The sequence below is a fragment of the Mustela erminea genome, chromosome 2 (assembly GCF_009829155.1).
Source record: "Mustela erminea isolate mMusErm1 chromosome 2, mMusErm1.Pri, whole genome shotgun sequence".
Taxonomy (NCBI): Eukaryota; Metazoa; Chordata; class Mammalia; order Carnivora; family Mustelidae; genus Mustela; species Mustela erminea.
The window spans coordinates 75,031,980-75,272,870 of NC_045615.1; the positions used below are offsets into that span (position 1 = coordinate 75,031,980).

The following is a 240,891-nucleotide window of genomic DNA, read 5'->3' on the forward strand; positions in this document are numbered from 1 at the left end:
AGAGGGGGAAGCAGGCTCCCCGCTGAGCAGAGAGACTGATGTGGGGCTTGATTCCAGGACCCTGAGATCATGACCTGAGCCCAAGGCAGAAGCCTAATCCACTGAGCCACCCAGGCGACCTGAGTTGATTTTCAAATGAAATAATAGATCTTTGGAATATCTTGAAGGGTTGTTTTGTTTTGTTGTTTTTTGTTTGTTTTTGTATTAGGAGAAAATAATTCTTTCTGTTGAAATAGAAAGAAATTTAAAAGAATTTAAATTTGGCAAAACATTCAAAAGAGTAACAGAGAGAGAAAACTTGATGAACTTTGTTTTGGTAAAACATTTATTGAAAAAATATACTCTGCAAGGAGACAAAAGACATTGAGATTGTTTCCAGTAACTGTGCTTAAAATCTTAATAGTTTGTACATTCATTTGGATTTTTTACATACATAATTATGTCACCTGCAAATAATGACTACTTTACTTTTTTTCCCAAAAAAAGTATTTTCACTTTTTCTTCGACCTTTTGTTTCTTTTATTCTTCTTGCCTTATAGCACTGACTGGTACCTCCAGTACAAATGTAGAACAGAAGTGGTGATAGTGATCATTCCTATTTTAATTCCAACTCAAGAAGCAAATATTCAAACTTCACTATTAAGTAAAATGTAGTTGCTGATTTTTTAAAAAAGATCCTCTTGATGAAGTTAAGGTAGTTCTTGAGATGCCTGAATGGCTCAATCAGTTAAGAGTCTGCCTTCAGTTCAGGTCAAGAGCCCAAGGTGCTGGGATTGAGTCCCACTTGGGGCTTCTTGTTCAGCCGGGAGCCCGCCTCTCCTTCTGCCTACTGTTCCCGCTGCTTGTGCTTGCTTTCTCTCCTTTTCTAACTCTGACAAATAAATAAATAAAATCTTAAAAAATAAAAAAAGAAATTAAGGTAGTTCTTGGGGCTTCTGGGTAGTTCAGTCAGTTAAACTTCTGCCTTCAACTTAAGTCATGACCCTGGGGTCCTGGGATTGAGTCCTGAATGGGGCTCCCTGATCAGCAGGGAGTCTGCTTCTCCCTCTGCCTGCCATGTCCCCTGCTTGTGTTCTATTTCTCATAAATAAATAAATAAATAAATAAATAAATGTTTTTTAAAAAAAGGTAGTTCTCTTCCTGCAGTTGATCCTTTAACAACATGGGTTTAACTACATGAATCCATCTATACACAGATTCTTTTATAACTATAGTACAGTATTATAAATATATTTTCTCTTTCTTTTTTTCTTAATCACATTTTCTTTTCTCTAGCTTGCTTTATTGTAAGAATACAAAATATAATATATATAATACACAAAATGGTACTAATAAACTGTACATTTTTGGTAAAGCTCTGGTTAACTGTAGGTTATTAGTAGTTAAGTATATGGTAAGTCAAAGGTTATATGAGGATTTCTGAATACACAGGAGGTTGGGTCCCCTAACCTCTGTACTGTTCAAAGGTCCACTTTAGTTTGTTGAGAGATTTTTTTTTTCTTGATCGTACCCACGTCTTTTGAGATAACTATATGTTCTTTTCTAGTGGACTGCAATAACTGAATTTTAAATGTTAAACAGTCTTACATTTCCGGAATAAACCTCACTTGGTCTTGATATATTATCCTTTTTATGTGTCCTTTATTAAATTTGCTCATATATTATACAGGACCTTTTGCATCTATGCCCATGGAGATAATAATCTATAATTTTTTGGTTATAATTGTGTTTAATAATATTTAAATGTTCAGATATCAATACAAAAATTTTAAAATTTCTTTTAATGTATAGATACATATTGTTTTTTTCTAGGAAAATATTTGAAAATAGTTTTTGAATAAAACACTTTTGGTCGGGGCGCCTGGGTGGCTCAGTGAGTTAAAGCCTCTGCCTTCCGGCTCAGGTCATGATCTCAGGGTCCTGGGATCGAGCCCCACATGGGGCTCTCTGCTCAGCAGGGAGCCTGATTCCTCCTCTCTCTCTGCCTGCCTCTCTGCCTACTTGTGATCTCTGTCTGTCAAATAAATAAATAAATAAATTCTTAAAAAAAAAACCACTTTTGGTCAATACATAAATACGTTAAGTATTAAAAATATATTAAAATAAATATTAATGAATTTGATTTTCATAATTTTTACTGTTCTTTTAGTTCTTAGAGGTGTCACAGATGGGTGATAAATTTTAGCTGTCCTTTTTTTTTAAAAGATTTTTAAAAAGTTTTTTTTTATTATGTTATGTTAGTTGTCATACAGTATATCATTAGTGTTTTTTTTCTTTTTCCTAAGACATTCTTGTCAGATTTTTTTTTTTTAAGATTTTATTTTACAGACAGAGATCACAAGTAGGCAGAGAGGCAGGCAGAGAGAGGAGGAAGCAGGCTACCCACTGAGCAGAAAGCCTGATGCAGGGCTCGATCACAGGACCCTGGGATCATGACCTGAGCTGAAGGCAGAGTCTAACCCACTGAGCCACCCAGGCGCCCCTCATTAGTTTTTTTTTTTTTTTTTTTTTTTTTAAGATTTTATTTATTTATTTGACAGACAGAGATCACAAGTAAGCAGAGAGGCAGGCAGAGAGAGAGGGGGAAGCAGGCTCCCCACTGAGCAGAGATCCCAATGTGGGCCTTGATCTCAGGACCCTGGGACCACAACCAGAGCTGAAGGTAGAGGCTTTAGCCCGCTGAGCCATCCAGGCGTCCCCCTGCCCCATTAGTTTTTGATGGTAGGGTTCCATGATTCACTGTTTGTCCAGAACACCTAGTGCTCCATGCAATACGTCCCTTAAAGATTTCATTTGAGAGAGAGAGAGAGAGTGCATCTGAGTAGGGGTGAGGGGTAGAGAGAGAGGGAGCAGCAGACTCCCTGCTGAGCAGGAAGCCAGTTGTGCAGCTTGGTTCTAGGACCTGGAGATATGACCTGAGCCAAAGGCAGAAACTTAATGAACTGAGCCACCCAGGTGCCCCATTTAGTGGTTCTTTATTAATATGTAGGGAAACTGTTGAGTTAAGGGCAAGGTTGGTTCTTGGTTGCTTTTAGGCCCTCAGATAAAGAAAAATAACTTTTTCTTTCTGTCAAAACATGATCCTCTGAACCTTTTGCTAGAAACTGAACATATATCCTTTCTGAGCCTCTGCTCTTGCTATCCCCTCCACCTGGAGTTCCCTCTGAATTCTTGTAGTCTTTGCCTTTTGGCATTTTTCCTGCACTTTGCATTTCAAATTAAATGCTCTCTTCTTCCTCCATTCCAAAAGTAAGAGATTTATTTCTCCTCTGAACAGATGATATTAATAATCATGAACACATGAACAATCACTACACGCCAGGTACTATTTATTCTAAGTACTTTGAATATGTTAACTCATTTAATGCTCCTAACAACCTTAGGTAGATATTATTTTTATTACCTTCTTACAGATAAAGAAACTGACTTGTAGAGAACTCAAGGAACTAGCAAAAATTTATGCCATCAATAACTGGAAGTCAAGGAATCCAATCTAAGCTGCTTGTCCCAGTGTTTGCCACCACATTACATCACCTCTCGAGGCAATAGCTGACAATTATTTTCCATTTTCTATTGTCACTGATGTAATTTAAATCCTCTCTGGACAGTTACTTTTCAATATCTGACTCATTGCTATTGATAGAAGAGGCGCTATAGAACATACTCTACCTCTCACACTACTCCCAAGGTAACTTCTTAAGACATGCATCTAAACAGCACCATCCCAAACATGACAAAACACAATAGCCATACACACACAAACAAAAACACCCCGTCAATTTCTTACTTATTTGTTTAGAAACATTTGTTAGCTCTTAATGGCTTTAAAATAAAGTTCAAAGTCCCCCATGGCATCAAGGACCATTTAATCTGATCCCAGTCAACTCTTCCAACCTAGGCACTAGCATTGGGGACAGCACTCACTGTTCCAACATTTATTCTCCAGTTGCGTCACTTGGTGAGTCCTTAAACATTCGTACCCACTTGTGTCTCCATCCTTGTTAGGAGTTTGTTCTGCCAGCAGGCTTCCTTGCTCTCTTTTTGTTTTTCAAGCTCTCTGCTTCCTTCCTGGCCCACCTCCTTACATTCTACCTCACTTCTACTTGCTCTTTTTCTCTCCACGTCCCCTCCCTTCCCATCTCTTTGTGTCTACAAAATTCCAGCTCAGTTTTTCTCTTGGCAGTGTCCCATAAGACCCTTTCATCACCAGCAAAATTAGTTTCTTTTCTTCTGAGATGCCATAACATAGTAAACCTCTACGTAGCATGTGTCATATCGTATATTGTGATTTGCATTTCTACCTAGTTCCCCAGCTAACTAGTGAGTTGTTTGTGTGTAGGGGCCATGTTTTACTCATCTTTATCTCCAGCACCTAGCACTTTGTGCAAGATACACAGTAGGCACTCAAAATATGTCCTGTGAAATGATTTCTCTATTTATTGGGCCATCTAATAGGGTCAAACACATTGATGGCTCTCCATAAGTAATTTTTGAAATGAATAATCTGTATTTTCTTATTCTTTGGCATTAGTATAACTCTAATTCTGAGATGCCTATGGATTTATTATGGAGGATTATAAAACCTACCAAAGGATAATCAAGGCCTTCTCTATAGCAAAGCTTCATATTAAGCCACAGTTTATATTGAGATGCAGAGAAATCATTCCAGATCATGCAGTATTTCAAATATATATAGTACATTTATATATTTACATAAAATAGTGTTTTGTTGGCTTCAAAATAATTAATAAATAAATATAATCAAGCTATTTCTATGATTATATTGCATTAAACTGTGGCAATCTTTATAGAACTTGTCTTCATTCTTTTTTAAACATTAATGGAACAAAATATAGATAAGTATTTCTTTGACTTTCTCCATTAAAGGCACTGGGGTAATTTAACAAAGCAGTGCAAAAGAAATACTAAATGTGAGAAAATACTTCCTTTCAAGGAATTACTCATAAGAGGGCATAAGTAAGAGCCAGATAGAGGAGCCCAATTCCCCAGGAAACTCAAATGATAATCATATTCAGCACAGAGCAGGATGAAATATGATAGGTGTGCATGGTGCATAATAAATAAGAAAATGATAACTCCAAAGGCCAGCCAAAACACAATAAATTAATAGCAGATTGGATTGCATTTGTCAGCAGAAAGACTTTGATGGAAAATTTCTGGATTTGCCAATAGAAAACTACACAGAGCATATGGTTCATTGAAACAGGATACTTTTATTTTTTAAAATATTTTATTTATTTATTTGACAGACAGAGATCACAAGTAGGTGGAGAGGCAGGCAGAGAGAGAGAGAGGAGGAAGCAGACTCCCCGCTGAGCAGAGAGCCTGATGTGGGCCTCGATTCCAGGACCCTGGGATCAAAACCTGAGCCGAAGTCAGAGGCTTTAATCCACTGAGCCACCCAGGCGCCCAAAACAGGATACTTTATATTTTTGTGAAAAATCAAATCCTAGGGCACCTGGGTGGCTCAGTCAGTTGGGCGTATGCCTTCAGCTCGGGTTATGGTCCCAGGGTGCTGGGATTGAGCCCTGCATCGGGCTCCCCCGCTCAGCGGGGAATCTGCTTCTCCCTCTGCCTCTCCTATCCCTCCACCCCTCTTCCTTTGCTCTCTCTTTCTCAAATAAATTCTTAAAAAAAAAAAAGAAGGAAAAATCAAATGCCTTAAGTAATCTGTGAAATTACTAAAATTTTGAATTTCTTCAAATTCAGCATGAAAATTACTTTTAAAAAAATCTCTGAAGAGCCAGTATAAAGTTTAAGATTGTATTTAATTTCCAGTTGAGTAGAAAGCTTTTACACTAACAGTCACACAGATTTTTCTAAAACCATTTATTTGTATAATATTGATCTTTATATCATAACTATGATACATTTAGAGTATTTTTATTTATTACAAAGACTTTTTTTGAGGGTCTTGACTTATACCTTGACTGTAATCTTGGGAAAACACAATAATGTAGTACAACTGTAGGAATCAAGTAGTGGCATTTCTCATTTACCTTCATTTCTCTTGCTTTCTTCCAAGTTTATACTTCAGCATAATTGAAAACCACAGGGGTTCCAGACCATTAATTTCTCCAGGTCAGTTCTTGATGCTAGGTTATTTTCCTTGTGCTCATTTCTTTCCTGCTATACAGACCCAAGGGCGTCAGCCTTATCCACCATTCATTAGCATCTTCTCTAGTCTTCGCTAGCTCTGTAATGAGGATATCATCTTTCCACTTCCTACTTCCCTAAAAACAAGCATAGGGGACACTTTTCAGTTAAGAATTTTACTGTTACTTACTGTGGGACAGTGCGTTTTGATAAAAATAATGGGACTAAAAATCACAACATTTAAGAAAACTTAACAATGGCATGACGCCTGGGTGGCTCAGTGGGTTAAAGCCTCTGCCTTTGGCTCAGGTCATGATCCCAGGGTCCTGGGATCTAGCCCCATGTCGGTCTCTCTGCTCGGCGGGGAGCTGCTTCTCTTTCTCTGTCTCTGCCTGCCTCTCTGCCTACTTGTGATCTCTGTTTGTCAAATAAATAAAATTAAAAAAAAAAAAGATTCTCTCTCTCTCCCTCGCCCTCTGCCCGCCCCCTCCTGCTTTCAAGCCCTCTTTCTAAAAAAACAAAGAAAAGAAAACTTAGGACATTTTTTTAAACGACTTTATTGATTTTTAGAGCTGTTTCACACAAGGAAGGCTCAGAGAGTTCCCATATAAGCCGTGCCACCAAACTTATAACATTTTAATGCATACTATCTCCTCACAACTTCCTGATATGGGGAGGCCTAGAAACTCTCGGGACTCCTGTCCTACTCTGTTATTTTTGGTGCAAAGTATTATGTATTTCCTGTTTCCAAGCCCAAAGATTGCTTTCTCTATAAAGGCCTGTATTTCCAGTTACATAAGCTTGCAGGTGCAAACGATAGGTATATATGTCTGAGTTACTTTGGGGTATACATTTCAGGGCCTTTCAGCCTTGACTCGCTTCTCGGTGGCCTCACAAGTCAACCTAAAGCATGCTGTCCTATGATGTTACCACATCGACAACCTTTCTTCGAAGAGTCATGCTTCTTGGGTGTTTTGGGGATGATACAATAAATAATCCTGCATGCCTGGATCTTCAGTCTCATTAGCCTCTATTGCCTGATGCATCATGAGGCCTGTGTTACCCATGTCCTTAGCTTAGCCCAAGGGTTCTCATTTCATCAAGGTTTATGTATGTTGCCAAGAACCCCCACCCCCACCCCTGCCCTTCCTCAGTGTTTCCAATTTCCAGTTTCAGGTCTATCTTTTGCTTACACTATTACCACCCTCATCCCATAACAAGTCATGGAGGCCTGGTCTGAAGGTTCAATGAAAGGGTGACCTTGGCCATGAGTTAAGCCCTAGAGGCCAAACTTTTTCCTGTGATTAATATCAATTTCAATGAACATCAAAATTTTATATCTCCTTCCTCTCAGTTAGGAGAAAAGTAAACTCAAAGTGTTCTAATATAAAAGTGTGTTACATTACCACCCTGATGAATAAACAAGATGATGATGGCTATAATAGCGTCTATTCCATGGGTTACTGGCTCTAGTATTAACTGAAAAGGCAAGTAAGAACACCAGGGCATTATGCCTGTAGCAATGGTAAGAGGCAGTTCTGCCCCGGCCGCGCGGGATAGGTCTAAGGGAATAAAGGGAAGAAACTGGAATTACTAAAACATGAAGTTTGAAGGTAGAACTTCGTGGGGTCGGCCTAGACCTCTGAGGAGGGGTTGCTGCTTGTCTGGTGCTGTTGGAATAGCTACTAACTGGAATCAAGGGCGGCGCGGGAACTGAGGTCGGAGTTGGAAACCGATCAGGTCGGAAGCGGCTTCTGCCTTCTCCGGCGTTGCGCGCTCCCTCCACCGCCCCCTATTGGCAGGCTTAGTAAGGAGCGGCCGGCAAAGCCGAAAGAATTTGAGAGTCCAGCTCAAATTCAAGCGTCAGCCGTAGGAATGTGGAAGGGTGGATTTGAAGCCCAGAGGCACAGTATAATAACTGACATATACTGAGCGCGCGAGCGTGAGGGCGTATATAGTGGATGGGGTGGTGAAAGGAAAAAAAGTTGATAGAAGGAGAATCAGCTTGGTGAATGTCAGAGAAGGAGATAAGGGGCTTTTAGCAGTTTTAAGTATTGTGGCTGAAGGAAGACCATGGTTTCACAACTGTAATTTGGTTAAGAAGCTATGTGTGGAGTCACTGAAACAGGCACTAGATTATAATAAAGTGGACACAATATATGTTGACTCCTTTTTCAATAACTACAAAAGGAAGGAGGTAGAATAGCATAAAAAAATAGAAATAACTTATTAAAGAATGAAGACAATTCAGAACACTTCATGTGTGGCATTTAATAGAGGCAGGAATAGTCCAGATCTGAGACTGTAAGAATCAGGCACAGTGATTTCTAGAAAATCTCTAACCAAATCAGGATTAAGAATTATATACAGTTGGAGTGAGTGTGTGTGTGTAAGTTTCCAAACCCTCCCTTTTGTTTCTGTATCCCAGGGTTCTTCAAATTAGGTGTTATTGACATTTGGAGCCAGAAAATTTTCATTGGGAATGGGGGTTGTCGTGTGCTTTATAAGGTGTTCAGTGGCATCCCTCATTGCTACAAACTGGATGCCCAAAGCAAACCATCCCCTCCCCAACATCATGACAATCAAGAACTGTCTTCAGACACAGTCAGATATCTGCTGGAGGCAAGTTACCCCTGAGAACCACTGCACTGCTCCAAGAGATCAACAAACCCTCTGCTGATTTGTTGGCTTCTGGTTTCAGTGCACGCTTGGCAAAATGTATATTCTCAGCTTCTTGTCCTTCTCTGGAATCTTGATATCTCCTAATTCTGGTTGGTTCAGCACTTCTGATGTCTTTTTTTAAAAAAAATTATTTTATTTATTTATTCATGAGAAACAGAGAGAGAGAGACACACACAGAGGCAGAGGGAAAAGCAGGCTCCCCACAGAGCAGGGAGCTTGATGCGGAACTCGATCCCAGAATCTGAGCTGAAGGCAGATGTTTAACCTACTGATTAACCCCGGCAGCACTGATGTCTTTTTTTTTTTAACTAATTAATTTATTTTGAGAGAGAGAGAGAGAGCAAGCACGTGCGTGCGCACACGTTGGGAGAGAGGCAGAAGGAGAGGGAGAGAATGTCCAGCAAACTCCACCCTGAGGACTGAGCTTGACATGGGGCTCTGTCTCAGGACCCTGAGATCATGACCTGAGTCGAAATCAAGAGTCGAACACTCAACTGACTGAGATGCCCAGGCACTTTTGATGTGTTTAAATAGATGTCTTAAAAAATATGTTTGGCTTTACTAGCAGTCTCTGTGGCCATTTTGTTCTGCTGAAGGATATCACCTAATATTCAGAAACACAGCTCCAAGGAATTATCTTTTAATGTTATGATATTGTTGGTTAATATATTGTTTTTCCTTTATTCTAACCACTGATCAACAAGCTTTGGCTCACAGGCCAGATCTGCTCTGGCCTGTTTTAGAAGTAAAGTTTTATTAGAACATAGTCACACTATCAGTTCCAGATTGTCTGTGGCTCATTTTGCACTAAGACCGAAGACTGAGGGGTGCCTGAGTGGCTCAGTTAGTTAAGCGACTGCCTTTGGCTTGGGTCATGATCCTGGAGTCCTGGAACTGAGTCCCACATTGGGCTCCCTGCTTAGCGGGGAGTCTGCTTCTCTCTCTGACCCTCTCCCCTCTCATGCTCTCTCACTCTCTCTTTCTTTCAAGTAAATAAATAAAATCTTTAAAAAAAAAAGAAAAAAAGAAAAAAAAAGAATGCAGAGTGGTTGTCCCAGAGAGGTAAGACACTCATTTCACAATTTGCCAAGCCCTGCTCTAGATCTTGGATACCATGAAGGTAGGAGCCAAGAGTTTGTATCTCTAGTGTCTAATATATTATTGCTGAATGACTACGTATATTAATTTTCTTAAGTTTATCCAAAAATATACATTGAACTCAATCACTTTCTTTTAAACATCCAAAGGCAACAAAAGATATTAGTGTATTTGCCTACATTATTATGTGTAAATTAGGTTAAATGGCATCATTGGTTAAAGAACAATGACAAAATGTTTATTTGTTTATTTTTGTGGAGAGGGTTAGAGGGAGAGGGAGAGAGAATTTTAAGCATGCTCCATGCCCAGCGCAGGTTCTGAGGTGGGGCTTGATCTTAACACCCTGAGACCATGACCTGAGCTGAAATCAAGAGTCTGCCACTTAACAGACTGAGCCACCCTGACTCCCCACCAAAGGTTTATTTTAAGAGTAGAGAGCAGTAATAAAAGCGCTGACGACAAAAAAAAAAAAAAAAAAAAAAAAAAGAGTAGAGAGCAGATTCCTGATTGTACCTGTTGCTTTTTTTTTTTTTCAGTCATAAATTATCTGTGTTGCAACTGTGTTGCAAAAAAATATATATTATTTGTTATAGGGGAAATAGGCAAAGCAAATGCTTCAGTATAAATCAGTCATTCCTACAGATTTTTTTAAAAAGACTTATTTATTTTTTAGAGAGAGTAAGTGGGGGAGAGGCAGAGGGAGAGAAAGAGAAATTCTCAAGCCAACTCCACGTTGAATGTAGAGCCTGACCTGAGGCTTGATCCCAGGACTCTGAGATCATGACCTGAGCTAAAACCAAGAGTTAGCAGCTTTACCGACTGAGCCATACAGGTGCTGCTACAGATTTTTTTTAAAAAGTACATTTATTAAAGGTGGTCATTTACTTCATCTTTCTATTACTAGAATAGTTCCCCATATGTATTTATATAATTCATTGTACATGTTTTCCTTGAAGTTTATCTGAAAATTATAATTTATATTTGATATATTTGATAATGTATTATTGAATAAGAATGCCCTCCATGTTGTTTCCCTCAAGAGCAGATAGCCTTTGAAACAGTTACATTTTTCAGTTCTTTCACAAACAAATGAAGCAGAGGTAAGTAGCTCACAAATGGACTCATAAACCAAAGAAAGGAAATGATTTACAGGCTCAAAGTTTTTGTTTTGTTTTTTTAAGATTTTATTTATTTATTTGACAGAGAGAAAGAGAGAGAGAGAGAGATCACAAATAGGCAGAGAGGCCGGCAAAGAGAGAGGGGGAAGCAGGCACCCTGCTGAGCAGAGAGCCCAATGTGGGGCTTGATTCCAGGACCCTGAGATCATGCCCTGAGTCGAGGGCAGAGCCTTAACCCTCTGAGCAACCCAGCTTCCCCTAGCTCAAGGATTTTGAGATTAGACCAAAATAATATTTGTGTTGTTGTATGGATAGTTGTGACCTGAATGCTTCTCCTTTAAAATCTTATAATTCTTATTAAATATTTGTTCTACTAATCTTTAATGATGAACATTGTTAGTTGGATGTTATCCTGAATTCATTTTGCATCTTGAATATTAACATCTGTGTGTTTGTCATTCCATTAATTCAGTGACCAAAGCAAGTTTACCATACTATAAATCTTATTAGTCTTTGAACAAAAGTGGCTTAAAACTCTGAGACAGTAATCTTATGACTTTGGGTTGTACCTGGATAGTATTTATGATTTATTTACTCATCTCTTGAAGGCTATTGGTAACCCTTAATGATTTACATCCCAGGGTTTCCTTAGCCAAAACAATTTTGGTAAGAAACTAAAGGGTTTGTTTTTTAAATGAATGGTGATACTAACTGGGAAGCATGCCTCTGTTTCACAGGGCTTAAAACAAAGTATCTTGCATCATTCTGACATCTGGATTTCATTTATTGCTAAAGCAGGATAAGATGGATTTGGAAAGAATGAAGTGAAATCAGTTTTAATGATCATTATCTTAATTTTGGGCTGAAAATTTCCCTGTAAGTCAGGCTCTGTCATGTTTAACTTTGAATGTGCACTTCACAGGAATAAATGTTGCAGTGACCTAATCCACCCCTATTCTCCCTCTGACTTCAAAAAACTACTTAATGAAAATTTTTGGAGTAAAAGACATAATCTTACTTGAAATATCTGTGCAATGGCTCTTTAGAGCTCACATATATATTTTTTTAATTGCCTGCATTTGTTAAAAAACTTAATTCCTCCAAAAGTACAGTATACTTACTCCGGATTTTACAGCTTTTCAAAATGATTATCTAAATTTGGGTGATTCTTGGATTTTCAAAATGCATTAAAAAATGAGATACATAAGAAAAAATGTGTTTGAAGTATCTTATGTGTGCATTAAATTTTCCTATAATGATAACATAACTTTTTAATTGTTAATCTATGCAAATGTTCATGCATATTTATGTGTGCCTTTCAAAAATCTTCTCTTACATTTTCTTGAAATTCTGCATATACTTGGCAGATGATGTTCTCAAATATGACTTTAAAGTTTTGATTTTAAAACTACTTTTAAAAAGTTTTTTATACCTTATATTGAAGATATTAAGCTTAGGTTTTAAGTTCTTCAACACATTTAAAGATTTATTTATTTATTTTAGAGAGAGGGAGAGAGTGTGTGTGTGGGCACATGCAAATTAGGGGAGGAGCAGAGGGAGATAATCTTCAAAAGCAGACTCTCCACTGAGGGTGGAGCCCAACATGGGGTTTGATCTCATGATTCATGAGATCATGACCTGAGCTGAAACTGAGAGTCGGATGCTTAACTGACTGAGCCACACTGGTGCCCCTAAAAACTATTTTTGAATTAAAGATGGAAAGAAAGATTTTCAAAGACGTTTAAAATTCTTGCAGAGAAATAATTTTTCATATATACTGATCTTATTCTCAATAATCCCAATCATCACTAGTATCAGCACTAGAAAGGAAGCAAAAGATAGTAATAGGAAGAATAGAACTAGAAATATGAAAAGAGAGCTGGACGTTATATTTCAAATAACAAATTTCTCCTGGAAATCAGAGCTCTTGGCCGCTGGCATAATTACCAAGTTGAAAAGAAGAAAAATGGAAGGAAGTGCTATTATTAGAGATATTTAAGGCCAGATCTGGCAAAGCGCTAATAAACAAAATTCAGGAAAACCCCCAGAATGTGTTCTCAGGGCAATGGCCTAAGTGACTTCCATGTAACTTTTTTCTGTGTACCACTGATGTGGGAAGAGGGCTCTGGAGCTTGGTTTGCTCTCACTGATTCCAGTGTAATCTAAAGCAATTTACTTGATCTGACTGCCAGGTTTCCCTCTCTCTAAGAAGTTTCCAGAGTGATACTTACTAGATGGGCCCCTTAATGTTTGTATCCACTTCAGGATTTCAAAGAGAATTCTATCATGATGGAAAAAATATAATTGATGAAGGATAGTTAGAAGAAAAGTAGAGTTGAATTCAAGGGGTCCCCACCCTAAGAGGAAACCACCCTTAAAAGGATTTTATACCACCCTGGAGGGAGCCCTTCACCTTATCCCATGTGATTTATAGATGACAAAAACCTGGTTGCATAACAGGCACAGGGAGGGTTAATCAGATTAAAACCCCTAGACTTAGAAGCTCTGGTGGCAACCCTCTTGGGTCCTTTTCCTCTTTGGGAACTTTGTACTATCACTTGGCTATCACTCAATAAAATTTGCTTCATTTCCCACCACTCTTGGTTTGGTCTACCTCTTCATTCTTCCAAGCAGCATGATCAAGAACTGGGGGCACTACAGGAGAAGAAATCCTGTAACAATATTCTTTGTCACTCTACTTGCTAATTCACAAAAGTTGACCTGGAATTGAAGTCCAAACCAAGTTAAATATGTTAGTTTGACTACATTTACAATGTTTCCATTGCATTCAGCGTTGAGTCTATGCAATTTTATTCCGTGTGTATTTGCTGAGAAGCTACTATTGCCTTCAGAAAACTCAAAATCTTGGACCCATAGAACTTGATTCATTGAACATGTTGGAAGGCCAAGGGGTTCTCTTGCTTGCAGATCAGAAAAAGAATCTCCCAAAGCCCTATCTAGTTTAGCAATTTCATTAAATCTGGATGTGATGCACAGTGGAAGAGCGTATAGTCAATCCATCATATATGCTATCAGATATACAACCCATCGAATATACTATTTGAGATGCTAGGGAATTAGGAGAACTGCAGTGGAATCCCAGTCATAGATGAAACCAGTTGCTTTCTCAAGGGCTCAGTTCACAGTTCTGCTGAAGGATCTAGTAATATTTCTAATACTTCTACTACATGGTCTTCTGAGAAACCTGCAAGGTAGTGAATTGGGAAAGTGTCCTGAGTCCAAAATTAATAAATCACTACTAATTACAACAACAACCAAAAAAAACCCCAAGTGCCTCCTACTTTCCAGCACAGTGCTGAGCATCAATTAACCTCATCAATTCCTTACAATAGCTCTTCCTTTTCCACACATGAGGAAACTGAGGCATAGGAGCCCCAGTAACCAGCTAGTGGGGTGGAGGTGGGGGGCAGAGCCAGGACACAAACCCAGGTCTGTCTAATTTCAAAGAGGTGTGAAGAGTAACAAATTCTGGTCCGCTGTTCGTATGCTCCTTGGACACGGTCGAGGGTGGGGATTTTTACTTTCTCTTTGCTCAGTTATTGCTGGCTGCCTTGCAAGGGATTAGCAGTTTTCTAGGAAATTCCTCACTTTTGTGGGAAGCCTGTTGCACCGACCTGCAATGAAAAAGTATTTCCTTCCAAAAACTCTCCATTAATGCCTCTGTGTTCCCATCCAGGAAGATCCATTTTAGATAAGATAGCAAAGGGAGAAGTTAAAGGGAAGATTTATGAAGCAGTTGCTACATGCCAGGCACTTGTTTAAAAAATATTTAAAAATATTTCACTTATTGCTTAGAGCAACTTCGAAAGAGAATATTGAGGTTCTGAGAAGACAATTGATGCACTCAAGGCCGTGCAGAAAATAGCAGCAAAATGGGGGGTGGTTTGAATTCACATCAAACCCCTGACTCTTCCCATTACCTGTGCCGCCTCTGAAAAGGATACACTTACAGTGTCTTGTTTGGCCAAAATATTTTTATGAGTTTATGATTTTTTTTTTAGGATTTTATTAATTTGACACACAGAGAGAGGCATAAGCAGGTGGAACAGCAGGCAGAGGGAGAGGGAGAAGCAGGCTTCCTGCTAAGCAGGGAGCCTGATGTGGGACTTGATCCCAGGACTCTGGGATCATGAGTTGGGCCGAAGGCAGACCTTAAAATGGAGCCACCCAGGTGCCCCTGATTTTATTATTTAAATCAACAGTGGTAACCACCATCATTTCATCACTTCAACAGCATGGACTAGGTTTCTATTCAAACATCACCTCCTCCCTACTAGAAGCTTTGCCACTGTCTGACAACGTACAGAGTTATCTTCATTGCCTTCCCCACCTACAGGAATATGAGACTCCAGGGGAAATAAGCCTTTGTCTGACTTGTTAATTTCCATGTCCCTCATGCCTAAAACAGTGACTGAAATAAATAATAAACACTGGTTACATGAATGAATAAATTAAGGCAGGTTTTTAAAACCCAGGATGGATAGCAAGCATGAGACAGGGTAGTAGAGGATGGTTTAGTCTGGAAAAGATTACTCCGATACAAGAAAATGCAGCAATCTGAATCGTATTTTTGCTTAATAGGTTAAAAGTGATTCCTGACTTAAACAGCTACCCATATCTAGAATTTGACTCCAATATAAACTTTCACTTAGCAACCTCATCAGCATTATTTATTTTATTTGTTAGGTACTTTTAACAGTACTATTGCAACTTTTAGACATTTTGACATTATAAATTTAAATGTATCTATTTTTTTAAAAAAAGATTTCATTTATTTATTTGTCAGAGAGAGAGAGTGAGAGAGCGCACAGAAACAGACAAAGGCAGAGAGAGAAGCAGCTCCCTGCGGAGCAAGGAGCCTGATGCTGGACTCAATCCCAGGACCCTGAGATCATGACCTGAGCCAAAGGCAGAGGCTTTAACCCACTGAGCCACCCAGGCACCCCTACTTTCCTCTTTCTTTCCACAACCAACCAGTGTAACATGGCTATGCGTTTGTGCCTATAAAGTAAGAATGCCAGTACATTTTATTTTTTATAATAGCCATTAAGAATGTATGGTGCATTTGTGAGTATGTGCTACATTTTCTGACATATTCCTGAAGGGAGGCACCTTTGCATTTTTGACTAGGCATCAATAAGAAACAAATTCTTCACAGGTGGTTTTTGTATTTTGCCATTAGAAGAGTAGTCCACAGACTGGTCTGTGGTGCCGCACATTTCAAACTGTGCTGTCCTCTACTACACAAATACGCACAGCGTCCGCACCTCAGAATGGGTTGATGCTATGATAGGACCTCTGGCCCTGCCCTTTAATGTTTTTGCACGAGGCGAATGGACACAACACATGGGAAGCGTCTGCCTGGAAGCTCTTCATTCCTGTGCTGGGCAGCTGGCAGCAACGGTTCATGAATGCGGTTGTGAACCACAGGAGCATATTTCGTGAAACCCAAGCTGAACAAATCCCCACCTCGTCCTCCCCTTGGCTGGATTCCAGAAAGCCTCGTGGGTACTCCACCATCACTTGCAGGGGAAGCTGGATGAAAAAGACAACCATCTTAACCAAATTCGGTTGAAGTATTTTACTTCTGCAGATTTTACAACAGTGGCGTATGCACATGTAAACACACTGTTGGTGTTCCTTCCAGAGCCTTGTAGGGGATCCCAGAAGGAAGGGTCCTGAGCTTTAGCTTCACTAACTTCCTATTAGATTCTCCAGGAAGGGGTACACATCTATTACACTTCAGAGACCCTAACCTTCATATCTTTTCTGTATTGACAAAGCATTTTGCTGTTCTTCCTGCCTTTCAAATCAAATCATTATAATTTGTGTCTCACCTCAGGGAAGTTTTTCTGATCTCCTATGTTTATCAGTCCCATTACTCTCTGCGGGATCACTCTGTTCCTCTCTCTTTTTAGCCCCCATTGTGTGCATACTTATTGTCTTCCTTCTCTGGTAAAATGCAGGCTCCACGAGAGCAGGAATGCTGCCTAGGACACTCACACAATATATTTTTTTTGAAAAAGATTTTATTTGTTTGAGAGAGAGAGAGAACAAGTGCACACAAGTAGGGGGGAGGGGCAGAGGGAGAGAGAGAAGCAGACTCCCTGCTGAGAAGAGAACCCGATGTGAAGTTCAATCCCAGGACCCCGGGATTATGACTTGAGCTGAAGGCAGATGCTTGACTGATTGAGCCACCTAAGCACCCCCCAAAAATCATTTGAATGAGTGAATGAATGACCTATAAGCTTAAATATAAGTATCCTTTTAATTAGCTCAAGAATATTATTTTATAATTTTAATAAGTTTACTCCAACTCAAGTCCCTCATCTCACTGGATCTGGATCGGTGGGACAGCCAGTCTCAGGTATCCTTAGAGCTACTTCCTCTGCAGGACTTGCGAATTTGTTGGGAGTCAGCAGAGCAGCAGGTCCTCACTCACCTGCCTTCACTGGTCGCTGAACCTCCACCATCTTGGCCAGCAGCCAGGTTCCCAACGGCAGCCTCTGTGATATGCATGTGGCTGAAGAGTGTTGGCAAAGGTTGGGAGCCCTGCTTTTGGTGTCTGGCCTCCCTCCAGATACCCGGTAGCTGTTTCCATCTTACCATTATTTCTCTGGCAGCAGCATGGTGGTCGGCACTACTTGGGAGACCCCCAGATGGCCAGACACTCCTAGATAGGGCTAAGTCCCTCTCTTGCTTTTCTCAAGGGCACTTTTCTTGCTTTTCTCTGCACTTGGGACACCTTGCAAAATCATTTCATGGAATTTAGACCTTACAAAACTGGGAATCACTATTACCACCTTTCATTCTTGCTCAGCAGAAGTCCCTGAGTTAAGGAAGTGAGGAGGTCTACTTCCTTGGAAGAGGAAGAAGGCAGAAATCTGAGGAGTGAACAAAATTATCAAAATCTCAAAAATTATCCTGTCACATACCTTTTATATATTTTTGTATATTGAAAAGGAAACCAAATGGTACTTTGGCTGTCTCTATGCTCTGTCTCTCTATTACGGGCTGAAATTTATCCCTCAAATTACATGTTGAAGTCTTACTCTGCAGTATCTCAGAACGTGACTATATTTGGAGATAAGGTCTTTCAAGGGCATTAAGTTAAAATGAGGTCATCGGAGCGGGCCTTAATCCAGTATTACAGGTGTCATTATAAAAAGAGGAGGTTGGAGAGACAGGTGCAGAGAGAAGATGATGTGAAGGCACTTGGAGAAGAAGACAGCCATCTACAGGCCAAGGAAGTAGGCCTCAAGACAACTTGACCTCAGGTTTCCAGCCTTAAGAATTGTGAGACAACAAGTGTCTCTTCTTTAAGCTACCCTGTCTATGGTGTGCTGGGATGCCCAGCAAACTAATATGCTCCCTCATGCTGTGATGCTGGGCAGGACAGCCCCTCTGGGCTTTGGGTAAAAGTAAGAGTCGCTGGCCTGCATCTCCTTTGCTCTGCAAGCCCCAATGATGGGATTTTAAACCACCACCAGCAACCGTGGTAGTTTCTCCCCAAACTACATACAGCCTCAGAGCAAGAGAGAGCACGCGGATGAGCAGGGAAAATGTTAGGGAAACCTAACAGATGGTTGCAAGGTGTCTTCTTTCATGCTGCCCCTTCTCTCTTGCCCTGGAATGCGCCAGAACACATCGCCACCTGCTTGGAGGGCATTTCACGCATGTGCATTCCAGGAAACAGCTCAAATACTCGAGTCACAACAGGCCCTCGTGGGGTCAGCAGATACTAAATGACTGATTCTCCAATAGTCAGAGAGTTGCCTCACTGTTTAACATGAGTTCACAAATGTTTATCCATCGTGTGGATTATCTATGTATTTTTTTAACACTTAGGATGAAGTTCTCTTATCTGTAATTAATTCCAGCCAGATGTTAAGAACAATCATTTAAAAAGATCTTGTCTTTGTCTGAGATATTAATTTCTTTCCATAGGCGCAATTTTATGTCTACTTGTTGTCAGTCCTTTTTTTGCAGAAAGAAAAATTAAAACAAAACAGTAATAAAAAATACATTGTCTTAAAGCTCTAAATTTTGACCCTGATTTGGGAAGGTATAATTTAGTGACAGTTCCAAATAATGATTGTAGCCCATGGAAAAAGTGCTCTTGTGCATTTAAAAATACAGATGCTATCATTTAGATCTTTAATAATTCATTGGTATTACCTTACATTTTTCCTTAAAAATTATTTTTACTCCTTCTGATCTTTCAAGTAATACTATCTGAAATACAAAACATGCAATATTTAATAATAAAAAAGTAGCAAAATGATATTGTCAGGAGACATCATGAATCATGGTTTCAGTTTATTTTTTGACATACAAACAAATGCCTTCCAGCTTTTTGGAGAAAATGCCTAAACCTATTTTTTCTAACAAGTTTACTTAAGTCCATTTTCATTGTCCTAAATGTATACACACACACACACACACCTGTACTTTTATAAAATATGCTTTTTGAAACTGAAACTTTTAATGTGTGTGTATCCTATGGGGACTTTAATCCCTGTGGTTTCATTTGGTGATTCATTCAAATTTAGCTCACATAAATATATTAGCTAATGTTGTAAGATGCCTGCTAGGTTTCTGTTTCTGGGTGTGTGTGTGTGTGTGTGTGTGTGTGTGTATGTGTGTGTGTGTTTAGGGCTTTTCGGTAGAGATGCCTGGGTGGCTCAGTCAGTTAAGTGTCTGCCTTCAGCTCAGGTCAGGATCTCAGGGTCCTGGGATTGAGTTTACATTGGGCTCTTTTCTCAGTGGGGAGCCTGCTTCTCTCTGTCTACTGCTCCCCCAGCTTGTGTTCCCTCTCTCTGTCTCGATGACAGAAAAATAAATAAATAATACATATAAAAATAATTTTTTAAAGGCCTTTTGAGAAGGGGCACATGCACTCCAATCTTCATAACAGCAATGTCCATAATAGCCAAATTGTGGAAGGAATCCAGATGGATAAAGAAGATGTGGTTCATCTACACAACAGAATCTTATTCACCCATCAGAAAGGATGGATACCTACCATTTGCATCGACATGGATGGAACTGGAGGGATTATGCTAAGTGAAATGTCAAGCAAACAAAGAAAATTATCATATAGTTTCATATGTGAACTATAAGAAATAGCACCGAGGATTATAGGGGAAGGAAGGGAAAACTGAATGGGAAGAAATAAGAGAGGGGGACAAACCGTGAGAGACTGCTGACTCTGGAAAACAAACTGAGGGTTACAGAAGGTGAGGGGGTTGCAGGATGGGGTTACTGGGGTATGTATGGGTATTAAGGAAGGCACATGATGTGATGAGTACTTGGTGATATATGCACCTAATGAATCCTTGACCACTAGGTCAGAAACTAATGATGGCTAATTAAATTTAAATTAAATTGAGTGCAAGATGACCACTCTGGACCAGCCCCCCCCAAAAAAAGACATTTGATAAGCATCAAGATTTAGTGGTCCAAAAGGAAGGGTATAGATATTGAAATCATGGTGTATTATTACAATTTTGGTTTTTCTAAATTTCAATAATGTTGTGAGATAGAAGAAAGTGTATATTGGTCTCTGACCCCAGTTCCTGGCACACTAGGAGCCTCTCTTGTTTTAATGTTGGTCTTTGACTTTTGTTCCTGTTACAGAACTCCCGAAATCCTTGTGATTTTCTGGATGGTGGGAGTGTCTTTTTTTTTTTTTCCTTATGAGGTGATTCTGGGTAGGCTTTTGGATGAGGGCTGGCTACTGGAAAGACCAAGCCAAGATCAGAAGCTTGAAATTTTCAGCTTTGCCACACATTTTGTTGAGAAGAGTAATGGAGCCATCATGCTTATATGATGAAGCGTCTATACAATTCCAAAAGTACAGGGTTTGTAGAGTTTCTTTATTGGTGAATGCGTGGTGCTGGGAGAGTGGTGTGTCTGGAGAGGGTATGGAAATTCTTCATCTTTCCCCATATTCCTTGCCCTACCTCCCAGCTGGATGTTCTCTGTATCTTTTACCATGTCTTTTAATAAACAGTTAAACAGTTAACCCACTGAGCGACCAGGTGCCCCAACAGTTAAACTGTTAAATGCAAGTAAGTATTTCCTTGAGTCCTCTAGCAAATTAATCCAATCCAGGGAGGGGATCTTTGGAACCTCTGATCTATAGCCAGTTGGTCAAAAGCCCAGGTGAGAACCTGGACTTGTGACTGAGATCTGAAGTATATGTATGTGTGTTGCGGGGGAGGAGGTACATTTTGTGGGACTAAGCTTTTACTTATGGGATCTGATGCTATCTCCAGGCAGAGAGCGTCAAAATTGAGTTGAATTTTTGGATCTCCTCCTCATGTCCTGAGAATTGCTTGTTGATGGTGTGGGGTACACTCTCCACTCCCACTCTCACTTATTTTTTTAGTAAAAAATTGAATTAGAAAAATAACAAAGAATCATGACCCAGTATAGGTGGCTAATGTGAAATTATTGTAGAATAAGTAATTCCTACAGGAATATTTTTGTTTTATAATGTGGTTTCCCAATTCATGTTAGGCTCAGAAATCTTACTGTGCTGTCAAAATTGGGAAGGATAATATAGGTATTATTTCCAGAATGATCAAGTGAATGAATGGATGGATGGTATTATAAACCAGAACATCTGGTACATTGTTATATCCTTTAAATGACTTAGAAGTAGATATAGTTTAAGAACATCATTTTTTTTAATTGAGGTATAGTTGACATTCTTGCATTATGTCAGGTGTACAATGTTAAGGTTAGTTTCAGGTATACGACACAGTGATTTGACAAGTGTGCATGTTATGCTATGCTCACCACAAGTGTAGCTACCATCAAAGAGGTCATTTTCAAACCCACTCAAATCACTTTTTTTCTTTAAGAAAGTGAATTTTTATTCTTGTCTTAATTCTCAAATTCCAAATAAAGAGCAGGCTGTGTGCTGTTTGCACAGGGCTCTGGTTCCATTTCTCTACTTGTGTCTCAGTTTCATTTTGTTGGGTCTGGTACTTGATTTCACCCTCCTTGCAAGCTATTAAGTTAGCTTGCTCCTGTTTCACGGAAGCTGGGAGAAGACACAAGATTCTTTGGTCAGAGACAAAGAACTTTCTTATACAAGGTACAGCAAGCAGCATGTATATCAGCACATTTACATGTTTATCTAGCCTCAAACTCCATTGGGTTTACAAGATGTTACCCAGATGGATGCTACATACGTAGTGGATGTCCATAACAGCTAAGGGACCCTAAGTCTAGTGAATCCATTGCTTTTAGTTCATTTTTATTTTTTGCTTGCAATCAGCTAGCAAACTTACTCTTTTCCCCACATTGAGATATTACCATATCCATCAAGGTTGCCTGCTATAAACTCAAGCCTGAGAAACAGCTCAGGAAAAAAAGCATTATGACCTTGAATTCTGACACATCCAGAAAGACACCTAGGAGTACCAGAGACCCACAGAGGACTCTCTCCCCCAATATACCTTGTGGTGGTGTCACCTTCACCCTGGCTTCCCCTATTGGCTGTTATCAATATCCATGGGGCAAACAATATTGTCCCTGACAGCTCTCTGGAAGAGTCTCAAGATGTCCTGGTTGGACCATATATGAATTAATCACTGGAGCTGGGGTAATGTCCTTGACTTAGGCCTAGTCATTCCTGAACTAATCTCTGTTAAGGAGGAAATATTACTCTAAGACAGATCAACCAACTTATGCATGCTGTTGGGGTGGGAGGATTAATTTTTACCTAACCCAGTAGTTCCTGCCCAATAGGGAAGGGGCAAAGTGTTAGGGAGACTTTCACTAAATATTCCACATGGTCTTTAAGTGATATAACTGAAGAACTTTGCTTTATTGCAGATTTTCCCAAGTCAAATGAAGTGAGAAAAAAAAAAGAAATCAGAACTCTTTGGCTCTCTTTTCTATACTTTTATTCTGGGAAAGCTTATCTAGTCTTTCATTCTACTCATATTAATTGAGCACCCATTAGTGGTCAAGAATTCTATTAGACCTGGGAATACAAGTTCAAATAAATTGAAAACATCTGCTAATCTCACAGGGCTAATCATCTAGTGTTGGATTCAGACAATTTAAGAGACCATTTGAATGAGAGAGAAATGGCAAGGTGATGGCAGCACATGGAAGGAACACCTGACTTGGACACAGGGGCAGGGCAGGATGGTTAGGAAGGCTTCCTGGAGAATATGACGTGTAATCTGAGACCAGAAGGATGAGTAGGAATTATCAGGTGATCTATGTGTGAGGAGGATGAGATCGCTTGCAAGCATGACCTAGCAGATGGGGCAGCAAAGCAGGTTAAAGAAACTAAAAGCAGCTTTGTGTGATGAATCATAAAATTCAAGGTGGGATGAGGTTGGAGAAAAAATGATAGTGAGAGGCAGAACGTATTCTCTAAGTAAAGGAGTTTTGATAATTCTGAAAGCCCTTAAAGACTTGAAACAGAGGGAAACATTAGTAAGATAATGATTTCATTTTAGAAATTTCACCTCGGCTGTAGAGTCAAAAATGAATTGAGGGTAGAAACAAAGCTGGGAGAGATGAGTTGGGAGATTGTTGAAATCCAGGCCAGAGATAGAATTAATCACACTTGTGGAATAGAGTAAAGGGGCGGATTTGTGATCTATTTAGAAGTTAGATCCATACATCTTTTTCTTTTTTTTTTTTTTAAAGGCTTTATTTATCTATTTGAGAGAGAGAGAGACAATGAGAGCAGGAGCAGGAGGGAGAGGCAGAGAAGGAGAAGCAGGGAACCCAACATGGGCTCAATCCCAAGACCCTGGGATCATGACCTGAGCCGAAGGCATATGCTTAACTAGCTGAGCCGCCCCAGTGCTTCTGGATCTATACCTCTTAATGAGTAACTGGACACAGGAGAACTGCACTAGGGAGTGCATAAGTCCTGGAGACAGGATGGCAATGATATGAACAGATATATTAAATTCAGGCAGGCAAACATTCAAATTTCTACCACTTAGAATCTAAGGCTGAGCTAATTACCAGTAAAAGGCAGACACTAATAACTAAGTACCTAGCATGGTTACTTTGAGGATAAATAAAATACTATAAATCTTCAGTAAATTAAGCAGTATTTGAGTCCCTGGTGCTCTGGAGGAACTGTTTGGGTGGAGTAGCAATTCCTTGAGTATAGCAGATGGGAGTGTGTTGCTGTAAGTAACAATAAACTGGACCGACAGCAGTTTAAGTGAATATGGGATTTAAGTGAATATGGGTTATTTTTCTTGCACAATAAGGAGCCTGGAGGTGGACAGCTATTGGCATTAATTCAATCAGAACAGGAGTCTTTGCTGTGATCTTTGTCTTTATCTCATGGTCACAATTTGACTACCCCAGTTCCAGCCTCCAGCATCATATTTACATTTAAGGCAGGACTGAGGAGAACCAGGCATGAGAAAAAGGCCATAAGTTTGTCAATTATCCTGAGATGGGAAACACAGGAGTAGAAGCAGAAGTTGGAGGAAATATAATGAACTTGATTTTGAATATACTGAGTTTCAAGTTTTATATGTGTTCACGTAGAAACAGGTTTAATGAGCAGTTGAATATATTGGCCTGGAGTTAAGGAATGATATTTGAGATTGAGGAGGAAGGTTAAATTCTGTGGGATGAATGAGAGAACCCATAGAAAGTGTGTAAAGTGAGAAAAGTAAGCAGACCAGGACATAGCCCTGGAGGAGAACACACACATTTAAAGAATGAGTAGAAGCTCAGGACTGCCAAAGGCGAGAGAAGAGTGGCTAGAAAGAAAAGAGGAGAGAGCATGTTTTGTATCCTAGAATAGAAACCTTGGAGAGAAGGCAATCGAAGGAGGACATGGTCAATAATCTTAAGTGCTCACATAAGCAAGGAGGTAATAAATGACCATGTAGAGTGCTTTTCCAACTGTGGGGATGAAAGCTAAACTCCACCGGGTTGAAAAGCACAAAAATAGGCGGGAGTGGAAAGAACAAATGTAAAAAGTTTTTTTTTCTTATTTTATTTTAAGGGTTTCTTTATTTATTTGTCAGAGAGAGCACAAGCAGGGGGAGTGGCAGGCAGAGGAAGAAGCAGACTCCCCACAAAGCAGGGAGCCCGAAGTGAGACTCAATTCCAGGACCCTGGGATCATGACCCGAGCCAAAGTCAGACACTTAACTGATTGAGCCACCCAGGGGTCCCTGAAGTTCTTTTTCTTTTTTTCTGAGTTCATACTTTAAGTTGTTACTTATAAAATTCTTTTTTTTTTTTTTTTTTTTTTTCTCAAAGAAAGATTTGGGAGGTAAATGCAATTCACCTATCAGGAGAGAACCAAACTTGAGATGCATGTTTCATCTTCATGCCCATCAAAGGATCTCTTTGAGTTCTGCTGGTATCTGAGTGACCGTCTCTTACCTCAGTGAGAAGGCACAAACAAAATCACTCGACACCTTTGGCTTCTGGGCAGCGAGGCTGTGTGAAGGTTCACTGCAGAGAGCTTCCTAGTACTAAAACGGGCAGAGTGTCTGGAAGTTTTATCTGGTACCACATGTAACACGAATTAACTTTCCCAAACTTTTCTTTATTTGGTATGTTTTTATATGGATGAATGTCATGGAAAATAAAAATATTATGGGAAAATAAAAATGTTCCATTTGCACAATTTGTGATAGATTGTGTTCAGATTTAAAACATTAAAATATTTTCTACCACATATAAAGTCGACTTTTATTTTGGACCACCCAGACTCAGAACACTGTGATGAGGGACTATAAAAATAAGAAACTTGTAGATGACATTGTATGTAGTTGGCTGACAATTTTGGTTTAAGAAGTTTCTTTCCGGCTAAGGAAGGCAGAAAATGAAACACTTATTTAAATTTAAAATACTCCAAACCATGCAAGAGACATAGTTAAAAGAAAGTAGTTTTCAGGAGGGAAATTCTTTTCTTCTCCTCTTCCTTCTCCCTCTTCTCCCCGTCCTCAACTCTAAAATACATACACCTATTTCATAGTTCAAAAAAAGTATCTTTCAGAGTAGGAGGTTAAAAAAACAACAACAAATGGTTTGCTTTCTTTTATTTCCTCTTATGTAATTAGACAGTAGACTCTTAGAAAAAATTGTAATAATTTCACCCTCTTGATCTCCCTTTGGTCTGTTTCAATCATCACTGTGGTCATTCTCAAAACATTTATTTGAGAGAATCAAATTGTCTAGTGGTTGAGTTCTCGGGGCTCGTATATTAGGATGTCACTCGCGGCCCAAAGATTAAAACCTTTACGTGTTCTCCGCCAGTCACAGAATTATTAAACGGAAGTTTTTCAATCATTCTTTCTTTTAAGTGCTGGCATTTAAATCCGTTAGCGCCAGAGAACTTTCGCTTTCCCGCTCCCATCTGGCCCCAAATGCGGACCTTCTCCCAAAAGGAGTCTCTTTTCTTTGCCTGAAGTGGGCGGAGCAAAGGAGCGTGACGCAAAAGTGGGCGGTGTCTTTGATGCTGGGAGCGCCTCTGCCTCCTAGTGAATGCGGCCAACGGCCGCAGCAGCTGCTGAGGCTCTCCGTTCCCCAGACGTGCCTCCTGGGCAGGCGCCGCGAGTTCAGTACACATCTCAGCCGCACTGAAGCCTCCTCTGCCTTTTCAAGCTCTACATGCTACCCAACTAAAAGAAGAAAATGGGCACGGGGGATTTTATCTGCATTTCTATGACCGGAGGGGCGCCCTGGGGGTTCAGACTGCAAGGTGGCAAGGAGCAGAAGCAGCCCTTACAAGTGGCTAAGGTAGGACCACCGAAGAGGTGCTATCACCGCTCTGTACTGGGAGGGAATGAGAGCAACCTGTTGATGGTTTTTTTCAAGTTGTGTTTCAGGACTTTATGTTATTAGTTTGATTTTGGCGCCGATGTTAAATTTTTCTAGGATGCGGGTTTGTTCGTGTTTCGAAAAGAATAATTACCAATAATTGATAGGGGAAAAAAAAGAGTGCCGTGTTTATCAACTGAAGAAAAGGCTAGTTAATCAGCTTTTCTGACAACCAGCAAACACCTGGGAACTTTCTTGCAGGCAGTATTAGAATACGCAGTTACTGTTGCACGTTATGTTTCTTCACAGAGAAATGCTCAGCCCAGCTTAACCAATTGGCATGGCTTTTGGGGACTTTTGTAAGGCCTTGGTAGTGACATTTACAACGCAGCATTTATGAAAAGTCCAATTTTGGGCAATACTTTTAGATACATGATGAAAATGTCAGAAAATCTATTTGAAAGAATTTCTTTTAAGGATTTGACAAATAAATGCAAAAATCTACTCCATTCCATCATGTGTACTCATCTAGTTAAGTGCTCAAAATAAAATTCGAAGACACTGGAAATACATTGTTAAGTAGCTTATAAGAAACTTTGAAATGCACCTAATAATGACTTTAAATGCTTTCGATGCTTTTGTTTCCATTGTATTGCTTGTTTCTTGCTACCAGTTTGCTGGAGGGGATCTGATATGATCTAAATTGAGATTCAGCTAAAATATATTCTAAAATGCATGAAATTTAAGCAGACTTTTACCTGAATTGGATACTAAATTGTAGTATTGTAGAGAGGAACATGTTTGATTAATTTCCACTTTTATATTAAAAATGGATTTAGATCCTTATGAAGTATGTGGACTTCTGGGCTTTATAGTTATTTTTTTCTCTTGGCTTTGGCTTTAAAAAATTTTTTTTATATTTAATGTTCACTGTGAGGAAGGAGTTTCTTTGAAATTTCCTGCAACTAGGCTTCCATAGGAAAATCCTTTCATAATGCGATGGTGGAATCCTGCCACCTAGTGAAAATTTCAAACATCAAAAACGAAGCATAAAACAGAAGGTTAAAGCAAAATTTTTAGAACTGGAAAGTTTCTGAGACCTCTGGTTCAACCTGTGGATTTTAGATGAGGAAAGAGCCCAGAGAGTTTAAGTAACTTTCCTCTGCTCCAAACTAGCAGTGATCGAAGAATCTGAAAAGGTGGTTTCATTGTGTTGCTTTAGGAATCCGTGGCCGGAAACATCAGACAGAACAGTGATGCCTAATTCGGAGTACACACAATTCATGAGGCTGAACTGGATTTGTTCTGGGTCTAGAATAGCAGTTGGCTGGCTCCAGTTACTGAGATTTGGGTTCTAATTCCAGCTCTGATCTAACTTGTAGCCGGGCATGAGACAAATCTCTCACCCTTTCTGAGTCATCTGTTGTGAGGTGGTGTGTGTGTGTGTGTAGAGAGAGAGAGAGAAAGAGACAAACATTTTGAGTGAGAAAGGAAAGAAGAAAGTAAATTGGAAATTGTATTCTACCATTAGTGAGATTCTATATTGCTAGATTTACTGTCCTATTAGTATACAACTTTAGAATCGTTGCCTACCATTTAGAATGTGGGGACAAAGGTGGCCGAATGGTGTTATTCCCTGTTAGTTCTTTTGTGGCCAGACCTTAAGAATAGAGTGGGTATTGAGTTTCTCCTGAGTCCTCAATGTGCTTACTGCAAAGCAGAACTATTATGTGGTGATTTTTTTTTTTTTTTAAGAATTAAGCTAATAGCTAGTGAAGGGTGCTTTGGGAGCATTTCTCTGCTGATAACATCTTTATCAACAGGATTCAGAGAGGCTATTGTGTATGTGAGTGTCAAAAAATTCAATCCAGCTCTTCCCCCAAAATCGGATTTCTTAAAATACCCTGGAAATATATTTGTGATTTTTAGAAGACATTATTAAAGTATTTGGATGTTTGTTTTAATTTTCTAGTTTATGATAGTATAATTTATTATTAATTCTAAAATATCATTATGAAGGCATCTGGATGTTTGTCTTAATTTGTATGTGTGTTGGGGGGGGTACACTACAGTTTACAGGCTAGTTTCCCCATGTATAAAAAGTAACTAGAGAGCCTTCTAAAGAAGATAAAATTTATAAGTTAGTATGGCAATGGCTACTTTTGTTGGTCTATTTTTTCCCCCTTAATTCAAACTTAAATTTAATTTCTCATACTAGCATTATTTGTTCTAGAAAACCCTTGGAGCAAAGTGCTTGTCACTTTCTATGTGCCATGGCCTCACTGGGATCACTGTTTTTCATTTAAAACATCAAGTCAACTCAATTCTAATAATGGTCCCTCAGCTCAAGGTGAAGTGAACATTGCATAGCCTAGACTTCCTCCTCTTTCAAGGTGATGCTTATGGGGGCCAAGTTGACCCCAAGAAGGAAGATGGAGAGGAACAGGGCAGAGAGCCTGGGTAGGGATGTTGCTAGCAAACACAATGCTCACGGTTTTGAAGAACATGGAGGACGAATTTGGGAATTAAAGAAGGTATATACTAACAAAGAAAAGGAAATTTCAGACAGAGCTTGAATCATGCCCCCTTAAAAGGGAAACACTACAGCAGTTCTGTAGATAACAACAAATTTTTGCCTTGTTATAAAATATCTAGTGTTCAGGTTTTTCATAATTCTGTGTAGAATGAAAATTGAGGGGTCCCTGGGTGGCTCAGTTGGTTAAGTTGCTGCCTTCAGCTAAGGTCATGATCCTGGAGTCTTGGGATGGAGTCCTGTATTGAGCTCCCTGCTCAGCAGGGAGTCTGCTTCTCCCTCTGACTCTCTCCCTTCCCATGCTCTCTCTCTCACCCAAGTAAATAAATAAAATCTTTAAAAAAAAAAAAAAAAGAAAATTGAACAAGCTGAAATAAACAGGGGGACCCCCAGCCTTATGTTATTAACGATGATTGGAAATTGAATAGCTTTATAATTTTAGTAAATATCCTTCTAGTGGCACATTTAGTCACTTTTGAGAGATGTTCAAGCATTTTTAGTATTTAGCTGGCTGATTGAACTGTAGACAAATTCCAGCTTTTAAAGATCACTAACAGAAATATTAATAATCAAATTTTCATTGATATTGAAGCTCAAGGCCATGAAATTCAGTTTTGTTTTCAAGAATAAATTGAATTTTTAAAAGAGTCAAATAATCAGTAACGGTTGTCTGGTTTTTGAATGCTTGTATATCTTTTTTTTTTTAAATTTAATTTAATTTTTTTATTTTTTTAAAAATTTTTTATTTTTTATAAACATATATTTTTATCCCCAGGGGTACAGGTCTGTGAATCGCCAGGTTTACACACTTCACAGCACTCACCAAAGCACATACCCTCCCCAATGCCCATAACCCCCCCCTTCTCCCAACCCCCCTCCCCCCAGCAACCCTCAGTTTGTTTTGTGAGATTAAGAGTCACTTATGGCTTGTCTCCCTCCCAATCTCATCTTATATATCTTTTAATTTATGTTCTAATACATGTGATGGAAGGCAAACGTTTCTAATACAGACTCATAAGTATATTTCCAGGAGACATTCATAGAAACAAATTTATTGAGGCATATTTACAACATAAAATGCCATTGTATGTGTGCAAATATTCTTAGAAAAACTGTGTTAGCACTTTTAATTTACAAAACTCCTTTTTCGAATATGGACTTACATGGCTATGCCTCTGGACAGATAACTCATGGAAAATCTTCATTTAAAAAAGTGGGGAGAAATTTTTGTTTTACAAACAAATCTTATGAACAATTGAGTAATAACTCACATTTTGAAAATAATGAGCAAAGAATGTTCACACTGTATCCTTATATGTTGAATGTTTAGAACTTTAAGCTTTCTTCAAAATACCACCATGGTATTTATTATTCTCTTATTGAATTTCTTTTATTTTTTTTTTAGGGTGATGCTTATGGGGGCCAAATTTTTTTTTAAAGAGGGAGAGAGGAAGAGAGGTTGGGGGAAGGGCAGAGAAAAAGGAGAGAGAATCTTAAGCAGGCTCTATACTCAGTGTGGAGCCTGATGCAGGGCTTGATTTCATGACCCTGAGATCGTGAGCTGAGCCAAAATCAAGAGCTTGTCATTTAATCTGCTGAGCCATCCAGGTGCTCCTGAATTTCAGTTCAAAGTTTCAAGTAACTTTTATTAAAATTGACATAACAAATTACAATCATGTATTTTATGAGGCAGAAGTGGATTTAATGGTTCTGTATGTCCTCTCTTCAAAATTTTAAATAAAGATATGTCAGTCAAGCACAATCAGATAACAGTCTTATCCATTAGTGCCATCAGTGAGGTCTCTAAAATGTTTCAAATAAAGTAATTCCAGAAACATAGCTATTTCTAAATGGAAAAAAAAAAAGAAATACTTTAAATGTGTTTGAATATGTGTATTTGAGGATAAATACTCCTTACTACATATGGAAAGCTACTAACATCTTTATTAGAAAATATGATTGATGACTTCATGTTTTATTGAGTTTTTGAGGGCTTTCCAGAAATTATAAAAACAGATATGCTTATAGAATTCTAAAAACAGGTATGCTTACACACTAGGCAAACCTATTAAGCATGTTATTTAAAATCTTTGTTTTGGAATTGTGTGTTTTAAGACAGATCTCGGTTTGTTGAAAGACAAGCTAAGATAGTGACTTTTTAAAATTTTTTTAATTTTTATTTTTTATAAACATATAATGTATTTTTAGCCCCAGGGGTACAGGTCTGTGAATCGCCAGGTTTACACACTTCACAGCACTCACCATAGCACATACCCTCCCCAATGTCCATAACCTCACCACCCTCTCCCGACCCCTCTCCCCCCAGCAGCCCTCAGTTTGTTTTGTGAGATTAAGAGTCTCTGATGGTTTGTCTCCCTCCCGATCCCATCTTGTTTCATTTATTCTTTTCCTACCCTCCAAGTCCCCTACGTTGCATAAGATAATGACTTTAATCAAGCTCTTTTCAGAAAAATATTCCTTGCAGTATTTTCTTTGAAGGTGTTTTTTCTTTAAATGATCCCCCATAACCTAAGAAGTAGTTTGAAAAATATACTCATTTTAGAGATGAAGAAATTCAGGCACAGAAAGGCTAAGTTACTTTCCAAAGGTTAAGTTGTAAAAAATGGTGGGATTTGTTTGCAAATCTAAATTCTCCTTCTGAACTGGTAGAAACAGGTGACTGATAGAATAAAGGGAGGCTAAGGTGGTCCCCAAAAGGAAGCTTGTAAAAAGTAACGTGCTCTTTATTGAAATGTGATTTAATTGGCCAAGGGATCCCCAAGTTGCGGCCAGATATGTTGCCACGGGGCTTCCTGAAGGGTTGTGTGATATGTTCTGGCACATCCCCTCTGCCCCTTTCCCAGTTGATATAAGAAGAAGAACAGAGAGATGCAAGAATTATGGGGGTCCTTAACATTGGGATGAAGTCATCATTAGTAGGGGGAGAGTTTCCCCTTTCTGAAGCCAAGATCTCTGCATTGCTGGGAGGCAAGGAGGTACTGGGAAGCTTAAAAATGCTCATTGTAAGGATTGGAGGTACCTGCAAGAGGGGCACCTGACAATATATTCCCTAGCAGGATGTCTTCTTTGTCAATAGAATCGCTGGCCTGCCTAGTGCCTAGGTGAATGGGGAGATAAGAGGTCAGAGAGTGATAATTATCATATGATCTTACTGATCTGTGGAAGTTGAGAAACAAGGCAGAGAATCATAGGGGAAGAAAGGAAAAAATGAAACCAGTTGAAACCAGAGAGGAAGAAAAACCAGAAGAGTCTTAATCTTGGGAAACAAACTGAGGGTTGCTGGAGGGGAGAGGGGTGGGGGGTTGGCGGGCTGGGTGATGGACATTGGGGAGGGTATGTGTTGTGGTGAGCTCTGTGTATTGTGTAAGACTGCTGAGTTACACACCTGGACCCCTGAAACAAATAATACATTATATGTTAATTAACTGAATTTAAATTTTTTAAAAAGGGTAGGGAGGGATGGGTGGGGGAATAAAATCAGAGAAAGATGTAAGAGGAGGGAGAGAAAAAGAGATGAGACAGAGAGAAAGAATGAGAGATGAGTAGGAACTTAACTATTTGATAAGGCAAGGAAGGATCCTTGCATTTCCCAGCGGTGAATGACTGGCACAGAAAGTGGAGGGATTTGAACCACCTTGCCGGTACCCTGCCCAGATAGGGTGCTCTTAGCTAGAGACCACCAGGCACAAGCTGGCATCCTGAGGAACTATTGGGGGTTTGGAAGGGAGCTAGGCAGGAGCCCTATTTCCATGCTAAGGAACCGTGCTGTGGTAAAGCTCTCTAGGGCTCCTTGAAGAAACCATACAAGTGCCCTAGCATCTGGACACTGGCTACAGAGAGGACAGAGATGGCCACTCAGCGTTAACCAGAGAAGAGCAGCAACCAGAGAGAAATACCACCTCATTCAGTTATGAGTACATATAACTACCATCCCTGCTCCTTCCCCAGTCTTCCTGCCTTCAACCTGGGAGGAGCTAGAGTGAGGTAGGAAGAGAGCAGACAACATCCACCTAGGGGAGCCAAGACCCAGAGCCACAAGCCCACCACAGTGCTTAGGGAGAGAGCCAAGGGACAGATATTAGATTGAAGCTGTAATATGACTAGACTATTTTAATAACTGAAATCCAACAGAAATGCATGGGATCTGACCAAAGCATTATTAAGGGAGGGATCTGACTTTCCCATACTTGAAAGCAGTTGCTGGAAGAAATGAAAGTTCTATGTTTATAATTGAAGGAGTTGACTCTCCTCAAAAATAGTTCCAACAAGCAGGTTTATACTATTAATCACATGTATCTGATGTATGTTAGCTTGAAAACTTACCACCAACTCATACGACTTCCAGAGATGATCATGTTGAAGCTATTTTATCTAGGTTGAATGAATGAAAATCTGGCTTTGGCCTAAACAAGAAATGTAAGTTACTTCTTTTCTCTTTTCTTTTTTTGAATATGAAACAGCACTTTAATAACCTGGTATGCTTTTTGCTATTAGGTGGGCACATACTTTCAGTTAGTTTAAAAAAGTGTTTCTAGAGCATTACTATCAGGGTCCAGAACTCTTCATTTAGAAATAAGTACTCTGAACTTTTATTGGGCCTTAATCTAAGGTGACTGTTGTTTTTAAAGATTGCAAATTCCAAAAGTTAGTATGTAATATCATTTTGACACACATATTATACTTAACTGAATAATATTTGTGTATTTCTCATGGTAGTGGCTTCCAAAATAATTTAACCTTCCTCTGTCAGTTAATAAGTGTCCAGAAATATAAGGTAATTTATATATTTAGCTAAAATACTTTACATGAGTATATCTTGCAATCGTCCAGGTATGTTAACATATGTTATCTCATTTGATACCAGTTGAGTAGATAGTTTTACTATTCTCAGTTTATAGATGAAAAAACTGATTCTGAAAAAAAAATTATTTGCAAAAAGTTTATATAAAGAAGTCCAAAATCAAATATAATTCTTTCCCCTATGGCAGGGACATCACGCATCTCTCTACATCAGTTTCGATAAAGAGAACAGTCTGTCATTTAGTAATGCTGAAAACTGCCATAACTTTGATTTAGAGTTTGTATGAAATAGTAAATCACCATCTAAGATTTAATAGTTGAAAACATTTATAACAATTTCTTCTTTCAGTGAGATCAAGGAAAAGGATTATGGGAAATGCATCTCCAAGATCATATGCAATGAGAGACAAGACTGGAAAGTGAACCAGTTTACTTATAAATAAACCTAAAAAATACATGGATTTCAAGAATTTTACTGTATCTATGCTAATAAATTCATGATGAATGCCATAAGACTTTTGTAAAAGGAAATGGAAAATTCCTGCCTCAGCTTCATTAAACAGTCCTTAAACTGGATGGGTCAGTTGGTTGGGCGTCTGACTCTTGGTTTCTGCTGGGATCATGATCTTGGGGTGGTGGGATGAAGCCCTGTGCCTGGCTCCCCATTCAGTGGGAATCTGCTTAGAGATTCTTTCCCTCTCCCTCCCCCATTAATGCATGTACACTCAATCTTTTAAGAGCAAACAACTTCATGAAGCAAAAAGCCTTATATGAGAAGCAAAATATTATTTGTGGTTTGGTGGATATTTCATTGTTTGACCACCTCAATGAGAACATATTTATAGTATTGAATTACCTTAGGTATTTTTTAAAGTATTTACCATTTTTAAAAATTATTATCGAGGAGTATAGTTGGCCAGGTTTCAACAAATTGTCTTCCACGTCTTTGTGAATCCATTGGTATGTGGGAAATAATGGAAATAGTAGTTATAGTTTGGTGTTATGATTGTCTGGATTTTGTTTTCCTTACCTGGCCTTTACATCTAGTGTGTTTCAGATAAATATACTAAAAAATACAGTGGATTTGCCATTTGAAACATTGTGTAAAATCTCCTGTCACTTGATTATGAAACAATAGTTTTCCTAACCTTGGTCTTGGATTTTTATAATCCTGCTCATCCATGGCTATCTTTTCCACTTTTATTTGGAAGCAGTGTGGGTACCAGATTGATAAAACAATGGGGTGGATGAATTTTCCTGTAAAGAACTACAGGTTTATGATCTAATTTTGCCTAGGCAGTATGCCTTTCTTACTGCTCTTCCTTCAGTCCCTTTATTAAAATCTACCTGGCTTGAATTTCACCATTTTAAGATAAGATTATTTTTTCCCTAAGGAATTTATAATAACAGCCAATGTCATTTTCCCCAAACATCCTACTGCCTTTAGCAGTATTTTGTGGAGATTGACTTTATTTAAGAAACTCATGTATAATGTTTCCTGAATGCCAGGCACTTCTTTAAACCACTTTTTAAATATTATGAGAAAAGTCTGTGAGGTTATCATTGTTTGAGATCCCTATTACACAAGCACACAGAGGTTAAGTGATGCCCAGGTCATATAGGTAGTTAGGGTTAGACCTGGGGTTCATACCTAGAGAGTTTGGCTCCAGCGTTTGTATTCTACCCACACAACTCTTGTGGGTCTAGTGTGGTTTTCTTCATTCATTTTCACAAAAGCATATAAAGACAATGAATTTAGATGGTAACTGGGTACTGACTTACTACCTCCTCTAGCTCTTAGTCTGTTTCTTGCCCTGGGTGCTTTCGCTTAGGTCTTCAGCCCAGGCCCTTACTCTTTCTCTTTTAGATAACTATAAGCCTTTTAACTGTCTCCCATGTTGAGGTTTCACATTCCTAAGATTTGTGCTACAGAGAGCTGCCAGAGAGATTTTTCTAAATCACCTGTTATGTCATTGCTTAAAATACTTCAAAGTCTCCCCATCGTAGTCATCAAAAGAACCACAACATTAAAAAAATCTTATAACGTACAATCAAGTACTTAATGAATTATATCATACACAACAGCTTTACTTTATCTATCTATCTATCTATCTATCTATCTATTTATTTATTTATTTATTTTATTTGTGGATGAGGAGGCTGAGAGTTAGAGAAGTTAACTAAATAATTTAAGATCACACAGCTGGTAAATGGCAGGTCCAGGACCAAGTCCAGTTTAATGTCAAAGCCCATAGTCTGATCTGCTGCCTGCACCATGCCTTGTTCACTGGCTGTAACTCCATGTTACGGAGGCACCCATAACCCTCCACGATCCCATCTCTGCTATAATTTCCAGCCCCATCACCTGGGACTCCCCTCAAGGTGCACTTAGCTGTTTGAAAATATGGCAGTTCTCTCAAAACACTCTGCCTTTCCTGCCACCAAGATTCATCCCTGCTGTGTGTACCCCTTCCTCTGGCACCTACCCTAATACACTTGGAGAAATTTTACTCACTCTGGGCAACTCAGTTCACAGTCAGTTCTCTTGGAGATCTGACTCAGTTTTCTGGTCAGAGGTAGGTAAACATTTGCTCTGTGGTGGTCCCTTTATCACATAAAGGTTTCACCTCATGCTTTTGTACACTTTGCTGCCTGTAGCAATTTTTGTTCACATGTTTGTTTCTCCTATGAGAGCAGTGGCATTCAAAATGTTTTGATTATATCTCCTTAAGTAAAACAGTTTTGAGGGTAGCCCATTTGTACCTCATATACATATAAATGATGTGTGTGTATATATGGGCTATATAAGCAAGATATATATATATATATATATATATATATATATATATATATACATACACACATACATATGTAATACTATGCCAATATTTTATGTACAGTGTATAATATATCAAAAAAATTTAAAGTGGGTAGGAGAAGAATAAATGAAACAAGATGGGATTGGGAGGGAGACAAACCATAAGTGACTTTTAATCTCACAAAACAAACTGAGGGTTGCTGGGGGGAGGGGGTTTGGGAGAAGGGGGTGGGATTATGGACATTGGGGAGGGTATGTGCTTTGGTGAGTGCTGTGAAGTGTGTAAACCTGGTGATTCACAGACCTGTACCCCTGGGGATAGAGTATTATGCCTCCATCAGAAAGGATGAATACCCAACTTTTGTAGCAACATGGACGGGACTGGAAGAGATTATGCTGAGTGAAATAAGTCAAGCAGAGAGAGTCAATTATCATATGGTTTCACTTATTTGTGGAGCATAACAAATAGCATGGAGGACATGGGGACTTAGAGTGGAGAAGGGAGTTGGGGGAAATTGGAAGGGGAGGTGAACCATGAGAGACTATGGACTCTGAAAAACAATCTGAGGGTTTTGAAGGGACGGGGGGTGGGAGGTTGGGGTACCAGGTGGTGGGTATTATAGAGGGCACGGATTGCATGGAGCACGGGGTGTGGTGCAAAAATAATGAATACTGTTATGCTGGAAATAAAAAAAAAATTTAAAGAATAAAATGAAGATAAAATCAGCAATATTTTTTAAACTAATTTTTATTTTACTGTAATAGCACAATAAGTCTTCTCACTATCACTGACCAGAAGTTATTTTTTTTTTAGTGAGAATGATGTGTTTGATGGACTCTGTGATTTTGAAAACTTATGTGACCCCATGAGGTACAGTTAAGAGATCTAGTGAAATTTTAATTCATTTCAATACTTGGTTCTGAAGACTATCATGGCTGAAAAAGATAACCCCCTTAATATAGGTAGATCCATATTGAAGAAATGAAGCACTAACTGGAAATTATTTTTCATTCTCATCTCATAATGCAAATGTTTTTGTTGTAATTTGATGGGTAGATTTCCATCTTCCTTGATAACCATACTTTGTTCTTACAAACTAATGAGAATAGGCTATATTTTAATATTTTAGTGTTAAAATCTCACTGGCACTTTTTACTTGGAAGATTGAAAACCTGTTAGAAATTATTTTTTTTTTAAGATGTTATTTATTTATTTGTCAGAGAGAGAGCACAAGCAGGGAGAGCAGCAGGCAGAGGGAGAAGCAGGCTCCCCACTGAGCAAGGAGCCTGATGTGATACAGGACTTGATCTATGGACTCTGGGATCATGACCTAAGCTGAAGACAGACACTTAGCCAACTAAGCCACCCAGGCATCCCAGAAATTCTTTTTTTCTAGTTAAGGGTGCAGATAAGACATTTTAAAGAATAACACACTTAAATAATTTTCAACTAGAAAAATTGCATAATCATAGGAACATTTTTAAGTACTCTTCAAAATCTTCTCTGTTTCATCTACTTACATTTTTGAAAAGTTTTTCTCAAAGCAATTGATTGTTAGGGAACATATTGTATTTATTTATCTAAAATATAGGCCAGGTAACCGATAACTAAGAGCCCTTATTCCAGAAAATGTTAACAAAGTTGAAATATTAATTTATCTGTTAAATAAAACTGTGAAACATCCTTAGGTTCTGCAACTCTTAGAAAGATTTGCAAGAGATACCACCGAACCGCAGTGATACAAATTTCTGTGACAGAAAAACTTTTGTGGTCACTCCCTATATCACTGCAACAGATTTTAAAGATTCTGGTATATTTTAAGTGTGAGCTTTTATAAAGTTAGAACTGTTGATGACATCTGTAGCACTTTTGCACTCTGTCTTCAACTTACCCAAACATGAATTTGCCTTCAAATTATGCACTGAATGAATTTTATGGGAGACACCTTCATAACCTTACCATAGAATATTTTCTTTATTAATCCCTGTTCAAGCAGCTACTTTCTCAGTGGTTTTATGTACATTTTTTCCCATTGCCAAGCCAAAACATTGACTTTTTAAAAAAAGATTTTATTTACTTATTTGAGATAAAGCACATGAGAGAGAGAGAGAGAGAGAGAGAGAGTGCTTATGCACAAGCAGAGGGCAGGGCAGCGGGAGAAGGGGAAGCAGGCTCCCCTCTGAACAGGGAGCCTGAGCCTGGCCTGGGGTTCCATCCCAGAACCTTGAGATCATGACCTGAGCCAAAGGCAGAGGCTTAACTGACAGAGCCACCCAAAACATTGACTTTTTAAAAATTAAATTATTAATTTACTTTTGAGAACTTATCTCCATGATCTTCCTTATTGGTTATTCAAAGGAATAGTTCATCTATGAAAATATCAAAATTGAATCTTGAAGGTACCATATGTTGGGACATACCAGAAACATGTTCTTTTATTTAACTTTACAACAGGCCTCCTCCAACACTACTTTGTACTAATATTATTTCTACCAATTTCTTGTGGGAGGAGGTTGCATCTTCAACAATATTTGATAACAAAAAATACATCTTAGTTTGTTGCCAATTATGCTATGTTAGCCATTTTTAATTGCATCCATGAAGAATTTTCTAAACTATCATTTGGTTTAAATTGTGTAGTTTCAAACTGAGTATTGCCTGACTTGAACCATTGTTGGAAAAATAAGCCTAGAATTTTTTTGTGTTCTGGACACTTTGTTATTAAATATCTTCTTAACTGATTACTTCACTCTAACAGTGGCTAATATCACTCAGCATAATAATGTAAAAGTTCCTTTCTAACAACAGTGAATATGAATTCATATTCCAAATAGTCTTTTTGGGAATTTGGGATGTTTTGTCTACCTAATCATATGATTAGGCAGTAATGGTTTTTAATCTCACAATATGGCTGATGAAGACTTCTTTAGGATTATAGAGAAGGGTTAACTGTGCCATATTCTTTTTTTAAAAAGATTTTTTAAAAATTTATTATTTGACACAGAGAGAGAGCACAAGTAGGCAGAGCGGCAGGCAGAGGGAGAGGGAGAAGCAGGCTGTCTGCTGAGCAGGGAGCCTGGTGTGGGGCTTGATCCCAGGACCCTGGGATCATGATCTGAGCCAAAGGCAGACACCAACCGAATGAGCCACCCAAGCATCCCAGCTCTGCCATATTCTTGTTCTTTTGTGCTTAAAATGTATTCCTTATCTTTATTTAATAGCTTCCTTTCAGGAATATTTTAAAACTTGTGTCATTTTGTGGGAGTTAAAACTTGACAATAACATGGAAATTAACTTAATGAAGCACTGTAAAACATGATATATTGCAATATGCTGAGAGAGAATGAACATGTGAAGAAGCGTGTTTCCCTTCTGCTATGTTGGGTTGGCCTCAGTTCAGTAGGATCACCTTATATACTGTATGAAATTCTTAACTGCTTAGGTCAGACTGGCCCAGGGTACCTATGTTAGCCTTTATGTTAATGTAGGTTAAACATTACTTGGTACTTATGTCCTTCTCATTTCTTTTTTCATTTCTTTTTTTAAAGGTTTTATTTAATTATTTGTCAGAGAGAGAGCTCGCACAAGCAGGGGGAGAGGCAGAGGGAGAAGCAGGCTCCCCGCTGAGCAAGGGGCCTGATGTGGGACTTGACCCTACGACCCTGGATCGTGACCTGAGCCAAAGGCAGATGCTTAATGACTATGCCACTTGGGATCTCTTCTTCTCATTTCTTGGATGAAAATAAGTGTCCTTAGGCGTTCCAACTAGCTTGGTCGATTATTGGTGGGTAGGTCTTTCAGGCACAGTACACTACAGTATAAAAGGGCCCTGGGACAGAATCACCCTTGGCAAGTTCAAGGAAACCTAAAGATGCCAGTGTAGCTGGCACGTATTTCCATGAGAAATTGCTGTAGAAGTCCAGTCTTCACAGTGATAAAAATGAAAAACTCTCTCCTGGGAATCCTGACCATGTGGTTATTTTCCCATCACTAAGTGATTAACATACTGACCCTACTAGAACAACTTTGAACTGTCCTCTTCGTATTTCCTCGTCATCCATTTCAGCTTTTCATAATGGAGCGGCTACCGACCAGTGTCTGGAACACTTTATTTAAATGAATAATTGCCACTGCCTCTTATGTTGAAGTTTGGTTAGAAATTATATTAAACTAATCTTTCTCTTCCTCTGAAATCGATTCTCCCAGTGAGAGAAGAAGAATTTAAGGAGTGTCAAGGAGAATTTGATACATAGATCCTGTTTATTTTGACCTCGGTGTCAGACTGAGGGTAAAGAAGAGTTTCATATTTTCTAGTGTGTCTTCATTTTCTTTCTCCTTCAAAAAAGAGATAATCCTATTTAGATATTTCTTGGGAACTGACCCTTGGAAGGACAAAAGCATTTTAAAGCTGGCTACCATTTCTATGTGACTTTAAACACATTTTTTTTTCTGAACTTGTTTACTCATCTGTAAAATGGAGTGCTGTGTAATGAAATTGCTATTTTTGTAGATTAAAAAGTGGAACCAGTTTGACACGTGAATCTGAGCTTACTATACTTTGTAAGTATTGTGTATTCAAATATCACCTTACACATAGTAATCATGTCATCATCATCATTATTCTAATTAGAAGTAACTATCTTCTATACAAGTTTCTTTTTCTTCAGAAATTAAGAAAGCACTAAACCAATTCCTTGTACTCCTGATATACAAATGGAAGTTAAGAGCACGAAAGGAAAATAGAACAACATGTGATATTTCTTTCTCCCAGTGTCAGTTTTCATTTTTTATTAAATGCAACTTTTCACAAAATGTTTGCAGTATTAAGGACTAACCAAGATTTCTTTGTTATGTCATTTAATTAGTTTAAGGCAATGGATTCTAATGCTATGCATTATACAAGGCCAAATAAAGTTAAATGATTTTCTTAAAAATACTACAGATTTTTAAAAAATATTTTATTTATGTATTTTAGATAGATGGAGAGGGAGAGAGAGAGCATGCACGTATAATGTGGGAAGGAGCAGAGGGAGAGAATCTTCAAGCAGACTTCACGCTGAGCGTGGAGCTTGAGGCAGAGTTTGAACCCATGACTCATGAGATCATGACCTGAGCCAAAACCAAGAGTTGGTCCCCCAACTGGCTGAGCCACCTAGGCACCCCCAGATTTTTTTTTTTAAAGGAAAACACTTTAAGCTATAAAGAATTAATTGCAATCATTATGCTGAGCTCTGTTTAGAGTGAGTGGACGCTGACTCTTTCATCATATTAGTCTTTGTGCCTCAGTTTCCTCAATTGTAAAATGAAGATAGTGTTAGAACTTACCTCTAAGGATCATTTTCAGGGTTAAAAATTATAAATATAAGTCACTTAGCACATAGGAAACATTCAATGGTTTAAAAAAATTACGAGTAGCATCTTTCTGGTTACTTTACTTTTATTTAACCAACTTTCATGAAATTGAAGGAATATCTGCTGTCTTCCACACATGCCTTTTGAGATCCAGATCTCAATGTCACTGGAAGGGCCCCTGCAGTCCTTGGGATCCCTCCCTGTGAGATGGCATTTAATGGTTTCAGAATGTGGCCGTACATTCACTGAGTAAGCCATGCCCCTTTCCTTGGAAACAGCATATGGAAATCATCACAAAGAAAAGGAATCATTTCAAGGGCTTTGAAAATATAAAAGAAAATAAATTGTCCCTGGTAAGTAAATATAGGACACTGATCTCTGTAGTTAGGAAAACTCTATGCCAGGGCCTTTGGCGAAGGGCTAATGAGCATTTCATTCCCTCCCCCACCGACACCCCCGCACTCTTGTCTTCTAAATTAGAAGAAGTTATTACTATATAAGGCTGCTTTTTCTAAGTAATGATGATACATTAAGCTCTTAGTGTTTCCAACTTTCCAAACAGTGGTGAGTTATTTTCATCAGTCAAGATTGAGTTAAAATGAGAAACAAAATTTGTGAAAGGCTCAGGCCTTGAGAATTGGATACAGCCATAGAACTCACCTTTATTTTATTTCTTTTGTGGAAAAACAACATTTCCCCTGGATGGTGCTTAGCATGACTGATACTAGATTGAGTTGTGTGAATATTATATTACGTTTATTGGCTGTCCAAATGCAGTGATCCATTTTGGGGTCTCCAGTCTTCTGGCTGCCTGCCTGCCAGATGGGGAAATGTTGATCAGAAGGATTTCATCCTGAGGTGGAGCTGCGAGCAGGAGAGGAAGCTCATGGCTGTATGCTTCCTCTCTGCCCAGATGACCCTGGGGCTTCATGCTGAGTGAGTTACCAGGGTTCCTTCAGGGCTGAGAGGAGACATGAATTCAATTAAAGATACCATTATGATATTTATTCCATTCTGTTCTTTATTACCTTCCCTAGCCTGATCCTTTGCTTCTCTTTCTTATTTGAGAAATTCCTGCTTCTCCATCTTCATCGCCCCCGTGCTCTTCACTCGCGTCCTTTATCTCATTCTTTTTGTCTCTTATTTCCCAGAGAGCTTTCTAAGCAAATTTCTAAGCAAAGTAGTCTGACATTTTATCTGCAGAGGAAAGAGGAGAGGTACTGTGTGTGTGCGTGTGTGTGTATGTGCGTATGTGTGTGTGAGAGAGAGAGAAAGAGAGAGAGAGATTGAGAGAGACAGAGACAGAGAGAGAGACAGACAGAGAGGGAGAGAGAGGGAGAGAGGTAGAATAAACAGGAAGTTCTGCATAAGTCTCTTAACTGATTTTCATGGGAAGGTTACTGGATTTTTTGGATTCAGGCATGAAATGAACAATAATGGAGAGTTATGTTGTCTTTATAAGCATTTTCCAGGCATGTGTTTTCCAAAGTTCAGCATTTCACTCAGAGAGACTCCTTTTTAAGTTTTTTTTAAAGCCCTTCACCTCCTTTCTTGGCTTCTGGTTGAGCCGCCTGCTTCTTCCTGTTCTCATTTTCTCCCAACATGACACCTGTATTCTTCCCAAAGTCCTCTGTAACTGCCCCTGATCTTTTTTGAAATAGAATGTTTTCCTGTTTATTTCTCCCAAGCACCCAGTAGGTATGTAATAAGGACTGTTCCTTTTTAACTGATTGGTTCATCCGGACTCCTGTTTGTAAATTACCAAGTGATAAAAACTGCATCCAGTCAAAAATAAATACTTACTATGTGGGGAAGTTTATAAACTTCATCAGAACCTTTAAGGATGAAAACCTGAGTTGAAGTTCACAGTCTGCCTCAAAGGCAAGTGGGAGCGTGAAGACAGTTATGCTTTGGGACTGAAGAAAAGGACGGAGGGCTGGGACAGACGAAAGGCACAGGGATGGCAGGGACTAAGGTTTGTGATGCAATGTGAAACAAGGAGATCCTTGCTTTCGGTGTTCATAATACGGCTAGACTAGAACCCTTACTCCAAGCCCAGTGTCCTGGAGCCAAGGTGGCCAAGAGTGGTGTCGGTGTATGGTACACCTTCCCGTTTTGCCCTTAAACAAGCAAATATTACTGTTTTGCTGTAGATGTTTCTCATTAGTATTTCTAGTTAAAAGATTTGCATTTTCCTACACTTCTGTTGGCACCTTGGCTCTTTGAAAGCAAGGCCATAGGTATTGGCATCTTCTAAAATAGTGCTCTTCAGGGGCGATGATATACATGTGTGTTACATATATGTGTAACTAACTACATGCTCAAGGCACACTTCTATACTTGTTGAAATAAGTTGAATAAATAAATGAATAACTGGATGGACATCTGCTATTCTTTAGCATGAGAATGGCAACCACTAAAAAACCTGATGTCGCTAAAGCTTTATCTGATGCTTTTTTAAATGAGCAATGTATTTAGAGAAATTAGAATAATACTGTATATGTTCAGACATATTTTTATTTGAGATTTTGTAGTAACAAGACACCAATCCAAAGGGTGCAGTGAAAGTACTGAACTGAACTAGGGATCAGGAAGCCTGAATTTTGGGCATGGTTCTAACTTGACTTTACTCTGTGGCCTTTAACTGAGATGTTACGAAAACTATCTGGCTCCCAATCTCTCTATTTATAAAATGAAAGTTTCAGAATAGATGATTTTAAAGTTCCTTGCAGCTAGAGTCTGTTTTGAATCAATAAGATAATAGGTGAAAGAAAATGTCCATGAATGGTCATATTTTCTCTTGTTAACTTGAAAAATACAGTAGTATTTTTTGGAAAGGACAATTATTATTAATTTTTTAAGATTTATTTATTTATCTGGGGGGGGGGCTGAGGGAGAGGAAGTGCAAGAATCTCCAGCAGGCTCTCCACTGAGCAAGGAGCCCGATGTGGAGCTTGATCCCAGGACCCTGAGATCATGACCTGAGCTGAAGTCAAAAGTCTGTTGCTTAACCGACTAAGCCACCCAGGCTTTCAGAAATGACAATTTTTTATGTAGCATTTTATGGGAATTTGATTTGCCTTTCTCCAAATTATAATTTATAAGACATATTTGTTTAAAAAAACAAAATAATTCTCAAAATGGTATCAATTTAATGTATTCTCTCACAGAATTTTCCTTTTTTATGCTTAAAATTGTATTACAGTGAATTACCACTGCATTTTCTTATGCTTTTTTTGGTAAATACTTGATTCCTTTTCTTTATATTTTTCTAAATAATTAGTTCCCTAACATATGCTAATGTAACCAATGTGTTTTTAAAATACCATTAAGAATTTGTGGATTTAAACATAATTGATGTTTTTAGAAATCTAACTTCTTTACTCAGATTCTGGATCTGACATAATTTATACTTTAAAGTTTTGTTCTCCTTACTTTACTAGAAACCCCAAAGAGACAGTGCGTATGGACCATCTCATCAAGTAAAACCAATCATTCTGACCTAGCTGTTCACTTCTATGAGGTATTCTAATTAGATGGAGCAGAGGGAATATATTTAATATTCATCATCTATTCCTTAAACCTCTCTCATTTGGGAAAAATGTGTCCAAAAAAAGGAGAGAATTTTTAGCATACTTGGACTTGATTAGTTTAGTGCAGGATTTTTTTTTTTTAAGATTTCATTTATTTATTTGTCAGAGAGAGAGAGAGAGCACAGCAGCGGAGCAGAAGGCTCCCTGCTGAACAAGGAGCCCTATGCAGGACTTGATCCCAGGACCCTGGCAATGTGACCTGAGCTGAAGGCAGATGCTTAATGGACTAAGCCACCCAGGCTTACCAAAGTGCAGGATTTTTAATCAAATCATGTCTCTATCCCACAAATGGATTGCTCACAGTTTTTTTTTTTTTTAAAGAAAATAGCTAGAATTGAAAATAGCTTTTATTTTTGGATTATAAAAGATGACACATTGTTCTTACAAAAAAAGATTCAAACATTACAGAAAAGGATAAAAATAAAGTAAAAATCATACAACCCAGAAATGACACATTATTAACATTTCAGTGAACAAGTTGTTAAACCCCTTTCCCGGAAAATGTGCTAACTTACAGTCACACTTGCATTCAGTTTTATGTCAAATGAATGGTACTAAATATACTTCCTTATTAAGTAACACAACGTGAACACCATCCCGTGTCAGTGAATACTGATGTACATTGTAATTTTTAATGGATGCATATTATCGAATTGTGTGGACTCACAATTTATATAACCCATCGCCTCTTGAACATGTAAGTTATTTCTACTGTTTCAACATTAAAAATAGTGCAGAGATGAATACTTTTGTATATAAAATACATTTGTGCACTCGTCTGATCATACCTGTAGAATAAATCTCTAAAACTAGAATTACAAGTTTGAGGTCATGCTACATATACATATATATATGTATATATATATATTTTTTTTTTTGGTGGAAATGAAGACTATCTGAATAAATTCAAGGGCAACTATTATAAAGAGACATTTTCTTATTATGCATGCATTACTCATTATTACACTAGCAAGTATAATTGTTTTTAGCTGATGAAATAAGTAAATAGAAACTCAAGCTATGTAGCATACTTTCATCTCTAAACATTTAAAAATATTGGTACTGATTTGTAACTTAAATAACTTGGAAGAAAAAAGTTTTTGAGAGGGGGAAAAATTCCCACTTGTTTCAGTTCTATTAAATTTTCAGATTGTTCGGGGATAAAAATTTTGCAAGAAGATTAGTGTCTTAAAAGTAATGGACAAAGGTATTAATGCCTATATCAATGATACCTAGATAAGGCTATTTAAAAGACAGAAGAAAAAAAGAAGAAGAAGAAGGAGGAGGAGGAGGAGGAAGGGGGGGAGGTGGGGGGGAAAGAAGGAGGGAGAAGTTCAAACAAGATAATTTAACCCACTGAGCCACCCAGGCGCCCCTCAAACAAGATAATTTATTGGCAGTCTGTATCACTATACCAGTAGCCACCTCTCCCACCGCACCTCCCTGCCTGCTCTTCCCATTGAAGGGCACTCTGTAATACAGTATTTTTCCAGGAAAAGCCTGGATTTTCTCTAAAGACATTGAAAATATGTGTGGGGAACATGAAGGCATTTTGTGTGGAAAATAGTACCCAAGAATGAAACCCTTCTCTTTCTGGCACAGGAGGAAATGGGTTGTCTAAAGCCTGACACTGGACTCTTCCCCACACCACATAGAGAGTTCTTAGTCAAAAACTGTTCAAAAGAATATGAAGAGCGTTAGCGAGATAGAAGGGAAAGAACAAAATATACAGGTAGAAAACATGACCCTAGGGGAAACAGACAATTTAGAGACTAGAAACTTTAAGAAAAGACAAGATGCCTAATATAGCCAACAAGATTCAACAAGACTTATAACCATAAAACAAAAAGAATCATTTAAATTGGTAAATTAAACACAAATAACATGAAGGAATAGAAAATATGGAAAGCAAAATTGAGATAGTCTTCCAGAATACAGATAAAAAGACAAAAACTTATACAGAAACCACCCAGAAGATGCAGTATCTAATAGAAGCCCCAAAAGAAGAGAACAGAGAAAATGGATGGGAGAAAATCAAATAAATACTGGAAGATACTTAGAGCGGATGGGTTTGAGTTTCAAGATTGAAATGCTCTACTTTCAGGCCCACAGAGATCCTGTACCTCGACAGTCTTACGAAAAATAAGCAGAATATCCTAAGTGTCTTCAGAAGTACAAAAATAAATCTGTCCACGAAATATGGGAATGAAAAATAAATACTGTTTCTCATGATTACCTTAAAAACACAAAACAAGGGGCACCTGGGTGGCTCAGTGGGTTAAAGCCTCTGCCTTCGGCTCAGGTCATGATCCCAGGGTCCTGGGATCGAGCCCCGCATCGGGCTCTCTGCTCATCGGGGAGCCTGCTTCCTCCTCTCTCTCTGCCTGCCTCTCTGCCTACTTGTGATCTCTGTCTGCCAAATAAATAAATAAAATCTTTTAAAAAACCCACACAAAACAAAACAAAGCAAATCAGTATATATTTTGAAAGAATGTATAGAAATAAGGTAGTTATATATTTTAAAAAAACAGTATTAATACCCAGGGAATCAGGGTTAGCAGCTTTCCATGGAATTATCAAGAAAGGATAATCAGATAAATCAGATTTTTAAAAAGAACTCTTGTAGGGGTGCCTGGGTGGCTCAGTTGGTTAGGTGTCCAACTCTTGATCTAGGCTCAGGACATGATTTCAGGGTCGTGGGATCGAGCCTCATGTTGGGCTTGGCACTGGATTTGGAGCCTCTTTTAATATTCTGTCCCGCCTTCTGCCTCACCTCTCCCCTCTCTCCCTCTCTAAACAATAACAACAACCCTAAAACAACAAATAACATCTTAACCTGTCCTAAAGAAATAATTAAACTCAGATCTTTCTCTTTCTTTTTTATCCAGAGCAAAATGGTGGTTTTATTAAAGGGTGAGGACAGAACTTGCGGGCAGAAAGAGCTGTCTGTGGTCACTGCTCCTTGCTGCTCTGGGATTATGAGGAGTGCGTGATTATATACCTTGGGGTTGGCAGAAGTAAAGATAAGGGAAGTTCCAGAAAGATGATATTTCTCTTTTGAGAAAGATATGAAAATAAGTTGTATATATGATAAAGTGATAAAGCCATATATAAAAAGTATTGTAATAAATGTCATTGCAGTATTGTTTTCCTAAAGTTATGGAGGCAGTTTCAAGGGAAATATTTCTGTATAAGAAACACCATCATTGAAATTCAGGCCTTGGAATTCATTTTTTGTTTTAATTTATAAAAGTATTGCAAAACCTCTGTTTAGTTTTTCATACAGTTTATATAATTTTGCTTTAATAGGGTTTAAAGATTTCTAATATGTGTGGTTCTTAGAAAAAGAGAATTTATTTTGTAGAAGATTGGGCCTGCATAATGTAAAGCATGGAGGAATGACCATCTCTGGTCCCCTGTTCAATTCCCTGTAACAGCCGAGGGGCCCCTAGACAGACCCAGCAACCTGGCCTGGAGCCCAGGTCCCCAGGAATGACTTCGCGCTGAGAGATGAGAACAAAACTCATGTGTTCTCTCAAACATCCTTCAGACCTTAACAAACAGTACCAGTGATGGTAAATTCACTTTGAGGAAACACAGTATGAAAGATAAATCTCCTTTCTTGGAAACATCGAGAGAATGGGAACTTACATACATGCAGACCATCTATTCTGTTTACATGTTTAGTTTAATTTTTTTTCTCCCTTAGCTTAATGACAGAGTGACGGAGTGGTTCTGAGTCAGCCCAAGCCAAAAATGTGCTGGTGAGGGGCTTGACCTACAGGAGTTGATGTGTTTGGGTGCATGGGAGGGGAGGAGAGCTTGTGGGAAAGGGAAAGGCTTGTTCCCCAGCCTTCCCCAGGGACAACCTCATTCCAGTAGAGAGAGATTAGGTGGAAGCAAAGGAACTATTTTCTGTGAAATTCTGGGTCTTGGCTGTGCCAGCATCCAGATGACAACGTGTGACACAGCACTGTGGAGCGGGGTGTTCTGGCCATTTCTTTCTTCTCATGCGTGGTGAGGTTGGGACAGACGGAGGAGATGGCAAGGGCTGAAGACATTGCAGTTTATCTTCTTGAGGGCTTTGCAGCTTTCTACACAGGAACCACAACTCTTCTAGCAGAAAGGTGCTTTGTCATGGAGGCTTCTAGAAAGAGTGGTTGGTAGAGGTAGCCATGGATGGATGGAGTACCATACCCATCTGTGGGAAGGTGGGAGCAGAAGGATGTGAGTGAACTCTACCTGAGGACAGAGGAGGAGCTAGTAAACTTCCAATTATTAGTGTCCCTGAGGGCATTGTGATTGCACTTAGATCTGTGTGATTCCCATAGTACAGATGGCCTGGGTTCACATCTCTGACTCTTCCCAGAAGTTGGTATCCACATACCAAAAGGTATGTTGGTATCCACATGCCATCTGTAAGCTAAAATAATTAGAAATGAGATGACACAGCAATTGCATAATGCCATGTACAGATCACTCTCAGTATGTTCTTGGTCTCTCCCTGTGTTGAAAACAGACAAACTGAGCATGATACCCCCCCCCCCAGTTTTTTTTTCCATTATCAGAGTGTGTGTTCTGCAGTGACCCCAAAATCATTAATCTAGCTACAGTATTGAAGGCTCAGCAATCCCTTCTGTGTTGCTGCTTTTAATCTTCGATTCTGTCTTTACAGCAAACATGTTGTTACTAAAGGTTGCTCTGCACACAGAGAGAGACCTGGACATGGTATCCTCAAAAGTTTTTCCTTGGAACCCGTCCCTCCTTGGAATAGGAGGGCGCTTTGAAACAGGATGTCAGTAGGAGAATGCAGACAAAAACGCTGACTTCGCCTTTTCTGTGTTGGGACTTTGTTTTGCCGTCTGTCCCTTCATTTGCTTTTGACCTTGCAGAACATGCCTATACTCGTATCTAAAAGAGGAGCACTGCCCCGGGGATTTCCAGTTTCACAGCATCCAGAATCAATCTTCATGAGCACAAATGCTTAGAAATGACTTGTTTAACTTGGTGTTTGCTCATGTGTTTATGGGAAATAAATATGGGTTTTTAAAGAATTGCCCTTTTTAACTCATTGATAAGATAGAGAGGAACACTGGTGCATTGATCTCCAAAAAAAGGGAAGAGTGGCTTTAGGGACTTAAGTGGCTTTAGGGGACTTTGGCCCACTACCTGTAAACATTTCATAAATCAGCTACATTGTTTAAAGCTTGGTGTGTGGGTGGATGCTTGTGGGGGTGGGGAGACTCCAATCTAATAGTTTATTTTAAGATACATTAAAGGAACAGGGCAAGAACAAATCTTTCTTTCTTATTTTATGCAGCCATCCCCGCCCCCCATAATCTTTTAAAGTTTAGTTTCGCCCAGTTGTTTTAGTGAATCCTTCCAAACAAAATAAGAGTACTTTTTTGCTAAAACCATCAATGCTGTATCTTGTCAAAGCCTGTGCATTTGGTGCTTGATCATATACTGTTAATTTATTTGATTTTTCACAAGTGTGTGGTTTCCCATCTCCCTACCCCCAACGCTAAGTCCTTTAAAAGCAGGGAGAATATTTTACATTTCTTTTTTCTCATGGTTTCTTACACATAAGAAACCTCAATAAATATCCAAAAGATGTATTCTGGATTTTTCTATTCATCATCTAATCTTTAGTTATTTTATTGCTGGGTACCATTTTTACTGTCATATGGATAAAGATAAGAAAATATTTTGACTTAAGAAAATGGATATGTGGGTAGAATTTTGAAGCAAATTTATCTTTGAATTATTGAGATTGAAATCATCTTCAGCTATCCTTAGTTCCAATATCATGGATAGATAATTGGGAACTGCATGTGTTATACCTACATGAACTTTCTTGGGTATCCATTAGTATGCATCAGTCACGCAGACTTCTCTGCTTCTCTCTTATAAATTCCAGATGTATGTCTGAGATTAATTCGATCTTTGTTTTCCCCCCATCACCATTTGTTTTTTTATTGAAGATAGTCACCTTTCAAGCAGCTGGAATGGAAATATCAGTATGTTCTCGGATGCCTAATCCTTTGTTCTTTCTTTTATTGTTTTATTTTCTTTGTGCATGCATAAAAGTTTTTTTTGGCATGCTCCACTGATAACATTAAAAACTCTGCACTTTATATAGTTTGCATGACATTTCTGTGTGAAAGCCCAAGGAAAGCTTTTTGCATGAGAGGTCATAATGATGGTCTTGCCATTTCACCATCATGGAAGACTTAAGAAATACTAACATTTAGAAGCTCTTGTGATCATTATTTCTGGGAGTTGAGATGAGGCATGTACTAAAAATCATTTTGTTTACAAGTCTCATTTTTATCCAGAGATCTTTTTTCTCCCTTTATAATAGATTATATACAATGAGAACACAGACTTATTTTACAAAGAGAAATTTTCCTTGAGGCACAGACATGAATTAACAGGTTATACCAATTGACGGGAACAAGTTTACATACAAAAGAAGATCGGTTGCAGAATGGCAACAACTGAAAAATATGGAAAGTATTAATGGGATCATGAAACCTTAGAGTTGAAAGAGACCTCTTATTTGATACAGCTTGCCTCTTGATGGAGGACTTCTTTTTAAACCACCACTGATAAACAACCAGCCTTTAAAAAAATAGTTCTGATGATGGGACCAATGAAATCTAAATTATTGTGGTCACCATTACTCAAAGAAAAATTTTCTTTATTTTATGATGAAATCTTCCTTGTGACTCTTGCTCATTGATTCTAACTCTGCCTTCAGTGCAATATAGACTATGTCCACTCCTTCCTACGACAGCTGTTCAAATAAAGACTTCCAGAAACGTCAATCATTCCTTCCCTGTTATTTATCCTTGTAATGGAACATATCTACCTCACAGCTTTAGCTTACCATGGTTTTTTGTTTTTGTTTTTACTTTTTTTGGTTGGCTAAGCTCACTATTAATTAACACTGAGATTCCACAGTTGTAAAATAGTCTCAGGCATCAATAATGAAGAAAATGTTGAGCTAAACGCATGGTTATTATTTATGTTTATAGCTTCATCTTTGTAGTATTTTTTTCATGTAATGTTCTAAGTTGCATCTATAATCATTAGTAGGGTTGCTATTTCAGGGTAAATCAACCACATTTTCCAGATTTATAGATTCCATCTAATTTTTACCTTCTGCTTTGGCTGTTTGTCTTAATTCAACAAGCATTTTCACCACTTGCTTTATGATAAGTACTGTTCCAATGTGTTTTTCCAATATTAAGAAACATTTCTCCATGTCTCAGCAGACACTGCGTGTCCTACAGATTTGACTCAATTCTGATCCTGTCTACCTGGAGATAGCATCAGATCCCATAGGCTGAGGGCTCAGTCCTACAAGACTGTCATGTCTTCAGGCTCCAGTCACATGCAGATTGTTTTCGGTGCTTCTGACCAACTGGCTGTAAATAGGAGACTCCTCCTTGGGTTGGGTTAATATGTAGGGGGGCCTCAAAGAACTGAGAGAAACATTTACTTACACTTACTAGTTTATCATAAAAGCTATTATAAAAGATAGATATGAGCAGCCAGATGAAAGGTACACAAGGCAAGGTCAAGAAGGGTCCTGCATGCAGCAGCTTCGGTCCCCGTGGAATGGGGACATACAACTCTGTTGGCAAGTGGATGCATTTACCAGCCTGGAAGCTCATCAAATCTTGTTATACATGCATTTTTCTAGAGCTTAATCTGCAGTGCCCCCTTCTACCCAGAGCTTGGTGGATGGGGCTGAAAGCTGCCATCCTCCAATCCTTCAGTCTTTCTGGTGACTGCCCCATCCCAAGCCTATTCAGGGATCCCAGTCTAAGTTGCTTCATTAAATAAACTCAGGTATGTTCACAAAGACTCCTTATGAGTAACTAAAAACATTCCTATCACTCAGGAAATTCCAAGTATTCAGGAGCTTCATGCCAGGTAGCAAGGACAAAAGCTAACTATATTTCTGATTATACCACAACTATGCTCGATTCTTAGGTGAATAAGACATTGTCCTTGCTCTTAAGAAACTTCAACTTCCATGGAAGAGGCAGATTTATAATTACTATACAGGGTGATAAGTCTTTAAAGAGAAATAAATAATATAAAATAAAAACCACGAATAACCTCTTTCTGTATGGTAGCATCAGGGAGCACTGCCGAGGAGTCACCAGTCCAACTGGACTCTGTCTTGGACAATGACATTCCTGGCCTTGGGAGCCATCCAACAAGGACATAAGAGCCGGTAAGAGTAGGGCCTGTTCAGTGAATGACAAGCAGCTGCAGAGACCAGAACTGAGATATTATGCAGTTCTGGGGCTGTGGTGATCTCTTTTATGAGTATTGGATAAATCTTGATGAATTATGTATAATAGAATGCAACCAGATAGGATTCAAAATGTTCCTCTCTGAGGCCTGAGCCTTCTTTCCTTTATTGTTTTATTTCCTTTGTGCATGCATAAAAGCTCACTGGGATGTTCTTATGGTAACGTTCAAAAGTCTATACTCATTTTCCATAGTTTGCCTGAAATCTTTGTGTCACAATCAACAGAGAACTCTTCATGAGGAAAGCCATAATGGAGATCTTGCCAGCTCACCATCATGGAAAGAGTTAAAAGATACTAAATTTAGAACCTCTTATAATTTGTTATCTCAGAAGTTGAGAAGAACCGGGGATTAAAAGTCACTGTCTTCTTCCTTTCTTTCTTCTCTTTTTTTTTTTTTTAAAGATTTTATTTATTTATTTGACAGAGAGAGATCACAAGTAGGCAGAGAGGCAGGCAGAGAGAGAGAGGAGGAAGCAGGCTCCCTGCTGAGCAGAGAGCCCGATGCGGGACTCGATCCCAGGACCCTGAGATCATGACCTGAGCCGAAGGCAGCGGCTTAACCCACTGAGCCACCCAGGCGCCCTCTTTCTTTTCTCTTTTTAAAAAGGTTTTATTTATTTATTTGACAGAGACAGAGATCACAAGTAGGCAGAGAGGCAGGCAGGGGGGTGGGGAAGCAGGCTCCCTGCTGAGCAGAGACCCTGATTTGGGACTCAATCCTGGGACCCCGAGATCATGACCTGAGCGAAAGGCAGTGGCTCAACCCACTGAGCCAGCCAGGCACCCCTGTCTTCTTCCTTTCAACTCATCATCTTATTCACTACAAACTCTCTCAAATTCTCATTAAAGATTTTTAATCAGGGGCATCATAAGATCTGGTGTGTGCTCAGAAAGATGACTTAATGGCGGGGTATTGCTGGATATTGAAGGACAGAGCTTGGAGGATGGAGATCGGTGAGGCAGAGACTATAATACTCCAGTGACAGATAATGAGACTAGATTTGGCTAAAGCACTGGGTTGGAAAAGAAGCAGCAGACCTATCGGAAAGATGCAGAATGTGATTAGCAAGAATAGGGGAAAAGCGGGCAATAAATTGGAGGATGGATGTGGCATTTATTGAAATGTGTAGGAGGGACAGTTATGGGGGAAGAGGAGGAGGAGTTATGGGGAAAAGAAAATCAATTTAATTTTGAATAAATTGAATTTGAGTTCTCTGTGGGACAAACAGAAGGCGTTATAGCATGAAGAGCTAAGAGATTCAGTCTGGGCTCAGGAGAGTGGCCAGTGCTAGAGGAAATCTGGGGTTAACAGTTGAAACAGGAAGTGAGAAGCAGCTAACAGAGGGCAGGGACATGGAAACACTAATATATAAAGTATGAACAGCAAAAGAGGAGACAGTGAGAGAAGTTAAAAGAGGTCTCTGGAGAGGTAGAACAGAAGTATTTCTGGTAAGTTAAGAAAGACTTTCAAGGAATGGGTTATCAGTGACAAGTATTTCAGGGCTCAAGGAAGAGGACTATAGGACCATGCAGACCTTTGATACCTGGGAGGTTTTTGGTGATTGTCTCTCACTAGAATGGTGGGGATGGAAGCCATGCTGAAGTTGGCTGGGGATTGAACAGGAATTCGAGGAGGGCATGTGGAGATAATGAGCATGGACGTTGTATTTAAAGTATTTAAAGCAGTGAAGGAAAGATAGCAAGTAGTGTGTGGAAATAATGAGCATAGACGTTGCAGAGCAAATAGTATGTGGAGATCATGAGCATAGACGTTGTATTTAAAGTATTTAAAGCAGTGAAGGAAAGATAGCAAATAGGATGTGAGCAAGTAGGTGAGAAAACAGGAGTGCAGATGCCATCTATTGAAGGGAAAAGATGGTCCAGGAAAGCGTTTTTCAGAACACTGAAACCAAAAAGAGAGAAAAAGAATATAAGACAAGTAGTTACTCTTATAGCAAGATCAGAGGAGCTGGAAGGTATTAAATCCATTGAACTTAGTGCTAAATATGTTGAAATTTTATTTATTTCATTTTAAAAGTTGGAAGTGTTTTGTATATAATAAGAAATATTAAATGTTAAGAAGTCCTATAAAAGAAAAGAAAAATAAGTAACATCTTTATCTGAAATCTTTCTAGAGTGTCTGAGTCATGGACTCAACTTTTACTTTTTTAACTTATTTGAATTTTATTTATTTATTTGAATTAAACTTTTTTTATACTTTGTACAACATGAGCCCAGAATTAGAATAAGTATACTGTCTGCTTAGTTCATAGCAATTTTCTTGAGTTGTTTCTAATAATATCATAAGCACATGTGACACCCCCCCTCCCCCCTCCCCAGGTTTCTAAACAAAAACTAGAACAATAGGGGCACCTGGGTGGCTCAGTTGGTTAAGCAACTGCTTTTGGTTCAGGTCATGATCTCTGAGTCCTGGGGTCGAGTCCTGCTTTGCACTCCTAGCTCCACGGGACTCTGCTTCTCCCTCTGACCTTCTCCCCTTTCATGCTCTCTCTCACTGTCTCTCTCTCAAATAAATAAGTAAAATCTTAAAAAAAAAAACCCACAAAAAACCAAACTAGAACAATAGCCTGCATCTAATATCATGTGCCCCCCTCCTCCGCAAATCACTCTGCCTCTCCCCACCTGAGGTAACCATCATCCTGAGTTCTGTATTCATCATTACTTGTTTTTCTTTTTATATGGTTTTATTGAATATTTATGCATACTTAAGAAGTCCGTATTTTTACTTGAGCTGTTTAATAAAAGGGTATCATGTTTTATGTAGCCTTGGAGCCTTTTTTTTTCCCACTTAAGACATCATCACTAGGATATATTCATATGGCTGCAATTCTGGTTCATTTGTTTTGTCTGATGTATAACTCCATTGTGTGAATAATCCAGAGTTTCCTCACCACTTTTTGTCCATGGGTATGTGGGTTGCTCCATGTTTTGTTATTGTGAATGATGCTAATGAATATGTCTCCTGTTGCACACAAGCAAATCCATTTTTAGTTATATATCCGGGAGTGGAATTACTGGGCTGTATTTGTGCGTGATCAGGTTTAGAAAATGCCACTCTTTTTCAAATGAGGCATGATTTTATATTTTCATCCATGATGTATAAGGCTTTCTGTGGCTATACATCTTCTCCAATATTTGATATAATCAGAGTTTTTAATTTTGTTGTTCTTCTGGTTGTGAAATGGTATCTTATTGTGGTCCTGATTTGTATTTCTTTTCACCATCAAGCAAATTGACTATCTCTTCATTTGCTTATTGGCTATATCTTTTTTCTTTTCTGTTAATTGCCTTTTCATATCTTTAGAATATTTTTTAACAGGTTATTTGTGCTTTTCATTTGGCTGGTGTAAGTACTTTATACCTTCTTCACATTAAACCTTGTCAGTTTTATGTATGGTGAATAACCTCCAACTTTATAACCTGTCTTTTCATGTTATTTAAGGTTTCTCTTGATGAATAAAAATTTTAATATAATTAAACATAAATGATTTTCTTTTGCAATTAATATTTTTGGGGTCTTGTTAGAAAAATCTTTTACCTCTGCCATGGTCTAGGAAACATACACTTATATTTTCTATAAGATCTTAAGTTTTTAAACTATTATTTTAGAATGTGTTTTTCATGATGTTTTACCAGATATTTTATTTATTTATTTATTTATTTATTTATTTATGAGAGTGTGCACCCAAGGAGGGGCAAGTGGGGAGGGGTAGAGGGAGAGGGATTGAGAGAATCTTGAGCAGGCTTTAAACAGGAGGCTAGATCCCCTGCCCTGAGATCATGACCTGAGCTGAAATCAAGAGTCAGACAATTAACCAACTGAACCACCCAAGCGTCCCTGCCAGATATGTTTTTAAAAATAACTTTTTATTTCTCTTAGATAATGCTGTTCTTTAAATTACAGAGACTTTTGTTGCTTTCAAAAGTTTTAATCATTTTGGAGGTTAAAAGTAATTTGGTTAAAAACAACAACAAAAAAACTTCTTAGATTCAGACAATTCAGCCATTATAAATCCCTGACTGAATAATGATATCAGGATATTGTGACTTAGTAGATGGAAATCAAGTATTTTAATTTTTGAATTCTTTTCAGCTGTGGCTTAGTTGTTCAGCTAACAGTAGAAAGAATTTAGTTTAAAAAAATCCCGGTTTTATATTACATAGCTATGTGTACATACATGTAGATGTATATTCCTTATTATATATGACTTCCAGGTGATGAAACTAATAAAATATTTAAATCTTTAGGAATGATTTTGTGTTACTGGATAAACATTAATTACTCTTATTTTTAATTTTTTTATTTTTTAAAGATTTTATTTCCTTATTTGACAGAGAGACACAGTGAGAGAGGGAAGAGGAACAGGGGGAGTGGGAGAGAGAGAAGCAGACTCCCACTGAGCAGGGAACCCAATGTGGGGCTTGATCCCAGGACCCTGGGATCATGACCTGAGCCAATGACAGACACTTGACAACTGGGCCACTCAGGTGCCCCAACATTAATTACTTTTAAAAGAAGAATTTTATTATGCCAAGAGTCATTTTCTAGTCTATTTTAAGACACTGGCAAAAAAAAAAAAAGATTGGTGTTAGAAATACTTTGGGGGTGCTAGGTGGCTCAGCTTGTTAAGCAACTGCCAGGTCATGATCCTGGAGTCCTGGGATCGAGTCCCGCATCAGGCTCCCTGCTTGGCAGGGAGTCTGCTTCTCCCTCTGGCCCTCTCCCCTCTTATGCTCTCTTTCTCACTTTCTCTCTCTCACATAAATAAACAAAATCTTAAAAAAAAATACTTTGGTATAATGTAAAGAGAATAAAATAATTGCAAAATTTTGGAAAAATATCTAAAGATCTAGCCACCATTTACTTCAATTTTATATTCTCTCAATTCATGTTCAGAGAATGAGAGGAGTTACGGGGAAGTCCAAACTGAACTGACAGTTAATTAGTTAAAGAGGAGGTTAGTTAAATGGTTCCTGCTGCACAAAGCCTTTTTTTTTTTTTAAGACTTTTATAATTTTATTTGAGAGAGAGAGCACAAGCAGGAGGCAGAGGGAGAGGGAGAAGCAGACTCCCCACTGAGCAGGGAGCCTGATGTGGGACTCAGTCCCAGGACCCTGAGATCATGACCTGAGCCAAAGGCAGATGGTTAACCTACTGAGACACCCAGGTGCCCCCATGAAGCATTTTTTTTTTTTTTTTTTTGTCAGAAAGAGTGAGCACAGGCAGACAGAGTGGCAGGCAGAAGCAGAGGGAGAAGCAGGCTCCCTGCTGAGCAAGGAGCCTGATGTGGGACTTGATCCCAAGACGCTGGGATCATGACTTGAGCCAAAGGCAGCCGCTTAACCAACTGAGTCACCCAGGCGTCCCGAAGCCTTCTTTTAACAATATTTCCCATTTAGCTTTCTATGCAAACTCTTCACCATACAAATGCCTTTGTAAATTTCCTAGAAACTGGGAGTTCTCTTTTTTCACTTTGAAAAACAAATTTCTTTAAAAGAGTAGCCAAACTATAATTCCAAACTGCAACCAGGTGTCTTAATATTTAGAGAAACAAAAATGTCCTTTTATTTTACCATCTCATGTATGCCCAGGTGCCTTTCTTCATGTAACGTGTTTATGTAATAGATTATGGAATGGGACGAGCATTAAACAAACCTACAGATGTATTTGGCCAGGCGGCTCCTCCAGTAGTTCATGTATTTTGTAGGATTCTTGTTCTCCGTTGTTGAGACTATGTTCAAATAGAAACAGAAAGAAGTTTATCTCTAGAAACAGGTTTGATTTCCATAAAAGGCAGTTGTTTCTTTTTTCCTTTGCTTCTCTGGAGAATTGGCTACAAACTGGGAATAGTGATCCTCTGACTCATTTGCAGAGCAGTGCTAAGGCATATAGAGTTCAGATGAAACTATAATGAAACAGACCCTAATTAGACTGTACAGAACAAGACAATAATTTTCAAAAAGAAACCTTAGGGATTGCATTTTCTTAAATGTACTTTGTAGGTAGAATAAATTGTTCCTTTTTTTAATGACTTAATCTAAACATTGGAATAAAATTTTCATTTGCCTTTTTAACTCAATAGATCTAGTTTTCGTATTTGACAAAAGTCATGCTGCATAGTTATATTAGGTAGTGATAATTTAATTCCTAAATAATTCAGAGGTAATGCAATGACTATTTTAGATTTATAAATCCATCGAGTTACATAAAAAGATTGTACCAACCAGATTACACAGGCCAAGATTAAGGCTATTATAAAACTAAATATACATTTAAGAGTTCGATAGCAGTATCAAACAGCAGTATCGAATAGCCAGTTTTAGTGGTGTTCCCAGTGTGATACATGCATAGAACATAGAACTGCTTTCCTCACTTGCACAAAGTGAGATCTTTAAAAATGTTTACTGAATACTTATTTAAAAAGACCTGCTTGTTGAACACTTGCATTAAGTGAAAGGGAGCAAATATAAGGCACAAATATGATGGAAAGTGCTAATAGATCATTATACTCATTCCTCAGTGCCTCAGTTGGACCTCTCTGTCCCTCAGACTTGTGCTTTACCAGCCATTTGCAGTTGATTAGAGTTGGACTTTGAGCCAAAACCTCTTCGCAATCATCATACTTAGCCCTCTCCCCCTCATATTTTGGCTATTTTTATGTACCAAAGTAATTCAATTAAAAGAGAAGAATGTAGGGCTTCTGGGTGCTCAGTCAATTAAGCACCTGACTGTGGATCTCACCTCAGGTTGTGATCTCAGGGTCATGAGTTCCAGTCCTCCCCTGGGCTCTACGCTTGAGTGTAAAGCCCACTTAAAAAAGAGAGAGAGAGAGAGAGAGAAGAATGCATTCATGTAAATATCAATTTTTCAACACTGTTTTGATGTATTTATTCATGTCCATAAACATCAACTCCTCACCCTGAGTCAAACTCTTTCCCGGGAACACAAGGATGAATTCTGTAAGGTTCATGTCTTCAGAAAGCTTGCACTATAGTAGTGGGAGTCAAATATGTGATATAATCAGTGTAATAAGATTTTTTAAGTGTTGTAGAAGGTGGAATCGGGAACAGTGGAGGCAGGAAGGGGGATAGAGAGAGATGATCAGAACATTAGAAGATGGAATACACAAGCTTTAGCTTGAAATTCAAGATGTCTATCAGGATGGAGCAGAGGGTGGTCACACAAAGTATTCTAAGAACAGCCATGAGGCATAAACCAGCATGGCCTGGTAAGAGTCTATGAGTGCTGGAGCTGGTGACAGCCGGGGGCTTCTGTGTGTAACTAACTCTGTAGGGTAGGCTGGGGGAGGAGATCAGCCTACAAAAGATTTAGTTGGGGAATTAGGCAAGAGGCATATTATGGAGGGATTCGTGGCCCCAAAAGGCAATGGGAATCCCATTAAAAACGTTTTATGCATTTAAGGAATGATATGGTCGACCCCTGGAGAGAGGATTGGTTGGATCAAAGACTGAAAGCTAGTTGAGCAGTTATAAGATTATTGTCCTACTAATATGGGACAAAAGATGAAGGGTAGAAAAGAGGAGATGGTTATCACTGATCAAAATAATCTGATTCTGTGAGATACGGTGGTTGAAGGGACGTGGAAAACAGTGAAGGAGAAAGGAACCTGGTACGACTTGGGTGACTGAGCAAATGTTAGCATCATTCTTGGAGATAGTAACTATAGGAGAAAGAACAGGTATACAAGAAGATGAGTTTACTTTTATGCATTTGAAATCTGAGGTTCCTGGAAACCATCCACAGTGCCTTGTCAGTAATTATGGATAAGGATCCAGAGCTCAGGAGAAAAGGAAGGATTTGGAATTCATCTGTGTACAGCTGGTGGTTGAAGTCATTGGAGTGGGTGAGATCACCCACGTCATGAAAAACAACTTTTATCTAAGTGCTCCAGCTTCACACATATTAAAGTAGATACAGCAATACTTGGCACCCACAGTGGGCACACCACCAGGTACTTGTTCTGTCTTGGACCCTGGGTTCTAAGAACAAAATATTCCAGCATGGAACAAAGGAAAAGGAATCACTTCCTTAGGCATTCTCTTTCAAAACTGAGAAGAAATTTAAGTATCAAAAAAATTCTTGTAGTATTAATTTGCTATAATAAGAAATATATATTTCATATTCCAACTGTATTCTGACTGCATACTGGAACAATTTTGCTGAGCGTGAAATAAATCTTAAATCAAATGAACATTTTCATAATAAACATATGAAACCATTTCTTTTTTGGACACCAGTCTAATCATGAAATAACCAGGTCAAAGGTGGGCACGCTGGCCTGATCAAAAATAATCTCTTCTGGCCAAGGAAGATTGTTATTAAGATTCCCTTAAGTTCCTTACCTAGCCTTTATTTATTTATTTTTTTTATTATGTTATGTTAGTCACCATACAGTACATCATTAATTTTTGAGGTAGTGTTCCATGATTCATTGTTTGCATATAACACCAGTGCTCCATGCAGTACGTGCCCTTGTTAATACCCATCACTAGCCTAACCCGTCCCATCTCTAAAACCCTCAGTTTGTTTCCTGGAGTCCATAGTCTCTCATGGTTTGTCTCCTACTCCGATTTCCCCTCCTTAATTTCCCCCTTCTTTCTCTTAATGTCCTCCATGCTATTCCCTATGTTCCACAAGTAAGTGAAACCATATGGTAATTGACTTTCTCTGCTTGACTTATTTCACTTAGTATAATATCCTCCAGTCCCATCCATGTGGGTACAAAATTTGGGTATTCATCCTTTCTGAAGGCTGAGTAATATTCCATTATGTATGTGGACCACATCTTCTTTATCCATTCATCAGTTGAAGGGCATCTCTGCTCTTTCCACAATTTGGCTGTTATGGACATTGCTGCTATGAACATTGGGGTGCACATGGCCCTTCTTTTCACTACATCTGTATCTTTGGGGTAAATACCCAGTAGTGCAATTGCAGGGTCATAGGGAAGCTCTATTTTTAATTTTTTGAGGAACTTCCACACTGTTTTCCAAAGTGGCTGCACCAACTTGCGTTCCCACTGACAGTGTAAGAGGGTTCCCCTTTCTCCACAACTTCTCCAATGTTTGTTGTTTCTTGCCCTGTCAATTTTTGCCATTCTAACTGGTGTAAGGTGGTGTCTCACTGTGGTTTTGATTTGAATTTCTCTGATGGCCAATGATGATGAACATTTTTCCATGTGTCTGTTAGCCATTTGTATGTCTTCTTTGGAGATGTCTGTTTATGTCTTCTGCCCATTGTTTGACTTGATTATTTGTTTTTTGGATTTTGAGTTTGAGAAGTTCTTTATAGATCTTGGATATCAGCCCTTCGTCTATAGTGTCATTTACAAATATCTTCTCCTGTTCTGTGGGTTGCCTCTTTGTTTTGGTGACTGTTTCCTTTGCTGTGCAGAAGCTTTTGATCTTGATGAAGTCCCAAACAGAAGAATGGAACTTGACCATTCTCTTAAACCATACACAAAGATAAACTCAAAATGGATGAAAGACCTCAATGTGAGACAGGAATCCATTAAAATTCTAGAGAACATAGGCAGGAACCACTTTGCATCGGCCACAACAGCTTCTTCAAGACATGCCTCCAAAGACAAGGGAAACAAAAATGAAAATGAAATTTTGGGACTTATCTAGCCTTTAAAGGTTGGGTTTTTGTAGGGCTTTGTGGTCAGCCTCCAGCCTTCTCACTGTGTGCACTATGCCTTGCATGTTAATACCATTCTCAGAGGTTCTACTGTCATCATCATGTTTATGGCTACATTGCTATCTCTAGCAGAGATCTTACCTTCCAGTCTGTCATCTACACAACTGCCAGGCTAATGTCTGAAACACATGGCCCATGTCCTTTTCTGATTAAAACTCTTACCAAAAAATGAAACAAGATGGGATCAGGAGGGAGACAAACCATAAGAGACTCTTAATCTCACAAAATAAACTGAGGGTTGCCGGGGAGGGGGTGGGTGGAATTAGGGCTAGGGTGGTTGGGTTATGGACATTGGGGAGAGTATGTGATATGGTGAGTGCTGTGAAGTGTGTAAGCCTGATGATTTACAGACCTGTACCCCTGGGGCAAATAATACATTATATATTAATAAAAATAATGAAGAAAAAAAACCTCTTCCCTTCCAAGCTAAAGCCAAAGCTCTTCAATTTGGGAAGGCAAGATCTTTTGTTAATGATGTTCTAATGCTCCAGCCTTGTATCTTTTCAAACTACTTGAGCTATAAACTCAAGCAATACCAACAGCTTATAGTTATTTTTCATAGGAATTTGTTTATTTATGTATAATATACTTATTTTGCCATCCTGTCTTCATTCTTTTCCTTCAATATGCAGTTCTCTGTCCTCTACCTAACTTCTGTTACTTCCCCACCATAGCCTGGCTTGGCCTTGGACTAATTACCTCCTCTCAGTGTCTTCATAATATTCTGTGCATATTGTTGTCACTTAACACATGTTTCACAATTATCTGTTTCTATGACTTTTTCCCTCACTACTCTGGGAGCACCCCGTGGGTAGATACTATATCTTATTCATCTTGTATGTTTGGTGTCTACTGTGTGCTTGTAGAATGGTCAAATAAATGAGGAAGGAGTGAAGGTCAAAGTCAAACTCACATGGAAGATGGGTCTTTATATTTCAGTATATTGTCTTAGCTACTGACTAATTCCAGTTAACTGTATACAGATTTATTTACTGTCAAATGTTTTTTTGTCACCAGTTCTAATAATTGGGTTCTCATTAGATACTGCCTGATGTACACATACGTCTGTCTCACGGGCAAAGCTGTTTCATTCTCTCAAATCGTTCCATGTTAGAGAAAAAAGATTGGCTCTCTGTTCCAAGACCCATATGTAAACGGTCTCCTCTGGAAGTAAAAACGTGCTATATTTATGGTGCTCCTGATTTTATCCTCTAAAGAATTCCCTGAAGAAACTCCAGTCCTGACTGACAGGATGGTCAGTCAATTTTGCTCTTAACTCTCTTTGACATACAGATGCATGGGACGTACATATTTTCTAACTGTATATTCTACTGGAACCTACATGTTCATACAGAGAGACACATACCATATTTATTTATGAAATCTAACAGCCTTTTCTGTGTATATTAACTCCTGGCATTTTAAAATTTCTGTCAGGTGTGAATATGAGACTATTATAATAGGATAGAAAGACATACTGCTAGCTCACATTTTAAATTCTAAGGAAAAGTGTTCTGCAGGAATCTCAGTATATTTAGGGATCTCAGACAGCTAATAAGCTCAGCCTGTCAAGAAGAAATAAGTGTTTGTTTGTTTGTTTGTTTGTTTTACCAGAAGTATCATCCCCATAGTATAGTTTAGTCATATTTGGATTGGCTGGTCTTTGCTATGCATATATCTTTTTTTTTTTCTTCAAGATTTTATTTATTTGACACAGAGAGAGAGATAGATCACAAGCAGGCATAGAGGCAGGCAGAAGGGGAAGCAGGCTCTCCGCTCAGCAGAGAGCCCGATTCGGGGCTCGATCCCAGGACCCTGAGATCATGACCTGAGCCGAAGGCAGAGGCTTAGCCCACTGAGCCACCCAGGCTCCCCTGCTATGTATATATCTTTAATTATATACCTGTGCTAATAACAGCACCAAGTAAATCTTTTAAATAACATGAGAAATTCCCTGGATATGCATTAAAGAAACTGGGACATCTGGGTTCCTTGTAGATATTTTGGGGAAAAAAGTTTTCTCTGCCGTACATACAGTATGGTGGCCACTTCGGAATATTGGTGTTTTAGCTAAATTTCACACATAATGTGTAGTCTGAGAAAATCCAAATACTGACCTTGGAGGTTGCTTCCTAGCTCTGAGTACAAACATGATGGTTAACTGACCTATGTCATCCCTCGCGGCGCGCAGATGTGGACTGTTGAGTGCAGCCCAGGAAACACCACACACGGCACCCAGTTGTAGAGAATGCTGCCTCTTCACAGCACGGTAAACTTGTGCTCCTCCAAAACACAGTGGCTTCTCCTCAGCATCTTGAACCATTCTTGTTGGAAAAATCCTTGCATGAGGAAGGACAGCGTCCCAACAGGGAGCACTAAAACAATAACAACAACACAACTGAGTTCATGTGGCCACAAGTTTTTCCAGAAAGCCTTGAGGGGATTGTTATACTAAGTTTCAGTTAATGCTGATCTCAGCTGGAATAGTCTGCACTTCTGGGTTGTTTGTGTTTCGGTACACAGGTAGTTGACAGGAGCTGTCTAGATATGTCAGATTCTACACATCTGTCAGTGAATCAAAGCCTTAAATGTGAGAGGTAGTACCCAGGGGCTTTGTGTGGGTGTGCAGCATTCCCCAGGGGATGAAGGACCAACAGATCATGAAGAGTTAGAGACATATCAAAACCATCCCTTCTCGTACAGGTATTCCCATACTCCAGGACCATATAGGTCTGCAGGAAATCTTTGCCGTTGCCTATTCTTCTTCTTTCTCTTTTTAAAGATTTTATTTATTTATTTGAGAGAGAGAGAGAGGGGGAGGGAATGTGTGGGGTATGGGGTGAGGGTCAGAGGGAGAGGGACAGGCTGACTTCCTGCTGAGCAGAAAGCCCACCGTGGGGCTCTATCCCAGGGCCCCAGGATCATGACCTGAGCTGAAGGCAGGTGCTTAACAAATTAGCCACCCAGGCGCTGCTCCTTCTGCTCCTCTCCCTTCTTTTTCTTCCCCTTCCTCCTTCTTTTCCTTTTCTTCTTGATTGGAAATTGGCAGGAAAGGATCTTGTGGCATGACTAATGAGAAATAGAACATCTTTGAATTTGGCATTGCTTTTTGGTGCTATCATTTGGAATGGAACAAAGCCACGAACATTCTGAGTTAACTGTTCATAATAACATGGCCCTTAAGAGAGTAGAAATAGGGGTGGGATGTGTAATTATACTTCTCTGCCCAAGTAGGCTGATCGGGAATTGGTGCTCCGAAAGCTCATGTGCCAATTTCCAAGATATTTTAAAAAGGTCTAAGAAGTGCCAAGCTTTTTGCTAGGTACTGAGAAAAACAAAGATAAATTAGGCACAGATCCTGCCTCCAGAATGCACACAGTCCAGTCGGGGAGAAGCTAGCAGATTTTTACCAGGCAGATGAGGGAAAATACAACTGGAGCAGACGGGACAATATTTTCAGTGGCAAGGAGGCATGGCATGGTGTGCTGTGTTTCCACCCGTGTGAATGCAAAACAGAGCTGGGGATCATTGGAAGTAAACTGGGGAGGTAGGTGGGGGCCAGATTAGAAAAGCCTTTGTAAACTGTTGTGTGGATTTGGGATTTTGTCCTTTGAGTGTGTGATAGGGCGCTATTAGCAAGAGTGAAATTTACTCACATAATTCTCAAGTTCTCATGGAGACGAAATAATCTTTTGCTTTTTGATACACATATGGAGCTGTTGGGAAGCTATTGCAACCATGGACTATGGTGAGGACATGAACTGTGGCGGCATTGGGGGTGGGGGGGTGCGCTGAGGAGAACGGGACGCAGTTAAGAAATGTTTAGGTAATGCAGTGGAAAGGTCTTGATGATCAGTTGGAAGTAAGAGGAAAGAATAATAAGGGTGATTAAAGGAATATTTCTTTCTGCCTTGATTAAATGGTGTTGGCAAACCTGTATGATGTGGAGAACCCTGACAGCCAGGCTGCAGTTGGGGCCCCAAAGTCTCTAGAAATTAAAGTGAAGAGAAAATTATAGCTAGTTAAAGAGTCACGATAGCAAAAGGTGTAATAAAAGAAAAATGCAGAAGTGCTATAAGGCATAAGTGTAATGAATGTAAATTATTACTGTTGTAGTTAAAAATGCTTTAGGCTGTAGAGGAGCCAGGGTTCTGTCCCCCAGCTCTCCTAAGTCTGGCAGAGCCCGGGGGTTCCATAAAGAGAGCATGCTCTCCGCCCCCCAGGGTCCTGGCTCTGTGAGCCCATGCAGAAGCAGCACTGACGCTCCCTTTTTCCGCCCCTGCCAGGACTGTCCCGTCCATAGATCGAGGCATCCTTAGGGACACACCAGCTGTCCTCCATCATGTTTGCTCTCACTCTCTGGAATCTTCTGTCCCTTTCCCCTTTAGCAAAAAACAAGACCTGCACTCTCACAAGCGAATGAACTCTTCTTGGTCCTGTCTCACCAATTTGCCAGACATTCCTAGTCTTGCCTGCACCCTAGCAACTGACGGGTGCAGAAGCAAGTTGAAATTCCTGCCATGGGTATTTTCTGCGTTAAAAAAAAAAATCTGAAATTCGACATTATTCAGATATTTGCTCTCATTTTCCTAACTCATAGTGACTGCCAGATTCTCTTGATTTTATGTTATTGACAAGGCAAAATGTGGGAATCAGGAAGGACCGTGAAGAGTACGTTGACCAACGCTATCATCCTTTTACAGATGAGGAAAATGAGGCCCGTGATTGTAAAGTAAATTGTGAGTTGACTAAACTCTACAACCAGGTAGTGACTGGGCCAAGTCTAGACCTAAGTGCAGTCATTCTCAAACATTACCTTTCTGCTTCCCAGAGCTTTTTTTTTGAAATTGCATTGGGGAGAGAGAGAAAGGGAGTTGGAGAGGTAGAATGAAAGAGAGGCAGAGAGAGAAAACAAGTGAGAGGAAGAGAGGAAAAGGGAAAGAAGTGTGTCTCCTAGGTTTAAAGACATTAGCCCTCCCTGCTGGGCTGGAAAAGTAGAATTTTCAAAAAATGGCATTTGAATTGTATAGTCCAGTAGCGTAGCTTTAAGATAGCATTACATTATGCCTCTTTTTTTTTTTTAAGATTTTATTTATTTATTTTGAGAGAGAGAGAGAGAGAGATACAGATAGTGAAAGAGGGACCAGGAGCAGGGGTAGAGGGAGAAGCATACTTCCCGCCGAGCAGGGAGCCCGACGTAGGGCCCGATCCCAGGACCCTAGGATCATGATCTGAGCCGAAGGCAGACGCTCAACCAGCTGAGCCACCCAGGCCCTTACATTATGCCTCTTGTGAATGTAGGAACTTGTACCTGCTTTTTGATATGTAGTGGTGACCATGTTGACTGAGGGTTGCATTTAATGATGCTATTCTAGACCTTGTTTTTTTCCTAAAAGTGATTGAGGATTTACAGCTATAAGAGAACTTTGGGGATGATGGATGTTTACCGGCCCGTGGATGAATGCAGAATTTGTGAGGGCTGTTGCTGCTCTGGGTACTTAGTAGTTGTTACTGGCTTTATGTATATACTCTATTGGTATACTTGGATTTTTGGAAACTTTAAGCTGTGCTGTCATTCTTGGGGAAAAAAGCATTCTGCTTGTATATGGTATTGTATAGAAATTGGTCAGGAGACTGTGTTGATCTAGAAATACTAAACTTCTCCCCCATTTCACCTTTATAACGTTCTTTATTAAATATGTACATGGGTTGATGGCAGACATGAATATTCTCTTAAAAAAAAAAAAAGCATTTGTGAATACTTGTTGCACTGCATCCTGGGAGGAAGAGGGTGTCTGCAGCTGGAGATCTGAGAGGCTGGGCTGCCTGGCTCCCATGACAGGAGGTTTGCTAGGCAACCAGAGCAGGTTTTCAAACCAGCTTAGATATTCCTGCCTGGCCTGCTGCCATCCTCTAGGAAGGCAAGTAGACGCTGTAAATTAGAACTGACCATAATGGCTGACGTGTTACCCTTTAAGAAGTGTTGATATTTTATAGCAACAGGTTTGTTTGTGCAGAACTAATCAGTCCATGTAGGGGTTTATTAGCTAATTGGTCAGGATCAAAACTTATAAAAAGTGTTTGGAAAACAGTCTTCTGTGATTACACTGTAGGAAAAAACTCTTCTGATGAAGTCAGAAGTGTTGATCTTTGAGAAAGCTTGCCAACCTGCATATAAATTTGTGTGGGAAGAAATATATTTAAAATATGTCCTTCTATAGTAAACTTTAAAAAAGCTTCTCTGAGCAAAGGAAAAAAAAAAAAACAGATGGCATAGGTCTTATTAGGTCATAACTGATACTCTGAGACTTGAAAATCCAGACCAGTTCCAGCAACGTCCAAAAATGTTTGCAGTGACATTTCTTTAGCAAGATTAGACATTACTCAGAAAGTCTCAGATCATTAAGAAAAGAGGTTTTCAAGAAAGCCTCCATTATTTGTTCCTTTATTTTATACATGTCTGGTGAAGGGGATTAGCCCACTTATTAGAGGGAACCACAATGCCTACACCTAGTTACCCCGGGATACTGTCAGCAAAGTTTGACTATGTTGTATTTTTGTGTTTATATACTTGCATATAAATACATAGTAAGATGTAAAGCAACTTCAAAAACCCTGGGTAATGACTTGTTTCTTGTTCGTGAACTAAGCCGCAGTCCACAGCGATGTGCTCTTGTCCTCCACTGTACTTCCCTGATGATAGCATTTATCATGTTGTCATGAACAATACCTGTTTAATTAACCGTTTTCCATAGAAGATTGTAAGCTCTGTGAGGGAGGAATTGTTTTATTCTGTTTCTTTGCCAGAACTCAGCAAAGTTTCTGGTCTGTGGTCACACAGAGAAAAAAGCAGAGGTAAGAAAGAGAAAGGAAAGAAACGGAAAGAAAGAAAGAGAGAGAGAGAGAGAGAGGAAGGAAGGAAGAAAAAGAAAGGGAGAGAAGGAGGGAGGCCTGGAAAGAGAGAAAGAGGAAGGAGAAAGGGAAAGAAGAAGAAGGGAGAACAGAAACAAAAATAAAGCTAGCTGAGGTGCACCTCGGTGGCTCCGTCAGTTAAGCATGTGAGTCTTGATTTCAGCTCAGGTCATGATTTCAGGGTCAGGGGATCAAACCCCAAGTCTGCTTGTCCTTCTCCCTCTGCTCCTCTGCCCCCCTTCCTAAAATAAACAAGCAAACAAATAAAATTTAAAGATAATAAAGCTAGCTGAGTGGCTCTTTTTCTTTTCTTTTTAAAAAAGATTTATTTATTTATTTATTTGACAGAAAGAGAGAGAGAGAGAGATTACAAGTAGGCAGAGAGGCAGGCAGAGAGAGAGAGATGGGGAAGCAGGCTCCCCTGCTAAGCAGGGAGCCTGATGCGGGGCTCGAACCGAGGACCCTGAGATCATGACCTGAGCCGAAGGCAGAGGCTTAACCCACTGAGCCACCCAGGTGCCCCTGTTTCATATTCACAGTTAAAATAAGGAACTGGCCAGTTCTTTGGACCTTTAAAAAATTCAGATGACGGGCACCTGGGTGGCTCATTGGGTTTAAGCCTCTGCCTTCAGCTCAGGTCATGATCCCACAGTCCTGGGATTGAGCCCTGCATCGGGCTCTCTGCTTGGCGGGGAACCTGCTTCCTCCTTTCTCTCTGCCTGCTTCTCTGCCAACTTGTGATCTCTGTCTGTCAAATGAATAAATAAAATATTTTCTAAAAAAAATTCAGATGAATGTTTTCTTCTGAATGTTTGTTATCAGAAACTGAGTTACTTATATCTTAAAATTTATATCAACATAAAGACTTCAGTATGTCCTTTGAGAAAATCAGGTTCCCTCTCAAAGTTTTAAAAATCAAGAGGTTTCTAATCTTGTTTCAGCTAATTTTTTTAAAAAAGATTCTATTTATTTATTTGACAGAGAGAGACACAGTGATGTGAGGCTCAATCCCTGGATTCTGGGATCATGATCTGAGCCAGAAGGCAGACACCCAAGCCCAAGGACTGAGCCACCCAGGCATCCTTTGTTTTAGCTAATTATGTGGAAAAAAAATACATTTGGTTGCATTTTCCCAAGTAGAGAATAACTGGCTTTTAATTTTTAATAAAATAATTTATACTTCATTTCTTGTTCAGTTGAATCCTATCCCTCACTTTAGCCTAATGATTTCTTTTAATCCTCATTTTTTGTTGTTGTTTACACAAATAGAGTCCTTCAAGATCTCCCAAGACCCTGCAAAACTGAAAAATTTTCAGTAGGTTAACTCTGATGGAATGTTCCTGAAAGTACATTTGTACTTTGTAAAACAAAAATATATAGTGATTATTGTAACTTGTAGCTAGATTGATATAGATTAAGTAAAATTCCATTAATTAGAACCCTCAGTCAACTGATTTATCATGGGTGTGTATATTTTGTTTTGGATTTATTTATTTTCTACATTCTGCATTTGGAAGAAAAAGGTAAATAACTAAGAAAACAGATAGCATTACTTTAGTAAGCAAAAAGACAACATGGATGGAACTAGAGCGTATCATGCTTAGCGAAATGTATCTTCAATAGTATATTGTTGGAATAGATGCTTACAATGATAATCCTTTAGATTAGCATTCATACTGACCCTATAAGAATGTGACTAAGAATTTACAGGGGTGTCTGGGTAGCTCAGTTGGTTGGGCAACTGCCTTCAGCTCAGTTCATGATCCTGGAGTCCTGGGATCAAGTCCCTCATCGGGCTCCCTGTTTGGTGGGGAGTCTGATTTTCCTTTTAACCCTCCCCGTCTCATGCTCTATCTCTCTCTCTCTCATGCTCTCTCTCAAATAAATAAATAAAATTTTAGAAAAAAAATTTATAGAGAGCCTGTTATGTGTGTAACATTGCATTAGGTACTCAGGCAGAAGCGTGTATGTGCTAACAACTGAATATTTATTAAGGATGTGTTATGTGCCAGGTGTAATGCTAAAGCTTTATCTGTGTTGCCTCATTTAATCCACACAAATGTCACAGGAGGAAGATAATATTTTTTTTCCAGTTTTACACATCCAGCAAGTAATGAAACAAGTAACTTGGAGGAGATTGCCTAGCTAGGATTTTAACACAAACTTGGTCCTGGATTTTTCTCTGTTGCTCTGGTTATGTTATTTTAGAACTTTCTTACCATCTTCCCCATTATTTCCTTCCCACCCCTACTCTTGATCTATGTTGTGCATACTTTTGGTATCGCATTCATTTATTTTTTAAAAAGATTTATTTATTTATTAGAGAGAGAGAGAGCGTGAGCGTGCGCGCAGATGTGGAGGAGGAGCAGAGGGAGAAAGAGAGAGAGAATCCCAAGCAGATCCCCACTGAGCACAGAACCCGTCATGTGGTCCCACCCCAGGACCCCCAGATCATAAAATCAAGAGTTGAGCCAAAATCAAGAGTTGGCGGCTCAACTGACTGAGTCAAACAGGTGCCCCTGTTATCATATTTATTATGTATTATATGGACAGAGTTTGCATCTTAAAAAAAAAAATACTTTGTCTTGGGATTCTTGGGTGGCTCAGTCAGTTATAAGCCTCTGCCTTTGGCTCCAATCATGATCTCAGGGTCTTAGGATCAGACTCCACATCAGGCTCCCTGAGCAAGGAGCTTGCTTCTCCCTCTGCCTGCTGTTCCCCCTGCTTGTAAATTCTCTCTGACATGAATAAATAAAACCTTTAAAACAAACAAAAAACCAACCCCCCCCCTCCAAATTTGTTTTTCTCATTAGAACACTAGTTCTTTGAAGTCATGGTATAGGTCTTTTTCATATTGGTAGGAAAGAGCCTCCTAGCATAGCACCTGCCATTTAATAAGAATTTCATAAATATTTGGCAAGAAATGAGCAGTTGTATTTGGGTTTATCTCCTTCATTAGATCAGGACTACCTCAAGGATAAAGATGTATCTGACTTATAAATTCCTTACCCATGGTGATGACTCAAATGAATAGTTACTGAGTTAAATAAGGGTTAAAATGAGTGTTATTATGTTGTATTAACTAAGATATGAGAATACTGTCACATCTTATGCAGATTTTCAAAAGGGTACCTGTAATACCTTCCAATTTAAAAAGAAGGTATTACAAGACCTTCCAATTTAAAAAGAACATTGTTTTGTTCTCAGAATAAACTTGAGAAATTAGAAACTCAGAGGTAAGGAACATGGACCCTCGTAGAATTTGTCTTGTCGGCATTCACAGACCTGTAAGTGGCAGAGCTGGAATGAGAATATAGGTCTTCTGACTCCTAGTTTGAGTCCTTGCCATGATAAGTAAAATATTTCACAGCTGACATTTCCATTTATGAGCATACTTAATACCACCATATCCAGGGTGATTAGGCTATTCTTTTTTTTTTTTTTTTTTAATACTTGTCTCCCTTGACCCACAAGGACGACAAAAAGCCTGGTTTGGTGTTAATGCTTCATTCCTTTGTTTAATGCTTCATCCCCCCTTTATTTCGTCAACTTCCTTAGCTTATATACAGCAGGGTGACCAATAAGGGGCCAAGCAATGGGGAGAGCCAATGAGAGTCCTGTTATATGCTGATTAAATTTGAAACAGCCAATGACTATGTCCTCCTTTAGGCGGGCTTCACCAGAACGTTCGTTGTTTACTTGCGGTGTATTTTGCTGGCAGTGAGCCAAGCACCATCTTGTAATGGCGGGGACTTTCCTGGCCGGAGGCGGTCCCTGACAATACTTATTGAACATTCACAAAATGGTAGGTTCCATTGTGAAAAATTTTATACATCTGTCCTGTACTCCCAAGAAATTTGACTCTCCCTAAAAGGGGGAAAAGAAAAAGCAATTCTATATGAATCCATATATCCATATATCCATACCACTTGTTTTCTCTGTGCTAAACTGTGCAATGATCTAGCTCTGCTGCACAGATCAGAAATAGCCCAGAGTAAGTGAGGGATAGAAAATGATCTAAGCAAATCAGTGGGATCGCAGATTCTCCAGAACCAGGTCTACACCCAGTCTATAACTACTCACCTGGATACAGTAGTCTCTTTCCATTCCTGTGGTTCAGTGCATCTTGGATTGGGATTCCCAATGCATGCCCCAGACGTTTATAGAATGCCTACTACAGGACCAGTCTTACACATCATTAAAAAAAAAAAAAAATCAGCAAATAGTTGTTTATATTTTGGGGTGAAAACTCCTTACTCTATCAGTCATTAATTTCAATTTATTGAGGTACAGGGGCTCTTTATCCCCCCCTTGAATTAAACACTTCTCTGTTCAACATGTCTACAGGTTTGAAAACCACTGTTTCTAGTCCCCATTTTAGAAGGTGAATCTTACATAGTGGAACGTTAAGTAAGTGTGCCAGGGGCTAACCATCACTTGATTTTGTGGTTACCCACAGCCTTGTAATCTTTTCCCTCTGTGGGTTATCTTTTTTCCTGACCCAAATGGCTTCCAAGCAGACTTCTAATAATATGCTTCCAACTATTTATAAGACTTTTCACTTCCAAGATCTCAGAATGTTCAAAAATAGATGAGAGTTTTTTTTTTTTTTTTTTGACATATCCGTATTCAGAGATAGAGGCAGCATTGACCCCTAAGGGATAAGGTAGCATTTAGAGTGAGATTCAAAGAAGATTCTGGCTTAGTAGAAGAAGTGCTCTCAAAAGCTTCTCATACTTGCTGTCAAAAATATAGAGCCGAGAGTTCTGAAGTTGTAAATATACTTGTTTATATGTGATAGGTTTTTTTTTAAAATTTTATTTATTTGAGAGATAGAGTGTGTGTGTAGAGAGAGAGAGAGACAGAGAGAGAGAGAATGAGTGGGGAGGAGGGGCAGAGGGAGAGGGAGAAGCAGGCTCCCCACTGAGCAGGGAACCCAATGCCAGGCTTGATCCCAGGACCCTGAGATCATGCCCTGAGCCAAAGCAGACAGATGCCTAACTGACTGAACCACCCAGGTGTCACTGTGATGGGTTATTGTTAATTAAAAAAAAAATCATCTATAAAAGTGAGCATTTTGAAGTAATTTATCTCCTACTACTTATAAAATTTCAGTTATTTTGAATGATTCTTGCTTACTGTAGCCAACAATATCTAGATTTCATGCACTACAGATAAATTTATTCTGGCTGAATAAGAAACTTTCATGGGAATTGGGCACAGAACCTATTTAAGGTTGGGATTTACCCCAAAATGGTGCTTTCTGTGTGAACATGAGGTTGAAAGGTAAGAACTTCTTTTCTGCGATTTAAAACCAGAAATATCAAATAACCATTGTTAATGAAATTGATAGACAAATGCTTGACAGTACATAGGCATTATCATATCAAAACAAGAACCCACCTTTCTAGAGTGTTTCTTACACATTTTCCAAGCACCCTGTTGGGTGGTCTCTGCAACATTTCCCATTCCTCTGTGTCTGGCTGTAGGAGTCTTCTGCAAACAGCAATCATGTGAAGAAATGTACTAGAACATGCTCTACCCTGAAAAGCTACAATTTTATTTTTAAGCCAGAACTTGCTGAAATCCATTTTTCTAAGAGGAGAACTGAGTAAAAGGACATAAAAATAAATTTTAAGGGAAAGGAACAAGTGAAACTATTTTATTTTCGCACTGAAAAAGAAAAGTTTTGAATTGTCTTGAATTCTTTGAATTCAACTGAAAGGAAAGCCTTACTTGGTTTTAGGGATATTCTGGCAAAACAATATTTTTCATAGGTTTCTAGAGCTGGAATCTATGAGATTCACCAAAATAAGAACCAGGTATAACCTTTAAGTAATGGTAGCACATCCTAGAATTTTTGTTGCGATGCTACACGGAGAAAATGAAAATATTTCTGTTGCATTTTGGGTAACAGATAAGCTGCTCCTGGCCAGACACTTCTGATATATGGTCTTGGTCTACCTGGAGCCCTACCCAACTCTCCTGAGGACTGAAAAAAAAATTTTTTTTTTTCAACATACTCATGGGCCACAAGTCAGCAGGCAAAATTAATGCTAATATTTGGTTTCAGTATAAGTCTTTGAATTTCACTATTTATTTTAAAATTTATACATAGGCATAGATGAGTAAAGACTAGTAAAATTTGAACCTGGATGTGGGTCAAAAACCATTCTATAGAATCAAAATATGAAATATTGAGATGTAGCATGCAAAGTAATTTATGGTTCTTATAGTTTTAGTGTTGAGAAGTTATCAAAACTTTAAACAAATTGAGAAATTATATAAACATTTAATATAGTCAACTCACAAAGGCATTAACACTGCAGGATTTATGAATTGATTATAACTGCTTTTTTTCCTTCCGTTGACAGTAGCCCTGCGGGGGATGGAGGGAGACGAATTGAGTTTGTGCATGTGGAATGAAAAGTTTTCTATAAAACTGCTTGAATCTGTTTTAAATGCTTAGTAATTTTTTAGTTGAAATTTTGGCAAACATGCTTTATTCTGAAAGAGATACTAATGGTCCTGAGACCCAAATGGAGATTTTTATGATTCTCAGGGACCAATATTAGAGAAATCTCTTGGTTGCTAAGTGGATCTCTTGATGTACCATGTAACTGGTTTCCTTTTCACTTTCTTTCTGAGAATGGGTCACTTTACACATATTTGGGTAAGAATCAGAGTTAGGAATCCATTGTTTTCATGTGTGGAAAACACAAACGGCTTAAGAGACTTCACTGGGTCATGTAATGGAAAAGGCCATTGGGAGAACTGGCTTTAGGCAGGGCTTGATCTGCTGGTGTCCATGACATGAAAGGTCCAGGTCTTTGCCTGTTGTCTTTGTTCACCTCATTCCTGTGTGGTCCTAAGATGTCTTCCAATTATTACAGCTTCTCTATCTCTTTTCCCTGTGGTGGAAATAAAACATATCTGTCCCGTATTCCTAAGAAATCAGATTGGATTAAATCACATGGTCACCCCTAAACCAATCATCATGGCCAGAGAAATGGAATGCACTAATTACTTAGTCTAACCGCTCCCCCACAATTTCCAATGTGATGCCGATGAACTACACAAGTCATCCAATGGAAATTTATGACTGTTAGAGTTATCTGTAAGAAGAATGAATGCTAGAGAAAATCATTACATGGTGAATTTTAGAAATAGAAGGAGAATTTAGAATCTTTAGCTAAATGCCTTTCTGGTTGATCAATCTTTACAAAAAAAGTAAAATGGTCATTTAGTCTCTGTGGGTATCACTAATGACAGTGAGTCACTCTAGCTTGTTTGATTTTTGAACAGTTGTGTTAGGAAAGGCTTTCTTTACCTTGAGCAAAAGCCCTTTGTCCTTCATCAGTTGGACCCCGTTTTGCTATTTGTGGCCACAAAAAGTAAATTTAATTCTTCTTCTACAATGTAGACTTTTTGTATATATTGAAGATAGTTAAGATAGTCATCCTTATTCTTTCCTCTCCAGGCTCAACATACCCATTATCTCATCTGTTATTGATGTTGAAAGGTTTAAAATACCCTCACTCTTTTGGCCTCTCTTCTATTTGTGAATTCTGGCTAATTAATTCCAAACTCAGACACACTCTTCCATATACTGAAAGAAAGACTCCCACTGTGGCTATTGAAAAGTGGTTTATTGCCATATGTGTGAGCAGAAAGATATTGAGGAAAAGGAGGCTAAATCTCTTGAAACAATTTTTTTAAAGATTTTATTTATTTATGAGAGAGAGAGTGAGAGAGAGAGAGAAAGAGAGAGCAAGAGAGTGAGAAAGAGAAAATGAATAGTGGGGGAGGGGCAGAGGGAGAAGCAGACTCTTCATCAAGCAATCCCAGGACCCTGGGACAAAGATATGAGCCAAAGGCAGATTGAGCCACCTAGGTACTCCAAGGAGGCCAAATCTCATGGAGAATAACTTGAACAGCAATCTATAGAAGAAGCCAGTCTCAGGACTAGTTACTTATATTAAATTATCTGTAGCTAGAATGTGTTCAGAAAATATGTTTTGGGACATGATTCCTCAAATCTTTAACCATTAACATTGGGTTTAATTACTGATTTTTTTTGTTGGAGTTTTGATATATAATTTGTAAAACATTATGAATTATTAGTATTTTGATAAATAAGTACCTAATATATATGATATCTATATATAATAATATATAGATATTTGTGTATATATTGTATATATAATGTATATATATTCAAATATAAATATATATATATTCTATTTTGTTTTTTAAAATAATTCTCTTTATTTTGTCTTATAAAAATGAAATAGGAAGTAGTATATCAAGATGTGTGGTCATTTGTCATGAGAGAACTCTCAGTTCTCTTCTTCATGTAAACGTTATCCAGCACAGTGACAGCCTCCCAGGAGCCACAACTTGAAGCACTTGAGTATCATGAAAAATTTATAGTGGTATTAATTCTAAAAAAGGACTGGTCCCAATCAGACACAGGAAAGTGGGAAGGAGTTGGGCACTGATTTAAGGAACACCTCTGATGAGGTTTTGGCATGCCTTCTTTTTCATCTGGTCTGCCACCAGCTCCTGTAACCTTACTTATACAATACACTGTGGGCATGCTCTCTCTCTTCCAGCTTCACTGCCACCACTAGTCCAAGCATCATCTCAACCATTTGGGACTCCTGCCATGGCCTCCAGCCTAGTCTCTTCCCATCCTCCAGTCCATTGTCCAAACAGTAGCCAGACAAATTTAAAATGCAAATAGGATCATGTCTCTCTTTACTCATAGAAAGGTCTTCAGTTGCTTTTCATTGTATGTGGGATGATAGACAATCCTACACCAGTCTTTGAGGTTCTGCCTACTCGTCCAAGCACATTTCTCTCCATTCTCTCAGTTGTTCAGTACATTCCAGATATACTTACTTTCTTTTAGTTCCATTACTGAAATAAACTCTTTTCTGCCTCAGGGCCCTTGCATATGCCCTCTTTGCTGCTTAGAACACTCCCCAATTCTTTGCCTCTCTACATCCTACTAATCATTAGCTCTTACCCCAAGGGTTCTTAACTCTCCTTTCTTCCCTGACAGCCCCACTACTGACCCTGTGTTTTATTCTCTAACAATATCCTCTACCTATCTTTCAGAGCACCTATGTATGTACTGTTTGAATGTCTGAAGTTCACCTCAGCTAGTAGACCACAGGTTGCAGGAGGAGTAGGTTGGCTCACTATTCGATTTCCAAGATGTGGTCGAGCTACATGGGTTTGAATCCTTGTGCGCTCACATGGCAACTCTACCATGAATACTCAGCCTCAGTTTCTTCACCTGTGCAATAGAAAATATAATAATATATTTTTTACAGGAGTATTGCAAGGATCAAACTACAAATTCCATGTAAAGTGCTATATAGAGTACCTGGCACATAATAGGTATTCAGTCTATATTGGTTATTACTATATTATTGCTTTTAGGATATATTATTGTCAGCAAAAGCTGCTAGGAAATTGTTTTAGTTTCTTGAATAATTTTAAAAAGTCTCTAGAAAAGCTATTGTTATACAAGTTAGAATAGCACAAAAATACTTTTTTTTTTTTTTTTAAGATTTTGTTTATTTGACAGAGAGAAAGAGAGCACAAGCAGGCAGAGAGACAGGGAAGCAGGCTACCTGCTAAGCAGAGAGCCCAATGCGGGGCTCGATCCCAGGACCTTGGGACCATGACCCGAGCTGAAGGCAGAGGCTTAAACTACTGAGCAACCCAGGTGCCCCAAAATACATGTTTTTTAACTGATAGCTTCCCTGTTCATTTATAATTGTCTAATATGGGAGCCTGGGTGGCTCAGTGGGTTAAGCTGCTGCCTTCGGCTCAGGTCATGATCTCAGGGTCTTGGGACCGAGTCCCGCTTCGGGCTCTCTGCTCAGCAGGAAGCCTGCTTCCTTCTCTCTCTCTCTCTGCCTGCCTTTCTGCCTACTTGTGATCTCTCTCTGTCAAATAAAAAAAAAAATCTTATAATTGTCTAATATTTCAGCTTAGCAATGCTAAAACATAATTTAACCTGTTTCAGAGGTTTTCAAATATGTTGGGTTTTTTTAATGTGCAGATTATATAATACTTACTTTCAGATGCTTAGAAAAATAATCCATTGCTACTTCTTATTTTTCCATTGAGATTTCTTAGTTTAGCAGATTTTTAAAAAGAATTAATTAATTAATTAATTTAGAGTGTGAGTGGGTCTGGGGGATGGGCGGGAAGGGGCAGAGGGAGAGGGAGAGAGAGAATGTCAAGTGGACTCTGGACTGAGCACAGAGGGCTTGATCCCAAGACCCCGAGATCATGACCTGAGCAGAAATCAAGAGTTAGACACTTAACCCACTGGTGCCCCAGGTGCCCCAGTTCAGTAGGTTTTAAATGCAGGGGAAACTGGTTGGGCCTCTTGACAAATAAATGTTTTGTTTTTAAAAACTTCAGCTTTTGGAGAATAATGGCAATTTTTCCTTTGTTTCTTTCCTTCTCTTCATCATGGGATTTTCATGGGGGAGATTTTTATACCTTTGGTGAGATCTATAGAGGAAAAATACCAGTTAGTGTAAAAGGATTATGACAGTGTATAGATTTTCTCTGTCAGACACCTTTCTTTGGGTAAATATTTATATGAAATGAGGCACAGAATTTAAAATAGACCTAAAGAAGCCGCATACTCTCCTTGACAACAACAACAACAAAAAAGTTTGTGTATTAACAGTTGGTTTAACAGTGTCTGGCAGAGAGAAATAAAGACAAAAATATACTTTGGTCCCATAATATTTATAGCATTGCCAGTTTAATCATTGTGCCCTATTTAGGAATATTTTTTGAGTGAGCTTTATTTTAATGTCCAAGAACACAGTCGTAAGTTGGTGGCAGGGAAGCTCAGTCTCTGCAAAAGTCAAGAGAATACATTTTTGTGCTCGTCCATGAAGGACTGAGAAGGCCCTCGCATTGTAAAACTCGTGCATTCTTGTACATCTTGACATAGAAGACATCAGTAACGATGGGACAGCCACTTGGAAATGTTGTGTTCTGCTTAATATGCTTTTGTAATAAACACTGTCTTCATGAGTTTATAAGTGAGAAAGGCAAGAGATTCCATTCTGTAGTTCTGAGTAATGCATATCCACATATGGCAGCAGCTTGTTTGTATGGGACACCCATTGTTAGAGAACGAGCTGCTCCCCAGAATGCACATATTCCACATAGCCAGAAGTTCAGCTGAAATGCATAATTACTTTACATTTTGAATCTTTCTAACATTTATATAACCTTTGCTGTAAAAGCTAAAAACCAAAAATAATTTCCATTGTACTATAAATCTATCAAAAATGTCCACATATTCTCTTGGCTTACTGAGAGTTCTATCTGTTTTAATTTAGCCTCCTTGTAGACTCCATGTTCTCACAGGGACATCACTTTCTGATTTGTACTGTGTTAAAGTTTGTGAACATGTCGGCACTTACACCGAGGGACACTAGACTGCCATATACAAAGCTTTTTAGCTTCTTCTCTTTCATTTTAAGTTCTCTGTGAGAGTATGTGTGCCTCTGGTTCCATCTCCCATCTGTTTTTTAACCACTGGTGGGTTAGAAATTGTATTAGAATTATTTCCAAAACAAGAGTAAATTGGCTTCAAGTGATTGCATAAGGACCACTCTATGCATCAAGCATGATAACTTACTTTTCTTCTTTGATTCAACAAAGACAAATTGAATGTCTACTTTGTGCTCATTATTGGACTGGGGACACCGTGGTGAGAATGGTCTCTGCCATCGGGGGGGACATGCATCTGCCGAGACTCATGCTGTAATAGAGGAGGGACACTTATTCCTACCTGGGGATTGTCAAAGAAAGCACTACAAAAGAGACAGTGGTTCAAAGTGAGTTTTCAGCAAAGAATCCTGACAGAATAGTTTTTCAGATGAATAAGGTAGTGATGGGGGGGGGGGGGGCGGCGGGGAGGTGGAAGGAGACGGAGAAGTGAGAATTCCAGGCAAAAGTTTGCCCTCCTACCTCTCCTGTCACTCCGTCTCAGTCTTCCCTGATGGCTCCTCTTCTTCTTGTTGATTAATGTGGATGTTTTTCTTGCTTCTGACTGAACTCTTTTCCTGTCATTCAACTCATTTTTCCAGCATCATTCATAGCTACCATTTCCATTTCTTGGAGGTGATTTTTCAATTGTTTAGACATTATTTTTAAGTGTTCTATCTCTAGAGCATCATCTCTCTTCTCGTTCCAGACCATCATATCCAAATGAATGCCGGACATCTATTTTTTTTTTTTAGATTATTTATTTATTTATTTGACAGACAGAGATCACAAGTAGGCACAGAGGCAGGCAGAGAGAGAGGAGGAAGCAGGCCCCCTGCGGAGCAGAGAGCCCGATGTGGGGCTCGATCCCAGGAGCCCAAGATCATGACCTGAGCTGAAGGCAGAGGCTTAACCTCTGAGCCACCCAGGCGCCCCCCGGACATTTATTTTTATGTCTGACAGACATCTCAAGTTCAAACCCCCCCTAAATCTGAATCTCCCCCTGGGTCATTTACCTCACTGAAAGGACTACTAGACCCATCTAACCAGTTCTTTAAGTCAGAAATCTTGGCTTCTTCCTTGCTCCTTTCTTTCAATTCAGCAATGTTGTTCGGGTCTTCATCTTGAACATCTTTTTAATTTATCAACTTCTGTTCATTACCAATCACCAGTTTCACTCAGGAAACTATCAATCTTCTCCTACATTGCTTTTAAAACCTAGGGGCGCCTGGGTGGCTCAGTGGGTTAAAGCCTCTGCCTTCGGCTCAGGTCATGATCTCAGGGTCCTGGGATCGAGCCCTGCATTGGGCTCTCTGCTCTGCCCGGAGCCTGCTTCCTCCTCTTTCTCTGCCTGCCTCTCTACCTACTTGTGATCTCTGTCTGTCAAAAAAATAAATAAAATCTTTAAAAAAAAATAAAAAATAAAAAAATAAAACCTACTAACTGGAGGCACCTGGGTGGCTCAGTCAGTTAAGCATCTGCCTTCAGCTCAGGTCATGATTCTGGAGTCCTGGGATCAAACCCCACCAGGTTCCTTGCTCTGTGGGGAGCCTGCTTCTCCCTCTTCCTCTGCTGCCCTCCCTACTTGTGCTCTCTCTCTTTCTCTCTCTCCCTCTCTCTGTTGAATAAGTAAATAAAATCTTAAATATATATATATATATATATATATATATATATATATATATATGACTTTAAGTTTATTTAGAGCTTGTAAATCCAAAATTGTTCTCTTTATATTAGAGTTGTCTTCTCAAGGCTACATGCTGCTCTTGATCAAAGACATGATGTCACACCATTTCAAAACTGTCTTCAGAGCTTGTGTCATGTTCTTTTGAATAACATCAGGAGTTGCAAACATTGCCCTCTAAAAGCAGGTAGCTTGATTTTAGGGGGAAAAGAATCAAGTGATTCAAAACTGCATACAGCAAATAAGGAAAATAATCCTTGTTCCTAAAGCCATGTTCATAAAAATTGAGGATGGGCTATAAATTCAATAAATCTGACTCTAAAGGCAATTCCAAAAGGAGTTTAGAAATGTTTTGAGCTATGTCAACATCACTGGAGTGAGTTTGCAGGAGAAATGCTTACATTGCGATGTGCATGTCCCAAAGCATTACTTGATGGTCATGTGGCTTTCAGTACCACAGATGTGTGGAAGTAGCACCAAGTTTGTGTATGACTGGATTTCTGATAGAGCAAGAATGTTTAGGATGGGTCTTATTGCACTTTTTATGTGTTAAAGTTTAATTTTTAAGCTTTGATCCCACATTTCAAAATTGGAATTTCTACTATAGGCAAGAAGGTTATTTATCTTTGAAGTTCTTTCCTCAGATGTTAGCTTTACTTTGGACATTTAGGCCTTTTCAGTGTCAAATCAAGAGCATGTTTAGGGTAATTGAGGATAGACTGGTGTTGTAGTGGACAAATTGATGAAATTACAAGTCTGCTCCTAATACTGATGCATCACCGTTAGCCTAAGACTGTCCAGATTTTAAACCTGAGAGTTTTCTGGGAAACCCGTCAGTCCTGGGCAAATCAAGACAGTTACCCACTGCCAGTGTCTTAGCTAGCTCCTCCATTCTTTTTGGACTATTTGCAGTGAAAACAAAACAATGACTCAATCGTAAACAAAGGACAGGGCACATACATCTTGGAATTCGCACAGCAACTGAACTCAAACAGCAGCATAGCTTAGCTGAAAGTAGGTTGGGCTAATCACTAACTTTTATGCTGATTCAACTGAAGTCAAGTTCTACTTCAATAACAGCAACAATACAGAGATAGTAATACAATCGTTTAAGTTTTACCTATCATGCTTTCTATATTTGTTGTGGTTCTTGAGTGGAGATATTTTGACAAGTTATATCGTTGGGCAAGGAAATAATTGGCTTATTTGGTTCTTCAAAGTCTTTTGAAAGTAGATCTAACAATTATCCATGATGCCTGAAAAATAAATTATAGTGGAGTTTGAGTTAACATTAAAGATATACATTATTGAGGGAGAATTTAGGGCTCTACAGATAGGAGATAGAGCACTGAAGTCAGGAGGAGTTGCTTTTGTATCCTGCCTTGCCATTGACCAGTGTGTAACTTTGAATTTGTAGCTCTAAACTTCAGGTTCCTCGTAAAACAAACAATACGGACAATTATGGTACCGGTCTCCTGGAATTGCTGTTTATTAAATGATAATGAATATGTAATACTTAAGTTGTGCCCAGCACATAGAAGGTATTCAAGAAATAGGAGCCATTATTATTTGCACCTATCAGAAGTTTTGTGAGTAGTATTTTGACTATATTCTCGAGTCATGGTGTGTCTTTAATTTCTAATTTCCTATCCATTGCTCTGCAGAAGGATCATGTTTTTAAAATACACAAAGAGCACAGAGAATTCTGATAAAAGATGTCTTACTACTTATCAGTCTAGGTTCCAAAATCGGAGTAGTGTTACTATAGGAGAATATTGATAGAAATAAATCACCCATGACGTAAAACTCTTTGCAGTCTCCAAAAAAAGATGAGTTAAAGAAAAAAAAGAAATTCTAAAAACTAAACCTGCACAATTAAAAGAAAAAAAAAAAAGACTTGAACTACTCTCATGTATACCTTACAGTGACTTTATGTATATCTTTAGTTTATCTTTCAAGGCAGACTACATCAAAACTTATGTTACTTGGGACAAGAAAATAAAGATCTATTATTCATATCTATTAAGCTAAAGATGTTAGAAAACAAGACATGACATTCCAAGGTAGTTGCTACACAGGTTATTTGATTTAATTCTATTCTATTTAATTCTATTTTATTTATTTATTTGAGAGAGCATGCAAGCAGGGGGAGGGGCAGAGGGAGGAGAAGAATCAGGCTCCCCACTGATCAGGAAGCCTGATACGGGGCTTGATTCTAGGACCCTGCGATCGTAACCTGAGCCAGAGGCAGATGTTTAACCAACTGAACCACCCACGTGCCCGACTATACTGGTTTTAAAAAGTAAGATGATATGTCCAAAATTCTCCTATTTAGCTATTTTCCAAAGTTCCTTGATATATTGAGTTCAAAATTAGAGTGTTACATATATGGAATCAAAATAATCCACAATTTTTCTCTCCCAGGTTTCTCTTATAGCTAGTTTGAAAGTGGCTACTTGAATAGTTTAAATACTAATGGGAAAATCCCCGGAGAAAGCAAGATGTGTCCATTGTAGGGCATTGTAGATAAAGGTAGATTGAGATCATGTGGTCATCTACTAAGATAATCAGAGGAAGACTGAAGGGAAAGGAAAGGGAAGAATGTGGCCCCAGTCAGTTAAGGGGCCATGGCCACGTTTGGCTCAGGTCATGATCCCAGGGTCCTGGATTCAAGCCCCACATCAAGCCCCATATTGGGCTTCCTGTTCAATGGGGAGCCTGCCTCTCCTTCTCTCTCTCTCCCTCTGCCCCTCTGCCTGCTTGTGCTCTCTGTCAAATTAAATAAAATCTTTTAAAAACAAAAAGAAAAGGAAAAGGAAGGGTAGGCACACAAAGCAACTTCCATCCAGAACGTTCCCTACATAAAATACCATAAGTAGGTCCAGATGCCATAAACTTAAAAATATGTGTTCTGCTGCAGTGTATATGGGTTTTATTTTCTGTGTGAGACCTGACATTAGAAAGAAAGGTAAGACATCAAGCAGAAACAACACTTTCTCACCAAGTGAGTGAGTGGTCAAGATGTGCTATTTGGTAAATTCCAATGCTATTTTGAAAACAGCTGACAGATGATTAAGAGAGGTCACTGACTTTCTCATTCTTTTTGTGACCCAGTTTTAGACAACTGCCACCCAAAAAGAAGAGAACAGCTATCAAAGACTGTTACAGTCTGGCAATCAGGTCCCAGCTTAGGCTCTGCCTTCCTCTGTGAGCCCTATATATCATTGCTCACTCTCTGTTGCATTCTAACTACAAAATTAAAATAGTAATTGGTACCTCCTTTTATATTCTTTAAACTTTATTTGAATTGCTACAGTGCATTTTATGTCTTCATTAATGTTGTTGTAGATTGCAAAATCCTAGAAAATTACACTAAAGTATGTTAGTCTCCTAATTTCACTCTAATGTTGCACATGCATTATGATACAATTTAGCATGTTCTCATTTCTAAATCATTTATATAAAGTATAGAGAGAATTCTCTGAGTATTTCTTTTTTTTAAAGATTTTATTTATTTGTTTGACAGACAGAGATCACAAGTAAGCAGAGAGGCAGGCAAAGAGAGAGGAAGGGAAGCAGGCTTCCTGCTGAGCAGCAAGCCCAATGAGGGGCTCAATTCTAGGACCCTGCGATCATGACCTGAGCCGAAGGCAGAGGCTTTAACCCACTGAGCCATCCAGGCGCCCTATCTATGAGTATTTCAAGAATAAAATCAATGAAAGTCTTTAATGTTTCTGTGAAAATCAATATGATTAAAGGAAATCCATTTAGGCTAGGACTTTTGGGTCAAGTACTTCAAGCTGACCAATTTTTTTTACTGAATTGATTGTCTTGCTCTTGTGTAACTAAAACTTTTGAACAAATACACTTCTACCATCTCTTCTATCAAGATGATTTTTTTTTTTCTGTTTAAAACTTTGTGTTTCAGGTTAAAAAAAAAAAAAAATCACGTATGTACTAGGCTTCCAGTCAGTGTAATTCATCTTTAAGCAGATTGACTTAATTCTATGAACTTCAGAGTCTCTGGTGATAAACTCCATCATCTCTGTATTATGTCTTTTACAACCTGATGGGTTTACATCAAGCACAATGTATATTTGAACAATAAGGTCACAAGCGGAGTTGTATTACCTTTTATGGTCAGGGAGACACTTAATGTGTTGCAGCCTTCTCTTTTAAGCTACATAGCAAATCTGACACAGCACTTTGTTTTTATGCCTGGATTCCCATATGATCTTAGTTTCTAAGCTCATTCACGTCAACAACCTGAGCCTTATTTTTGCAGCATTTCCTCTTGAAGTACAGAGAGGAGGATGGCTTTCAGTCCCAGTTCTCATAAGTTTGATTAAAGCCACCTGAAATAAGTTTATTGTCTCGCATTCTGCTTTTTATCCTCTGTGGTCTTCAGCATTCTCTCCCCTGTAAGGACTGAACCAGTTTATATTAGTAAGTCCCTTCCCTGAAGGAGTAATCATCACACCTCTGCTTTCAAAGCTATTCCTGTGTTAGAGGGCAATTTTGAACTCTATATAAAATTAAAACAATAATGAAAACAGCTTAAGGGGATGGAAAAGTTTACTTCTAGCATGTGGGATATATTTTAAGTTCTAGAAGGAAGCGCTACCATAGCATTGTGTGTGTGTGTGTGTGTGTGTGTGTGTGTGTGTGTGTGTGTATGGCTTTAGAAGGACAATGTAGGTTAGGAATTGGCATGGTTAAATAATACCAAGAGACAGGATACCATTATCACCATAGTCCAAATTTCTTTTTGTTTGATGTCACCCTGGTTTTGGGGATCTGATTAATATTTGGTATTTCTAGCAAAACATAAAGAATTTTACATGTCTATAATGGTCCAAAAGGAAACTTCTTTGGTTAGTTAATCCTATAAGGAAAAGCAAACAAACAAACAAACAAGCAAACAAACAAACAAAAAACCTCTTTTCTCCCCTCCTTCCCTGTAGAATTTGTTTAAAGAGAGATTCAAAATGGTTGGTTTAGAGCTCTGTCTGGTTTAATATAACCAACTGTGGTTTACAAAGGATGGAACTTTTAAAGTTAGTTGAGGGTACTAATATGATCCAGGTAGTTAAGATCCTTGTTCACAAGAATTAAGAACAAATTAATGAAGCACAGGATAAAAATTAGCAGTAGTAATGAAAGGTCAATTTTCTTGAGAAGAAAAGCAGTGGTTGGGAGGTAGAGGGTTCCAGGTGGCTTAGTTGGTTAAGTGTTAGACTCTTGATTTAGGCTCAGGTCATGATCCCAGTGTCCTGGGTGGAGCTCCAAGTCTGGCTCTACACTCAGCAGGGAGTCTACTTGTCCCTCTCTGTCTGCTCCTTCCCCTGCCCCAGATCTCTTTCTCTCTTTCAAATAAATAAATAAATCTTAAAAAAAAAAAAAAAATCAGTTGGGACATAAAGTGCTTGAGAGTCAGGTTTTATCACAGTGATTCTCAAACTCCAGAGTGTGTTGCAATGATCTAGTAGGCTTGTTAAACCACAGATCCCCATACCCACCCAAATTTCTGATTCACTAGCTCTGGGGTAAGGTCTGATAATTGGCATTTCTAATAAGTTCAAGGTCTACACGTTGAAAACTACTGTTCTACCCTAATAGGCCCTCCTGGGGTTGGAAGGCAAACAGTTCTCTCCTGCCTGTTCTCTTAGGCCCAGTGCTGACCCTGTGCTGACCCCAAAATGGAAAGGGGAGATTTTCTCCTTTGAACGCCATGTTCTTTTTTTTTTTTTTTTTTTTTTTATTTTCAGAAAAACAGTATCATTATTTTTTCACCACACCCAGTGCTCCATGCAATCCGTGCCCTCTATAATACCCACCACCTGGTACCCCAACCTCCCACCCCTCTGCCACTTCAAACCCCTCAGATTGTTTTTCAGAGTCCATAGTCTCTCATGATTCACCTCCCCTTCCAATTTACCCCAAGTCCCTTCTCCTCTCTAACACCCCTTGTCCTCCATGCTATTTGTTATGCTCCACAAATAAGTGAAACCATATGATAATTGACTCTCTCTGCTTGACTTATTTCACTCAGCATAATCTCTTCCAGTCCCATCCATGTTGCTACATAAGTTGGGTATTCGTCCTTTCTGATGGAGGCGTAATACTCCATAGTGTATATGGACCTCGAATGCCATGTTCTTTGAACTGTGATCATGGGTCACTTCCTCTTTTCATTCCAGAAGTATTTTCTCCATTACATCCTTTTCCTGACTGTACATGGGGAATCCATAAGAAATATACAAGTTTTTTTTATTACAGTGTGAAATATTTAATACATGTACATTTATAATCAAGGTAGATCATTAACATACCCTGTCCTCAGTTAGCTTGTCATAGCTTAACACATGGAGTGAGCGCTCAGGCTTGTCCTCTCTGCTTAGCAGTTCAAGGATCTTTTTGATCCACCCTGTCTCCCAGAAAGCTTTAAAATAACAAAGCCTGGGTCCCATCTCAGACATATAATCATATGATATAAAAATCGCTAAGTGGGGGCTTGGCAATTAAAAGCATTTGGGATAGTTCTTATGTGCAGCCAGGGTTTAGACCAGTGGTTACCCTGACCGTGTCTTCTCACTGGTTATCAGTGGGGTGATCACCCTCACAGGGGTAAAAATTAGCTCTTTGCGGGGGGGGGGGTACAAAAATATATCTTAGGTATTATAATGGTTTGTGGACCCCCAAAGGGCCACAGTGTAACACAGGTGTATAGTAGATCTGTAGTATTAGCGTTTCATGGGGATGGAGCAAAGTAGGAGAAGATTCTTTAGGAAGTGATCATGAAAACTTGTTGAGAAATACTGCCCTAACCCTGAAAGACTGCTGTGAGTTTTTGGTAATGTATCTGACTTCTGAAATGCAACATGAATCTGGTTGAGTGCTCTTGCAGACACACTGGTACGAAAAAAAAAATTTTTTTTAATTCTATTACCTGCTGATCATCTAGTGATGTACGTTTACATATATTATTGAGTTAATCCTCATTGCCCTGTATTTTTCCTGTAGAATATACATCAAATTATATTAAGTTTTGCTTGATTCTGGCTTCACTCCATTTTCAAAGTATTTTATAATGAAAATAATTACTGTCTTCGTGAGGCTTAGCGAAAAGTTCCATTGGAAGCTGGGAGGCAAACAGGTGGCTTCAGATTGCTTTCACTCTAAACAATTACCAAATATATTTAATCCCTTTTGGAAAACATAACATTCCATTAGAAGAAATGGCAAAAGCAAGGAATCTCCATACCCTCATCTCGGTAGTGTTATTTTTCTAAAGAAGTCTAGAAAATTGTCACTTCATTAATTTGTACTACTATGGTTGTTTTTTAGAGTATAACTTGCCATAAAATAGGCAAACATTTAAAATACCTGTGGTTGCATATGCTCTTTTGCTATTTGCAAGGGTACAAGATTGTTTTAAAAGGTACCCAAGATTTTGTTATTTGGGTGGGATGAGGCCAACAAATCAGGAGATGATCACCATAACAGTGACAACAGTTACAGTTGCCATAACTGTAAAAACGGTTCCCAAGAGGAGGTGAACAGCTGAGCCATGAAGGGCCACCGGGGAAGAAGGGGGGTTGGTCAGGAGGTAGAAGGAGACAGGGGAGGGCATGGGTGAAAACCTTAGGTGTGGTTTCTCAGGTTAGGAATGGGCAAGGTGAGCAGGTTTAGAGTTGGGTAGTTTGAATAATCCGTGTGCTGTGGACTGTGGTGGGAGGGGAAGAGGGGTGGTCCCTGTTGTCTGGTACTTGGCCTCAAGATGATTAGAGCAAAAGAATGTTCCTTCCTGGAGTGCTAGATAGAGGAGGAAGAGGATTTTTGGACTCTGGATTGGTTGGTTTGTACATCAAAGGGCTGCTCAAAGGCAGAGCAAGTTGTTGACACTGTCTGGGAATTAGCTAACCTGGGAAAGGCAGCCTATGCTAGTTGGTAAAACCTCAGATGTCAGAGTGTCAGGAAAACAGAAAATTTAAAAATATAGTTAATGTAGTTAAATATAGTTACTACAAAGTTGTCTCCAGAAACTCAAAGCTATAAACTAACTTGGTTGTGGAAAAGGAGGAAGACATTTGAATGTTGAAAAAATAATGTACCCAGATGCTATTAAGTCTTCTGGTCTATTTCTGTACAAGGAGAAAGCTTTAACCAAGAATGCAGATGTTCAAATCTTCCTGATATTGTATACATAAATCACGTTGGCAGGAGGAAGCAGATGGCAGGCGGAGTTGACTGGCATTGTGGCCTGGATAACTCTATGGCCTGTCTTATTCCCTGTGTGCTTGGCTTGTGCCGACACAGTGTATACTGATGGAAGCTCAGAGAAGATGCTGTCTGTTACCAGACAGTAGCAATACATGAAGAGACAGCAAGTTTGTTGGGACCCAACTGTGAAAATCCACAGGCTAGGCTCAGGATTTTCATTATTGCTGTAAGTAGGTAGTGGTTCTCTTTACCATTCAACAGGAAGAAGGCTGCACTGGGTCCTGAAAAGAAACTGTGCTGTGTAGTGAAGTTAAGCCAGCACTGAAATTCTAAGTCAACTCTTCACTAGCTGCATAATCTTGGACTACAGATGTTACTTTTCTGGAATTGGGTTCTCTTCTCTTTTCTTCTCTTCTTTTCTTTTCAAGATTTTATTTATTTATATGTTTGTTTGAGTGAGAGACAGAGAGACACCATGAGCAGGGAGAGGGACAGAGGGAGCAGGAGAGAGACAAGCAGGCTCCCTGCTGAGTGGGAAGCCCAATGTGGGGCTCGATCCCAGGACCTGAGATCATGGCCTGAGCTGAAGTCAGACCTGAGCCACCCAAGTGCCCCATGGACTTGGGTTTTTTTCATCCCAAAATGCAAATTATATCTGTTCTTGAGATTGGAAACAACCGAGAAACAAAACTTAGGAAACAGAAGAAGATGTAAATATAACCAAACAAACTAGAGTAAGGTGAATCTGAGGATATGGCTAAGATGTGCAGCCATAATGAGCTTGTTTAGTATTTCACCTCAGAATTAAACTTCCCCACCCAGTCTCATGCAAAGCTGGAGAGAGCCCATTCTTTCAAACTTATCCAAGGACTAACTGAAGAATGCATCCTGAGGAAGGGTTCTGGGGTGGCAATAGCCAGAGGAGGTTGATTTTTTTGTAGGCTTGTTCAGTACCTCCTCCCAGTCTCAAGAATCAGGGAGGGCAGGCGCACATGTCCCCGCTTGAAGAACAAGTGAGGAGGAGTGAGAGAGGAGACAGTAGGTCCCCACGTCCCTGCTCTGGAAAAAGTACAAGTGGGGGCTGGAAATCCCCCTTCACTACTTCGAGGATTATTATGAAGATAAATTATAGATAAAATATGCAAGATGCCTAGCCAGAAAGTAAGCATGTTAAGTGGAAAGTTGAAATTCAGTGAAATGACTGTCATTTTTGGGTTTTTTTTTTTCTTTCATGATACCCAAGAGTAAGTTTTTTAATTCATGAGAAAAGGGGATGTACTGTCTGAATCCAATTTACTTGTAATTATGTACTCTGAATTACCTCATATGATTCTCAAATTCCATTCCAGTAAGACCGCAGATTGGTGAAAATGCCAGAAATAATGTAATAGCAATCCGTAAACATGAGTATTAAATTGTACCATTCCATTATTCTTGTTAGTATTTTAATTGCTCACTTTGGATGGTAGGTGTTTAATTCATCTTTCCTCATAGAACAAATTAGCACATTCTTCATTATTACATATACAGGCCACCAGCAAATGAGAACTTTTCCAACAAGGATACTAAGACAGACTGTTTATTAAGTGCTTTGTCTGCCAGGCCTTGTGCCAGATGCTTTATAAAGCTTTATTCCTAATTGTTTACCCACTCTAGAAGGAATTATTATTATCCCAATCCTATAAAGGAGAAAACTGAAGGTCAAAGAGATCGAGTAACTTCCCCAAAGTTCTACAGATTGAAAGTTGTAAAGTCAGAATCATAACTCAGAATCCAACAAAGCCCATATTCTCCCCTTTAAGTATATCCTTAGCCTTCCCTGGGAAAAAAATCTCATGTGAAAAGAGAGAAAATAATGTGGTTCCATTAGTGTAACTAACAGAAGTGACCTTGGAACTTCACTTAGTGGAAGTATAACGAGGGATTGGAAGACAGCCTTTTTAAACCCTCACATATTATTTTAAACACATTATTTATTTTCAGCTAAGATGTTTGTTTGGTTATCCAAACTGTGTTGAAAGTTTAGGGAAATTTGAAACAAGGGTTTTTTGTTTGTTTGTTTGTTTGCATTGATTTTAATTTGAAGCTTTTAATGGGCACACCATTGATTTAAGGTTCTATAGTATCTTGTACTTCTCTATTCTTATGGCTTCATCACACTTGGAACAGGGTAGGTGCTCATTAAATATTCACAGACTATTTGGGTGTGCTAATTAATGATTAAAGGCATAGGGTTCTTAGAAATGAATGGTAGAGGTATCAAATTCAGGCAAGAAAAGGAGAGACTCTGCAGGACCCAACCTTCCTCCAACGACAGACATTCCTTTTGAAAATTAAAAATTGCTCATATTAGTTCGTATCATGAGGCTTTCAACACTTTGTACCATATAGAATGTTGTTATGTTTCCACAGTTTCATGTATAACTGCAAAACCACCATGCTTATTATAGATTCCTAGGTATTAATAGAAAGTGCCAAGGGTCACCAAAGTAAAGATCATAAGCAAGCCTGAGGTTGAGTGCTGATGAGCTCCACCGAGAATCAGGGAAACTGACCTCCCTTGGTCCTTTCCAGTGAATTGTCCTCTAACAAAACTGGATGCCTCTGGGCTTGGTGAGGAATGGATCAGAGTGTGACAGGGTAGAGTGGAATCCTCTCACTGGCCTCCTTTCCCCCTCACTCCTCCCAGAAAGCCAGGATTCCTACCAGGTGCTCGTCCCTCCTGACACACAGCCTGTGTCTGTCTACACACAGACTGCTGCTCTCTTTAGATCCTGTACCTGCCTTCTCTTCGGCGTTACCAATTATGTATGCTCTTCTCATACAGGCTTTATTTGCTAGTAAAATCACAGTTTTATTTCCTTTTTAAAACTATTTAAATATATGGATTTTCATGTAACCATATCCTTTAGTCTGTACATATCTTTTTTTTTTTTAATAAAGATTTTGTTTATTTATTTATTTATTTGAGAGTGAGAGAGAGACAGAGTGAGACAAAGCATGAGAGGGAAGAAGGTCAGAGGGAGAAGCACACTGCTCACGGAGCTGGGAGCCTGATGAGGGACTCGATCCAGGGATTCTGGGATCATAACTTGAGCTGAAGGCATTTGCTTAACCAACTAAGTCACCCAGGTGTCCATGTACATATCTTTAAAACAAAAAAATATTTTTAAAAACTTATACTTTGCTTACAGATATACTTAGATGTCTTCATTGTTCAACAGTAGGGTCTTCCCCCCAGTTTCTTTCTGTCCTTTTTTTCTTTTTTTTTTTTTTTAACTTCAGGAAGATTATTTATTCCCTAACCGAACACAAATTATAATTCAAACCACCGTTTTGTATCGACTTATCACTGCCATGTAGAGAATATGTATGGCTCAAAGGTGAAAGTATATTCAACTAAAACTGGCATTTCTATGCTAATGAAAGTCTCGTCTGAAAGTAAGCCAGAACACTTACATGTATTCAGGAAGAGAATGAAGCTGAAGCAACCTTAGGCATAAAACTGAGCTAGAGGTGAGCATGTATATATATATATATTCTTGAAGTAAATGGTATTTCTACACTCCCCAAATTAATTGGTTAGTTGATCCATTGTCTTTCCATATATAGATATAGATAAGAATACAGGTGTATGTGTATAGGTAAGTCAGTATGTGTGTGTCTGTTTCTATATCTATACCCTGGGAAATATGCAAAGAAGAAGAATAGCTCACACTTCCAAAGTACATACCATGTGCCTGGTATTGTCTAAACACCTTACGTTTATTAAACTCGTTTCAGGCTCACAATAAATCTACGTGGGAAGTATGATATTGTTGTCAGTTTTACAGATGAGGAAAATGATGTGTAAGCAAATATCGTTGCCCAAGATCACACAGGTAGTAAAGGGATGACTTGAACCCAAACAGTCTGGCTCTAGTCTTTTCCGCTAGGCCAAACTGCCTCCATCCTCAGAGGTGTAACATAACAGCAAATTTAAATAGTCGCATAGGAAACGTGAAATGCCTCCATTCCATGACACAAAGCGTCCCACAACAGGGTGTCCTTAGATAGCACTGGGCCCTGCGGCAGGGCCAGTGGCAGATCAGCAGGGTCTGTTTCCCATCGATCTTACTATGGACTGAGATAACCAAGGGAGTCTTCTTAGGAAGGCAAGAATGGAATTGGGCCTTCTTCAGTGGAAGAACTGGTTGAGAGAAGCAGAGAACAAAAAGCATTCTAAGGTGGGAAAAGGACTTGAGCCACTGTTCAGAGACCAAAAAGCACAAAGCGTTACTCAAAAAGGAGCAGTAGGAAGGCCAGTCTGCCTGGAGCAACAGGGTCAAGCAGAGAAAGACAGGAGATGTGTTTAGAAAGGTTTCTTAAATCCTGTCGGAGAAAGACAACTATCATATGATCTCCCTGATATGAGGAAGTGGTGATGCAACATGGGGGCTTAAGTGGGTAGGAGAAGAATAAATGAAACAAGATGGGATTGGGAGGGAGACAAACCATAAGTGACTCTTAATCTCACAAAACAAACTGAGGGTTGCTGGGGGGAGGGGGTTTGGGAGAAGGGGTTGGGGTTATGGACATTGGGGAGGGTGTGTGCTTTGGTGAGTGCTGTGAAGTGTGTAAACCTGGAGATTCACAGACCTGTACCCCTGGGGATAAAAATATATTATATGTTTATAAAAAATAAAAATAAATAAATAAATAAATAAATAAATAAATAAATAAATAAAATAGAAGCCTTTATGACAGTAAAGGTGATAAACTTTAAAAAAAAATAAAAAGAAAGAAAGGTTGCTTAAATCCAGATGTTACAAGGATGTGACTATCAGGCAAAGAATTTGGGCTTCGTTTCATAGATAAAGTGGTGGTGTCTTAAGAGGTCAAGATCAAGAATGGAAAAGTGAAAAAACAGGATTTGGGGAATATTAATCTGGCAAACATGTGCAAGATGAATGGACAGGATAACAAAAGGGAAAAAGGGCCCTACTTGGAAATTTGTATATTTTTCAAGACGAGGGCCCGTAATTCAATAGGTATGTTTTAAATAAATAAAAAGGAAGGAAGGCATAAATCTGGAAATAATCCTGAGAAAATATCAGTAGGAATGGTCTGAAGGGTTAAGGAACCCCAAGGGAAAAACATCAAAGATTATTTCAAAGATTTTAAAGGTGAGTAACACAAAGTAAGATGGAGTCCGTGGGAGAAGATACGCCCTGAAATGAGAAGAGAGATTATTCGTATTTTGTCATCATCAGAATTACTCCTGATTGGGTAAGTTAGTTCTTACTCGGCCAGCCAGTCAATCGGTAATTCTTCCTGAGCGCTGGAATTCAGAACAGAGGAGGAAGGAAGCTTGGTGGGAGAGAAGGAGGCAAGTGTAACTCCCAGTGAAATAAACCGTAGAGCTTGGGTGATCTTAGCTCTGACTTCTTTTCTTTTGGTACATGGAGGATGCATGTAGGAGGGTGACGTGGTGAAAACAAGCTGATGGACTCACTCACACAAGAGATCCTGGGAGTATCCTGGCAACTTTCATCTCTGTAATGAATTTTTTTTTAATTTATTTTTTATTTATTTTCAGCATAACAGTATTCATTATTTTTGCACCACACCCAGTGCTCCATGCAATCCGTGCCCTCTATAGTACCCACCACCTGGTACTCCAACCTCCCACCCCCCACCCCTTTAAAACCCTCAGATTGTTTTTCAGAGTCCATAGTCTCTCATGGTTCACCTCCCCTTCCAATTTCCCCCAACTCCCTTCGGGTTTTTTTTTTTTTTAAGGTTTTATTTATTTGACAGACAGAGATAACCAGTAGGCAGAGAGATGGGGGGGGCGGGGGGGCAGGGGAGGGAAGCAGGCTCCCTGCTGAGCAGATTCCCGATGTGGGCCTGATCTCAGGACCCTGAGACCATGACCTGAGCAGAAGGCAGAGGCTTTAACCCACTGAGCCACCTAGGTGCCCCTCTGTAATGGATTTTTGAACTATGGTCTTTATTTAGAAAACCCAATGCCCCCAGAACATGGGAGGTTCCCCCCAAGGGAAGTTTACTGTGATCTTCCGTGGCAGGGCCCTCCTGGGTGCTTCTGATCTGAAAGGTTCTTGAGAATCTGTGGAGAGAAGTAGGAGGTGGGCGGGGACCCATCAACACACCCACCCAGGAAATCAGGGGCCAGTTCTCCTATCTTTCTGGCCTTTGGCCCGTATAACCTAGTGTGTAAGAATATGTGCTTGGGAATCAGGTCTGGATTCAATCCCCAGCTCCTCCATTTATCAAAATTATGATGCAGAAAGCCATTTAATCCCATTTATCATCTGTAAAGATGATAATGATTATTGTTAAATGCTATGTTCATGTGGCACACTGTTTTTATTTTATTTTATTTTACTTTATAAGAGAGAGTGAGTGAGCATGCTTGGAGGGGAGGGGCAGAGGGAGAGGGAGAGAGAACCCTAAGCAGGCTCCACACGCAGCACGGAGGCCAACATGGGGTCCATCCTACAATCTTAAGATCATGACCTGGGCAGAAATCAAGAGTCCGGTGCTTAACCAGCTGAGCCACCCAGCCACCCCATGTGACACACTAAATACATGAGATCTACTTTCTTATGTAAGGAGGTTAATAGGAAGAATGGTGCTTATCCTACTGGATTATGAGGACTGAGTATTGTCAGGTCTCAATCCTGGTTCTTTTACTACATAACAAAATGGCTTGCATATCTGAACCTTTTCATAGCCCTTCTGTGCCCACTAATACATGTTATTCTCACAACAGACCTGTGAGTGAGTCAGTGTGTTATTCTTCCTTTTTGCAGATGGAGAGGATCTTCAGAAAGGGGCAAAGTGTTGTTTCAATCCTAAAACGAGGTCACAGAGCCTGACCTGGAACCCAGGGCTGCTCACTCCTGTCAGAGCCTGAGGGGAAAAAGCCTGCCACCACTTTCCCTGTGAAAATACCCCTCTACTTATGTAGTGAACACAGTGCAGAAATGAGCTCTAGTCACATCAAAGACCTGCTTGTTGAACTTTTGACTTTTGGCAAGTCTTAGCCTCAGCAGTTCCTTGATATTCTTTCTACTTTAACTTTTAGTTTTCAAGGCACTTTTAAATTTACTCTTAGCATTCTTTTTTTTTTTTTAAGATTTTTTTATTTCTTCATGTAACAGAGAGGGAGATCACAAGTAGGCAGAGAGGCAGGCAGAGAGGGAGGGGAAGCAGACTCCCTGCTGTGCAGAGAGCCCGATGTGGGGCTCGATCCCAGGACCCCGAGATCATGACCTGAGCCGAAGGCAGAGGATTAACCCACTGAGCCACCCAGGTGCCCCTACTCTTAGCATTCTTGAATAGTAGGCATTGGTTTCTTTCTTTTTTTTTTTTTTTCACATCTCAAAGAAATGTATGACTATGTTCCCTCTAAGTCCACATTACCTATCCAAATATTCAAATCAGAATGTTGGTTTGGATACATGTGGTGTGTGTATGGAGGGGGGTGTGTGTTAATTAACATGAGGAAAGTGCAAGTGAAATTAATCTCAAAGATTTTGAGATACGTCATATTACTTTAAATCCTTTGATTTTGAATATAAAATATGCTTTTCTTCAACTGTGTACATCAAGTTAATGAATTGACTGGTCCATTTTTAAAAAAGATTTTATTTATTTATTTGAGATAGAGTGAGCATGAGTGGGGGTGGAGGAAGGGCAGAGGGGGAGGGAGAAGCAGAAGCAGATACTCCATTAAGCAGGGAGCCCGATGCGGGACTGGATCCCAGGACCCCAGGATCATGACCGAAACCAAACCAACCAGTCGCCTAACCAACTGAGCCATCAGTGCTCCCAGTCCATTATTTAATAAAATTTTGTACTTGCTTGCGAGGTATAAGATCCTAAAGAAGCAGGTTTCAGTCTTAGGTAACTTTGTCTACCTCTTAGGACCTTGTGGCTGGTAAGAAAGAGGGTGGGAGATGGAAGAGAGAGGGTCAAAAGTAGACGACTGACATTTCTGAATCCATCTCCAGTGAGATCAGGATCCCAAAGAGCTCTGTTCTGCAACTTGTCCGTCGTTGCACGAGTGGAGGGAAACTATAGAAAGTTCTCCATATCTCCTCTGGCAGTCTTCGACAATCTCAGACTGCTTTAGTCATCATTTCTCTTCTAGAAGCAAGATGGTTTTATTAGAAGAATAGTTGAAATTTTCCCTCAATGTGCTCCCCTCAAATTTTTGAGGGTTAAGTCATAGAATGATCTGCCAGCCCCCAAGGGAGATACACTTGGGAAAAGGAAAAAAAAAAAAAAAAAAGGACCAGTATTCCTGCATTTTGAGGTCATGCATTCAATTTTACTTTAATTTAAAAGATATGTTTTCCCCAAGGCACCAATTTTTATGTTCCAGGACAGATGACATTTTGACCCTATGTGATATATTTCTATTCAGAGATTTCAGGTTATGTTTGTTCATTAGTAAATAAAACTGAGATGTATTGACTATAAAGTTGTGGGTAACACAGAATTTCTTATTTTTATAAAAAGACAAGGAGTATATTTTCCTTGGAAGCAAGGAACTAATTGCAGCCCCGAGATGTATAGCCCATCGCCACATCAAGCATCAAAGGAAAGCAGCTCCCTCAAATAATCACTCTCCATCCTTTTCACTTTGCAAGCTAATCATGGAGGCTTGAACTTTAAATTTAACTTTGGAAGTTTGCTGCAAGTTCCAAAGAATTTCCTAAATAGGTTTCAAATGTTAGCACTTTGTGGGCTTGGGAATGAAGAATTAAAAGAGGAGCGGTGATTACAGCTGCAATAAAAACTTGGCACAGAATGAAACAGGTTTTCCCTCTCTCTCTCTCTCTTTCCATGTTGTACTCACCTAAAGCAATAAATGTGTGGGTGATTGCCCCTGAGATTTTCCAATAATCTCAAGGCAGTTTAATGGCATAGGCCATGGGCTTTTTAAGAATCTCACTATAAACATTAATTTCAATTCAAGGAGTATCTTTTAAACTCACTCTGTTGCAAATCTGGTATAAAGAGACATGCGAGGTACAGAAGAAACATGACCCCCAGGCCCTCTCTTGTTGTCCCTGACCACCATGCCGCCCCGTCTTTCTTTCCTAGTTCCTCCTCCTCTGCCAGTTTCTATATGTTGGAGTCTCTAAGGCCCTACTTGGAATGTCCACCTTGGAGGAACCTTTGTCTTCTCTGCACTCTTTCCCTATGTATAGTGGGCTGAATGGTGGTCCCCAAAGAGATATGTTCACACCTGAATTCCCAGAACTTGTGAATGTTAGGGAATGTTACCTTACTTGGGAAAAGGGGTCTTTGCAGATGTAATTATGTTAAGGAATTTGAGATGAAGAGATCATGCTGAATTATTCAGGTAGAACCTAAATCTAGTAACTGTCCTTGTAAGAGACACACAGGAGAGGGGGACCTGGGTGGCTCAGTCGGTTAAGCATCTGCCTTTAGCTTAGGTCATGATCTCAGAGTCCTGGGATCAAGGCCTATATCAGGCTCCCTGCTCAGTGGGGAACCTGCTTCCCCCCCCCCCACCCTTGCCCCCAACTTGTGCTCTCTCTCTCAAATAAATGAATAAAATCTTTAAAAAAGAGAGACACACACACACAGGGGAGATTTGACAGACAGAAGAGGAGGAGGATATGTGACCAAAGAGGTAGAGTTTGGAGTGATATGGTCACATTAGGCCACAAGTCAAGGATTGCTGAGAGCCACAGAAGCTAAAAGAATGAAAATATGCATTCTTCCCTAGAGTTTCCAGAGGGAGTGCAGCCCCTACAGACACCTTGCTTTTGAACTTCTGGCTCCAGACTATAAGAGAATAAGTTTCTCTTGTGTTAAGTCACCAGTTTGTAGCTATTTGTTACAGCATCCATAAGAAACTCATACACTAGTGATCCCATCTAATCTCTCATCTTCCTATCCCATCCATAGATTTCAATTTTCAAGCCTGACCTCCCCTCAGAGTGCCATACCCAACATACATCTAACTCGCGTACTGGACCTCTCCATTTGATATCAAGAGATATCGCTGGGGCGCCTGGGTGGCTCAGTGGGTTAAGCCGCTGCCTTCGGCTCAGGTCATGATCTCAGGGTCCTGGGATCGAGTCCCACGTCGGGCTCTCTGCTCAGCAGGGAGCCTGCTTCCTCCAATCTCTCTCTCTCTCTGCCTGCCTCTCTGCCTACTTGTGATCTCTCTCTGTCAAATAAATAAATAAAATCTTTAAAAAAAAAAAAGAGAGATATCGCAAACTTAATATGGCTAAGGGAACTCTTAATTTCCAACATTTACACTCACAAATCTACTTCCAAGTGTTCCCTATCAATAAATGGCACTGCTATCTCAGGTTTAGGGCTCGTTCCAACTACTTCATGGCCTTAGCAAAGAACCTAAACATCATGGTTGATTCTCTTCTTGTTCTCAATACCTGCCACCTAATTCCTAGATGATCCTTCGTAGCTACTATCTTAGTCCATCTTCTCTGACTCAGGTTTCTGTTACAGACTTCTGATTCTCTCGCTTCTTCTCTCATTCCGCTCCACTAAAGCCAGAATAAACTTCCTACAGTGTGACTCAGATCCTATTACTCTCTGCCAAAGATTTTTTTCTTCTCCAAACTCAGGGGTTTTATTTTACTTTATTTTTAAAAATTTCCTTCATTTATTCATGACAGACAGAGAAACAGAGAGAAGGAGGCAGAGGCAGAAGCAGGCTCCCTGCTGAACAGAGAGCCCGATGTGGGACTCAATCCTAGGGCCCTGGGATCATGACCTGAGCCAAAGGCAGACGCTTAACCGACTGAACCACCCAGGCGCCTTCTGCCAAAGATGTTTTAATAGCTTTCTGTTCCAGTTAGAATAATATCCAAATTTCTTACCTTGGTCTAAAATAATGGTTCTCAACTGGAGCTTTTTGGCTTCTCATTTGTTACTTTGGTGCCCATTTGGTAATCACAGTTGCTTAGGTTCTTTGATTGTCACTAGGAAGAGCCTACTGGCACCTAGTGGGTAGAGGTCAGGAATGCTGCTAAACATCCCACACTGCACAGAACAGCTCCACATGGTAAAGAATGATCTGGCCCTAAATGTCAGTAGTGCTAGGGTTGAGAAATCCTAGCCTGTGGAGGCTGCAGGAACTGATTGATATCTCCTTCTGTTGTCTCATTTCCTTCTACTCTTCCTCAAATATGCCGAGCTTGTCCACATTTCAGAGCTTTTGCATAGACTTTGGGTTGAAACATATTTTCCTAGCTCTTTGCATCTCCTTATCTTCATTATTCAGGTGTGAGCTCAAATATTACCTCCTCAGAGATACATTTGCCATCTCTAGTGGCCTTCACCATCCTGCCCCAAGTTGCTCTATCACATTAGTCTCTTTTTACTTTCTGTAATATTGATCTTATTAGTACTTTATTATTTTTTTTTATTTTCAGCATAACAGTATTCATTATTTTTGCACCACACCCAGTTCTCCCTGTAATCTGTGCTCTCTCTAATACCCACCACCTGGTTCCCCCAACCTCCCACCCCCGCTGTTTCAAACCCCTCAGATTGTTTTTCAGAGTCCATGTCTCTCATGGTTCACCTCCCCTTCCAATTTCCCCCAACTCTTAGTACTTTAACTCAATTATATTGGTGTTTGTCTACTGTTGGCTTCTTTGCTCAAAGATTTAAGGTCCCCTAAGGTCTTCCAAGCTCTTTGTCAACTGTACCTGCAGCCATACTTGGCACAGAGTAAGTGCTCAGTGAATATTTGTCAAATCACGGGGTACAAATGTAAAGCAACAGAGGATAATTAAATAACTCATCAAATGTTTGGTGCCAAAATGATGCGGTGAATCACCAGGAAGGCAGGTTTATTTCTAGCTCTTGTTAATTTCTAGTAGATGGCTCTGGGTATTACCTCCATTAAGGACTTAACTCCACTGACCAAAGGAGTGGTTGGGATGTTAAGCCTACATTGTTTGTAGAAAAGATGTAATTTTGCCTGTGACTCTGTTGTTCTGAAGATAATGTAGGTTTTCAGGTAGTAGACAGCTGGTAACCGGTTGATAATACGGTTGTGGAGTTTGAAGCGTGCACACAGAAGTAACAGATGAGTCCCTGAGAACAGACAGGTCCACTGAGGGATTGCTTTTGGAGAGAAAAACCAAGAATTTTCTCTGAAAGGACCTACCATTTGGAACAGAGAAAAAGAAGAGTCAAAGGAAATAGAGAAAACTGGTTAGAAAAGTAATAGGAAAACAAAACAAAGCAAAGTCTCTGAAGCCCTGAGTCATGGAGTGATAGAAGGCAGTTAATTTATAAAAGAAGCATTGTTAGCCCTCCTAGAAGCTGATTCTCACCTCCCTCTTGACCCTCTGTTAGCTTCAGCCTATTGGCTTCCTTTCCAGCCTCCACCATCAGGGTGGCTGAGAAGTCCTACAAGTTGTCCACCTCTGGCCCCCAGGGCCTTCAGCAGCCACTCCAACATAAGCATTCCTGGCACCCACATCAGCTTCTTTACTTTATCATGTGGGCAGCAGAAGGAGTTACTGGGGTGGCCTTGGCACCAGCACGAGTGTGATTGGGGGTTATGGCAGGGTGGGGGTATGGGGTATAGCTGTCTCTGAATCTGAGCCTGCTGAGACCCCTTAAGCTGGGGGTATAGCCCAACGTTCAAGCTGTGCACACCCCGGAGATGGAGGAGATAAAGACCCCCAACAACAAGTTTGCTTCCTTCATCGACAAGATGCAGCACCTGGAGCAGCAGAACAAAATTCTGGAGACCAAGTGAAGCCTCCTACAGCAGCAGAAGACAGCTCAGAGCAACATGGGCAGAGCGTTCAGAGCTCCATCAACCACCTTCCAGGGCAACCGGACACACAGGGCCAGGAGAAGCTTCAGCTGGAGGTGGAGCTTGGCAACATTCATGGGCTGGTGGAGGACTTCAGGAATGAGTACAAGGAGGAGATCAAAGAGCACGCAGACATGGAGAATGAATTTGTCCTCATCAAGAAGGATGTGGATGAAGCTTTCATGAATGAAGTAGAGCTGAAGTCCCTCCTGGAAAGCCTGACCGACAAGATCAGCTTCTTAAGGCAGCTATAGCAGGGGAAATTTGTGAGATGCAATCTCAGATCTCCGACACGTTTGCGGTATTGTCCATGGACAACAGTTGCTCCCTGAACCTTGATAACATCATTGCCAAGGTCAAAGCCCTGTACAAGGACATTGCCAACTACAGCCAAGCTGAGGTCAGATCATGTACCAGATCAAGTATGAGGAGCTGTAGACATTGGCTGGGATGACCTCTATCACATGAAGACAGATTTCAGAGATGAAACAAGTATCAGCCAACCCCAGGCTGAGATCAGGGACCGTAAAGGCCAGAGGGCTTCCCTGGAGGCTGTAAACAACTCTGGGAGCTGGCTGTTAAGGATGCCAAAGCCAAGCTGGCCGAGCTGGAGGCTGCCCTATAGAGAGTCAAGCAGGACATGGCGCCACAACTGTGTGAGTACTGGGAGCTCCTCAGAGTCAAGCTGGCCCTGGACATTGAGATCGCCACTGAAGATGAGTATCCATACCAAGACCACCAGTGGTTACTCCGGTGGACTGAGCTGGGCCTACGAAAGCCTCACCAGTCCTGGCCTCAACTATGGCCTCAGTTCCTTCCAACCTAGTTTCAGCTCGGCAGGGGTTCCAGCTCCTTCAGCCATGTGAACCCCAATGAGTGTGTGGTTGTGAAGAAGATTGAGACCATGATGGGAAGCTGGTGTCCGAGCGGTCTCATGTCCTGACCAAGTGAACAAGCACTGTAGTCACTCCCCCCGCCCCAGCCTCCCAACTCCTGTGCCTGCCATACAGCCTTGGGGAAAGAGCTGTGCTGAGGAGCATCGGGAACAGGGAGACACCGAAGGCTCAGCCCCCGTCCTCAGCCTGCTCTTGAGGGGAGTCTACCACCCTGGGTAAAACCTCTCGCCCATGACCCCAACTAAAAACCAATTCAAATGTCTTTTCCCAAATAAAGCCTCAAATGGCTCTGCCAGTGCCCCCCTCCCCCATAAAAAATAAATAAAAGAAGCATTGCTGATGCATTTTTGGAATTTTGTGCTTTTGTGTTGGGGATACATGTTCCTTCCATTAATCAGTGAATAGCTGAAAAGTTTTTGGCAAAGCAAAAATAAATTTAGCTATAAAGAAGTACCTAGAAACAGAGAAGATAATGAAAATATTCAGTTCTTACTTTCTAAAAATGTTAACCCTGCTATGAAATTCCTGTAATCCTAAAGGGTTTGGGGATAGTCCTCAGACCGCCAATTTTTCTAATATCTATTTTACTTATTAGGAAAAAGTCTGATAATTTCTAATAGCTTCAAAGTGTTGGAAATAGAAGTTACTCTGTTCCCTTTCACCCTGTGTTGAGTGGTTGAGAAATCACCGAGAGAGATTGGCAAAATTAAGAACTGGCAAAAGCTTCCATCTGCCCCAAACTGATCCAGTCCCATTTCCATGTTTGGAAATGGTTTCTTGAGCTTATCCACACTTTGTTGGCAGGTCATATCTTTGCAGGATGACAGGCACTTTTCTCTCTGCCACCCACTAGCCATGATCCTGGCCTTGGGGAATGCAAACCGTCTGTCATGTCCAGAATCTGTGGGCAAATAAACCAAGGACCAAGTGAAAATGTGGGTGCGGCCATTGTGTCAGGACTAACCGCATGGCCACCAGGCATTGCTGCGCTTGCCTGTAGAGGTGGATTTTGTCCCATCGTAGAAAGAGAGACAGGAAGGAGAGGATGTTTTTGAAACGTGGGTCAGTAAGGAGAGTTAAACTTACCTGGTAACGAACTCAATTACTGCATTTTATTCTAAGAAAGAATCACTTCTGCAACACTGTTAGGGAGAGAATACATTGTTGAATTCAACGTATACAAAGTCAGATACTTTGCAGGGGGCGTCCTGGCCAGACATCTGTTCCTTTAGACGATCCCAGGGAGGACGCAAACAGTCCCTTCTGTCCTGTTTCAGCACGTTTTCATCCAGGAGGAACTAAACTTCAGTCCCATCCACAGTCTCAGAGGTGAGTTAGTTCGGGTGAAGGGTGTACAGGCCCCCAGACTCAGAAATCATTTTGCCTGCCTTAATGATCCATATTACCAGTAACTGCTGTTTCAATGTTTCATATCTCTTCAACAATAAGAGAAACTTAAGACACTGGAATCTTCATATATTTAGACCCAGTCCCAACAATTATTTTTAAGGTTTGTTATCTTTAACTTTTTAAAAAACGTTAGATTTTACTTATTCCTTCTGTCAATTGATCAGAAACACAGGGAAATGAGGATCCACTGGCTTTTTAAAATACGTGTTCTGAAATGTTGTTAGGATTCATTCTGTGGTCTGTAAAACCTTCCTCATCTTCTGACCCAAGAACTTGCATTAAGTTATTTGCATTAAGTTCTGGGAAACCTCTATTCCCCAGTTAAGTACTGGCTCTAGGCAATCTCAGAAGCTTAGAGGCCAGAGCTGTCCTGGGTACATCCTGTCCTTGAAATGTGACTACTTCTAATCAAGGGCTGGCCAGGCCATGCATGCTTTTCACCAAGACAGGGTGCAGCCTAGCAGGGTGTGCTTGGTTTTGGCATAAGAGGAAGATCACCTTATAATGACCATCCACCAGGCTTTGGGCACCATTGAACCTAATTCTAGAATATGGAACAGATGCCCAGGGAGGTTTTAGAGGCTAAGAGGTAAACCAGAGATAAAGGAAAACAAAACAAAACGAAAGCCAAAAAACATTGCCTGAGGAAACATTTGGGTTTTTATATTAGGATTGTGTTCTCATTCTCTCCCTCCCTCCCTCTGTCTCTGTCTCTCTCTGCCTCTATTTCTGTTTCTCTCTTCCTGCCTCCTTCTCTCTCATTGGATTCTTTCATTAATTGTAGGTGGTTCTTGATGAAGAACTCTGTGATAAAGCCATTCATCTCTTCATTCAACAGATAGTAACTACTCTGTGTTAGACAGTGTGCTAGAGATACTGATGCTTTTGCAAATAAGAAAACTCCTGTCTTCAAGGAACTCGTGATCCAAAAGCCATCACAGACAAGAAAAATGACCTTTTTGGCAGGATGCGTAATGTGTCCCAGGTATTAGCTGGGACCTCCTGGCCCTCTGGGACCTGGCAAAGATGAGCAGCACAAAACTCCCATTTTGTGTCTCTTTGAGGGCCAAACCATATCCCCAAGATCCCTGTTAAATTCACAGTCAGCTTTGCTCTGATTTCCTGCTTTCTGATGCTCTCTGCATCTTGGAGCCGTTCTTTTATTTCTGTTCTGACATAAACCCAGGGTGGGGACGACTCCTTCTCTTCTGTTCCCTCCCACACCCGGGTGGGCCTCTTCTCCTCCCACACAAAGCAATCACCAAAACAAGGTTACGATACTGATTCTATGTTTCAGAACTTGAACTGAGAGTTTGGGGGTCATGAGAGAGTACAGCGGTAAACTTCAAATGACGTAGGGCACATTCTTGTTGTGGGGTCTGTCTGGTACCCATCACCAGGGCCTTCTCAGTGTCTGCTTCACCTCACAGAGCACTCAGATGTCCTCCTGTCTTCTCTTCTGCCTCCTGATTCTCTTCCACATGCCATCCCTCCTGCACTGTATTCTGCCTCTTCCCCCACACTCCAGTTCTGGAATATTCTTGCACTCTACTGTCCAGAGTAAGCCTCTCCTTTTCATGTACTCCAAAATTAAAGTGCAGGCCCATCTTGTTCATACCCAAATCCTTCCTGGTGCTCAGGCAATGGGGCTTTCATGTTCTAGAATCCTCTTTCTATTCTTTGCATAGAAGGCAGTGTGGCTGCATACTGTTTTCTCCTCTCCTTTATCTGTAGTAACTCACTTATACACACATTCAACGATATTTTTTGGATGTCCATTATGGATCAGGTACCACTCCATGTGCTAAGGTTAAAACTGTGTATGAGATGGACACAGGTCCTGTCCTTGTGGATTTACATTCCAGGAAGAATGTACAAGATGCTAAGAAGAAGTAGAAAGGCCCCACCTCATTCTGGGATAGGACTGCACATCATGGAGAGCTAAGTCTGACAGGACAAGCAGGATTAATGTAGGTCACTCAGAGGATATTTTAGACACAGAGTCTCAATGACAAAAGTTGGCACTGAAGTTCTCCACCATTCGTTCGAGCTGCTGGAATGAAGAGGGAAACAAATTGTGGGTTATTTCCATTATTTCTCCCTCTAGCTCCCAAACCTCAATCCTCAAGCGATAGCTTTTGGGCAGAGTTGAGGTATGAGCTCTCTAGTGAGGAAGACAGGGCACAACCTCCCACCCTTTTCAGTTTCAGGGTGACGTCAAGGGTCTGAGAGTCTTACTGGAATTGGTTTCTCTTTCCCAGAGGCTGGGCCCTGGAGCACAGCTCTCTCCACACCCAGGTAGATCTTAGGGAAGGAGCTTCTCTGCGATCTTGTCTTGGAGAATGGAAGTCAGGGTATGACTGGAGGTTTGGTCATCTCCTAAGAGCTGTGGAGTTTGGAATTGGGTCCTAGGGCTGTTAATTCATATGAACACTTATGCAAAACTGAAAGATAAAACAAGATGAAACAAAACAACTCTGCCACTTCTTCTGGGATGATGCAACCCGTGGCCAGGGTACAGCCTCTGAGAAGGGAAAGGTCCCCTCTGCCGGCGTGCAGCCTGAAAGAATGGGGATCCACTTTGTCCCTGGTTGACCAGATTCTAGAAAATGTAGTCTGAAGAGATCGAGGAAGTTCTTATAGTGCCCGAATCCATGGGTATTCTCAAACTGTAGGTCTTTCCTCACAAGGCTCTGAATGATTAGCTAATAAAATGGCAGCATTTAAGGAACCCCACATCTTTTCTCTTCTTCTTACCCAATTACTTTAAAGTAATTGGCTAACCTTTATTGGGCATACTTGACATGCTCCAGGCACTGCACTAAGTAGTTTACAGAGATTAACTCCACGAATTCTTATAATAATCCTATGACTTACATATCATCAGTTCCATTTAATGTTTGAGGAAACTGAGGCTTAGGTGGTTGAGCTCAGCTAGTGAGTGTGTTTGAACTTAGAGCCCGTTTTAACTCCCACTCTATACTGCCAATTTTCTTTTTTTCCCCTGCTTTCCTCCTTTATCTCTCCTCCCTCTCTCCTTGTCGCATGGAAACAAATCCTTGCAGAGGACCCAGGTAAAAAAGGTATGCATTAGGCTCCCTGGTAACTCTTCAGGTGACCTCTGAGTTCCAACTGGCCCTGAGACTGGGCTTTCCCAAAAAAGAGCTTCCCTTTGTTGTTTGGGGTATGCTGAAGAGCCCGGGATGCTGAAAATCCTGGCTTCAGGTTTCCAGACCAGCAGTCATGCCCAGAGCCTAATCCTCGCTGGGTGGTGACCTGTCAGCACACAAAAAACACAGGTCCACTTAGCTCTTGGCAGGAGGTTCTGTGGCTTTTCTGGCCAGATCAGCCGAAGGCACAATGGAGAAACCCCATCCATGGTTGTTTCTCTTTGCCATGCAGGGAAAAGTGATATAGAATACTACCTGATAGTTTCTCTACAAAGAGTCTCCATGTTTCCTTTATGTTTTTGGCACACCTCGGGATAATTCCCTTAAGTATTAGCTATCTCCTCAAAAAGTCATAAGATACACAACATTTTAATCAAAATTTGTGGTTAAAATCTGGGGCCACAATAGTAGTACTCCCCTTGACCTGGCTTTGAAAAACCTTTATACTCTAAAAACACGTAGAATCTTACTTGAAACATGGATCTATTCATGCACCTTTAATCTTGGTTAGAGACCATGGTATAGTGAAGCTGCATAGTAATCCAGAAAATGTCTAATTTTGGTGAAAAATGTACAGCAGCCAGTATAGTAACTTCCAAATAAGATAACCTGGTGCTCTCAGTTATTGGTTTCCAAAGACTCGTTGAACATTTCCTTGTTTGGTTTTGGAGGAATTTGCTGTGGGATTTCAGCCTGGCCCTCAACTCGCTGGAAGACTGCAGACTGAGAGTAAGCAGGCGGAGAAGCCAACGAGCGAAAATGAAAGTAAGAGGTCCTGGGCTTGAGGCTTAGTGTGTGTGTTCTTTGAGGAAGGAAGAACTCCTGCAGGGTCAGGGGAATGTCACTGGCAGCCCTAGAACTTGTGAATGCCAGTCAGACATCCTGTGCTCCAGACAGATCAACAAAGTCCAGAGGCAAAAATATTTCATTGTAACTGTTACAGCAGTGTCCTGGCTTCCTTGAGATGTCCTCTCTCCAAGAGGCTGTTATTTTACCTTTAGTCATTTAACCCTTTCCCCTGATGTTGACATACCTAACTCAGTAGGGAAAGCTAGTGGTAGATCTTCCAGAATGAAGCACAGGCTTTGGAATTTTACAGCTAAGAAAGTATCCATAGCCAGGTCCAGTCCCGTTTAGTAAAATTTCTAATTATGATACAGTGCTGGGGCATGTCAAGAAGGGGAGTAGATAGTGCATGCGTTGGCCGAGGTGAAAAGAACAACGTCTTCTTCTTAGCTGGGATTAGAGTTCGGGTCAGGGAGTGACAAGGTCTTATTTTTGAAAATTGTGAAATACATATTGATTAAAATGTATAACATTACTGGGTATATTTTCTCCTTACCTCTTGAGAACTTTTGTAGAAATAGAATGTGAACACTACTGAATTTTTCTTTTCTTATTTTTTTTTAAAGATTTTATTTATTTATTTGACAGACAGAGACCACAAGCAGGCAGAGAGAGAGGAAGGGAAGCAGGCTTCCTGCTGAGCAGAGAGCCCAATGCGGGGCTTGATCCCAGGACCCTGGGATCATTACCTGAGCCGAAGACAGAGGCTTTAACCCACTGAGCCACCCAGGCGTCCCTCTTATTTTTTTTTTTTAAGATTTTATTTCTTTGACAGAGAGAGAGAGCGCACACGTGGTCAAGTAGACAGAGCGGTAGACAGAGGGAGAGGGAGAAGCAGGCTCCCCACAGAGCAAGGAGCCCGATGCCGGGCTTGATCCCAGGACACTGGGATCATGACCTGAGCCAAAGGCAGACACTTAACAGACTGAGCCACCCAGGTGCCCCCTACAACTGCATTTTTCAAGTGAGGTTTCCTAAGATGTTTGAACCCTGAGAAGCACATCAGAAGTCCCAAGTCTTACTGTTAAATATTATGAAATATGATGTGGCAAAATAAGGCTTTAAAGTGAAAGGAGCAAGAAGACCTCTGTTCTGATTATACACTCAGCCTTGTCCAGTGGAGAGAATCTAGTAACTTTTCCATGATTGTCAGTTGACTGTAAGGGCTCCTGGAAACTCTTAAATTCTCTGCTAATATAAGCACAACACTCTGATAGGTGTCCACAGTTCTAGTGTCTCTTACACCATGTAGGTAAATTTTAGACCAAGGTCACAAAGTAGTATTATCCTCTAAGACATTCTTCTGTTAATACTCAAGTGAACTCTAAATCCCCAAAATGCTAGATAGGTATTTCATTGCACTTTGTAAATGTTCTTTTCAAAAATGCATCTGAAACTAAAAATGTATTGTCTTTCAAACCACTTACATATATGATGTTTAAAATGGAAAATGCAGTCATAAGGAAATACAGTATTTCTCTCCAGATTGTAATAAAAGGTTTACACGATCAATTAACAGTGCTTTCACTGCCCTCTGCTGCCTTAACGAGAACATTGGATTTGGAAAGCTGAGTCTTATATCTGATTGGGGACTGCCAACTTTTCATTTATGGTCAGTTATTGATGCCCGCTGGCATATTCCAAGGGTAACACTATCTGACTTGGAAAATCTCAACAATGAAGCAGCCAATGACCCCAAACCAAATAAACACTATGTTCTTGTGAGTCAGGATTTTCTGGGGTTTTATTAAATTCCAGGTGTTCTGTCTATAAGATCACTAATATACATGGAAATAGCTGTTTATTTAGAAGTTGATTACAAAGGTTTTTAATACCTTATTATTATTTTTAAAGATTTAAATTTTTGAGTAATCTCTAGGCCCAACAAAGGGCTCGAACCCACAACCCTGAAAACAAGCATCACGTGCTTCACTGACTGAGCCAGCCAGACCTTCCAATACCTGTTATTTTTTTAAAACATGAAAAATTAATAGAAATGGCAATAAAACTGATTAGATGAGAACCTTTGCTCTTTAAAAAGTGGAATGAAGCTTAATAGAATTGCTTTGTGGGACTGTTCTGTTATTTGCATTTAAATATTGGGTGCTTAACATAAGAAAAAGATTGAGTATTTTTATAATTTCATTATACTTCATCTACTTTTAATCAACAACATTAAGTGCCATGTCAGTCTAGTCTCTAGGGCTTCTGTTTAATAATAATAATAGTGAAAATTACTAACTTACTCATTAAATTCTTGGAGATATGCTTGTTATATATATTCATTATTGACCTAGCAAAAGTTTTACCTGAAATCTGTTTTACTCCTGAATTATAAATTATCAACAGATTTTATTCACTTAACAACAATGTGTCAAATGCCTATTAAGTATCAGGCACAAATTTATAGACGAATATAAACTGCCTTTCTGACCTAAGATGCTCACAATTTAATGGGTGCAAAATATAAATAAACATGTGTTATAGAGAAATTTCCAGGGGCAGGAGGGAGGAAAAAAAGAGATCTCCAAAGGTCGTGCTCCCATTTGTGCCAGTCAAGAGCCCCAGGAGTCTGATTGTTTGGATCAGGACCTATGACACAGTTACTAGTGACTAATTTTGCTTGTAGTACTCCTCAGTGCTCACTAAGAAAAACAGGAATGGGTTTTGCAAATCTCTCTCTCTCTCTCTTTTTTTTTTTACTATATACCTTTTAATAACTTGATACCTTCCTTGGACAAAACGGCTGTATCTACCCTAACCACCCCACTTCCTCTCCAATCACAAATGTGATTGTAAACAATAGAAAGATAAATATACTTTCAAGTGCAGATAACCTTATTTTATTTTTATGACTCTGAAGGGACTGTAATAGAAAACTGGTTCTGTTATATCCAATTACTGCCAAAACAGAAAGCTATTGATCCAACACTCCAGAACCAAAGTGGTATTTTTTGGTGGATGATTCTGACATTTAACTGGCTCGGAATCACTAATCCTCTTTAGCAAGTTTATTTGGTTACCAAGAGTATGTTTTGAAAACACAAGGAATACACAAAGGGCTTTGTTTCAAGTCCTCAAATACCATATAAGGAATGCATGGGGAGGGACTGCTCAAAGTTAAAAGCTTTGATAAAGCTTCACATTTTGTTATGGTGAAGGAAATCATTCAGTTATATTTGCCTCAGAAGTTTTCTAGGGTTAAGGCATTGAAATCATACTGTATGGTGTGCATTTGGGACCTTTGACCATCTTTCCACATATATGAGCCCTGAACGGAAACCTTGAACTTCTTCTTGAGCACCTTAACCAAGCCCAGCCTGCCTCTAGTGGTCCCCTCCGTGAGAATGTAGAGTGGCCTTCTGTTTGGACAGCTTTAGTCTCCCCCATCCTGTGGTCATTGTGGTTCTTCAGCTAACTAGCACCCCAGGAACGCACTACTACCCATCAGTAGTTACCAAAAAAATGTGGTTGATGAAAAAACCTGTCCACATTAAGAAATATTTTAAGAAAAAGTTCCATAAATTGTTTTTATCCAATAAACATGTAACATTTTAGAATTTTAGAACCAATTAAGAAATAAACCAGAGTTAGAGAGATGGAGCTAAAAAAAAAAAAAATCAGCCTTATTATTGGTAAACTTGACTTGGAGAGTATGGTTTGACCTGTGACCACATCAGTCTTCCCACAAAAAAAAACAAAAACACCTTTTTTTTCCCCCTGGAAGCATTTGCATGTGTAGAGAAAACTTCTACCTATAATTGTAGGTGCTTTATAACTCCTAGTCAATGCATGGATGAATGAACCAATCAATCACAAAGGTTGCTTCTGCTTTTTTCCTCAGGGGAATGTCAATATCAATTCCAGAGTACAGGAAATCTTTTCATTTGTTTTGACTCCATGACCAGTTGCCTCTTTGGACCTACCCAGCTGCTCTCAGGTGGCAGAAAGCTGGAGTGGCTTTCGGACTGAGCACTTTCTGGTGCCAGTGAGAGGTCCCATCAGCACCTTTTCCTTTCTCTTTCCCCTTCATCTGAAAATACAACATGTTCTCTGATGTGAAGATGAGTGTGTTTGATTTCAGAGATTTGCTCAGTGCTTTAGGCCAGCTGTTTTGGCTCAAGTGGGATTAATTTAAACACCAGTTGTTGTTTAGCAACTTTAGTCAATCAACAGATATTTATTATGATCTTTTATGTAGAAAGCAAAGAGAAAAGCAGAACAACTCTTAAGAATGGGAAGCCAGGGGCGCCAGGGTGGCTCAGTTGGTTAAGTGTCTGCCTTGGACTCGGGGCATGATCTCAGGGTCCTGGGATTGAGTGCGGCATCAGGCTCCCTGCTCAGTGGGGAGTCTGCTTCTCCCTTTACCCCTTCCCCCCCGGCTCATGCTTTCTCTCTCTCTCCCTCTTCCTCAAATAAATAAATAAAATCTTAAAAAAAAAATTAAAAAAAGGACAGCCAGGGGTCCTGCTGATGATTATGCTATGCCAATGTTTTAATGACAGCAGAAGAGTGAATGCCTGCCTCAGAGGTCCTGAGTGTTCTAGGCTTAGAGTAACATTCACATATCGTACCTTCCTTTCAGGTCTTAACTTCAAATTATCAATTTTACTCACAGTGAAGGTGGACTGGGCAATGGGACTTGGACTTGAGGCTAAACGAGCACTTCCTTTCAGGGAATTAACATTTATTAAGGTTATTTGGCCTCTGGTGACGGGCCTGCCTGCCTCACGCATTCACAGACAAGACGGGAAAGCTGACAGGGAGAACAGAAGCCTAGCTGGGCCTACCTGGGGAACGTGGATTTTGAAGGACAAGTGAGTCCACTGCCCACTCCCTCAGCCAGTATAAGACAGTGAGAGAAAGGACTGGCCATCACAAACTTTTCCATTCAGTAACTATAGTATTTGGAAAAATCCTGGTTCAATGGTGTTCACACTCTCCACTCATCAAATTAGCTACTCCTCCCACGGGAGAAGTGACAGGAGACATCTAGAAGTATATAGTCCCATCTGTGGGAAGAATGGAATTTCCCCTTTGTGGAGAAAGTATGAAGAGGGAAATAATGATCTCCCCAACACTGATTTATTCCACAGGGTAGACCACCCTGGGTAGTCCTAGTGACCCTCACTGTCCTGAACTCCACTGTAGATTGACATGTAGAACTCTATTTAATCTCTGTAGAAACTCAAGGAGTTAACCCAACTTCTTCTCATGGACACCCTTGTCAGAACATAATAGAAAGAAGACAGAATAATATTTACCATACATACAAAAAGAAATCTGAGCCTGCAAGCAAAATCTGTACCGTCATGTTTCCCATTTGGGAAAATAAAATGTTTTATATATATTTTCTTTTCTACCTCCCCCTCCTTCCAAAATGCAGGAGCTTATTTGTCTGAAGTAACTCACAAGGAAGTCTAGCAAATCTGTCTCTTACATGCTGACTCCAATTTCTTTGTGTCATTTCCAACACTTTTCTCCTAGGATTGTTGTTGGCTTTAAAGTGGTGTCATAGGTGAAAACGTTTTGCCATTACCTAACAGTTAAAGTTATGGGTCTCTGGGTTGGAATCCTGGTTCCCTCCTGTACTAGCTCTATGACCTTGGGCAAGCCACTACAATCTGTCTGAGGCTGGGTTGATTTTTCATCGCAGGGTGAGGGCTTACTAATTTTCGTGCCTTTCCTCTGAATCTTAGAAATGAATTAGATGCAGAATCAGCAGTATATATTTTATAAGCTGGGTGTACCCACCAGCCTCCTGCTTTGTCTCCCCACTCACACCATTTTTAAAAAATTTTTATTATTTGCAGGCAGTAAATGCAATGGGAAAATGTGAACTTGGAATGAAACAGCCATGGGTTTGAATTTCTGTTGTATCATTTATTAGCTGTGTGACTTTGGATAAATCAGCTAAGGGGTCTCATTCTCTTACTGGGCTAAAAATGTTAATGAGAAAAGAGACCCGTATTCAGACTTCTATCTTAAAGTGGAGACTCGTAGTACACACAGCAAATATCAGATTTTGTCCTGCATTTTAGTAAGTGGTTTATATAGTATATGAAGTCTTCATTTCTTCAGTGGCTGATTCACTTGTAAGGCATACCTGTGCACTATATTTGTACACAAACACACACACACACAGCTTCCATGGAAGCCAGCTTCCTTTTGGGGGGAGGGGAGTGCGATTTCTTTGAGAAAGTCTATGGATGGCCCAGGGCCGGTGATAACTGGCAATTTCTGTTACGGTGATGAGTGAGGATGGGTTAATCCCTCTGTGCCTGTCAGTTTGGCCAACAACCCCCCCAACCCCCACCCCCGCCTAGATTTCCCTTCATCAAATGTAAATATGCGTCTTGCCAAGTATTTTCCATTTACTTTGTAAGCTTCATGTTTTTCATTGGAAATTCAGTCCATGTGTGTTGAGTTATTTACTGAACTCAGAATACTGTTGGGCAAATGCCAGTTTATATCCAGAGTTCCCTCCCCACAAAAGAACCCACCATAAAGTTCCACTTTTTTCCTCTCTCTTCCTTTCATTTTTTGTATTAATCAGGACCAGAACTAAAAGAAGCCTAGTTTGGTTCTGAAGTTACATAAAAGTTATATGGGCTACACCGGCCACTAGTCTTTAAACATACAAACTAAAAGAACCGTGCCAAAATGAGCTATCTGGGTCCCTCAGAACATCTTGTTAAAATTGTCCATTCTGTGTTGACTTGTTTTAAGATCCCTTTCTTCATCAAAAAGGAAATTAGATCTTAATGTTTCCATTTTACAGATGAGGACACTAACAGTCAATGACTTGCTTATCATGGTCAGTGATAGGAATTTGGAAAGGAGAATGAAGAATAAGAAAGAAACAGCTGAGGGTTAAACTTGGGCAATTATTGCATTTGAGCTAAGAAAAGAGGCATGTGGACCTTTCTGGTGGTAGAGTACATTTTAGCACCCGAAGGGAATCAAGGCTTGAGTGGCAGGTGCAGCTTTTCTCAGTGGGATGAGATAAGAAATGTTCACATAGTCATGATATCATGAGTTCTCATGCTCTAGAAATATCATGTGTAGGTAGAGAGGTGGATTTTTTTTTTAAGAGCCACGTTATACAACAGATTTTCTTATTTATGCATGTTCAGTCCATCTGTAACTCCTTTGCCTGTTCTTGGCCAGCAGCCTAGAAGAGGCCCAGGCCCAGAATATTGTGTCAAACTGTGGGATTTTTGACAAATTAGGTTTTAATTCCCTTCCCTTACAGTTCCCTCATCCACATTTATGACTTCCACTGCCAAATTGATGTGTTTAGCCCTGATCTCTCATTTGCCTTCTAGTCTCATTTCAGCAGTTCAACTGATTCTAACACATCCCTCTGCTTGAATACTTGCTAGCAAAGCTCTCATGTGTAATCAGTGTTATTAATGAAACCTCTTAGAGAGCTTGGGTTTTATTTTTATTTTCCAATATTAGAGCCCCTTCTGAGATTCCCTTGCTTTTACCAATAACACCTCCATAATTACAAATTTGCAGTCATTCTTGATTTCCACTCCCCTATAAATCTGTTCTCTTCCTGAGTCTGTAGTTTTGGCTTCAAAGTTTGTCTCTTATCTTTTTCCTGTGGGTTATAACAGAATAAACTCCAATCCGGGCTCTCATCACTTCCTGTTTGCACAACTTTAATGGTTTCCTCCTTTCTCTGTCTTCAGTCTTCTCCTCTCTAGTCTACCCTGCACACTGACTAATCTCTCTAGGGGGGCTTAAGAGCCAATAATAATTGCTCATCACTACTGGGTCATTTCGAGTGTCTCATCCTGGCATCTAAAACTGTTTTTAATGTACTTCCACCCCACTAATCCATCTTTACTTTCAATGACCTGTCACACACACCCTCCCATCCTTCTTAGGTCAGCTCTCCACCTTTCCAGAACACACTCAGCTTTTCCCCATCCTTGTCCTGCCATGTTTACATTATGGGTCACACACAGCCTGGTTTCATGGGTAAAGGAGCTGGACAAGGACCTGCACATGGGATGATAAATAATTTGGGAGACAGGTTCCCAAATCTAGCTAGTACCAGTACTAGTGAGAAGACAAGTCTAACAAATAGAATAGGGCTTTGGACAAGTATGACAGCAGAAAATTTGGGGCAGTCTGGGCAAGCGGTTTCTCTGAGAAAAAGCCAAACTTCAAGAGTGGGAATGGACTAGTATATGGATGGCAGACAGAAATGAAGGATCCAGGACAGCCATTCGGAGACATCTAGGCATACAGACAAACAGCATCTGGAATATCTCCTTACAGGTGGTAGTAGAGTCCACTAATTCTTGGTGAAGTCCAGGAGTAGGACTTTTTTTTTTTTTTTAAAGATTTTATTTATTTATTTGACAGATGGAGATCACAAGTAGGCAGACAGGCAGGCAGAGAGAGAGGAGGAAGCAGGCTCCCTGCTGAGCAGAGAGCCTGATGTGGGGCTCGATCTCAGAACCCTGAGATCATGACCTGAGCCGAAGGCAGAGGCTTAACCCACTGAGCCACCCAGGTGCCCCCCAGGAGTAGGACTTTTATCCCTGGGAGGATGAGGAGATATGACAAGGCAAGAAAAGACTCCCATCCTAGAAGAGCTGGGATCATCAAAGCCAGGATTAAATCACAAAGAGTAAGACAAGCAGAAAGATGGTTACAGGATTTGCTCCCTAGAACAATACAGAAGCTTGTGGAAACTAGATCACCCACCCAATCAGCACCAACCGGCATCAAATGACTCAGTCCCATGCCCCCCAAAACCACAGGGCTAAGAATTTGCATTCCAGAGGCTGAAAGGGAATCTACCACCGTAAATGCCTTTGGTCTTGAATTAAATCCTCCTGCCACTGACTGTATGATCGTGCGCAAGGTTCTTAATTTTTGTGAGCCTTGATTTCTTTGTATATAAAAATTAGGAAAACGCGTATTGTATAGATTTGGTATGATGATTAAATAAAGTGCCTGCTATGACACCTGCCATTTAGTAATAGGCTTCCTGCTCTTTGCCAGACTTCTGAAATCTCTCCTACCCGAGAAAAGGATTGACCCTCGCAGCTGAGGTGGTGCTAAGCCTGTGGGTGGGAACCCGCTGTTCCACTTGTGGAATGAGGCAGAGAAGAGTCCAGAGGCAGGTGGTCAGGCCTGGCCTGACTCCTCCCTCACGGGGACGCCTGCCTGCCTTCCTCTTCTTTCTCCTTCCTCATTGCTCCATCCTCTTACCTCTATCAGTCCTGAACACGACTCGTTGTCAGCACAACTGCCCCTCTTCTGGGAAGCATCAACTCTGTTCTTGAGATTCCTCCATTCTTTTGGCCCCTTTTGAACTGGCATTTTGCTAATTACTTGACGATGTATAATATTAGCAATCCCAATTTCGGCTTCTTTCAAGTAATCCCTAAGGTTCATGGCATGGCCATCTGTAATGTTGCAAAGATATGACTTCCGGAGAAGTTCTGCGGAACGAGCCGAGTGAGTGAACCCAGTAAGTTGGCCCCCGTCATAGTCCAGCATAATTTTGATGATACCAATTTGTTGATGCCTGAACATTTTGTGGGGAGAATTATATCCTATTTTGGAATGAGGATTGGGAATTTTTTAAGTTCTCTGGATGAAATCCTTGGTGATGTCAATGGTCTACAATATTATAATTTATTGATTTTTAGTTGCCTCTTGTACTCTAGCCAGTTTTGTTTAACCATATTTCAAGCCTCTGTGATTGAGCCGAGTCTCTTTTTTCACATGATTTCCTCCAAATTTAGCCCAAAGTTCCCTTCATAGTGAGCATTCAACCTGCAGTTGGTGATTGATTCAGTGACTGTCTCTTGTTACCATTTTGTTTAGTTTGGGGAATTCTAGATGGTCATTTTCTTCAATTGCCTAGTTACATCTGAAATAAAATATAACATTTTCACTAACATAATAGAAAGGGAATTAAAACACAAAGGAGATGAGTCTAATACTCAATTTTTTTGGTAAGAAAAGCAGGACAAGCCATTTGCAGGGAAATTTTGGCTACACATCATTCTTGTCACCAGAAATCAGGGTGATTTATAGTATCTTGTTCTGTTTATGGACTGGAGATCTGTATTCCAGTGGATTTTCCACTTGTTCTTGTGATTTGCTAAAATGGAAAAGTACTCAACCTCATTTGCATAGAAATGCTTATTAGTATCCAATCACATCTCCCCGCTTCCCGATTATTATTACTTTTTTTGCTTTCATTTTTAAAAAAATGCTCTTTACTTTGGAAAATGGTGCCAGGATTTTCTGGCTAATTGTGGGTACAAACATACCTGTATATGTCATACTAATTATTTCTAACACACACACATGTATTTAGCCCATTTGTTGAAAATGGCTGTAACCTTTTATGTGGAGGACTCTAACCTCTTCCCTCTTGTCCAATCTGTTTTACCCTCTGTAGTGGCCTTGAGTTCAATTCCATTTTTCAGTAACACTACCCCTGTCACGAACACACACAGTCACACACCATTTCCAATGCTATCCACTCTAGCTCACACCTTTATCATTTGTACAGCTGGACTAACATGATGGACTTCTAGAGGCATTCTTGGATTGTCACTTACCTTTTAAATCATTCTGTACCTTGTTTCCATGCTTACAGCCCAATAACGCCTCCTATCCCCTCGGCACAAAATACACATAGCTCTATAATATAATCCTGACCTACCTGTCCAGACGTGCCTTCTCCTCCTTCCCTGTCCCTCCCACTCCCTCTGCACCCCTCCACCATCCTGGCAGTCCCTTGAACATGGGCCAGGCTTTCCTACTGCCACAGCTTTGCTCATGCCATTCCTGCCTGGCACGTTCTCTCTTCCCATCTTTACCTACAAAATTTTATGTATGCTTCAAGGCCCAGACCAAATGCAATTTACTTCATAAACCCTTTCCTGAGCAAATTACTTAAAATCCTACCCTCAGCTTTCTATCAGAAGCACATATTATTACCCTGTGTTTCTAATAGTAACCATATACTGCCTTATTTTATAGTTGCTCACACACAACGCTTTTTACTAGCCTATATGCACTTGGTGGGCAAGGACTATGCCTGGTCCAACTTTGTATATCCATATTATTTACTTCAATGCCTTTCCCGTAATGTGTGTGCATAAATATTTGTTCACTGAATGAGTATTCTATTTATCTAGGCTACATTTTTAACACAATAAAGGGATATCAGTAGAGGCATCAATGGAGGGTATGCAAATCAAACCTCAGAAATTCATGTATCTATGAACTATAGTTTGGGCAATTACTTTCATAAATCACAATCTCTTGATAAGTATATCAAGAGATATGAAACCACCAAGAGGACAGACATTTTTTTCTGCAGTTGCTCAGGAGACCTGAACTACAACATTGGATATTTCATGATTCTGAGTTCCTTGTCTGTTGCTTAATTTGTATCCTATGTTACTGAGAGAGGAGGCGAGCCCAGCTATCACTCATCCACACTTATATCACCCTGAATTAAACACTACAGAGGAAAAGACACTCTTAGTGTTTAAGAAATAAAGTTGTACACATTTTATACTGTATCCTGTTTTTAAATAACTTAAGAGGAGAATTTCTTAGATGAAAATAAATCATGTTAATTTTATTAATGAAGGCTGCTACTAATAGTGATACATATGCCCATGTACAGTGTAGTAGAACTGTTTTCTCTATTTTCTAGAAATATTGATTTTTCAATTTTTTAGTATATTTTTCTTTGTAATACATAAGACCTTATAATATATATTCTTGAGGTACACAGTGAAAAGAGATACTGTTCTGCCTATGCTCTGCTTTTTCCAGACCATCTCTCAGCCATGACCATTTTCTGGCTGGCTTTCCTGTCAGGGTATTACCATAATTATACACATTCCCACACTCCTAGAACTGTGTGGTGTTTGCTTGGTAAGTTCTAGCTAGTTCCTTCCTCGGCCTGCGTCCTTCAGTTTGCTGTGGGAGCACAGTGGTTCATACTCCTTCCTTCCAGCACATACATGTGAATCATTCGAGAGTCAGTTTGGACTCATTTCATGAGAAAGTGTTTGGATTTAGAGCCATATGTGATTTCATTTAAGATTTTAAAAAAAGAAATAACAAGTGTTGGTGAGGATGTGGAGAAAAAGGAAACTACATGGCTGTCAGCAGAATACAAATTGGTGCAGCCACTGTGGAAAACAGTATGTAAGTTCCTCAAAAAATGAAAAATGGAATTACTGTATGATCCAGTAATTACACTACTGGATATTTACCAAAGAAAACACTAATTTGAAAACACTAATTTGAAAAGATATATGCACCTTCTACTGGGTATTTACCCCAAAGATACAGATGTAGTGAAAAGAAGGGCCATCTGTACCCCATTGTTCATAGCAGCAATGGCCACAATTGTCAAACTGTGGAAAGAACCAAGATGCCCTTCTACTGATGAATGGATAAAGAAGATATGGCCCATATACACTATGGAGTATTATGGCTCCATCAGAAAGGATGAATACCTAGCTTTTGTATTAACATGGACGGGATTGGAAGAGATTATGCTGAATGAAATAGTCAAGCAGAGAGAGTAAATTATCATATGGTTTCACTTATTTGTGGAGCATAACAAATAACATGGAGGACATAGGGAGATGGAGAGGAGAAGGGAGTTGAGGGAAATTGGAAGGGGAGATGAACCATGAGAAACAATGGACTCTGAAAAACAATCTGGGGGTTTTGAAGGGGTGGGGGATGGGAGGTTTGGCGAGCCAGGTGGTGGGTATTGTGGAGGGCACATGTTGCATGGAACACTGGGTGTGCATAGACAATGAGTTCTGTTACACTGAAAATAAATTAAATTTAAAAAATAATGAAAAAAAAGATATATGCACTTTTATGGTTTTTGCAACATTTTTTACAATAGGCAAGATATGGAAGCAACCCAAATATCCATTGATAGGTGAAGAGATAAAGATGTTATACACACACACACACACACACACACACACACACACATACACACACACACATAATGGGATATTACTCAGCCATTAAAAAAAAGAGATTAAATTCTTGCCATTTGCAACAACATGGATGGACTAGAGGGTATTATGCTAAGTGAAATAAGTCAGTTGAGAAGGACAAATACCACATGATTTTACTCAAATCAAACTTTAGGAAACAAAACAAATAAACAAAAAAGGGAAAAAAAAACTCAGACTCTTTTATAGAGAACAAACTGGTGGTTGCCCGAGGGGATGGGTGAAACAGATAAGGGGGTATTAAGAGGGTGTCTGGCTGGCTCAGTCAGAAGAACATGTGACTCTTGATCTTGGGGTCATTAGTTCAAGCCCCATGTTCGGTGTAGAGATTACTAAAAAAAAAATTAAAAAAAAAAAGAGTGCACTTGTCATGATGAGCACTAAGAAATGTATGGAAGTATTGAATCACTATATTGTACACCTGAAATTAATATCACACTGTATGTAAATTATACCTCAATAATTTTTTAAACGTTTCACTAAAAAAAGGAAAGAACTTCATCAATAAGTGTCACCATCACCATTTCGAGCGTCTTTTCCTATCACAATGTAGTATAGCTGCAAAGGAAAGATATATAGACCCCCTAATCCATTGGTTTTCAAAGTCTCATTTATAAAATGGATCAAGTGGGCCTGGTTGAGTGAAGAGGGAGGGAAGAAGGGACCATGAGCCTGGTGATAACCCAAGAGGCTATCATCAGAATCCACACACCGGTCCGTAAACCACTAATTTGAACTAAATGTCACAATTTGCCGATGAAGAAACTAAGCCCAGAAATATTAGGTGACTCCCTCATGGTCATGTAATGAGTTTGTGACAGAGTTGATTTGAGATCCCAGCTTACGAAGCACAGAGTCATTTCCAGGACTTTACCCACAAATACTGCTAAATAAGGAGTTCGTTTCTACTCACTGGACTAGCACAATTCCTCGCTGTGCCCAAGAGCAGTGTATGAGAACTAGTGTTTTCCTTGTTACATATCTTTTGTTATTGAAGGAGAGTCACAATTCAATGAAATCACCAAAGTACCAGCAACAGTGTGACAAACCACAAGGGACAGCCCATTGTCCATTTTTAGCTGGCCCACCTGTTCCATGCTGTGCTTTCCCTACAGCCTTGCCACCCGCCTGCTTCATAAGTTCAGTCCAGAACTGCCCAGCAAGCCCTGAGTCTGCTGGTTACTTTGATGGGTGGTCTCCTTTCTCCATCAGCAACCCGGGAAGCTAACCACACATTAGAGGGCCTCGAAGGTGGCCAGTTAGCACAGAGCCCCCCAGAGCTACCATTAGAAGCCATCCACATTAATACCATCCTCCACAGCCCTCCTTATGGTTAATGTAATCACAGTAATTACTGGCCTCCCTTCTGAGGTCATGGCCACAAAAGCAAGAGTTTTCCCTGAGTGCATTGTGTCCAAACAACCGTAAGTCCTTAGTTATGGAAGATGATGTCATGAGTTCTGATGAGGGGGTTGCTCTAGAACAGCTGAGGATTGGCCCCAAAGGCCTAAAAGAGCCAATTCAACTTCTGTCACACAGCTGCCACCCCATGGCCACATGCATGCAGCCAATTACCCTATCATTAACCCAAACTAGCTTGTGGCTGTTGTGATTGTGATTGTACTTTTTACTCCTATACCTTTTAGAGGAATATTGAGACCTAAAATCTTCCTTTTCATGCCCCTCAGATTTGGCACATAATAATCTTTCTCCCTCCCTCCTTCCCTCTCTCCCATCTTTCTTCCTATCCTATCCTATCCTATCTTATCCTATCCTATCTTATCCTTTTTTCCTTCTTTGTCAGGAGCTAATGCTTAAATCATAACAGGTCAGATTGGAATTTCCATCCAGAAACACACACACACACACACACACACACGCACGCACACACAGTTGGTTGTTGGTTATTCTCTAATTCGACCACCTGAGGGCAGCATAGCCTTGGGAACATGTTTTTTGAGCACCTGATTCCTGTAGCACAAGGAGGAACTCAGCGCTGTGACTTTCATATACATATCGCTGTAATTCAGGGAATAAACCACAAATAATGAGAAAACACTCCCTGGAAGTCATTTCAAATTTAAGGATGAAGGAATACATGTCTAATTTTAAAAGTACCTACATCATGTTCTTACATAACATAGTTGCTTGCAGTCAGGCACAATATAAACCATTTGCATGAAAAAGATTTAAAAGCGAGGGCTCTCCTGTTGGTGAAAATGCATACTGGTGCAGCCACTGTGGAAAACTTCCTCAAAAAGGTAAAAACTGAATTACCTTACGATCCAGCAATAGCACTACGGGGTATTTACCCAAAGAATACAAAGCACTAATTCAAAGGGATACCTGCCCCCCCCACCCCCAGTGTTTGTAGCAGCATTATTTACAATAGCCAAGGAAGAAGCTCCCCATGTGTTCACTGAAGAAACACTGAATAGCAAGGGAAGAAGTGGTATAGATAGAGTGATTAGATAGATAATGGAATATTATTCCATTTTATTATTCAGCCATAAAAAAGGAAGGAAATCTTTGCAAGGACATGGATGGATCTAGAATGTAATACTAAGTGAAATAAATCAGTCAGAGAAAGACAAATATATGCTTTCATTCATATGTGGTGTTTAAGAAACAAACAAGCAAAGTGAAAAAAAATAAGAGAGAGACGCAAATCTAGAAGCAGATTCTTAATTACAGAGAACAAACAGAGGGTTACCAGAGGGGAGGAGGAAGGGGGCGATGGATGGAGTAGGTGATGCAGACTAAGGAATGCACTTGCGATGAACACAGGGTGTTTGTTGTATGGAAGTTCTGAATCACTATATTATATACCTGAAAATAATAAAACACTTTATGTTAACTAACTGGAATTAAGGTAAAAACTTAAAACATTTTTTTAGTTAAATAATAAAATGCGTAAAACCAAGTGATCTCATCAAAATAAGGGGGTTCCAGACAGAAAAAAAAAAACAAACAAAAAAGACTACACTAAGATATGCCCCAGAGGGGTGCCTGGTGGCTCAGTCGGTTGGGCGTCTGCCTTCGGCTCAGGTCAGGATCTCAGCGTCTGGGGATCGAGTCCCACATCAGGCTCCCTGCCAAACAGCTACTCCCTCTCCCTCTGCAACTGCTCCCCCTGCTTGTGCTCTGTCTCTCTCTCTCTGTCAAATAAATAAAATATCTTAAATGAAATATACTGAACAATTGACCTGGGAATACAATCCTGGATATGTTTGCAGGTCCTTATGTTTCTCCTAGGACACGGTTTTTTACGACTAACATGTCCCTCTTACTACCTCTATTTTTTTTTCCTCATGTATCTTTTTTTTAAATCGTCATTTTACGTCTCCTCACTGCAGCTTCTCCCCCTCTTCCCTCCGATGACCACTTCTGCAGGCTACAGGGGGGCAAGGAACAAAGCTGGGGCCTGGAGCCCCCACCAGGCTACCAGCCTGGGAGAACAAGTCACAATTACAAATTATCACAATTCGTGCCTGTCCTTGGGAGATGGGCAAATGAGGAGGCCCAGCTCCTCATTGTCAGTGGTCTGTTTGGCAGTGACCTTGCTCTGGAGGTGACTGTAGTTCTTCAGCCTAAGGGAGTTGATATCTATGAACCCAGTGGCATCGACTGGCTCATAATCGCTCTGCATGTTCATGCTCACCAGCTCTCGTTGTAGAGGGACAGTGGGGACTCCCAGCCAAGGATACACCCAGACTTGAAGACGGACACCTGCACTTTCCCTTCCACGCTCTCCTGGGATCTGGCGATGCAGTGGTGGACAGATTGACACTAAGGAGGAAAACTCTCTGCCTTTATTCTGTATCTTGGGAGTCAATCCAGGATGGGCAAGAGAAGAGAAAAAGGGGAAGTTTAGAGGGAAAGAAAAGTAGAAAGGCATCGCACTCTGTCTTTGGAGAATCACGAGCAGTGATTTGTAGGGAAATGTCTACATTGACCCAAGTCATAGGGAACTATATTAACTCCATTCATCTCCAGCCCTCGCCAATATATTGTTTGTAAATACCGTTTGATAGTTTTGTTGTTGTTGTTGTTGTTTTTAGATTTTTAATTTATTTATTTGAGGGAGAGAGAGAGAGAACATGAGAGGAGAGAGGTCAGCAGGAAAAGCAGACTCCCCACCAAGCAGGGAGCTTGATGCGGGACTCAATACCGGGACTCCAGGATTATGATCTGAGCCAAAGGCAGTTGCTTAACCAACTGAGCCACCCAGGCACCCTACCTTTCGGTAGTTTTCACATGACATTAATTAAGAAATTGCACTTGATCAGCCTGAGATATTGATGTTCTCTTTCCACATATCATTGCATAAACTATCTAAAGAAGAGACAGATAACTGACTCCCAGAAACCTGTCTGGAAGGCACTCTGTATTCCTTCCTCTGCTTCTCTGTACGGGCCATAGAAAGAACATGGTAGTTCTTGAATACATTTCCCAGATGTGGAAGATGTGGATTTCTGAAGAAGCAAAATCTTAACTTGATACATGGGGTTTTTTGTTTGTTTGTTTTATTTTTGTTTTTTCAAGGTTGTGATTGTGGCGAGGAACTGGAGGAAAGATCTGGAAGCAACTCCTAGAGGAGCTTCTTTAGTATGACCTCAGCTGGACCTTCAGTGCCTTTTGAAAATCCCTTCTTTCATCTCAAGTCCATATGCTGTCAAATTCCTTTCTGTATTTTTTGGCAAACCTCCGAAACCAAACTCTTTCTCCCTGGGGCACGGAGGTGACCTCCGCTACTCTGCTGAGATGGCCAAGGCGATTGGGTGCGAACTCCCTGGCTTTCCTCTCTTCACTTAGTTTTTTCTCCTTCAATCTCGCCCATGATCTTGTTCCATCAAATATGTCCCTAACCCCACTCTTTTCTCCCACACTTGAGAAAAAGTTCTTTCTCCACCTTATTCACCTTTCCAGCTCCAATCCTTTCTCCCTCCATCTGTGGCAGATTCTTGAAAGAAAGCTCTACGCTGGGCCACCACATCCCCGAGTGCCTTTACGCTATTCCACCTCACTCCCACTCTTCACAAGCCACCCTTTAAAGTTCATTAGCAATTTGCTCATCACCAGGTGGTCAGTGATTTCTTCCCGCTCTTCTCTTTACAACATCACACACCTATCACCGTGGTGGCGTCAGTGACAGCTCCCCCACTTCTCTCTTTGAGTTTCTTTCTTCCCTTGGCTTCAGGAACACACATACTAGCTCTCTGACCTTTTCTCCTCAGTCTCTGTTGGCCCCATTTCTTCTCCTTCCCTCTTACATGTAGGGATTTTTTCAGTACTCATCCCCTCGATCTTCTGGGTCCTCTTTTCCTGAGCTTATCTATACCTACAGCTTTAACTACCACTTCCTTGCCCTTGGTGTCCCATATGCATTTATCTGCCAAGCTGTGTACCTCACCTTCCAATGGAACAGCTGTCATGTCCACATGTCCCGTATCTCACTTTGCTGCACAGCCTCCCCCTCTCTCTGTCCCAAACTCATTCTCCCCTCTTACTAGCCCTCAAGTCTCAAGACAAAATTTCAGTCATCATCGACTCCTTCTGTGCCACTTGTAAATTGATTGGACATGAGCTTAAGGGATTAGGAAATGATTTTGCAGAATCTCCCTTGTATTCAAGTGACAGTGCTGCACTTCCAGCCACCATCACCTGGAATTGAAACCATCACCAAACTGTTGTCTCTGTCATTCATCTCTTTCTTCCTTGTTCCAGCCCAATCAATATTTGGCCATTAGCTATTTCCCAACAGTCTCTGCAATGCAAAAGAAACGGGTAACATTACTTGCTTCCAAAATAAATGGCTGGGGAACAAGAGTGGAAGGGAGGGGACATTTATACTTATATACCATCTTATTCCTTTAAAATTCCGTGTCCCGTGAATATATTGGCTATTAACAATGTTTAGGGGTGCCTCCGTGGCTCAGCTGGTTAGGCCACCGATTCTTGGTCTCAGCTCAGGTCTTGATTTCAGGGTCCTGAGTTCAAATCCCATGTTGGGCTCCATGTGGACCTGGTATGGAGCCTGCTTAAAAAAACAATTAAAACAAAAATAATGTTTAAGTTAAACAGGTATTGCCAACTAAGTCTAGAAAAATAAACTTTTTTTTTTTTTTCAGTTATTCTTCTGCTCAAAATCCTGCATGCATTGACTTCAAAATCAAACCAGACTTCATCCCATCATTGAACGCTTCCTTAGGTCTGGCCACACCCATCCTTCTAGTCTGCTCTTTCTCTCTGCTGTCTCCACTGCACAGCCCAGTCACGTGCCATTACTCTGGATTCCAAGCCTTCCGTGCCCTTGTTCAAACCATCCCATCTGCCTGAGGCGTCCTGCTTCATACCAGACACTGTCCTTCCTTCCTTCCAGCTTCCCCTCTGATGTCACCAGTTCCGAAGTGCTTTCCCGGACCCCAGCATGTAAAACCACTCCTCTTCCCTAGGTTCCTGGACTGTGCTCTTGGTTCTGTCGGAGCCAGCCTATGCCCATGCACATGACTGTTCTTATCTGTGTGTGTTTTGCACCTCTTAGTTCAATGCTCTTTGCATGATGGGTTCTCCAGTAATGGTTTCTGAAGGTTGCTGGCCGCAGACACCACCAAAATGAAAACTGTTTGGAGAGGGAGCCCTTTGTGTCTTCGCTGGTGTTTGTCATTGCCCTCAGGAAATACAAATGTTGATGATTCCCTCCGTGGTCAGTGCTTCCTCAAGCCTGGTCCCACACCACCTGCCGCAGAAGCACCTGGAGAACTCACTAAAATGTAAATTGCTTGGCTCCAACTGAGACCTGCTGGTTCCGCATCTCTGGGAGTGCGTTTTGGCAATCTGTAATTGAAGCATGCACCTCGGGTGATCCTTTCACTGGGTTTTGAGAGCCTTTGCTGTCGTAGGCTTTGGCAGGGTTTAGGGGGAAGATTTGAGTGGAGAGAATCCCTGAGGTTTCTTCAGCGCAACCCTGCCTGTGTGCTCGGTGTTCCTCGGCTTCTGCCAGCCGTTCCACCCCGCAGCCCAGCCCGCTCCGTGTCCCTGGCTGTGCTTCTTGCTCCTGGAACAGGACTTGCCCTCTGTCTCTCCTTTCGGGAGGTTGACAGCTGAGCCGTCAAGCTCTGATTCCTTGCAGAAGCTGGTGCTGGCACCCCGCCGACGGAGTGCCTCAGACGTCAACAATAATCTCGTCTTTTTTCACTTTTCTCTCTTTTCCTGTAACTGCTGTGGGCAAGTGATTATCCCTGCGAGGTAGACATGGGGATCCCGAGGCAGGAAAATGTGGAGACTTGCCTAAGACTCTGACATATTAATAGAGTTAATGTCAAAAGCCCTGTCATCCAGCTTGGCACTCCCAGTGGCCATTTTGTCAATCAGTAAGTCAATCAGTTAATCAACAAGTATTTACTGAATGCCAAATAGGCGTCCAGAAGTGTCTGATTTAACAAGTGCTGGCTGGGACAGAACTTGGGTCAGTGACCTTATATCATCCCTGTGTGCCATGCTATCCACAGTTTGCTGCCTTTGTGGTCATGCCAGGTTGCTGAGCTATATTTCACATCAATACCACCATATATTACATAATTCTGTAGCTCTTAACGAAGTTAAGAGGAATAGGGCTTGGCCAGCTCCTCCAGCGTGACTGGCTATTTGGCGATCTTAGCTTGACATTGTGGCTTTCACAATGTTTGGTTTTCCTTGGACTTCCATTGAATTAAAAGAAATTCTGCAGACAAGGGCGCCTGGGTGACTCAGTCGGTTAAGTGGCTGCCTTCGGCTCAGGTCATGATCTTGGGGTCCTGGGCTCGAGCCCCACATCGGGCTCCCTGCTCAGCGGGAAGCCTGCTTACTCCCTTTGCCCCTGCATGCCGCTCCCCCTGCTTGTGCTCTCTCTCTGTCAAATAAATAAATAAAATCTTAAAAAATTCTGTACACAAGTATGTGACTCTCTGAAAGAAATCTTTTCCTTTTACGCTTTCCATCCACGTATACTCAAAACCTCTGTCCTCAGCATAAATAGCATTCATTTTCACAGTCTAAAATCCTTTGATATGTGAATATGATTATTTACTTCCACCCTATGACCCCCAACACTATACCCCTTCCTAAAACCAATAGACAGAAAGAATATTTTTGTGCCACAGGCCACATTTACTGACACAAGTATTTTTATTTATTTTCCAACAGTCACAGTGGAAACCATAACCATGTGTGTACAAACCCAGTTTGCTTTTTTAGCCAGTTTACTTTTTTTTTTAATGAATGAAAGATAGAAAATTAGTTCAACTACATTTTTAAAAATGCCTACTCAAACTGGGCTGTCTATGCTCAGTGTCCTGTAGGTTAGCATACAGGTTGTCCTGGCTGCTGAAAATCAGAATTCAACTGTCACAGACTACCCGGAAGGAATCAGTATCTGGATAAAACTCCCATGGCTAAGAACTGAAAAAAAAATTGGTCTTCTTTTTTTCTTAGATTTCATATGGTTTTTAAAGTAGCCCCCAAACTTGACCCTGATTTCAGTTACTATTTGTGGCCCCAGAGGTATCTACAGGGAGCATCGCTGGCCCACCCCAGGTTTGAGAGGTGATAAAAGACACCTGTGGCCATTTCCTTTCTCTCTGTCTGTAAGTGGGCTGGATTTAGAATTAATCCAAATTACCTGGGTTGACAGAGAGTCTGGTCCTTTGCTGAGAGAGATTGGGGCCAGTAATTTTACCTCCACATTGTTCGACATTCTATTTCAGGCTTAATGTTGGAACATGTTCTTCCTTTTTCCATCTCATGCAGCCGTTAAATAAATGCCCTGGCTGGATCAGAGGAACCAGGAAACAGAATGTTACTCAGTGAGCTATTGATATTGCCCCCTAAAGCTTCCAACAACTTCCCCTCTCAACATCACTGACAGGGCCAGAAGATTCCGGTGGGTTGCTTTTGTCCATTCATGTGTGTTGCAAACATGTTATATGTCTCACTCAATAAAACTACCGCAGTTTTCCTGAATTATACCAAGACCAAGACTTCTTTAGATATGTCATTCTCCTGCCATTGTTAAGGTGAAATTACAAATAAGAAACATCTATAATGAGTTGATTATAGATATCCAAATGAACATGGGAAAAAGTTGATTTACTAGATCAAGTTCACAGAACGACTTTAAATAAAGTTAGAACAGACCAAGAACTAAGGCCTAATAATTTTCTTCTAAGTCCATAATATAATACAGTTTCTCTTATAACGTGGAATGTCTCACACAAATAACATGAAAGAGAAATTGGATAATTTAAATCTTTAGAATTTCACTTTGATTTAAAGATAATGTGGCTTTAATTATTTTAAATTTTATTTCCTTCACTGATTAAAACTCCTATTACGCACCAGAATTGCTGCTTCTAGATTTCTTTTACTTATGACTGATGGATCTCAGAGAAGAAAAAATTAGATTGTGGTTTAAATATCCGAGTAGGGCTATTTTTATTTTTCAAATACCCATTTTTATAGTCACTCCATGTTTAGGTGTTTTATATGCATTTTCTCTGTTCTTCACAATGATGTATTAAGTACAGCTTATCCTTGTTACTCTGCAGAAAAGGAAAATGACTCCATCAATTTATGCAATGTGAATTAATGAGCTCGGTGCCTGACATGTAACAACTTCTCAGTCAATATTAATTAAAATAATCATTATTTTTCCCATGGTGGCACAGTTACTACACAGTTAATACATGCAAGAGTATGGATTGGAAGTCAAATATAACAGCATGCTTTTGCCACTGGTCACACACTGCCTCAATTTTCACACTTGATTTTATGGGCAAACTTATTCTAATCTTGTTTATATGACCAGCTAGAGCAAATATTACATAAACTATATTTATCTGTCCATATCTCATTAACGTTAATTTATGTGCATGTACATCTGTGTGTCTTCTTGTCTTATTTGTTGTGTTTTGGTTTTGTTTTTAGGTCTTTATATTGTACATTGTCATGTGTTTAAGAAAACTTTTAGACTTAGGAGTGAAGCCTCCCCCCACCCCAGGGAATGGGAAGAAGGTATTAATCAAGAGGCCTGTATGTGTGAAATGAAACAGGCCTGCTCCAAGGAAGAGCTGCGAACTTCCCTAAAAGCAGAGGGCTCCTAGCACGGCCTTATAAGCAGGTTGAGTGACACCTCATCCTAAAAATAGGACTTGCTTGGACACTGCGAGGTGGGACATTTGGATTCTGTTTTATTTCGAACTGACATTTTGGAAAGTGCATCCAACATTTCCTTTAGAAGAACTCCAGTGAGTCTATAAGTTATTCTGAAGAAATTCGGTAAGAATTTGGACTTTTATTTGTAAATTAATAAGTGGCCTTCGCTTTCATTTCGAGAGAAGAAAGGATTCGATTTACGTTATAATGAGGAGTTAGAGCTCAGACCTCCAGCCTCTTTCCCTCCCAGCCCTGTTCCAGCTACACGAAGCTCACATTAGGCTCTGCCCAAGCGCCCTTTGGGCTTTTCTGCAAAAGTCAATAGCTAAGGAGCCTCAGTAGGCAACATACACCCCTCCTCTCTTTCTTTCCTTTTCACTCTCTCCTCCTTTCTCTATTTTTTAAAATTTTCTTTCCCAAAGTCTAATCCCTTTGATCTTAAGTTTCCAAATTTTGACAGAAGGCTCAACTTTGATTGAAACTTCTCTAGACGAACACTCAGGTGGTATTAATGATGAGCAGCTACTCAAACAGTTAGTTACCTTCTTTGATTAAAAAAGGGGGCACCTGGGTGGCGCAGTCAGTTAAGCAGGTGACTCTTGGTTTTGGCTCAGGTGTGATTTCAGGGTCGTGAGATCGCAGCCCCACACTGGGCTCTGGGCTCAGCACAGTGTCTGCTTCAGATTTTCTCTCCCTCTCCCCCACCTCGTGTGCTCTCTCTTAAAAAACAAAACAAAACAAAACCCCAGAAAAACACAATAGGATGGTCACACAAAAAAGCAGTCATTGAATTAGTCAGAACTGGTCTTTGGAAATGCATATGAAACCCTGGAACCAGTGATCTTGGCTGCATAATTTCATGCTTACATACAGAGGAGTTGATTAGGAAAAGCATCTCAGCCTGGTCTGGGATGAATCACACTGGCTGTGTTAACCTGGTGCTCTCACCAGAAGCCTCTGAAAATACTTGAAAGCGTCAGACCCTGGGTCATAATTATGCCTTTGAGACCCTGTGCCCATTTCTGGGGAAGAGACTGTCAGCCTCTAGGGGTGTGAACAGCATTGCAGAGATTTCTGGAGAGCAACTGAGAGTGCTAAGGCTTTGGCAAGCTTGAGACCGAGAGCCAGTTCCTCAAACTGTGACTCAAATTGGCATATGACTCTAAACTTGTTTGTATCATTCTCTAATTGTCTCATGTGTGCTCATATGTTCCTTGCAATCCTGAAAGCATCAGAAGACAGAGACTATGCTATTTTTGATTTCTCCCAAATTCTGTCAGAGTCATGGGCTCACCTTGTTGGCTGACAGTCTCTGGTAGCAGTGACTTCAGCTGCAAATAAAGAAAAGCAGTTTATGTTCCAAGTGATAAAAGAATGTGTCATGTTGGGGTGCCTGGGTGGCTCAGCAGGTTAAGCATCTGCCCTCAGCTCAGGTCATGATGACCCCTTTGTCGGACTTGGTCAGTAGAGGGGGTCTGTTTCTCCCTCTTCCCCCACCCCGCTTGTGCTCTGATGCTGTCTTTCTCAAATAAATAAATAAAATCTTAAAAAAAAAAAATGTGTCATGTAGTCATGCCTCTGTGGTAATAGATTGATCACCAAGATAGAAATACCCCATGAGGCATAAATAGATGAACTGCACTCAGTATCTGAGAATCTTGTGGCAGAGACAGAAAAAACAGGTGGTCGGGTTAAGGGTTTCGGGATCTGGAGGACACCTGAGTTGTTTCCAGGCAGGGACCTCAGCAGCAGCTCTCCAGGGGGTGCATGGTCAATACCAACAGCCCTTGAAAGCAAAACTTGAGACCTTGAGGCTGCCAAGTCCACTGTCCAGCAGTAGACAGCCCCACATCATTCCTTCATGTATTCTTTAATTCAGATGTTAATGGTTGGACGGCAGACACCATGCCCAGTGCTAGGAACACAAAGATGAATGTACATGGTCCCCGTGTCCAGAGGTGAGACTAACTGGAAACCGATACATTATGACCTCAAGCTAAATACCATATAGCAGCATGGTTAAATGAAAAGGAATTTTGCAAAAGAGGGAAATGGAGCTAGTTTTGGATACTGGCTTTGCTAGCTATGATTGATAGAATGACTTGGGTATTTTGAGTCTGTTTCCTCAGTCTGTAATTTGGAAAGTAATATCTGTCTCTTAGGATTGCTGAAAGAATAAAATGAGAAACACAGGGACACCTGGGTGGCCCAGTGGGTTAAAGCCTCTGCCTCTGGCTCAGGTCATGATCCCAGGGTCCTGGGATTGAGCCTCGCATTGGGCACTCTGCTCAGCAGGGAGCCTGCTTCCCTTCCTCTCTCTCTGCCTGCCTTTCTGCCGACTTGTGATCTCTGTCTGTCAAATAAATAAATAAAATATTTTTTAAAAAATGAGAAACACATAAATCATAGCACCATGGGATGCCTGGGCGGTTAAGCGTCTCCCTTCGGCTCAGGTCATGATTCCACGGTCCCGGGATCGAGCCCCATATGAGATTCCCTACTCAGCAGGGAGCCTGCTTCTCCCTCTGCCTCTGCCCATCCACCTGTCTGTGTGCGCTCTCTCTCTCTCTGATGAATAAATAACATTAGAAAAAAAATAATAGCACCACACTGCATATGACAGACCATCAGGAAACATTTGATCCCATGCTCCATAACCACAGGATATGCAGTGTGATGGGTGCTCGGGGACAGGAACCCATGGGTGCTTGAGAAACAGAGAGGAACCTCCACCTAGGAAATGACATTTTTGTTTGATCCTGAAGAGTAAGTCAGTCCTGGGTCTAGTCATTTACTCAGCACATCTTATTCTTTTTTTTTTTTTTAATTAAAGATGGGAATTGGGGCGCCTGGGTGGCTCAGTCCTTAAGCATCTGCCTTCTGTTTAGGTCATGATCCCAGGGTCCTGGGATGGAGCCCTGCATCACATCGGGCTCCCTGCTCAGCAGGAAGCCTGCTTCCCCACTCCCACTCCTGCTGCTTGTGTTCCCTCTCCTGATGTGTCTCCCTCTGTCAAAGAAATAAATAAAACCTTTTAAAATTAATAAGGATGAGAACTGTCTGACCTCTTCATCATCAGTGCCACTTGAGTGTTCTTCTAGAGAAATTTTCATCAAACTCGAGCCTTCTGTCAAAGCTCGGAGATCCTTAAGACTGAAGTGATCAGACTTTAGGAGACAGACAAGAAATGAAAAAGAAAGGGGTTGGAGAGGGAGAGAAAGAGAGAGATACGTCTTTGCCACTGACATTTTGCATTGACCGGATGGTGCTTGGGCAGAACCACATGTGAAGCTCATGTAGCTTTAACATCTGCATTTATTGGGGAAAGGGCTGGCATGACATCTGGTCTGTTATCAACCAAGAACCAAAGGAAGAGAAGGACCAAATCATGTAAGAAGCGAAGGGAAGAACATTCTAAGCAGAAATAACGTGTTTATTTGCTCTGAAGCAGGGAAAGGCAGGACTGAGCAAGTGAAAGAAGAGAATTAAAAGGGGGGGAGGATAGTACGTAATAAAGTTCAACAATGAAAGATTCAGGAGAGTTCACATGTAAAAAAGACAGAGTCACTGAAGAATCTGGCATGTTCTAAGAATCTGGAGAACTTCATCGCGGCTGCACTTGAGGCTGGAGGAAGGAGGGGAGGGTGGGGAAGGGGGGGCAGGAGACGGAGTGAGGAAGGCAGATGAGGTGATCGTGCAAGATCTCTCCTGTGTGATGTGAATATGTCTAGGTCTAGTTCTGTTCATAATCAAGAACTGCATAGATTTGTACAAGGGAGTGTGTGGATGTAGGACTTGACTGTGGAGAATGGATCTATTTATTTATTTTTAAAAAATTTTATTTATTTATTTGTCAGAGAGAGACATAGCACAAGCACAGGGAGAAGCAGGCAGAGGAGAAGCAGGCTCCCAGCTGAGCAAAGAGCCCGGTGCAGGACTTGATCCCAGGACCCCGGAATCATAACCTGTGTCAAAGGCAGTCTCTTAACCAACTGAGTCACCCGGGCGTCCCTGGAGAATGAATTCAAAATGAAAAGATTTTAAAGGTGGCCGTCAAATGGCAGGCTGCCAAAACAGTCCGGGGAAGGACTGAAGTAAGGCAGTGGTGGGGAGGACCAGATTCAAGAGATGATCTGCGGTAGAAGCAACAGGATATGATAAGATGTGGAGTTGAGGACATGGAAGAGTTGGGGTAACAGTGAGGCTTCCAGCTTGGGAGGCACACTTTCCATTAGCCAGTGTCACATATAACATACAGCTTCTGGAAAACTCCCTTGCATGTTCATTAGAGTGAAAAGGGCAAAAAATACCTTACTATTACTACAAAATCGTCTTCACTTCACAGACCCTCCCTCCGAAAGGGTATCAGGGACCTCCAAGGGTCCTTGAACCATACTTTGAGACTTGCTGTTCTAGGCAGTTATCTGGGACCCCCCCCTTCCCCAACCCTCACCTCTCTTTATGAACTGCTCACCTTCAGCAACCTCATAAATGCACGTGACCTGCAGTTATTTTCTCTCTGGCTTGCTCTGGCCTTTAGGTTTGGAACTCCTATACTGGAGCAGCAGCCCTGGCCTAAACTTCCAAGCCTGTCGTGAAGCCCTCCCATTGATGGTGCTTCTTAACCATCTTCCAAGTTTTGGATCCTTACTCCTCTGCATGGCTTCAACTTGTCTTGCTGCTCAGACATCTTCTGTTGTTGAGAAGGATGTCTCATTCCAACCAGAGATAGGTTCACCTTCCAGACAGAGATAGGTTCACCTTCTTAAGAAGACCACTGAAAGCAGAGGAGAGCTGAGAGTTAGCGGGAAGCCCGCATTAATCCTTGAATAGGAAAGCAACATGAGAGAAATATTTATTAATCTATTTGACACTGATTTACAAAATTCATTAAAGAAGGAAGAGACTAAAAGCAGAAAGCCAGATGTGTAGTGTGTGTGTGTGTGTGTGTGTGTGTGTGTGTGTGTGTGCGCTTTTTTAAAGAAAAAAGCCTTTACCATGTGGAACTGAAACAGCAAAGCTGATAGTATGTGGGATTGGCCATTGTAGAGAAATCCAGTTTTAGAGAATTGACATTTATTTGGAAACCTTTGCCTTCAGAAAAATTTACCTTGTTTTATGACCTTTTCTTGATTTAGTTTGGTTTAAAATTCAGAGGAAAAAAACCTATTCCATCGGATCAAATTGTCAAGTGCAGCTTGTTAACATGTCTGCATGAATTTCAAAGGTCTTTTAATAATTCAACACTCAATTCATGGGTCCATCCTCTTACCAAATGCTTCTGTATGAGCCAACAACCTCCCTCCCTCCTTCATTTTGCTCTATCAGCATGATTCTCTTAGCATACAAAATTCTTAGTCTACAGACTCTCATGACATAGGTTTTCCCTTGCATAACCTACAGCTTAGTAAGGTGTTTCTAGAAGTCTGTTTGAGAACCTGTTTAACTACTCCTGGGTCTTTTCTCCCTCCCCACACTTTTCTTCTCAATATATATAACATGATTTTTGCTTTCAATATATTATTTTGAATCTTCCAGATTGTAGAAGAGTCTCAAGTGAATGTTTGTTTATATTCAGATGGGTTGAAAATGTATTCCATTAACAGATTTAATCCCTGGAGTTCCAATAATGGAAGCATCGAGTGATTTAATGCTTCTCCTAGTCTTAGAACCCATCATGTTGGGCTAAAGCCTAACTGGATGATCTATATAGTCTCTTGCACTGTCCTTGAACTAATTAATAATCCCTTTATTCTTGTTGAACATTTGGTTGAACATTCTAGGAGGCCTCTGGCTCAGTCATTGCCACTATATTAGGCAACATTCTGGGGAGTAGTCTTATTTCTACTGATAATCTGCTCTCTTTCTCTGGAGCAAGGCCTTCTCAAACCACTGGGCCTGGCTGGTGATGCTTGAACTGCCCACGGGATGAGGCAGACAGCAAAAAATACACCAATTTTAGCAGAAAACACTGACATCAGCGACAGCTGGAGCACCACAAAGTCTATAAACACACTTGTTACTCATCTGCTGTCCCTGTTGGGCAAGCCAGGTATGTGGCCCACTTGAACATCTTGCAGAGGAGAGGTTTCCTAGGCACGCTTCCTGACGGAATCTGAGATGAGAAGAATCAAATGAGCTCGGCATTCCCAGCATTAAGTGGGTGATTAGCTTAGCCTTGATTTGAAAGAGGAGACCTACCACCTAAATGGAATTAAAGTGTTGAGGGAAGGAATGACAATTGGACTGGATGGCTCAATGGAATTCTTGTTGATTCAACCTATGGACTGGGGGCTTAGAAGAGTTTGAGTGGTAGCTGGCTGCTGAGGTCTTCTTGAAGGCTCTTTAAGAGGTTCTGCACCTAGCATCCCTTCACCTAGAAAAAGGCAGAGTATTTTATGAAAGGCAAAGCTAATTACAATGCAAATTTAGATCACATGACCATAAGCTTGGCAGGAAATGGTATGTAATTAACATTAACATGTTGGAAGTCTAAAGTTACAAATGCCAGGGATCGCAGAGCAAGATGTCCTCTGTTTATGGTTTTTGGTTATTTATTTTATTTAATTTGTCTTTTGTTTTCGTATCCAAATGCCTGCCCATACAAGAATGAGATTATCCGTGGGGAAAATGTGATAACCCTAGACCTTATGATTAAATTTTCTTGGACTTTAACCAAATAACCGTAGATCTCTGTTTGATAAAAATTTTTATTTGCTTTTTTAATCACTAATTAATAAAAGTGCACACAAACAAATGTGCTCTCATGATGTATTCAGTCTGTTCTTGCAGACTCCTCGAAGGTAAGGACAAGGTTTTACTTCCAGCACAATTCTCCACAGTGTCCAAGGGCCATGAACGCTCAGAGCTGCTGTCTCAGGGTCTAAATGCCCATCATTATTTTAGCTTTTATGAAGAATGACCCCCACCTATAGCTCTCATCTGTGAAGTTCTTTAAATAAATATCTTTGTAATGAGCCAAAGCCATTTCTTCAGAAGACAAAACTTAGACCAGTTAGTGTCTTAGGTATTTGAAGAGAAATATATAGCCCAATTTGGAGTTCTATATTGAGTTCCAAGCCCAGCAATAATCACAGCAGCTACTGTTCAATATTTGTTGTGTACCTACTACTCTGATGAACATTTTATATACATCACGTGGGACAGTCAGTCATTCCTCTCAACAACCATGGTTATGACAGGCATCTGATTCCCATTTTATAGATGAGAAAACTAAAGTTCAGTGATTAACCTGCTCAAAGTCACACAATTAGTAAGTGAAGGAGGAGTTATTTGGACATAGGTTTGTGTGATTCCAGAGGCCCTGCTTTTGAGGGGCAGTACAATGTGTGGTTGGAAGCTTTGCCTCTAAGGCCGGACTGGGTTTCAGTCTTCACTCTGCCATGAGACCTGGGCCAAAGGACTGATTTTCTTCTCATTTGTTAACATGGGGGTTAGTAGTAAAAGCCATCTTGTAGTGTTTTGAGGATTAAATGTGTTCATATACAAACAACAGAACAGACCTTGACACGTAGAAGCATTATATAGTATATGCTGTTCACATCTAGTGTGTGCATTATTGTACCCCCAAGTCATGGCGGCCCCACACGCCTCAAATTCAGCATGTCCCAAACACCACATTCATTCTCTTATTTCCCCTAGACTCGCTTCCCTGGTTTGGCTGAGCAACTGTCATCTGCAGGTTTCCTGAGCTAGAAAACTTTATATTCAACTAGTATATCGTTATGGATATAAATCAGTTCCTAATTTCTGTCAAATTCATCTTGTAAATCCTTTATAAACATATCCCATCCTTCCCATTTCTGCATGAATCACTGTCTCATCATTTATTGTCTGGACCTTTGCTGTCCAGTATGGTAGCCACCAGCCACGTGTGGCTATTTAACACTTGCATTGTGGCTAATTTGAATTGAGATGCATTGTAAGTATAAAATACACAAGAGGATTTAAAGACTTAGAACCAAAAAATTAATGTAACCTATTTCATTAATGACTTTTTTTATTGCTTGCATGTGGAAAGAAAAACAATTTGGATATTTTGGAATACACACACACACACACACACACACACAGATTTTATTTATTTGAGAGAGAGCATGAATGAGCACAAGCAGTGGCGGGGGTGGGAGGCATTGTCAGAGGGAGAAAGAGAAGCCCAATGTGGATCTTGATGCCAGAACCCTGGGATCATGACCTACGCTGAAGGCAGATGTTTAACCAACTGAGCCACCCAGGTGTATCAAATATATATATTTAAATTAATTTTTCTTGTTTATTTTTATGTTTTTACACGGCTACTAGAAAATTTAAAATTATACATGTGGCTTATATTTGTTGTTCCTATTATATTTGTATTGACTAGTGCCATTCTAGATGTTTCCAAATGCTTTCTTTCATTATCTTTCTATCTATGTATCTAGTCATCTATGTAGCTAACCCTACTTTTTTCTGTCTTACCTTTCTCTATTCCCTTGTTCATAGTAATATTAAATACATCTTCCTGAACACAAATCTGGTCCAGTCTCTTTTTATTTTTAACTTTTTAATTTTTTTTATAAACATATAATGTATTATTAGCCCCAGGGGTACAGGTCTGTGAATCGCCAGGTTTACACACTTCACAGCACTCACCATAGCACATACCCTCCCTGGTCCAGTCTCTTTTTGTAATTAAAAGCCTCTGCTAGCTTCAGTGGTCACCTACAATGGAAAGTCCAAACTGCATCTGGGGCACACCCCAACTTATTATCCTCTCTCCACCTGGCCAGCCTCATATCTTGCATGACTCTCTTCCTTGTACTTCACATTTTGGCAGTTCTGAACTGTATTTTGGTTCCCAGGTCATTTCACAACTCTTTGCCTTTTGCACATGTTTCCCCTTTGTTGTGAATACTCTTCTTTCTGGTTTTCTTGATGAAGTTTTATTTATTTTCCAAAATCTAACTCAGACATGACCTCCTCTAGGGAGGCTTCCCAGCAAGGTTCATTGTCCCCTCTTTTGCAATACTCTTGTCCTTTATACTTTTATTACTGCCTTTCCACTTGTATAACTTATTTTTGTATCTGTCACCCCCTGCTAACCTGAGTCTATAGCGGACATGACTGTATCTTACTCATTTCTATTTTGCTTTCAAAAAGTAGTGACTGAATAAAATAAAACTAAACTAAGCTAAACTAAAATAAAACAACCTGCTCTCAAAAGGAGGGTTGCGCTTCTGTAAGATAAAAATAACACAAGGCATAAACTGTGCCTTGTGTGTGTATGAGAGAGAGGTCGATGAATATCTATTTGTGGGAAGAGAAGTCGACTAATTTTGACTGAAATTTGGAAGAAGGTATGATGAGGTAGGACAAAATTTACTGACTGACTGAGGAAAGGTCTTTCAGAGGTGGCCTTTTATAAATTTAAGATAGTCTAGGGCCTGACTCTCGGTTATGCAGCTTCTATAGCAATCTTGTCATTTTTCAGACAGTAACCCAATCTGGGGATCCTAACTCTTGCTACTGAAGACAGAGAAGACTAAGGGTAAGCTAGAATTTTGATTCCTTCCTTTAGAGAGAGGGAAAAAACACAATGACAAGAAGACCGAATACTTGCATCTTCTGGCCAGGGCCTGTCTTCCCTTAGAAACCAAATTATTATGTAAATCTGGAATTTGTGAGTGTGGAATCAGAACAGAGTATGTAAGCTGAAGGCTTCAATGGCAGGTGCCTGCCCTGCTCCCCACCACGGTTGGAAAACCCCTGATACTGGGCACGTCAGGCCCTTGGTCTGGAGACCTTCTCTTCGGGGCAGTACTTTTACAGGCACTACTTTGTCTCCTACTCTTTTCTAATTTCTAATTGTGGACAACTCATTCAGAAAGACACATTCTCTCTCTCTCTCTCTCTTTTTTTTTTTAAGATTTTATTTATTTATTTAACAGACAGAGATCACAAGTAGGCAGAGAGGCAGGCAGAGAGAGAGAGGAGGAAGAAGGCTCCCTGCTGAGCAGAGAGCCCGATGTGGGGCTCGATCCCAGAACCCCGGGATCGTGACCCGAGCCGAAGGCAGAGGCTTTAACCCACTGAGCCACCCAGGTGCCCCAACACATTCTTTCTTTTGATATAGTAATACCTTCCATTAGGCTGCTTTGCACAGTGCTCAGTCCATTTATCTAAAGTTAATTTGAAAATTCTGTTCTCATCCATTACTGTTGACCTCAGAGTTAACTCTCACATACAACCCCCTTTCTTTATTTCGAAGATGTTAGATGTCCTTGATTCCTGCCACAGTGCATTTGCTGGGGGTGGGGGAGGAGGGAGGCACTGAGGAAGAAGTGGAAAGAGGCTTCCTGGAGGAGATGTGAAGATTCAGGGCAGGGTGGGGTGGGGCATTGGTATGGAGTTCGGAAAGCCCAGAGTTCTGCATTGGGAAGTCATCTAGGACTTGGTTAATAATTGTTCTTGCTTGCTTATCACATTTTTATGAAAGTATGTATCCGTTAATTGAGGAAAATGACAAGGCCCTGAACTTGGCCCTGAATGTACATACTCACCTCACTGGCTTGGTCATATTTTAAACTTTGCGACCTTTGTGCTCTTCAAAAGTTTGAATGTGGTAGGTTGCTGACAGATGAAGCATTCACTATTTGTGCTGTAATGACTCTAAGTGGCAAAGCACATTTTAAAGGCAAAACATGTCCTTTTTGGTGAACCAAGAAAAGATAATTATTTTATCTTGTATACTTAGATATCACTCTATATATTTGGCAAATGAGAAAACCATTCATGAAAAGACTTTTAGAAATTGTAATTCTTGCTTCTTAGCATCCAGAGGACTTTAGTAAACAAAGTTTAAACAAAAAAAACAAGCTTATATATCTATTAATTGCTATCCTGTTTTGAATGTCTTGATGTGTTAGTGTCTGGTTCAGAATTTACATAGGAAAGAACTTTGGAGTAAGAGTCGGGGATCCTTGAGGTCTGCATTAGTCCTAGCTGTGTCATTGCTTATGCCACCTTGAACAGGGTTCTTAACCTCTCTGGTCTTAGTGGCTCTCTGTGTAAAAAGCAGAGGACAGGTTGTGTTCATTTCTTCAATCTCTCACAACTCTACAACTCTGGGAATTTGTGAAGTATTATTCCAATAAGTGGGTCAAAGCCCGAGATTTTAAACTTTTTCTTTCCTCCCTCCCTCCTTCCTTCTTTCCTCCCTTTCTGTCTTATAACAGAGAATGAGGAGGACATATTCTAGTTGAGATAATGGGTTCCTGAAATACCCAACGCTCACTGAAAGTGTGATCTTAGGCAAGCGACTTCACATCTCAGAGACTTAGTTTCTTCTTCTGCAAAGTGAACTTAATAACTCCTTGCCTCTGAGGGCTGTCGTGAGGATTAGAGATCGTGTGTACATAGCAAATGGTTTAGCTGTGGTTCTTGCTATTACTAATTGACCGTGTCAAATGATAAGGAGATTAAAATGAGGTTCCTGTTTTCATGAAGATACAATTTAGGAGTGCAGATATCATGTTTTCTAATAATTAAAATATAAGTTATAAAGTGCCACAGGAGAAACTCAAAGTGATTTTCAATGAGTTCATACACTGCAAATATTTCTCTCTGGAGGGCAGAGGGGGATAATGAAAGGAAGAGCCTCAGGGAGAACAGCCATTTAATATGGAATCTGAAGGGGAAATCATATTTCAAGACAGGATGAACATTCTGGGAAATACAGGATGGATTCCAAACACAGAGAATTTTCTTTTAATCTACCTCTCTCTTCAAGGTTTGCACTGTTGCCTGACATTTATAAAAGGTTTTCAAGTAGAGATGTTAAATACCAACACGTTCTGGCCCAAGAAGTTGTATTTTCTCTGGAGGATCTGGCAAAGGAAAAGTGAAAGAGCTTTGGAAATGGCTCCTTAAACAGAAAGGAATTTCAAAATATGGGTCTATTTGGGGAAAAAGCAAGACTCTTTTTAATAAGCAAATGGAAATGAACTGGCTGCAGGTCACAGGAGAGCTGTCAGTTATCACTCCATCAATCTTTCCTCCCAGGTAGCAATGTTTGGTGACTTAATGAGGTGATAAGGAGCAAGAAACTGACACATGCAGAGCCGGAGTCAGAAGAAGGGGATATCAGAGAAGGTCATTCCCATTTGAACGTTTCTTTGCTTTTAATGTTAAAGAACTTGCTAATAGGTGAGAACCCCAGTGTTAGTGTTAATACTGAGTTTTCTCCCTCCTTTGCCATGTTCAAGGAGAGGAAGACTTCTTGATGACTGCCATCTAAGTAGGAGACTGCAGAAGACACACATACATAGAAATACACACACACACACACACACACACACACACGTAATGCAACACCCAGGGATCACCACCCTGGATTAATAAAATAGCACAAGCTCATAGTTGTTCACATTACACAAGGTTCCCTTCTCGGCACTGTGGTGTGGTGCCGAAATGCTCTTTAAAAATTTGTGCTGCTGCCTTCATACCATGGCCATATTTTGGAGCCTATGACTTCATCATGTTCTGAGTTGCCAGGGCTGGATTCCAGGAGAAAGGGGAAGGGAGGTAGGCAGGAGGGACAGGAAGCAAAATAGGCAGGTTGAACAAATTAAACATTTAATTCCACTTTTTAGAATTCAGTTTTATCATTTGCACAGAAGGTCTGTGTATTGTGCTTTCTTCTTCCTTCTACCCCTCCCTCCTTCCTTTTTTTTTTTTTAACCTTTGACTGTTTTCCTTATTTTCAAATTACACACTTATTTGTATCCTCACTCCTTTCCTCCCTTCTTCTCTTCCTCCCTCCCTCCTTTCTTTCTTTCTTTCCCTTGTAAGTGTTACCCATTGGCTGACCAAAATGGAAGCTGAAGCTATAGTTCTGCCATGTCTCCCTACTCCAACCCCAAGCTCACAGAATTCCCCTTGGCCCCTACTCCACCCTTCCAGTATAATTATATCATATTTTGTCTGGATCACTATGCAATGCTTAGATTATAAAGCTAAGCTCTAAAATGTGATTACTTTTTCTTTTCTTACACAAATGTTTCTCTCCTTAGAATTAACAGCTGACTTTCCTTTTTAGTGTTCTGTTTGTCCCCAAACTCTTCATCAAACAATTTACCCCCAAACTCTGTCCATCTGTCTAAATAATTCTCATATTTTAAGTCACATCAGGAACTCTATCACTATCATCTGTTTGGGACGCTAGAGTCTCCTGACCTGCTCTAATCTGGACTGGTAACTCCCTTTGCAAGGTGCATGTCTGTTTCCTGGAATCTTTCTTGTATTCATCCTGGAGATTCCTCTTTTCCTCTATCTTGAGCTGATCCCTACTTCCTAGATCCCGCATCTCTTTTTTTTCTTGGTCTTCCTCATTTTTATGTCATTATTTTAAGAAAATATTCCTCATTTTAAGAAAGGGTGATGAGAGCTAAGTTTTCTGTGACCTAGACTATTGATGGCATCTTTATTCTGTCCTTACACTTAATTGATAATTTCTCTGGGAATAGCAGGTTAGCCTGGAAAAACCTTTTCAGAATTCTGACGATATTAGTCTGTGCTTCAGTGTTGCTGTTGAGAAGTCCAAAGCAATTCTAAGACAAAACAAAACAAAAACAAAAAAACACCTAAAGCAATTCTGATTCTTGATCCCTTCTGTATGTTAACTTTTCCTTCTGGAAACTTAAAAGATCTTTTTGTGAAATTCATGATGATGTGCTTTGGTTCGTATATATTTTATTCTAGCATATGGGCCCTTCAATTTTAGGTTGTTTTCTTGAATTACTTATTTGATGATTTATTTCTTTTGTCTTCTCACCTGAAATTTCTGTTATTCAGACATTGGACCATTTGTATCCATCCTTGAATTTTTTAAACTTTTCCCTTCTATTCTCATCTCTTTATCTCGATATTTAAACCTGTAGTTTCTAGGAGATTCTAGAGTATTTCCTCAACATCATCTTCTAAACTCTGTTGAGCTATTCATTTCTGCTGAGATATTTTTAACCTCTGAGAGTCTTTCTCATTCTTTTCTATATCCTTCTGCTTCATGAATTTCATGTCACTCTGAAGGTATTAGTGACAATGTCTTTTGGTGTTTTCCTCTCCCAGCAGTTTTTATGTTTGCTTTTTGCTTATTTTGGCCTTTTTTAAACAGAAAGGTTTTTTTTTGTTTGTTTGTTTTTGTTGTTTTGTTTGTTTGTTTGTTTTGGATTATAGAAGTTTTCCTTTAGATTAGTAGATAGATTTCCTTGGCTATCTGCTTACTGTAGAATGATCACACTGAGACATTTCTTGGTGAAGTCCTAACATCTCTATTTTTATTAATTAGCTAATCAGAGTCTTTCAGTGTCCTTCCAGAAGGGTATGAAGTCCAGCTGCCAGAGTTCTGGGAGCCCAGACTTGGGGGAGGGGGGTTGTCTCAGTATCCAGTAATTACTCTTTCACTTAAGACCTTCTTTTAAATATGGCGCATCCACCTTCAACTGTGCCTGGTGTCTTATAGGGATAACAGAGGACATTTGCTTGGTTGAGTGGGATTAGGAAATGGTATTGGGGGGTTCTAATGTCTTCTTAATCTTCCTGTTTTCATCCCTACCATCATCCTTACATCAAGAGGGAGCTATTCCCACAAATTCCTGAGTCTTGAGGGAGTTCTACAGAGCACATTGTGTTGCTTTTTGTTTTTTTCCCTTTCCTGACATGGGAATTTTGTAGGAACAGCTAAAAATTACCTTTGTTTTTTTATAACAGAGGAAAGTTTTAAAATGGCAAATAAGTATCTACTTTGGGGAAACAATATGGGCAAATAGCATTATTGGGAACCTCTAAACAATTGTTTTGAAATAGCATTAACACCAAGCTTGGAATGTTCAGCAACCATGACTATTATATTCTGCAAAGAGAATAGATAGTTTGATAGTAAAAAGGAAATGTATTGGCCCACAGTATGTCCATGAAGAGAAGCTAGGGTATCGTCCGAACTTTAGGCAGAGGCCCTGGGGTGCCAGAAAGGCAAAGATGTCACCTTCCCTGGCAAGAAGAAGCTGTGAGTGAGGGAAAGGGGAAGCAACAACCTACCCAGGCCACACTCACCTTGACACCATAAGCAATAAACAATACAAAACTTCTTAAAGATAAGCCTGAACCTGGCGGTGTGAAAGTTGATGTCCTAACCATTGTCCTTTTTACACTTTATAATATATGAAGACAAAAGGAGATTTTGATGAAGAACTTATTCAAGATGGAGTCAGAGTGTTCATCCAAAGGAGACACAACTAACACTCTTAGGAACAGAAGGTCTTTTACTAGAATACAAATTATCCAGTAAATTTATTTTAATAAATCAAACATCAAAGAAAATTAATGCAGGAGCGTCAAACTATATTTCTTCTAATTGCACTCTTTCCCATTTTGATACGGATTTCAAATTTTTAACACTAATTTTGGGGAACAGACAGAACATCTGGTTTATACACTTAAAGGCCAACAACATCATCTCATACTTTTGCTTTTGTTTCAAGGAATATTAACATGTCAAATGTAAATGTGCTAATAAAAGAATCTGTGAGATATAGAACCAGGCACAAGAAACCATTCTTTACACACTTGAAAATGACAAGCAAATTGAGTCTGTCAACTATAATTATAGTCCATGAAACATTTGTAAGACACCATTATTAGAGAGAACAGGGAAGGGGTTGGGGAGGGACGAACAAATAAATGAAACAACGTTACATATTTGTTGGTGGATTACAACACTTCTTATAGGGTTAGCTGCCCCTCTCACTATGGGTCCTGGTAATTATCTGTGGTTATCACGGCATGTCAGAAAACTAGCCTTTTAAGAGGGAGATCCAGTTGCCAAGTTCTTCCTAGTCTCCGGGGCTAACCTGGAGACAAGTCTAGACACATGTGTCCACATGCTGCTGGACACATTCAGTAGTTGGTAGATGAATGTTTGCCCTCAGGAGTGAGGTGAAATGAGCTGTGGAAACTTGCAAGCACATTGGTCTAATTTTCACTGGCTTTTTATTTCTGTGTAAAGCAAACTCTGAATGAAAGAAATCATGTCTTAGCAAATATAAATGAGATTAAACAGTGATGGAGATTATGTTGTGGTATTGTGAATGATGGGTACCAACCCATTCATTTGAAAAAAATTTGAAAAGATTTGATGTTTTCTTTGAAATCCAAATTGTTTCATAGGAAGAGGAGAAAACTCAGTATTTCATAAAATTTCTTTTATAATTTGTAAATTAGGAAAGTCTTTGTCTCAAAAAACTTGTACAGTTTATTTTTTCCCTTTAAATTATAATTCATATAGGCTGTTGCTTGAGTCATCTCAAATGTTTATATACCGAACTTTAATTCATTAAATTACTTTAATATATTTATCTGCCACCTGACTATTCCATTTCCTCCAAATATTATGCACAACTAATGTAATTAATGTGGAGACAGTTTTTCCTATAAAACAAGCACTTGGTAATTCAATTTCTTTGCTTCAGATTTATGTCTTAATAGAGAGGAAATTGAAATTTCCTCATATTTAGTTTTAAATGAAAATCAATCAAGAACACATGGAAATCCATCGTCTTTAGCATGTTAGATTTTGTGACCAGCTAGAGAATAAACATCATAGTTAGGGTAAGGCAAAATTTGAACTTGTTTTGTCATATTTGCATTATACATTTAGCTCAAGTATTGTCAAATGGTACTTGGAGTTTTTGTATGGCTGGAGGCTACATAAGACATTTTTGAAGAACTAGTTATTTGTCTGCATGAACTTCTTATGGATAAAATTTAGCTAATGATGCTTCCATGTAAGCAGTCTTTAGCAGCACTCTGGTTCACATTATATTTACTACTTCTAATCCAGACAGTCTTGCTTTGGAACATCTTTGTTTTCAGAATAGTAAAAGTTGTATACTTAAAAGAATATGCCAAAAAATCTCATAATCATCATCACAAATTCATCTTCTAGTCTCCTTGAAAAGTATCATTATTTGAAGCTTAATAGAGTTTTTTCTTAAGATTTTATTAATTTCTTTGAGAGTGAGCAAGAGAGCGAGAGAGCAAGCACGAGCGGGGGAGGAGCAGAGGGAGAGGGAGAAGCAGACTCCCCACTGAGCAGGGAGCTTGATGCAGGACTCAATCCCAGGACCCCAAGATTATGACCCGAGCTGAAGGCAGACGCTTAACCAACTGAGCCACACAGGCACCCCAAAAGCTTAATAGAGTTAATGAGATGGTCCTCAAAAGAAAGTTCCTCAGTACAGATCTGCCTATTTGTCTCTCTCTCACACACACACACACACACAACACGAAATGTTGCCTCCTCCCCACGTATTTCCCTACAGCATTTTATAGAAAATAACACCTGCTTCGGGGGCCCCCGTGAAGCCTGTTAAAAATGCAGATATACACATCCCAGACTCTGAGATTTGGTTTCCATGGAGGATAGGGAGGGAATAAAAACTGGGTTTCTGCATTTTCAAAGTCCTACCCAGAGATGTGATGTTCACCAAAGCTTACAAACACTAGTCTAGCAAGCCATCACTGGTTGATGAGCCTTCAATACAGCATGTCACCAACCCTAACATGTATATGAATCATAGATGATCTTGTTAAATGCAATTGATCCATCTGGGTTGGGAGCTGCAATTCAGTGGTTCTGACAAGTTCTGGGATGATCCCATAGCTACTGGCCTGAGAACCTCACTTTGAATCGCAAAGATGGGACTTTTATAGCCCTTTTGTAGGCAAGCTAACAGGCATTTGCTTTGAAGTACTCCAGGAGATACTATAGTATTGATTGCAGGCCAAATTGTGTTGTGAAAGGATAGTCCCTACAACAGTACTCCCTGAGTACTTGCTGTGTCCTAGGTGTTATGTCTGGGCATCTCAGATCTCCCTTGCCCCTCCTTATAAGGCTGACCATTATTTGTCCTTCAGGAAACCTTGCCTCCTCCAAGAATCCTTTGTCAGTACTGTCCTGGGTGTGCTCTCATTACGTACTCTGTTGACTTGAATGATAGCAGTTATGTGGGGCTACAGTTACCTACTAATTTATTTATCTTAGAATATAAAGGTTTTTTTTTTTTTTTTTAAAGATGTATATATTTATTTTAGAGACGGAGAGAGAGTGTCGGGAGAGGGACCAAGGGAGAGAATCTTCAGGCAGACTCCCGGCTGAGCACAGAGCCCAGGCAGGGCTTGATCCCACAACCCCTGAAACCAAGTATCAAGACGATCAACAGACTGAGCCACCCAGGCCCGGAAGGAATATAAAGCAATTGCGGTCAGTATTCTTTACTGACTTCAGAACCCAGAACACTGTCAGTCCCAGAAAAGCCAATCAGTAAATATGTAGCATAATTACCTACTTAACTAATTAACCAATCGAGGTAACAAAAACAAAGCTCCGACTCCATTTTTCTTACATAAACTCAAGAAAGACCTCTGGCTAGGTGAAGAGAGAGTTATCTGAGGGCTCTTGCTTGTCCCAGCTGGCTCTGGCCCAAGACTTCTTGGCAAGATGGCGACATTCACCTAGGCTCTCCTCAATCAGAAATAAATAGGAGAAGAATTAGTCAGTCACAGCGGGGCCATGACTGGCTCTCAAATGCATGAACAGAACACTTACGTGGACACACAGAGCATGTGGCATGACCCCGATTTCCCTTCTTGAAGTAGGGGATTTGGAAAACACTCCCCCAGCTCCGGCGCGCTCCCCCGGACCTGCCAAGGCAGACAGAGCACATCTGAGCGGCGGAGGCACCTGCCGCATTGCCTCAGCTCTGGCACCTCAGGCTGCCTCTGCTCATGTGCTTTTCTCCATAAATTGCAGCCGAGCCCATACTTAGGAAAGGTTTAGGTTTTACTGATTGCCTTGTGACTTCACCTCTTCTGGGGCCAGAGAGATGATGGCGAAATGGAGTGATTGGCAGGAGCAGCTGCAGAGTTGTTTTATGGAGTCTAGATGCGACCATTTCCTCTGTGGGGGGAAGCTCCGTCCTCCCTGATGGGCTGTATTCGATAGGACCGCTTCATTTCCCCCAGGACACCCGGAATTCCCTATTTCTCACTGGAGACCTTTGTTGTAATGTCATACCTGAAAGAGACTAGAAAGTACAAAGTACATAATAGGTTTGGGAGTGACTGTTGGCCCTAGTACTGAGGGAAATGAGACAGATATCGGAGTAAAATTTAGCTTCCTTATATTGTCATTTATTAGGCACACTTGCTGTGTGCAAGACATGCTTGGGGTTGTAAACATACAGGGATCTTTGTATTACGATCACAGTGCTCAATGAATTTCATCTAGCTGCTAGTTTGGAAACTGGATGAGGGTTATTTCCAATGCAGTTCTAGCACAGCATTGGTTATTTCCAATGCAGTGAAGCCCTTCTTCTTCCCTCTGTCTCTCCTCCCACAGACAGTAGACTTTGAATCTCTAGAACTGGGCCAAACAATGAGCTTCTTCATTTCCCTAGGTCAACAGAGTTGCCTTCAGTCAAAATTCATGGTTGGTTTCAGGTGTGCTCTCTCGGTGCAGGGTTTTCAAAAGGCATCCTTTCCTGGTTTCTGTCCGCCTTTTCCTCCCTCGGCTGTTTGCCCTTGCATTGCCTTTTATAGAATTTCCTCCTCTCCAGCTCAGAGACCCAGGATGCCGAAGATGGGTATCACATATGTCTGTCCCTTTAGATCAGTAGCTATCAAAGTGTAGTCTGCAGTCCTCTGGGGGGCTCTGAGATGCTTTTAGGGGAGCCCTGAGTTCAAATTGACTTTCATAATAACACCAAGGTTGTTGCTTGTCTTTTTCACTGTGTTGACACTTGCACCAATGATGCAAAAAGCAAAGGTGGGTGAAGCCACTTACAGCTTAGCATTCAGGGCTGTGACTCTGACCTGTACTAGGATTCATTGTATTCCTCACTGTCACCAGGTGACGAAAGAAATAAGATTCTGTTTCATATAAGGATATTCTTGATAAGGCAGTAAAAGCTTGCATTTTTTTTTAAAAGATTGTGTGTATTTATTTATTTAGAGTGTGAGTGCGGGGAGGGAAAGCAGGTGAGAGAGAATCCCAAGCAGACCCCGCGCTGAGCCCCGACATGGGGCTCAATCTCAAGACCTGAGATCATGACCTGAGCCAAAATGAAGAGTTGGACACTTGATCGACTGAGCTACCCCAGTGCCCCAAAGCTTGCATTTTATTGTCTTGAGCACACATCTTTTTAATATTCTATGTGACAAAATGAAAACACATATAAAGCACTGTGAATACTGAAGAACAATGTTTGTCCTGAGGAAGCACTTGGACAGTCCTTTCAGTTGCAAGCTTTATTAGCCATTTTTCTTCTGAACACCATTTTTACTTTAAAGAATAACTCACAGACCCACTGGGGTTAGTCAGACTGGGTATTCAGTAGGTACCTTCTAAAAAAGGAGCAAAATGAACCTGTAACTTCAAGGAGAACACTGCCAATATTTGAAGTTTCAAGGGAAAATTTCCCTTTCAAGGGAAAACTTTTCAAGGGAAAATTAAGTTTCATCTGCCACTGTGAATTTGACAGCTTCTCAATACTTAAAGATCTCTCTGATAAGAACATTGATTCTATTAAGGAGGGTGATTTTGCATATTTGTATAATGAAGTGTTGGAAGATCTGCATAACTCAGTGAAACCGTATTTTCCAAATGACAATGTGTGGTTAACAGTGAGTAAAAAGTCCATTCAAAACGCAAAATACAGCAACGGATTTTAATGTAACCAAGTATGGAAAGTTCATTGCTATGATTTTAAATTTCACATTGCAACTTTAGAAACTACAAGTTGTTGAGTTTAATGTAGTATCAAAGAAAAATACCCCAAATTATCAAAAAGCTATAAAAATACTCTTCCTTTTTCAAACTACATACGTACATACGTATACATACATGTATCTGTGTGAGGCTAGATCTTCATACACTTCAGTCAACACAACGTAATATGACTGAACAAAGAAGCACATATGAGACTTCAGCTGTCTTCTGTTAAGCTCAGATACTAAAGAGATTTACAGAAATGGAAAACATTGTCATATTCTCACTGAATTATCTGAGTGTTAAAAAGCATGGATATTTTTCATAAAAACATATTGCTTACGTTAACAGACCAGTTATTATATGTTATAATTAATTAATGAACACAATGTGTTAAGTGTCTCACTTTTTATTTCTAACATGGTAAATATCAACAGAACCCCAAGAACAAAATATTTTTAAAGTTTGCTATCATTTATTAGATTGCAAATGGGTCTTAAGACCAAAAGGTTTGAGAATTGTTGCGTTAGGTCACACACTCTTAAATACTAATGCCAGGCTAAATGAAATTCCAGTTAAACCAAAGCTCTGAAGGTGATCATTTAACCCAGGCTCTTCAAACAAGGGCACAGTCCTTGATTAACTTACCCCTGGCTTCTGAATTAGCTAGCTTTTTCTTTTTGCAGCCAGATGGCTCAGCGTGTCGTGTGGCTGGGGTGGTGGCAAGTATTCCAATTATGTGAAGACAGTATTAGCATTGTCTTTTACCCCACTTTCCTACTGAGGTGAATGTTCAGTGCCATCAGTGACTTTCTTGGATTACTATGCAAAATATTTATAAATTTGTATGGTTCACAGTTCTTTAATTAAAACCTCCTCAACAATTTTACACGATTCTTTCCAAAAGTAGAAGCACCATGATATCTTATATGTATGTATGCATGTATGTGTAATATGCGTATGTGTGTACTGCAGTTCAACAATGCATAGAATTAGTGATCTGGAGGGGATTCTTTTGTTGTCCTGAAAGGAAATCGAGTACCTGAGACCCTAAATGCCTTGTGGAATGATTTGGTTGCTTAATTAAGGTACGATCTCCTGTTTGCTACTAGAGCAAAATGATAGAATTTATACATTTTTAAAAAATCTGCACCCTTGTCACGAGGAGGACATTTTTCATGTAATGTCTGCCTTCTTTATCTGTAGTTTTATGTATGTGTAACCTGAAGAAAAAACTGCTTTATCTAGTTTAGTCAAATATAGTAAAACTGCAGAGGTTTGTAGAGCTGTGGAGAAACAGGGCATTCCCAAAAGATACATTTTCTGGATATGTGAGACATACTCAGTGTCTAAAACTAAACCATTTCAGTAAAAACACCAATACAAGAAAAGTAGTTAGGACCTCAGATTATGAACTCTAATCCGGTACCTAATGAGGTGATACCTCAGATCCAGTTAAGCCTTTAAATAGCAGATCTTTTATTTTAGCTATTTGGGATGGTACTCTCTAAAAGGTATATTTTTCTGCATCTCATCAATCTAGTAAAGGTGACTTGAACATTTTAAATGACTTGAGAGCACTATAATTAATGTCCACTCTTTTACTCAAATACAGTATTGTCCCATTGAGTCCCATTGAGCATATGAGAGTTTTTACACCTTCCTTAAATGATCCTGTATCTGGAGTCTTTTTTTTTTTTTTTTTAAAGATTTTAATGTGGTTTTTTTTGGCTTTTACCTTCTTGCTTTGACATTGTATTAACTATAGCATCTACCTCTATGCAGGAAACGTGTTTGTCTCTCTACTTCTAATTTTCTGTAAACCAAATGAAAAACCTTATTAGAAATGTATAAACTTGATGGGGTGCCTAGGTGGCTCAGTGGGTAAAGCCTCTGCTTTCAGCTCAGGTTATGATCTCAGGGTCCTGGGATTGAGGCCCGCATCGGGCTCTCTGTTCTACACGGAGCCTGCTTCCCTCTCGCTCTGCCTGCCTCTCTGCCTACTTGTGATCTCTGTCAGTCAAATAAATAAATAAAATCTTAAAAAAAAAGAAAAGAAAAGAAATGTATAAACTTGAACAAATAGAGTGAGAAAGGGCCCCAGACACTTACAGTGATGCACAGAAGTCTTAGTGAGCTTTATTTATTACTGTATTTTGACCACTTAAAAGACTGTTGAGCTTACTTATAGGTTTTTTTTTTTTTAAGATTTTATTTATTTATTTTAGAAAGAGAGAGAGCATGTATGTGCATGGTGGCGGGGAGGGCAGAGGGAGAAGCAGACTCCCCATTGAGCAAGGAGGCTGATGTGGGACTCTGTCCCAGGAACCTGGGATCATGACCTGAGCCAAAGGCAGACCCTTAACAGACCAAGCCACCCATGGGTCCCTTATAGGTTCTTTAGATGACTAACTAAATTCGTATTAGATGAGGTATTAAAGCATAATAATTATTTAGCTAATAGTAATGTGTACAGTTAAAAAAAATCCTAAAAATAAACAGATATATGAAAGTAGTGAGTTCTAGTTCTGTTGCCTTTTCTGAGTAAGTTTGCTTCTACTGATTACATATTTATCTAGTCTTAGATTTCACATAGGCTTTTAATGAATTCTTTAAAAAGTGTTTTTTAAAAATATTCTGTATAGGGGCACCTGGGTGGCTCAGTGGTTTAAGCCGTTGCCTTCAGCTCAGGTCATGATCTCAGGGTCCTGGGATTGAGTCCCGCATCGGGCTCTCTGCTCGGCAGGGAGCCTGCTTCCCTCTCACTCTCTCTGACTACTTGTGATCTCTCTCTGTCAAATAAATAAATAAAATCTTTAAAAAAAATTCTGTATAAATGCTTATAGAAGTCATGATCCTTATGGGTCAAAAGTCTTCTTGCAGTTTTTCACATTGAATCCAACAAAAAAGTAGACAGGGACATGTCCTCATAGGCTCTGGTCCATCAGTATTTTCCTGAAAGAGTTAGGATGTTTACATTCTTCGGAAGAAAAGAAGAGCAGAGAATACCATTCCATATTTGTACTTGTTGGTTTTCTAGCATCATGGTGGCTGCTCAGTAAGAGCTCACAGCGGTTACATTGCAGCCTCCTTTCTGCCTGTGAAATCACATCGGTATGCAGATTCTGAAGTATGCAGCCCATGGATTAGGGCCCTCATTGCTGTCAAAGATAGTTATTTACTCCGGGAATCTTTCCAGGGTTGCTACCAGGAATGCTTTTTACTTTTATGGAGACTTGGTCCCTAAGGGTAAAGACAGTCGTCCAAAAGGAAAACTTCCTGCCCAGAGTCTGTACATATATTAGTGACCTGAGCAGTGAAGTTCATAGCCTTCAAACCAAAACTCAACATGAAAATGGGTTATTGAGCTTGAGTTGAGGTACTGAGGATAGAATAACTGAAAAATTCTAGTGTCTGTTTGCATTTGCACTCGTGGTGTGATGTGAATATAGTTTAAGATTTATTGTCACTATTTAGACAAACACTTTGTAAAGTGAGTGCCTTATTCAATTCTTTATGCACTTGAAGAAAAGTCTCATTTCCCCTTTCAGGAATCAAGTACTGTCCTTTCAGAACATTTGCCTGAGATAACAGTGCATGTTGATAATCATCTCCCTTTTTTCCTTACAAATTCTTCACAAACTTCTTATTTCTCTTGCATTGATTTCCTAGTATGTACTCTATAATTGCTTTTCTGAACTGCCTTCTTTGTCCTCAAGTTTTCGTCTCCTTGGCCTGCCCTTCCCCCTTTATTCTTAGCAGATGGTGGCCTCATACCATTTATCTGGTATATGTTTCTGCATCATTTCTTCTGTCTTGAATATTGGAGGCTGTATCCATTTTTTTTTTCTTATCTGTATTTGGCTAGTCACTCCTCTTCTCTCTCTCTTTTTTAAAGATTTTATTTATTTATTTATTTGACACAGAGAGAGAGATCACAAGTGGGCAGAGAGACGTGGGGGAAGCAGGCTCCCTGCTAAGCAGAGAGCCCGATGTGGGCCTTGATCCCAGGACACTGAGATCATGACCTGAGCCAAAGGCAGAGGCTCAACCCACTGAGCCACCCAGGCACCCACCCCTCCTCTCTTAACCTTCTGTGTCTGCCCTTAATTCTAACATTCTGTATCGGTTCTGGGTTCATTCTCAGAAAATAGAAACCTCTCCAGTTGTTTTACTCAGAAATCAATAAGTACTTGAAGAATTGTTGAAAGATCTAGAAAGGCAGGCTTGAAGAAGGGCCTCCAGGAATGACTTCAAACAACTTGGCACATCTGGCTACCCAAGGGACTGGCAACATTTGCCACAATATAGAAGCAGTGGAGTCCAGGTCCTGGCTCTGGGTCTGGGGTCACACACCTCAGCCATGATCTGGGATTAAGAAGCTGCCAGCAAATATGTTGTATCCAGAGTAAAATTGTCTCTCAGATCTGCACCAGCAAAATGGGTGTCTCATAGTCTTAACGTCCCTCTCCACCATACTCAATCCTCAATACAAGTTTTCTTGCAGCTGAGCCCACTGGGTTAGAACTCCATCACACCCTGAGCCCTGGCTGCAGGAGAGTCTGGGATATGCTGTTACCTTCTCAGCCTCTGTGACATTCGAGGCAGACACAAATGAGCTTGGGACACAAGTTGAGCAGTCCATCCAGTACTGCCACGGTCTTCTCCACTGACTTTTGATTTACTCAGTTATTAGTTACAGTTCGTATTTATTTACCACATTCTAGGGATTTTTGCGAGTCTTTTCTTTTCCCCTCCATTTTACTGTTTCAATTTTTGCACTAAGTTCCAGGATGCCTTTTGCTTCCCACGATAAAGATTTTCCTGGGGTTCTTACTGCTTTTATTCAATTGTATTCTGCTCCTTGTTTTCTTTTCCCTTGTCATCCTGAAAATATATTGCTATTTGCTATTGATTTCCAGAAATACTGTACCACCTAAACATGAATTCCTGACATCTCGTGACCTCATCTTTGGTGCTAGGCAACTCACCACCAAAGATGGAGGTTTGGAGTTCAGAATGTGGAGAGCAAATCCTTTTAAAAGTTGGATTAGCTCCTTAATTTCTAAAGCTTAATCTATGATCATCTCCGCCCTTGCTGCGCCTCCCAGTGACCATTCTGACCATTTCTCTGGTCAGCTGAGGAATACACACCTGCCTAGGGCTGTAGTGTGACAGGGGTGAGGGAATGTTTATTGAGTCTCGTCTCAGAGATACAAGGAGGGTTTTGTTGAAGGCCTGATGGGGAGAACTGAGGAGAGATTGGAGCTTCAGCAAGAGCTGCTAGATCATAGACTACTTTCCAATTTCTATCAAAATGTTTTAATTTCTGAAATTTTACTTGTCTGAGACCATCTCCCTCATCCTCTTTTAGTTATCTCCAGGTCCCTGAGACTCCATGTTACGGATTGAGAATAGCCCACATGTGATAGGTTAGACTTATGCTAATTTCCTCTTTCTTTCTAATATATTGTAATAAATAGAGTAGTGGAATCTAAGGAAGAGATTGTCTTGGTTCTGCCACTTACTGTGACATGTTCCAACAGGACTTGTCAATGAGTTACACATGAAAAGGCAATCCCTGAGACAAGATTTAGTTTCACCGACAGCAAGCTGACACAACTGATATGCTATTTACACAAGACAGAATAGTTTAACTACAAAGTTCTGTGTGAATTCAAATCTGATACCCGCTTTCTAGTCAGTTCTGGAAGACTTGGAAACGAAGTGATAATAAAAGAATAGAAAAAGAAACTTTTTGCATTTTGCCAGGGAATTATTAATTCCTAAAACCAAATTAGCATTGGTGAAACTTCTCAGATTTATTCTATGAAATGAAAATAATGTTGAATTTCCCAGAGAAGCTCTAACTTTCCATAGATCAAGAAAGCTTTTTTCTGCTTTTTTTGCAGAAAGCAAAAAAATACAGTCTTTGGTAAATATTTACATTACCAATATCTCTTAGTTCTGTGGTCTGATTAGACTGATTAGACTGCTAATAGGGCATACAGTGTTTTATGGATAGAAACTTCCTATCTGTCTAATGTATTAGATGTGGAATGAAATGTCTAAGGGAATGTTCTCTAGAAAAAGGCCTTGCATTACATGCACATATATGTATGTTGTGTCAAATCACAGTTTGCAAAAGATAACTATACTTGTTTGAATTTTTAACATATTGGGTTATAATATCAAGTATTTTCCAATCTTTAAAAAATATCTTATATATAAATCTTAAAAGAAAAGAAGACAAAACAAAGTCAAATAAAGCAAAATCTGTCTTTCTCAAGTTATGGACTGACTTGGCAAGTTCTTATTTCCTCCCTGACTTTCTTTACAGCCTCTGCTAATTGTTGCTACACTCCACTCTCTCTTTAAGATACATGGTAGGGGTGCCTGGGTGGACAGTTGGTTAAGCGTCCATATCTTGGTTTTGGCTCAGGTCTGATCTCGGGGTTGTGGGGTCAAGCCCGGTGTGGGGCTCCATGCTTAGCTTGGAGTCAGCTTGGGTTTCTCTGCCCCTCTCCCTCTGCCCCTTTCCCCTCTCAAATGAATTTTTTTTTAAAAAGATTCATGGTAGAGAATTCAGACTATTAACTACAGAGTCAATGTGTGTAATGGTTAAAAACACATGCTCTCAAGTCAGATTCCCTGGGTTGAAATTCTGATTCTTGCTGTGTGATTTCAGGCAAAGTACCTAATTTTCTGAGTCACTGTCTTCTTATCTATAAAATGGAAGTAAGGTAGTCCATCTGAACATTCACAAATGGAAATGTACAGATTCTTATTGAAGTTCTATGGGAATAAATGGTATAAGCATATAGAGGGCTTAGCATAGTAAGTGCTCAGTGAAGATAAGCTACTAGTTTTTAAATATTTGTATTGTTATTTCTACCAGGAAACAATAAATAGGATTGTCTTCTTCTGCCTTTCAGTTATAAAATGTGTACTTACTAAGGAAAAGACATATACAACATTTATCTTTAGATTATGATGAATTGATGCCAAATATAGGCATAAAAACTGAAAATAAATCCGGATGTTTTAAAACATCTCATAGACAAAGCACCACCATTTTATAGGTTTTCTTTTTACTTGGCATGTTCATTTCGTGTGTGTGTGTGTGAGCGCACATGTATGGGAAACCCACTCATTTTTATCCATTTGCCCCTTCTCGTGCACATGTAGGAGCTGTATGTGGGTAATGGAACTTAGTACATATTATTTCTAATCTTTTTTAACCATCTAGAGAAATAAAATTCATTAGCTCTATTTTACACTTGAGAAAACTAAAACTCAAAGATGTAATATGACTTACCTAAGTTCAGTCAGCTAGTAATCATTGGAGGCACACAATTGAAACCTCTCTTTCTTCCGAGTTGCCATTCTCTCCCACTGTGTATTTTATGAATCGAGGACTAATGGCCTAAGAGGAAGACTGGTTGATAAATTCACTGAGGGGCACCTGGGTAGCTCAGTGGGTTAAAGCCTCTGCCTTCCACTTAGGTCATGATCCCAGAGTCCTGGGATTGAGCCCCACATCCTGCTTTCTGCCTAGCGGGGAGCCTGCCTCCCCCTCCCCCTCTGCCTGCCTCTCTCTCTCTCTCTCTGTGTGTCAAATAAATAAATAAAAATCTTTTTAAAAAAATTTACTGAGATTTAGCATTGTCAATGCTAGTGATCTGCATATCTAGACTTATTACTGACAGTAGTATTTCATTTTCACAAATAAGAATGTTTTCAGGAATTGGAATTTTTACTCACATACGTAGTAATACACAAATATATACATTTTAAAATACCTGATTACGTGTAATGTAAAGTGAGGATCTTTTGTACGCTAATAAATGAACCATATTGGTAAAGTTGGTGATTGCAAAGGATATGTCTGAGCATAAGACACTGTCATACCATCCTGTTTGTTTTGGTCGTCCTATTAGAAATGGAGGAAGAGTAGTCCTTCAGAAAAACCTTTGTGGCAGGAACAATATCACCACATTTAACATGGTTCTTGAGGAAATTATTTCCTGCTGTTCAGGAATTGCAATTCTGCCGCAATTGATTCTGAACGTTCGCTTCAGAATGTGTGCTCTGAGGAGATGCTAACTACTCCTCTCATGATGCTTTTGCTTATTCGGATACCATTAAAAGTTCCACTTGACTTGTGTTGCTTCCCATCAAGCAACACATGTTTACATGAGAGACAGGTCTGTTAAATTGGAGTTTATTTCTCATCCAAGGATCAATTTTTCATCTTGTTCCACAAACCCATGAAGCTGTTTAAAATTCACACAATGTACTGCCGATAAAAGGGAATCCCCCTCTCCCCACCCCTGAGATTGGGCCTTGAGCGCTACAGGGTATAATGACACAGCTGTCTTACAAACATAAAACCTCTTTGGTCCTTCAAAGGATAAATTTCCTGTCTGTGTTCTAGTACATCTGACTCAATTGAATGAATGGGTTTATGCTTTAAATAATGCTATCATCCACCTCATCTTACCTTATAAAAAATTAAATAAATTTAAGTCACTGAAATGTGACTTAACTCTAACCGTAGCTTAAATGTTCATTGTTGCATATCATTTTATGCTGACTTATTAACAACTCTCTTGTGATTCTTTATCTTAATTATATGCAAGACAAAATGAAACAAATATATTTGGCAGGTAAATAGATATTTTTCAAAATTGGGTGCATATTCTCTTTCTCATTACTTTTATTGCTTCTTATAGCCATGCAAATATTTTGCAATGAACTAGTATGTTCTTCCAAAACAAATAAAAATGAGATAGTTTTGTCAGAAAATGGGAAACCACTGTAAATTATAATTTCTGACAGTCAAAGGACAGACCTTCCCAGAGCAAAATTAACTGAATCACTTTAAATTTCCCTAGTGTCATCATTTTGGCACTTAAAGATATCTTCTACTTTCAAGAGTGCCACTTAACCTGTAAATGCACCTGGAAATAGAAACTTTAACTTGTATTAGCCAACTTGTCGATTATTGAGTAGTGGGCCGCTGTTGGAGGTAAGTTGACATACATTTCATGCCCAGTCAGAAATGAGTCTGGCTATGAAAACATTCTTCAGGAAGTATTGCTGACCAGGCTTTGATCTCTCTGAACTCAGAATCTTGATTTTAATAGTCAGAAAGGGATCATCTTGGTGGAAAATATCTAGAATAGGATCTTAAAGTATGTTAAGTTTCAGATTGTATGACACGTTACATGGTTCATGGGGAACTATTAGACTCACACCATAAAATGACATCTAAACACATTAGTATCAGTTAGGGTCCCAGCAGGAAATTGGTGGCATGCTCAAAGGAGTAATTAAAGATGCTAGAATGCAGGGACTAAAGACAGGTTTAGGTGAACCAACAAATGATAATGAAGTACCTGGAGATAGAAAGTGGGAAGCTATTATTACCGTTAGTCCTGAAGAGGCAAGAAGATGGTATGTGTTACTGGAATATAACAAGACTGAAGGCAAGAGAGAGGGGCAGACGGACAGGAGCTGTGACTCTCGAGATGGAGGAACAGAACCGTTGCCAAACCATGACCCAGCACATTCAGTCAGGAGAACATCTGTCTACCTGATGTCTTATTCTTCTTGCTCTTTGATCTCTTCTTGGGCCTTCCTGTTGACCAAATCCAGTCAGGAATAGTGCACAGGGAGGTCCTCCAATGCAGTCTCTAGGAGCCAGTCCCCCACTGGCACAACGCAGCACCGAGGAGGGAGGAGAATGAACCTGGAAGGGCACAGGGAGAATAATCAGCATAACATTTGGCCATATTCCGAATTATATGGGATATAAACCTCCAAGTGTTCCTCACTAAGGAGCTGGTGAGGGCTCTTTGCCATTATTCTACTCCTCTCAATTTCTCTTTTCCAGGTTCTGAAAGTTCTCTGTTAGGTTTTTATTCAGTTTTTGTTCCATGTCATTCTGGGCAAGAATATGAGGCAATGGTTATAGCAGGGATGTTTTTGTTATTTGCAAAATCATCCTTTTTTTTCTTTCCTTTTTGCTAAACATTGCTTTGTACCAAGACTTGAATAGTTGACTTCAATACAGGATTTTTCTCTTGGACATAATTCTTAGTATCCTGGCTGCCTAACTTCCCCATTACGCTGGGATGGCTTTCACTAGTTCACTTAGCTGTACATCTCTTTCCTTACACTGTCCTGCCTTACAGCTCCTTCTTACAGCCAGCGTTCAGCCCATCTCCTCAATAGGAAAGGCTTTTCACACTTTTTTGAATGTGAGAGGTCACTCTCTGACTGGGGTCAACCTTCACAGTGTGACAGTTATTTTCAATGTAAACTCCATTATTTTAACATGTCTGCCCTCACTTTTTTCTATTCTTTATTTCTTTGATTCCAGTTCCTTTACTATAGATTTGCTTTCCTTTTCCATTCACCTACAATGCTATGAATTAAATGTTGACATGATGGTGCATTATACATTGTGTGTGTGAGAGGGGTAAGAGGGGTTTAAGTGGTCTTCTAGGTCAACGGTTGGATTAAAAACCAGGGCTGATTTTATAGATTACAGAACTGTTTAACTCCCAAATAAATGTTTCTCAGAGATGGTGGTATGGTTTTTTGTGTTTTGTTTTTGTTTTTACAAATGATATGATTCTAAGTCTTCCTTTCTTTTTTCACTCCACTCAGATCCGAAGCCAAAGCAAAGCCTCTGGGTCTGGGCTCTGTGAGGGAGATGAAGTCGTCTCCATCAATGGCAACCCCTGTGCGGACCTCACCTACCCCCAAGTCATCAAGCTCATGGAGAGCATAAGGGACTCTCTCCAAATGCTTATCAAAAGGTACAGAAGATTTGTTGGGGTATATATTTTCTTTTGAAAGAGAAAAAATAGATCCCTATCTTTTAGATAGGAATGACTATAGCTTTTACTAAATGTATCATTTGTCATTTATGGGGAAATTGGGGTTGCTCTGTGGAAGGTTAGTACAGTTAAACAGAAGAACCACCGTGTTTGAGAAATGGCAGTTAATTTTCTGGTTAATTGAGAATTAACTTGAAAATTTTTGTATCATGAGCTTTGTTGAAAATCTCAAGTATTTTAGACAAGTGCCTTAGAAAGCTCATTATGTTGGACATAATTTAATACTTCTAGGTCAAGATTTTGCGGTGCATCAGGATCACTACCTTATTCACCGATGAGTTAAAAATGTTTAATTTAACTTCAGAGAACAGACTGAAGGTTACCAGTGGGGGGATGGTAGTGGGTGGTGGTGGAGGGGGAGATGGGTGATGGGGATTGAGGAGTGCACTTGTCGTGCTGAGCACTGGCTGTGTATGGAAGTGTTGAATCACTGCTTTGTACACCTGAAACTAATATTACACTGCATGTTAACTGTACTGGAATTAAAAATTTAAAAAAGAACAGCAATCAATTCCATTAAAAAATGTTTGTTAAACTATTACCCTGTACAATAATTTTTTTTTATAGAAAGAGAATGCCTAGAGAAGGAAAAGAACCACATAAAACCCTAAAAGCAGCTCGATTTCTGCTTGTCAGGACCTCTAGCAAAATCATTTGTGTATGGAAAAAAGCAGATGGATAGAATATAGGTTTGGGACTACTAATGGAAATCATTGTTAATTCGATCTCCCCAAATACCACCCTCCCTACCTAATTGCTTAAAAATGCAGTAGTAAACTTTAAACATTAAAACAAAAGAAAACAACAAGGGCAATCACAAAAATGTGACAGCATCCACATTTTTACAGCCCTGTGCAAATCACAGGACCCTGTACAAACCCATACTGACTTTGCGAGTGAGCCTCTGACCATGACACTGTAATGAATCCAGAAAGGAAAGTTCTGGCTTCCTGGAGAGCAGCCTTCGGGAGGATGCCAGAGGACAATCTCACACAGAATTGAAAGCCCTCCAGGTTTTGTCTTAACTCTGTGGTTGAACGATGTGCAGCATCACCCCTCTGATAATCATTCACTATTGATTCCATTTCACACATGAACTCGACATGGCCATGATCTTGTGAAAATAAAAGAAATGTAGCACTATTCTTAGACTCTCCCATCTAAATACTTACCCATCAAGCCCAATGTTTAAGCCTTCAGGATCCTACTTCATTAAGAAGCCGCCATTTGCTTTTAAAAGCAAACTAACAGGAGTCTTGCCAAGTGTGGATGGGGTGTTTGCCATTATCGTGCATAAATCTCTGAGGTATTTGAAGACTTCCATCTTTGTTAAAGGTTTAATCACATCCCCAAAAGGGGGAAAACCTTCTCTAATTTATTCCCTTCTTAGTGTCTTTACTCTTTTAACGAGGCCAATTTCTTAGGAACGTACTTGTGGTCTGGGACATTCCCTGCTAGTTCTTGTTTTGATTACAATGACTATCACTGGGAAAATCCTTGGTGATTTAAAGCTGAATGTTAGGTACATGTTTACTTTCAGAAATAAATGAATTAGCTCTCTGTTACTTTCAATAACTGGAGATATGATGATGATGATTTTCTCTTAAGTATTTGGACTTTGCAAAATAAATAATTAATGGATGAGATTGAAATGGAATCTCAAATTAAAATTAGCCAAAAGACCATCATCATCACCACTACCATCACCATTCTGGGTATCTGAACATTGTACCTATGTAGACTGAAAGGAAATGAGCATTTTAAGATACAACTCTCTAACCTTTAGAGCTTTTATGATTTGTATTCCTGTATATCTGTTTTACTTCTGCTACCAGTAAATGTTAACATTTATATGGTCCATTTGCCTGTATTACACTCTGTAAGACTGGAAAAAGTTCAAATGACTCTCTTCTCAGCTTCATAATTGATTGCTAACATAATTCAAAGTGATTTAATCTACTTCCATCTGAGGCCTTCCTAAATTAAAACTCTGTGACCTTTTGGTGCCATCAAATTTGGTTGCATAGAGTGTATTAATCATTTCCTATATAAGAAAGATCTAATTTGCTATCATCATGTTTTTAAAATGCTATAATTTTTTTTAATTATCAGGAAGCTTTACAGATTACTTCCTTAGAGAAAGCTGCATTTCATTTGACTATTAGTTTTTTTCTTATTGTTTTGCTTAGTTTTGCTTTACTAATTGCAGACAAAAGCAAAGTTAGGAGCGATTATTTTGAACATTTGTCAGAAATGCCATCAGACAGATTCTAAGGTATATTCCTTGGGGTAGCCCCTTGAGTAGGGTTCATTCACCCTCATCAAATGATAATCTGGCATTAATCAGGGGGCATTCTGAGGAGGAGGAAAGGGGCAGAGATAGACACTGCTGCTTAAAAAAAAAAAAAAAAAACTTACACATGTGAGACATGAAGGCATCCCCTACAGCTGTTCTGCAAGTGATGCTTCTCTTCTAAAAGCAGTTTGAGTTTAAATTAGAGCTTTAGCAAGAAGTTGTTTGACACTTAAACTGGCATTGCTTCTTGCAAACCCAGGTTTGCAAAACCAGCTGGCAATGGCTAAGGTCAAAAGCAAAGGATGGTAGTGAGCAGAGCTGGGCTTCTTAGTTGACAGATAAAGGAATGGTATGACTTCAGAGATCCTATAAGGAAATGCTCCAAGAGACAGGTTCAAATGGGAGAAGGGGAGACATCTCCGATTATAAATACCCCATGACTCAATGATTCATTGCAGCATGGAAAGGATTTCTCTTTACACAAGAGTACTGGGCTGGGGTCCATTTATTACAAAACACATGCTCCCTGGAGCTTGAAAAACAGCTTCTATTTCATTCCTTTCAAGAAAGCACAGCCTCTAAAAGGACTACTTGAATTATCTGTATATTAATATTACTCTGAAGTTGCTGAATATGTTTACATGACTTTACAATGTTCAGACCTATACTTCATCAGTAAGACATTGAAATGCTTTGTCATATTAGAACAAACATGGTTATTTGAAAACACCCAAATAATTACAGATAAAGGACATCCATGTAGCTATAACCTGTGCTTTTAAAAAATCAAAGCTGAATTTAGGGTAGATTTAGATTCCATAATCTTTTGTAAGCATTTTTGCTTTGCTTTAAAAAAAAGTTTATTTGGAAGATCTTTAAATAATAATATCAACATGCTGCCAACTTCTGTTCTCAAATATGTTGCACTTGACATTTAAGAGGAAATATTTTGACTGTATCATGTATCCTAAAAGTGTCAGAAAGTTCTTTGGCAGGTGTAACACTCTGATTTAACCTTCTGGACTGATTTTCCTGTGCGCAGACCATCCAGTGGAGTAAATGAGAGTTCCATCTCTGAAACGGAAAACAAAACCCCTGAGCATCTCACCCATGAGGGGCCCGTGGAAAGTACCATCCTGCAAATTCAACCAGCCACAAAGAACCAGAACAGAGAGCTGTACGTTGCCTCGGTCAGGAGTGGGGCTCCTCTAGCTGGGGACCAAGGGAGTGGTCCTGGTTTTTCTGGGAGCATACAAGAAGAAACAGGCCTGAGCTACCATGTCGCTCCCCATATGCCTGACTCCCAAACAGGACACTTAGCAGAGGAGATCATCTTAAGGGAGAAGCCAGAAGTCGGGCAGCCAGGCCCTGTGGTTGAACTACAACTGTCCCTTTCACAAGAGAGACACAAGGTCACGAATGTCCCCGTGGTGGCTCTCCTGGGAGCTGAAAAATCCAAGTCTCCTGACCCAGATCCTCATGTACAACACTGCGGAATTGTCCACATAAATTCAGTCCCCACGAGGGAGAAAGGGGAGCCTTCTCTGAGGTCCAGCAAGATAATCCAGCTCTCCAGTGGCAAAGAGTTAAAAGTGACCCGGGGATGTGAAGCAGGAGACGTGGGGCTGCCCCAAGTGGAAGTGATACTCGACTGCTTGGACAGGCAGAAGACGGAAGAGTGCAGGCTTCAGGCAGGAAAGGGGTGTGTGGATTCTCCAGTGGAAGGAGGGCAGTCAGAAGCACCTCCTTCTCTGGTATCCTTTGCAGTCTCATCAGAAGGCACAGAGCAGGGAGAAGATCCACGCTCGGAAAGGGATCACAGCAGACCTCACAAGCACCGAGCGCGCCACGCACGTAAGTCCTGCCCAGGGCCACTGCTGGGCTATTGGAAGGGGCCTGAGAGCTTAAAGGGCATTTCGCTGCTGCTTCATTTACATGGGTTTTTTTCTTTTTTTCTTTTTAAGACTTTTCTTATGTCTTTCTCTGTGGTTAAAAAAAAATAAATTAATGCACAGAATAACAAATGGGAAATTGTGGAGAACACCAATTTCTGAAATGGAGGCAATAAGTTTGAAGTTTGTCGTAGATTTGAAGGTATTTAAGGCATTTTCTTTGATCCCCAGAGGCACAGGAGCTGTTCAAGAAAATGATATGGTTAATGTGTCCCTTTGACTTGTCTCAGAATGTTGTCAGATTTCAGGTAAAATTGCAGAAAAGAGTATTTGAAGTCGGGTGGACTCCAAGTTTAAATGTCAAAAACGGTTGAGTGTGCTGCTGAGAGGTGTCTTGAAAATAGAGGCTCCACTACTGACACTAAAAGCAGATCTTCATTTTGGAAAAAAAAAAAATCATTGTGCAGCTTGATGATGCTTGCAGAAGTGAGTTTGACAGACAAGGACATGTGGAATACTGAGCAGTTACATGATCCTCTCGGCTTTGTATGTCTTCACTCGACTGCAAAGCATTTCATCTACCTTCTAGACACATGGGTCAGTCTCCCAGACCCTGTGGAGGCATTTAAGTGTCCCCAAATGTAAAATATATTTACATTCAAGGCTCTTTATGGTGTTTTGTTTTCTCTAGGGGAGTGACTAGAGAAAGGAGAATGAAGATAAGGATGTCAGTTAGGTTGTATGATTTTTGTTCTTTTCTCGTTCTCTCTCTCTTTTTTTTCCTTTTTAAAACAAATTTTAGAATTTCATTTGAGGAGGTAGAAGCTGACTAGCAAAAGCACTTGAAGGTAGGAATGATATACAACGGTAATGAACTCAAAGTACTATATTAAATCTTCTAACCTCTCATTATTCCCTTCCAAGCATATTTTTAGCAGAAGCATTTGTAGTTTTATTGGCAAGTGCTGTTAATCGTCCTTATACTTGAAGCATCTGTACCCACCTTCACATTTATGGCATATTAAGTGTATTAAGTATTAACTCACATACTTTACATGTTGGCTGTGAAGTAAGCAACAACTGTGCAACTGTGACTGTCAATTTAATAGTAAGTTGTATAACACTAGTCAAAAAAAAGGAGTTACATTCAGTAATGAATTTGCTTTTAACAGTTTCCTCTAAATAAAATCCAAATGCCAGGGAATATCTAATTTTGTCATAAAGCCATTCACTCTGATTCTATTTTATTAAAAAAAAAAAAAAAACAGAATCATGAGTCCGATTTTTTTCCCAGGGACAAAAAACCCCCCTAATTTTCAATCATAAAATATTCAAGAAGTTTTTCCGAAATTTCCAGTTAACTATTTTGAAGAATTCGAAACTTGCTTGTGAATCATGTTCATTATCATTAAATATATGATGACAATTAGCTAATGCTATACATTAGTTTGCCACCAATTTGTTTTCTTGTAACAATAATGATAAAGGAAAAAATTAAATATGAATGTTACTTTAAAACTGTCAAACTCTCATTTTAAATGACTTAAGTTCTGCATCAGCTTTTACCCAGAGTTAAGAGGTCACTAGTCTCATAATTTTTAAATATCCCCAAGATTTACATTTATTCTTGCTGTGATTGAAGTACTTATATTTCAAAATAGCAATCCATTTCAAACAAATTTATGTAGACAGCTTTGTAGATTGAATTTCTTACATGTATTCACAATGATCCAGTGTTCCAAATCATTAGCAATCACTTATTCAGTGCCTTCAATTATTATTCATTCAGTTTTTTGAATTTATATTGATCCATTCACCATGAATACAAGGACTTCGGGGAGATGTCAAAGTTTAAGAAAAGAAGAGAAGAAAACTTAAATATTTAAATTCATTACACAGAAGAATTTCTTGCCCCCCCTCCACTCCCACTTTTAAAAAATGCTTGGATACAGTTTTATATTGACATTTTATTATTTAAATACGGAAGTACAAGGTATGTCTTACCTTGTTTTTCAGAAAATACTCTGTCCTCAAATTATTTCCTTTTTGGTTTTGATTATATCGTATTGACTGACATTTACTAGCTAGCGCTTATTGTCAAGGTATTAAGATCCATGTGCTACATATACTCCAATCACCATACATAAAAATGTATTTATATGACCAAGTGAAACAGAAGCATTGTGTAGAATTATATATATCTTGTAGATCATCATAAAAGTATACATTTTAAAAGAAATAAGGAGAAATGAGTTCGATTGCTTCAAAACTTAGGGGCTGATTGTAAACATGTTTTTTCCATATTTACTTTCCCCCAGGAGAATTGATTTCTGGGTTGCTATGAGGGCTTCTTGGAATTCATCAACTCAGTATAATTTCTGTACTTTCCCTAGGGCTCAGGAGGAGTGAAAGCCTATCAGAAAAGCAGGTGAAAGAAGCGAAATCTAAATGCAAAAGCATTGCGCTCCTTCTTACAGACGCCCCCAACCCCAACTCCAAGGGGGTGTTGATGTTTAAGAAGCGCCGTAGGCGGGCCAAGAAGTACACCCTAGTCAGCTACGGCACTGGCGAACTTGAGCGCGAGGCCGACGAGGAGGAAGAAGGTGACAGAGAGGATACTTGCGAAGTAGCATTTCTGGGCACGAGCGAATCGGAGGTGGATGAAGAGTTATCGTCTGACGTTGACGACAGCGCACAAGTGGTGAACTTTGACTGGGATTCGGGACTCGTGGACATCGAAAAGAAGCTGAACAGAGGGGACAAGATGGAGATGTTGCCGGACACCTCAGGCAAGGGCGCCCTCATGTTTGCCAAGAGGAGGGAGCGAATGGATCAGATCGCGGCCCAAAAAGAGGAGGAGAGGGTGGGGGGAATGCCCGGCAGAGAACCCGAAGCTGCGCAGACGGACGGCCTGAGAACCGTGGCTTCCTACCAAAGGAAGGAGGAAGAATCGGTCCGAACGCAGAGCTCCGTGAGCAGAAGCTACATCGAGGTGAGCCACGGTCACGGCCACGTGCCCCAACAGAACGGCTTCAGTGGGGCGTGTGAAACCGCAGACGCACCGAGGATGATCCCTATGAACAGAACAGCCAAACCCTTCCCGGGGTCTGCGAACCAGCTCGCGACCCCCTTCTCCCCAACCCGGAACGTGGCCAGTCCCATGGCGGACTTCCCGGCGCCTCCGCCCTATTCCGCGGTCACGCCTCCGCCTGAAGCCTTCTCCAGAGCCGTGTCGAGTCCCCTAGCGGGCCCCGCGCAGCCTCCTCCGTGGCCCCAGCCCGCCCCGTGGGCCCAGCCGGCCTTCTACGACGCCTCGGAGCGCCTAGCTTCCCGGGATGAAAGGATCGCGGTGCCGGCCAAGAGAACAGGGATACTGCAGGAGGCCAAAAGGAGAAGCACGACGAAGCCCATGTTCACCTTCAAAGAGCCCAAAGTAAGCCCAAATCCCGAACTCTTGTCCCTTCTTCAAAATTCGGAGGGCAAAAAGGGCACGGGAGCTGGAGGCGATTCCGGACCCGAAGAAGACTACCTCAGTTTAGGGGCCGAGGCCTGTAATTTCATGCAGAGCTCCTCTGCGAAACAAAAGACTCCGCCTCCGGTGGCTCCGAAGCCCGCAGTCAAGTCCTCGCCCTCCCAACCGGTAACTCCAGTCTCTCCGGTCTGGTCCCCAGGAGCGGCTCCAACCCAACCTCCTGCCTTCCCCGCGTCCAGCCCGTCGCAGGGCACCGTTGTGTCCTCCATCAAAATAGCCCAGCCTTCCTACGCTCCGGCTCGGCCCGCGAGTGCTCTGACCCTGGCCGGTCCCTTCAAAGGACCACAAGCAGCGGTAGCCAGTCCCAACTACACACCCAAGCCAGCGGCTCCCACACCACCAGTAAACGCTGCTCACGCTGCTGCAGCAGGACCATCTAATGAGCTTCCAGGAATGAGTGGGAAAGGAGCCCAGCTCTTTGCTAAGAGGCAGTCGAGGATGGAGAAGTACGTGGTGGATTCAGACACGGTGCAGGCCCATGCCGCTCGCGCCCAGTCTCCCACTCCGTCTCTACCGGCCGGCTGGAAGTACTCCTCCAACGTCCGAGCCCCTCCTCCTGTGGCCTACAATCCGATCCACTCCCCCTCCTACCCTCTGGCCGCTCTCAAGTCTCAGCCATCAGCCCCACAGACGTCCAAGACAAGCAAGAAAAAGGGCAAAAAACCCCTCAATGCTTTGGATGTCATGAAGCACCAACCGTATCAGCTAAACGCATCCTTGTTTACTTTCCAACCTCCAGATGCGAAGGATGGCCTCCCCCAAAAGTCATCCGCCAAGGTCAGCCCGGTGCCGGGCATGAAGCAAGCTCTCCCTCCCCGGCCTGTGAACCCTGGCTCGCCCACTACTGCGCAGGCGTCTTCCGTGTACTCGGCGCCGGCATACAGCTCTCAGCCCGCCTTCTTTGCAGAGGCAGCCTCACCCATCAGCGCGTCCCCAGTGCCCGTGGGCATTCCCGCCTCCCCGAAGCAAGAATCAGCCTCTGCGTCTTACTTTGTGGCGCCGAGGCCGAAGTTCTCAGCCAAGAAAAGTGGTGTCCCAGTTCAGGTGTGGAAACCATCTATCGCGGAAGAGTAATCTTGTAGCCGAAGCTGAGTGTCCACTTTGTTTGAAACAAGCTGTTTGCAGTGTTGCTCCAGTCCCGGAGAATGCCTAGCGAGTCCTCAACTTACTTAGAATTTCAGATGTCACTTCCCAATCTGGGTCCAAGGAGCGTAATATTTTTAATGAGTCAAAAATCTAACTCAGATTGACTTAAAACATATTTACCTTTTTCGCAAAAATAGGGGAGCACCCCAAAATAGACTTGTGCTATTATATTAAGTAAGCAGGATGCTTAGGATTTACGCTTTAGTCCCAAGAAAGACAGTGATCAGTGTTAGCAGACAGTGCACACAGCCTTTGTGTAGCGTACCAGCTACTGTGCTCCTGTGGTGAAGAGGTTCAGATGCAGGAAGAAGATACATGTATCGACTGAGAGTTCCTTTTTAGGTAGTGCCTTATCTCTATAACGGGTGTGAAGAGATAAAACATTTATTGAGGACAGGGATCAGCTCTGGTCTGTCAACCTCAGCCACCTGTTTGATAGTGCAGAGGACGACTCTGGGGATTGTTGAAATGTACATATTTAGTAAGAAGGGTAAGGAAGAGGGTGTCAGTGATAACTGAGCACTAATTATGTATTAGGTTCTTCACCAGATGTTTTCTATGTATTAACTCATTTCAGAAGACTCCCTTAAAGTAAATGAGACAGGGCAAGAAGGCTAATTATCCTTAGAGACCGATTTCCATCTTCTCTTCCCAATTACTTAAGAAACGAAGCAAGTGTTATCTCCGATTGCCCCTGAAAAGTGTAAGTTTGTGTTCCTCAGCCAGGGCAAGTGGTAGAGCACAGTATAAAGGAATAACATAAAAAAGGGTGAGCAGGTTGCAGATAAAGGTAGCTAGGATTATTATTTTCCCTTGGGAAAGCACGCGATTGAGGCGTGAAGGGTTTCCGACTGCAGGGGCTGATTGTGAAGCACGAGGAACCCCGCATGTGTGGAGGCCATAGGGTGAGAACACACAATTACTAGCATCATTTCTGAGTGACCTCACAGATGGCTTTCCTTGTGTTTGTTTTGCTTTCCGCCTACTGTTTCCCCCACTGTTCCTTGCAATTTGATTCTCTCAGCTTCACTTTGTGATTTTTGTGTGATGGACCAGGAGGATTCAGGCAAGGTTACCTTGTAAATTTGGATTGGTCACACACCATGCCGTCATCCAGCTGGCGATGAAGTTAAAAATGTTACTGACAGTAAACCTGAAGACCTTTCTCATATCTATTTTAAGTCCAATCTGACCAACCATGGAAAATATTCAACAGGAATTAATGTAGAGAGAACCGCAGAGCATTTTTGACAGCTCCGAGGAGAACCATCTACTTAGCACAGGAGACACATTTAGAGACCACTTATAAAAACTTGTCTACTTTGAGGGTACATGGTACCACTTTCACCCTCTGAAAATGTCTGTATTCCTGTTCTTTTAATGCCGTCACTGTCAACCTGCGATATTTTTCACTATCCTATTAAAATATCATTTCCTTCTTTATCTGTCTAATGTACATATTTTAAAAAGTAATCTTACCCTGTAGGACTGTTCTGACCTAAGTAATATCTCTGATATTTCTCTTCTGTTGCTCCAAAAACCTCTGAATTTCCTTTTGTGAGCATATTCATTTGTCTGCACGCTGCAAAACTCTAAGACAGAACACACAAAAAAAATTAGGTCAGCTACAGGACAATGGGGCTGTTTCTTTTGCCTTTTTTTTTTTTTTTTTCTGGAAAATCTTCCATTGCCTTTGGTAATAGTTTACCTAGAGGTTACAACCACAGGATGCCGCTCAGTCCCTCATTTGCCTTTTTTGGAAATCAATTAGGAAGATTAATACAGGGTAAAGGAAAAAGCACTCTATCCATTATATAACACTATTGTTTGTATTACTTGTTCCCTGCAAAGGAAGTCTGTCAAAGGCTGTGCATTTTGCATTCTTTTCTAATAGGACAACCAAAAAAGGCTTCTTAAGGTGAAGCAGAAAAGGAGATCATTTTTATAACTTTGCGTTCTTGACATAACATTTAAAGAATGGTATGAAGTAGAGGAAAGATAATGGAACACAGGGTAGTTAATTTGAGATCACCAGTTCAAATGTAGCTTGGGCTGGTAATGACCCACAAGTATTCCCAGTTGTCCAGTGGTTTGTGGTATGTAGGAATGAGAAGTGTTTTCAGTCCATTTCCTGTAGGACAGGTGGCAATCTTACTTAGCAGAGCTACTATTTGGAGTCCATGACTAAACACACCACTAGCATAACTGGGCGTGTCATAAGGTTCCCAAAAAGCTTCTCAGAAACATGCGAGGCATTCAATCAAAGCATCCACCAACCTCGACTGGGAGTGGAAGCATTGGTCTCATCTCGAACCATATGGATGGTCCTATGTTATGGAGGATGGGTGGGTACCCCGGGTACCCTCCCAAACTGTGTCTGTGACAGAGCGTCACCACACCATGAGGATGGGGGAGTGGGAGGGAAGAGGACTGAGCCAGCACCCTGGAGGAAGAGGGATTCCCTTTGCCTCTTCTCCTCAACCAGACAGCCTCCTGACAACTTGCATGCAGAATAAGCTGAACGTACCACCTTTCAGGTTGGAGTTACAGGAATGACATCAGTGTGGCAGGTGGGAGCCTTGGGTACTCGTGACCTCAGCTCCCCGCCCACGAGACTCCCTTTGCAATCTGGGTATTGTTGGCTTTGTTGTGGTAGCAGATGTTGGACTGGTTGGTTGTGGGGTATGAGGAGGCAGGTTTTGTTTCTTTTTTAGCACCTTGCCTTTTCTCTTGTCCTTTGTTAGTTTAGTTACTGGGCAGAGCACCTATGAAGTCCAGTTGTCATCGTCAACACCATAGCAGTGATCATTTACTGAGCACCTGTGTTCGGTGCCTTATGTACCTTATCCCAGGGAATCCACCGCATGGTTTACAGGCACTGAGATATAAAATAAAATATAGTCACAGTCACTGACTTGCTGCAGGATCTCATGCAGTTTTTTTCCCCCACGAGTTTCCCCTTAACAAGGTCTCAAACCTCTCTTCCTGGACCGTTGTGCCGGGAGGAGTATGCACAACACTAGATATTCTAGGAAGAGAGGCCCATGTGAACCTAAACACAGCATGAGCCTCTCCGTCTCGTCAGAGAATAGACTGAATCACAGAACTGGTGAGACTGGGAATCTGAGCATGCCCACTTCCACCTTAAAACCTTTACGATTTTGTTGCTAATATTTTGATAATAAACACATTCTGTTTTGAGAGAAGAAGAATCACACTGTTTCTGCATTTTGACTGCTCATTGGTAGCATAAAGCATACGTTTTTAGGAATACGTCTTATAAGACACATTTGGGTTGTCATTGTGGAGCACGTAAAAGTTTGTACTTCAAAATCCATCCAGCATGACTGTTAATGGTTAGATATCTCATTTAATCTGCATATGAACCAGCTCATTTAAGTACAGGAAAACCGATCCAAGTTACACATAGTTCTTTCGAGCAAGCCAGGGTTCTTCAATTCTTCCAGATCACACTGACCCCTTTCGAGAAGAGGGCTTCTTGACAGGGCTGCTGAGTATTTTCATGCAGCCTAAATTCTAGCCTGGCAGCGAGAGTCACATCTGAGATGTCAAAAACAAATGATCTGCATTTAAAGGGTGTGGACTCGCAAAAGTGGGACCGTTGTCCTGTTCACAGCTTCTAGGTTAGAGAACTTTGAAGGTCCTTGTGCGGCTGACAGGCGTATCCAGTACAGGCACTGCGTGGCAACTCCAGCCTCTTAAGAGCCTGGGAAGACACAGGGCTGTTCGTGTCTGAGTGTGGAGTTAACCTTTCTGACAAAAGCCCTTGCTGAGTATCATTTTATCCACTTACAAAGTTGAGAAGCGGCAAGGACCCGTATTCTAAGGGTGAGTTCCTGAAATCCACTGCTGTTTTATGAGTCACAACCGGCCTGGCAGGAAGGGTATTTGAAGTCATGGTTATCAAAAAGACGTGATTGTTTTCTGAAAAGCTAAATGCTTAAAATGCTTCCAGAGGGAAACAGTGGGCAGCGAGCATGCTTACTCCCTCCTAAAATCAGAGTTTTGAGTTTGTTTTAAAGATTGCTAAGAGTTCATGAGAAAGATATATAAAATCTAAGAACCAACATTATATTCCCAGACACACTGACCCTTACTGGTCGCATGTCCCCTTATTGCTGGACTCTGGGGGACACAAAGACTCAAGTAACACTTCAGTGCTACTAAGTTCGTCAACAAGTATTCTGGGAAAAAGCAGAATTGAATTCTTCTCTAGACTTCCCACCAGCTCTGGCCAAAGGCCATAAAGCAAACTCGCAAATTCCCACAGGACCCAAACACCAGGCAAAATCACTGCAAGAGGCCAATCTCTGGTTCTTCTCTATGGTTAAAAAAAAAAAAAAAAAAGTACAAATATTATAGTCTATTCTATGGAGCAACAGCCCAATAAAAATCAGTTTCTGGAAGAGCCCCCAAAGCACACTTATTCGTTCCTTAACATTATCAGGTACAGCCAGTTTATTAAATTTTCAAAAAATTAATGTTTCTATGGCATGTATATCTGTACTCTAGATTACCTCTTGGCACTTGGAAATCACAGAGCTTATTACTCAGAGGCAAATGAATGAAAAAAAAAATTAAATTGAAAATACCAAATCCTGTCAGACATTTCTCAGACTCCTGATTTTATATAAGTTTGCTAGCTAATACAGTATATTTCAAGTATAAAGAAAGTTAGGCTTATTTTGGGGTCTTATGGTTTAAATCATTTTTTGTTATTAATACATAGAATTTCTTTTACCCCATTACCTCATTCTTGGCATGTTTATCTAAATTATGTGTGTTTTATGACTGCTGAAATATACATTCAGGGTCCCTAATAAAAATAGTTCCAAGGACCCACTTTTCAGCCTGTCTTCCTTCCTCTACTTGATAACACTAATAATACTCAAAATAATAACATTCATATGTGCCATGAATGAATCCTGCTTTCACAGCCTCCACTTCTTGAGCTCCTTGATAACTGTTAATGATTCATTCATGGAAAACAAAAAACAAAAAAACAAAGGATTGAAGCGAGCTCTGAGTTGAAAAGTAGTGCACGATCTAGGAATAAACAGAAATTTTTTCTTCTTGGAAGTAAATATCAAACACCTAAGTGTTTTGTTATTTAGAAGACATTTTAGAAGTCAGGGAATCTTTGATATCTTTACCTGATGCAATAATCTGTTTTCAAGATAACACAAAGACCTCGACTCAAGTCTTGTGATCCAATGCAGGATTACATGGATGGGGATGGAAGCTGGGCAGCCACTCCAACAACCTCGTGAGGCCTGAGGAAAAAGCGGCTGTGGGGGGCGGGGGTAGGGTGGCATTCATGCATTATGTTTCTACTATGTGCCAAGAACAGTGTTAAACGCTTCCCCTAAGTTATATAAATAGCTAACATTAACTGAGCACAAATTTTGGGCCCTGAATTGTGGCAAGTATCTTTCATAGATTATCTCTTTTCTTTTATTGAGATATAATCCACATATAACATTATGTTAGTTTCAGGTCTACAACATAAGGATTTGGTATTTCTTATTTATTCTGAAATGATCACCACAATAAGCATAGTTAACATCCATCACCACACAGTTACAAATTGTTTTCTTATGAGAATTTTTAAGATCTACTCTCTTAGCAACTTTCATATATACAATATAGCATTATTAACTATAGTCACTATACTGTACATTATATTCTCCAGACTTACACTCTTTATTGTAAAATTGGGAGTTTGTACCTTTTGACTACCTTCACTCATTTCTGCCACACCTCCCTCCATTCCCATAGGTGATCACCACAGATTGTATCTTTTAATCAGTAGTCCTTACGGAATAGATAGTATCATTATCCCCAGTAAATAGATTATAGTTGGGATTCAGAGGCACAAAGAGGCTAAATAACTTGCCCAAGGTCACACAGTGTTAATTAGTGGACTCTGGATTCAATGTGGGCTTGCACTCCTAACTGATTATACTGTGAATTCATTTACTCCTCTGTATGACGCTGAAAAGAAGGTATTATCCCCAATTTATAGGCGAGGTGTCTGAACTTCAGAGATGCTAAACCACTTGTCGGACAGTCATTAAGCTTATGAGTTGTAGGCTAGGCTTGAAACTAGGTCTTTGTCTGATATCCCAGCCTGAACCCTGTCTTCCACACTGCATGGTTTCCACAGTCTCATTAGACCCCCGAATACTACCCCCTGAGACCCATTAATTGTGTGTTCTCCAAACTATTTAGCAAGAACCTGCTCTGGATAGACTTTATAGCTGACTTTGACCATGTTGATGACATTAGAAAATCAGATGCTTTGATAGTATGTTGGAAGAGAAAGCCAGTCTCTGAGAAAGAAGCATTTGTCTTATAAGTTTAAAAAGGTGAATTTGACAGTGATTTTGTACTAGTAACCCAAATTCTCTTATTTTCTTATTTCAGGATGAATAGGTGATATTTATGGGCTGAGATTGGGGAGGAATGTCACTTAAAAAAAATAAATAAAGCAAAATCGGAATCTCTACATAAAAGGAAGTGTTCCTCTGGGCTTCACGTCATTCCGACTACACGTGATTGAGAAAATGTTCTTGTTAAATAATGAAATGGTACCCAGCTTGGCTTATTACTACATCCATAATTTAAGACATTTCAACAAGAATAATCCTAAACAGAATAATAATGAGAGAGTCACGGGCTTTCAGTGTTTCAAATCTAAAAAATAGTTGTCACTGGAATCTTAGAATTCCATAAAGTCTCTCCTAGATATGCCCAAGGCAGAAGAACTTTCTAGCCACAGTGTCCTCAGTGGAGGATTTCTCAACAGTTATTTCTGTCAAAGTCTTCCCAACAAGGACATTTTTACGCTTTATGTTATTCCAGTAGTTTTTTTTTTTTCTTTTTTTCAGCAATGTCTCATTGTTATTTTGTAAACATCTCCTGAGGAACTGGTTTAATGGATTCTAAACAGGGATTTGAACATTCCCATCACTAACTTAAGGGAGAGAAGATATGAACTTCTAAGTTCATTGTAAGCCCCCCCCCCATTATATTTGCAGAGCTCCACTGCCTTAATTTAAAAATCATAGAGCCACTAATAAGGTGACTTATAATCATGAGAGCTTACTATATGCTAGATGCATACCTAACAAACATTGACTTTCAGTCATCACAAAATGACTATAAAGTAGATATTATGATCATCCCATTTTACAGATGAGAAACGGAGGTGAAGAAAAGTTAAAGAACTTTTCTAAGGAGGTGAGGATAAGGCTCAAGACCTGACAGTCAAATACCAGAGCCATTCACTATCCACAAGTCTACATACCTCTCTTGATCACAAGACAAAGGTCACAGTTGAAAGAACTTGTCTGCCAGAGCGATAAGCTTTACCGGTCACAGAAATACCTCAAAAGTTACTTTAAATCATCTAAATCAAAGTAAGAAATATTAAAAGGACTTAAAGTTTGGTAGGCCCAAATGATAGATACTTGTAAGCAGGTACAAGGCAAAAAGAAACGCTGTAGTTTTCTGTCAGCCTATTTGCTTATAACTCAATACATGGAAGAGGGGAGCCTAACATTTTGCTAGTTACCATTGACCAGAATTTGCACTAGACCAAACTCCTCAAACACCCACTTCCAGCCAACTAGCATCATATATTACTTCTAGGGCTCTCTTAATTTACATCAGGTAAATTAAGGAAAAAAAGAAGAGCGATGAAGAAAAATTTCTCAAATTTTAAGAACAATATGCAGAAAAATACTGCCCCCCTCACCCAACTTCTAAATTTAAAAGTCATGATTTTGTTTAGGGGAGGCAAAAGGTAACCATTTCTTAAATGAAACTCATCTATGATTAGGTGAGAACCTGCACGCGAACCCCAAGTGTACAGAGGCACATTTTGCAATGGGCAAATGTGGACCTGGGCTGAGGGGTCTACAACTGCCTCCAGACCCACCTCTGGCTTGTAGAGAGGCTCTAGGTAGATGCTTCCACCTTTGCAAGCCTCAGTGTCCCTCCCTGTGACATGAGGACAATCCTGGGTGCACCTCACAGCTTGTGCAGGTTAGATAAGTCCGTGGTGTTAGGTGTATAGAACAGTGCCTGACACATAGCAAGCATTCGACAGGTGTTACCTGCTAGTATTATTGCAAAGGTTACTTAACAAACCATAGCTACTATTTCAAAAACTTCCAAGGAGGAAAACACACACACAACCATTAGACAAGTTCTTTTGCTTTTTTCTGTGAATGTGCATCCCAGTTTTAGGGATCAAACACAACAAAAATAGAAAAAGCAGAAACAATGTCTGTATAAATCTACTGACACAAGCAATCTCTTCTCAAGAGGCTTGTACTGAGAAGTCATTGTTTCTTCTGTTTTCTTCTTACTGAAACTTTATATCTATGTTCCTCTCTCTTCAGCCTGTTAGACAATTTCTTTCTTCTTTTTCTTTGTCTATTTTCTTAGCATTGTAATGGTATACAAAATGAGACTAGGATTCAAAGAGATGGTACAATATTTAAAACAAACAAACGAACAAACAAAAAACTCCTTAACATCAGCTTTGAGACTCCACTATGAAGGGACTGTGTTCAATTCAAAGTATCAATGTTAGTAAAACACGTTTGGGGACCTTAGCAATATACAGAGAATTCTTATGAGGGGAATGCTTGTAAATTAAATATAGTCTCAAATTTGGGTGGTTGGTCTCCTGAGGAGGGTTCTGGTGGGATAGTTGAAGTTTAAATAGGCCTATCCCACAGAAAATAAAACAGCTGGCCACCTGATTGCCTAGGCCACCCCAATTCAGACTGCAACAGTTGGGGCTCTGACAGAACCTGGCTGACCCCGGAAGGTGCTGCAGACAGCTGTTCTTACCCCTCCTTCCCAGCGCTGTCCCAGGACAAAGGGTCAGCAACCTGGCCTTTTTAGAGTAATTGATCCCCTTGCCTGAGAAGCATGAGCGGTTTCCAAAAACAGGGTGAACCCTCTCTCTGAACAGAGCAGACTTCCAGTTCACAGAGCAAGGGATGAAAAACAATTCTCAGAATTTGAGTGCCTGGTGTAGGGAGGAACCTAGAATTCCAGCTGCCTTTCAAACCCAGGGAATTTTTGTGGGTTTCCTGGTGTGCCTCTAGAATCTTACTGAGTCAGAAGCAGAAGTTGGGACCAACCTTGAAGAGAAATTAAAAAAAAAAATCAAAACAACCTGAGAGGCTGAAAATTTTATCTGAGTCCCAAATTGCTTTTGCTTTAAATACATTTAAATTGATTTAGTTCTGTTTTCCTTTTGTACCATTTAATTACTTTTTTTTTTTTTTTGAAAGTAAAAAAACCAACTAGATCTTTTTCTTGAATGGCATACCCCTTAGTTTTGTTTTCTTCTGACATGTCTCAGATTGGTAAAGAAATATTCACAAAACCGTCCTCTAGAGCTCAATATCACCAAAGAATAAGCTGTACTAATATAAATGAAGTGCTAAGTGTCATACCAATCCTTCCATTGTTAGTTTTTGTTTTTTTTTTCCCCTTTATATCACACTCAAGAGTTAATTGGTGGTCTGGTCCACTGACTGCTTGTTAATGCTTATCAGATGGTATCAATTATCATTCTTCATATAAACCAAAATAAACTAACTAGATTTTGAATTCTCCATTATGAAACAGCCAGCGAAATGTTACAACTCAGGGTGGGTGCTATTATTGAAATAAAAAGCAAAGCAAAAGAGATCACTTAGAATTTTTTGTTTTAATTTTGCATTTAAGTTTACCAATTAACAAGATTTCCTTTACGTAGAGCACTTTAGTTTTAGCCAACCATTGTCTTCGGAGGGTTCTAACACACCGTTTTCCAACTTTTGTTCACAGAGGGAAATTAAGACCTTCCCCCCACCCCCACTCCTGGCCCCACCGTGGAAATTCTGACTTAGTAGGTCTGGGTGGGGCCCAGGGATTTGTTCTTGTAACATACAACCCAGGTGATTCTGATGCTAATGGCTGTGCACCACACTTTGTAAAACACTTTTCTAACACAAAAAACACTTAGGTCAACCTTATTCAACTATTTATTCCATAAATAGTTTTCCAGTTTGTCCAGTCAGGCACAGCCAGACTTGTAAACTGCACCTGTTTTCCACTGTTTGGAGGCCTTGTCTGCAGTGATCGGCGGGGGTGCGCGGATTTTGCGGGCATGATCTCAGAGGTCCACCAGGGGGCAGCAAACCCTCTTTCCGCTCCAAAAGGGCTTCGCAGGCAGCCTCTCTCAAACTTGGGAATAATTTGCTCGGAACATTCTTTTTCTTTATTTTTGAAAATAGGAGAATAAAGAGGGCCTTCAGATGTGATTTTGTCGGGCCTCCTGCTTCTAAGCAAGGACGAGAAGAAATACTTCTAGGAAGAGAATGATACAGCTTTATCATCTGAAGAAGGGACTCTACAGAGTTCCTTGGCCGTTTTTTCTTATCTCTGGGGAAAGGGATTGTATGACTTCCCTTGGCTGTAGGGCAATAGAGTCTGTTATCTCTGATCAAAAATGTTCTTACTAATAACTAACTTAAATCTCTCTGGCAGTAATCAAAACATTTTTATTTTGGGATCTAGGCTAAAGGAGAATTTTGGAGCACTTTGAGTGCTAATTAGCCTCTTAAAGGGAAAACAAGTAGGACTGTAAAATTTTCAGATCTTAAAAACACCCAAATTCATGTACTTTAAGGATCACTGGGGGAGATCCCAGTGTTTTTGTTGTGCCTTTCCATTATGATGATCACATGGTGTGATAGATAGACAAACTGCAATCAGTCAAGGGCTGCTTAAATACTAGGAGAATGTACAGAACAAAGGGACAGGTAGACCCACTGAGTAGCAGCTTTGATCCCAGCAAGACTATTGTTTTCAGATCTTTGACGCACTAAAGTTTATTTCTAAAACAAAAAGGATGGTGATGTCTGGAAGTTCCGTAATATGAGATGAATGTTTGTACATTTACCAGTGGGAGGAGAAGAGACCAACAAGAGATAGGAGAGTTAGATATTTGAGGAACTATTGTGAATGAGGGAGTAAATGTATCTGTTGATGAAAAAGAAAGGTTAGGAGTAATCAACAGAAGTTACAAAACAGTAAGTTTCAGTTTAACATAAAACTTCAAAATCTTGTGGGGAAGAGATGTAGAAGGAATTAACATATATGTTGGACACACAAAAGGTGTTAAGAGCTTTAATACATGTATTTAGTTCTCATAACAACCTTATTTGGTGGAAAACTATCATTTTTTTAATTGATAAGAAACTGGAGCTCAGAGAGGTTAAGAAAAGTGCCCAAAGTCACACAGCTAGTCCTAAGGTGGGAGACCTGCCAACTGAGTTTATCTGTTTTCATAGCCTGTGCTTTTTCCCACTACAATGCCTATCAGGTGTGTTGTAAAAGACACTCCTGCACCTACTTGAAACCTGATTACAGATCTCGAATCCCATCCACCTCTGAGATTTTATAATTTGCTATATATGTGTCTTCTAAAAAAATTTTGGGTTAAAAAGTTTTGTATTTTGGTATAGTTCAATACTTTTTAAAAAGCAAGGTCAGATTAATACCTGACAAGACAAAATTTGTTTGTTCCTTATCCCTTCAATTCCAGGATATTTGTAGAAAACACATCTTAAAATTAAATAATCATTTTTTCTAATAAGAAAAAAACAGATCTTAGGGGAGAATATTTTTTTTCTTCAAGCCATGAGTAGAATGATTTCCTTCAGTTATAGTGTCTGTAAGTATGATTATAATTTCTTTTGACTATACTTGAAACACACACAGATACTCCTTGAGAAGGGGGAGCATTGTGAAGCTCAGAGGAAATGCTAGGCCTCGGGGAGCCACGAGGTGGGTGAGAAACAGCTGGCAATGCTATAAAGTAGAATTTCCAGTTCCCTTTCCTTGTCATTTCACCTGCATCATGAGATCACACTTCGCTGTCAAAACACCCATGTTCCATTGTACAGAATTATATCAGATGTACCATGCATTCATACAGAAAGCAATCTTCTACAAGAAAGAACCATTCGGCATTTATCTTCTTTGCTTTCAGTATTCAACCTCTGTTTTGTTGTCCTTCTGCTTTGTTTTTTTAAACTTCTGTAATAGTCTACCTAGCACTGTCAACCATGGTCAAAGTGAAAATCTTATCTTATGAATGATGCATAAATTTTAATTATCCGTGTATTGTTGGGGATGACTGCATCATCAGACTTCCTCTGGTCTCATGTAGACTAAAAATTTTTGCAAAAAGAAAAAAAAAAAATACTGATCTAGAGTGACCTTCATTTAGCAATTTGTTATAGCATCAAAGTTGCATTTCGCCTGAGAATACCTGACCAATGGGGATAAATTGTAAGCCATTGTCTCCCCGTCCACCTCCTTCAGGCCCTTTAAATGGAAGAATTTGGAGATAACTTTCCTCCCAGCTTAAATACACACAAAAGCTCTAGCCTAGGTCACAGCCATGTGTGATTCCAAATGGCCAGTGATTGCTGGTCTATGATTTAAAGTTTGGAAAGAACTTAACTGCCTTAGACTTAACAATTTCAAAACAGGCAAAGTTAAGGATAAGGATGCAACTGAAAAGTCTGCACATCACTATCAGAAAGTGTCTCATCATGTGTAAGAACTAGATCAGAACAAAGAGAGGAAATTTTTGATGGGTTTAACTTAGGAATCTTTTTACAAAGAGATAAGCTCTAGAAATTTCTTTTTCTATCCCTTCCCCAGAGTTTTTCATTTTTTGTTTTTTAGTGGATAGTTGCTTAAGAACTTCAGGCATACATATTAACAGAAGGGTCCCTACTCTCCATCTCAAATGCCTATTTATAAGGATCTAGACATTTTAGTACCTCCAGAAGAATTTATCTTTTATCTTAGGCTAAGACTACACAGCCAATGTGGCTTAGAGGGTTGATGAAGTGTTTGTAGCTAATTCACGGGGCTTTGTTAACTCACCTGTGTATCTGCATGAATCAATATTGAAAAAGGAAAAAGTCGTTTGGCAATTGATGTTAAAACTACCTAACATATCAATATGAAGGTGAACTTGGGAAACAGGAGTAGTCAGGGGATGATAAGGAACGAGATCCTTTGAATAAATGTGTGGCCCACATCGCAAAATTTGGTATAGTGTTAATATCCAATATCATGTCTAAGAAATTAGATATTGGAGTTTTGTGAGAACATTAAGAAAGCTATAGCAATAGGAAAAGCTGTAATAATAGCTAACAAGAGGGGAAAATTAAAGCATACTAATGCCTCCTGAGACACCTCCTTGAACCATTAATTGGATTACAGATACACCTGTGGTTAGTATTTTCAAGTGAAATAAATGCTTCGCATTTTGAAGATATGTTCCTGGGACACTACTGATAAAAAGATGTTTCACGTTCTCCATTTGTATTTGAAAAGTACACCATCGTGACTATCACCCTATACTCTGCTTTAATCTATATTTTCCCCTGAGGGGCCTTTTTTATCTATTTCAGAAAAACAATCATTCCTTTGAAAACCCTCATTACTTTATGGCATCCTCGTGTCTATAAAATGAAATGACATACATGGAATTACTACATAAATCCCTCAGACAAGAAAGATATGAAATAAAAATTACCACTTGCACCAGAGAGATGTGGTAAGGCAGTTAAACAAAATTTTTTCCTATTCTGTGCTTAAGAAAATACGTTGTTGGTTACTTCCCGGATGAAGAGTTATATTTTTTTATTCCTAATTTTAAACATCACTCTGGGGCCATGATTTTGACGAAGGAAACATAAATATGATTTGGCAGTAAATCTTAAATTTCCCAGGAACAGTAGGTTAAACATTTTCCCCAGGGACCAGGAAATGAATCAAAGGATCTATTTCATAAGCTTAGAAAACGTAATGGACAGAAAAACAGTTACAAAGACCAAATAAGTCATTTTTCTCATACTGTGTTTTCCACATTCTTGTGAAATAATATTGTCACATGTTTAGTTGTTGATGTGTCCTTGTCATTACCATTAACCAGCTTTGGTTTGTCAGCTTTTTAATGTAATTAGGAGTCGTGATAGAAGAATGACTTAAAAACATCCCGGGGAGAAATTTGTAGAATGTTTTCATGTCAAAGGCCCAATCAAGGTTGCTGCATGCTATGTACACATTTCTTAAGAATTCCTTTTCTTAACCTCTTATCTGATAAAATTTTCCTCTGGGAAAATCAAAGCCATTCTACTTGGGAAGTGAGTTTGCTTAAGGGGTATTAGCTCTATGTCAAATAGCAGGCACATAATCTGTAAAATATATTTAAGACACACCTCTCTTTGCTCCACTTTTTCCCTAGGAATAAGTGTACATTCGTGGTAACTTTTCTTTTTTGTGAATGAGGGAGGAAGGAGATGGTTACCCGGATTTGTTTTAGGAAAAGTATTGAGGATATAATGCACAGCTACAGCTATATTCAGATAGTGAAATACATTTTAAGTAGGCTTTACCGTGTAGGTAATAATTTTATACTAGTAATGATGAGTCCCCTTTTTTTTAAGTACTTACTATATACCAGACACTAACAGCTTTCTTTACAAAAGTCTTTGTCAAAAGTTCAACAGTTCATTTATTTCATATAGGATCATCAACCTTTGTTTATTGTGAAAGTTCCTTTGTTTTTTTCTATAGAAACTGATGAAATTGGAACTTTTAATATGCTATTCATTTTTTTTTATCATGGAAATCCATATGACTTTTACTGCTTAAATCTTCAAAGACGAGAGAACTTTCTCTTCAGAAAATATTTTGAATTGTGTTTAAAATTTTGTTTTTACGTTCAAGCCAATTAATGTAGATTTTTATAAAAATGTATTTTAGGGGGCGCCTGGGTGATTCAGTGGGTTAAAGCCTCTGCCTTCAGCTCAGGTCATGATCCCAGAGTCTTGGGATGGAGCCCTGCATTGGGCTCTCTGCTCAGCAAGGAGCCTGCTTCCTCCATTCTCCCTGCCTGCCTCTTTGACTACTTGTAATCTTTGTCTATCAAATAAATAAAACCTTTTTTAAAAAATGTATTTTAGGCCTTTCCCCAAGAAATACAAAAAATTTAAATGGCAATTCCAGCTTTTTAAATAAAACACGGTGTATATATATATATATTTAAGATTTTTATTTATTTGACGGAGAGAGAGATCACAAGTAGACAGAGTCAGACAGAGAAAGAGGGGGGAGCAGGCTCCCTGCTGAGCAAAGAGCCCTATGTGGGGCTTGATCCCAGGACCCTGGGATCATGACCTGAGCTAAAGGCACCACCAAGCCACTGAGCCACCCAAGCACCCCTAAAATACAGTATATAATAGGAGTATTTTCATAGGCTATAGTTTTTAGAATGGCATACCTTTTTGAGGATTAAGGGAGGTGAGAGGGTAAAATATTGCTGTGTTGTTAATCTCTCTTCATTAATAGATTCAGTGCCTTAAAATGATTTAGATACAATTTTATTACCTGTGACTTTAATTTTTAAATTTCCCTCTACAGACACATGCCAGCTGTGCGACCTAGTGTAAATTACCTCATTTTTATGCTCCAATTTCCTGATTTGCAAGATTGGGATTATAGGGTTGTTGAGAGGATTCAGTGAGTTAATAGAAAAACTTGCTCAGCGCTGTGATTAGTACACAGTAAAAATTCTATATATTTTAGGTCTTGCTATCTTTGCTATCTAAGGTGAAAAGGGACTGAAGTATATGCAGATTCCTCGTAACGTCAGGCTTCATGATCTTACATTGAATGTGGTTACTTTTGTTCTTTTATAACAGAGGGTTAAGAAAGATGAAGAAATCTGCACCTGCCCCCCCCCCCCCCCCCCCCCGCAACCCCACTGCGGAGCTAGCAGAGAGGTGAGGTCAGTGCGTGTTTCTGGCCAGTGCTGCTGCCTGGGTTCTGACGTTCTGAGGGTGGGAAGCCGCACTGCGGTATCTGAGGCCTGTGGTGCTAATGCCACTTCAAAGGCAAGGCTCCCTCCTATTTTTATCCTGGGTCGGCAGCCTGCCGGTGCAGTTGCCTCTTGAACAAAAGGTTCTGCCAGGTCTCTGACACCTTCTAAGACCTCACAGTCTCTTCTCCCAAAACAAGCATAATCACCACTTGTTTTGCCGTGGGGCGTTTGATTGCTAAACGAAATCTCCTCTCTACCCCTGCTCCTGAAACGGTAGCCGGCATTGTTACCATTTGACTAGCAAGGAAAATAGGGCTGGAGAGGTGGACGCACACGGGTCATCAGAGGCAAAGGCAGGACTCCCCGGGTCAGTGTGACATCCCAGTTATTCTTCCCAGCATATCACGCTCGCTTCCATTGTCATTTATAACCCTTACCCTTTCTCGCCAAGGAATTTCCTTCAAACGTAAGATAAGCTTTTAAAGCGTGCATTGTTCTAGAACCCAAATTTAATCTAAAAGTTAATCTAAAGTGAATACAGATGAATAGCAGGGGCAGAGCCCAGATGAGAAGCACTAGGTACAAGATGGTATCTCTTTTTCTGAGGCCCAAGTATGTTTATTTCATGTATGGAAGCAATGTATGGTTACTTGGCTACTTCCCTAGTCAACAGTAGGACTGATTGGTCCTGACTCTCCGCACTATTCTTGATGAGCCGCCCAGTGCTGCACATTGCTGTCTGAAGAGAAGGACACCCTCCTCCATTTTGTTAGGAGAGTGTTACCGCAGGATTTCCGAAAACTCTGCAGGTGGGGAAAACTTAAGATTCACTTTAGGAAGGCAGATCACAGAAAATAGGAGATAGACACTATTTTATTAAGAGACTAGGACAAAAGGACCTTAAAATTCTCCTTATTCCTTGATGTCAAGCTTGACTGTATGTGATTCACCTCAAAGGAACATTTATCCCGCATTTAAGGATCTGTAGATATAAGCGTTCTGCATCTCCATGGAGAATTATCTTTCCTGTTAACCTGCTTCCCTATCAGGAAAATTAATCCAAGACTCAAGAAAATGGGAGTGGGGCGCCTGGGTGGCTCAGTGGGTTAAGCCGCTGCCTTCGGCTCAGGTCATGATCTCAGGGGCCTGGGATCGAGTCCCGAATCGGGCTCTCTGCTCAGCAGGGAGCCTGCTTCCCTCTCTCTCTCTCTGCCTGCCTCTCTGCCTACTTGTGATCTCTGTCTGTCAAATAAATAAATAAAATCTTAAAAAAAAAAAAAAAAAGAAAATGGGAGTGCCCCCAAGAGATAAATTAGTAGAAAAGGCCATTTCCTACACCTGATTGCAGTCTCATGATAAATGGTAAATCAGCTTTCAGCTTTCCCTTCTGCAATTTTTTTTTTAAGATTTATTTATTTTAGAAAGTGAGAGAGAGCGCACAGTGGGGAGGGGCAGAGGAAGAGGGAGAAAGAGTCCCAAGCATACTCCACACTAAGCGTGGAGTCCGACATGGGGCTCAATCTCAGAACCCTGAGATCAGACCTGAGCCGAAAGCAAGACTCAGACTCTTAATGGACTATGCCACCCAGGCACCCCTTCCTTCTGCAAATCTAACTAATCCCAATGTCCATTATCCTTTTTTTAAATAATTTTTTAATAAACATATAATGTATTAATAGCGCCATGGGGTACAGGTCCATTATCTTTTTCTTCTTAGGTCTTATTTTTTTTTTTTTCCACTCTTGCAAATATATTTTAGGCTCTCTTTAGGATTCATACATAAGTCTAGGACTTCTCTCATTTGGGGATTCAGAACAGCTTGAAGCCCTCACACTTGCACTGCCCTAAAAATGCAAATGATTTTACTTGCACATTAAAATCTTCTACTGGCTTAGAAAAGTTGATTTGAATGTAAATATTGATTCATCCTCTTTATTTTGACAAACATGGGTTGGTGTGCAGATTGGTGTGTGTAGAGTGAGGGCGGTGGGATGAGTCTCTTTGTGTGAGTCCCTCACTACATGTAAGTGTTGTGAGAAGGGCTACGTACATCTTGAGGCATGATGAAAAATTTTAGTGAAGCTAACCAAGTTTCCTGGTTATAGCAGTCTGATATAGAAATTATTCATTCAGCTAACAAATATTTACTAATTATTCATTCAACCAACAGGTATTTCCTAATTATTCATTCAGCCAACAAATATTTACTAAGCATCTACTTGCCAGGAACTGTTTTTCATCTAGAGATGTCTTAATGAAAAAAACAGAATGAAACAATAACTCCTACTCTTACATGGAGGTAAATTCTAGTGGGAAGAAGCACATGAACAAAGTAAATAAAATATTTATTATGTTAAATAGACATAAGCTTAAAGGGAGATTAAAACAAAGAATGGGTAATTTCGACAGAGAAAGAGAGAGATACAGACAGATAGATAGACAATAGTCAGATAGTGATCATATGATATTTGAATAAGGCATGAAGGAAAAGAAACAGGAATCGTGCTGATATCTGGAGTACTGTGTTCCAGGCAGAAGGATCAGCAAGTGTAAAGGTCCTGAGGCATGAGTATGTCTGGTGTATTCAAAAACAGCAGAGGCTGGTGTGGCTAGATCCAAGTGAGAGGGAAAGAGCAGAAGGTGATGAAATCAGAGACTAAGGTGGGCAAGCAGATTTTACAGGGCCTCGAGGGTCAGTGAAAGGCCATTGATTTTTCTTTTTTGAAATGAGAAGCCAAGGGAAGATTTTAAACAGAGAACTAAGTGACATAATCTGACTTAGGTTTTAACAGGGTAATTTTGGCTACCATTTGAGAGTAGACTAGAGCAGTAAGGGTGGGACCAGGAAAATCAATTAGGGGACCGTAACAATAATCCATGCAAGATTATCCTGCTTTACCTTAGGGTGGCAGCAGTGGAGGCATGGAAAATGGTGACAGACTGGATATATTTTAAAGTCAGCGTTGACAGATCAGGTGGCGTGCGAGGGACAGGGAAGAGTCAACAATGACTTTCAAGATTCTGACCTGAACAGATGGGAAGCTGGAGAACGCCTGGCGTTTTTTTTCCATTCATGTGCCTCTTCATAGCCCTCTGCTTTTTAGAAATTCTTATGAATGACTTAAAAGGCAAATGAAATGTCCTTTATTTCTGTTTGTCTCTGTTGGAATCTGCTTATGACAAAATATATATTTGTGATGAATATTTACTGGTCATGTGTTTAAAAGAGAAAGTTGTCGAAGGAGTCCAAATATCATTTGAAGGAGCTGAAATAACATTGGAAACAACATTTGTTGAGGACACTTCCACTACTACAGCAGTTTAAGCAGGGATTGAGTTAAGAGAATGTTTTTGGCTTTCCAGGTTTATGGTATGAAACAGTTTGAACTTCAGAATATAGCCTATTAAACTTCTTTGGCTTCTAGGGCTATTTGCATTGCTTTGGAATTCACTTCATTGTCCTGTGTAAACCTCAGACTTCACTTCCTTTTTAAATGTCAAGTGTTTCCGGCCAGTTAAATCGATTCCCCAGAAGTTTAGCAAGGAAGCTAACTAAGCTGCTTCATTAACTGCTTTCTGTGGGTAAGTCAGCATTGAACTGACATGACAGGTTGGTTAAGGTAAGCTGGGAAAGGCTCTCTGCTCCTCTGAGCTTTTCAGGGGACTTGAGAGCAGAGCCCCATGTATGTCTCACCTTCACAGAAAGGGAGCGAGCACTTCTAAATGTGAGAGGTGCCCTAGAACCCGCCACTGACTCCTTCTTGTGACAAATAGCAAGATGGCAGCAGTAATTAATCCTAACGTAGTCAAAATTTAAATGAGTCTTTCCAAAATTTCTAAGATCTCATTTCATTTAGTTTGCTTGGATTTGAATCTTAAAAAAACAAACAACAAAAGACATTTTCACAAAGCGATTTCATGGCCAAGCATAGTCTACTACTTGACTGAGAACTCTGGTGTGAAACTGTGTGGGACCAACGTCTGCACTCCAGCACTTACTAGATTTCTGCCCTTAGGGAAGTTATTTATTTATTTATTTATTTATCTATTGCTACTTGCCCCCTTTAAGTCTCACTCTCCTTGTCTTTGTCCTTGAAAATAGGGACAATAATAGGGCCTGCTTCATGGGCTTGTTTTGAGGATTATGTGAAATACTCTATGTGAGGCGACTAGTAGCCACCTCTTGACACATGGTATGAGCTGGTAGTGTTGGCTATTATTAAAGGCAGAGGTAGGAAAATGTTTATGTTTAGCTTTCGGTGAGAATATCTAACACCAGGTGATTCGTGAGTTCGGGGGAATCTTTGCATCCTTTGCTGTAGGCATTATATTGGACTGGTGAAAAAGTAGCATGTCCTTTCTTGCACTGAACACTTAAAGAATGCACCATCCTAAATACACACAGACCGAATGTTCTACATGCGTATGAACTGTGCCATCTGCCAGATGACAAGTTCCCTCCATCAATTTGACTGACGTCTTCATTGGTATGCTTTCGGGGTCTGTGTTTTTGGATATACCTCTACTCAGGAAGATTAGGATCGTGTGTCTGCATTAACCTTACCAAACAAACTGAGACAGAAGGATGCAGACTTGAGAGAATGACCACCATAGATGTTATTTCTCCCTCGTCAGAAAATGAGGGATAGAAATAGGATGGTGAAGGTGTTCAAAGAGGGTGGAAGCAACTAGGAATATGTGAAGAAAAGACATATAGTAGTGGAAGCAGGTATATTTTATGTTACTAGGACCACTGGGGTAAAAGTTATGGGAGGCGGAAGTTGGTTCAATGTAAGGAGGATGTTCTCAACAGTTAAAGCCCAAGGATTGACCAAGATGCCCTGAAAACATGTGAGCCCCTTCTCTAGAGCAAGGCCTGAGTGAAGTATGAGGTTTCAACTCTTAACACTATTTGAATTTCTTGAAATTAATCCTTAGAAAAAATTTTTCATTCTTTTTTAGCCTATATTTCAATGTTAAAAGAATAAAGAGAGAAAGGCTTAGTGTACTCCTGAAAATGGTAATGTTACATGACAGGGTATAAAAACAAAAGTTCCCCCGAAGCCCTCTAATATTGGAGATGTTGTCCTCTAAAGTCTGATTTCAGATGAAACTACAGACTCTACGAAGAACACAGCAGGAGCCACTCCTGCCAGAACCCTCCGGTCAGGTCTAGGTTATTAAAAGGGATCAGAGAATGGCAAGGAGAGAGGATTTCTTGAGGAAGAATTTGGATGCCATAGATCTTGGGGTGTGGGTTTGGAGTAGGGGGAGGTCCTACCCCCTCGCCCCCACCCGTGTGAGAGAAGAGCTTCTTAGAGGGGGACCTGGGTAGCTCAGTTGGTTCAGTACCCGACTCTTAATATTGGCTCAGGTCATGATCTCAGAGTCATGCAATTGAACCCCACAACATAGGCTCTGTGCTAGGTGTGGAATCCGCTTAAGATTCTCTCTCCCTCTGCCCCTCCCCCTGCTCACACTTTCTCTGTCTCAAAAAAAAAAAAATTTTTTTTTTAAAAAGTGGCTTCTTAGAGAGCTTGTTATGAGATATCTGCATGAGAATGGATAAGAAGGCAGAGTAGATTGGGATCTGACACTCTCCCAAGAAATCTGGAAGGTGAGACATGGGCTCACAAATTGTTTTGGCAAAACACTAGGAAATCTGCTGCTGTCATCCCAAAGGCAAATGATGAGTGTTCTGTGTGGTCCCCAGCAGGCCAGGAGCAAAGGAGAGCTGGATGGGGTTGTCTTGAGGTCTCTTCAAATGGACCCTCTTGTAGCTTCAGCTTCCTTGGGGGTAAAGAATGAGTCACAAGTAATCTGTTAGAATAGGGATGACTTGGCATGAATTGAGGGCTACAAGCAAAATGTCCCCAGTGATAGGAATCTCCAAAGATCCTGTGAAAAGCTCTCTTGTCTGGGCTTACCTGGCTCTGAGTGTGAAAAGCCAGAATATGATGTTACCAAATCAAGTAAAAATTCCCCTCTGCTTTTTGTCACTTCTCCATTCTTGTTCTCTAAGTCCAGGGAGCGTGAAGTCCCAGTTAGCAAGTTGAGGGAAAAGAAGAGAGAGAGCAAGAAGAAGCCAACTACAGTGCCTTCCCTGAAGGGAGAGGGTCTTCCTGAAACAGGCCCCGGGGAGAAGAGATTTAATTCTTGTTACTGCAAGGGATAGAATATTCTATTTTGAAATGAACTAGGTTGGGTAACTTAAAGTGACCACAGGACTATTCCTAAAAGAAAGCAGAGTACCACAGGACCTGCTCTGTTTTCATCTAGTGACGGTGGAAAAAACTTCTTTCATTAAAAAAATGAAAGGGTTTCAGGAGACAAAAAGAAAGAAGCAATTTGATGACACATCGTTATGTATCGCTAATTTAACATATGGGTTACAGTTAAGTGCTCATATATCAGAAATTTAAGTTCTTTATTTTTTTTATTTTTATTTTTTTTAGATTTTTTAATTTATTTATTTGACAGAGAGAGATCACAAGTAGACAGAGAGGCAGGCAGAGAGAGAGAGAGAGAGAGGGAAGCAGGCTCCCCGCTGAGCAGAGAGTCCGATGTGGGCTTCGATCCCAGGACCCTGAGATCATGACCCGAGCTGAAGGCAGCGGCTTAACCCACTGAGCCACCCAGGCGCCCAAATTTAAGTTCTTTAGATAATAATACAACTCACGGTGGAAAAACAGCAACCAAGGATCCAACCCATGTTATGCTAGGATTCTACCATCAGACATTCAAACTCCAAAATAGAAGAAACACCTCTGTTATTTTCAGGTCCCTTTGGTCATTTCTGGCTCGGGGTGTATCACGTGGCTTCCTCTCGCTGGCCAAGCGGAGAACAGCCTGAGCCTTGGGACAGAGACTGACAGAAGGAAATAGCACCAAAGAACAAGATGCCAAAATTGCTTTGGGGAAATACATTAAAATTAGAGGTTTGGATGCAGCCAGGGACCAGAGGCCTGCAATATTTGGGGCACAAACAGTAACAACAATGTACCTAGAGAAGTATTTATTTATACCACATTTGCATCTCTTGTCTCTGACAGTTTGTACGTTTATGTTCTATTGTTAGCACTTAAAGGAATATGAAGGCTTGTTTGGTGGACTGAGGAATCCGTAGGAGAGCAATAGTCATTTTGTTCACTGAGGTAATTGCTCTCTTCCTTCACAGCCAGTACTGCTACTAGATTTGGCAAATTTGTATTCTATGGGAGATTTTTTTAAAACTTTGATGCTATTTAAAATTTTTCCTCAAAACAATTTTTCCCCTCAGAGAGACTTAATCTTTCAATATTATACTTCATAATTTTTTTTTGCTCGCATATTCAACTGATTAACATTTATGGCTTAGCTAAATAAAATCTCTGATCTCTTCATTAATAGAATATCATTCAGCAATGCTTTTGAGCTAATTTCTGTTAAGTCTCCATTCTTCTGGAGATTTTTAAGCGAAGAAAGGGAGAGGAAAAAGTGGAAAATAAAATTTTTACTTTCATCTAGTGTTTGGACACCCTACCACTGAAGTGTATGCATTCACATTGCATTTAATTCTTCCAAATAAATTCATAATTATTTCTTTTCCCAGTTGCTAGCCAGTGATGTTAATCACCTGTATGTGTATTTAAGGTCGTGTCCTGTGTTTCTGTAGAGGCTAGATCCCTTTATTAACATCTCTTCAAGTCTTTGATGTTTTAAAGACCTGACTGAAATAGCCCTCTGAGGTGCTAGATCTGATCAAAGACCACATAAGGCAGGTTTCATGGGAATTGGAAAACTGCCCAAGGACTCTATAGACCAATACGTCCTCTCTCCTCCATTAGTAAGGACCAAAGGAAAACATGGATATATACTATGGGAAACAAGAGCTGAGTATTTCTTTATCATATTGAATGTTAATAGTTCTCACAATTTGGAAAGTTCCCTATTGATCCTGTCAAGATAGGTCGAGTGTCTAAAGTGACCTTCCATGACTGACTAACTTGCCACTGCAAAGTTAACAGCAGTACTGTGTTACATGTTTCTTGAGGGCAAGGACTTCATGTAAATCATCTTTGTATGTCTAGACTCTGATGAGTGTGCCTGGGAAGTAGCAGGTGTTCAATAAAATTTTTGTTAAATGAATGAAACCAGCACATAAATAACATGAAATAGAAATCAAGTCCAAAATGGGAACTAAAATTAGGCTTTTCTCCCCTCCCTGATTATATAGACCAGAGAACTTATTATTAGATCTAGGTTAGGATAAAAAGATTAATGAAAACAAGATTTGTTAGGACTCAACCGGTATTACTGAAATTGTAATGATAACAAAGAAAGAGGCAAGATTCAGTATATTGACCTAATTCTTGATATGCAAGCCAAATATGGACCACCTACCCTCTTTGTGTGTTTAATGGAAAACAAAAAACCAAAACAAAACATTTGAACCTAAGATAGTTTGTCAAATCCAGGTGTTGGTATTCACTTTAAATTTAAGGACTTGCTTAAGAAAGAAAAGCTGTTGGAACCGTTTATAAAATGTGGGTGCATTTTTAAGTGTGGCAATGCTTTTTGTTCCAGAGACACACAATGTTCTAATACTTTCAAAGTTGACTCATTTCCCCTAGGTGTACATTTGCTAATTTTTGCCAGAAGTTTGTCTAAGAGAGTTTCATGTTGCTGGTAAAGTGTGAGGACGTGATGTAGATAACGAGTCTTCTGGATTCCTGGAAATAAAAAGGGGCGAAGGAGAGAGAATACAAGAGCGTTCAATAAATTATGTTTCTGCATACTGACAAACCAAACAGTTCACGTACACGGGGGAGGATTGCAAGGACACAAAATCTCAAAAAAGTAAAGAATGTAATACATATAAAAAGAAGCAAATCTCAAATGAAACAAAGGGCAGGAGTATTTATCTGAGACATGGGCAATGTCCTCTGCTTAGGAAGTGAAGAGCCACATGATCTGCAGTGATTATAAATAGATTTTGAAAAGAAAAAGTCCACCCACTCCATCAGATCAGCAAAATTAAATACATCTAAATAGCTCTTGGATTTATTATTATTTTTTTATTTTTAATATTTTGCTATATTCAGTGGGCCAAAATAAGATAACATGTTGGAAGTCACTTGGGAAAAGTAAAAAGCCCAGTAGCTCATGGTCTGTTTCTGGGGTAGTTGATGTTTTGTTTATTTTGTATCACAAAAACAGGACCTGAATGAGCGTGGGCTGTAGATATGGATATGAATATGTGGAGGGCAGATAAGTGAGGGTGGCTCCCAGTGATAACAGAGTCCTAGCAGCGGTAGTTGTGCCCAAGAGAGATGGTAGTGATTGGAACTATGGGTTCAGAGAGGGAGAGCAATAAGAAAGTCCTAAGTGAGGAGCAAGTCCCAGGCCAGAGCTAACAATACACCAGATAAAGGCAGCCTGTGTTGGCTTTAGCACTAAGTATTTTGGGGGTTTCATTTTTACAGTGCTCAGTAATGTTGCCAAGATCCCTTTGGAATAACAGTCAATCGGCACAACAAAAATGAATGAGATATACTAACATTTTCATTGTTTCTAGCAGATTGGACACTCCCTTTCTCTTCCTGGAAGACCAGCCCCACCCACTATCTCCACAACATCTCCTTGGGTATTCCAGCCTGCTTATAACTACTCTAGCAAACCAAGTGATGAGCTAGAGAAGGCAAACAAGAGACTAACTCCTTGGGAAGCAGCAACGAAGTCTCCTCTGGGTCTAGTGGATGATGCGTTTAAACCCAGAAACATCCAGGAATCCATTGTGGCAAATGTAGTCTCAGCAGCTAGGAGGAAGGTGCTTCCAGGGTGCTCAGAGGATTGGAATGAGAGACTGTCCTATGTTCCTCAGGCCCAGAAGGCCAATGTGAGCTCATTTGCAAGGCAAGAGTATAATGTTGCATCTTTACCTAATAATAATATGTCTACCAACTCCCAGTATGGTTCACAGTTGCCATACGCATATTATAGGCAGCCTTCCAGAAATGATTCTGAAATAATGTCCATGGAAACTAGGTCCGATTACTGTCTTTCAACAGCTGATTACAACTACAACCCACACCCAAGGGGATGGAGACGCCAAACATGAATGTTAGAAAAACTGATCATGTGCCATCTACAATAGTCATTGTTAAAATGTTCCTTTGTAGGGCATTTCACTTTTCCAGTAGATTTTGATTCACTTTTGGTCTTGGCTTATTCTCAGAAGTCATTTATTTGAGTGTGTGTGTGCGCACACGTGACAGATCTCTTTCTTATCTGCTCATGATAGAGAATTTCTTTGAGGAAAAAATTCATTTTCTGCATTGATGTGTTGGCACTTATATCTAATTCATAATCTTAATTCCATTTATTCCATTAATATGAGGTAGTCTGAGCAACTAAACACTGCTCATTTAAAGTGAAATTAAGTATTTTCTTCTAAGTGTCTTAGTCCAGGAAGGAATTAAAGAAATATGATGTGCTAATTGTCATTAGCAATAATAGCAAGGAATAGAACATGGGAGAAGTTTTCCATGAAAGCATGCCATTGAACGATAATTATATAAAAAAGGATTTCCTTGGTGTTATTTTAAGCATTTCTCTGAAACATTATCAAAAATCCAATGAAATTCAGTTTTTTAGAATTGAAAATACAGGTGTTCTCAGAAAGAAAGAAATATTCGGCAGAAAGATAATTATACAATTCAGAAGGACTTTTGAGGCAAATTGTGTAATGTATGGGGAATAGAAAGATTTAGGTATAGAATATATTTTTAATCTATTTAAAGCCAGCAGCCTGAGACAGGAATAGATTCTGGGTTCAGGTATTCTCATTTGTCAAATGAGAAGATCAGATTATTTAATCTCTTATATCCTCAATAGCTCTGATATTCTGAGATTCTTTCATTGGTAGAATGACCTTTGGTGCATTATTCATTTTTGTTGCTCATGATATAAACGCAGGGTTAATTTAGGAGTGGGTTAGGTCATCAGTGTCACTACATGTATAATTAAAGGTCCAAAAGGAATTGTTGGGAGACAGGTTTTGTGCTATGTGTTACATGAAGGGAGGGTTGATGTGGAGAAAAATAAAACTGTTAATGGATTTAAGGAAGTGGTAGATGAATGTGTCTGTTATTATGCAGCTGTAAGTCATGACCATTTATTTAGTTACAGAAAACAAAGCCATCATTAGGATGTTCAAAGGAAGCTGAACAGATGCTTGGTCAATTTCATGACCCATGCCTTGTTAGCACGACCATGAGACAATCATGCTCCTTACTACTGTACCCACAAAGTACTCAGTACAAGAAAATTCAAAGCATTTAACATCATAAATAAGAACTGAGAGCATCTTAAAAAAAACATTTTGAGTATTCAAAACTTTCTTAGATGTTTAATGTGACTCTTTTGCTCTGTTTTACTCTGTAACTCTTGAATTTATCATTATAATGATATCTTTCACAGAATAAAACTTAAAAAAGAAAAAAATTCCAGGGCCTAAATGATCCCTTATCTTGGAAGTAGAAGATCAAAAATGTGAAGAAATCCCAAGAAGTTCTCATTGATGGACCCAACCAGTTACTAATATTTAGTTATAGAGAAAAGAAAAGATAAATACTTCTAAAGTTACATTGTTAAATTCCCTTAAATTTATATACTCTTAATTCTCTCAAATTATAAAATATAAACATTGACTCCAAACACTTTCTATGGAATCTTAAAAAATAATGTCTTGTATATTGATTAGTACGTCAGCAAATTCTCAGGAATCCCCTGCATTAAAGTCTTACGTGCTTCAAACTTTACTATATTGCCTAAATCATTCTAGATGCCAGTATCAAGATAAGGGTGATTTAGCAGGAAAGACTGCCTGACAGGACCAGATCCTATTTTGTGGCTTTCTTTGATAAATGCTAGTAGTGGTTTTCCTTACTCCTAGGATTTAATATACTCCAACTCTAGAAATTGATATATATTAGATTATTCACTAAAACTTTCACTGGACTCAAAATTTAAAATGCAGATATTGTAAACTTAAATATTGTAATAATAAAACAGCCATCTCCTTTGCATTACTAGATCAAAATTATCATTCATGTGAAGTTGTTTGAATTGATTCTAGACATCAAGAGAAAGACAATACATGGCAGGAAAGTTGCACATTTTTCACCCACAAAGAAATGAACATCTCACAGTTTTATTAGAAATTGATGTTCTCAAAAGTCATACATTGCAGATATAATTTGAAAAGCAGGAGTGCCAACGTCAATCATCACAAAACATATTGAGGATATAGAATCTCCAGTTTACTTAAAAATGAGCAAAGTTAGATTGTTTGCATTCAAGCTACTGTTTGAGACAGGAGACTTGTCACGCTGAGATCTGATTTCTATGGGTGAGAATACCTTATATCTGTAAGATAAAATCAGCATTTTTAGAAGGACTGTTGCTTGTAAATATATCCCACATTCGTGAAGACTTTTTTCTACTAGTAGCAATCACATAGGTAGACAGAGTTCCTGTTTCACCGTGGATTAAAAAGCATGCCCTAAAATGTTACAGTATGCCAGTCACAGGGACACTAATTTGTCACCTTTCCTCCATCTTGAGTTTAAATATCACATCATTACATGTGTGTGAAGTGTCCCCTGTTAAAATGATGTAGAGTTGGAATTTTAAGTTTTATAAATGCATGGATTCTAGTCCATTTATTTCTGAATATGTTTCTTTTATGTTTTGGCACCATCACTCACATTGGAAAGGGCCACCTTATTAGGGCTCAAGCATATATATGTATTAATGAATTGGAACTTTGGATAAAAGACTGTATTAGATAGGCTCAGTTATTATAATTAGAGAGGAATTGTAGAAATGTTTGTTTTTTAAGAGAAAGTAGATTTTCACATTTGATTTCTGTTCAAAGTAGAAGTATTTACTCTGGCCACACTTTTCTATTAAAAATGACTATGTTCTCCTGCTAGTTAGGTTGACATTTCTGACTGTGTTTATCCCAAAAGTTTGTATTTGAAAGATGCATATTAAAAACCAAATTTGTATTAGTAATAAAAAGTAACTTGGAAATCAACTTAAAGAGTGTTTTCATTTTTCCTTGTAAAATATTATTTTGAATTTCACCCCAAAGAACTGGGATTTGATATACTCCAAATCCAGAAGTTGATGTATATTATTATATACATTGTATTCTTAAGTATGATATATTAGATTATTAAGCTTATCTATTACATATTTTTGAATTTTAGTTTCTATAATATTAGCTTCCAGACACATCAAAAGAATTTCATGCTGATTGGCAACATTTCAACTGTCACATTTAAAAACTTTAGAAAAAACTAAAAATATGATCATTTTGACATGTAAGTTAAGACGTTTGGGGTCCAAACATAAATTAATATTTTCCTTCATAGTATATTGGAAATTACTCCTAAGCCTAAGAATAACCAGTGGCAATATGACTTGATAACATCTTGGTTGTAATTCTGAAGCTGTTGGGGACTGATTCAAAAATGACTTTGTCTCCTCCTGCATGATATTAAAACTATCAGCTGGAACTCAAGCTCCCTGGTCAGTTGGTATCATATAGTACAGCTTTGTGACACCGGTTTTGTTTTGCTTTGTTTCATAAATTCTGAATAGAATGGTTATTTTTGGTATTCTGAAAAAAATATATATATACATATTTTTTAAAGGGCAAGCACTGGAAACATATTTCAAAAATGAGGACTTTTTTTTTTTTTTTTAAAAGATTTTATTTATTTATTTGACAGAGAGAAATCACAAGTAGATGGAGAGGCAGGCAGAGAGAGAGAGAGAGGGAAGCAGGCTCTCTGCTGAGCAGAGAACCCGACGCGGGACTCGATCCCAGGACTCTGAGATCATGACCTGAGCCGAAGGCAGCGGCTTAACCCACTGAGCCACCCAGGCGCCCCAAAAATGAGGACTTTTTTAAAGATGAAGGTGACCTAAGAGTACTAACACTATACTGTCTTAAGATGCTACTGCCCTGGAAGAATCCCATTTTCTCTGAGGAATTCCTAGTGCTTAGTGACGGTAAATTTCAAAACATACTGAGAAGTAGGTAATATCATTTCCACATGGAGCGGACAGACAGCCCGAGGCAAGGGGAGTTCAATTCCCCGGCTCCTTATTGGGAAGAACACGACAGAGCTGCTTTAAAACTAGCCAGTTTCCTCCGGTCTACTTACTACCAAAAATACTTAGTACAAACTACTCCTTTTTCCTCAGAGGTTCTGGAAAACAACACAATTTGTGACTTCTCGAATTTAATAAGACAGTATTTTCCATGAAGGGGCATTTTGTTATTTACAGCTTTATAAAATGTAACAGTTTATATTTCTAGGAAGGATCTGGCAATCTAGCTATAAAAATCAAGTAATTATAAAAAAAAGGGCCTTTAAAGAGGAAATGGCCTCCAATGAATCTTGCTGTGGTATTCGTTGGGTCCATGGTCCAAGGAACGAGACTGATACAAAGTGAAGGTCAGGCAAAGCTTTATTTCGTGCCAAGCATCGAGAATCAAACCAACTGTTCAGCGCCGTCTCTTGCAAAGAGGCGACCCCTCTCTGCCTTACAGACTAGCTTTTAAGGACAAAGGCCATGTGGTCGGGCCTGGCCATGCACAGGTGGCCAATGAGATTGTAAAACACAGAGAAAGCTGCACAGTCATGCTAGGTCACACATCAGTGGCCAATTGAATTACAATTTACCCTAGTAGATATTTGAACTAGCCTATCACCTTGGTCAGAATAAGTGCCCAAAAGGCGGGACCCACACTCCTTGGTAGCTAGGGAGACAGTATGTGTGCCCCACTGATTGGATGTCTCCACCTAGCCTGACCCGCCCTTGTATTTGGGCTTTGTTACCTGGGACTGGTTTCCTGGACTTGCTTTTAAGTAAGTTCCCTGAGGGAGGTGGGCAGGGTCAGTTTAAGTTTTACTGCATAAACAACAAAATCACTGTTTAACCAGATGGAGCTGCTCTGGCTAAATAGGTCCTTACAGTATTTTTTTTCTCTCTAAAGTTGTACTGAAGCTTTGTTATATTGTAACTTCTTTCTCCTTTCCTTTTCTGTCACCAGTGTTCATGAATTTTCCTTTACTCCCACCTTCCCCAAGAGGAAAAAGCTTCATTCACGTTTTCAAGGATTTTAAGATTTATACTTCTTTTTCTTATGTCAAGTTTTTATTTAAATTCTAGTTAGTGAATATATATATATATATATATGGTAAAATTCATGTGTAGAATTTAATGATTCATCACTTACATATAACATTCATGTGTTGAATTTAATGATTCATCACTTACACATAACATCCAGGGCTCATCACATCATGATTTATATTTCTTACTTAAGAGTCTAAAAAAGCTTTTGTAAAGCATGACTGCCAAACCATGATGATTTGAATATGTGTGAGGTTTCCCCTAAATTACCAAAGAAATTATAATGGGGTGTGTTGTAAGAACTAAGGGCAGGCCACCCTCATGATGGGCCACTTTGGCATGAAGATTATTTTGAGTTAAAAGCAAACAAAACCCAGCATATTCAGAACAAGTTCTTTACCTCCTCTTCAACTGCCTAAAGATAATTGAGGTAGAGGGCCCACTCCAGGAAGAGACTGATCACCACAGTTAACGACATTATGATATGAACCGAGTGGGTGGTTAAACATGGAGGAATTTAGCAAATGTGTCCCATTGTTTGTGTGTGGCCCAGTGAACATTTATTTACCAAAAGTTTACTCTTTTTCATCTTCCTGTGAATTTCATTTCTTCCTTTAGAAGTCCCAAACCCCTGACCCCATCTCCTAAAGTAGGAATGACAAAATACTTCATTTTTCCTGTCTTTGGAATTTCATGCTTGTGTGAATTTCTCTCATGTATGAAATTAAATTTGATTTTCTCCTCCTAATAGGTCTCATGTCATTTTGATTCTTAGTCCAATTAGGACTTTGAAGGGCAGGGAAATTTTTTTTCCTCCCTGACAACGTAGACAAAGGCAAAATCTTATCCAAGCTCGAATTGCCTTTGAAGAATCCTGTCTACCTTTCTATGAACATTTAGAAGTAGAGATAAGACCCTCCTTAGCCTTTCTTCAATACTGCTTTTTCTAGAAAAAATTATTTATTTAAACAATTGAGCTATAGGTGTATACTGCAGGGATATTTCCTCAACAAGGTGTATGGCATGTGTTGGAAAGTAAAAAGCCATCCTTAAACTAGAGAAGGGACACTGCACTGCCTATTACCACTTCTATGAAGCAACCATTTCCAACGCAGTGTAGAAAACCAAACCAGGGGTGTGTGGGTGGCTCAGACGGTTAAGCGTCTGCCTTTGGCTCAGGTCATGATCCCAGAGTCCTGGGATGGTGCCTCACGTTGGGCTACCTGCTCAGTGCAGTCTGCTTCTCCTTCTCCCTCTTTCATTCTCTCTGCTTGTGCTCTCTGCCTTTGTCTATGTCTCTGTCAAATAAATAAATAAAATGTTAAAAGAAAGAAAGAAAGAAGGAAGGAGAGAAAGAAAGAAAGAAAGAAAGAAAAAGAAAGAAAGAAAGGAAGAAAAAGAGAAACCAAACGGAAGTCAGCAGAACCTTTGCAGCTCCTGGGGTTAATCCGTGACCTATCAGGACTAACCTCATTTCAAGAGATTGGCTTGGTTGTTTTTCCTGTTGATCTACATGATATTCATACTACAGCTTTCTGCCAGACCAATACACAAGACTGTAAGGACCTATTTAGTCAGAGGCTTCCATCAAGGTTAAAACAATAGCGTTGTTTAACCCTTAAACTATCCCTGCTCCCCTTCCCCCACAGGACTTACTTAAAAACAAGTCCAGGAAATCAACCTCAGGTAACAAAGCCCAGATACAAGGGTGGGTCAGGCCAGGTGGAGACATCCGATCAGTGGGGGGATGCATACTGTCTCCCTAGCTACCGAGGAGTATGGGCCCCGCCCAATGGGAGCCTTTTGGACGCCAATTCTAACCAAGGTGATAGGCTGGGTCAAATGTCTACTATAGGGTAAATTATAATTCAATTGGTCACCTAGCATCACTGTGCAGCTTTTTCTGTGTGTTACAATTTCACTGGCCACCTGTGCGTGGCCAGGCCCAACCGCATGGCCTTTGCCCTTAAAAGCTAGTCTGTGAAACAGAGAAGGGTCGCCCTCTCTTGTAAGAGGTACGTCCCCGAATGTTCGGTCTGATTCTTGATGCTTGGCATGGAACAAAGCTTTGTTTGACTTCGCTTTATATCAGTCTCGCTCCTTTAATCACGGACCCATTTTTGGGGGGACCTAACAAAGACAAAGAATAATATTTTTAAAATTAAAAGAAGGGGTAGAGGGTTGTATATTTCTTTATAACTTGGTATTATTTGGGCCCTTCTGTCATTTAAATGTCTCTTTATCCTTGAATTCAGATGATCTTTCTCTGGTTTCTAACTACAACAACTACAGCTCTGATCATTAGCAATACAAAGTACCTATAAGTTATTGAAGTTGATAATTACTGGAGGGCTGGGAAGAGAACCTGATTTTGTGATAAAACAGCCAAACTTCAGTTCTCAGCTAAGCCAAGCTCCATGTCCAGCATGAATTTGAAATAGAAAATAACCAAAAAAGAGGGGAGAGGTTTCATGTCTTGTAATATTCACCAGTGGCGGTGTCTGAAAATCATTCTTTGTGGAGACTCAACTGGTTCTTCTACAATATGTTTGAATAAGCAAAGTATTTGGGTTTCTCATTTGTATAACAGAGAAGACATTAAGAAAAAAAGAAAGAAAGAAAGAAAAAGAAATACTGTTCCAGGTCTAAAATGCTATCATGGAGAAAAAAATCAGAGGTAGGAATGCATTTTATACATATTTTGGCTGAAGAACTTTCAGAAGAATTGATTACACATTTTTATTTCACCATTGCTCTGCTATAAAATTATTCTTGAAACAAAGCACATTAAAAGAGGTCCATTCCAAGATCAAAAAAAGGGGTATGTGTGTGAATTTTATCCATAAGTATAAAACAGATATTTTTACTACCATGAAGACATTGACATTTTTTAAAATTATTTTTAATTTTTTAAAAAATTTATTTATTTGACAGAGATCACAAGTAGGCAGAGAGGCAGGCAGAGAGAGAGAGAGAGGAGGAAGCAGGCTGAGCAGAAAGCCCATGCAGGGCTGGATCCCAGGACCCTGAGACCATGACCTGAGCAGAAGGCAGAGGCTTAACCCCCTGAGTGACCCAGGTGCCCCAACATTGACATTTATGGCACAAATATTTCCATAAAACATGTGCATTGCATTCATTTTAAGAAATCTCTCTTTAGGGGGCACCTCAGTGGCTCAATCAGTTAAGCGTCATATACTCTGGCTCAGGTCATGGTCTTAGGGTCCTGGGATCAAGTCTGATAACTGTCAGGCTCCCCACTCAGTGGGGAGTCTGCTTGTCCCTCTCCCTCTCCCTTCTGCCCCTCCTTCTGCTTGTGCTCTCTCTCTCTCTCTCTCTCTCAAATAAATAAATAAAATCTAAAAAAAAAAAAAAGAGAACTCTCCCTTTAGGCATTTGATTACCCATTTTCCCTTAGTTATTATTATTTGAAGTTAGCAATGACAACATTGGGACTTTCATGAAGACATCAGAATTAAAATCAGCAGGTAATGCTTGTTCTGATTTTTAATTTCTCTGACAAAGGGAAATATTAGATTTTATCAGTGTGAGCAGCTAGTAGGTTTAATTAACATTGAATGGCATTTCAGTTCCTGCCCTGGACTTTTTTTCTTGGCACAATGAATATACCTAGAATTGGATTTAAAGTGACAGCAAACTCAAATACTCTCTCTACGCGGAGAGCTAACGTAAATAGGCTCACCACAGTCTATAGCTATAGACTCTTCGCAGTTTGACAATAAAGTCCTAGAATGGAGAGCAGTATGTCTCGATCGGTAGACCCTTAGTAATTCTTCTAGAATGCACTACTTTTGACAGAGGCACATACAGCCCTTCTATTGGCAGCTCCAGAAATTACTCTTAAGGGGAGATGGATTCATTCATTTATCAAACAAATAATCCTTTATCCTTTATCACTGTGCCATACCCAGTGTTTGATGTGGGATATATTATTGAATAAAACATGGCCTCTGTTGCCAGGAAGCTGATAGTTCTAAGGGAGGGGATAGTGTAAGGAGACAAGAACAATGATAGGATTATACAGAGTATTATGAGAAGAACAAAAATAATGCAACCCTGAGTGTGGGAGGGTCCTCACAGAAGGCTTTCTGGAAGAGCTTATGGCAGACTTGAATCTTAAGGCTGAGTGGGAGTAACTGAGTGCAGCCAAGAGAGAGGCCATTTCAGACAGAGGGGTATACTCGGCAGTTCTGTGTTATCCCTGGATAATAAGGTGGGTTTTATCTTACTGGGAAGGTTAAAATTTCTTTGGTAAAAGGCCACTTGGTAATTCTTTAGGCTTACAGAACCATACAATTTCAACTTAACTCTGCAAAAGCAGCCATGGCTAATATGAAATGAATGAACGTGGCTTAATAAAATGTTTTTTGTGGACATTGTCATTGGACTTCGATATAATTTTCAGAAGTCATGAAATATTCTTAAATTTTTTTTTCAAGTAGTTAACAATAGAAAAACTGTTTGTAGTTCACTGTCTGTACAAAAATAGGTGTCAGGCCAAATTTAGGCCCTCAGCGGTCATTTGCTGATTCCTGCTGTAGGGCAACAATGGGGCACTATTGAAGGATTTTAAACAAGGAACTGGCATGACCTAGCCTTCTTGGTAGGAAGTTTATTCTGGCAGCACTGGGGAAGATAGAGCTGAGAGGGCAGGACAAAGGGAAAGGAGGACACAGAGCTGTCTAATCTTCTTGTGTGAAAAGGCAGGCAGGGTTTGCCTGCTGGAACACACTACAATAAATCATCAACTCTAAACCACCCCGAGGAGTCCCTTCCCTCCCTTATTGCTACCTGTCCTTCTCTTTGTCACTGTGCCTCCTCCTCCCACCCATGTCCCAAGCATACATTGTGGCTGCCAGTTGGCCTCCTCCTTCAAATTCTCCCAACCGAGCAAACAAGAGGGAACTGTGTGGAAAGAGTGACTCCCAGCAACCCTCTTCCCTAATTTCTGGGAAGATGGTGACGGCCGAGTGAGTGCTAGGATGGCCCAATTCCTGGAAGCCATCAGTATGTGTTACAGATGTGGTCACAATCTTCACAACAGTTATTTTCTTGTTGACAGCCATAATAGCCTTTTGTTTGTTTGTTTGTATTTGACAGTTGAACTGATGCCATCTTAGAAAACCAAAATGATTAGCTTCTTTTCCTGTAGCATAATTGAAGATTTCATCCCTTGCTCAATAATCTGGATTTCAAAGCATTTAAAATCAAACGTGTCACAAAAATGTCTTGAAATGGAAAATAATTTTCAAGAGATTAAGAACTAAGTAAAATAGGAATATCTTAGGGAGGTTGTCAAAATTCACTCTTCTGTGAAAGGGAGGTCTATGCAAAATACCTCCAAAGGTTGAAAGAGCCATAGGACCAAAGAAAAAGGCTGGTAAACCCAGCTTGACAAGAAACGGCTAATGAAGGGGATTTGTGGACAGAAACTTGTCTTGGGTGGCTGCAAGACCAGTAGATCTCCACAATTCCAGATCTCAGCAAATCCACTCCCATAAGATGCACTTGTATAGCCCTGGAGGCTGGGGGTATGTCCTGGTAGACCACCTGGGAGGAAATGTTTGAGAAGAGTCATATGTCACAGTCACATCTCCAGAGCACACTGAGGATGTTATACCCCAAGGATGTACTTAAGACTGTGGTTAAACAAAAAGCATGTGTGTGTGTTAGTGGGGGAGAAGGACTGTGCTCAAGGCTTCAGGTCATCAGGTAAGTCTTCATGGCAGATTTTCCAACATGGCATCAGTCCGGTTCATTCACTCACAGACCATTAAAATTGGAAGGGGACCTAGTGACTGTGTAATGAAATACAGGAGGGATTTTAAAAAAGCCAAAACAAGTGCCAGGTTCTCTTTTCCTTCAATGCTGTTTTCTTTCTTCAAAGAACTGATTACAGAGCTTTTTTAACCCAATATCTGCTAGATTTAAGATGGCAATATTATCTTACCTTCAGTGCAATGCCATTTTCAAATGTTAATGTTGTTGTATTAGTAATTTCATTTTAAGGTCTTAAGGCTCTTGATGTTTATAGACTTGAGCCAATGTTATGTTGTTCCAGACATGGCCCATGTCAACATCCCCCCCTCCCTTCCTGTTTTACAGACAGAGGTGATGTCATTGGCAATTGATGGGATAGTTTTATGTGGCACTATGTCATTATCTCTGTTCTGAAATCCATCCAAAATGTAGAACCATAAAGTGAAGAAGAACATAGTAATGGAAGATGTATAATAATATGTACTTCTAAAAAGAGTAAAGCAGAATAAGCCAGAGTTGACTACAATAGCAACTCATTCTAACTAAAGCAGCTATGTAATCTGCAAATTGCCAGGCTATTATACCCACACAAATAGTTCAAGCTCCAGAATGATGTGAAAATCTTTTAACAGGATGATATGTGAAAAAATTATGACAAATAGAAATTTGTAAAAATGTAGTGATTGTTGATTTTCAAAAACAGAAAAAAATCTTAGAATGTCATGAAAACCAACAATTTTTTTTAATTTTAAAATTTTTTAAAAACTTTTTTAAAAAAAGATTTTATTTATTTATTTGACAGAAAGAGATCACAAGTAGGCAGAGAGGCGGGCAGAGAATGAGATGGAAGCAGGCTCCCCACTGAGCAGAGAGCCTGATGCAGGACTCGATCTCAGGACCCTGAGATCATGACCTGAGCCGAAGGCAGAGGCTTAACCCACTGAGCCACCCAGGTACCCAAAATCAACAATTCTTAAAAAATAAAAATAAAAAACGGACAATTCTGCTACATAATCTTCTGACCTACTGTGACTTCATCATATATGCCTCCCCAAATGAAGCTTCCTAAATATAACAAGGTAAAGATTTGCACAGGAGACTTAATTGTTGCTAATCTACTTTCATAGAATTATCACAAATCTAATTTACATAATCAAGGAAAAACTTAAGTAGAGATTTTTTTGAAGTAATTTACCCGAACTGGTATTCTCATTTACTGCATTTATCCAATCACTAATCAGGAATGTATTACATGCTTTTAGGTAGCAAGCAATCTACTAGTAGTAAGAATGATGATGATGATGGTGATGATGGTGGTCATAGCCACTTTTGTAGGTACTCACAGCGTACCAAAACCCTATACTAAATACTTCAACTCCATTGTCTCATTTAATTTTTCACCTTTTTGGCAGTCGGTACTGTTATTATTCCTCATTTCAGAGATGAAGAAACTGAGACACAGAATGCATTAATAACGGTCACACCACTCGAAAGTATAGATCTGGGGTGTGAATTGACTTGTTCTACAGTCCATTCTATATATATTTGTCTGTATACACATGATAAAAAAGATAGAGATGGCATGGTATCTCCATATTTGGGAAACTAGACAGATACATTTACAACAAAAGAAACATCGTAAGGCATGTATGGGATCATCATGCTGAAAGTGATCATAGAGATTATCTAGCCAAACTGTCATTTTCTAGGAAGGAAACTGAGACTTAGCTAGGACAAAATGGCCAAGGTCCCCCAATGCAGTATAGAAGTACTTTGTCCCTGTGCCACTCTCCAAGTCCAGGTCCTCATCCCCCGTCACCTGAACTATTAAAATAATGTCAGACCACGTTTCTCTGCCTCCAGCTCCATCTTTTTTCTACCCAATTATATTTCTAAAACTCGTGTCTGGTAATGTTGAATGACTTTAACTCTTCAAAATACTTTTCCCTACCTTCTCCCTGAAGGCCCAGCTCTGCCTCATCAAGCACCAACCTATCCTTCTAGCTCTGCTTCCCACCGCCACTCCGGCTGCTCAGCAATTCTTTCCCACAGTCTGGCTGGTCATGATCCTTTCCTTATGTGTCTGAGCATGCCCTTCCCTTTGTCTAAAATACCCATCTTTTCTAGCCTATAAACCTGTTCATCCTTCCAGAAGCAGCTCAGATATCACTCATTTAAGCATTTCATTCTCCAAATTACTAGTCACTCCCTCCTCTGCATTTCCATAATCCTTCACTTATACTCAGTATTAGAGAAAATGACTGGGGCGCCTGGGTGGCTCATTCGTTAAGCATCTGCCTTTTGGCTCAGGTCGTGATCCTGGGGTCCTGGGACTGGGGGCCTGCATCAGACTCCCTGCTCCGCAGGAAGCCTGCTTCTCCCTCTCCTACTACCTCTGCTTGTGTTATCTTTCTCGTTGTCTCTCCTTCTCTCTCTCTCTGTGTCAAATAAATAAATAAAATCTTAGAAGAAGAAGAAGGAGAAAGAACAAAGAGAAAATGACTTGCTCACCTTCTAGCCTAACACCTAATGCCTTTAAAAATGAGTAACATGGATTGAAGGTCAAGGATAAAAGCAGGAAGCCCAGCCAGCAAGCTCTTACAGAAGTCCAGGCAAACAGTGGTTAAAGTGGAGTCACTGGAGATGGAAAAAAACACAGACCGATTCTAATTTTATTTGGGAGATAGGCTCACCAGGTCTTGGAAACATCTTGGATGTGGGCAGTAAAAGAAAGGGAGGTGTTACAGCTTATTTTTAGATTTTATGGTTTGAACCATTGCATGGATGGCATTATGTTTTACTGAGATGAAGAAGATTAAAGTGGGAAATTTAGGAGGGAAAATTAAAAGTTCTATATTTGGACATATTGATATGATATTAAGTCTGGACATTTTAAGCTTTCCTGTGGAAAACTGTTCTTAAAGTAAAAGAGTCACCAGATGACAGTAGTAATAGCTAAGAGCCATTGGGATTGCTCAACATGTCCTGTTGTGCCCAAATTCCGAGACCCCCCAGAGACGACCACCAGAGTCCAGAGTCAAAGCCAAACAGCAGGGTCGTTTATTACGAGTTCGAATCCGAACCTCCGCGCACTCGTTGCCGGTGACGCTAAGAGGTCCCAAGCTCAGGATCACAACACTTTTTATACACTATTTTTGGGGAGGCAGGGACTTAGCATACATCATAGTATCTTGTAACAAATCGCCACATACTGCGGGAAAATCAAAAAGGAACTCTATAATATGACTGGCGTGCTACAGAGCGGGGAAAAGCCGGGGAACAGATTCTTGGTTAGGTCAAAGGGCTGTCGTTCTTCAAAGTGCTTGGTTGGCACCGCTAGGGTATGTGTCACCTCAGGACCGGCCGGGGTCTCCCTGTCAAGCCGCGGGGTGCCAGATGGTTATTATCTCTTGCACCCAGAGCTGGGTGGGGGGTCCAGGAGCAGTCATTTTGTCACGTCCAATTCTGGGTGGGGGTTTCTCTGGCGCCAGATGGCTGTTATCTCTCGGCCCAGAGCCGGTGGGGGTCCGAGAGCAGCCACTCTGCCAGGTTCAATTCTGGGCGGGGGGTTGTGTGGTTACAGAGTGTCTATAGAAAGTTCTGCTGGTATTTTTCCATCTCCTCATGGGTTAGCAAGCGAAGGTACAGAAGCAGAAATAGCGGTAATGGTTATAATTTAGGCATCTCAGTCCCAGACTTGGTTTACATATTAAGTTATATAGTCTCCGCGAACACCTACAAGGAAGTTACTACAGCGACTTGCATTTTATTTTATTTTTTATTTTATTTTATTTTTTTTAAAGATTTTTATTTATTTATTTGACAGACAGAGATCAGAAGTCGGCAGAGAGGCAGGCAGAGAGAGAGAGGGGGAAGCAGGCTCCCTGCTGAGCAGAGAGCCCGATGCGGGGCCCGATCCCAGGACCCTGGGATCATGACCTGAGCCGAAGGCAGCGGCTTAACCCATTGAGCCACCCAGGCGCCCCGCGACTTGCATTTTATAGACAACAAAAGCAAAGTATAGAAAGGTCGAGTTACCTCCTCAAGATCTCACATTTGTAAGTGGGAGATTCAGGATTTAAATCTAGGAAGTCTGACTTCAGAGCCTGGGCTTTTATTCTCTGCATCAAAAAACAAAAACAGAACAACAACAACAAAAAAACCGAATGACCCAGAGCCAGGAAATTGTACTTATTTCTGAGTAAGACCAACAGGAAGCAAACACAACTCTCCACATATTACATGAGAAGATTTATCAAACACCGATTTTAAGAAATGACAGTTCTGTTGCTGAATAACCTTTCTTATCATGGATGCCCTTATAGAAATGACATTATGGTGTAGGACCCAGCAGCAATCAATCAGCAATGACTTCTCCCAATGGAGTTAACTGGCTCCCCATCTAACTCTCTTGCCTGGAGGCAATCACCTGCAAACGTCCTCTGAGATCCATAGTTGTCACTTGAGAAACTGTTTACCGACCGTCTGTTATGAGTCAGGGACTGGAGTAACTATGGGACTATGACTCTGACTTCAGAGAGCTTCTGACTGGAGAGGGAGGCAAAAACGAGTCAGTCAGTCAATCCACCAATGAAAATAACTGTGATACAGGCAGGAGCACCCAGTCCTCTAGACGAAATCAGATTTAAGGGTAAACTTGAAAATGGAGGTAGAATTAAACCAGGAAGCAGCTCAACATTTCTTAGCCTAAGAAGTGAAGCAGCAGGTAGGGCACGGTGGAAATGGCGCAGGAGTATTTGTCCCATTGGGCACAGGTAGCAGGTTTGCAAAACTTGCAACGCAGCAGATGGGGAAGTGGCCTATGCCTGTTGTGAACGTCCGTGCTCCACGCCAGGCCGCCCGCTCTTCTGTCTCCCTGAAGGTCCTCTCCTGGTGATCCAACGGACAACCACCTAAGTCATTGGCACTTACACACGGGGGACAGTCTGTATCCAAACCTGACTTGAATGATCTCTTTGGCTCCATCCCTGAGACTATTTGCTCATTAGAGTTCACTGTTTGAGGGATTCCAGGACACCCCTGGTTAAACACTTGCAGAAGAGACCTCGCTCCCTTCCTGCTCCGAGTCGGCTTCCGCTCCTCCCTCCCTGGTGCCACCGGCCACCCCGCCGACTGCTTAAGGTGGGACTGGACGCACTGCCCTCATTTTTTTCCTCACCTGAACCCTTATGCGACACCTCGATCATGAAACTCTGTGAAACCCCCCTCTTCACAGCATCTCTCATTACCTGCCTGGCCCTCCCTGGAGCCCGTCGCAGCATCTGCTCAGACCCTCGTGACCTTATACTTTGATGACTGCAGTACAGTCCTAAGGTCTTGCCGCCTACATCCTCAATCTGTTCTTCATTCAAGTGTCAAAAGAACAGTACAAAAATGCATATCGTGTTACTGCCTTTAAAGCCATCAATGGCCCCTCTGGTTCTCAGGCTAAAGTCCAAACTCCTGTGTATGCCTCCAGTATTTCCTACTTTCCTGCCTTTCAACCCTTCTTCTTGCTAACAGTCCCTCTTCCTGCACTTCACACTCCCGCCGTACCAGACTACTTACAATTCCAATGTGGCTTCAAACCTCCCTGCTTCGGCTCGCGCTGCTCTCGGCTTGAAGTGACTTGACTCACCTTTCCAGTCTCAATTCACAGACAGACCTGTCTCTGAAGCGTTTTGGGATCACTGTGCCTCTGCCCCAAATAGAACTGACCTTTTCCTTCTTTCTGTTCCCACTGCTTCCAGGGCAGACCGTTTCCAGCGCGCTTTTGTTCTGGTGATCCCATCAGTCTGGCACGATGCCTCGTCCCATCGCTCTGGCACGATTGTTTCCTCAGCACAAACACAATTCATTGACCAACACTTACTATCCACCACGAGTAGGGCTGTGGCCAAATGTTGGAGAAGTGGAAAAGGCAAATAAAACAATTTTTGCCTTTATAATTTATTTATGGCCCATAAAATAAAACCTTTTAGTCCCAAAGTTCTCCCAGGATTTACCTTGAAGCTAATATACTTTTAGCTAGTTTAAGGGACCTGATTTATAGAAGTCTCTTTTATCCTGTACTAATTTAATTTTTTAAATTTTAGGTCATTTTTTCTTAAAGGATTCCCCAAATTGTATGCATTTCAGGTCCCCCACAATATGTACCCATCCCTGGTTCCAGGACTGTGGTCAGAAATTTTTGGAAACAAAACTTAAAGAATAGTCAATAGTGATTTGGGGAGGGTTGGTGGATGGTGGAACAGGTTTTCTCTTGGGCTGGTCCTGAGTGTTGAGTGGGAGTGACTCAAAGCCTCCCCGTCAGAGTCCCTTGGAGTGAAGCAGGATGGTGACCGACCTCTGACAGAGTCTTCTACAGTTTCCCTCCCCTTCTACCTCCCACCATCCATAAAAGAGGAGTGAATTAGAGAACAAGGGGAAAAAAGAAATATAACAGGGCACCTGGATGGCTCAGTTGGTTAAGTGTCTGCCTTCTGCTCAGGTCATGATCTCAGGGTCCTGGGATCTAGTACCACATCTGTCTTCGTGCTCAGCGGAGAGTCTACTTCTCCTTCTGCCTCTCTCCCCTACTTGTGTTCTCTCTTTCTCTCTCAAAAACAAATAAATAAAATCTTTAAAAAAAAGAAAGAAAAAAATAAATACGTCAAAAATAGGAGAAAACCATGGTTCTGAGCTACTAACAGAAAAGGTATCACTCCAGCTTACTCCGTGTTATCAGGTTTATAAGGATCCTGTGGCGTGACTATTGTTTCAGAATAAAACATGTTTGTTGTGGCTGGGAAGCAAAGGGACGAGGGAAGTTGGAGGCAAGAGGAAAAGAGAGGAAGGACATGTGACAAAGGCGAAGAATGTGACTAATGAGCCCCATTCTTCCTTGTGCCACTTGTGGCTTCCCTGAGCATGGAGAAAGGAATAATGGGCTGGGACCCGTCCTACGCATTCCTTCTCCCTACCCCACCCCTCCTTCAGCATTTCCTGCAGAAGCAGGAAAGTCAGGCCCTGGCACAATAGCTCCGTGTGGCAATAGGAAGAGTAAGATGCAGACTGGTAGCTGGGGGTGGGGATCTGAGTCCAGCTCTTGGTCTGGCCTGAGCAGGATTCACACTGCGAGGCCCAAGCACAGAGAGGACTATGGGGCCACCATGGCTCTCATTCTGTAATTCATATTAATGTTTTTAAGTGACATGTAAGTTACCCGTATGCTGAAATTATGCTATTTTTCTAGATTCTGGGATCTTCACATTTTGGACATGCTGAGTACAGCCAGACTTTCTCCTTCCCTGTTTTGTGTTGGTTTTGCCTATTCTAACACCATCCTGGGCCTTATTGATGGTGTGACCTTGGGAGAGTCCCTCACCACACTGGGTCTGATTACTCATCTATGAAGTTGGTATGTCATGTTCCTTTAATTCCTGAGTCCCTTGGAGTTCTCTTTAATCTTTCAAAAAAAAAAAAAAAGTTAAAATATTTCTGCTCTGGCTTGTGTGTCCTAATGACTTGCACAGAGTAGAGAGTCCTAGTCTGGATGAGAGAGGACATCCTGTGTATGCAGTGATACATCTGATTTTACTCAGTCTTAAAATATTTACGGAATACCTACCATTTAACAGCTGTTGAGAGTATAGTGATGAGCAAAGCAGATAGACTCCTTACCTTGTCCAGTTTACTTCTGTGGTGGTGGGGCCTGGGATCAGCCCACATGTTTGGTTTCTAGAACCTCCCCTCTCAATCACAATCTAGCATGCTGGTGAGGAGCACGACTCTGCAGTCACACAGCTCAGGTTCAAATCTCAGTTCTGTTGCTTCCTTGCTTGGGGACCTTGAGCAAGTTTCCCAAGTTCTCTGTCCTATGATTTCCTGTCTTTAAAACCAGGCTCACAATAGCAAGTCCTCATGCCCATAGGGTCTCCCGACATGCCTGGGTTATTGGTGTGACTCTTGTGACGGGCTCGTGCACCTGCTCAGGAGCAGAGATGGTGGGCTCAGAGAGACTGCTGCAAGCTGGCTCCACAGCTCAGGCCTAGACTTTGGCCCAAGAGGGAAGGAAGATTCTCTCTCCGGTTTGTGTCTTACTCTGGCATGTGGGTTAAGCCATACTACCCTAATGCCATTCTGAGTTTTTTTTAGAGAAAGCAGCCTTTTTAGTTTTTACTCAGGACCCATTCTGTCTTCCCCACCCTCTCCTCTCTGGTTGAAAAAGTATCCTTAGGGGCTTAAATTAAGAGATCGTACGCAAATGTAACCCAAATTTCCTCTGTTCCCTGGTCTTTCTCTTTGAGTTCCCCAACCTCCTCCTCCACCCAAAAAATTAATGAATCCACTCCACAAAAAAATACTGTTGAGAACTGTGGAATTTATACAAGATTTTATGGGGGAAAAAAGGAGGAGGGAAGTAGTAGCACATACTCTACAGCTGACTGCTTGAAAATTCCTAATTGACATTTTTCCATTTCTCTTCTCCAGATTCCCCTTTCTGACCAGGTTACTAGCAAAAGTTCCCCTCCCGGCAGGGCCCAGCCTCACTGTACCTCTCTTCCATTACCAGTACCCTTCCTCCCTGGAAGATGGTGGGCGTTACAAACACCAACAAAAATTCCTATTACACAAGTCACAGATGCGACTTCATATTCAAAACACCCACTGGCCCATTACGACCAAAGCTTTGTCACTGGGTGCCCTTTGTCTACCATCTGCTTTTATGTAGCGAAAGGGAAGAAGGACCAGCCCTTCAGAATCAACCCTGCACCAAAAGGCCCCTCAGCCTCTTGTGAAATAGCCTCCAGACAGGTCAGCTCTCCTTCCGCCCAAGATGACTAGCGGGGACTAAGCTTCAACCATCGCTGAAACAAAAATGCTGGTATATTTTCTTCCCATCTTATCCCTCCAAAGCAACTTTGCTGTTTACAATTCAAGGTTTTGCCAAGTGCATTTAAGTTTCATCACTGTCCTTCAGGTTTCAAACTGTTGTGATCATTCTTTCCCGCCTCCCACCCTCCACAAAACCATCTGCTTCCCGCCTGTTTTCTTTAGCACCACCACATGACTTTACCTGTCACTCAACATAGTTCATTTATGATTCCTATTTTGCATGTCCTCTAGTAGAACGTAAGTTCTGTGAGAACTGGGGTTGGGGCTGCTGCCTCCCTAACACCCCACACAGTTCTTGACCCAGTTAGGAGCTCAGTATCTATTCGTTGAATTAAGGAATGAATGATCAACAAAGGTTTTAGTATGGACTCTCCTCATTATAAAGTAATAGATGTCACGGACTTTGTGGCCAGTCTCAGGTGTCAGAAAACTGGAATGCCAGATCTGTTAGGGCTAAGGATCCACTCACTGTGCTTTTATAAAGTTCATCCAAGTCACGGTTAACTTCAGAATTCTCTTCTTCCCAGTGACTCTGCCAGGGTGCCACAGAAGATGCCACTGTGAATTTATTCCATTCTTTCTCTTGTCCTTCATAACCATAAAGCAATCCCCACCCCCAATGTATAAGCTCTGGAGGCAAATGGACATGGGTGTGAAACTCACTTTCACCACTCACTGGCTTTATAATCTTGAAAAATTTATGTCTTTCAGTTTCATTTTTCTTATTATAAGATGAGGATATCTATATCCACATCATAAGACTGTCAGAGAATTAAGTGGTACAACTAAACCCTCCTGGTTCATAGCAGAGCTTTGGTAAATAGGAAACCTGTTAAACTTCCCTACTCACCCCTTTCCCGTAAGTCACATTATTACTCTACCCCAGAAGTTCAAAAGCCTCAAAATGCTCACGACTGGATTTTTCTGTACCTTTTGCTATTTGTAATTTATGATTCTCTGCTGCCCCATCCTTCCCGCCAACATTACCCATGCCCAGAGCCGCTATTAAGAATTTTTTTTAAATCTTAGCATTTCATTGTGATATATTTAGGTATATCAACCTCCATTTCTCTCATCTCATCCTCTCCTTTTTCCCTTCCTTCTCATTCACTCACTGAACTGACAGTATCTTCAGGTCTAGAGTATTAATTCTCTTGTGAACTGTGTCTAACCCATTTAGTTTTTCACTTCACTCATATGTTTTATTTTTGTAGGCTCTGGTTGATTTGATTCTGTTTTAATTCAATGAGTGCTTGCTTTTTACTTCTAATTTAAAAACTCTTCTTTTTTATGCCTTAAAAATCTATAATTCATACTTCTTATAGGATATGTGTCTATTAACTGCAAAATATTTGCAGACATCTCTGCCTCTTGATTGTCAGCTCTCACTCCTGGTATTTTGTTTCCTTATGTGTTTTGTTGTTTTTTAATGAGAAGCTCCTATCCCTTGGGCCTTTATCAGTGGGTACTCTTTAAGGTGTGTCTGAAAGAGACTCCCACCTGTTTCTGCCAAGTGCCTTAGCACTACTAGTCTTGGATCACTTGAAACTAACTTGACTTAAGATGTTTCAGGCCACCACTGGTAGTGGGAGTTCTGTCTTCAAACATATGAAAAAACATATAAAGGTTAGTTTATGGTTAGAAATTCTCGGGAGATTTTTTTTTTTAAATTCAGCTTATCGTCAAGGTTTAATATAGGTACTTTTTCTTGAAATACCTAGGGAGGGGCAGCGTGCATGTTACATGCAAGTTTATTTCTGGTTCGCCCTTTTAATTAGAGTACAATCCTTTGGTGTTCCAGTTTTATGGAGTGGGGGGGGGTGCCTCTTACTAAGCTTCCCAGGTTAGGCAAGCCCTCAGCTTCCTTTCCTATCCCCATAAAACTGCAAAGAATCAAAAGTTAACCCTGAGGTTCATCCAAGTCAGGAAAAGCCCTCAAATGATGTCCTTTGTTCACCTCTCTGGATTCATTCCCACCTTCATTTAATTCACAGCCCGAGTATTCCAGCTTGTGAATACAATCAAGGCTTTTTGTCAACTGACGTTGTGAGTTGTTTTTAGCAACAGGCTCAGTCTGGGCACCCAAAACACCAGGTTGCCCTTCACAGTTTGTGCAGTCTAATAATGAATCAGGTCACCTGATGATCCTGCTTGGTGATTAGCCTAATACAGCATCACAGTGTTTAAATCTTTATGGTAAGATTTACATTTCAATGAATCAGGTGTGTTGTCTTTTTCTACTCTTTTTGCCTGAAGCAACAAAACATGGTTGTAGAAGAAACCGAGATGAAGAAGATACAGTTAACAAAGAGCCTGGATTTTGGAGCCCTTAAAGGAGTCCAAGCCAGGGCTTAGACTGTTTTCATTGCCTTGCCCTGTTTAAGATTCCAGAGGGTTGGCCTTCACATTAGCTAAGTTGATTGTTTACAAATGTTTGAACATTTTCTCGCTGACCCCATGATCGGGTGTGCCTTTGGAAGAACAAAAGACGAAAATGTTAAATAAATTAAAATTTACCCTCATTTTGAAGGAAATATTGAAAATAGGTAATAAAAAATGGAAGTAGGAATATATACCTGGATTCCAGTTTGTGAATTTTTTTTTTTTCCCACAACACAAAGCCTTTCCAGAGGCCCTAAAATAGAGGGTGAGACTACTAATCTGGGAGAGGAGAGAGGATCAACTAACTCAACCCTCTTCCATTACTGATGAGGAAACCAAATCCCAGAGAAGTTATGTGACCTGTTTAACATCACACAATAGAAACTATTTCAGGACTGGGTCTCCTGATTCCTAGGAACTGATTCAACTCTACCATGCTGTCATATACTATGTAGTTTTTGTTTTACCAGAAAATGAGAAACATGCACAATAAACTTGGTAGATTTTATAGATTTAGTTTATTTTGCACACCTCATAACAGAGATTTGTGAAAAACAAAAACAATCTACTGGAACTCAAATACTCAATGAAAAACAACAGCTTAAAAAACCTTTCCACTGCATCGGATAGGCTAATCTTTTTATTTTCCAGTATCTTAGTTGTCCTTGCTAATTCAGTATGTAGAAAACTAGAATACGTCAACGTTACTTGGAGATGCCATCATTATTAAAGATAAAACTCTTATTATTTACATATGTTACATTTTGAAATAAACAGAAATGCATTTACATATTTAGAAATAAGTATCTTTCATGAGGCTTCTCTGGCATTATCACAATTTATAAGACATATAAATTATAGCCAAGAAAGTAGAGCTACAGGTGAGATTGAATGTGAACTGGAGACCTACCCAGAGTAAATCTCAAAACTCAATTAACTAAATGAGGTCAGAGGTTGACACAGAGAGAAGGATCAAGTATTGTCATCACTACTCATGATAAGACAGCAGCAAATCACCTTGACTGACATACCATGAAAGTCTCTTGGGCATTAGAACCCCATCACAGCAATGATCACGTCAGGACAGCTCTGATGCATCAGATTTGATGCATCTACTCATAACACATGAATGATTGCATATTGAGAGTCACATTTTTACTTTTATAAGATGTTATGCAATTGTGAATTTCCCTCTAAGGGAATAATAATAACATACACTTGACATTATTTTTGGACACATTAGCATTTTAACTTCCTATTTCAAAAACACAATCCAAGATTCTAATAGATAACTCAGGCTCTTTGCTGCCAGTACATTCCAGTCTCCACAGGTTCACAGAATTTTTAGTCACCTAAGAGAAATCAGATCCAGTAGAGATTTTTGTTTGTTTTCTTTTGTTTTAAGAATAGACATAGAAAGTTCATTTATTTAGTATGGGTTTTATTCCACATCTGCAAGAAATCAAAGTTAGTATGGAAAGTATCTCTGGCATGGATAAGTTGTGAAATCAAAAGAATTGCATGTATCGGGAGTGTTTACTTTTTGGATAAAGCCTCATGAACAAAAACCTAAGACAGGGTAAGCATAATACACATTAATAATAACAAGTAAAATGCTCAGTCAACAAAATATAAAAGGGGGTTACTCTACAGAAATTAAACTCCATAGGATATGGAATAAAAGAATGGTAAAGAATGTCAACATTATTAGCAAACATTACCAAGAGTATTGAGCAGTATACTAGGTAACTATTTGTGAAAAATAACTAATAAAAGAAATACTGGTTCTTGCTGACAGAGTTTCTCCTCCAAAATGAACACAATGATACAGATGCCAGGAAAGAAACAGTGGACACATTTTTGGTAGTATTGCCAAAGAAAAATTCCTTTAAGCTAACCTTTATTTCCAAAATTTTTTGAGCTTTTTTTTAGGACTTTTCCTCCAAATGGAAATTTAATGAATATGAAGAAAAAGGTTAATGGAAGAAACAAATCAGAGGACTGAGTTTACAGAAAATGGAGGAAGGATAATAAAAAACAGAAGACTGAATCAGAGAGGGTGAAGGATAAGATGGTGCCAGAGAGGATCCATCTATTCATTCTCTCTTCCACAAATATTTATTGAGACTCTTGTTATGTGCCAGCCATTCTTCTAGGCACTGGGGTTAAGACAGGGAACAGAACAAAATACTTTCTTTTGTGGGATTTATATTCCCACAACCACAGAGGTTGGCCAACATCTTCTATAAAGTTCCAGATAACACATATTTTAGGCTTTGTGGGCCTCATAGTCTCTGTCACAGCTACTCAACTCATATGTGGGAAAGCTGTCATCGAAGACATACAAGTGGCCATGTTTGTGTTCCAAAAAATCTTTATTTATTCAAACAGATGGCAGACTGATTTGGCCCACAGGCCATAGTTCGCCAACCTCTGTTCTAAGTGGAGGAAACAGATAAATGTAGAATATCATCTCAGGTCATTATAAATGGCTTGAAGAAAAGTAGAACAGGCCAAGGGGATAGAAGGTGATGGTGAGGAGGAGCTGCTATTCTAGATGGTTAGAAAAAGTCTTTTTCATGACAAGAAAGCAGAAAACCTGAATGAAGCAAAGCTGTTGGACAGGATGGGATCCAGGGCTCCAGTGGAGGGCTTGACACTAAACAGGAGTGTGGACAAAGAATCTCTTATAATAGGAAAGAAGGCAAAATTTAACATTGCAGAAGCAGTAAGTTGACATATATGGTTGGGGGAATACTGGTGTTTTTTCTGATCACTGATGGAAGTTGGTAAGTAGGGTCACACTTAGCACACTTACCACCTCTTATTTTTGTTCTCTACCTGCTGAAGACAGTAAGTTCAGTAACTATTGAGAGTAAATAAGAAATTTACAGAAGGACATTTTATAGCATTTTTAAAGGAGCAGAGGAATGACTAGTGGATGGTGCAACAGCTTTGAGAAATGCCACGTGACCTGGATGCAGGAGTCAGAGGGAACATGTATGCTGGTGTGAGGTGAGCATTGTCACCCAAGGAAGGTAAGAAGTGATCAAATGAGTTTTAGACACATTCTTAGAAGTTTACATTTTATTTCATCAGCAATATTGTCACTCCATGGAGACCCTGCAGTGTTCTGTGAAAGGGGAAGTAAAAGGTGATATTTCAGGAAAGTGAAACTGTCTATCAATGCCTGCTGTCTTAAGAGAAACCAACAAAGAGGCCTGCCCTTCCAGCTCCATTGGTGCCCTCTCTGGCTTGCCCCATGTCAAAGTATAAGCCAACAAAGCAAATTTTATGCAATTAAAGCTCATGAGAAAAATTACGATAAAGACAACGGCTATACAGGGAATAATATGATAATAGGGAATTGGGAACAGACAGAGAAAAATCAACTGGGTGATTAAGAATGATCAGTACACACACAGAATTAATATCTATAATTTCACGATAAATGAATTCTAGAAATCACTCATGCCCAGACAACAGTGATACTTATGTGAGTCAGCGCTAACAGTGCCCTTCCTGAAACATTACATCATAGCAGGTAGATATCCTGGGGGAGAAAACTATGTTTCTAAATAAGAGAGCAATGGGTCATGATGCCTCATTCCTTATGCTTACTTATAGCTTGATTCAAGACTGCCTGAAGTTTAAAACCTTTGTTCTTCAGGAGCAATCTATTCTTCAGGCAAAGTTTGTCCAAAGAAATTAGCAACTGACAATGAACCTTCACTTTTAGATTTGACATCTCATAATAAAACCAAGAGGTTTACATGCCAACCATATGAAATAAACCCTCATTCAAGGTGATGTCATTTCAGAGAGCAGCAGTGGTGGTCAGAACAAGCCTATTTGCCCTGCATGAAAAGCCCATGGGTTTGAAGGTGGCACATTGGCAAAAAGGCAGATAAGCATCTAACACTTATAACCAGGAAGTTTCTTATTCTCTTTTGGCTGACTCTGCTGTAATCTTGAGTAAGTCACTTAAGTTCCAAATACTCAACTTCCTTCTATCTAGAAACAATGATCTGATACAAAGAAATCCTAAAAATATGAGACAAAACAATTTCTCACTTATAATTACCAGCAGCTAATAGTAGTAGGTGACTACTACTAAGGAAGAAAAAAAAAAAAAGAAACTATCCATAAGGCAAAAGTAATTCACTCATTATCAGAATATCTCTACCACCACATTACAAATATGTCCTCTAGAAACATTCTTTTTGAGCTATTCTAACACAGGCACTGTAATAGTTAATTCAAGAGATGGGGTTCAATGATGTCCACACAAACAGGTTTTCAAACTGTGGCTCTTTGTCTAGGTGGGAGTAACTGTGCCAGGGTCTGTTTTTGAATTACTACAGTATATTCATGAATTTAAATCCTAGTTAATTGAAGAACTCTCACAAAATACAACCAGCGTACGTTCAGAGCTCTAGTTCGGGAAGAATGCCCTCACTAAGATGCAAATTAGTGATGAGGAAGAATTAGGGCTCCAAGCAGATCTCCTTTCCACAGTATTTTAGAATGTAAATTTTAAAATTTGTTTTATTGTTATTTTTAATAAACCCCCAAAAAGGAAAGAGTGTAACATAAGGGTTAAGTATGTAGTCTTGCTGTAGGTGAGGGAAGGCTACTTAATTGCGTAGTCCCACTTCTCATTTGCAAAATGGGGGTAGTTATGCGTAATCCATGCATATTGCTGTGAAGTTTCAACAAGTAAAATACATGTATAAAAATTACATATATAGCAATTAATGCAAATATATTTTTTTTATATATCTGATGTATAATTCAACTTGGTTTTTATAAGTGAGGAAAACGTGGAGCCACGTAATGTAGTAGTTGAGAGTAATTTTATTGTTGACTTTTCAGCTACTCAGAGCCTTTAACAAATTATTTAGGAAGAAGTGATTTCCTAAATTCTTCAAAATCATCTACCAAATTTAAAGTAGGTATCACACTTAGTGTTTTTCCTCTCTACTCCAAATTCTATAACTTACCTCTATGTATTATTTCAGATCCCCCAAATATTAAGATTTCCAGTTATTCTGGAGAGGTTATTTGTGCATCAGACATCAAAATGTCGGTCATTGCTCTGGCAGATCATATCTTGGAATGTAAGAATGTAGCAAAGCAGGACTGCTATAGGAAAAATGGGTATTAAAAGAATAGAGGCACTAATCCTTACCTTCTTTAACCTCAGAGTCTAAACAATCAAGCCTTGTAATTACATGGCACATTATACTTTGTCCAGTAAGAATGTAACAACAAACGGCACTTGTAACAAACAGTTTTCTGCGAGCCAACGGCAGGCCTCCCTGACCATCTCATTTCCTCCGCCAGGACTTGAGACATCAGGTGACTTGACAATGAAAAAGAAATCACATCCATATTCATGGTAAGTCCATAAACCAGGATGACGAGTAACTTGGAAACTCAAGCAAGGGTCTGCCTCCCTTTTATTGTTTTCGCCTCTGGCTTCTATTGCCTTTTATTACCTCTACTGATGGCAGTAGAAGCCGTGAGTGTGGTAAGGAAAAAAGAGACAGCTAAAACTGACTTGGCACTGAGTCCTGTCACACAGCATTGCAGGTCAATGAGAACACGAGCAGAATTTGACTTGACCTTCTATAACTCTCCACTGTAATCTTTTTTTTTTTTTCCTCCGCTGTAATCTTGGTCACTCTCTTAATTGAATTATGGATCGCAGGTTGGTTTTGTCTTTCATATTCTTCATTGAATATTTCTGTTGACTCAGTATTTATCGTTGTTACTGTAGTCATTGCTATCATGCCAATTAGTTCCATGAAAATAGCCCTATCCAAATGGCCAAGGACAACTAAGCAGAGCCATTCTCTTGTCATAAATTATATATCCTATGAATATATTAATTTATGACTATCGAGAACATGATGTGATCCTTTTACATGAATTTCTTCACTGCTAACTTGAATTAAATTTAAAAAGACTTATTGATCATGGAGAGTTATTATAAAAGATATAAGAACTATGAGGCTTGAAAAAATCATTTAATTGAGTATCCTACTTCTATGCCAAAAAATCTTATAATTTGTTAATGATAAATTCTATATTAATTACATATATAATGCACGCATTATATGTATATAAATGCACACGGCTTTTTAGTGTAAATCTATATTTATGATATTTGATAATAAGAATCTGGGTCAAGGATTCCATGACATCCAAATAGCCAACATTTTCCATAAAACAAGTGAAAGGGAGGAGCGCCTGGGTGGTTCAGATGGTTAAGCAGCTGTCTTGGCTCAGGTCCAATCCCAGGGTCTTGGGATCTCGCCCCACGTCAGACTCCCTGCTCAGTGTGGAGTCTGCTCCTCTTTCTCCCTCTGCCACTCCCTCCCTGCTCATTCTCTCTCTCTCTTAAATAAATAAATGAAATCTTTATTTAAGAAAAAAAGCAAGTGGAATGGATTAGAAAAAGATTTCAAATGATGTTGGCATATGCAATGGTAACATACATAATGAATTCAGAAGAGTGAAGAACTACTTCCTGTCATTCAGGAAGAAAGGCCATCTTATTCTAGTGAATATGGTGAGCAAAAGCTATAGTTATAACAAATGATCTGGCTATAGTTCTAAAACTAATTCTTCTGGGAGACCATCACCATCCACATTGGATTTTAAAAAATCCCCTCACATTTCACTTTTTTGGCTTTTATTATTGAAACAGGGAAAATGGGATTAGAGACCTAATAGCAAAGAATTCCAGGCAGTTTTTTTTTTTTTAAAAGATTTTATTTATTTATTTGACAGAGAGAGACTACAAGTAGGCAGAGAGGCAGGCAGAGATAGAGAGGAGGTAGCAGGCTCCCCGCTGAGCAGAGAGCCCGATGTGGGGCTCGATCCCAGGACCCTGAGATCATGACCTGAGCTGAAGGCAGCGGCTTAACCCACTGAACCACCCAGGCGCCCCAGGCAGTTTTAAATGTACAAAATCTGAACAACATCCTTCAGCCCAGAACTTAGCTTCTCCTGCGTCACCCTAGCTATTTAGCTTTTCTTACCAGAAATACCACTCTGGAATGTTCAGGAAGCATAAATCATAAGAGCCAAGAGAGAAAGTCAGAAACTTGCACCTGGCACAACATACCTATCTAGTCTTGTCAATATAAATGAATGTCAAGTCCAGAAGAACCTGAGAACCCCAGAACAAAGGCATGATAGATATTATAGTTTGGTGGAAATAGCGTGGAGATGGCTGTAAAAAAACCCATTACGATTCTGGTTCTGCCTCTTCATAGTTGTGTGAGTCAGGACCCTTGTGGGAAGTTGCAAAAACCCAACTAGAACTAGCTTAGTCAAAGGAAAAGGAGGTATTTATTGGCTCAGGAAACCAGACAGGCAGCAGGTTAAAAACAGTTGTCATGAGGGAGAACTGGATCAGGGACACGAGTCCTGCCAGGTCAGCTTCCTTCTCTTGGACCAGCACTCTCGATGTGCCTACGATGACAACTTCCAGCGGCTTCTTCTGGCTCCCTTAGGAACAGCTGCCCAGCCAGAGAAGAGGATCTCTCTCCACATCACCTCCCTCATTTTCCTCCATCCCTCTCTTCATCCAGGTTTAAAAAAAAAAAAAAAAAATGCGAGGAAAAATTCTAATTGCCTAGGCTCCCTTCATGTATTCATGAACTGGGACAGGAGGGTTATTATTAGAGTAGTTTAGGTCAAGTGACTACTCCAAGGTCAGTTAGTGTTGCCCAGGGGACTGAGGTCACAAGATGAGGCAGCTCCCAGACAGAACGCACATCAGAGGTGAGGGTCGAGAAGCAGTTTTCCAGTTTTCCTTAAGAAAGTAGCTAGCACAGACACCAATTCTGCGAGTGAGGCAGCCCCAGTGGCCTGACTACCCCAGTAACTCCTGGGTCTTAGGTCAAGCTCTTTAACATCCTTATTTTCTCAAAGTATAGAGTGGGTAAAATTATAATACTTTACTCACAGAATTGTTGTGTGGAATTATTATTTTTTTTTAATTTTTATTTATTTATTTGATAGAGAGATCACAAGTAGGTAGAAAGGCAGGCAGAGAGAAAGGGTGGAAAGCAGGCTTCCTGCTGAGCAGGGAGCCTGATGCAGGGCTCAATCCCAGGACTCTGAGATCGTGACCCGAGCTGAAGACAGGCTTAACTCACTGAGCACTCAGGTGTCCCTATTGTGTGGAATTGTTAAATTAATATATGATAAAGTATCTTGAAAAACATAAAATAACTTAGAAATACATTTTGTTTTTTTCCTCAGAACTAGTAGATTTCTGGAATCTGGTACAAATGAACAAAGGACTGTCTTTCCCTCAGCCCCATTTTTTGCATCAGATTCTTGGGAAATAGCTGAATAACTATCAGGTTATTTGTAGCATGTACACTGCATCTAATGTAAAAAAGGCACATTAGCCAGAATTAGGTCCAGTAATTTAAAACGTACGCCTGAAGGAGGAAAACTTTATTCTATTCCATCAGAAAAATACAGCTGGTTTTGTTCTATAACCTAATACCTAAATTATGGATTAGTACAAAGAAATGTGTTTTCTGGTAAATATAGCTGAATATGTATCTTGAATAAGAAGATAAACTTTCTCAGAACTCCTTGCTCCGAGCATTCTGAACCCCCCCTTTTTTTTGGTACTGATTAATATCACATGAGAGACAATACAAATTTCTTGCTACCTAAAAGGAAACCGAGGTAGCAATATTTAACAGTTCTCCAACAACGGTTAGTAACATTACTCAAGTGATGACCCCAAACTTATATTCCTTGCCTTCCTCCCCAGATTTCAGGACTCTCACCTATCTTCAATCCACTGTCTTTGATTTTTGACTTTGGAATGTATACATACGGTACTTGGTTAAGTACATAAGGTAAGGATTGAAATGAGCGTGAGGCTTCCTTGGACTAGAAGCTTCTGTTGTATTTTCCTGGCAACAACTTTTCTCTGGTGGGGAAGGTAAAGGAATTTAGGGAAAGGGGTGAATTTCTCCATGTCAGTTCTGCTTGAACCCACGTAGACCCATTCTTACAAAAAATGATTCTGCCTCATCTTTGACATGTTAGACAAAGCTCACTCCCTCTGGGAACAGGTCTCTGAGCTCTCAAGACTGGGTCAGATGACCCTCCTTTGGGTCCTAGAGAACACTGTGCTTGTTTCTTGTATCATGTATATCTTTCGGTCTCAAAACACCAACAAATATGAATCAAACCAGCTTATTACAAGAAAAGACCATTTTCTTCCACAATGTATATATCTTCAGTGCCTAGTAAAGTATGTGGCTTTTATTCATTCAAATATTGAATTGTGGATTAAGCATCCACAACATGCTAGGCTTTATTTTAGGAATTGTGGAGCTAATGTTTGAAACATTAACGAGTCCCATCTGCAGCTGGGACTAAGAATCAATCTTGCACCATAAACCTAGGCCTTCCGTTCCCATCAAGATACAATTGTTTCCCTTAATTACCATTGTTTTTGTCCAGCCATTTAAACTGTGCTTCTCCTTAGTTTTCTACTGGTTTCTGAAGTCCCATGCTGCGGCTAGAACTCTCCACTCAGCAAGAAATGCGCCCTGGTTATTTACCACACAAACTTTATGAGCTCTCTGAATCATGATGCGCCTGTCCTTTTAACTTCAAACAAAGCCACTGCCCATTCTCTACAGTGGCTATTTCAACTTTTATTTCTTAAACCTCTTCAGCTACTGCTGCTCTCTCTCTCTCTCTCTCCCAACAGATGATCTCACCTCTTATCTCAGAAGACATTTGATACAAACATCTGGAAATTTATATCTCCACATCTTTAAAATTACCTTCAACCATTGTTTCCTTCTTTCCTGCTTTCATTAGGGGAAAACCTCCCTTCTCCTGGGAAAAACAAAACAAAAAACAAACAAACAAACAAACAAAAAACCCAAGCTCCTCAAGCTAAGGTCTGGTTCTCATTCTTGTCTTATGTCTCTTTGACTTTGAAGCAAAACTTTGTTTGAATGTGTAAGTTCCCTTATAAATCAGACCTATTAACTCTTCCATCCAGAGCCTAAAAATCCTTTACTGTACCTGAAAAGGTAGCAAAGCAATGCACTCAGTAAGGTTTTCAATAAACTAGGTTTTCTTTTGTTTTTTTACCCTCACCATTCTTGGCATTTTGGATGGGATAGCTTGGGTGGAGGTGTCCTGTGGATTATAGGATCATCAGCCAAATCTGGCCTCTATTCACTAAATGCCAGTAGCACCCCATGTCCTGACAATTAAATATCTCCAGACATTGTCAAATGTTCCCTGGGGAGGCAAAATTACCCATTGAAAACTAGTATTATATACAATCAGAAAAAAAAAATGTAGGATTTGAAAGCAAGATCAAGAGTTTCATGTTTCTGGGTTCAGATTCAGTCTGAATTGTTTCAGTTTGAACACCATTAACCACACAGATTTCAGGGTCATTGTAGAGCTGACCCTTGAGCAACACAGGTTTGGACTGTGCACGTCCACTTATAGGCAGATTTTTTACAGTGCAGTGGTATAATGTATTTTCTTTTCCTCGTGATTTTCCTGATAACTTTCTTTTCTCTAGCTGACTTTATTATAAGAATACAGCATACAATGCATATAACATACAAAATATGTATTGACGGTTTATGTTATTGGTAAGGCTTCTGGTCAACAGTAAGCTATTAACAATTAAGTTCTGAGGAAGTCAAAAATTATACAGGGATTTTTGACAGCATGGGGTTTGGTGCCCCTAACTCCCACGATATTCAAAGGTCAACTGTATTGTGAAATTGTGGTAAAGAATTAAATAATTCAAATTTCAGCTAGGGTTCCAAGATAAAGTTATGAATCACAATGAAATAACAGATCAAGAACAGAAAGATTTTAAAAAATAATAAAAGTAGAAATATCTTCATTTTGAAAGATATATAATAAAGAAGAATTTTATCTTCTGTTTGTTCTTTCTGTAGGAAGCTTTGTTGAATGAAAAGGAAAACTGCAAAAATCTATGAAGTGACTCAGTATTCACAAAATCCTCCTTGAGAATGTCTATAAATATCTCTCCAAAGAAGCCTTTCTGAATTACACAGTTACAATAAAAACTTCCTCTTCTGATTTGTAGAAAATAAGACACAGATTAAGAAGATAAGAACTCTTCCAAACAGTATAATGAAACAGTTCACATTTATTGTAATTTACAATGTTTCATTACTTAGTTGCCCTGTGTAATTCTCATACATATATTGTTACTTGCATCAACAGATTAGATACATTCATAGTCACTTCTATTAAAAATCTGGTCAAGGGTCATTGAATATACATAGGAAATAATACCATATACTAATTTTTTTTCATGAGAAAATTCAATTTTCCATTTATTATTTCAATTCATTTTCTTTTTTCAGAAAGGGAAACTTGACAGGAACAGAGTATGTTGTGGTTAAGTATAAGGGCTAGAGGCAAACTGTGGGGGCTTGGATGCCAGGCTCCCTTACTCGCTAATGTGTGATATTAGGATAATCACTTATCTTCTCTGTGTCTGCACCATAGAATTCAATGTAATAATGCATGTGGGGAGTACAGTGCTAGTATGTCCATAGCTATCATAGCTATCATTGTCACCATGAGTAACCATCCCTGTTCCATAGCCACAGCATGAAGGCTAACCAACGTGCCAGTCAAGAACAGGGCTTACAGGACCTTACAAGAACAGGACCAAGACAAACCTTGTGCCAAAAGTGATCATCAACTAATGATGACTTTTCTTCCTAATGTACATCTGGATTCACTGGTATCTGCTTCTGGTATGATTCTAAAAATCTCTCAGGAGCTTGCTGCTGGCTGACTATTAACCTGATCATCAAGAAAGGAATTATCTAGGATTTAGCACATTCTTCAAATTACAAAATCTAATTTTCTTTCTTAAAGAGGTAAGATATAAAAACATATCTTGGGACGCCTGGGTGGCTCAGTTGGTTAAGCAGCTGCCTTCGACTCAGGTCATGATCCCAGAGTCCTGGGATCGAGTCCCACATCGGGCTCCTTGCTCAGCAGGGAGCCTGCTTCTCCCTCTGCCTCTGCCTGCCAGTCTGTCTGCCTGTGCTCGCTCTCTCCCCCTCTCTCTCTCTGATAAATAAATAAAATCTTAAAAAAAAAACATATCTTATGCATTGCAAAAAAAAAATAAAAGCAGAGGAAAATATATGGAAATAGTGATTTCATTGATTTATTTTAAAATTGTTAAATGTCTACAATGTACAAGGAATAATTTTGCTGGGTGTTACAGAACAATACAAGATGATTATAATATGATGGCTATTATCAAGCAGTAGAGACAAATATAAAACATATATATTAGATAGCAGATTACATATCAGAAGCATGAGTTAAATGCTGTAAGAACATAGAGGAGAAAGAGAAAATTAAATATAATATAAGAAAATGGAAAATTTCCTTGGCTTCTAGGAAGACATATATAAGACTATCTATAGAAAGGCAGGGACAAGGAAGGGTGGATTTTCCATTACCAGCAGCTGTACTATCTCATCTTCCCCACCTGTTAACAACCACAGTTTTGGTACGGGAGATAGAGTCAAGAGAAAAAAATAGCCATCAGAATAAGAAAGATTGCATGCTGAGAAGTATATGCGAAAAAGAGGATTGTCCCATTCATGATACAAAATGAGGGAATCTATGGAGTGATTATATACATGGACACTAGAGTGCCAACTTAAAAATCCACTGTCACAAGGCAAGTGGGTGGCTCATGGGTTAAGCGTTCGACTCTTGATTTCGGCTCAGGTCATGACCTCAGGGTGGTGAGATGGAACCTCTTGTAGGGCTCAGCTTGTTCCTCTCCCATCCCTGCCATGCGCCAGACCAGCCTGTGTGCACATGTGCTCTCTCTCATGTAAATAAATAAATAAATAAATAAATTCTTAAAAAGAAAAAAAAAAGCCACTATTACCTTTTATTTCCATGTGCTGCAATGCCTAGCATTGTCTACATGACTGAATGTGGCTCCATACTTCATACCCAAGGCTTTATTTCCTGTAAAACCATTCTGATTCTCAGTATACCGGGAATAACTTTGGCATAATTGAAACAAAAAAACAAGTAGACCAACTTTATGTGACTTCATTAACCAGCCTTTCCTTCATTATCTGGTCTGTTTCACTGCACACAAAATTTAACTCAAGGATGATGAGCAGCAAATGTTTCCACCACATGGCTGCTAACCAAAAGGCTTGTTCTTAAATTGTTTGAAAGCATAGTGATTAGATGTTTTCTGTAGGAAGAGTAAGACAACAGAAAAAAGTTGTCCTGACTTTTTAGCTATGCCACCACCTCCCTCTCTACTTTCCTTCATTCCCTTAATTTGTTTTCCTATATATCTCATTTCTAAATTTCCTCCTATAGTTATTTCTTAGATTTGTAACAAACAGTTTCTGTTGTTCTTGCTCTCAGAGTAAGTTCCAGAAAATCACTATGCCTGGAAGGAAACATGGTTTACTGAACTGAAGTAGCAACTTGGAAAGGATGGCTCTAGAATGTTCTAAACATATGATTTTATTAATGCAAAATGTGTAGCAGAGCAAAGTGATGAACTGCCAAAAGATATTGTGAATTTTAAAAACAAATAAAAAATCAGAAGGGATAAACTGTACCAATCTATAATACAATCACAACTAATTATTTCAAAACTCCTTTCAGTGAATAATAACATTGAGAGATTGGTTTTTAGAAAAACCTTAAATAAGATCAAATAAAATTTTTGATTCTTCTCAGCAACACTTTAAATTTATATAAGAAAAAATATTTAAAAGACCAATGGACAATGAAGATAGCCTAATTCCTAAAATATTCATTTTGAGAAACTGTCATTTCTAAAACTGGATTGGTAAGATTGGATTTTGTAGTTCTGATAGGTAGATAGATATATAGATTATAAATATTTAGATAAATGAATAAAATGATTTAGCTATTCTTCACTTAAAATTCAGATTTGGTATTAAATACTGTACCAAGGGGCGCCTGGGTGGCTCAGTGGGTTAAGCCTCTGTCTTCGGCTCGGGTCATGGTCCCAGGGTCCTGGGATCGAGCCCCACATGGGGGCTCTCTGCTCAGCGGGGGGCCTGCTTATCCCTCTCTCTCTGCCTGCCTCTCTACCTACTTGTGATCTTTCTCTATGGCAAATGAATAAGTAAAATCTTGAAAAAAAAAAAGAAAAAAAATAAATACGGTACCAATAGTAGATGTTTACCTTACTTTGCACTTTTCTATGATTCAGCAAAACAACCATTTCAAAAAACGTCACATTTTACTCCACACTTCCTCTACCCAGCAAAGGTGCCAGGGGATTACTGTTTATGAAAGTAGGAAGATGGCTTGAAAGGAAAAAGACTGGATAAATGTAAATTCTTGCCCCAACTTTACTATTTGCCATGCAACCTTCGGTAAGTCATTTAATCTTGTTGAACCTCATTTTCTCATTTGAAAATGGGGACAAAAGGATTGTTCTCCGCTTTACCCATAAGGGTGTTGGGAATATCAAATGACATGTAAAATACTTTTATAAAAATTGTAATGAATTTGTATGTCCTTTACAAAAGATATATAATGAGGCAAACTCTTTAAAAATATACTTATAACCCCAAAAAATGCATCTATAGTCCTTATCATGATTTTTCATTAATTCTTTTGAAGTAATTAATACACACCAGAGTATCAGGATTAAGTTCATAAAGTTTTGAGTCAGACTGCCACTTACTAGAACAAATTGCTTTATCTATTTCTCAATGTTTTAATCAATAAAATGGTATGCAGTAAGAGTACCTACCTCATCTTCGGAGCTGTTGGGCACATTAAATTCATTAAAATATGCAAAGAACCTAGAACAATGACTCTAAAGAATAGACAGTCATAAATATTAGTTCTAAGAATAAGAATCTGAAAAGATATGTGAGTCAGTTGGCAATTTTATCATTACCAGAGACAGGTATTTAAATAATCAGACCAGGGACCCCCTGGGTGGCTCAGTCAGTTAAGTGTCTGCCTTTGGCTCAGGTCATGATCCCAAGTTCCTGGGATCGAGTTCCTCATCAAGCTCCTTGCTCAGCAGGGAGCCTGCTTCTGTCTCTGCCTACCACTCCCCCTGCTTATGTTCTCTCTCTCTTACACAAGTAAATAAATAAAATCTTTTAAAAAGATAAATAAATAAATAATCAGACCATATGATTCATTTATTCTTTCAGAAAAAAAAAAAAACACCTTAAACATTTATCCAACTGTCTCTCTTAAAATCCACTCATCTCCTGTATCTAAGAACACAAGATCAAGAAAACTTTGAGAGCTGAACTGCTCATTTCCTTGCATTTTTTCTTAAGAAACTAAAAGATATAACCAATATGACTCATAGCAACTGAGAGGATATGGCTAAACAGTGTCATATTCCAGGCGTCCACTTCCCTTTGGTGGCTCACCTCTGGGTCTGCATTGCTTAACCATAAGAAAAAGGAAGTGATGATGGACTTCAATGAGAAAGGTGTCTTCCAACTACCCGACCTGGAAATCCAAAATAATCTACCATACCTGGAAGAAAACAAGAGAGCCTCATGGTCATGATGGACACAACAGAACCCTGTCTTGAGAAACAACTAAAAGTTTGTTCTTTGTTTTATCTTCTATTTCTGAACAACTAAAAATTAAATTTCAAAAACTTGACTGATGGCAGTCTTACAACCACCGCCTCGATTGCATATAAGCATCACATCTTACAGATTTTTTTTACCTCTTCATTTCTTTCATGAGGTCTATATTCATATCTACATCTGCCTACTAAAATTCTCCTGTTGGATATCCCACATGCATCTTGATCACCATAATTTCCCACCAGTCTCTTAATCATATTTATCCTATTATGGTGAATAACACCATTATCCCCTCATTGGAGGAAAAAAAGTAATCTGATAGACTTCATAAGTTTTTTCTGCTCCTTTGATCATCTACTCACCAAACAAGCGTCATGCATAACACCCCCCCAACCCACACACTATTTAACCAGTTAAATCACTACTGCCTCTTAATTATCACCTAAACTATCACAAGTGTCTTGTTACTGATTTTTCTGCCTGCCTCTAATTTCATCCCACAGTCTACATCACCTCAACCTAACTTCCATACTGCGGCCTGAATGACATTCGTGGCATGAACATTTGCGTCTTTTTCCTGCTTCCGTTTTCATAATACTGTATAAGATCAATTCTGAACACTTTTGCAAAAACACTTTTTCCAATTCACTCAGATTAATCTTCCAGTGCTATTTCCGTGGTGTGGAGTATCTCTTCTCTGGGACTCCCACAGATCTTAAAAGCTTCACTTGAAATGCTTCCTCCTTCAGGAAGACTTCCTGTCTCTTGATGGCACACTTTGATGCTAGTGCTCACATGCTTTCAGTTAATTTGTCAACATCTCTCTATTATAACAATTATCTTAGAGCTATAGAATTGTTTGTTCACACATCTATCTTCTCACTACTATTCTGGGAGGCAAACTAATATATACATTTTTAAAAAAATTATAACACTTAAAAAATGTGATCCATTCTCATTGTAGGCACCTCCAAAAATTCAATAATGTGTAACAAAAACAAAATTGTTTCTATTTCTTCCACAAAGAAAATGCCATTATTTTAAAAATAGCTCTTCTATTCATATGCATATATGTACACACTCACATGCACACACCCACACTACATATTTTTTATTTGTCTTAGAACAGTCATAGTTTGGTTTGTTTTGTTTATTTTTCTAGCAGCTAGGACAGGGCCTACCACATAAATAGTCAACAAATATTTACTGAGTAAATGAATAATCTCAAATCTATGCCCCACTTCTCCCTGTTTTTGGCTGCTGCCTTATAATCATTCTTCTAATCTACTCTAATAATCTGTAATTGGTCTCACCCTCACCAATTTCTTTTCCCTTGGATTCACCTTCCATATTGTTGCCATGATTATATAATCAAAAGAAAATCTTGCTACGTTGTTGTCATGTTTATGAATCTTTTGGGGACTTTTGTTGCCTATGAAATAACATGCAATTCCTTATCATTCAAGACTATTCACAATTTAGTTCTACTATACTTTTCTGACCCATCTTCTTTCACTTCCACCTCTTATATTGGGGATCAGCCTGGTCACACTAGACCATTCACAGTCCTCAAAGACGGCCACAGAGTCTCACTCGACTCATGCTACTCCTTCTGACCAAAATATCCTGCCCCAGTCTTCCTCATCAGGCAAATATTTGATGTGT

General features: G+C 39.9%; 1 protein-coding gene and 2 long non-coding RNA genes across 5 annotated transcripts; 2 read left to right on the forward strand and 1 right to left on the reverse strand.

Annotated features, from left to right (window-relative positions):
- The first annotated feature begins 26,508 nt into the window (after positions 1-26,508).
- On the forward strand, positions 26,509-204,410 carry SYNPO2 (synaptopodin 2). 3 transcript variants are annotated; one of them, XM_032333286.1, is made up of 5 exons: positions 26,520-26,797; positions 166,285-166,436; positions 169,856-170,667; positions 173,099-175,281; positions 200,883-204,410. In XM_032333286.1, exons 1-5 carry the CDS (start codon positions 26,693-26,695, stop codon positions 201,420-201,422), a joined length of 3,792 nt encoding a protein of 1,263 aa, XP_032189177.1. In that variant the 5' UTR covers positions 26,520-26,692; the 3' UTR covers positions 201,423-204,410. The 3 variants fall into 3 exon arrangements, with proteins under 3 accessions (XP_032189179.1, XP_032189177.1, XP_032189178.1); XM_032333287.1 differs by lacking the exon at positions 26,520-26,797 and adding an exon at positions 74,657-74,728; XM_032333288.1 differs by lacking the exons at positions 169,856-170,667; positions 173,099-175,281 and having other exon boundaries at positions 26,509-26,797; positions 200,883-201,092.
- LOC116584644 lies at positions 138,768-153,653 on the reverse strand. Its single transcript, XR_004283271.1, has 3 exons — positions 153,448-153,653; positions 139,261-139,563; positions 138,768-138,797 (listed from the first exon to the last, which is right to left on the reverse strand). It is a non-coding gene; the product is annotated as an uncharacterized LOC116584644 (long non-coding RNA).
- On the forward strand, positions 196,777-199,736 carry LOC116584643. The gene is made up of 2 exons (XR_004283270.1): positions 196,777-197,745; positions 197,978-199,736. It is a non-coding gene; the product is annotated as an uncharacterized LOC116584643 (long non-coding RNA).
- Positions 204,411-240,891: the final 36,481 nt, after the last annotated feature.

Bases quoted from the DNA above. Each gene is read 5' to 3' on its own strand.
- SYNPO2 (XM_032333286.1), top strand. From the start codon at position 26,693: ATGGGCACGGGGGATTTTATCTGCATTTCTATGACCGGAGGGGCGCCC. The intron at 166,437-169,855 runs GTACAGAAGATT...TCCTGTGCGCAG, and splicing joins CTCCAAATGCTTATCAAAAG to ACCATCCAGTGGAGTAAATG. The intron at 175,282-200,882 runs GTGTGGAAACCA...TGTTTCTAGCAG, and splicing joins AAAGTGGTGTCCCAGTTCAG to ATTGGACACTCCCTTTCTCT.